Here is a 288,358-nt window from a genome sequence, read left to right on the forward strand (position 1 = left end):
CAGGTATCATCTAACATCAAAATTATCTCCCTTGACCCCCATACTGAGGAATAGGGCTTTCCTGCCAGGCCTAGCAGCTAGGGAATTCACTAACTTAGAGACCGCAGGGATCCAGAGGATCTGTCATATGTACGAACATAAGATACTAGTACCCTTTGACCAGCTCCAACAGAGAACACACCTCACCCCCACTGATTTCTTCCGGTATATGCAGCTAAGAGACTATGTCCAGCGGCCAGACGTTAGACAGGCAGCGACCGGCCCTATGACATTTTTTGAGAGAATGTGCCTAAACGAATCCACGCGAAAAGGCTTAATAACGACAATGTACACACACATATGCTCAGAAACAAAGGAATGGGGTCCACTAACATACACACAGGCGTGGGAAAGGGATCTGGGGGAGGTGCTGGAGGGGGAGGATTGGAGAGACATTTGGGAGGCAAACCACAACGTATCCATCTGTGTAACATTACAGGAACAATCATACAAAACAATGTTTAGGTGGTACACCACCCCAGTCACACTGCACCGCATGAGACAAACACCCACTGATGAGTGTTGGATAAGTTGTGGACACAGGGGCACATACCTTCACATGTGGTGGGACTGCCCCAAAGCTCAACGATACTGGTCTCAGATTCAACTCGTACTGTTTGGAATTTTCCATAAAGCACCTGACCTTGTCCCATGGACATACCTCCTAAACAGACCCATAGTTAACTGGACGAGAGAGGAACAAAAATTAGTACATAAAATCACTCTGGCGGCTAGGAGAGCTATGGCGCAAACTTGGCTACAAACGGAATTACCCAACATCCAGAGAGTAATAGGAAACATAAAGGAGGTACACCTAATGGATAGCCTAACGGCTAGACTGAGAGGGACCACATCTAAATTCGACAAACTATGGGAGCCTTGGCATGCCTATGCTCTTCTCAATCCCCCCTAGATCAACAGTTTACCAAAAATTCACATTAATTGCAAGCCGAGCTGGGACGTCGCATAGGACCCCCCCCCCCCCCTCTCCCTTCCGCTTTTTCTCTCTTTCTTCTCTTCTTTTTCTTCTCTCCCTCTGCGTCTCTCCTTCCCTACAATATAGGGGTAGGGAGAACGTGGGGATCCTTCTCATAATCTCCAGAACACTAGCGAATAACCACACAACACACTACAGTGCATGACCAGTACTCAAACTCGAAGTGCCAGACAAATACGCAGGTACACAACAACTGGCGAGGTCCCGAGTGGAGGGACTTGTCGCTCAGGCCCATTGAGTTACGATATGTTCCGTAATGTCATGTTATGTTTCTATTTTTTCTAATGTTTTATAATGGTTACACCTATACAACGCAAAGAAGGAAAATATAAGAAAAAATGCCTTGGCGGACTGAGATGATGATAGCATTATGATATGGGAGGACTTGTCTCAGCATAACTGTTCAGCCTGAAATGATGTACTCATGATGAATATGTTTCGTGGCTTCTGCGCAAGCCCATACAATGTTTGAAGCATAACTCTGTCTACCAAGATGCAAAAATAAAGTATTTAAAAAAAAAAAAAAAAGACTATATGCTCTGACATTGAGATTAAAAGAAAAGAAAGTTTCAGCTTGTGATTCTCAACTAGTTTAGTCACTCACTGGATACAGCTGGTAAGAATTTATCATACAATGTTTCTTTACCCACAGTGGAGCTAAAAATCCTTCAAATTACACCCTGCTCTGTCCAAATTGAGGGTTTAATAAATTTAATTAATTTATACTGCTAAAGAAAACAGCTAGTTGAGTTTGGATAAAATCAGACTTCTTTAAATCCATCAAATTTGATAACTGCTTAAACTGCAACTATGTCGCTGACTGTAGATCAACATTAGCATTACCACTAAAAAAAAGGAAACCCTAATTAGATAGGGCAGAACATGTATCGTTAAGGGCTATGTATATCCTAAACTAGAAAATAACTAAAATCTCCACATGTCCCTCAGCTATTAAGCCTACTCGATCAAAGACCTTTGGGTATTACAATCTATTGATAACCTATTTCATGTTGTTCAAACAACTACTATCCTAACCATAATAAAAATATAAGGAACCCCTATTACCGCATCTGTGAAACAGCCTACATTACTGTGCCAAAAAGTTAGTAAGAAACCCAATTACATTTATCTCCTAAACACAGAATATGATATGGACTCGCACATACACACATACACTCAGACAGTACACACACTGACAATATACAACCTGACATACACACACACACTCAGAAACAGTATATACATTCAGCTACACATACATAATGATACATGCATAGTCCGACATAGTACACACATTGTAAGTTTTTTTTTTTTAAATTGGGGAATTAGACCCTTCAGAATATATATTTTTTCTTATATCACTCCCTATGATGTAATGTCCTTTGATGTGAAGCATATCTAATTAATTATGCAAATTCACATGGCATTTATTTATTCCAAGAATGGTGGCAAACTCCAAGAATGGTGGCACTTAGCAGTGGTTATGGTGCTTGGAGTGATCCTTTAAAAATAATAACAGACCTAATGAAATAACCATCATAATCTACAGAGCTTCCTAGTAGGATAATCCAGATAAATGTCTTTTATTACTATTACTGCTTTTTTATATAACACAATTACTATTAACCCATGTACTAATGACCTGTCTAGTCTACTTGTCTTTAAAGCTAGGGTTGTTCATTTACTGTTACTATAAAACTTTATATATCAATAAAGGTATGGTTCATTAATATTTAAATTCACCAGGTGCACTAATAGGGTGTGACACAATTATTCCTTAAAGGACAACTGCAACCTCAAAACACTCTTTTAATATAGTAATCCTTTCATTAGGTTGGTATATTCATAAAGTAGTTTGTAGATGTTGGGCAAAGAGACTAGAGGTTGTTCTTGGTGAACATGCAAACATTTTTTAAGTTAATGTTCACTATGTCCCAAGATTCAGTGAATGTCCTGATTAGTTACAAAAAGTCCCATAGTCTTGTAAGATCTTTAATAAACATCTATTTTCTGGAGTCTTCCTCTATCAGAAGCTAAAAATAATCTGATTCCTGAAGATGGAGGCTCTGAGGAGGGGATATCATTAGGTTTCCTCCCTCTCCCTCGGCAGCCATGATTAAAGCATCTATTTCTCCCTAGATGCTCTTTGCTAAACAAAAAAATATATACAAAGACCACTCATGTGACAAAACCATGAAATTGTCTGGTCTCGTGCACAATCCCTATGTGAAAAATGAAAGAGGGGCCGCAAACCATCGACCCCTAACCTAGAGATCTGTGGGATTGTGCTCCTTCTCTGAATTCTAGTCGGTCCTCACTTGAGACAAGTGATGCATGTAAGCTCATTGAGCAGGGCCCTCAACCACTCTGTTCCTGTGCGTCCATTTGTCTGGTCACAATTACGTGTCTGTAAGTCCACCCATTGTACAACGCTACAGAATTTGCTGGTGGTATATAAATAATAAAATAATAATAATTTGGTCAATCAGGGTGAAGGAAAGATTCAGAGGATAAAGCAGAGTTCAACGCACAGGAAAGAGGAAAAGTACTGAAGGAGAGAAAGAGAAAAGACCCCAACACACTTTGCACATTAACTAGATTGTGGTAGGTATATTTGAACTAGATATTAGGTGTTTATGGTATATTTTCAAGTGGATAGAGCCATTCTCTCAGTCAACAAATAATACATTAAAGAGTCACAACATGCATATGTAACTCCCTGTTTAATGTATTATAAAGTTAATGAATTAAAAATTATAAAAATAGTAATAATAAAAGGAAAATAAAAAAAACAATTCTGAAAATTGCAGTGTTTGTGCAAGCAAGTGCAGCCGCAGAACACCTGTCCTGGACCAGGAACAGCTTCCACTAATCAGGAACCACTCATTCTGAAATATGTTTTTTTCTTTTTCTTATACATTTTTGTTCAGCAGGGGATTAAGGGATATGTAGTTCAACCTCAGCTCCAATCGTCACATGGGTGGAACTGCTCTATAGGTATATGCAGTAAATGAGGAACTTACTAGGTCACATGACTCCAAACCATGCAGCAGTATCCACTGCTTGGCGTGTTCCCACTTGGTTCCTCATACATGTGGTGGTTCCTTCTTATCCACAGTAACTGTAGTCAATAGTAACTTTCAATATAAAATAGATATGCTGGACCTGGAGAATCATGTACAAAATGTGTTCACACAGACCACAAAAACAACAACTTTTAATACATCACTATTTAAAAAACCATAAGGAAAACATACCTACCAAACGCATTCCATGCTTATCTCAGCATGTACTCATAGGTGTAGGGAAACCTAACTAAACTTAATAAACTGATAGCACTTTTCAAGATAGACATGAAAACAATCACTGACATCAGTGGTGGGTCATCCCTAGGGGCAATCGGGACAGTGCCCCACTAGATGACTGCTGGGAAAAGAAAATTGTGAAAATAAATTAAAAATCCATTTTCAGCAGTAAAAGGATTAACTACTGACATTGTTTCCCTAGGGGGGTTATCTTGCCAATTTCCATTATAATGGTAAACATTCATCGTTCGGGACTGTAGTAACTATATTTCCCCTTGCTTTTCTCCTCCACAACACAGAATGAGTCACTGATAATAGATAATGGCAATCTGAAAGAGGTAGAGAGCTGCTGGACATACGTTGAACTTAGAGGTATGGTAAGAATTGGCCATCCTGAGTGTAGCCTTCAGACATGCTCAGTCTTTTTCTAGAGTTGATTTCTAAAGGTGGAGTCAAGTGTTTCACCATCGTAAATCATCACCAGTCACCTTGCTTGACACTTCATTTCAGGATGGGCCTTAACCCTACATGCCACTATATATCTCTCTATGGGTTGAGTGATGGATGCCTAAATTCTACCTTTAATCCCTTCCTCTACTTTATTCCCTTCTTTTTCTCTCTTCCATTTTTTCTCACTTTCTCCATCCTATGCTTTACTCACTAAACGTGCTATACCTCGGCCCTGTTCTACTCTGACAATTTTTGTTTTCGTTGTAGCCATTATATTTCCCACCATATGGACATATATGTTTGCATACTTGAATATTGTTTATGTCAGGGAGAGGCAAACTGGAGTGCTGATGGTTGCCTACCCCTGGTTAATGTTGTTCAAAAAGAGAGTGTGAGTCAGACAACCAGTTCTGTTACTTCCTTGTTTGGTTAGCTCAGTGAGGCTAAACTCAAGTAGCAACAATTGCCCAGAGCACCTGCCTTACAAAGACTTTCCAATGAGCTGCAGTGGAAAGCCTGTGAATGGACAGCCATAGAAAGTCTCGGCGGGGTTAGAAGGGGAGGGTTTTTAGATATACCACAAATGAAAAAACAAAAATGCTTAATGCAAAACATGTATATTTACATTAGGGGCATAGCTGCAAAACAGATTTTTTTAAAACGGTTATTCCAACCACTACGATCACTTCTGCTTTTTGAAGTGGTCATGGTGGTGAGTTTGGATTTGCAGCGTTCCTTCCATCGCTGGCTTAGAGAGCTTGCACGCGCTGTGAAGCCTATGGACCTCTTTGCGGCTGACGCGACATCAAAGGAGGTGGTTCTGGGCTTTAAAGTAAGGTCATAATTTACAAGTTTTTGAAGGTTTTTTTTTTTACTGAGTGCGGGGGACTTAATATCGCTGCCAATAGGACTTCCAGTTCCAATTCAGCTAATTTTGCCTTACATTTTAAATTAATTGAAATCTCCATTTAGTAAATGACCCTATCAGTCACCTAGGCAGTGGGTGGCAGTTAAATCTGAGAAGTGACAGTTCCCAGAGAAATACTCCATGACTAAGGGGTTATTCACCAACCATGCCTCCAAAAAAAAAAAAAAAATGATGTTAATGTCCTCCAATCCACAATTTACCACAATGTGGACCTGAGACCCATTTTCATGTATAAGCCACATTTTGCAGGAATGAAGTCTCATTAGACCAGAATCCCTGCACCCCATGCTGTTCTCTCCATCCCCTGTACCTATACCCCCACCCCCCGCCATGTTTACCCTGCCTGCAGCCAGCACTATGTCCCTGGGTGCTGGAGGATGCTCAGGCCGGCCCGGCAGTGAAGGGGTGCGGGAGAGGGCGTGGCCTGGTGACGGCTGACAGCTTTGCGCATGCGCAGTGCAGTATATACACACACACACACATACACACACACATACATACAGCGCTCCTGCTGCCGCTGCTGCCCTCACTGTGTTACCCGCGGCTTCCTCCTCCTACTCCTCCCGGACTCCATCACCGCCCCCCGACTCCGAGCCCGTGGGGGAGCCAGCCGCAGCCCTCCGGCTCCCTGGGAGGATAATGCCACACAGCTCCTTCTAGATGGCTCTGGTAACGGTGCAGAGATCCCCCACCCCCAGCACCACCTCCAGCCCCTGCGTGTCGGTGAGTGATAGCTGATGCTGGCGGCAGTGGTGATGGTGTCAGTGGTGATGGTCCGTCTCCCTATTGTCTGCTATAGCCAGGTCTTCCTGCTCTGAGAGGTGTCCACCGGCGCCGGGCTGCGCATGCGCGGCTCCTGCTGCTGGAACCTCAGTGTTCTAAGTCTATGGTTCTATCCCCATTGCACTGACATGGGGGGCTACAGGGAACACTGTGAGACCCCATCCCTCCCCAGCACTGAGCAATGTTACTGAGCTGGGTACCAGGGGGGTGGGGAGCTGGGTACCAGGGGGGTGGGGTGGGGAGCTGGCCTGGGTACCAGGGCTGGGATGTGGTATATGCCTGGCTGAGCCATGCCCAGTGCTGGAGGTGAAAGCCGGGAATTATAGCACATCTCCCTTGGGGAGCAGTTGTCTGTCTTATTTTCATGGCAGGGTGTGACTTCAAGACACAAGCAGTGATATCTGTCTCCCCAGGGGTCTACACTGTCTGCAGCTTTATTTATTTTTTGTGGTTGGCTAAAATGTGCAATTTATTTATTTATTGAGGGCAGGTATAAGGATCAATAGTGGAACAAAGTTGTAAAGGTGAATACAGTCACCAGACACCTTCATTTGGATTCTGTGATGATTGATTTACTTCCATTTTTTTTTGTACCCTTCCCCAGAATAAGGCTGTCATGTATCCATATTTAACCCTTTACAGTTATAATAAATAACGAGTAGAGGATGGACTTTAATGTACTGTAATGGACAATGTTAAAGCGCATATATGTAAATAAGCTGAATGTTTTTGGATTCTGTGATATTCCTGCCCCAACTGCATCCCCTTCTCTCAAACCTGTGGGTTGATCTTTAAATCATTGCCTTTGACCTGTGTGTTCCAGGGAGTTGAGCAAGGTATTGCTTGATAATGAACATTTTAATTTTGCTCAGATATTGGCAAAACACTGTACTGTATTTTCCTATGATATTATAGGGAGAGAAATTGTGTTCTATACAATTAACGTTTGTGGGGTTCTTTGTTCTTTAACTGCATCATCTCTTGGTAAATATATGTCTGAAACAGACAGATGACTTTTTAAAACCTACAGGTAATTTTGCCAATAACTATGCTTTTTTGCTAAGCGCTTACAGACAAATGTTAGTAAAACGTGCTCTGCAGGTGTGTTATGCCATGAATACATTGTGAATATTATGAATGATCAATATCAGTTGTTTGGTGCCATTGGAATATATTTTACTTACTTACACTGCCAGTAATGACCAGCGGAATCCTGTCTCTTTTTTTAATTTTTTTTATCTCCTCAATTGATATCACAACACTGGATAAAGTAAATGTAATGTTTTAGTCCAGAATATCCAACCCTGAAACATAGCTGATATGAAGAATATTTCTAGTACAGAGATTCAATTTCAATTCAGAGCAATTGACACTTTAGTCAATATATCTTTTGGATGTGTGTAAGCTTTAACTCATCTAATGGTTGATTATAGCTTTTTGAATGTAACTTTTTAAGCTGAAGAGCCAAGATATTGCCCCAGTGGATTTTTTTTTTTTTATTTGTATTTAGAATGCACTATTGGGCATTCCCCCGTTTTATACACTTGTAAAATAAGTTTTAAACTTACCTGCAAATCAACACTAGGCAAAGCTCCCCATGCCGGTTTCCAGTCCTTCTTTGACATCACTGCTTCCTTCTCCTTGCAAATATATGATTTGAGCCCTTTGGCAAAGGTAGAAGCTCTTCAGGATTTTAGCTGTACATGCTGACAACAGATGTAGTTTTTGCACAGATTTCAAGTCAAGTGTGCCATTGATGTAAGTAGCCCCTGGCATAAAAGTGCAAATATCTCTGCATTTACAGCATTTCAAGCAGAAATGCCGAACATACAGATATCCTTCTCCATGACCACTTTTAAAAACAGAAGTTGTCATGGTGGTTGGAGTAACCCTTTAACGGTCCAGTCCCTGCAATGCTATAGTTTATTTTCCATTTAAACACCTTCATTTGAGGTCACAAGTTGTGGAATTGCATTTTAGGGGTATTCGTCTTAAATATTTTGTTAAATAACTGTACTTTAGAATATGAAACTGAACAGCTACACCTAACATTGCCTGTGCTGAGTTAACCCCTTAAGGACACATGACATGTGTGACATGTCATGATTACCTTTTATTCCAGAAGTTTGGTCCACAATATCACATCAAATTAATTCTGCTGTTTTAACGTTAATTGTTAAACATTGCTGTTACGTAAACCATGTGGATTACTCTAACAAAATAGATATATTGGGGAGATTTAAATAGTCGCAAATAGAAAAGTGGGTGCAAAGTTCTAAAAGTGGAGCAGTGATCATGTAAAGGAATAGATCTTCTGATTCCATTTGTTTCCATGGTGACTGCTTCACGTTTAATCCTTTTATACATCTCATTGCACATATGTAGAGACAGGAGAGAGGAACACGATGAGACTCCTCCCCGGCCTTTCTAATTGTCATGTGGCATCTGAGGCCTAGTGAGAGAACAAGAGACTTTGCACATATCTTTATTATGTGGAACGTGCCAATCATTGTATATAAATACTAATCAACATACTTCTATTTAATCAAATCGTTGCATGTCAATTAATGGCTGCAGTTCCAGACACTTTAATTCCACCGCACAATATCATATTACTTTATTCTAATCTGCCCTTGTGTGGCCCTTTAATCTATCTGATATGACTAATTGTTTTGACTTGCTTCTTCCTTGATGCCTTTTAGTGTAAACAACGCTGATGATTTTACATAATAGACATATTTGCACTTTTTGCATTGCGCTGGTATAGTATTTAAAATATTCTGCAACTTTTACTTACTCTTAGCTGCTATTGACATTCCTGCTTTATCTGCTTTTTTGGGGAACACGTAAAATAACCGTTCTAGTGGTAAATCAGTCTATAAGTTTGTGTTATGCTTTGTATTACCTGACAATTGATCCAGAATAGCATATGAGCTTGCAGGACCTCTCAACTTAATTTGGATTCATTTAATGATAGTCTGGTTAAAATGACAGCAAAAGCCATAATACGTGATAATCAATATCTCTGTCTTGCAGCAATAAATTAAAGGAACGTGTTAAAGTTATAATAACCACTCACTATAGTAATGTTTTAATGAACATTCCAGCCACATAAACCATTTGAGCGTAAAGACAGAAACACCTCCCTGGCTGTCACTCAGAGATTCAGAGAGGCTGTCTTCTGTTTCCATTGGTTCCACAGAGCTAATGGAAGTGACAAGCATGCTAGACTGTGCATCCTTTCCTTCTGCACATTGAGCTGTTACAGCTCAGTGAGAAGCATTGGTAGGCAGCTATTGCATGAGCCTCTAGTACAGAGGCCTCTGATGGATGTATTTCCCTGGGGAAATAGGTGAGGGCTTACAAAGGCTGTAAACGGTTTTTCATACACCCCCAAAGAAGACACAAGAAGGTGTGTGTGTGTGTGTGTGTGTGTGTGTGTTCTTTAGGAGTAGATCTACTAAATTGTTAAAATAAATAAAAATCAGTGGGGGTGTTCTTGTATCATCTTAGAGGAACACACCATGCATAATAACACAATAAAATGCTTCAGTGGTTATGGTGCCATAACTGCCCTGGCGCTCTCCCATTTTAAGTTAGCAAACTGTTTCAGAATGGTTTGACTATTTACCTGTGGTCCTCTGAGTGCCACTTCCATTACTTCAGTTTGAGAGTTGGAACAACTAGGAGCGATTTAAAATAAAAAATAAATAAATATATATATATATATATATATATATATATATATATATATATATATATATATATATTCTTATTTCTTTATTTTTCAAGAGGTTTATGTTCATAAGTTGTACAGGGCTACGGAATCTGATGGTGCCATATAATTAATAAGTTAGCACCACTGTACTGGTCGGTATTTATAAACCAGTTTACATGTTGAGGAGTTAAATCCGTAGAGAAGTCAGATTTCTTAGGGAGGAGGAAATTGTTCTTTAGTCACAGCGTTTTAGGTGCAGAAAAGCATACTGCGTGCAATGCTGTGAAAATGGATATTTTAATGAGTGAGTTTAGCATTTCAGTTTCCTACAGCTATTGGTTACATTTGCTTTGTGTCCATCTGTGAAAAGTTCTGTTTTCGGTGTTCTACAAGGTTGCTAGATAAAAATAAATATGTTTGATTTAGAATCCATTGTTTTTGAGTGTAATTGCTCCCCACACAGTTACTTCACCTGGCTTGCTTATTTGCTGTTCCTACCAAGATTAGCATCTTTCTGATTGAATAAGGCCTAACTGGTGAAATATTTGCACAACTGTACTTAATGACCACTTTATCTTTCACCTTTCCCATCACTGGGTCTGTATCATAGCACCAGTAAAAATGTTAGATATATGGCCTGTATTTTTTTTTATACCCATTTAACTCTAGTGCTTATCTGTTTATAATCTGTCCTGCTTTAAGATTTGTCTAAAAGCTGCTATATCTCCCATGAAATTAATGTAAAACATATACTCTTATTCTTACATTTAAATTTTTTTTTTATTCTACATAACGTGTTATAGGACTGCTTCTTGTTGTCTACAAATGTCTTCAGAGAGACCAATGCTTCTGAAAAATCCTGGGATTAGATTTGTAGTAAAATAAATAAAATATCTCCAGTACTGCATCAGATGCTAGTAAGATCTGTGATTATTTATATATATATATATATATATATATATATATATATATATATATATCTCTATCTATATCTCAATATTTTGTAAATGGAAATATGGTACAACATGGGGAAATTTTCACATCCCAAATCTTGATAAACTGCCAACATTAGCCATCAGAGATATAGTGCAGAATGTAGTAAAATAATTACCTCTGTAGCTGGTTGTATAGATAAGTAGAACATCATGTTATGCTAGATTACCAGTTCCTGAGCATTTGTGTACCCTAGATAGCGTGATCACACGTTTTCCATTTAGCAAAAATACAATCTGTCAATATTTTAAACCAAGCCAATTAATGTTCTTGTGTTCTGATTTATTTTATTGACTGATTCTCTAAGTGTGTGTGTTTTTATTATATATATATATATATATATATATATATATATATATATATATATATATATATAATTACTCTGAGAAATGTAACTGATTACTTTAATGGTTAGGAACCTAACCTTTTATAAAACTAAAGAAGTATTTTTTTGGCATTAGCATGTTATCTATTTATAGTTAAACAATGTCTTTGTTTACAGCTCTGATGATCCAGGTTAGCTGTAGTAAAACATTATTCTTTGTTTTTGTATGTTTTCTTTAGCCAGGGTTCACTACACCTTATTTTTTAAACTTTTTTTTTTTTTTTCTTTCATGTTTTATGGAGTTAAAGCTGGGGGGAAGAGTGTGGCGTGCTAATAAATAACAAGATAAAAGATTTCTCAAGCAATATTGGACTTCCTAATATCTCCATTGTTTTAGAACAGTTTACCTGGGTTCAATGGGCATCTGCTCAACATCTGGACCTCTTCCTTTAAAGGCGGTTGTCTTTACTGAGCAAAGCAGGTCCAATACAGGACTGTGCCCATTTGCTGGGATTGTTCAGCCATTGAGTATGGTTGTCCTTGGATCAATCTGATTAAGTTATGGTGTCTAAAGTGTCCCTTTTTAGTAATTTCCTTTTTAAGCATTATACTTCTATTCCATGATCTACCAAACAGAAAGCTTTAAACCTTTACAAAAATAGTTTTTTTTTTTTTTTTTTTTTTTGGTTGGCAACAATTATTTATTTTTCAGTTTGTGTCTTCAAGGACATTTTTTGAAATCCTGTCGTGGTGTAACTGCAATACATTAATGAACTATCATTCTTCCTTTTGACCTTAGACCTTCTTGTGCTTGCTTTTTGATTTGATAGAAAAAGGCAGGTTATTGAGGAGGAGGGAAATGGAAAATGTAGTGTTGTTGCTCCCTTGGGATCCTAAATAAATGCATGTTTTTTCATAAAGGAAAATTCCCACGTTGGATTTTTTTTTTCCCTTTTCTTTTTCTCTCCGGTTCTATATATAACGTCTGACAGCATTGTGGTCAATACAGTATATCTCTCTCGCCCCGTTAAGTTCAGCTTTCATAAAATTCTATAAAATCTATACTTTGTGCTAGCAGATTTGCTAAAAAAATGTATAGGTTGTGAGAAACACCTTGTTTAAAAAATAAAATAAGAAAAATAGGTCTTTCTCCCAATATCTTTCAATTATTCGGCATTAAAACTGTGCCGAAGAATTGCTTGACAAGGAAAGCAGAAGGGACAACCCAAAGGAGGTCCTTCTGCTCTGCGAACATAGCATGCACCTTGGTTGCTATGGTAACTCCTACTATGGTACGGAGTGTAGAGAAAGAGTGACTCATTTTAGGTGTCGCAAAGGGGCTTTGCAAAGGTCAGAAGAGATTAAGAGGAGTGCAGGCAAACCAGAAGTGTAATAACCACAAAGGTGAGGACATGATGGCGTTGGATCGGAGGGGATGTAATATCTCAAATTTTAACATCGAATGCATTGTATGATTATATAATAGATACAATGCATTTGGGGGTAATTTCTGTTAGAGAACCTGTCATAACAGGTTCCCTTTAAGAAGCTCCTCTTATGTGTCACTGTCATAAGTACGATGGCTTTTAAATTTACATTTTCAGTTCTGTACAACCAATGCATGGCTTGTTATTATTGTATTATATTTCAAACCATGCTCTCGGTAAGACAGCTATATAAAAGCTGTAAAATAATCTTTTTTGACAATGAACAATGGCCTCTAGAAATGTTTCACCCAATTCCCAAGTTACCGTAAGTTAAATCGAGACCCATGCTGTTTTTGGGATGTCATGCATTTTCCCAGGGCCAGATCGGGAATGATAAACAACTTAGATGCACAGCTGAGCGGACTATTCTACTTTCTCAAAAAATCAGCTCTGTGTGGAATGCTTAAAATTAGGATATTCATGGGGGAATTGCATCATGTCACTGGACCCATTTCACTAAATTTGGAACTGCAAGATTGGATATTGGAATTCCACATTTTAGATCAAAATTGCAGTTCACAATATTCTCCTACATATCCATTGTCAATTCTCCATAATTCTCTATTTAGTGAATAGCTCCATGGTAATCTCATTGCCTTTTTTTTCTGTGAACCGGGCAAGAGTATGGAGCATTTTCTCAGTAGCAAGAGATACATATAACCTAGTTTGATGCTCTTAGACCAATCTGGTAAATTACGTGTGCGCACTATAGAGGTTAAGTTCCCTTGAGGAGAAAAGTGAGTATATAAATAATTTAATAAAAATATAATCTTTTTGAAGATCATTCAAGGTTGCCTTCAGTCGATCTTTCATAGTGAATCTGATTACCTCTCTTTTTTTTCTGTTTTATTTTTAAAGACTCAATCCTTATTTAACTGTATATTTGGTCTTAATAATTAGTTGTATTTCTTGCATGCCCAATTTTTTTCTAGTTTGTTCATAAAAATGCATTTTACATCATAACAGGGCCTTATCCCCCCTACCACTCCATTCGATAATGCTGCATTCTTGCTTGTCACTGTTTCTGCCCACAACCCCCTTTTTGTTCCTAGCTACTTACCTGCCCCGCATCCAGTGAATCTGATGTGCATCTCATCAGGAAGCAGAGTGTCAGTGAGTTGTAGTTCAGCTAACAACTTTCATAAGTTGAAAGGACATTATAGTCACCAGAACCACTACAGCTTAATGGAGTCGGTCTGTTGCGTAAAGCCTGTCCCTGCAGGTTTTTCAGTGTAAACACTGGCTTTTCAGAGACAGGACCACGTTTACATTGCTGCCTACTAACACCTTTAGTGGCAGTCACTCAGACGGCTGAATGCCACCCATAGAGATGCATTGATTCAATGCATCTCTATGAGGAGATACTGATTGGCACAGCACATGTGCAGTAACCACCTAATGCTTCCCTAAAGAAAAGCATTGGATTGGCTGAGATTATGAAGACTGATGATCTCAACCATGGACGCGGGGCCAGCCGTGGCAATGGAGTAAAGGTAAGTTTAAACACCTTTTTACTTCACTCTAAGGGGGGCTGGGGACCTAAACTGCTATTCCAGCACTGTAGTGTTCCTTTAAAAACTAAGTTAAATTTTTAGAAGTTCCTGCCCTGAGCAAAACTGAGGCTGTGCAATGAGGTTTGACAACTTACATGGTGCTTTGAGTGTTCCTTCAATCACCTGCATTGAACCTTTTGTAATTTTTATTAGCGGACCATTGTTCTATCCTATTGATCTATTCCAATATGCAGGCTAATTGAGATTTAGGAAAGCAAAGTAATATGCATGGATTCCAAAGCCATCTTAACTTTCAATGACATGTTATGAGGGTGGAAGTAATTTCAAATGACATGTACTATAGTAAAATAGAGAAAATGGTTTTGTTATGGGAACCTTGACCCACTCTGCCACATAGATAGCTAAGTGGTTAAGGAAGCTTTAGCATCTCAGTCATAGGTCTGATTCCTGGCATCAAAGAAGGCATTTTATCCTTCTGAAGTGAATAAAATGAGTTACATTAAATCTGTTAATAATATTCAGGCCCCAGGATCTGCTTGAAACTTGCGACAAGATAAATGTACCTTTTCTGGTTAAATATTTTAACAACCCTCTCATACCTGCTCAAGCCAGTGGGTCCATACTAAAGATGTCTCATTGCCCTGGATATTTAGATATTTTAGTTCTTTCCAATGTGCACACAGAGAAAGGGGGTAGTGCTGGGTATAAATGGGTGGAGTATACTTGGGCATTGCCACCAGAAGGTGGATTGAGCCATACATGGAGATTTCAGGCCAAGGTAGTTATTAGGTATGTTCTTCATGTTAGACCTGTGATATCACTTCTATTTATAACCTGGCTTACTCATCGTCTGTATATCAAGTTGCTTGCTTGATGTACGTTATTTACAACAAGTGTAAACTTGCTCTATACACACATTATGCTTGTCACATTCCTCCATTTATAATGACATGTCATTTATTTGTTGACCTTCCTGGATATATTATCCATTCTGTGTTCCTTTTTAACATACTCCTCACTCTGGCAGTGAAATGGTTACTGACTTTGTGTATATGATCTTTGTGTACAGTCATTGTGCAGGCAACCGATTGAATAGCCTTGAATTATTCACATATCATTTGAATCCCTGTGTAACCACAATAATCATTCAGTGCTGTCTGAGCAGGCTAGGCTCGTTCTGAAGGCTGCCTTGTTCCGAGCTGCAGACTGTAGCCTCTTCGACTTATTGTTATGTCTGATAATTGCAGGTTTTTCGCCTCATCAGGTGTAATCATTTTAATAGAATGTAATAGATTCACTTGTTTCAAAAGCATGTCGCTTATTATATCTTCTATTACTTATTGATTCTCAACCCGTCCGAATAATCATTTTCTGAATAGATTCATTCTCGCTCGCTATGTTCTTTTGTCACTGCTGGAGCACTGATTGAATAGCTGGCTGAAACGGGGTTGGATTTGGGGATGTCTTGTTAGTAGCCTTGTCATTCATGACAAATTACACATCTTTTTCACTTCGTAGATAGTTGCTGGAATGTGGAACTTGTCCGATTTTAGTATATTTGATCATACCATACATTGTATATAAATAAGCAGGCACCTAGCTCTGTATTTGCTTAAAGTTTGCACTTGATAGATTTTCTTTTTTGTTGATATTCCCTTTTCAGCAACAACAATGTAGTTGACGGATTTTGCAAAGGTTAAAAAATGTTTTTGTTTTGTTTTTTGGGGGAGATGCATCTTTAAAAATCCAGATTGGTTGTTTACTCACTACTGTATGTATATCTGGTATATAGTAATGTGCTACACTGGTGTCTTTTTATTTCTTTTTTTTTTTTCTTCCTGTTTGAGTTCTGGCCCATGTGTACTGTTAACCGGTCATTTGCTAATCGAGGCAGGTTCTCCTTCAGTTTGCAATCTATATACCTGATTTTTTTATTTTATTTTTTTTAAATATTTTTCTCCCCATCCTGTTGCAGCATTGAGTCTGTAAAATGGACTAGATTCAAATGACACAATGGCTTATCTCAATTTCTAACGTGCGGGTGGATACTAGTAATTGGAGAGTACTGCTTTATTACTTTGCGGTTATCGGTTTCATCTTTGGAGTTGATAAAGAGATATAAGTAGGGAGAACAAAATCCTCAACCAAAAAAAAAATCAATTAGACAATTAGAATAATTTTCTTTATTGCATTTGCTGCCCTGTCATTTAGTGTATTATGTGATTAATGCCACGCCAAATTATGGAAACCATTACTTGCAGATCATCTATATTTCATTGCATGCTATTAGCTACGTCATAACTGTGCTGAGTCATTAATTGTGTACGCCTCATGCAAAGCTGTCACTATAGTCGTGTTCATTAATTACTCCTCTGCTTGCAGCCAAATGAGTTGCTCTAGAAGGAAGAATGATTCATGAGACATGCCAGCCAGTAGTTCCTTTGGCTGTGGGCCTGGATTTTCATTTTTGTACACAGAGTAGTTAGACGTTGGACTTGCCAGGACAACTTGTATTGTTTTATCTTCTTGCTTTTTTTTTTTCCCCACTCCACTTTCATCTTTAAAAAAAAAAAAAAAGTAAAAATAAATATTTTATCATACTGGATAGAACCTTATAAATATTCCATAAGTATACTTCTAACTTACTGAAATCTATTTTATTAAATCAACTTTGCTGTAGATTTATTTATTTGGGGGCTTTCTAGCCTTATCCACTGCCTGGCCATATATTTCCGATTTCAGAAACCAGAGCGAAATGGAATGAGTGGTTTGTGGGTTCCTTCCAATATCAAACCTAGGTAGCCATGTTTTTATATTTTAGAAAATGTTTTTCCTGGAAGGCTACATCAAGATTTCTCTTGTTCTGATGTATGTTCAGGAGGATAGTCACGATAGTATATTGCTTGTGTACGTTGTTGGTGCGTCCTGATTAGCAAAGCTTTTTGAACGTTCCCACAAAAAACAAGTTGAAACGAGTAGATTGGCGATAATCTGATATTGTATTATTTGCCATTAATTCACAACTTTTTTTGATCAGGAATTGAGAGGGCCTAGATCCTAAAAATGAGTCACTAGTGCTGGATTGGACCACGTGTAAGCAGTAGGGTATATTTCCATTGTAATGCTGCTAATAGGTCGCACTCTTGAACATACAATGTGAGATGTATTTAGGGTTGTGTGTGTGTAATGGGTATTATAAATATCGTGCGTTTTATGTGTAATTGTATACGGTTGGTAAATGCTTAGTGCTGTTTAGGTGCCATGTGGCGCATTATATCAGGCTACAGATTTTCGTGGGATGTTTCCTAGAAGCAACATTTGATTCTGGTGTATAACTCTTCCGTATCCTTTAACCTATATTTGTATAGCTGTTAAACCTCAATAAAGAATAATTTTATAGACATTATGTACGCTAGTGCAATAAAAATGATAGTAAATAATGTTTTGTGTTTGTGTGTGTGTTCTTCCTTTTTCATCATGTGATCGTAAGTACTGTATGCAAATAAAGCACTCTCTGCTGTTGTACAAATGTTGGTGCATGCAAAGTGTTAACAATGCTGTTTTGATGGCATAGGGCTCATTGAGTTAGACTTGTGCCCTTGTGTGATATATGCGTGTATGTATGTAATTTATATATATGTGTGTGTGTGTGTGTGTGTGTATGTATATATATATATATATATATATGTGTGTGTGTATAAAGCCTCATGTTCAGTCGATTGCCAAATCCTGCCACTTCCATCTCAAAAACATTGCGCGCATCCGCCCCTACTTAACGCCAGATGCGACTAAGGTGTTGGTCCATTCCACTGTCCTTTCTCGCCTTGACTACTGTTCATCATTTCAAACAGACAAACAAACATTTCAAACAAAAAGGATCAGGGATGAGTAAAAGTTTTTTTTTTTTTTTTAAATAACCTGTGACATTAAACCGTATTTATTGGAAAGCACCCCCCCTGCCCTCCCACGTAATGGAGAGATGGATCATTAAGGGAAAGTTAACGTATTTCATATCTTTCCTATTTCTTACCTTGCCAGCTAATCTAATGTTACTGGCTGACTGCCACTTTCACAAACTAATCAATAATAAGCTCTACGCCTATCATCAATTAAGGCTTATCCGTGCAGAGAAACTTGTTTTATAGCCGATAATCTAACAGCCGACTGGTTACATCAGTTTCATGTAAAACTGGATCTTTTTACTCCTTAATGACATTTTACATGAGCATGTCACTCAATGCAAAGTCCATATCTTCTTATACTACTGATTAGGAAACTGCACTCTGTCACAAATTAACATGTCACTAAATAGGGCTGTGTTTTGCCATCAGAAAAGATGTGCTGCTTGGCGCTCTCTCATGTACAAAGTTGTTACCAAAAAGGTCCTTGGTGTGCAACCCATGTGCTACGCAGTTCGCTATCCACAATTTTCTTGGTGCTATTTTGGATGTTGCACCTGTATTACCTTTAAATAAATCTGGTGTTGAACATTACTCCTAAATTTACCTGTTGGTGGTGATCTAGGGTTAGCATGATTGTCGCCTCATTGGTGAATTAGGGTTAGCATGATTGTCGCCTCATTTTGCCAATTATTACTGTGCTGGTGTCCGTTGTGATATGCACAGGTGATCATAAGACAGAGTTATTAACTTAAATACGATTTGTTAATTTCTGTAGCATTGACAAGTTTTAAGTGCCAATTGGTTTCCTCATGGTTAAAAATGTTTTTTTTTTACACGGCTAAAATTATTAATCTGATTACCAATAGGGAGATTGTATTACTGATCGTATTATTAGGGATGCAAATTGTGTGTTATTTAGTTGTCTGACATGGTCTCAAATACTCTATGCTTTATGACAGAGACTAGCAAATAAAATCCTCACTGACCTTCAATAGTTGTCCTCCGGGGACTTTACAATTTTTTCACCAATGCTATAAATGATGAATATACAGCTTTTTTTTTTTTTTTACATTTATTTTTAATTTTTTTATTCTTTATTTTATTCATGCATGGATTGACAGTTAGGTCTGTTACGCCACAACAGCGGTATGAGACCGATTTTCACCAGCTGATATCATGGCATAGGAAATACTGTGCACAATTATTTGTTTTTTTTTTAGGTAAAATACATGCTGGAACAAAATGCAGTTATGTTTAAGATTGCATAGAGATTAACAAGGCTACATTATGTAGTCTAACATTGAACATCAAAGAGTAATAATGTAACATTCTAAGGTTAATGCTTATTGGTTAGTATAGATAACACAGCTGTGGTGGTGACAGATGTATGCACTGTGTGATTTATAGTGGGTTATTGGAGGCCAGGTTACTTCAGTGCAGGTGGAGTAGAGTTCTCTTCTGAGCAGGTGTGTTATGGGTTGTGTCTGTGATTTGCTGTGTCTGCAGTGTGACTACATTGCTTGGGGTGTGTGTGCGGTACCCGCTTGTTGTCAGGTTGAGAGGTCCCCGGAGGGCCCTTCATGGTCATGTGCATGGAGGTCAGCGTTCCCATGGGGGAAGCCAGATGAAGGCTAAATGTCAGCTCCTGGTTGCTGGGCGGGTAGGCTAGTTCGGAGTGCCTGTGTAGTGTCGGGAATGCGACGGGTTAACTCTGCACCTGCACTGTAGGACTACCTATAGTGAATCCTTACGCTAACGTGTGATGTGTATTTGTCGGTGGGTAAAGGAGTGCGGCCATCCGCAAAGCAGCGTGTTAGCTTGCCAGAGAGCAGCTGTCCAAGGTGGGTTCAATATATTAGGGTAATGTCCCGGCAAATTGAGTTATAGTCCCGATATTTTCAGGTGGTGGCTGTGTCTTTAGGTGCACTGGCGTATCTTCTGGGGATGAATTCTGCAGCGCTGGCCATGCTCCAATTCGGTGGGTTCGCTTGCCTGTCCGTTGGTGTTGGTAGGGCCAGTGAGTCCGATGGGAGGCTCAGCTGTCCCAGTGTCGCCGGTGCCTCCTGCATGGAGCGCACTGTGAGTGTGGCGTCGCCCTTGGTGACCAGTAGGGTATGAGCTGGGCCCCAGCGGTACCTGATGCGTTGTGCTCGCAGGAAGGATGTCAGTTGTTGCAGGGACTTCCTCCAGGCCAATGTTGCTCCCGAGAGATCAGGGTAGAAAGTGAGTCATATCCTCGAAAAGGTAAGATGGTTGATCTCTGGTAGCTGCCAGGACTGCGGTTCTATCCTTGTAGGTCTGGAACTGCAGGACAACATCTCTCATAGCTGTGGCTGGGGCCCTAGTGGGCTTTGGAACTCGAAAATATTCCATCTATTGTCACCGCTTTGGCTACTCTCGGGGTTAGTAGAGCCGTAAGGAGCCGCCTAGTAACATGGGGTAGTTCAGCGTCGGGTATGTTGTCGCTAATGCCCCTGATCTTAAGGTGCTTTAGGCGGCGTTTGTCTTCAAGCGCGGCAAATCGTAGGACATTCTGCCCAGCTAGCTGTTTCAGCTCCTGAACCTCCTGCTGCAGCGTTTGTATTTGGCTGGTTTGGGTGTTCATGGTGTTTTCCACGGTCCCGATTCGTCCAGTTAGGCCCTGCAGTGTATCCCTGATCGAGGCGACATCCACCGAAATCTTTTTATGATGTTCCGCCATAAGATCTCTGATGGCCTCCATGCTCACCGGCGTGGGGGCCATGGCAGGTGGCGGGGTTTGCGTTCGAGCTGGTGATGACTGAGGCTGGCCCGGGGAAAGTTCCCCTTCACCTTCATCCGACGTCTCCGCATAGAAGTCGGAGCACCCGCCATGCAGAGACGCCATATTGGAGCCTGAGGCGCCGCGTGCCTGCCGCCATAGCTCGCCGATATTCATGCCCTTCGTGGGCTTTTCGGGTTTGTTTTTTGTTTTTTCGCCCCATTGGGCTTGCTTGTGCGCTGGGGTCACCCTGGGGTGGGTTTGGCCCGTTTTAAGGGGGTTAAAAGTGGGTTTTTCCCCGTGTCGTGGTCTGGAGCTCAGCAAGCATGCGACCGTTCTCTTCAGTCGTTAAGCACCGCCCCCTCGAATATACAGCTTTTATCTAGCAAGCTGAGCTAGAATGATCATTTGTTCACGTGTTGTACACAAATAAAAAAATAAATGGGGGAAGAAAAGTGGAACTATCGCGATAGACAACTATGGAATCCACTTGTACCTCTCTCCCCCATTTTGTTGCTTATTCCTGCAGCACATTATGAAAATTGTCAATACTTAATAACATTTAGATTTTTCCTTCCCATACTTATCTTCAAGGAAGCCAGCGTACTTCAAATTTTAGACCAGTAATTCTCTGTTTGGCTATTGTAGCTTAAATATGGACTTTCTCTTTGAATTCCTGACAATTCATGTTTTAGTAAATAACCTTGTTAGTATTTAACAAAGGCACATGTTCACCATACCTCCCTACTGCTCGCTCATAGCGTTCTATGGCAGTCGGTACTGTGGCTGCAGTTGGCGCCATTCCTGAAAAGGCACAGCTAATAGCTTGTATGGCAATTTCATTCATGTCTTTTCATGACTGAAATCACTGCTGACTGGCGCTCTGCATAACCCACAAAGTATATTGGCCAGTTTCACACATTAAATGAGTTTACCTCATCAAAGGTGTGATGTAGGTGGTTTTAGATGTTTCCTGTATGCAGCTTTATGCTTCGACAGAGAGCATTAGAAACGTTAGTCTTTTTTTTGTGTGTGTTTTTTCTAGACGGACACTGATAACCTATGGTTTTCCTGATTCTGAGGTATAGAACGCTGTAATTGATATGCAAGCTCCTGGTTTTCTTATCAGAGCTACTTTGAAAAGAAGTGAATGCAGTCTGCATACAGAGGACTTGTTCATTCCACCAAGTGGCCACTAAATGGCAGTACTTGAAGGAATCATCAATCATTTAGTGACTGATTGGCCCATTATAATCCTGGACAAAGAGCCATGATGGATTTCTGAGTGCTGTCACTAAAGAAAACACACTAATATATGAACACTTGGTTACAACGCTGTGCGTTACAGCAGCCTGTGAAAACTTGATTTTATGTGGAAAATGAATGCATATAGCTTTCATTAGGATAATTAGCAAATTACCTGCAAAGTCTACTGTGCTGTATGGAGTTTGGACACTGCAATTAATTGATGGCCAACATCATTGTTAAACCCTCTCAAGGACACTGAGAGACCATCTTCTTAGGAGTTAATCTGAAAGCCCTGTAGCTGTTCCTACAATGCTATGCCCTGCAAGCCGTATGGCATGCTGAGCATCATGGGGAAAGTAGTGTTCAACAGCTGCAGTGCCAGATTTTTTTAATTCTTTATTTTTTTTTTCCTTATCTTTGTAAGTTGCAACAATAAAAAATTATTTTATAATGAATGCACAAACCGATGAAGTGGATTTGCTCTGGGATTGTAAAATGTTGTGAGCATCGTGATTGGCTTAGTCGCATCCTGGTTTGGTGAGAGCTCACTGCAGAAGCTGCAAACAATGTCTTTACTGCAAATGACAGAAATTCAAAGAATACTCTAAGTACCAAAAGCACAGCATCTCCCTGTACTGCATAGATGCTGTCGATTTGTCTACGACGATGGAAAATAATGCTGTTTCTTAGAGAAAAATAAATCCGAGGCCTTTGTTGTCATCATGCAGAGCATGATGATGCTGAACATGTCCAGTGCTTCTTGTAGAGAAGCATTTGATTCAGTATTTTTCTATGAGGACTACCAGATTGGCAAAACCTCAGCGATTGCTGTGCAAGTGGTGTAGATCCCCATAACGTCTCTTAGAAGCGCAGAATTGATTAGAAACCCAAATCATCAAGGAGGATGATCTCAAAAAAGAGAGAGTGCCTGACCTAGAGCCTGTCTTGGTTCTGAATTACAGGTATAGTTAATGGTGCTTTATAATTATACAGGAATGTTCCATAATTTTAAGCAATGAAGGAAAACTGTTGGGCATATCTCTAAGATTAAAAAAAAAATATATATATATATAATGAATTAGATTAAATGGATGAATTCCAAATTGAAGCTTCTCTTCTATTTGTCAATTTTTTCCCTCCTGTGCACCTACTTTTTCTGCGACTTTGGACATTCAGATTTCATTTGAATGCAATTCATTGTTTAGTGAATAAAACCAGCTTTCTGACTTGAATTCACTTCTTTAAAAAAAAATTCTGATAAATATTGAATTTCATTGAAAAAAGTCCCTTTTAGACATCTTGAGCAGACAAAGTACACAGCAAAACCATTCACCATTGGGTACAATATTTACCGGAGGATTTGTTACATTACAGATGGGTGGACGTGGCCAACTGTGCTGAGAATTCTTTATATGATGTGGATGCTATAATAAGTCTATAAAGTACAAAAGAAAGGATATCTAGTTTGTGTTTGAAAATGGCCTTCTCTTAATACTTCTCCACTTCATTTTGGTGAAAATGTGTAATGCATATTTGGATGTGGATGCCTCTGGGTTCAAGGAATGGAAAGCACTCTGAGTCTGATCAGACTGGAACCTTATGATATGAGCATGTGAGAGCACATGAGCCTTCTCTGTAGACTGATTATATATTAAGAGACTCTTGTATCTCAGGAATGCTCACTTGAAGTTCTCTTTTTAATAAGAGCCACACTTAAACTTACAGGGGTTTATTCACTAACCACCAGATTGTAATAAATCAAAACCTCTAACTCTCTAAATTTTAGCAAAAAACTGCTGATTTGGAAATATCGTCTTTTTTAGAGTTTAGTAGTACCATGACTATTTTAGCTTAGTCTTAAAATAGTTTTTCAGTAATGGAGGTGGTTTTGACTGCTATAAACATTGATTTACAGATCATGGAGCTGGGGACTCAAGCCATGATGATTCCTGGTTGGATATATTCCCCTTGAGTTCAGTTCCTGATTTCATTTAATTCAAAGATGGTGTAAAAAAAAAAAAAAAAACACGACCAAGACCAGTTTTTAAGTAGCATTACACTTTTATATAACCTTTTGCTCCTTAGACACATTGGATAAAATGACTGTTGCTTCCTGCATTAATAGAGACGAGTATCTAGATTCATGCAGTTACTCTGATTGTGCCTATGACTCCTGACAGCTGATCAAGCGTGGACTGTTCATTATTTAAATCGGTGTGCCTCAGCCAAAGAGCATGTGATGATTATCAAGGGAAATGGGTAAGGGAGATTGAGTCTGTCACTGCTACTGCAGTGAAATTCTTGCTCTGGTGAAAAGCCGATACATAATAGCTCAGAGAGTCTATTGGTATGATTGTAAAAAAAATTTGTTTTTTAAAAATCCTTTCTTTCAGAATGAATTATTCACAATCAAGCATGGAGATGGCATGAACAGGACACAATGACACATATATCTTAAAAGATCACTAAAGGCACCTATACCTTCTCAATGAAGTGGCCTGTGTGCAGTGGATTTTTTTTTTTTGTTTTAACCCTGCAATGTAAAACATATTGTAAAAAATGGGTTAAAGGGATTCTATAGTGCCAGGAAAGCAAAGCTGTTTTCCTGGCACTATAGAATCCTTCAGTGCCCCCCTCCCATGGAGCTGAAGGGGTTAAAACGTACCTGAATTGAGCACCAATGTCCCTCTGCGTTGGGTCTGGCTCCACCCACGCTCCTCCCCCACCATCAGCTGGCGGGGGAGACCTAGTGCGCATGTGTGGCAATGGTCGCGCTCGCATTAGGATTTCCCCATAGGAAAGCGTTATTCAATGCTTTCTTATGGAGAAAAAAAATCTGACGCTGGAAGTCCTCATGCGGGGTCCGTTTCAATTTAGGAAGACAGCCACTAGAGGTGGAGTTAACCCTGCAAGGTAATTATTGCAATTTGAGGGTTAAGGGTTACCACTGTAGGGTTAAGGGACATGGGACATTGCATCCAGACCACTCCAATGAGCTGAAGTGGTCTGGGTGCCTACAGTGTACCCTTAAGCACACATATTCCTGACAACCACTAGGGCAGCTTACCTTTGAAAATAGTCATTCTACGTTCTCAATCAAATGCTCTTCTTAGAGCAGGATTGTATTTGGTGCAGCACAGCGATTACCTGCACATACACACTAGCCTTCCAATGCTTCCCTACAGGAATCTTGGGAGGCGCCGGAGACAGACTAGTACTGTGATCGAGTAGAGGTAAGTAATACTCGCCTTTAACCCCCTAGTGACTAGACTGTTTTTCAGTTTTCTTACTGTTAAGGACCAGGGCTGTTTTTAGATTTCTGCTGTTAGTGTTTAGCTGTAATTTTCCTCTTACTCATTTACTGTACCCACACATATTATATAGAGTTTTTCTCGCCATTAAATGGTCTTTCGAAAGATACCATCATATCATATAATTTACTATAAAAAAATTATATATCATTTTTTGTAAAACACACCTTTTCTAACTTTGACCCTCAAAATCTGTTACGCATCTACAACCGCCAAAAAACATCCATGCTAAATAGGTTCTACATTTTGTCCTGAGTTTAGAAATACCCAATGTTAACCTGTTCTTAGCTTTTATTTGCAAGTTATAGGGCAATACGTACAAGTAGCACTTTGCTATTTCCAAATTTTTTTCCCCCAAAATTAATGAAAGTTATATTGTAACACTGATATCTGTCAGGAATCCCTGAATAACCCTTTACAAGTATATATTTTTTTAAAGACAACCTAAGGTATTAAACTTGTGGTATTTTGACTCTCTCTTAATGCAACCATTTTACCACCAATCTATGCTAAATTAAAAAAATAAATAAAAAATTGGTGATTTACTTAAGTCTTCATTGAGTGCTTCGACCCCTCCGGGCACTCGGCACACAGGCAGAGCATCGGAAGCCTGCCCGATGGCTTCCGATGCCCTGCTTCACTGCCGGGCGCCATGTGGGGCAACCCGGAAGTGTTTGCTCCTGGGGAGCGATCACTCAGCAGCCCGGCATTCAGGAGAGGTAATGCAGGATGCCTCGACATCGAGGCATCGCTGCAATACCCTTAGAGCGGCTGGAAGCGATCACATTTGCCGTACGTCCGCGCTCCTTAACGGGTTAAAATCCTCACTGGAGGTGGTGGACACCAACACAGGTAGAGTAAAATTAAGGCGTTGGGAAAACGTGCTTGTATTCTTAACACTATCAGTGTTCCTTTTAGACAGTAAAAGGCAGAAATAAATAAATTTTGTTGCTTTTTAAGTTGCCGGGTAAATGGAATTTATTGACCAGCAAGATCCAAGGGCACCTTAGATCCAACTCATTGGGTTGACACTATTTATTTATTTATTTATTTATTTATTTATTTATTTTTTTTGCTCTCTGTTCAGTGGAAGAATAAGGTTCTGATGTGTCTTTTTGTCGTTTCCCATAACCAGTAACCAATATTTTACCAAAATCCTATTTCGCCTGCTCTCGCTCTGCCTTTTGTCTTTTTGGTAGGTTTTAAAATCTGTTCCACTTCATTAGTGTCATAAAAAGTACTCTGAAGTGTGTTGCAGTTTTTGTTTGTTTATGTACTCTTAACAATTTTAAAGATATGTCAGAACAAAGAAATATTCCAAAGAAAATGCAGATTATTAGGTGATTCTTTTATAAATCCTTACCTAATTTCCCTTATATGCAGATTTTATTGGAAAGCCAAATTCCCTTACTGCGCCAGTAAACTTGACTGCCACTTCCCAGACCGTTCCTCTCTGATTGGCAGTGGTACATGCTGATACCATAAGTCTTCAGCCTGGCACTGAGTGTACACAAATCATGATGTATCTACAATAGTACATGTTCGGATCATGGCCAACACATGCTGTTTTTGCACTTAAATATAATTTTTTTTTTTTTCTTATGTCAATTACGTTAAATGTACATCTACTGTCACTTTAACAAGGCCACTGTAAATACTGGCCTGTTCTTTTGCCTTTTTTGTTTTTTAAATTTATTGATATTTTTTTTAAGAACCTGCCTTTGCTGCACACAGTCTTAAACATTCTAATATTGTGAAGAATAAACCATTGGGGATTTTCAGCTTTATAATCACAAATCCTCTATTTAGAACTTCTCATGGCTTATCTCCTTTCTCTGCTAGATTAGCAAATCCATGAAATAGTCATGAAGTTACTATCAGCTCTTTGCAGGTTGCTATGTTTTTCAGTCTTCGCACTACGAGCGGGTCAGGATTAACCCCAAGTGACATCCTTTGTAGTGTTTGTTCTAAAATAATTTCATTCACACCATGGTATTATACAACTTTTTTACTGTATTTTTTCCATTTTATATTTTTTTCTTTACACCCCCTTCCCTCTTTTCCCTATAACGGACCATTGACACAACATACCTGTGCAACCTCTGGATTTGATCAATTTCCCAAGTGTTCAATGTTATTTTAGTTTGACACCATGTAGTCAAACTATGTCTTGCTGCCATTTTGTATGGGTTCCTGAAACATGGTTATTTTTTGTATTATAAAGCGTAATGTTTTTGTGTGTGTAGTGTGCTGTATGGATTCATTGCTAAAAGCAACTTTAATAGGACATGCATTGAGAGCATACACTCAATATTTGTGAAGCTCCCTGTATTCCTGCCACAATGGCTTCACTAGGCTTTGATCAATAGGCTAAAGTCCTCTGAGAGACACTGAGAGACCATAAAAAAGCATAGAGATAAATACATTATGATTTACTAGTTCTCTAAACTAAAATGTATAACACTCTACCTATGCCTTGAGTTAACCATGTTGCTGGCAAATGTATAGTTTAAATGTCATTAGAGGGTTTTTGTTTTGTAATGCCGTGGATGTGTGTAGTTGGTGGACATGGTATCTGCATGTTCCTTTGCGTTGTCCACTTCTAAGAACCATGGCCTCCATTCAATCTTGTTGGATAAGCTTTTTCAAATGTCTACTATTTTAATAGTTTGACAAAATGATTGTAAAAGTTTATCCAAAAAAATTATAAAATAATTTGAAAAGCTTCTCCAAAAGGAGGGAGGACGTTGCTTTCTAGTTAAGTGTATCTTTTTAAATAAAATACATTTAAAAAAAAATAAAAATAAAAATATAATATATATATATATATATAATTATTATCTAGATTGAATGTATACCTGCTTGCTGCTTGAAAGTAACCTTGTGGTAAACATCCTTGGGGTGACATCCATTTAACAGAAATGAAATCCTAGCAATAGGATTGTATGTTTCAGATTGTCTCGTATGCGCCCAGTACTCCTGGTTGGAAACGGCTTTTGCTCATTGTCCATGGAAAATTGTTCACATTGCTTTAACTTTGTGTTTAGTTTATTATAGCTAAAGGCATGTTTAAAATCGAGCACAGACATCGACTGGTGCCATTGTCTTGTGTGTTTATGAGCTGCACATACATAAAATATTCACCACTAATTATATCTTCATTTTCTAATGTTTAGTTTTGCTATAAATCTTGTCACAAACCTTAAAGACTCGTGATTCAAATGTGTGTTTGGTAGGGGGAGGGAGCTTGAATGCATGAAGTGAAAAAAAATAGAACCTTCAAACAAATTCAATCTTGTGGAAATGTTTCTGATCAAAGTAACCTGATCCAATATGCTGTTTTCTGCAGAAACATGAAATATTTTTCTTCTTTACGAAGAGAAGTACAGATTACCACTATATAAGTAAAAAAAAACTAGGTAGACATTGGCTTAGGTTATCATTTGTCCCAATTTGCTCCTTATTTGTAAAAATTTTTATCAGAGATTATCTGTAGAATGGGTTACTAAACGTTGCGGCCGTGGAGCGCAGTATACATTGGATCAGATCACATACACTTTCTCAGAGTTCTGTGTTTTGTCACTAAAAGAGAGCACCAAAATCCCTTGTAAACCTTGCTTTTGTGAGAGTGTACCTTAGTTGACTGAGCTTCTATTAGCTTGGATATTGGCAACCTGCTTCTCCATTGACCCTGGTGGTGAGGTTTGTCTTGTACAAACTTTGTACAAACCCAAACTCTTTTGGAGGTCTGGAACCGATTTAGGAATGGACTACTCAAAAGTATGCTGCAGATTTGAATTCCAACATTGCCATGGATCTCTCCCAATTTAAGGCTACTACTGAAGGTGTTAACACAGGATTACATTAGTAGAGGCCTTTACTAGTTTCAGGATTACACTAGTTCAAGGCGTCTACTAGCTCTCTTAATACTATACTGCCATCAGGGTAGCAGAAACTGGCTGAACTTCAGCAGGTTCCGGCAAGTCTTCTTAGTAGACACCTTAGAGAATCAGCAAAGATACTACAACATTAAAATTACAGGTATTTTTGACGTACGGTAGGTTCTTTACAGCCTTGCTTCCACCTAAACGGTCAAAATCAGTATGGTTAGAAGGCATGTCCTGCCTACCCAAAGGCAGCTTCTGCGATTACCGACCTAATGGTACTGCCGGAGGTAAGGTCTCGTTCTCTTTCTACTGTTAAGGAAAAAACCCTTTTTAAGTTTGAAGGCTCTCTATATATCCGGATCTTGCTCTTACTTGGCATAGATCCCTGTGGTCTTACTGCAAATGATTTGTTTTAAGAACATTCCTTATAGATGGGGTATTCCTAGATTACCCCTGTTTACATATTAACGTCAGCGTCTGTCAGAACTGCTGCAGTAAGTAGGTTTAACTCAGTTACTTGTAACCATACCTGACTCGGTAGGACAATTATAGGAGCAGCGTGCCCCAGGAATTCTTTTTAAACAAGCTGCCAAATGGTTGTCAGGATCCTATCCTGACGACCAAGAATTATGTTTAGTTTTATTCTGTATCTTTAAAACAAAGTTCATGCACGGACTATGGTTTACTAATGGTGGCCTTCCTAACCACTGAATCTGAACTCTCCTTCTTCATCCTCACTTGCCTGGATTAAAGGGACACTGTAGTCACCAAAACAACGTTGGCTTAATGAAGCAGCTTTGGTGTATAGCTCATGCCCCGGAAGTCTCACTGCTCAATTCTATGCCATTTAGGAGTGTGGCGAAACCGACCTCGCCACGTGTCCTTGGAGGGGGCTGATTGCCCGCCTCTTGCCTTTGGACTATGGACCAGACTTTATGGGAATGTGATACCCCAGATAGCCATACCATGGAGCCTATTCATATAATGAAAGACTATGGGAAAGACTTTAGCTCCATGGCAATTGTACTGTGTGAGTAGGATCTGCGCGCTATTCTGTAGTTTTGTGCGTGCAGATCCCAGCTATCTGGGGATAAGTGAAATGTCTGTGTGCTATGTGTAAATGTGACTTTATGTATTTTAAAGTGTTTTATGTTGTTTTGCAACCATGTGGTTAATGGAGTCTGGCTTTAGTCCTGGGTAATTGGATTACTTCTCCAATTAACTCCAGGGCAGAAGGGAGGAAACCAGGGTGCATTGTGGGGATGTTTTTCTGCCAGCCAGAAAGGAACAAAAGATACTTTTAGTATCTTTTGAACCCCTGTTCGGATTCATGCCATTTTTTAATATGTTGTTCCCCTGAATGGATTGATTGTGGATATGTATTTTTATGTGAATGTGATGTATGGTTTTAAAGTTATGAAAGTTGTGTAAAAGTATATTTTACACTGTATGCATAATGGGATTATGTGTCACACTAAGGGGAGGGGATGTGTGGGAGGTAACATCTATGTCATTGGTTCTTTTATGCCTCCCCCTGGGTGTGGCCTGTATGTGTGAGTTGGAAATAAAAGCCAGGCTGGATGAGCCAGTCCAGAGTTCCTGTTTTACCCTCAACTTGAGTCCTGTGTCTTATTGGGGGAATCTGCTACAAGGGATTGCTATGCTAGGCATATTCCCTTGCTATAATCACTGAGCTCTTGTAAGAGCTTGTTCCTGCTTCGTTCTGAAGGGAGATAGCTGCAGCCTGTGGTGCTTATGGTGTCTGGTGGAGTGCTTGGAGTCCTCTGGAAGCGCTAGGAGCATCTTTCAATGGAGGTACCCAGTCGGGGTGCCAGGCGATCCGTTACATTGGTGGCAAGCGGTGGGATGGCGTCCTAGTGCGAGGAGAAGCAGCTCAGAGACACCGGTAACGTGTGGAGTTGTGCAGCGTCCCTATCTTCAGCAACATAATGGAACCAGCAGTGGCTACAGCAAGCATGGCGTATAGCTACTCCGTACTAGAGTTTGGCACGATGGTAGGGTTGCGCCTGAAGTTTTACGGACCCAATCCAGAGGAGAAATACGTGCGGTTCGTGTGGGACATGGTGACCCGGAACCTACAACACAGGGCGTTGAGGGAAGGCCAGTGGGCACGTTGGGAGAAACTCCAGCCACAGGTAGAGTGGGACGAGGAAGAAACCGAAGTGGCCGGTGGAGATGGGACCGAGGTCTCTCTACCGGCCCTACAGGGATGCTGGGCACCCGGCCCAGATCCCCAGCGGCAGTATGTTTTACAGGGAGGGGAGACAGTCGGTCTCACTCCTCAGCGGCAGAATGGGTTATTGGAGGAAGAGACAACCGGTCTCCCTCCCCAACAGCAACCAGAGGTACCCGAGGTAGAGGACCTCATAGACTGGTCCTGGGAGGACCCCCTGCAGGCAGGTGGAGATGGGACCGAGATCTCTCCACCGGCCCTACAGGGATGCTGGGCAACCGGCCCAGATCCCCAACTAGAGCTGGAGTTACAGAAAGTGGAGAGCATCGACCTCCCCCCCCAGCAGCAGGACAATGTATTGGGAGGAGAGACAGTCAGTCTCCCTCCACAAAGGCGGAAAGTATGTATGGGAGAGGAGCTTGCTACCACCTCTCCCCAGCAGCGGATCATTGATGTGCAGGGAATAGGGAGCCCAGTCTCCTTTCCCCAGCAGCAGGGCACTGTATTGGGAGGAGAGACAGTCGGTCTCCCTCCACAAAGGCGGAAAGTATGTATGGGAGAGGAGATTGTTACCACCTCTCCCCAGCGGCGGATCATTAATGTACAGGTAATAGAGAGCCCAGTCTCCATTCCCCAGCGGCAGAGTGTTCTAATGGGAGAGGAGCTGGTTACCACCTCTCCCCAGCGGCAGCTTAATGTACCAGGGGGAGACTGTAAGCCCCACACCTGTGCAGATGGGACCGTGGTCTCTGCACTTCCAGCACAGGGGGTAGGGACGGTCGGTCCTGCCCCCCCACAACAGGGCTGTTTAGCCAAAGGGGAGACGGTCTGTCTCCAGCAGCAGAGCTGTGTAACTAAAGGGGAGACAGTCGGTCTCCAGCAGCAGAGCTGTGTAACTCAAGGGGAGACAGTCGGTCTCCAGCGGCAGAGCGGTGTAACTCAAGGGGAGACAGTCGGTCTCCAGCAGCAGAGCGGTGTATTTAAAGGGGAGACAGTCGGTCTCCAGCAACCAGGCTCCAACCAGACTACTCCCGTGGTAGTGCTGGCAACAGGACAGAGTACCGCTGGTCTCTGCCCCCTCAGCAACCTACCAAGGCAGCCTACCAGTCCCCCACACAGCCGTGGTGAGGCACCTGAACCTGGACAAGATTCTCCCTCACCCAGGTGTAGTAACGGTTTATTGTGGGTGGGCTGCTCTGCTGTTTCTGTCTTGTGGGTGGGCTGCTGGACTAACAAGGGCACTGACCGGCAGGAGGTCAAGTACCCTGTTAGTCTGGGGGGTAAAGGGGAGAAGTGTGGCGAAACCGACCTCGCCACGTGTCCTTGGAGGGGGCTGATTGCCCGCCTCTTGCCTTTGGACTATGGACCAGACTTTATGGGAATGTGATACCCCAGATAGCCATACCATGGAGCCTATTCATATAATGAAAGACTATGGGAAAGACTTTAGCTCCATGGCAATTGTACTGTGTGAGTAGGATCTGCGCGCTATTCTGTAGTTTTGTGCGTGCAGATCCCAGCTATCTGGGGATAAGTGAAATGTCTGTGTGCTATGTGTAAATGTGACTTTATGTATTTTAAAGTGTTTTATGTTGTTTTGCAACCATGTGGTTAATGGAGTCTGGCTTTAGTCCTGGGTAATTGGATTACTTCTCCAATTAACTCCAGGGCAGAAGGGAGGAAACCAGGGTGCATTGTGGGGATGTTTTTCTGCCAGCCAGAAAGGAACAAAAGATACTTTTAGTATCTTTTGAACCCCTGTTCGGATTCATGCCATTTTTTAATATGTTGTTCCCCTGAATGGATTGATTGTGGATATGTATTTTTATGTGAATGTGATGTATGGTTTTAAAGTTATGAAAGTTGTGTAAAAGTATATTTTACACTGTATGCATAATGGGATTATGTGTCACACTAAGGGGAGGGGATGTGTGGGAGGTAACATCTATGTCATTGGTTCTTTTATGCCTCCCCCTGGGTGTGGCCTGTATGTGTGAGTTGGAAATAAAAGCCAGGCTGGATGAGCCAGTCCAGAGTTCCTGTTTTACCCTCAACTTGAGTCCTGTGTCTTATTGGGGGAATCTGCTACAAGGGATTGCTATGCTAGGCATATTCCCTTGCTATAATCACTGAGCTCTTGTAAGAGCTTGTTCCTGCTTCGTTCTGAAGGGAGATAGCTGCAGCCTGCGGTGCTTATGGTGTCTGGTGGAGTGCTTGGAGTCCTCTGGAAGCGCTAGGAGCATCTTTCAACGGAGGTACCCAGTCGGGGTGCCAGGCGATCCGTTACAAGGAGTTAAATCATTTTCTTTATGCAGCGCTAGGCACACCTCCCTGCATGTGACTTGTAAAGAGTCATCTAACGTTTATACTTCCTTTATTGCAAATTATGTTTAATTTAGTATTTCCTATCTAATGCTCTGCTAATAGCTTGCTAGACCATTCCAGAGCCTCCTGTATGTAATTAAAGTTCGATTTACATAGCAGGAGATAAAAAAAAAACATTAAAGTTTGCTACATCAGATTGAAAATGAAACCACATTGTTTTCACGCAGACTGTGTCAGTCACAGTCAGGGGAGGTGTGGCAAGGGCTGCATAAACTGAAACAAAAGTTAATTTAACTCCTAAATGGCAGTGAATTGAGCAGTGAAGCTTCAGATGTTTGATCTATACACTAAAACTGCTGAAGCTGAAGTTGTTTTGGTGACTATAGTGTCCCTTTAATTATAATTCCTACAAAAGGTTACACTCTGCTCACAACAGGGCCTTTACAAGGAAGTTGATGGTCATCCAGAAAGACTTCTGTCCCTGGCTCCTGTAATCATTCCTATGAACTAACCTTCTTGCTACCTTTCTATTTGAAAACCAACCTGATCAATATTATCAACCTTCTGATACCAACCAGCTCCATACCAACTTGAACCACTCTTCAATCCTGCTTTATTTAAAAACCTGCCCAATACCAGCCTGCACTACGCAACTATCCTGCCTTATCTTGCCAACCTGATTTATACCACCCTGATCCACACAACTATCTACATTATACTAACCTGCATAACCCCAATCTGGACTTTGCTACAAAAGTATTATTGCAAGGTGTTCTTTTCCTACTTGATCAGTATTCCTTCCAACAGGCGGCTGATTCACTAAAATTCTTCTTTTCTTGTAATCCTCAAACCTTATTGTTCTGTTCTGTTTTTTTGTCCTTCTATTTCAACCTATACTTTTATCTTTAGGTTTTCTTATTACAGTTGCAAGAAAAAGTATGTGAACCCTTTGGAATGATATGGACTTCTGCACAAATTGGTCATAAAATGTGATCTGATCATCATCTAAGTCACAACAATAGACAATCACAGTCTGCTTAAACTAATAACACACAAAGAATGAAATGTTGCCATGTTTTTATTGAACACACCATGTAAACATTCCCAGTGCAGGTGGACAACGTATGTGAACCCCTAGACTAATGACATCTCCAAGAGCCAATTGGAGTGAGATGTCAGCCAACCGGAGTCCAATCAATGAGATGAGATTGGAGGTGTTGGTTACGGCTGCCCTGCCCTATAGTTCTGGGTTTGCTTTTCACAAGAAGCATTGCCTGATGTGAATGATGCCTCGCACAAGAGAGCTCTCAGAAGACCTACCATTAAGAATTGTTGACTTGCATAAAGCTGGAAAGGGTTATAAAAGTATCTCCAAAAGCCTTGCTGTTCATCAGTCCACGGTAAGACAAATTGTCTATAAATGGAGAAAGTTCAGCACTGCTGCTACTCTCCCTAGGAGTGGCCGTCCTGTAAAGATGACTGCTAGAGCACAGCGCAGACTGCTCAATGAGGTGAATAAGAATCCTAGAGTGTCAGCTAAAGACTTACAAAAGTCACTGGCAAATGCTAACATCCCTGTTAGTGAATCTACAATACGTAAAACACTAAACAAGAATGGATTTCATGGGAGGATACCACAGAGGAAGCCACTGCTGTCCAAACAAAACATTGCTGCACGTTTACAGTTTGCACAAGGATGTTCCACAGCAGTACTGGCAAAATATTCTGTGGACAGATGAAACCAAAGTTGAGTTGTTTGGAAGAAACACACAAAACTATGTGTGGCGAAAAAGAGGCACAGCACACCAACATCAAAACCTCATCCCAGCTGTGAAATATGGTGGTGGGGGCATCATGGTTTGGGGCTGCTTTGCTGCGTCAGGGCCTGGACGGATTGCTATCATCGAAGGAAAAATGAATTCCCAAGTTTATCAAGACATTATGCAGGAGAATAGAAAAAGAGAAGAATGGGCTGGAAAACTACCAAAACAATTCTGCAGGGCAAGTTACTATTTCGTGAGAGTCAATTACTTATACATGGCATCCACTTTACCCTCATATTTTTGCCTGTATTAGCAACTATAGCTACTGCTCCCAGTGGCATTATTACTACCACCAAGGCATACTATATATTCCCACCCATACTTCCCCTTCGCTCCAAATACCAATTCTATGGTATGATTACTCTATTTAGCATATATATTGCACTTCCATAGTGTTCTACCTTTCAAGTGGTCTATATATATACATTTTTTACCTGTGTTCGCTCTAGCTAGTGTTTGTGAGCATTTATCTCACTCACTTATACACCTTTGTGGTTTATTTGTCTCTGGTAATGTCCTAACCAGCTTTATATAATTAAATATTTAAGGTTTTTCCCAATAAAGGTTTAACAACCCTCCCTTCTCTTTTTATTTATTTATTTATTTTTTTTTCCTCTCCCTTTTATGTGACCGTACATGTACCTTTAGAGGTATATATTTGTGAATGAGCAGGATTCCCACCTCTTTGTTTTGGTGGTTTTCCAGACTATTCTTCTTTTTCTATTTATTGTTTCGGGGTCAAGCCCCTTATACCTCTTGTAACCTCTACAGAGGCGGTGGAGTTGGTTTCTTCCAACACCCTATACCCTCTGTCTCCTTCTATATTTTGCAGGAGAACTTAAGGCCATCTGTCTACCAGCTGAAGCTCAACAGAAGATGGGTGTTGCAACAGGACAATGACCCAAAGCATAGAAATAAATCAACAACAGAATGGCTTAAACAGAAGAAAATACGCCTTCTGAAGTGGCCCAGTCAGAGTCCTGACCTCAACCTGATTGAGATGCTGTGGCATGACCTCAAGAAAGCGATTCACACAAGACATCCCAAGAATATTGCTGAACTGAAACAGTTCTGTAAAGAGGAATGGTCAAGAATTACTCCTGACCGTTGTGCACGTCTGATCTTCAACTACAGGAAACCTTTGGTTGAAGTTATTGCTGCCAAAGGAGGTTCAGCCAGTTATTAAATCCAAGGGTTCACATACTTTTTCCACCTGCACTGTTAATGTTTACATGGTGTGTTCAATAAAAACATGGCAACATTTCATTCTTTGTGTGTTATTAGTTTAAGCAGACTGTGATTGTCTATTGTTGTGACTTAGATGATGATCAGATCACATTTTATGACCAATTTGTGCAGAAATCCATATCATTCCAAAGGGTTCACATACTTTTTCTTGCAACTGTATTTACTTACATCCTGTTTATAACCTGTTTGGGGCATATTGCCTAAACCCCTTTATTTGTGTTCTCTCTCTCTCTTTCCTATAATTTCATTTACAGGATTTCCAGTTTCTTTAATATGTCCAAACTCAAAAATAAAGATCCTGATGTTAACTCTGGCCAAAGTCTCATATCCGACCTACTCAAGATCATGACAATGGTATTGGATATAATGATGTAGGCATTTCCTTTGGCTCCTGTCTTATTTAATTCGAATAACATTTTTATCCCAAAGTGGCTGTGTCACGCGCCTCTCTCTCCCCCCAATTTTTTTCCCGTTTGAGACAATATCTATAGAGAGTCTCTTAGGATCCTCCTTAAATAGTGTTGTACTCTCACACATGTGTGATAATACAAAACTGATGTAGGTTCCTGGTGGATAAAGATGGTGGAGCCATCTTCAACTTCTCTGCTGTACCTGAGGGTCAAAGCATTCCAAGTGGTGATGTCGCCATCGGGGATTCTTGGCAAAATGTGCAAAAACCTTGAAAGGTGACAGAGACACTTTAATTTTGGGTATGAGAAAAAGAAAAAACACAACTTGTTCATTCGATAAGGAGTAAAACTAGTTTAAGTTTTGAATTTATTATAAATGCATAATTTAGATTTTGGCTGTAACTTGCATAGATTCCAGAAGAATTGGATACATATGCTTATAAAATGCCAGTGGAGGTATTCAGGGAATTTAATTCCTAAAAAAGTAAAAATCATGAGTCTTGTGAAGCATGTTTGGTAGTCTTTTAGAGAATCTCGAGCATTTTAGAAGGATGCAGTTTAATGGCTAAGTGCCTTTTGACGTGCTCGTAACTTTATTTTCTTTTTTCGTAAGTGTAATAACTTGCTATGAAAGCTGCATGTGAGCCCTGTAAGTGGACACCAAATCAGAAGTAACACTTGTTGGCATGGCCTCCCTCTACCATGGAAATATAACTGAAATCCTATGCTGGGACCAAGTTCCCCCTGTTTATGGTGGTTGTCCTTCTGTCGCTCTAACATTATTATTTATAGGGCGCCAACAAGTTCTGTAGCGCTGTGCAATGGGTGGACTAACAGACACTTATTTGTAACCAGACAAGTTCGACACACAGTAACAGAGGGATTGAGGGCCCTGCTCAATGAGCTTACATGCTAGAGGGAGTGGGGTATAGTGACACAAAAGGTAATGGTAGGGTAGAAAAGTAGGTTTCTAGGATAGTATTCATGGAGGGCTTCGTGTTTTGTTTTGATGACCGTTTCAGGAGAGGAATCGGTGCAGGGGGGAAAGCTGTTCAAGTTTAATTGATATTCTTATCCTAAAGAATTGGGGAAGGGCGTTAAATAGGAACAGTGCAGCCCTAGAGAAGTCTTTAAGGTAAGCATTAGAGGTAGGAGTACGAACAGAGGTTAGACGTAGGTCTCCGGAAGAGCGTTGGGGCCTTGACATGACATATTTGTGTATTAGTAAAGATAAGTAGGTCAGCGCAATATTGTGTAGAGATTTGTAAGAAAGTGTCAGGATCTTAAATTGAGCTTTATATCTTATGGGAAGCCAATGTAGAGACTGACGAAGTGGGGAGGCATAGGAAGTGCGGACGGACAGAAACATGAGCTTCGCCGTTGCATTCATTATAGACTGTAACGGGGCAAGTTGGGAGCACGTAAGTCAAGGCGAGAGAAGACCGGAGCATGGACAAGCATCTTTGCCGTATCAGGTGTTACATATGGCTGGATGTGTGCCATGTTTTTGAGATGGAAGCGGCAGGATTTGGTAATTGATTGGACATAAGGGGTGAAGGAGAGATCAGAGTCAAAGAGAACACCCAGGCAGCGAGCCTTAGAGGTAGAGCGGATGGTAGCGCCATTGACTTGGAGGGACACAGACAAGGGAGTAGCAACACTTGAGGGAGGAAATACCAGAAGTTCTGTTTTGGACCGGTTCAGTTTAAGGAAATGAGCAGCCATCCAGTTGGAAATAGCAGAGAGGCAGTCAGAGACATGAGTCAAGAGGGGGGGTGAGAAATCAGGGGAGGGCAGATACATTTGCATGTCATCCGCAAAGAAATGATACTGGAAGCCGAAGGAGCTGATGAGTTTAAATGTATGCACCCCCCTTCTTCTTACCTCTGGTCTGGAAGGAGTGGACATATCACTGCAAGCCCTGGTGGTCCTCAGGCTGACTTCACTGGTGTACATGAGAGGATCATAGCCTCCCGGGTCCTCCTCCTGTCCAGCAGGCTCCCGGGTCCTAGCTACCTCCTTCCCTCTTCCATTGCAAACTACCTGGAGACCGGTGAGGGAGATCTTTGATCTCCCCACAGCCCGAAAAAGGCAGAGCGCTGGGCCGGCTCTCCATGGGCCTATCCAAACGATTTTGCAGGCCTTATATGGCCCCACGGGCCAGACGTTCCCCACCCCTGCTTTAAACGGTCATTGTGCTTGGAGTAACCATTTTAGAATTGTCCACCTATTTACCTCTTTAGACTATAATTCCCAGGCTATTCAGACTGTTTCCAGTGTTCGTGTATGTATTTATTTATTTTTTCTTCCAGTCTATCTGCTTCTTCTTTTTTTTTTTTTGCTTTTTTTTTTTTATATTTGCATTGAATTGGAAGACTGCAACTTAACGAGTCTTCTCCAAGTACAAAAAAATTATTCTAAACAAGTATTAGAATTATTATGGTAATGCCACCAACATTTTTTTTTACTTTTTCTAATGTCTTTCATGGGACAATGTAATAAATTTATATTTAATGGTGTCTTATTCAACACCCAGTGTGCATTTAAATATGATGAACTGCCATCTGTAAAACTTAGAATGTCCCTGTAAGTGGACACCAAATCATGCTACCTCTCTTATTCAGAATATAAAGGCGAAAAAAACAAAACACATGCATTTTTAGCTACGTTGGTACTGTAAGATTTTTAATATAAAAATAAACTCTGAATTTAAGTAGCACAAATCAAACAGAATTTGTGCAAAAACATAAATACTGAGAATCCATTTTCCAGGACCCAGTCTGCTGGCCAACTCGATGGTACTGAAAGTAGCCTTGAATGGAAGTTATGTGAACATAGTACCCAGGGTGTCAGTCTGTTCCAAAGCCTGTCCATTTGCGTGCTTGTCATGTGATATAGGTAGGAGGTTCAGTCTGCAAGATGTGATGCATATCCTTGTCAGTCTGTTGGCTTATTAATAGACACTGTAACCTCTACAGTGCAACATCGAACTCTTGGCACCTAAACCACTGTAATACATTCTATTTTAAACTGCTGGGCATTACATTTAATGGTACTGAGTTTTTGATTTCATGAAATTAGATCATTGCCTCACTGTCAAAAACGTTTTTCAAAGACTGAATGCATTCTAAGTTTACTGAGAGAGAGCCTTCTCAAATAAATCTTCACTGAGATCCTGACGCATTTGACTTTATAGCTGCAAAAGTCTGAGCCTTTATTAAGCTGTCTGTTTCCTGCAAATTAAATTCTATTGAGCAGAGATTGCAGTCAAAGGCCTTAACTGTTTCTTATAGACCTAAACCTAATCTGGTCTCAAAGGGTTTGAAAGCTCTACCAGTTTAGACAAATAAAACGGCATCTCTTTTTAATAGAATTTTCTTGCACAAATATGATATACTGAAAGGCCTGGTTGATGGACTATGGGTGATAAATGCTTTCTAGAATCGTTATATATGACAAGCTAGTTGATTGACAACCAAAGATAAAGGCTCATTGTATTCATCAGCAGGTTGTAGACAGCTGTCCACAATATATAGTTCACTATAGAGAAACACCGACATCTCTAATGTGATGGCAACACCTTGGACATTGGGAAGAGTCAAATGAGATGGTGGCAGAAGTTTGTTTAGCATTTATTATAGTTATTGTATTGCAATTTAAGAATAACTCACTGAGCAAGTTTTTATTTTTAATTTGATCACTGTCCAAGTTGCAGTAAAATTTACTTTAATCGTACACTATGTATACCTGCACAAGCTTAAGGATTACTCCAGGCATCCTTACCATTACAGCCATCTGAATTAGTTATGATTCCATGAGTACCTTTGTCCCATTTCTCAATAATGGGGCAAACCATTTGGCAACAGTTTGCCCTCTTACCCGGATCCCTGGTGGCCAATAATGACATCCTGCTCCTTCTGCGGCTGTCCAATCATGCCGGCCATGCATTGGCTGAGAGCATCAACTGATCGCTCTCAGCCAATGAAATAAATTCTGTTAATAGGAATATACACAGAATTGCCATTCGCCAGTCTTAAACTCTTGTTCCTGGCTGGTTAATGACGCCCATATGGCTCTGCTGGAAGTGGAGTTACACTTCTGCCAGCAAAAGGAATTAAACTCTGTATGTGCATAGCATAGTATTATAGCGAAAGTGTTCACATATTTCAGACTGTGACAGGGTTGTCTTAACGCATGGGCATGTTGGGCAGTTGTCCAGGGGGCCTCATAGGCTTGCCAACCTTTTAGTATATTATTCTGGGAGATTTATCCACAACCGTTAAACCCTCTTTATTAAAGGGAAACTATAGTGCCAGGAAAACAAATTTATCTATAGCTTCCTACAGTGCCCCCCTTTCTGGTGACCTCAGCCGAGGTGCAGAAGGGGTGAAAAAACCCTCCTGCCACTTACTGGAGTTTAGCGTCGATGGGGAGACCTAATGCGCAAGCGCGACAATTGCCGCGCTTGCATTAGGGATTCCGCTATAGGAAAGCATGTATTATGCTTTCCTATGGGGTTTTGGGTGACACTGGGTCATGCATAGTGTGAGATATCCAGCATCAGTTAGGCGATCCGGAAGTCCACAAGAGGTGGAGTATCCCTAGCAGATAATTATTGCAGTTTCCATAAAATCTCACAGTATTAGTCCTTTTCAAATTTAAAGCTGTATCATCCCCTTATCAAAAATTGAGTATTTCATAAATATAAAAACTTTCTTTCCTTCTAAAATCTTTGTGGGATCCTCAATGTTGTATTCTTGTGCATGCGAGAGTACTACTCTGACATTCGCTCCTTTCTGCTAAAGCACCAATTAAGTATAACACCTACTGTCCCAGGGCCCCACTCCATGACCACTGGACCCCAGACAGTGACAAAGACACTTTGCCTCCTCTGTCACTCATGAGCCAGCTCATTTATAGACACATTTTCTTTGATTTTGGAGATATTCGTGATGTATTTTATTTTTATTGTTAATTTCTGTATTGCATATTTTTTATTTAGGTCCAGCACAAAAGCTCCACTTATATATGCACCCTTAGTAAATATGAGCAAACAAGGCTGTAAAAAAACCCATTTATTTTTTATTTTTTATTGTTTAACCTTTTGATCTTTTGTTCACAAAATATACAAAAATACTCTATAATATCAGAGACGTCTTTATTTCTATATAGGGATGACTTCATTCTGTATGGGAATGCAATAAATGTAGAAAAATCACATTGATGTCTTTCTGCCTTTTTAATTTTTTAATTTCTTTTATTAATGAACTCTTTGTTTAGATTTATGTATTTTTGCCATGGTTGAGACATTTTTGCCTAGAACATTTCTTCTGTATTTGCTCTTTTTGCAGCTGAAAAGGCAAGTTTAAAAATTTCACCTCGGTCTATTTCTCGTGGTTTGATCTCAAAAAGCAGTTTGAACCACAGCAAGGATTGGAATTTATTACCATGACAAAACAATTAGTGTCTGTTACTGAAGGCTTCCCTGATTTTATGTTTTCTTTCAGTTTACAGTAAATGTTTTCTCCCCTACAATTACGTGGAGTGTTGCACAGTGAGTGCTAAAGTCCCTAGCTCGGGTTTAATACCATGTGCCCTGAGCTCCCCTGTTTCCCAGCAACAATTGTACAAAATTTATATTATGTATAGAAAATATGCCTTGCAGTCTCCTCTACAGTGGAAGGGGTGGTGGTATCACTCGATCAGAGTGCCATCAGACAAGTTTGTATCTCCAGTGTGTAAACATGGAGTTGGTAAGGAGGCGGTTAAATACTTTATTTCAAGAATTGAGCAGTATACGATAATTCTATTTATCAAATATGGGGATGTATACATCGGTGCCACAAATCAATTTCTGAGAAACCCAACCCAGTGTTATTAAAGATACACTCCAAGAACAATAACCCCTTCAGCACACTGTAGAGGTTATGGTGGGGCCACAATGCCCTCTCCCCCACCCTACCTCATCCTAAGTAAGAAATTATGTTAGCTAAACTAAGCTACGTCCTGCAATGCAGGTCCCTTACAGCAGCGCATGCACTAAAAATAGCCACATCTTCTCTATTCTCCTTGGACTTTTCCTCGCATTTTGTTCACATTTTTTATAGTAACTGCTAGTGCTTTATTATTGCTATCATTTTAAATGTTGCCAGGATGTTCAGAAGCGTTTTCAGTGTTTACATTAACGTTCTAAAACCAACAAATAAAAATAGATTCAGATTAACAGAAAAGTAAAGTAAAGTGCAGAGGGATTTGCTCAAAGAAGCTTATAATTACAGATTTATTTTGTATACTTTTTTTAAATTCTTGAATGTGTAATCATTTGTTAATTTCAGAAAGTCTATTTCACTTAGATTGCAAGCTCATCAGGGCAGACCATAGTTTTTCTCTCTCGGACGTTTGTAGTTTAACTATTCCGTTATAACTTTCTATACGGCTCAGTATGTTGTGAACGCGATGTAAATAGTTAACACTTGATGTGTTTTTCCAGCTTCGCCGGAGTACCGCAGACACAATGATTGTTTAACCCCTTAAGGACACATGACATGTGTGACATGTCATGATTCCCTTCTATTCCAGAAGTTTGGTCCTTAAGGGGTTAAACTGAGCTCACCGCCTGTATAATTACTTTGTGTTCTGACCAACTTTGTGAAGTTTTAGTTCAATTGCTAAGCAGCTGATCAGGAATTCCACAGGAAAGAATATGGCTCTGGAATAGTAACTGGAAGGAAGTACACATTCTCAAAAGATGTTGGCTCACTTTGGTGTTACACTCACGTTTGTTGCATTTGGAGTTTACTTACTTGGCAACTCTGGCTAAACTTTCCAACTGTGCCGGGTTATCCCAGGCAACTGTAAATATCTGTACTGAGCAGAGTCAACAGACTTCTTGTTCATACGTTTTATTTTAGTCCTTCATTTTCTTTATATTTTGGTGTGCTGTACTGTAGGTAAGCAAACATATCGGACATCTTAAATGCGTCAAGAAAGTTAAAATAAACAGGAGAAGGTGAAGAGTGTCCTGCTCAAAAGGACTTAAAATCAGGATGATGAGTGCAGGGTACTTGAGTAAATTTGGTAATAAATCTAAAAGAATAAGTAGGACCTTTTTTTTTTTTTTTTTTTCAAGGGACAATCTTTGATGTATAGCAATATATTTAAGTTGTGTTATGGAGATGTTTGCATCATCTGTGGCTTTTCTTCAATCTGTGATTTGGCTCTGTGGCTGTCTTTACAGGTTTCCTAGCTGTTTTGTATGGAAATTGTTCAAAATTTGCTCCATACTGTAACCAGCCACCTTATTTTAATCACAAATGTTGTTTAAATAAAAGTGTTTTTGGATTTAGTAACCCTTAATCGCAAGGTCGCACACTGTAAAATTAATAAATGCAAAATTTACTTGCAATCCCACGCTGTTTTCCCTGCAGCATGATCCTCCTTCAGTGATGTCACTCCCTCTCCTAGAGAAGAAGACTTGAGCAACATTGAGGGGGTAGGCCATGCCTTCATTTGTTGTCTATCACCAGCATGTTAAACAAAGCCTTTTATGCAGAGAGTTAACATTAGCCAGTTGGAACTCATTTGAATGGGACAGTGAACAGCAAAACAAATTTGCTAATGGTTCCATGACACAAAACATAATTCATGTCAATGGAAAATGGCAATCTATAAGTTTCTTCTAGTGCTATGTAGTGACAACTCGCAACTCTTCATATGAAGCAGTCCAGAAGCCTATTTAATGGACCAGTTTGGGCACCATAACAACTTAATCAAAAGAAGTTATGGAGCCAGGAGATCCCTGGCGCAGGCTCACCTTTAAGAGTTAAACAGTTCTTGAACAGTTTAAACCCAAAGTGTTATCTTTCTGCGCTGGATCTTTCTTCTCCGCTGCCCCCCCGCTTGCTCAGTTCTTGAAACTGGGTCGGGTTTCTAGAATTTGAGCAAGCAGAAGGGCAAAGGGGCAGAATGATCTGGCACTGAAACAGAGACTTTGGGTTTAAACTGTTTGAGAACTGTTTAACTCCTAAAGATGAACCAGATCCAAAGACAACCTGACTCCATAACAACTTAATGTCTTAATTTTGATGAAGTTATGGTGCCCGGAGTGTTCCTTTAACATACATTTTGTATTTTTCAAAACAATGGGTTCCTCTGGGTTACCAGATCAAATACCTGCTTTCACAGGAAATCGGTCAGTATATCTGTTATATTGCAGGCACCATTCTCATTGAGTTTATTTTAAAAAATAAAATATATATTGTATTGCTATGTGAAACTTTGTTCAAAACCTCTGGAATTTAACTGGAGTTTAGTAGAGTTTACCTCTACATTGAAAGGATACTATATTGCTAGGAATACAAAGCTGTATTCCTGGCACTATCGCTCCTCCCGCCCGGGTAAATAAAGGCAGCGCCAATGTCCCTCTGCCCCCTCCGATATCCCGCAACGAGCAGACGCTAATGTGGATGTGCGGCAAATGCCTCTCACGTTGAATCAATGCTTTCCTATGAGGAAAAATCTGATGCCAGATCTGATGAAGAGCGTGAAGATGCCCAACGTCAGATACCTGACCAGAAGTTCAATTTCAATCCAGGAAGCCCTCTAGTGGCTGTTTGGGGAAACAGCCGCTAGAGGCTGATTTAGTGCTGCAATGTAAATATTGTAGTGTCTTTGTTTAACATTGCAGCACTAGGTGCAAAAAGGACACTGCACCCAGACTACTTCAATGAGCTGAAGTTGTCTGGGTGCCTACAGTGTCCCTTTAAATCACTTTTAAAATTTATATAATATGTGAATAATATCTTTACTACAAGTTTTAAAGCATCTATTATCCTCACTGGCTGATCTATATTTTATTTGCATATGGGAACTTTTGATGTATCCAGTCGAACGCTGTACGGCTCAATCTAATATTTAAGCTACTTCCTTGTCTTTAAAAACATATAATGATAATTTTGTGAAGTGCAGATGGCTTTTGTAAATACAAAGTATCTCATTGTGTAGGTAAATTATTAATTCTGTAATCTAAGGAGGGATTGTTAAAGCAGCATGCACCTGTGATGGCTGTAAGCTGTATATAGGTGAAACACATGAAGTCATTCTGTACACACAGTCTTTGTGCAATTACATGTCTGGAGTGCACAAAGATTAATTTTAGATTTTTACAGACGTCAGTTGGCTGCTTTGATGTTTGCAGTAAGCCAGGTGTAGCTCAACGTTTTTTTACAGTGTTAGAATGGCTTCAGTATTAATAAAAAGGTGAGTGTTGGCATGTGTTACACACTGCGTACACACTGCGTACACATTGACCATATGAAATATTGCATCCAGATTAAACTGTTGTTTCATAATCTACCTCATTGCATGTTTAACCTCTTAAAGACTGACGCAATTGTCAAAGTTCTAAACCAAAACAAAACCTAGAATTTAAGCTCTATGTCTGTTCAACAATAATTTACCTCTTTTATATTAAGTGCCCCTACACTTATTATATATCATTTTGTTTAGGAGGGCTTTAGAGGGCTTTCATTTAACATCAAATATTTATATGTAAAACAGAATTTTATATGAATAAAATCTAAAAACTGGTGAGACATTAAATTCTGCATGGCATTTTAATGGTGAATTTCATAATACTATTGGCTTTTAACACAACAAAATACACATATTTGTATGCTGTGATGTCTCATGAGTACGATGGCCCCCATGTACAGGTTTCATGGTGTGTTGGAAAGTTACAGTTTAAATATAGGGCTCTAGCACAATTAAATTTGCTAGACTGGTTTGCTGGGCCTATGTTGCCTTTGACATTGTATGGCACTCCAGGAATGAGAATTCCCCCTCATGGCATACAATTTGCAAAAGTAGAAAACCAAGGGTATTCAAAATGGGTTATGTCCATTGGAATTTGCCAGATTTGTTTGCTAGGCCTATGTTGCCTTTTGAGTCCGCCAGGCAGTTCCCCCAATCAGGTCTCGCAAGATAATTATAATTTAGGAGGCTCCTCTGGCATAGACGTTAGGACGAGGCGTTATGTCCTAACTTTGCTAAAGCCCATGCTTTAGGATGTAATCGCACGTCCTAATCACAGCAATAGGTTAATGCAAGGCTATCTGTTCAAAATAAAACACTAATGCTAGTATACTGAAAATTGCTCTATTCTTTCAATATAACCTATCCTTCAGGTGGCATGGTCACTTTTTGGGGTCTTTACATGTTTCGCAAATGTTCCCATAAGGAGAAATGTGCCTTACAATATTGTGCCAGAGGGATAGGGAGATATACTTACCTGAACTTCTTTATCATCTTCTTAAGGCCGGTGCATTAGCAGTAGAATATGTTCAACCCCTCGAAGGTTAAAATCCCGGCAAGGTTGACTCAGCCCTTCATCCTTCCGAGGTAGATAAAATGAGTACCATTAAATTGGGTAATAGTAATAACCCCTAGATGTTGGGCTAAGGTAACATCCCCACGACGTACTTGAAAACCAAATTTTTTTGGTAATGGACCTTTCCTGGTTAAATACGTTGTTGTTGTTGTCTGCATCGCCATAGTCTTAATCTTCTAGTCCGGGCAGCTTTATCTGACTCTTCCATAGATAATCTTGCTCTTGTGCATGGAAATGCCAAAGGCCTTTCCACAACCTTTTTTTGGTCGTCTCTCAAGATGTTGCTTGTTCCTATTGGCAGCTGCAAGTGGTTAATGATTGGTAAAGCATTTGACCAACAAATTGGTTTAGTGTGAGACAGACTATTCACTACTCCAAAGCAAATAGGTGTTTTTATTTATTTATTTTTTTACAAAACAATCTATGTATGTGGAAAAACTCACAAATGACAATACTGCATTATGTGTCTTCTCCCCTTGGTTTACAAGCCAGACACTTTTGTCACTTGGAAGAAGCTGATCTTCAGAGAGCTAGATGTTTGCGGAAAGGAGACTCTTGTATTACAAATGATTCCTTGAAAGCTAAACAGGCTATGTCTCCTGGAGCCTTTTTTTTTTTTCTTGGAATCTATAACTTATTACAACTCCTAAAGTATGAAATGCAGCTACCACATCACTAAATGCATTTGAATCCCTGTGTGTTACGGAAGCTCCGCAAAAGGAACTCATTACTACTTTATATCTCATGCGGACTCCACCTTGTAGCATTCAGCCCAACTAAATAGCCAAATGCAAATTTGGGAGGAGTTGTGGAGATTGGCAAGAAATCTGGGAGGCGTGTGTGTGTCAAGTCAAAGAGCAGATATATAAAATTATGATGACACTAGCCATGTCATGCTCTATAGAATGGGATGTACCACCATAGACATTTGCTGCCTACATTCTTATCTGGTGGACATGCTTGAAAATTGCCCCCTATTTGGAGGAAATTAGGAAACGCGTGGAAACTATGCATGTCTGTGTCATCAGGGAAATCATATAGGATCATCCATGACTCCACCCAAGTTTTATTGTGTTTACTTAAGGTACCCGTTAACCTCTGAGAGGGTTCCTCATATAACTTTGTACAAACCAATTTGTTGGGTTTTCTGCACTTTTAACAGACTCATTGACCCCTGGACCTTTCTTGCTGTCTCTCCCTCTGGAGGATTTTACGGTTTATTGGTAAAATTGATATACATGATTATCACATTATCACAACTGTATGGTTTAAAAATCCCCCCCTCCCTTTTCAGTAGTTATTGCAAAAGTTAACAAAAACAAATTAATGGATGAACTTAATGCTATGGTCCATAGCTCTACCATTTATCATAAAGTTTGTGATATATTGATAGAACATTTTGTAAGTGGTGGGCCTTAGGATGGGACAGCAATGGACTCAACCTTAACCCCATGGAGGCTCCCTCCCCCCTATTTGTTTGGTGTCTAAAGCTGGTCTTATTGCCATTTTTTATCTGTAATAGTAAAAAAAAAATAGTTCCATGACTGTATATCTGCAAACCTCTTGTAGACTACACATGTTTTACCCTGGATGCCTTAGATAATGTATTGTATCTCTAATCATGAATGTATGCACCGTCTTGGCTAAATAGAGAATTAAGGAAAAAAGGGAACTTTTGACCATTCAGCAGTGCTTATGTATTATCTTTGTATTTACCTTTTTATGCATTGGGTTCCAAGTAAAATGAGCAAAACTCTATACATGTTGTAGCCAGCACATAGTTGACACATTATCACTTAATTTTTGCCGGTGCATTTTAAATGAAGATGTAGCCTCCGGTAGAGTTTTACCTCCATTCTAAGCTTCTGTAGGTTACTGAATTTATTTGGCTCTATGTAGAGGCTTGTTAAGTATGAGAAGTCGTTGGGGTATTCTGATCTAAAAATAATTGTATTTTATACATACATACAATAAATAAAGAGATTATATATTTTTATATGTTGTGTGCGAAAGGATTGTTTCCTCAACACTCTTCTATTAAAAATGCAAACATTACCTTTACCATTCTTTACTGATCTTTGTGGCGGTCCCTTGATCATCGTCATTGTTGCTTACAGCTAAAGCCATAATTATGCTATTCAGAAGAAAGCTTTCCATGAAAATTTCAAACATTATCTGATTCTGGTTAACTGGAATCCGTCACGTTTCATACCTTTTTTAAATGAATACATGTATTCAGTTGGTAAAAATATCTGCAGGAAAATAAAAAGATAATTTTAGATTTGGATATTTCTGGTATCTTTTTTTATTGCTACTGTCTATTGTTTGTACACCTAGTACTCCGTTATGCTTTCATATAATTGGGAGTAATCTGGACCAAACCACTAGAACTTTGCCTACAAGTGACAATGTAGAGGAAAATGTATCGGGTGAAATATATGGTCCAGAGAATGCCTTGCAAAAGATGAATTCCAAAACGGAAGAAATGGGCCTGTTAGAATGTACATATCGAGAAAATAGGAGCGTTTGGATTAGAGGTTGAGTTAGATGATTGATTGAAGGAGCCTCAGATCACATGGCAATAGTTTCAAGATATCTAGAGTTTCTAAGGAACTTTATCATGAGAAGAATGGGTCTTGAGACTATTTATTAAAAAGAACATTGATGTAAGTTGAAGCTGATTTGTGGGTGACTGTAAGTCAAGATGAGAGGTTTCCATGTTCTTGGTTAGATGGAAAACCTTGGAAGGAAATTGCAGGTTGGAGTAACCAAAATGGAATCATGGGTGTGGATACTGAGCTAGATGGCAGCATTTTAAAGATATGGGAGTGCAGTTAACTTGGTTTTGTTACAAGGTACGGTACTTTGAAAGTTGCAGTAGTCAAGATGAGAATGAGGAACGTGTGGATTACATTTTTTGGTGGTATTTTGGGTGACTTGCTATGGTTTTTCTGCACCTTTTGCTTTCCTCCAGCTGATGACTGACCAGCTGCACTCTGCTTTGGGGCTATCCCCACCTTTTTCCTGTTTCCCTAAAAGGCCGGCCTATGAAATGTTGACGCTATCTTGTTTGCGTTTCAGAATTCACAGTTGGAAGAAAGTGAAACTGAAGTATTCTGCTGTCAGTGTGAAGATTCTGAACACATAAATGGTATCAATGTACGTAGGTATAACATTTTGTAGAGAAAACGTCCTAACACCCTAACAAAATGCAGCATGGAATGAAAGGAAATTGGTTAACTCCTTTACTAACCATTTTATTATTCTAAATTGTATCTGTAAATCCAGTGTGAACATTTTTAAAGGCCAATAAAATTTTATATCCAGGATACTTTTTGCCATTTACTAGCTTTATATTTGAGTTGCATTTTAATTATTTTATTTGTACTTTTTAAATTTTTTTATTTATTTATTTTTTTTATTTACATTTATGGGTTTTTTGTTTTTTTTCCCCTAGTGCTTAATTTTACATGCTACGGGTTTGAATTTCATGATGCAAAAGTAAAGTCTTCATACTAGAGCTTATCATTAGATTTTGTCTTCACCGTCCAGGTAAAGCAAGTCAATGAATAAGACCCCCTTATAATAAGCCTGTGTGTTGACAAGGATGGCAGGAAAGGGGTTAACATACAACGGTAAGCCCTGTGCTCAAATTCCCACGACTTGTGGGCCACAGATATGATTATAGTACACATCAACCCCAATACATACGATACAAAACAAATATTACTTGCAGACTGTCCTAAATCCCTATGAACATTTAAGTAACTGAAGATTTTTTTTTTTTTAGTGTCCAGTTATTTAAATGTACAGAGGGATTTGAGATAATGTCCAAGTAACTTTTTTTCCATATGCGTATTGGGACTGATGTGTACTATTGTCATTGCTGCCGCCCAGGAGTAGTGGGAGTTTGAGCGCAGGGCTTAATTTTCTATTACAGTCATGTTACAGTTCCACCACCTATCCCATTGTTCCCTATTAAGGGTTAATAAGTGTATGAGGATTTTTTTTAAATACTCATCTCTGTCTCATTAGAGGTTGTACATTTTGGCTGGACACCAAGGACTCCGCTAACAGGTTTGCCTTGACGTGGCAGGTGAGCTTACACATTAATGGCCATTGGAGTGATACTACCAAAATCCTCCAGTTATTTAAGTGTGCATAGGGATTTGGGATAAGGATAAGATAGGGTTAACACAAAGCTTAACATCCTATAGAATGAGGCAGAGTAGTTCTGCATTTAATTGTGTTCTAGGAGCATATGTAGGATTACTAGAGCGACCATATTTTCCAGCAAATTCATCTCTAAGTGCTAAAGGACCATCTGGGAAAATGATGCTACATTCTGTAGCATTCATATAATGCTGGAAGGTAATTGATTCAATAATCCAGCAGGAACGTAAATGAACACCAATAATGATTTGATTTACGATCCACTTTCAGCATGGGGAGGATGCAGACTGAAGGGTGACACTTTTCATGTGCTGCCTTTCAGCAGGGTAAAGCAAAAATGTGTCCAGGAGAACATGGTGGCTTGGGAATTGAGGCATGTAAAACACTGATTTGTGCTTTGATACGTATCCCTCTAGTTTTCGAGAAGAACCATTGCTTCTTTTCTCTAAAGGGCAAATGCATGTTGTCAAATATACATATAGAATGTGAGCAGTTTAGGTTAGAAATCCTCTTGTGAATATTTAAGATGGTTGTTGTTGCCCTTAAACAAAGCTTATTTTGCATGTATAAGAAAATATTAAAGGGACTCTCCAGCCAAGCCTTTTTACTCACCTGGTTCCAGCGCCGGGAGCCTCGCGAAGTCGCGCCGCCTATTTCGTCAAAATGACGAAATAGGCGGACGCGAGCAGGGAGCAATCAGACGCTTCCATTTGGAAGCGCCATTGCTCCCTTGTGCGCATGCGCGGATTCGCCACACATGCACACATACTTTATAGGGCGGCATTCATGCCACCCTCTGAAGTCCTGAGCGCACTACCGCGCGGCCGCGGGCTGACTGACCGCTCAGCTCGCGGCCTTTGCCCGCCCCCTCTCCTCTCTGACAGGCTGGAGAGAGAAGGCGCACGCACACAGTGCCTTTTCTCTCCTGCACACGTCAGACGTATTTTAATACGTCTGACGTGTACAGGGCCTTTTTAGGGCCCTACATGATAGGAAGTACCTCTGGTGGCCGTCTGAGTGACGGCCACTGGAGGTATTCCTATCAATCAATGTAAACACTGTATTTTCTCTGAAAATACAGTGTTTACATTAGATTGCCTGCAGGGAGCTATAGATCTCACCTGAACAAATACATTAAGCTGTAGTTGTTCAGGTGACTATAGTGTCCCTTTAACATTATTCTGCATATATTATTGTATTTACCGGGTATCCTCATAGAACTGGTTTCTTCCTGGGATGAAGGATCCAATTTTGTCATCACCCCATTTACATAAAACAAGAGGGTGACCTTCTAAACCTCAATTAACTGCTTGAGGGCCGGTGATGATTTAAGGTCAAAATAGCTGATGTCTGCAGCATGAGAAGTCTTCTTTCCAGTCCACATGCTTCCTGTACTTGTCTTGTTACATAGATAGGGCCCGCAGTTTGCAAAGGGAAAAGTCTGTAATGAAAAAAAAAATGTACTTCCCATGTTTGCCATGTTATAGAGATAAGAGCTGCAGTCTGAAATATGAGACAAGTGCCGTCTAGACGGCTTGCTTCCAATGCATGTTATTTGACATAGAAAGGAGCTGCAGTCTGCAAAATGAAATCTTGTAGCCAGTGTGCTTGCGTGTGTCCCACGTAAGTCCTATGATATGGATTGGGCTACTGTCGAAACAAGGAAAAGTCTTCTCTGCAGTTTGCTTGTTTCCAGCACATGTCCAGAAGTAAATACAGGAGGTGCGGAACATTGTCTTTTGTCCAGTCTGACCATTTCCAGTTTACAACTAGGCAACTGTAACACCTCTGTGTGAGAATAAGATAAAAAAACATTAAAATGGAATTATGTGGAATAACATGGTTACTATTCCACTTAAACCAGTTCTCGTATACCACTGGCCTGTAGTAAAAGATACTCAGATCCATCATGTGCTAGTACTGCCTTTCTGTTTAAATGTTATCTCTTCCACTTGTTTAGTATACATTTCAATCCTCTTACCAATGTTTTGAGTTCTGCACAGTTATGAGTTAGATCCAAGCTTTTGTTTGACATTGATTAATGAGAATAATTGATCTGTCTGACAGCTATGTTAATTAAATGGAGTGTGCAACCAGGAAAAGCTAAGCCATTTCAGTCTTTACGGTTTAAGTTCCCAAGCACCAAAATAATTTCATCTTAATGATGTCGTTATAGATCCTGTCTTTTTAGTGAAAGAAGAAGGGCTGAATCCAAAAATTATAAAGAACACATCTTAATTTAAAAGTAATGTTTTTATTTTCTAACGTTGGTGTTCCTTTAACAAATATGTAAACTATAGTGTAGAAAACAAAAATCAATACCTCTTTATACTGCAACTTGGCGCCTCCTTTTTTCGCTCCCTGTCAAATATTGTTACAAGCTCTGTCCTTCACACTTGGCAGTCATCCTAGAGAATACATGCAAAAAAGCAGTAGAAATGAAAGCGTCACAAAGGGAAAATAAAAGTTAATGATTTCCAAAACTTTTTATTCAGTGTTGTAATTTCCCAGTAAGTGACGTTCCCAGTCATTGGACAGGGCAGCATTACTGCATTTAGATTGTGTGCAAGGTTGTTGATTTGTACACGTCATATAGAAACAGAGCAAATCCTGCAGGCTGGATGTGACACATTCTTTTTTTTTCTTCATACTTTGTGGATAATGCCAGAACAACTCTTTATATTCGTTACACATTTTGTTTGTTACTTTCAGGCAGTGTAATTGTCTTAAATTTAAAATTAAGATGCACCTTCAGGCCAGAAGCGTTGGGTTGATCTAGAGCTTTTGATTTTCCGAAGTGACTACTCCTTTTTTAAGTAGGTCCCAAAACAATGTCTCTCACTGCTCATTCTATCCTCCTCTCCATTTTGCGTAGAAGCATTTAAAAATAAAATAAGATTGTAAAAAAATTCCCCTTTCCTTTCACCTCTGACTCCCTACTTAAGAAACAGACTATTTCACCCATGATTAACAGCTCAATTTTTTTTTATCAGTTTAGTCGCTTTCTTTATTTATAACTTGAGGGTCACAGTTATCTAATATGCCAGAGTCTAGTTCCATTTCCAGATTTGAATTTTTTTATTTTTTTTTTTAGGTTTATTCAGCTTCATTTGGCCTCGATACCAACAGTGTGTCAGGCTGGCACATCCATTTTATCTTCCTTTCAATATGTCTGTCTATCGGACCCTGCTCAGAAGAGACCTCTGAGCACTACCTCGATTGGTTAACACATGCTACCCAATCCTCTTTGCCTTACATTAATGCTTGAGAGCTTGACTTGGGACCTCCCGATAAGGCGAATGTTTGGTCTCACATCTGGGATGTGATTGCCTCTCTCACAATTTGCATTAACCTTAGTGAACCGGACAAATCAGATGCTTTTTAGGTTGTATCTCACCCCACTGAGATTATTTCAAATGCACAGTCGTCCAGATCTTTTTGGAAACTTTGTGGAAAGATGGAGAATTTTTGGACAATGTTGGTGGGGATGCACTGAACTGAAACCGTTGGTTACATCTCTTTTATCTCACGTCTTAGATGATCCTTTTTCTATCAGCCTGACTATTGTGAGGGCTGACAATAAGTTACCTGTGACCCTAACTGCACGAAGAGCTATTGCGGAGCTTTGGGTTGTTTGTAAAAAACCCCTGGATTCACAATGATTCTTTAGAACGTTGAGAAGGCGAGAGAGCTAGATCCGCTTGCAGCCCAGATTCCGACCACTCTGAATTCATATCATGTTTGATTCAGACCCTTGGGTTCTTGCTAATACATTAGTATGACTGATCTATCTCTCTCTTTTCCTGGATCCACTGGCCCAGGCCCTTCAGTTTCTTAGGTTTGTCTTGTGTTATGTCCTTCGGGTTCTTCCCCCATCCCCTTCTTTTCCCTTTACCCATCTCTGGGTGCTTTTCCTTTGTTTCCTTGTCTCTGGCACATAGTTGCTTTCCTTATCCCAAGTGTACTCTTGATGTTACCCCTTTTAGCTTCCTGTTTAGTGTAGATTATACTTCTTCATCGTTGGGAAGGTAACAATTGCTACGCTCCCCTTGCTGTTTGTCTAATGCTTTATGCCTTTTAAATGTGTGGTCAGTAATGCTATGCTTATTTCATTGACCTATTCTTGGTCCTTCCTATGCTGTTTTGTCTATTGCCATATCATGACATTGTTTGACTAGTGTCAGGATCGGGACAGGGATCCAACACGCAGAGTACAAAGAGTGGAAAGGTACGTATACCGGGCCTTAGAATGGCCGGACTAACGTACCGAGAGTAATAGAGAATAGTCAGAGACAAGCCGAGGTCGAGGGAACGGGAAGACAGATAAGCGAGAGACAAGCCGGGTCAAGGGAGAACAGAGAAGCAGGGTAGTACAACAAGCCGAGTCAAAACCAAATAGAGTAAACTAGAATACCAGAGCACTGAGTGACTAGACAAGCTAGAACCACGACAGGGCAATGAGCTGAAGAGAGAAGTAAGCTTAAATACCCTGGCTCTGGATGGTAATCACGCCTCTGACAAGTACCGATTGGATATCGGACACTTGAGTGACAGGTCGCTCGTGATAGCGTCATGACGTCACGTATTGAGCGTCCTGCTAGAAAAGGACGTGGATTCCTCGCGGCCGGTGTTTAAGTGACTGGATGAACCGCGAGGAACGAAGGAAACAGCTCGCCTGGACGGGCAAACCACCAAATCTCTACCTCCCTTAGAGGTAGAGGCCTCAGGTACCCTGACAGTACCCCCCCTCTCAGATACGCCCACCGGGCGGAAGGAACCGGGGCGAGATGGGAAACGGAGGTGAAATGCTCTGCGAAGGCGAGACGCATGAACGTCCTCCTGAGGTACCCAACTCCTCTCCTCAGGACCATATCCCCTCCAGTTGACCAGATATTGTAATTTTCCCCTTGAAATTCTGGAATCAATGATGGAGCTGACCTCGTACTCCTCCCGACCCTCCACCTGAACAGGACGAGGAGAGGAAACCTTAGAGGAGAATTTGTTGCAAATAAGAGGTTTCAACAAGGAGACATGAAAAGAGTTAGGAATGCGTAAGGCAGGTGGCAGAGCAAGGCGATACGCAACTGGGTTGATACGAGTGAGAATCCTGTAAGGACCTATGTAGCGAGGAGCAAACTTCATAGATGGGACTTTTAGGCGAATATTCTTAGTACTCAACCATACCCTATCCCCAGGAACAAAAACAGGAGCCGCTCTTCTATGCTTGTCAGCGTGTTTCTTGAACAACGAAGAACTATGTAATAGAATTTGTCGAGTCTGATCCCATAATCTCTTCAGGTTGGCGACATGATCATCAACCGACGGTATCCCCTGAGAAGAGGAAACCGAAGGAAAAATCGAAGGGTGAAAGCCATAGTTCATGAAGAAAGGGCTAGAGCGAGTTGAATCACAAACAAGGTTATTGTGTGCGAACTCCGCCCAAGGAATCAGACCGACCCAATCGTCCTGGTGTTCGGAAACAAAGCAACGTAGATACTGTTCGATCTTTTGATTAGTACGTTCAGCAGCTCCGTTAGACTGAGGGTGATAGGCAGAGGAGAAGTTCAATTTGATACCCATTTGAGAACAAAAGGATCTCCAGAAACGTGAGACAAATTGAGAACCTCTATCAGAAACAATCTCCGAAGGAATCCCATGTAGGCGAAAAACCTCTCTCGCAAAAATCTCCGCCAATTCAGGAGAAGTCGGAAGTTTAGGTAATGGTACGAAATGAGCCATCTTAGTAAATCTATCCACTACCGTGAGAATAACAGTATGTCTCTTGGAAGCAGGTAAATCAACGATAAAGTCTATGGACAAACAGGACCAAGGTTTCTCAGGAACGTCCAAGGGGTGTAACAGGCCACATGGAGAAGCATGAGGTAGTTTAGTCTTGGCACAAGTCTCACAAGCTGCGACGAACTCCTCAATATCTTTTCGAAGTGAAGGCCACCAGAAATCCTTGGATATCAGAGAGTATGTCTTGCGAATACCAGGATGACCAGCTATCTTACTTTCGTGAAAACATTGTAAGAGCTCCAGTTGAAGTTCAGGAGGAACAAAGTTTCTTCCCTCAGGAGTGTTTCCGGGAGCTAGATGTTGTGACTTCAAGATCTGGTCAAGTAGCGGAGAATGAATTTTAAGACTGGTATTAGCAATAATATTGCATTTGGGTACAATGGAGGACACAAGTGGTTCAACTGAAGCAGAAGGCTCAAATTGGCGAGATAGCGCATCGGCTTTAGAATTCTTTGAGCCAGGTCTGTAAGTCAGAACGTAATTGAAATGGGTAAGAAACAATGACCAACGAGCCTGCCTGGAGGACAGACGCTTGGCCTCTCCGATATAAGACAAATTTTTGTGGTCTGTTAGAATGGTAACAGGATGTAAAGTACCTTCCAATAAATGCCTCCACTCTTTCAAAGCTTTGATGACCGCTAGTAATTCTCTGTCACCAATGTCATATCTGCTCTCAGTACCGGACAATTTTTTAGAGAAAAATCCACATGGATGTAATGGTTTATCAACACCCAACCTTTGAGATAGGACAGCACCTAAACCAGTCTCTGATGCGTCTACCTCAAGCAGAAAAGGCAGGGAAGTGTCGGGGTGAACTAAAATTGGAGCGGAAGCGAAAAGCTCCTTGAGAGTTTTGAACGCAAGAAGAGCTTCAGTAGTCCAATTCTTAGTATCAGCCCCCTGTTTGGTCATATTAGTGATAGGTGCGATAATTGAAGAATAGCCCTTAATAAAGCGCCTATAATAATTGGAAAAACCAATAAATCTCTGTACGGCTTTAAGACCTTTGGGTAAAGGCCACTCTAGAATGGACTGGAGTTTATCCGGATCCATCTTAAATCCCTCCCCAGAGATCACATAGCCGAGAAAGGTTACCTGGGTTTGATCAAAGCTACATTTCTCCAACTTGCAGTACAAACCATGCTGAAGAAGCTTGTGCAAAACCCTCCTGACTTGCTTGTGATGAGTCTCAATCTCACTAGAATGTATAAGTATATCATCTAGGTATACAATGACGCACTCTTGCTGAAATTCCCTAAGAACCTCATTAATCAGATCTTGGAATACCGCTGGTGCATTGCATAACCCAAAAGGCATAACCGTATATTCATAGTGACCATAGCGAGTATTGAATGCCGTCATCCACTCATGTCCCTGCTGGATTCTCACCAAGTTATATGCCCCTCTGAGGTCTAACTTGGTGAAAATTGTAGAGCCCTTCAAACGATCGAAGAGTTCGGTGATCAAGGGAATCGGGTAGGCATTTTTAATGGTTATCTTATTCAAGCCTCGATAATCAATACAAGGTCTCAAAGAACCATCTTTCTTTTTAACAAAAAAAAATCCAGCCCCGGCAGGGGAGGAGGACCTCCTGATGAATCCCTTGTCTAAATTCTCGTGAATATACTCCTCTAGAACTGAGTTCTCTTTCGTAGATAATGGGTATACATGACCTCTGGGAGGCATGGTACCAGGGAGTAGGTTAATTTTGCAATCAAAGGACCTGTGTGGGGGTAAGGTATCGGCTTTCTTTTTGTCAAATACTGCCTTTAAATCTAGATACTGAGGCGGAATTTGTGTCTCTGTAGGATTGTCAGAGGTAGTCGATGTGTTAGTTAATCCGAGAGGTAAGACCTTCCGCAAGCATTTTTCTTGACAATTCTTTCCCCACGAAACTATCTCCCCTGACTCCCAATTAATAATAGGGTTGTGTCTCCTCAACCAGGAGTACCCCAGGACTATGGGAATAGACGGAGAAGAAATGAGCATTAAGGATATATCCTCTTTATGTAGGATGCCAACAGTTAAGTTAATCGGTATGGTCTCATGGAAAATAACAGGCTCAAGTAACGGTCTACCATCGATGGCCTCAACAGCCAGTGGTGTCTCTTTTAACTGGGATGGGATAGCATGCTTGGCAACAAAACCCTGATCTATAAAGCTCTCAGCAGCTCCAGAATCGATTAGTGCCATAGTCTTTACTACTCCCTTCTCCCACCTCAAAGAAACGGGTAACAGAAGCCTGAACTCTTTGTAGTTGTGAATAGAGGACAAAGTAGAAACACCCAAGGCCTGTCCTCTAGAGAAACTTAGGTGCGAGCGTTTCCCGAACGATTAGGGCAATTTAGGCGTAAATGTCCTCTGACTCCACAATACATACATAAACCCTCCCTTCTTCTGTACTGTCTCTCTCTCTCTGTGAGATGAGTACTGCCTATCTGCATAGGTTCAGAAATACGTAAGTCCTCGAACTCAGAATTTTGAAAGGTAGGCGCTAGTTTAAAGGAGGGTCTACGGGTCCTATCTCGAGTGTTCTGCCTCTCTCTTATGCGTTCATCAATACGAGATATAAAAGAAATTAAATCCTCCAAATTCTCAGGGAGTTCTCTAGTAGCGACCTCGTCAAGAATTACATCTGATAACCCATTCAGAAACACATCTATATAAGCCTGTTCGTTCCACTTAACTTCTGCCGCCAAGGACCTGAACTCTAGTGCATAGTCCACAAGTGTTCGATTGTCCTGTCTAAGGCGCAACAGTAATCTAGCTGCATTGACCTTTCTACCAGGAGGGTCAAAAGTTCTTCTAAACGCAGCTACAAAGGCATTATAATTATAGACTAGTGGATTATCATTCTCCCATAAAGGATTGGCCCATCTCAGAGCTTTCTCAATGAGTAAAGTAATAACAAATCCAACCTTCGCTCTATCTGTAGGATAAGAGCGGGGTTGTAATTCGAAATGGATGCTGATCTGGTTCAGAAAACCACGGCACTTCTCCGGTGACCCGCCATAACGTACTGGTGGGGTAATACGGGAAGAAGCACCTACAGTGGCTACCTCTAGACCTGAGACTGCAGGAGAAATAGAAGGAGTACGTGTCTCCTCAGGTGGGTTACTAGCACGAGACAAAAGTGCCTGTAGTGCTAGAGCCATCTGATCCATCCTATGCTCCATGGCGTCAAACCTGGGATCAGAAGAACCAAGCTGACTGTTTGTACCTGCAGGATCCATTGGCCCTGTCGTAATGTCAGGATCGGGACAGGGATCCAACACGCAGAGTACAAAGAGTGGAAAGGTACGTATACCGGGCCTTAGAATGGCCGGACTAACGTACCGAGAGTAATAGAGAATAGTCAGAGACAAGCCGAGGTCGAGGGAACGGGAAGACAGATAAGCGAGAGACAAGCCGGGTCAAGGGAGAACAGAGAAGCAGGGTAGTACAACAAGCCGAGTCAAAACCAAATAGAGTAAACTAGAATACCAGAGCACTGAGTGACTAGACAAGCTAGAACCACGACAGGGCAATGAGCTGAAGAGAGAAGTAAGCTTAAATACCCTGGCTCTGGATGGTAATCACGCCTCTGACAAGTACCGATTGGATATCGGACACTTGAGTGACAGGTCGCTCGTGATAGCGTCATGACGTCACGTATTGAGCGTCCTGCTAGAAAAGGACGTGGATTCCTCGCGGCCGGTGTTTAAGTGACTGGATGAACCGCGAGGAACGAAGGAAACAGCTCGCCTGGACGGGCAAACCACCAAATCTCTACCTCCCTTAGAGGTAGAGGCCTCAGGTACCCTGACAACTAGGACATTGTCCTATATTTGCATATCTCGGTAACCTAATTGTTGTCGTTTCTGCTGTTAACGTTTATATAAAAACTCCTCCTAAATAACAAAAGTTCAAAAAAAACCAAAAAAAAACCCCACACAATTAGTACCATGCTTAATTTTGATATTCCTGTATTTGCTAAAACTTTCAGGATTTGCACTTTCTGAGGTAAGTTCTATCAAGACCTGTACGTGACTTACCCAAGCATGATGATACATGTTGAGATTATCCAATAATGTTGGCCTAACAGGGCTTTGTGTTGTTACAGTAGATGACCGCTGAACTTCATCTCCAAGAATATTTTGCCATTTAGTCTCTCAGAACAGTTTACTTAAGTGTATGGGCAGGGGGCAACATGGCTCTCCTAGTAACAGATCTGAGGAAAAATGCACCATGATCTATGCTAGAAACCTCAGTTGTTGTGGCGCATGTAGTATTCCCTTAATGCAGCTCAGCTAATCTTAAGAAGAAGAAAAATCTGCAATTGTCAAGTTTTCGTATTTAAAGGAATATCAAAGCACCATAACTACTACAGCATGCTTTTTTTTTTTTTAGAATGGTTTGATGTCTTACCTGAACTTTGCAGGAGCCACTCCTCGGTTTTGCTCTACATCATGTTGTACAGTATGTTTACATCATTTAGTCAGTGGTAAATTATTAAACATGGGTAATATTATTATTCTTAAAAATACATTCTGAGAGTTTATTAGATGGTAAGTGGGTATTATTATATTAAAAAAAAAAATTGCGGATATAGTTCACTTATCCTTCAATATCAATCAAATAAATATATGAATAGTTCATGCATCAATTCCTGACCTATTAAGAGGCATTTTAATTTATTTAAGAACAGCCTATTTTCATTGTTTGTTCTTTGCTATACAGAGATTTTTTTTTTATTTTTTTTTTCTCCATGGAGTGCAAGATAAATCCAGTAATTCTAACTATATAATTTGGGTTCTTGATTGTCTCAATTTTAAATTACTGTACGTCTGTCCTTTTGAGTGCTTTGCTTTCCAACTGTGATGCTTTAGATTGGGGAAGGGCCCCAAATGCCCCTTGAAGCAATTTTAAAGTGTTTTGCCCATCAAAGCGAGACCATGTGCCTGAAGATATGAAGCCAAATAATATCTTGTTGACCCTCGGGCATGCAAGCATAATTCATCCTTACTTTGATGTACAGTTGTGTAATTACAGATTCCTAATTAGAAGATACCTTAATGAAGTGGGGAAATTAAGTGAACCTAATGAAATCCTCTGTATAGGTTTTTTTTTTCTTTGTGCTCATAGTTAATGACATTTTAATCTTACATTTGTTTAATGTAAATTTAAGTATACAATCTCCATGTAAACACTTTCAACATTTTGAAGAGATTCGCATTTTTCAATAGTGAACGTTATTATTTTTATGTATTTATTTTAATCCGGACTGTTGCTTAATTCTTTCTGTTCACAGAATTGTCTTCTTGATATCACTTACATTGTGGCTTAAACATAGAAAAGAGATGCAAATGTAAGGCCAATATAGCAGAGCTAAAAAATTAGCTGTGTTAGCGAAATTTCAAGTCTGACTACTCTGATCTAAACCTTTCCCCTTTAAATTATCTTCAATTATCTTCCCTATGGCTGAGAATGATAGGAATTCAGAGTCTGTTAGGTTTTTAGGTTGTTCTACAGGAGTTGGGGTGTACATGTGAACTCTACATGCTGTGGACAATAACGGTCATCAGTCTCTGCCATATGAAGTCAGGCTGAGAGTGATAGGTGCTATATACCACAATATCTCCACTGTCCACACTATGTAGTACATTGCTGTGTAATATGTACCACTATTTATGTTTTTGATGCTGTATCATTGGTGTGATGAAAACTTAAATTTTTCACTTGCAGTTATCAAAGTTCATTTTCCAAATGGTAACAATGTAAAGCCAAAGCCTGATACTGTGAGCATGTGAGTGGAGAGAGATACACATAAGGCAGAAAGATGCAGACTCGCATATAGACCATCCAAAGCCGTAACGGGCTGCTTACAGCTGTGAAATCCAGTCTGAGGCAGCTTTATTCCCTGGGGAAATATGGGATGTCATCACAGTTGGCTTTTGATCCTTAACTTTTAGGTGGATAGTTGTAAAGTAAGGGCGCCTTTAACTTTATTTTCCCATAAAATGAATATAGAATGTTGTCTGTCTTTGACCATGATATCGCATTTTTCATAAATTGTCACACAGTTTTATGTACTTTTAACATGTTTAATTGTTTGTGGAAAAACACATTTAATTTCATTTACATACAAGAATAACCTAGATCTAGACATTCTGAAACATCCCTTACTAGGGGCAGAGGGGTTACAGTCTTTCCTATTTCGTAGTTGTTGTGAAGGAAGGAGCACCGGCTAAGCTCTGGAGCACTTCCTTGTGTGCTTAGTGCTCTGAGCATCCACATACTTTTTTCCCTCGCTAACCTCAAATATTGGCTTCATTGCTCCTCTCTGTCTCGGGCTTGAGAGTGTCAGAAGAGAGGATCCTTTCTCCTACTGACACCCGGGAAGCAAGTCCACACCAGCAACATCAGCAAACCACCAATGTCCACGCTAGCTTGAAGAGAGAGCAGAAAGTGGGAAAGAAGGATTGCTTCTCCTTTCAAAAACCTTTTCGAAGCACGTCCAATAGTCCTCTTGTTGAATAAGGGTTAAGCATCTATTTCAGAATAAGTAAAAGTCTTTATCAAGACAAACTTAAAACCCGTTGTCATTAGCATTAGGACAGAGTTGCTTTAAATGCTTTTTTAACGTTGCATTGATAAACACCGGTCGGTCGTTCTCTAGGCGGACGATTCTTTGCTCTGTTGTCTCTATGCAGCATAACATTTAGACTACTTGTTCTTTGTCCTTGATGTTTGATTTACAGAAATCACGATCTTTTACTCCCTCTGGCTGCTGACGTTATTTGACATGTAAAGGTCAATTGCGAGTTTTTAATTTAGAAAGAGTTTGTATCCTCACAGGTTAAATGAAGGGAGGCCAAGACAGGTGGTTTATGGGGTGGTAGTGGAATGAGAAAGTTTTAACTAGATTATCTGGAAAGACAAAAGTGAAAGGATTAGAGGCTTAGGGATCTAAATGCTGAATACAGATTAAATACTGCACAGAGGCTGGCTTCCTGCTGCTATGTGTTGTGATTTATTTGTGTACACTTGAGATTTCTGCAGTTTCTCTTCATGATGGCGGAAAAAACTAAACTTATCTTTATATGTGGGGTGCGTTGTAAGGAGAACGCTTTTCAGATTTTTATTTATTTATTTTATTTTGTGTTTTTGCAGTGCATAATAATAACACAGACAAGTTTGGGGAGCCCCAACAGCAATCCCTCAAGCATTACATCACGCATAACATTTGGGGTAATTGGGAATACATGCACCATTTTGTAATGTAAACAGGCGCAGGTAGATATGTCGGTAGACAAACAACAATAAACCTGAAGAAAACCAGCTATGCAAACTGACATTAAGATTAGATAGAATTATATGCCAGAATATCTTAAGCAAGTATATGTTCATTTTAGATGGGAAACTTTGCAATGGTTGAAGTGCTTGTCGAGTAATAAAAAAAGGAATAAAATGAATAAAAATAATGCTAGAAAACATGCCTGGCTGAAGAGATCGGAGAATACAGGCTGGCTGTCTAAGAGCACATTCTAGAAGTGAGCTTGGATAGAGGCATGTATAGGTCAAACAAGAAAAACATAATTGCTTAAAGGGCACTGAGAGTTAGTGCATGGCTTTTAAGAAACCACTGTAGCAGGTTAGAACTTTGTACCTTAGCAGTTGACTAACACATTAATATCTTATTGATAGAGAAGGCAAAACACACCAGAATTAGCCAAAAGGGTTCGAGGTTCAGTAAGACCTCAGCAAGGTAGCGACAAGTAGTGGCCGTTAGCTGGCCCATTATTAAGGTGGACAGTACATTCCAGCGTTAACCGATGCGCAGGCTTGGAAAGCACTCTGTAGTAGAGATAGGGAGGTTATGAGGGGGTAGTGGCTCGTCGGGGGGGGGGGGGGGGTGAGAGAGGTTAGCCCTGCAGCCCCAGGCCGGTATGAAGGCCAGCATCTTTGGTCCACAGACCTGGTGGCTAAGAAAGTCCAAGTTCCTCCCACAGTGTAGGCGACAGAGGGCCTTGGTGTTCACTTGCCGCCTGCTGCGAGTGACCCTCTGTCGATGTGGGTGATGCCTTGGGGTCAAGACCCTCGTGGCCCTCGGCCCAGGTGAGCCATATTTGAATGTGGTAGTCTGACATTTTGACCAGGTAATCCCTTTTTGTTCTGACCGTAAAGGAACACTATAGCGTTATGAACACATATTTGTATTTCTAACGCTATAGTTTCCTAGTCACCATTTAGATGACCGTATCAGTATTTGAATTTTTTTTTTTTATTTACTTGCCTTTCAGACCTTGCTTCGCCAGTCTCCCCCTAAGTACCAAGACCATCTGGTTAAAATAAGAGTATTGGGGGAAGGGCCTGGCAGCCTGGTGTGCCTGGAGTGGTGGAGAATCGGGCGATCTCTGCTCCTAACCGCACGGCTGTTTGGTGCCCCCCCCTCTGGACCAGTGGGGGTGATCCAGGTCTACCCCATGGAGGCTCCCTTGTTATGCCGAGGGCCCGATTGCGCCTTCCATGTGCTCCTCCCAACCCCTTGCAGAAGACACCTTAGCTGTGCCACAAATAATAGATTAACAGTGCAATTCCTCAGGGGCTGAGGTGAAGTCTTTGAAGGGAGAGATTGCATGACATATTAGCTGACCTCACCAACGAACCTGGAACACTGTGCCTCCAGCCCTGGGTCATTCTTGGGCAGCACTTCTATAACAACGTACAGGGCTACTACTTCTTGCTTGAAGGGGGCTCCAGAGGATTTTACTCCCTGATTATGCTAATCGATATCTCTTATACTTACTAACCTAATTTAGCATGTTACTTACTCTCCGTGCATTTGATCGACTTACTTGCTTACCTCCTACTGTTAAGCCTAACACTGAGCTAACTCTATCTTGTTCAAAAACCTCAAAAATGTGTGCTGTTTCATTCATACCGGTGTATATATTGTTTAGTATTTAATGCTGAACGTATATTGAACCATATGTTCGTGTTATACCTACTTCACACACCAAAGAGAGAATTTACCTTCCGCATTTCTATTGGGTATCCTTATTCTATATTCTGCTTTGCATATCTAACACAGTCCCATCTTGTGACTTATTGCTTATTGCATTGACCATTTACCTATTGTGCAATATTACACGTTTAGATGAAGTTATATTACATATGTCATTTATTGAAACTGAAATGCTCTTTGTTATGCAGAGATCACGGCACACAGCAAAACACACCAAAAACCATTCCAAAAAAATAAATAAAAAATAACCGTACTCACAGATGCTCCCAGGAATATCAGCAGGAAATATTTATCTTGCAAATGATTGTTTAATATTAAAAAAATATATACATGGCAGAAAAAAATAATAAAAAATATATGTGCATGGGGGCATGAAGTCAAAACATAGACCAAAAAAATCCCAATGGATAATCTTTAATAACACTGATTTGAAATAAGAAGAAAAAAAAAAAAATTGGTCCGCACCAGGATTAATTTAATACAGTTTGTCATTATTCTGTGTCTCTGTACATTTACAGACTATACATTGGCCTTGCTCCCTCCCAGAGGAGCCAGTGTATTCATTGGATAATAATGCTATGTAATACAAAGCACTCTATTATGATCCAACAGGCATACAATCTCAAAGATCACCACAATTTGAAAATGTTTTAGATATGATACCTGCAAGTGAGAATATTTTAGTGTTTTGCAGATTTTTTTGTAAAACATTTTAAAAATGTATTTATTTGCAAAATCAGCAGATCATGTGTTGACATGCCTGTTAGCAGGCAGATTTCACATTCAGTTGAGCAGGAATCGGACTAATTCAAGAAGGCAGGATGTGCAGTAACGCAATATGGCGTGCAGGAGCTACATGAAAGAGCACTTATTGCTAAAGAATTAGCAGATCAGTTTTGTAAGCAATAATCCTGACCCCGTAGCAGCCAATATATTGCATAGCATTTAAATTGTTTTATATCATTTAAAAAATAAAAAAAAGTAGATCCCCAGCTATTCCTTTGATGCATTGCCAACATAAAGGCTGGAAAAGATACATTGCAGATGCATTACTATAGCGTATGTAAGATATAACTTTGTCCACTCATGTTCTAAATCAAGGGGTGTTTTGCTTAGCAGATTGTACAGTGTTGCATGTGATGGCACTTGTTTAAATGTCTGTTGTAGTTTGAATGACAAGTTCCCTTTAATACTGTCATGCTGCAGGTGCTATGGATGTAAATTGGATCTGTTAGGTAGCCTGTACCTTTGTTTTGTACTGTGCCTGCTTCGTGCTGTTGCTATGTAATGATTCGGCTGCCGTTAGGGAAACAGATGGTGTCAGAAGAGTTCAAGATTAAGCGTTCAGCCAGACTGTGACAGCGGCAGCCCTGGAGGAATATTGGAGTGCACAATGGTTCAGGGTCACACAACTTATACAGATACATATTGCATTTCATAAAGTTGGGCAGCCCAAGATTCTCTGTTGTAAAATATCAACTCCCAGAATCCTTAGCCGTCCGTAAACAAGAAACCTGTGTCTCACCAGCCATAGCTGATTTGTAACTCCGATAATACTCTACAAATCATGTGTATCTAAACCAGAGCTGGCGCAGCAAATGTCCATCTCCATTGATTATTTGTAGGGTTTGCTAAACACCAGATCTCCTTATTTCAGTCTCCCCTTTTCACTATGTTTCCGCTCCTTCACTGCTGTCTGTTTGAAACAGAGATATCAAATATGTTAGAAATACTTGTTCCAACGCTTTGTTTGTTAAAACCAAACAAAGTGTTGGAACATGTGTACAGTAGTTTGTGAAGCCAGTAGTAACCATATGTACTGTTGGTCTCAACCACCAAGTACAGGTAGGATTTGATAGGCACAGGGTGATTTTCTGCGCCACTGTCCCATTCTGGACAACTCTGTGTTGAATTGGCATATTTTTAATTTTTTTTATTTTTTTTACTTTGACAATTTTTATTAAAGTTTTATAGGGGTACAGAAGAGAATAGGGATGGGGAAGCAGTGGTAAGGTAAAGTATCTTATACACATTGACCTGAGAGCAGTTTACACATTGATCATATACAGCATATCGACATGCAGACATTGTGTTACACTAGGTGGATCTGCCGTTTATGACTTCCCAATACCATGTTAAACCCTTCAGGGTTCACAGTTGCCTGGGCTTTTTTTTGGTAAAGGGTGTAGAGTCTTAGTATTCCATATACCACTGGTGGAGGGGAAATTGTGGAGGAAGGTCAGACTAGGGGGCAGGAGGGGGAGAAATGGAGGTGGGGGATGGGGGGGTAGGGTTCTCCCAGGCGGTCGGCTTCTTGTGGTCACTTCTGTTGGACTTTCAGTCCTTCGTGCATGTGTTGTTTTTAATTGCAGTGTTACCATTTTTATTTACAGTTTCCATATTTATTTACAGTTTCATTTTTGAAAGGGCACAGCTGTCGGTCCGTAGGTCCCTGCCACAGTCATCTCATTCAGGGGGTATAGTATCACGCTCCATGTATGATTGCCAGGTTTCCCAGGCTTGTGACCAAACTTTTTTGGAGTGACTTGAGCGTCTGGCTGCTAGCTCATAGAGATATCGTTTGTATGCATTCTGTTATTGTGGGCGGGATAGTGGATTTCCAGTGTCTACTAATGACAGTTAACACAGCCATAAGTATGTGGTAGGTTAAGTATTTTTGCCTGCCCTGCATCCCCTTTGGAAGAAGTTGGAGGAGGTATGTTTCTGGTTTGCGGGGTAGAAGCATTTTTGTGCTGTCTTATATAATGGTAGTTATGTTATCCCAATAGGTTGTTAAGGAGGGGCAATCCCACCAAATGTGGAGCATTGTGCCCTTGTGTTGTTGGCATCTCCAACAGATATCGGAGGCTTGTGGGTTGCCTTTAGACGTGTAGGTACTAGGTAGCACCGGTATAAGATTTTCCGTGATAGTTCCATGTGAGAGGCACATTTAGAAAGTGAGTTGTGTGCAAGGAGAATCTCATTCCATTGTTGCTCATCAAGAGCGTACGTGAATTCTCTCTCCCATGCTGCAATGAATGAGAGTTTTGTGTGGTCTTTTGGAGTATGCATTGTTTGGTATAGTTCAGAGAAGTCTTTTGGGGGTTGAGAGATGTGAGCATATTTTCTCTACCACCGTCAGCTGTGGCCCTTGTACATTATCAGTCCCTGTCAAGGTTTGCTTGTTAAGCCATGAATGCAACTGCATATAGGAGAATGAGGCCATCGGGGTCAAATGGTAAGAGGCTGTTAGGTCTGTGAGACTTCTAAGCGTGTGTTCCTGAAGCAGTTGGTGTAAGTGTGTTACTCCATGTTGGTGCCACATAGCATAGTTGAAGTTTGGTATCATATAGTGTAATGCCTTTATAGGTATGGCAGGCGATATTTTGCCTGACCAGCCCAATGTGCGGCAATACTTGTCCCATATGGACAGAGTGAGGGCAGTGGTTGGGAGCAGCTTGGTCGTAGCAGGCCTGTTGTGTCGAGTAAGCCATGCCAGTATAGTGATGGGTATATTATTAGCATGTTGCGCCTCCAGTTCCATCCATTGGATTGGGTGATCTCGGTGGCAAGCTGCTAATAGGGGGCCTAAGTTAGCTGCTCTGTAGTAGCTGTCTAGGTTGGGTACTCCCATTCCCCCTTTCTTGCGTGGCATGTATAGCGTGCTCTTCGCCACTCGCGCTTTGTGTTTGTCCCATATAAAAGTTAGTAGTGTTTGTTGTTTGTCTTGTAGGAATTTGGGTGGTATCTTTATGGGTAACGTTCTAAACAGATTGCAATTTAGGTACAACGATCATTTTTACTGCAGCTATTCTCCCTGACCAAGATATAAATTTGCCCATCCTAGCAGTAAATTTTTTATTTCAGTCAGTGTTTTCTGATCGTTTGTTTTATAGAGGTTTGCTGAATTTGGGGTGATATTGATTCCTAAGAATTTTAGATGGTCATTTCGCCAATCGTATTTGAAAGAGGTACGCAGCCTATCCAAGTCCTCTGCTGAGATATTTATACCCATTGCTTGGGTTTTGTTCACATTGAGTTTATAATAAGAACATTTGCTATATTGGAAGAGTGTATTGTGAAAGTTAGGTAGGGATATGTGTGGTTGCTCCAGTGTTAAGAGGACGTCATCTGCAAAAAGTATGAGTTTATGTTCCTTGCCTTGTCTTGTGATGCTGTGTATGTTTGGGTTGTCTCTAATGAGTTGTGTGAGAGGCGACCGTGGGCAGCCCTGTCGTGACCCATTGGTTATGTGGAATTGTTTAGAGCCAAATCCCCCATTGGTGACATTCGCTGTCGGCCTGGAATATAACGCTCCCACCAACCTTAAGAAAGTGTCCGGGAAGCCGTATTTGAACAGGACAGCTTGGAGGAAGGGCCAGTGCAGTCTGTCAAAGGCTTTTTCAGCATCAAGTGATAGCATGACGCACTGAGCCCCTCCCCCTCGCCCCCCCTGCAGCAAGTCCAAGACCTTTTGGGTCCCGTCCGCTCCCTGCCTACCACTGACAAATCCCACCTGGTCCTCATATATTAGGGTCGGAATAATATTCGTCAATCTATTGGAGAAAATCTTAGCAAGTAATTTGATGTCCGTGTTAAGGAGGGAAATTGGTCTTAGGTTTTGGCATTTAGTAGGAGGTTTGCCTGGTTTTGGCAGCGTGGCTACATGTGCCATAAGCATGTCTTGGGGCATTTGGCCCGTCGTGAGAATATGGTTAAAAGTTTTTTCTAAATATGGAGTGAGGATTGTGGTCATTGTCTTATAATAGGAATTTGTGAGTCCATCGGGTCTCGGTGATTTGCCATGGGGGAGTGAGTGTATAGCTTGTTGTATTTCTTCTTGTGTGACTGGGTTTTGCAATATAGTTTTCTGTTGTTCTGTCAGTGTTGGCAGCGAGGACAGTTGAAGGAAACTTTGAATTTCCTGGGGTCGTGGGTTGGTGTAGGTTAGGGTCGTCTTTGAGATTGTATAGTGTGTGGTAGTAGTCTGCCATGGTATCGTTAATATCCTGTGGATTATGAATTTTAGAGCCTTAGGATGTAAGCAAATATGGATTTTTTGCGCTGGATTGTTTTTGACGTAATAGGGCCGCTAGGTGTCTTCCTGCTTTATTGCCTTGTGAGTAAGTTTTCTGTTTCAGCTTATGTAATATGTGTGCTGTTTTAGAGATTGCTATGTTGTTGATGCTTGTTGTGGTGTCTTGTATTGCCTGTGCAAGTTGTGGTGAAGGGTTTGCTATGTTTGCCGCCGTTGTGTCTCTTAAGGTACGCAGCAGGTGTAAGTGTTCTTGTTGTGCCTTCTTTTTTAGGTAGGAAGCTCGGCTAATAAGTCCTCTGATGACCGCCTTATGGGCTTGCCACACAGTGGTTGGGTGTACATCTGGCGTGTCGTTAATTTGGAAGTACGATGTCAGGGCTTCTGACAATGTTGTAGAGAATGTCTGGTGGCATAAAAGTGAATCATTTAGCCGCCAAGGCGGCCTTCCTCTGTGTTGGTATTCCTCAGTCAGCTCTACTATGGTCGGAGCATGGTCTGACCATGTTATGTCCCCGATCTTGCTGTTTGTCACCCTAGGGAGTAATGTGCCTGTTATGAAAATGAAATCGATCCTTGAATATGATTTGTGTACTGCTGAATAAAAAGAGAATGATTTCTCATTTGGGTGGAATGCTCTCCATGGGTCATATAGGCCATATTCTCCTAACAGTTTGTTGATTGCTTTGCTTTGTGTTTTGAGTGCTTTGTGTCTTGGTGTCGTGGTTTTTAGTGTAGTGTCTATATGTGGGTCGAGGGGGTGATTTAGGTCTCCGTATAATATAACTGAGGCAGTCTGGCAGGTTGGGAGTGTGGAGAGCACCTTATGTAGAAAGTTTCGTTGGTGTACATTAGGAGCATAGAAACTGACTATGGTATATGGCGAGTTATTTATGAGGCATTGCAGCAGTACAAATCTGCCTTGTTTGTCTTTAATTATGTGTAGTGTTTCAACTGTTAAAGATGAATGTAGAAGAATGGAGGCCCCTCTTGATTTGGAGGAGTGCGTAGCGTGGTATTGATGAGGATAATGTTGTGCACCAAAGTTAGGCACTCTGGAGTTAACAAAGTGGGTCTCTTGTAGACATATAATGTCCGCCCGAATCTGCTTGGCTTCCTCCAGCATCATGCCCCTTTTATGGGGGGGTATTCAGTCCCCTGCAGTTGTGTGAATATATTTTCATGTGATGGGTGAGTGATAAGTGGTGCTCGTTTGTGGCTCCGCAATGCCTATATGGAATTGTGGATTGGACAGGGTTCGTTTTATGTGCCTCATAGTCGGCGCCTGCGCGACTACGTTTTTGTGCCCGGGAGTGAGAGGTTCAGGAAGGACGGCGGAAAGGGGGGGATAGAAACCAAAGTATATACAAGTTGACCCAAACGTGGGTCTTGGCACTGTGGCGTTGTGCCATGGGAGATGGACGCCTAGATAGCGTCTCTAGTAGTGTGGCCATTGGGCTCTCTTGATTACGCAGTTTTTGTTTCTCCTCAGAGCTGTAATTCAATAGTTACTTGGATAGTGTGCATGTTGCTGTTGTGCTGGCAGGTGTATATAGGTGAAAGCTCAAGCTTAACCCAAGTGAAAGCTTAATGGGGCATTGTACAGTTTACAGCCTTGACATCTAGCATGGTTATCATACCTGTCATGTCAATCTTTGTTATATGATGCAGTTTTGCGGTTCTTATAACATAGTCTGTGAGTGTATTCTGCATAAGCTGTATAGTGTGGTGGGGTGGCATGGTTGCAATGTGCCTGACACGCTAGTCAAAGCAATAGTTGCTTGTGTGATATGGTTTACAAATATCCTCCTATACACATTATTCTGTCAACCTACATAATCGTTATGCGCCATTTTGCGTCCTTGAAATACCATTTAATATGTATACATAGCATAAGTTAGTACATTTAACAGTAGACATCATGACCACCCCTAGTATACCGGTCCCTTCTTTCCACTTGTACCTGTACGATACAGGCCCTCTTTGTTTCCCGGAGTTCACCTTGATTATCACATATGAGGGCGCCCCACCCGCCAGCATCTAACATATCATGCATAGTGTTATTTAGTTATGTGGTGAATAAAATGCTAATCAAAGCAATTAACCTCATTAAAACTTAAGTAAGAACTTATGAAACAAACTAATAGTATGTAAGGATATCTCACGTGTCCCTGGTTATGGCCATGACGGCCTAGTCCATCGGGTAAGTCACGGAGACTTGGTCTGTGCTGCGGCTTGGCGCCATTCTGGTATCAGTCGTCTGGTTGGACTTGCTTGAGTCGTGGGGGGGTTTGTGAGGAGCCCCCAGTCTCTCAGTATTCGGGTGCCTTCGCTTCGTCTGGCATGTAGACAATTTTAAGCTCGCCGTTTTTAGTGATTAGCAGTTTAGTGGGGTATCCCCAGCGGTATCTAATCCCAGTGTGACGCAATTCTTCTGTCACCGAGTGGAAATCCCCCCTGCGTTTGAGGGTCGCCGCGGACAGGTCTGCTAAGATCTTAATTGTTGCATAGGTCTCATGCGGTTCTGTGCGGTTTCTGCTAGCACGCAGTACTGTTTCTTTTATGTGGTAATAGTGTGCCCTCAATAGGACGTCTCGAGGAATTGAATCAGGCAAATTGCGTGGTTTGGGCACCCTGTGTACTCGATCTATTAGGAACATATCTGTGGGTATGTCCGGAGCGTACGCCCGCAGAAGGCCCTGCGCATAGGCTTGCAGGTCATTCGGCATGATGCTCTCCGGAACTCCTCGCAGCCTGAGGTTGTTCCTTCGCGAGCGATCTTCAGCATCAGCCATACGTGCTTCCATTGTTTAAATTTTTTGTTCCAGCGTCGCCACATGATCGTCCATGTCGTTGTGCGCTGTTGCATACTCGCTTAATTTATTTTCCACATGCGTGGTTCTGTTGCCAATGTCCTGGACCTCCTTGCGGAGTTGTCCTATGGAGGATTGCCATGTTTTTATAAGTTTGTCAGCCATGGCGTTCATCGCTTCATCCAGGTGCGCTTTGGTTAGGTTTTCCTGGCTTTCATGGGATGAGCCCATGAAAGGGATGTTTCCCTCCATTTGTTCATCAGCGCAATCTTGGATTATGCCGCGATCGACTTCGGAGCCACTCGCGTTTTTATGGTTGAAAAAATGTAGCTTTTCATTTTTCTGTGCGTTCTTCTTCCCTTTGGGGTTCGCCATCCTGTGTGTTGTGAGGTTTTTCAGAGCTCTGGGAGACGATGTCGTCAGATTCTGAGAGCCCGGGTGCCGGAGCAATTTCCTAAGCTGCCAGGTTGCTCGGCGGTTGGCCACGCCCCCCGAATTGGCATATTTTAATGCACACGTATTTAAGCCAGTGGCAACAATGACTGCTTCTACAAAATTATCCCAATGGCATTTTGTAAAAGGAACACTCCAGCACCGTAACCACAATAGCGCAGCCTAGTTATGGTGCCCTGGAGCCCCACCTCCCACACATGAATGGTGAAACTGTTTAATAGGGGTGGTGCAGGACTTAATGCATTGGCTGAGAGCAATCAGCTGATTCTCTGTCGAAAGTCGCCGGCCCTGCACTGCAGAACTTCGTTCATGAGAGCTCTTCTGGAGGATGAGAGGAGGCTTGGAGCTGTTGCCAGTAGACCCAAGGTTAGACGTCAAACTATAACTAAACGGTTTGACTACTTGCATTGGGTGGGCGCCAGGGCACTCCTGGCACCAAACTGCTACAGCATACTGTAGTTATGGTGCATGGAATGTTCCTTTTGAACATGGCCCTTTAAGAGTGACAGCCAAAATACTTTTAATACTTCTTAAAATCTGCAGCACTTTTTTTTTTGTGTGTGTGTGTGTGTGTTTTATTTTAAAACCCATAAACTGCCTGATTCCTTTACTTTGATCCTTTTACATGGTACATTTTTTGCACTGGACATGTTAATGTTTACATATGTTAATACTGAGTGTAGGTTAAGTAAGAATTAATTGGTAAAATGAAAACATTCTAAGCTTGTTAGCAGTCTAGTCCAGTGTAGATTCCTCTGTTATTTTTGCTGGTGGCCTGGGGCATGCGTCCATGTGACTTGATATACTGGAACCATTGAAGAATTCCGTTCTGCATGTATCGGCAAAGTTCAAACACACTGAAGTAGGATATACAGGATATGATTCGAGAATGGAATGGCTTTTCCATTTGCATAGTATTGTGAAAGGGAAATGTATACATAAAAAATAAACTGGTTATAATTACCTTTTATAAACTGTTTAGTGTCTCCAGTGACCACAGTACTCTAACATTTTGTATTGCTTAGACTTGTAGGGTAAGACGTCTTTTAGAAATCTTATAAATCTTTCCAGAGAAGTGCTAATTTATGTTCACACATTCCCTTTTTTTTTTCGTTTTCTTCTTTTAGGAGCGTTTAGAAATAATGTACTTGATCCACACCTTTTTTCTCTTGACATTTTACCGTTGTGCTGCACATGTTTTGAATTGCCATGACAATTTGTTATTAAAAGGACACTGTAGTCATCAGAACCACTACAGCTTAATGTAGTTGTTCTGGTGTCTATAGCATATTCCTGCAGGCTTTTTAATGTAAATAATGTTTACATTCCTGGCTAGTTACAACTCTTGTGGCAGTCACTCAAACAGCCACTAGATGTGCTTCCTCGTCCAGTGCTGGATAGTGAGCAGCACTTGCATTTATCTTCTCCACTCTGTGCATGAAAGTGCTGAATGTTTTCCCATAGAGATGCATTGATTAAATGGATCTCCATGAGGAGATGCGGATTGGCGTAACGCTGTGTTTTGCTGCACATGCGCAATAACCTCCCAATGCTGTCCAATGGAAAAGCATTGGATTGGCTGAGATAAAGTTTAATGATTTCTGCCATGGAGGTGGAGCCAGCTGCGGCGGCATCAAGGTGAGTAAAAAACGCTTTCTCATGTAATGCAAGGGGGGCAGGTGACCTAAATAATATAACACTAGTGTTAGGAACACACGTTTGTATTCCAGACACTAGTGTTTAAGAAACTTTTATAAAATCTCTTTCAGACAAAATAATGTTTAACCAGTATATAGTTTTTGGCCAGGATGTGTGTGATAGAATTGTGTGTGTTGTTTTTGTTCTTTTTGTTTCTACTTCTACTTCCATGCGTTCTCTTTAAGTAAATCCCATTTCCTACAGGATCACTGTCCGAGTTGCACTGGTAATGCTCTACCCTGAAATGCTCCATTTTGTCGTTTCCTGAATTTCTTTGTGTTTTTAAACTAAACGTTTTTGACTTTCCTTTGTGTTCCCTGTATTTTCTTCGGACCTGGAGTTCCCCCCCCAATAAACTAACCAGGGAAACATGGGAGTATCTGGGACGCATGGAGATTGTGTAACCCAAACCAACTGTGAAATGGCAGCACCGTATGGAAGGGACTAGTTGTTGCAGTGTCACAAGGTACACAGTAGGACACAAAATAAGCTACGGCAGGCCTCGAACAGTCGAACGGATAGTCTTTACTACTGTCTAGTTAGTATGATGGCTGATATATGTTGTCGCTGTTACCCCTGTTCCCCACCCCTCCCCATTTTCCTTTCTGTACCTTGACCCACTTTACTTGAAGAAACAATAAAAATCTTCAAATTAAAAAATAAAATATTGTGTATATATAATATATATATTATATAAAATATTTTCATTATTTATTCTTCAAATGAAAAAATTACATATTTTATATATTATATATAAAATATTTTATTTTTTCATTTGAAGATTTTTATTGTTTCTTCAAGTAAAGTGGGTCGAGGTACAGAAAGGAAAATGGGGAGGGGTGGGGAACAGGGGTAACAGCGACAACATATCAGCCATCATACTAACTAGACAGTAGTAAAGACTATCCGTTCGACTGTTCGAGGCCTGCCGTAGCTTATTTTGTGTCCTACCGTGTACCTTGTGACACTGCAACAACTAGTCCCTTCCATACGGTGCTGCCATTTCACAGTTGGTTTGGGTTACCCAATCTCCATGCGTCCCAGATACTCCCATGTTTCCCTGGTTAGTTTATTGGGGGGGTTGGGGGGGGAATATGGATGTAATTTGCGCTTTGTAATTTCTGTACATCGATGTCGGCCTGATGTATGGATGGCATCGAGGTAGTTTTCTATTTCCTCGCGATTTAGAGCTGTGAGAATAATGTGTGATCAGCTTTCTTGGGGATCGAATTAGAGAACTCCAGTAGGAGATACGTTAAGGCTGTGTGATTTAAGTTGCACCCTGTGGTATTTAATTTTTGAAACTTTTCCCAAAAGGGTGTGATCGAGGGACAAAGCCACCAGATATGTAGCATGGTTCCAACAAGAGGCAGGCATGTTTGGGAAGATAGTGTGTAGCCTGGTCAGCACTAGGTACCACCTTTACAGCACCTTTCTTTGCTGTTCTAAGAGCGTGGATGATTTGATTAATCTAGTTGATGCATTGACTATGGAATCCGACCGTTTGGGAGTAATAGAGCACCCCAGGTCGCTCTCCCAGTGTTTGGCCAGTTTGGATTCCGAAAAAGGCATATGGTCTGATAACAATCTATAACACATGGAGATTGGTTTACAATGTTTAGGTGGTAACCCTTTGATACACATTCGTTCCCACTCTGTGTTTACAGAGTGTGTGTCGGGTAAGTATATTAAGTGATTCTTTCGAAGGAATGATCTAAGTTGCATGTAGGAGTATGCTGAGGTGGGAGGTAGCGCATATTTGTGCATCAGTGCACCTAGGTCGAGAAGGGAGCCCTGTTGGTATAGATGGCATAAGTGGGTTATACCGCAGTCATGCCATGGTGTCGCATGGAAGGTGGGAATGCAGTAGGTCAGTGCCCTTATTGGGGTCGCCATTGACAAAGGGCTAAGTTTGTTTCTGTATTTTTCCCAGGTCCGTAAGAGTAGTATTATGTACGGAGAGGGGGAAGGCAGTTTGGGGCAGTGCTGTTTGGGTAGCCACAGTAGGTGGGCAATCTCGTAGGGATTTACAGCCTCCTTTTTCATGGAGACCCATTGTGGTTGTAGTATTTGTAGAAACGTGGGAAAGGCAGTAGCCAAGATGGTAGAGTGATAATATATCTGCACATTGGGTACCGCAAGACCTCCCTGTTTGGTGGGTGCTTGCATTAGTTTTTATGACCCTCTGGGCTTACCCCCTGCCCAGATCATTTTTTTCAAAACCGAGTTGACCGTTTTGAATAAGGAGAGGGGAAGGGCTATTGGGAGCGTTCTAAAGAGATATTGTAATTTGGGGAGTAAAGACATCTTGAACGCTATCACTCGCTCTGTCCAAGTGAGGAATTAGGGAGGCCAATTTTTCAGTAGTTGTTGACATGTTTTGCATACTGCTATATAATGTGCGTGGGCCAAATCAGCGGGGTTCTTAGTAACCATTAGCCCCAGATATTTGATATTGTCTTGTCTCCAATCAAAATCATAAGTGGATCTCAATCTCCGCAGTGTTAAGGCTGGAATACCTATGGGCAGTGCCTGAGTTTTGCTGGTATTAAGTGAGTAGTAGGACAGTGCCCCATATGACTTGATGAGCTGATTTAGCGCCGATATGAATTCTGAGGGATCAGAAATGTACAGTTATATATCATATATCACTGTAAATAGAGGAACATTAGTTCCTCTATTTGTTTTACTGCAGCCTGGGGCATGTGTCAATGTAATTGTTATCCTGGCAACATTGACATTTTTAATATTGCAGGTATTAACTGTTGAATATATGAACCATTAACCTAACTTGTTGATCTGTGATCAATTTTTCTTTTACCAATTTTGCCTTCAGATGAATCTTACACACATCTAAAATATACCGGATTCCTGTAACGTTAGAAAATGCATTTTTACTTGGATTCTCTTACAGGTGTTAAGTAACCTTTTTGCAAGCAGGTACCATATTTTTAGTCTAATTGTAGTCCATGGGAGAATACAGAGAAATGGGGTAGGGTTGCGCCAGCAGAAAAATAAAATAACGTAAAAGAGTCTCACTATAGCAACAATGCTTGGTGGAATGTAGATGGGTAGACTTTTCAGTAGAGGTGGGTGCGACCTAGTGTCACAGGGTTTTCGCATATATGAAAAACAAGAAGACGGGGCAGCCAGTAGTGCAATAACAAGAAGACAGGGGCAGCCAGTAGTGCAATACGTCTCCAGAGAGTAAAATAGTAGACTGTAAAGAACTCACATTTAAAAGAGCCATGGCCAGCTCTGGTGTGAAGGGCGTACAGTAATATAATCCCCGCTGATGGGATATGTGAAGGGAGTGCGTCTGTCAACACAGTCTGGTCGTCCAAGGCTCCAAAGGGGATAAAAAGAGGAGACAATAGTGCTCTCACCCACCTCTACTGAAAAGTCTACCGATCTACATTCCACCAAGCATTGTTGCTCTAGTGAGACTCTTTTGGACTATTTTACGTTAGTTTATTTTTCTGCTGGCACAGCCCTACCCCATTTCTCTGTATTTTACCATTTGTTGAAGGATTTGAGGGGTCTCCTTCGTTTGGGTTGCTGCTGATCTTCATATGGTTTGTTAATTAGCGCTGATTTCCTTTTGTGTATTGTTTATTAATTGTAGTCCATAGCTAGCAAAAAAATAAAAATATTTGAACCAGACAGGCTTCTGGACAGATTGTATACTTAAAATGGTCCTGCCATTTTTTTTTCTTATGTTTTTTTCAGCGCTGAGGTTTGCTTGGCTCAATGTACCTCTTGCCCTCCATTTTGGAGGCATGGCCTCCACGATGGTCCAATTCCCATTCCTCGTAAAGGAGCATTGGGAACCTGATGTGCATGCAAAATGAGCCCAGCCCTCATCCAAGCTTCCATTAGGAAAGCCTTGAATAATAGCTTTCCAAAGGGAGCTTCCACGTCGTGTGATCGTTTTACTCTAAGTGCTGCAAAAGCCTAGAGGTGAATTTAACCCGGAAATGTAAACATTGCAGTTACTACAAACAAAAACAAAACTGCAATGTTTTACATTGCAGGGTTAAAAGAAAGGGACCACAGCACCCAGGCCACTTAATTGAGACCTGGGTGACTTTAGTGACCATTTAATGATTATACACCCCCACTTGCCTTTATTTGTATGCATTTTCTCTTCTTCTTTTTACTGGTTCTCAAAAATAAATAATTTACACATTAACACATACGTATTCCATTATATATTACAATATGTATTATATATAGCGTGCATATCTAGAAAACTATTTTGTTACAACACTGGTGTCAAAGTCATATATTTATTTGGAGAGACATGGTAACACATTACTGTTCTTTTTATATTCATAGAAACCTAAATACACACCAAGTTATCATAATTTATAGTATGTTTAACGTACATATAACAAATACAATATATTCATGTTCACATTGTCAGGGTACCTGAGGTCTCTACCTCCGAGAGAGGTAGAGACTTAGTCGTTCATCCATCCGGACGGCCTGATTTCCCTCTTTCTCGCGGTCCATCCGGTCATGCAAAGCCGGCCGCGAGGGAGTGACTCCCTTTTATAGCATGACGCCCGGAAGTCGACGTCAGGACGTCAACCCGGAACGACCTGTCACTCAATTGGTTCAGGACCAATCAGGACTCGTCGGAGGTGTGTCTACTTATCTGAACAGGGCATTTAACAGTGCTTCTTTCATTAGCTCATTGCCCTGTCGTGGTTCTAGCTTGTTCTAGTCACTCAGTGCTCGTGTTTTCTAGTTATCCCTTTTGGTTTTGACCCGGCTTGTTTGCTCTTCTCTGCTTATCTCTGTTACCCTTGATTCGGCTTGTCTACCGCTTACCTGTCTTCTGTTACCCTCGACCTCGGCTTGTCTTTGACCATTCTCTACTGTACTACTTACGTTAGTCCGGCCATTCTAAGGTCCGGTATACGTATCTGGCTACTGTTTGTACTCTGCGTGTTGGATCCCTGTCCCGATCCTGACACACATATACACTTATCATGGATAGTGTAACTAGCATTTACATTGGGTAACCTAACTTGCTCTTAAAAATGATGTATATAAATCTTTATTAATTCAGTAGTGATATGTCATCATATTTTTTATTTTATTTTTGGACTTCTAAAACACTGTCTAGTGTAATATTTTAGCTCCTCTTGTGGACAGTGCTTTATTTTTTTCCTAATTGTTTCCCCATCAGATTTTAAATTTAGAACAATTCTATAGTGAGCAAGCGTGGTTAGGTGGAACACATATGCCAAAGTGTGGTGGACTCTGAATTGTTGAGGAGTTGGTGCGCATGGCCCAGAGAACCTCTTTTGATCAGATACAGCTTTGAGTGGAGTCATCCATTCAGGATGAAGTGGGAGGAGACGTGCACACCACCAGGAAGAGCAATGTGGTCGCAAAAGCGACAATTTAAATGTATGGCTATTTTTCCCTGAGAAAAGGGAGGAAATTCATAGGACCTCTACTTGTTTTATATATTTTTAAAATAAAGCCACTTTTCTCCTGCTGGAGTTCCTGGTTTTTATGACACAGTCTAGCCGTTGCAGCAAGTGCAAAGGAACATTAAGAGGGGATACTAACCCCCTCAGATTTCGGAGGAGGCACCCTTTATGCACTTAAACGCGAGTGCAACTAAATAAGGCACTATGCTGTCTATATTGACTGTATTACACTGTTATGTTCTGTTTAAGCTGGTTTCCCATATATTTTGTATACTGGTTCTCAATGTATGGGTACTGCCATTTTACTTCTCTTCTGTCCATTATGTCTGCAGTTTACCCTTTTGGGAAAAAACATTTTGACTGATGGATTTGCAACTAAAATGGAACTTTCCTTAAAGGAACACTCCGGGTACATATGTTTCTCCAGCAGTTTTGTGAATGGGGAACTAATGATTGGCTTAGAGCATCAGCTGACTGCTCTAAGCCAGCCAGCAGTGCCCTGTCCATGGCAGTCCGAGGTTTCCATTTTGAAGAGTTTCAGAAAGCAGATGCAAGAGGGTGCAAATTAAAACTGCGCTAGTGAGGAGACTTTGGGGTAAACCGTTCGTGTGTGGTTTAACACGTAAAGGCAAGCCAGCACCAGGGACCTTCTGGCACCATTACAACTTCATTTTGTTGAAGTTATGGACTCCTTACATTCCTTCCATTACCAAACATCACATTCTTCACACAAAAAAGCAATCCCTATTTTTTCTGATGTATAAAATCAAAACAAGATGCATTTCAAAACCATAATAAAAACAAGAAAAAAGTGATAAATTATGTGTTTAAAAACAAAATAGTGCCACTTAAACTTGCCCTTACCGGACATCCACACCAAATGCCACAACTTTATCTCTACTACATGACATACATCATATTCTAATCTAGACCCTCTTAAGACAAAGTAAGAGGATGAGGTGGGTGCCTGACCGAATCAACCTAACCCTTCTTTGTCTTACACGTTGGCAATAGATTGTACCTGGTGTTTGCCTCCTTTGATTATTGGTTCATTAAACAGGTTACTTATGAATTTAAAGCGATAACACTGTTTGCTTCAACTCTCCACAGAACTATAGGGGTTAAGTAAATTCTCTTCACCTGTTGGTTTAGTAATTTTTCTTTTCTTTTGTTCCAAATATAGAATGTCTGCACACCTGTCACACTGTGAAATGCATAAAGCTGTTTTGTTTTGCATACAGCCTAGGGAGGTTTGGTTTTGCATGTTGTATTATCTTGGTATTGGCTTGTTTTGGGTGACCTAGGTTCAGATCATGTCGTATTGAACAAATCTGCCAGAACACATTTGGTCATAAATAGTTGTTGCTTAATGAAGCCACTTTATACTAATTTAATATGAAAACGTGCATTGTGTGATATTTATGTCCATAGGTTTAACAAATGAAGTCTAGTTCTAGGTATACGTTAAAGAAACATTAAAGTGTTAGGATTACAAGTTCGTATTCCTAATACTTTACTGTTCCTCTCCCTAGTTAGATAGGTGTGTCCACCCCCCATGTGTGCAAAAAAAAATCTACTAAAATAAAGATTTATAATCAACCATTTCCTGTGCCTTGGATTCCTTGGTGCCAAGTATCTATACAACTCCCACAACGTCATGGAGGAGACATGGCTTCCACTGGTGTGGTCCAATCCAATGTTCATGATAGAGTGCCGTGCGCATCCAAGCTTACCAACAGCAGGGGCTTTTGCATCACATAATTCAGTTTTACTTAATGAGTGCTGCACAAGCGTGTCTAGTTGCCGTCCGTATGAACGCTGCTAGAGGTGGACTTAAAGGACCACTATAGTGCCAGGAAAACAAACTCGTTTTCCTGGCACTATAGTGCCCTGAGAGTGCTCCCACCCTCAGTCCCACTCCCGCCGGGCTGAAGGGTGAGGAAGGGGGTTAAACACTCACCTTTCTCCAGCGCTGGGATCCCTCGGCGTTGGGGACTCTCCTCCTCCTCCTCGGTCATCATCGGCTGAATGCGCATGCGCGCATTCAGCCAGTCCATAGGAAAGCATTCTCAATGCTTTCCTGTGGACGCTGGCGTCTCCTCACTGTGAAAATCACAGGGAGAAGCGTGGAAGCGCCTCTAGCGGCTGTCAATGAGACGGTCACTAGAGGCTGGATTAACCCTATTGTAAACATAGCAGTTTCTCCTAGGGTTAATCCTAGATGGACCTGGCACCCAGACCACTTCATTGAGCTGAAGTGTCCTTGGTGACTTTTGTGGTCCCTTAAAAGCCAAAAGTACCAAATAGTACAAAAACTGTTCAGAAGTTACATGACAGACATCACCCGTACAACCCACATCACATGCTAATCACACAGTATCCAGTACCTACTCACATAGCACGCACATTGCACCCACATGCTCGTAATAATAAACTCAGAGCTTCAACTGCAGCATGCAATCGCATGATACCCAGCCCACTGTGACATGCACATCTCTTACAGATGCCACGTGACTACAATATGACACACCACATGTAATATACACCCCTGACTAACACTGCCAAGTTGAACTCACTCAAATAATAGCCTATGTAGTGATTGTATTATGGTAGTGCACTGTGTATGTGTCTGCTTTTTAATAATACATACGTTTTTAATTTAAAGTTGAGATACTGTTTGAATGTCATTAGTAATAGCACCCTCAAAGTGTTACACCATCCTAAAATAGTATTTTAATAAAGCACAGTGGATAGAGTAACCCTTGGTTACCCTACCCCATTAAAAGATAAATACAGCAGGACCATCCGTATTTGCATGGCATACATATAGCAAATCCATACCTCTGTGTGCTCTGTCCGCGTTCATCTTGGCTCCATGTCAGTCAATAAGTGCTTTCCTTTGCACCTGTCAGTCAGCATTGAGGGAGGTAAAATGTTAAAATTGTGACTGTCCGATCAAAACTAGGACTGTTGGAAGGCATGGGAGAATCTAACTGAATCTAATTCACATCGTACCTGCTTATTCCATTGGTTTCAGCAAATTCACCACTTTCAGAACTTAAGAACGCGCTTTTCTTTTTAGAGCAAGACACTTAATTAAATCCCCCCCCCCCCCTTAATTTTTGTTTCACATCTACCAATGCAGTGAATGCTATGGATATGCCGGGACTGAATTGGATTGTTATGTAATTTGCTAAATCTTTAATAAAACATTTTTAAAAATGTCACATCGCATGAAATAAATGTTCTAGGTACTTTGCAGTGTTCTATTCAAGGGTGTCATTTCCAGAGAAGCCACAGTTCTCTTGTAATAATAATCTTTTCTATTTCTATATGAAACGTTATGTACATACATGCAGCACACCCACCTCCTTGTGCCCCCTACTTCTCCTTTTGCATTGGACTTTAACAAAAGGTTATGTCAGTGGAAAATAAGTGGGTTTTCTCAGCGAGGCATATGTTGGTGTTCCCATGCCAGGACCCTGCAGCTAGCACACAGCCCGGCATAATGTTGTTGCTTGGATACAAGTTTTTTCCCTACAATAAAATGTAACCATATGCTCTGGGCGGTCATCCCTGCTTTGCGTCTCTTAGTAGGACGTTCAGAGTTAATGGCAGTGAAAGCGCCCTCAATCCGTAATAATTATTCAGTAATGTTGATGGCTGGGTCTTTACCAAATGTGGAAAAATCCTGGCTTAGAAGGGAATTATATTTGTTTTTATTTTTATTTTTTAAATAAACTCTACATTGATATCATGTAAATAAGCCTGGAATCCACAGAAATGTCAAGCATCATTTGGGGAGGATAGTGTAATGGTGCTGCTTTCACAGAAGTACAGCATAATTACAGTACCTTTCATAACTTCTTTGTTAATTTTACAGCTAGGGTGAGCATTAATTGCTCAATTAGTGAACTATTCACGTTAATATTTGCAGTCAAGATGCTGTCTGACAGTGTTGAAAGTAACAGGAGGCAGAGTAGGCAGCTGCCTACAGGTACCCTGCACTCAAATTTGCATTATTCCTATAATGTACGTACGATTTTTTTTTTGTTGAGCTGTAAGTGCATTTTACTTATTTTATTTGATAAAGGGGTGAGTGAGTAAATTATGTACTATTCGACTTTTGTGTGTGTCCTCGAAATCACAGAGAAAGCAATGAGCTGAGGATTTGGTTGCATGTCGGGGCGCTGTAGAATACTGTGACCACAGGCTTTTGAAATGTAAGTCCTGCCCAGTTGTAAGCCCCGTGGACTTCAGAACAAGGTGAAAATTTGTCTTTTTGACATGGATTTTCTTTAAAGGTACACTAAAATGTAATTGTGCTGGTGTGTATAGTATGCCCCTGCAGGATTTTTTTATGTAAACACTGCCATTTTAGAGTGGCCTTTTATTGTGGCCAGCCTAAGGCACACCTGTGCAATAATCATGCTGTCTAATCAGCATCTTGATATGCCACACCTGTGAGGTGGATGGATTATCTCGGCAAAGGAGAAGTGCTCACTAACACAGATTTAGATAGATTTGTGAACAATATTTGAGAGAAATAGGCATTTTGTGTACCTAGAAAGTCTTTGAGTTCAGCTCATGAAAAATGGGGGCAAAAACAAGTGTTGCGTTTATAATTTTGTTCAGTGTATGAATGTTTATGTAGCTATATCTGTTAACCATTAATTACATTGTGTGAGGCAGTAGTAATCCACACACGCACAATATATGAGATTATTTGGCTCTATTCCCAGGGATATGACATGTACCTACTAGCTGCGCCTGGTAATGCATTAATTGTGATTATGGTCTCATTACATGCAGAAATGGCCAGGAATGCGAGCTTTAAGGGACACTAGAGCTACAACAGCTTAATGTAGTGTTTTTGGTGACTATAGTGTGTCCCTGCAGGCTTTTCAATGCAAATACTGCTTCTATTACTGCCTAGTAACACCTAGTGGCAGGTGTTCATGCTCTGCATGCCAAGCATTGCTTTTGCTCTATGAGTAGATGCTAGTTAACATCACAGCGTTTTGCCGTGCATGAGCAATAGTCTCCCAATGCTTTCCTACGGTAAAGCATTAGATTGGCTGAGATCATAAAGATTTATTATGTCAGCCAAGGAGGTGTGACCAGGTGCGGCGAGACTGGTGCAGAGTGGGAGAAAAGATAGGTAAAAATTCATGTTACAATGAGAGTGGAGGAGGGCCGGGGACCTAAAGTGCCACAACGGGACTATAGTGTAAGGAAAACATGTTTGTATTCCTGACATAGTGTTCCTTTATAAGAGTGTTTTAGAAATGACTGTATATGCTTCCTGTGTATAATTCAATTCTTTATGTAGAAAATAGAAAGTGATATATATATATATATGTATGTATGCGTAGCCTGTAATTGTGGGAGGGGTCACCCGGCTATAAAAATCCCTCCCATCTTTCCCCTTTATTATAATTCAATGAGTAGGCCCTCTTTTATAACAGGCATACGTCGGTTCCGGCACACCACAGCCGACTGGCGCTTACTTCTAATTATTATTGTATTATCTTACTATTGCGGCTTATGTCCCCGACTACAAATGTTTATATTTGACAGTGATATCATGACAGGAAAATTAGTGGAATAAGTGCTAAAAAGGTCAAAACCAAAAATGCGTAGGCTGCCAAATTAAAGCAATATTTAATATGAAAGACTTTGTTTAATTGTGGTTAGATGTTTATATACTTACTTATGCTTGATACTACCAGTAGCCTGTTGGCATCATAGCCTCTTCAGCAGGCTTTTCTTTCTTTTCTTTCTTTTTTTTTTTTATATAAATTGCCGCGTTTAAAGAAAAACTGCACACACCATAAGCACTTCAACTTGCTGAAGTGCTTTATGTGTGAAGTGTGTCCTAACTAAACCCAAGAGGCAGGTAATTACCCAGAGCACGTGCCTCACAAAGACTTCTTTGAGTTGTATTTGAAAGTCTGTAATAACTGAAAAGTTTTATTTTTTATTTATTTATTTATTTTAACGCCATTTAACTTTTTGGGTTTATGTATCTCTTAGTTCTGTTGGGTGGAACCTTTTTATACATCTGTCTATTTAATCTCTCTATCCTTCCATCAAATGTATGGTATTGAATTAAATTGCTCTATACCCATCAGCACTAACCTCTCCTTACAGTCCCTTTTTCTTGACTTTCCGTACCCCTCTTGCTGTTTTGTTTCTAAATATTTTGTTATTCTTTACAGTTTCCTAGTGAGTATAATGGGAGCCTGCTCTGTGTATGCGTTAAGGAAATCCATAGATAGATGTGTCTTGGCAAAGGGCAGAGCTTAGAACAGCCATCGGCAGAGAGCCAAGATTTTGGAGGCACTCACTTCTAGGGTAGAGAGGTGCAGATTTTAATTTAAACTTTCATAAAATGTCAGTTTATTTTCATTTTAGACCACACACATATTTATTAAATATAAGTGATATATCAGCATAATATTAAAAATCCTGGAATATTTTTTCCTTTACGGTACGGAACCATATAAACGGATATCCATTTGTCCGATGTTTAGAATTTTCCATTTTGGCTGGTAATGTTTGGGAGGGTTCCTTGCAAATGTGTCCCTTAGATGTACGTCGAGGTCCACGTTTTGTGCTATAAAATAGTTTTCCCATATTCTTTATTTATTTTAAAATCCTTTTTGGCTTTTTAGATTTATGAATATTTATGAACACACTCATTATATAAAGTATCTTATTAGAGCAGTTCCCATGCTCTTTGAAAGTTGCATAATTTATAGGACAGAATCCTACATTGAAAGAAATCCCTTTTGGTTGGAGTGAGCAGCTTCCTAATTTTGTTTAAAAGTTTGTAAAATGTTGGTTACAGCTCTGTATCCCTGCATAGTTCCCAGTCTCACTCCTGCTGTTCTGGGCGACATTCCAGTAGACCACATCTCCAGGACATCTGAAAATAATATCTGGAATGGGCTGTAAAATTGGGTTTCAAATTGGCACACCGAACACGTGCACTACTGAGGTGGCCACTTAGTTCTTATGCATACTTGCGTGGATGGCATGATGTTCAGTGTCCCACTTTTCCAGGGTTTGTAGTCGCCTTAGCAGGATGGGTTCCTACATCATGTTACTCTTCTATTGTTATTTGTGCGCAGATTGGGCATTCCAACAGTCCAACAGGTTTTACTTTGAATGTAATAGGCTTACTGAATGCCACGATATACATAGGATGATTGGCAGGATTCTACTCTGTATATACTACCAGGGGCACACTACTGTCTTCATGAAAGAAGACCGCAATATGCTCTTTTGTCCTGAATTGGCATACTGAAATTCAGCCATTTCTCTCTAAGCACCATAAAGTGGGAATTATAATGGACTGCTTGAGCTATGGCTCCATGAGTCTCAGGGAAAGCATGTATCATTGTCTATGCAGAGTACCACAAATTAGATGGGTAAATAAGGACACTGTCTTATTTTGCAGACATTGTCTGCTGTCTATGGTGACTGGTCCAGAAGACATGTTATATTAAACTGCACAGAATAGCGCTTGCAGATGTTTTAAATGTCCTCTAAACTGGGGCTCAATAAATCACAGGAATTTTGTCCTATCACCTGCGTTTCTTGTCAACCTGTGGCTGGCTGAGGGACAGTGCAGGCTGCTGTGTGAGGGAAAAGGTGGTGTTACTCAACTTTTTTCCCACACCGTGCTGGTCTCGCCCTGGCTGGCCCTGTTTAGTACATTAGCATGAATAACTACATTTGACCTAGTTTTTCAGACCTCGGAATCACAAATTTGCTAAATATAGGAGAAAGGTAAACAAAACACCAAACATTTTTGGATGTGACAATTCATCCTTAAAGGACCACTATAGTCACCCAGACCACTTCAGCTCAATTAAGTGGTCTGGGTGCCAGGTCCCCCAGGTTTTAACCCTTCAGATGTAAACATAGCAGTTTCAGGGAAACTGCTATGTTTACATTGCAGGGTTAATCCAGCCTCTAGTGGCTTTCTTCCTGACAGCCGCTAGAGGCGCTTATGCGACGCTGAATGCGAAAAGCGCATTCAGCATGCAGAACGTCCATAGGAAAGCATTGAGAAATGCTTTTCTGTGGGTGTTTTTTAATATACGCGTGGCTCTGGCCGCGCAAGCGCATTCCGCTCCACTCTGGAGCTGACATCGGAGTGAGTGGAGAGGTCACCAGCGCTGATGGAGCCCGGCGCTGAATTAAAGTAAGTAGCTGAAGGGGTTTTAACCTAAGGGGGGGACCTAAGGGCTATATAATGTCAGGAAAACGAGTTTATTTTCCTGACACTATAGTGATCCTTTAAAGGAATGCTCTAAGCACCAAAACAACTCTAGCATAATGAAGTAGTTTGGATATATAGATCATGCCCTGAATTGTCACTGCTCAGTTCTGTCATTAGGGAGTTAAATCAATCCAAGCAACCTCTCCCCTGTCTGTAACTCACACGGTTTCCCTATACAGTTCATGAAAAGGGTCTACATTCTTAGCTTCCCTTACTGCACAGTATGTTTAATTTAGAATCTATTTCCTGCTACTCTAATAGCCTGCTAGAGCCTACAACAGCCTGTTCTATGTGTGTAAATAAAGTTTACTTAATAGTGCAGGAGACAATTTCTAAAGTATACACACTGTGCTGTAAGATCTGATTGAACACGAGAACCTTTTATTAATGTATTTATTTTTTCTTGAAAGCTGTGTAAGCCACAAATACGGGGAGGTTTGGCAACGGTCACAAATAGAAACAATTTAAAGGATATAGCATTAGGGCTAGAAATATGTATTTCTAATGCATAGGAATGTAACCCCCCCCCCTCCCCCTCCCCCCCCACACACACACTTTAACATAAACCCTCTCATTTATATTCTTGTCATTGTATCTCATCCTGAGTAACATGGGGTTATGTTTGTGGAAAAGTGTGCAAGACCTTCCAGGAAAGCATTTCAGGAAGCATGTTTCCATTAATTGTGTAACCGCAGCTCTGTTTCAGATTAAACCCAGAACAAGTCTGCTGGTGCTGAAATTCCCAGGAAGGATTCCTATATATTCTTATCAGTAATAAGAAAGCCACAGCTTGAACTCCATTTATTTATTTTCTCCACAAGTAGGCCTGTATTTATATGGGAATTTTAACCACTTAAGGACAGAGGCCAAGTTCTGACCAAAACAAAACCTAGAATTTGAGCTATATGTTTTCAAACATAATTCTTATATATATATATTTCATATAATTTTGTTCAGGAGAAATAGGGCTTTCATTTAGTAACAGATATTTATATATGGAATACAATTTAATATGAGAAAACAAGGAAGAACTGAACTGTCCAGTGACCACAGCAATAATTAAAATATAACTTTTAATAACTGTTAATATAAAAAGAACTGGAAAAATATCCAGTGCTAAACGAACAAACACCAGAGAGGAAAAGAAAAGAGAAAGGGAGAGAGACCCTAAATAAAGGGTAATATAAATCCCTAAGCACTCAATGAAGTTATCAAACGGAAATTCTCCTATGGAGTAGAGAACAGGGAGAATAATCAGATATAGATAATATAAAGTCAAAGAATCTCCTATGAGAGAAATAGCTAGATGAAATAACCTGCAGAAAAGATACAAAGTTTCTAAACGGAGAGAAAAAGGGCTCTTAAGGTAGAAATAAATAAAAAGCAGGAGAAAAGATACATCTAGGAAGTAACAGCTAAGCGGTTACAATAGTGGCAATAAATAGGAGAGAAAGATAAACTGAGTGCTAAATAGGCAGCTGTCTGACGTGTACCTTGACTCTCTGTTCGTCGGAAAGCTGCACCTTTAGTTAGCTAGTCCTGCAATCCATAGCATTAGTCAGAATCTTTTATATTTTCGTGTGTCTGTCTGTTCTTGTAATAGACTAGGTCCGACATTAGGGGGATAGTTACCGCGGACCAGTACCTATTAGACAGTTAGAACCCACGATTTAGCAACTCTGCTTCTCAAGGATAATGTATTCTGTCTAGGGATTGCTAGCTAAGCTTAGTGTTCACTCGACGAATTTCAGATTGTAGTCATAGCAGGGATTTTTCGCTAGACTATTTAGCACTCAGTTTATCTTTCTCTCCTATTTATTGCCACTATTGTAACCGCTTAGCTGTTACTTCCTAGATGTATCTTTTCTCCTGCTTTTTATTTATTTCTACCTTAAAGCGGCACTGTCATGCCGAACTTACCTTTCCTCAATCTCTTCCTCTTCTCCCCCTCTCTCGGGATCTGTTATTCTTTTCTTCCTGTCCTCTTTAGTTTTCTTTAAAATCATAAGAGAAAGTAGGGACTCTTTGTCTTATGGAGGATTCCTCCGCTTGACCAGCTCTGACCAGCGGAGGAGCAAAGTGTGCTTCATTTCCGCTGGTCAGACCAATTTTCCCATGATCCCTAGCTTTCCTCCCAGTTCCCACAATGCTTCCTGTCAGTATTGCCGAACGTCCTGTCACTTAGACAGAACGCCGGCAAAACTGCCGAATTGCATCCTAACAGAATGAGCACTGTTTCTCCATTGGTGTTAGGATGCAATTCGGTACTTTGTTCGGATCGGAATTTCATTCAAATGAATGAAACTCCGATCCTATTCATTGCTGTGGCTGCATCTTGCTGCCGCTTAGTAGATAACTCCCTAATTCCCACGGTATCAGGGAGCTATCTACTAAAAGGCTGAAAGACCTAAATTGGTCTAAAATTTACTAACACTAAGTAAAAATGACTTGGTATTAGTAAATAATATGCCCCTACTCGCTATATCGCGAGTAGGGGCATGTCTAGTAAGCAGTGAGCAGCCTGTGGCTGCTCACTGTAAAAAAAAAAAAAAAAAAATATTGCCCCCCACCCCTAAACGACGGGTGGGGGCCATAAAGATAATGAGGGGGGGGGACCTACTGTCCTCCCCCCCGGCCCCCACCTCTGGGCGGCGGGTGGGGGCCATAATGGTAATAAGGGGGGGGGGGACCTACTGTCCTCCCCCCCCCCCCGGCCCCCACCCCTGGCCGGCGGGTGGGGGCCATAATGGTAATAAGAGGGGGGGGGGACCTACTGTCCTCCCCCCCCCGCCCCCACCCCTGGGCGGCGGGTGGGGGCCATAATGGTTAATAAGAGGGGGGTACCTACTGTCCTCCCCCCCCCGGCCCCCACCCCTGGGCCGCGGGTGGGGGCCATAATAGTAGTAGGGGGGGGGGACCTACTGTCCTCCCCCACCCCTGGGCGGCGGGTGGGGGCCATCATAGTAATAAGGGGGGGGGCGGCCTACTGCCCCCCCCCGGCCCCCACCCCTGGGCGGCGGGTGGGGGCACTAAGTAAATTCCCCCCCCCATCAAGGTGACTAGGGGTGCCCAAGCCCCTAGTCACCCACCCCCCAACCAAATAAAAAATGCCCCACCCTACTAATAGTGAGGGGGGAATAAAATTGCTAACCTGTAAAGTAAAATTAAACTTACCATTTGACGTCTTCTTTTTTCTAAAATCTTCATTTTCAGCCCCAAAAAAGGCCAAATAAAAAACCATCATAGCCGTCGAACTAAAAATAAAATAAAAAACCTGACGAAAAAGAAAAAACCCGAGCGCACAAAAAAAATAATACATCTTCACCCATGGAGGGCTCCGCGCAGACTGAGCTCCACAGTGTTAGTTTGTTTGTCTGATTTTTTTCTATTCATTCATTCGTCTGTCTGATGAATGAATGAATAGGTGAAATTCCCGTTCGCATGTCCAGATGTTTCACTGGGCATGTGCGGGAATCTCAGGGCTATCTAGTGTGGGTAGATGACGTGTCCCACAGGGACTTCACCTACCCACACAAAGATGGCGGCGCCCTCAATATAGATCGGGGCAGAAAATAAAGAATAAAAAATAGGTAATGTGGGGGGCATAGGGGCATTTGGGGGTGACTAGGGGGTCGATTGGATGTAGTTGAGGCGGGAGGGGGGTTAAAAAAAAAAACGGAATTCGTCATGACAGTGCCGCTTTAAGAGCCCTTTTTCTCTCCGTTTAGAAACTTTGTATCTTTTCTGCAGGTTATTTCATCTAGCTATTTCTCTCATAGGAGATTCTTTGACTTTATATTATCTATATCTGATTATTCTCCCTGTTCTCTACTCCATAGGAGAATTTCCGTTTGATAACTTCATTGAGTGCTTAGGGATTTATATTACCCTTTATTTAGGGTCTCTCTCCCTTTTTCTTTTCCTCTCTAGTGTTTGTTCGTTTAGCACTGGATATTTTTCCAGTTCTTTTTATATTAACAGTTATTAAAAGTTATATTTTAATTATTGCTGTGGTCACTGGACAGTTCAGTTCTTCCTTCTTTTCTCAGTTGTTCTATGGGTTAACCCCTACTATCCCTGTCCAGTTAAATTGCTTCATTCCATTAATTAACACAATTTAATATGAATTAAATCTAAAATGTGACAAATTAAGAAATGTTATTTTCAAAGTTATGCACTGCATTTGAACTGTAAATGTCATAATGTTGTTTTTTGCGGTTTTTGTACTGCAGTAAAACACATGTTTATGCTGTGATGTCCCATAAGTACAATAACGTTCCCCATGTACAGGTTGGATGGTGTTTTGGAAAGTTACAGGGTCAAATAAAGAGCTTTTTTTGTTTTTACACATTGAAATTTGATTGGTTTGCAGGGCTCATGTTGCCTTTTAGACCGTATGGTAGCCCAGGAATGAGAATTACCCCCCATCATGGCATACCATTTGCAAAAGTAGACAACCAAGGGTATTCAAAATTTACAGTCTTTTTTAGTAGTCACAAATCCTGGCCAAAGATAAGATTGTTTTTTTTTTGTTTTGTTTTTTTTTCACACACACACAAAAACTGATGATATCATCTTCATTATATGTTTTACTGTTTAATTTGTGTTCAGTGAAGTACAACAGTACCCCCATATAAAGGTTTTTTGCAGCTTTGGAAAGTTACAGGGTCAAATATTGAGCTTGCCTCTTTCAGTCTTCATGCTTGGGAATTTGCCAAATTGATTTTCTGGGCCTATGTTGCACTTGAGAGAGTATGGCATACCATTTTAAAAAGTAGGCAACCTAGGGTATTCCAAATGACATAATTTAAATTAGTTGGTCCCGTTTAGTGGTCTTATTTTCGTTTGTGTCTTTTCACGCACATGAATTCCATTTTCACAGGAAATTTCATAATCCTCACATTGTCACACATTGTCTCATGAATATGAGTACCTCCACGTACCATTTCTTTCAGGTTTTTTTTGGGGGGGGGGGGGGGGGAGGGGGCGGGGGGAGGAGGGAGGAGGAGGAGGAGAAGCCACAAGGACAAATATATTGGATGAACTATTCAATTTGAAAAATTGACAAAATTATTTTCTGCAACTATTTCGCCTTTGAGAAACAAAATTGCCCTCATGACGGCATACCATTTAACAAGTGTTCTAAATGTAATATTTTGAGTTGTTTGGTGTAGCCACTTCATATTGGCTGTGCTTAATGTAATCAGTGACAGGCCAAGGTTTGGGGAATCCAGTAGTCAGAGTAGTCGCTATAACAAGCCAATAAGTTGGTACAGGCAGCTAACAAATCGTAATTGAAACAGAAATTCAGAAAAATCAAACGAACCGACCAAGTCCCATACAGTGTAATTCAATAGTTCAGCTATGTATGGTAGACTGAAACAGGATGTCATGCAGAGGACTGGTAGAGTTAGCAGGATGGGCAGTACTAACTAGACTCCTTTAGGACTTCTTTCCTGTAGTACTCATAGCACTTTCTCTAGAGTGACTTTTTACAGAGCCACAAACTCTTTGGACATATCCTGATTTCTAAGAGGGAGCATTGGGGGACTGGATAAATAAAATATCGGACAAAAGCGTCAACATAAAATCAAGAAATGGGTAAGGAATACACATTTTATTTCTGACCCTTTAGTGTTTCTTTAATTAAAGGGACACTATAGTCACCAGAACAACTGGTAATTTTAATCTGCTCGTTGTGTTGTGATGGTTATGCTCTAAGTGGCTTAGTATGTGTGCGATAGGAGGAGGTGTTACTGCACTAGGGATCTAGCTATGGGTGAGGGGCATGAGGAGTGTGATCTGCATTGGAGGTAGTCATGTCTGGTATTTAGCTTCACCTGATCGTAGGGTGGTCTACCCCTTTTCAGTGGCTGGGGGGTGCTGAGTATTGCGGTTCTGAGTGAGTTGCGTGTGGATGGATTTGAGTGCGAGTTAACGGAATCATAGTGGAGCTAATGTAAAGTCTAGGTAATAAAGTGTGGAACAGGTTTAGTTAGCGTAAGAGTCCTCTTGTTGGTGGTACGTCCAAAGTCCCCTGGTTCTGGTCTCTCACTAGTGTCCCAACTCTTCAGGTGTTCGTAGGGAGCTTGCTTGTGCTCCGCGGTCCAGTGGAAGTGGTTGGTCCCGTGGCAGATCCAGCTGGTTGGAACGGTTTTAGTTTGGATATGTCCCAGGTGTGTGGGGTCTTCGGGGGCGGTATATTGGTCCCCTGTGTTGCGTCGGGTGGTAGACCCAGTGCTGCGAGTACATTGTCTATCTCCGCTGGCTCTTGTATGCGGATAGTTGTGTTTCCGTGGGAGATGGCTAGGCCTCTAGGGAATACCCAGCAGTACGGTATAGAAAGTTGCGCAGTGTGCTGGTAAGTGGTCTGAACAGTTTACGCCATATCAAGGTGGGTCTGGACAGGTCCTGATAGAATGTTAAGTCGGCATTTTCAAACGAGTAGGATGGCTGTCCCCTCACTGCTGACATGAAGGCTAGTTGTGCTGAACTTGTTTAGAGCTGCAGGATGACCTCTCTTGGGGACCCCGTCGGGGCTCTGGGTGCTTTTGGGATGCGGTAGACACTGTCGGTAATGGCTTGTTTGACTTGTTTTGAGGTTAGTACTGTGGTCAGGAGTCTCCTGACGTAGTGTGGTAGTTCCTCCTGGGGCACCGTCTCTGGGATTCCCCTGATTTTTATGTTCTGGCTCCTATGCCGATCTTCCAAGGCATCTAGGCGGTTTGTGAGTATTGTCTGTGCTTGTTGAAGCTCTTTGTTTTGCGCTTCTATCGTTAGGTAGCTTGCGTTTAGACACTGCGTGTCCTCTTCCACTTTCCTAACTCGGCTCTCCACGTGGTGTATCTCTTCCCGCACTATAGCGAGGTCCGCCGTGAACATTGTGCGGATGTTTCGTAGTAGAGCCTTAATGTCTCTTTTTGTGGAAGGTAATTCGTTATCCTCATCTGAGGAGTGCTGGTGTAGACCCCCTTTGTCTGGGAACTCATCCAGCTCATCCAGGGCTTGTTCTTCAGAGAGGGCCGAGTTTGAGTCGCCATTTTCTTTCGGCGCGTGGTCTCCAGAGGCCTTAGCTGTATGGAGGAAAAGGTCTCCTATATCGCGGCCCCCCGTTAGTTTGACGAGTCCCTGATGTTTGGACTTCTTGCCCATCGTGAATTAGCTAGTTCTGGGTTGTAGGTATTTGAAATTGGTTGCTTAAAAACGCCTTTTCTGGCTTAGTGTGGAGGAGCTCGCCTTACACACGTCTGCTCTGCTCGACTGTTAGCTCCGCCACCCCCAATTACTTTCTTCTTATGCAAAAATAAATACAATATCAGTAGTACCAAGGTACTAATCACCTTAATCAGACTCCTTACAGGGTTAATGCTGTGTTTAGCATTAAAAGGGTTAAAACAATTGTTTTCATTAAAAAAAAAATCACATTTTAGCCCAGTTTAGTCAAAGATCTCTCTGCCTCTCTCGATCAAATTGAGGAGAAAAGAGGGTCAGAGACAATGTCTCGGCCAATGTTACAATGTGTTAGCCAATGATTAGTAACTGTGATTGTGGTGACAGGCTTTCAACACAATCACATGCTGCAGATCGCCGTCATTGGTTACAGGGGGTCTGCCTGGGTTGCCAGGCAGACCCCCATACAGCGATTGGCAGTATAGGAATTGAGGCTGGCCGGTGGGAGGGCAAAAGCACTAAGGTGTGCTATATCGCCCTGCAGCATTTAAGCACACCTCCTGCAGGACCGCTGTCCCCAAGGGGTTAAATAATCTCTGTATTGTTGAATGATTTGAGCAAATGTCAAGCAACCTGCAATTCTTTAACGGTTAGTTGTAGACAGCTGGGGGATGATGAGAGTTGTAGTGTAACATAACAAGAACACTGCTTGTGCAAATTATCTGAGCATAGAACCAGGCGATTGACCTTTTTCAGTCGATGTTGTATGCCTGTGAAATTAGAATGCACATGACATTACCCAATATGGCTCCCTATTTTCTGTTCCATTATGTTTTATTACTGTTTGCAAATCATTGAATGGTTATGTATTCTGGCCCATGTATAATCTATTATGACCTTTTTGCTGGTGATCGTTAAAACAGCAGTGGTGGGTAATTCTGATTGTGTACATAAGAAACTCATAATGTAGGCCATGACAAACCCCAGGGCTTTATGACTCCTAATAATTTTATTGCTGGTGCCTACATTTATTAGTATTGCATAATTTAAATAGTTTATAAATTTTACATAAAACTTCTTTCCTAGAAACCCAGGAATGGAATATATGTATATTTATTTATGGCCATATTCATGGCAGCACAATAGGTAGCTTCTCCCTATCCATAATTGGAAGGGAAGCTAATTAAAAGAAAGTTATAAATACCCCGTTCTACCCCTACCAGACTCAGTCTTTTGGTCCCTGTCCTATCCCTGTAGGACAGACTGTCGTTTTAAAATGTATTATTAATGAATTAATTGGCAGTGTGACAAACACTTGATCGCCCAGGACTGCTTTGTGGCTCCCAACCATTTTCTTATCCCCTGCTATGTTAATAGCTTGCTAGACCCTGCAAGAGCCTCCTGTATGTGATTAAAGTTCAGTTTAGAGATTGAGATACAATTATTTAAGGTAAATTACATCTGTTTGAACTTTTATCTTTTTGGCTTACTAGAAGGTGTTTACCCTCTGCCCCAAGGGAATTCAGCCTCTTTGGGAAGCATTAGGATACTGCCCTATGCAAAGGTGTCTCCCCTGAAGAAATTATTTTATTTTATTCTGTATAAAATAAACTGTTAAAGGACCACTATAGGCACCCTGCATTCATATTTCCCTCAACCCTCACTGGTCTCCCAGGCCCGCCTGCTGAATATCTCCCTTAAAGCAGGACAAATTTGTTTGGAATCTAGGAGCCAGCTAAAAGCAGTTAGGAGCCAGTTTTAAAAAAAAAAAACAAAAAAAAAAACTTTTTTACAACGATAAATATACAATTCTTAAAGGGACACTATCGTCACCAGAACAACTACAGCTTCATGTATTTGTTCTGGTGAGTATAGTTGCTCCCTTCAGGCATTTTCATGTAAACACTGCCTTTTCAGATAAAGTGCAGTGTTTACATTGCCCCTAAGGACACCTCCAAGTGGCCACTCATTAGATGGCCACTGGAGGGGCTTCCTGGCTCAGTCCTGCACAGTAAGCAGCCCTGCCGTTCAGCGTCCCCACACTCTGCAAGGAGAAGCCCAATTTTGCTCATAGAGATGCATTGATTTAATGCATCTCTATGAGGAGGTCCTGAATGGCCAAAACGGCATTTGGCCCCTCCCCGTGCCGATTTTAGCCAATCCAATGCTTTCCCTATGGGAAAAATGCGTCATTTTGATGTTACAAAGGGGGAGGAGCCAGCGCCGGCGGACCCGCACGGGATTTGTTCAGCCTTGCCTTAAAGCATAATGCTACGACCACCATGTTTCAATGTTGGGATGGTATTTCACAGGTGATGAGCGGTGTCTGGTTTCCTCTAGATGTGACACTTTAAATTGAGGCAAAGCAGCTTTTTTTTTTTTTTTTTATCAAGCCGTAAAATCTTGTTTCTGACAGTCCTTTAAGTGTGTGTTGCAAATTTCAAGTTGACTTTCATGCTTCTTGCAATGAAGGGAGGCTTTCATGTGGCCAGTATGCCATAAAATTGACATTGGTGAAATATTTTAGTGACGGTTGTCCTTCCACAACTTTCTCTCCCATCTCTACACATGATTTTGGAGCTCACCCATAGCTACCATCTTGTTCTTGGTCAACTCTCTTACCAAAGCTCTTTTTCCTGATCTAATTGTTTTCCACTTATATCCTTCCACTTCTTTTTATAATCTGTCAATGTTATATATATGTTGTTGTCTCTTTTGATCCTAACTATTTATGTGATGTTTCTCTAGCTCCTGGGCAATTTCATTATAGTAATAGTGTTCTGTGTATTTTATATAAGGATTGGTGACTCTTTTGTTCCAGTTTTAGAGCCATTTCCTTACTTTCTTTATTTATCTTACTCCCTCTTTATCATAAGTTCTGGAACACATTTATTTGTAACACATTTATTTGTGATTCTTAACTATCCCTTTTGGTGCCAGTCCAGATCAAACTGAACTCTTCTTAGAATTTATTTGATCAACATTCAGGGCCACCGCGTTTGGTCAGTCCTAGACTGTCTCCCTGAAGAAGTCCAGGACTCGTACGAAATGCGTTGGGTATTGGCAGTTTATGGTTTCTATATTTTATTTTTTTTTTTTGTACTTGTATTGTTTTGCTGCCCCCAGGTTTTTTTTGTTTCTCTGAAAAGGTAGTGTTTGCATGAAATAAGGCTGAAGGGAACTATTATACTCACCAGAACAACTACATTAAGCTGTAGTTGTTCTGGTGACTATAGTGTCCCTTTAAGTCACGTTTTATTTTGAGAGGTCTTTTTTTGCATATGTTCATCTAGTTTTGTATGTCTTGTTGCTTCATGTAATTTTTGGCACTATGTACCGTTTATTTGTCTTTTTGTTGTATGTGAATAACCTAATTCTGTCTTTGCAAACCTAAGAGACACTATGTGATAGTAGATAGTGAAAAAAGTGATAAGTGTTATATTATTATATATTATTGTATATATTATTATAATAATTCTTAGCGCTGTCCACGTAATTTACTAACTATGTGATAGTAATAACAGATATTTTGCTACACTGTGTTTTGTCATTTTTTTTCTGGTTGGTAATCAAAGCATTTATTTCGAAATTGCCTTGGTGGTGGCTGCTTTTGATAGTAGAATTAAGTGTTGATGGTGCCACGTTGGTTTGTTTTGGTTTTATTTTTCATTATTTTTGGTCTATTGCAGATAAAGTGTTATTTTTAACCCTTTTACCCCCAGAATCAAATTGTGAGCAATCTTGGAGTAGCATTTGCCATGACATATTTCATCATTAATATAGTACAGAGAAGGAGCAGTAAGCTTATTGCACTGTAACCTGCACAAGGAACATTTATCTGTCAAAACTGATGCGTAAATCTGATATATGGGAGGATTGGAAGTCCATTTTTAGCCCTAGGGGCTTTTTTTAATTACTGCAGTCTTCCTGAGAATTGCAACAACTTTATTGTAGTGTTACTTCTTTAGCTTGGTGGCACCTGTCTTAACATCCTGAACGGCATGGGCTTTAGCTACATCAACTGACGCTCTAAGCCAATTAGCTACAGATTGGTTTAGACCCTGCGCCAGGCAGGGGCGCCGCGGAGTGGCCCGAGTTTTCAGCTGACCCTCTAAACTTTAGAAGGTCAGATGAAAACTCTGGCCAATCAGCGGCGCCCCTGCCTGGCTGCACTCCACCCTTCCTGTAACTCATATTCAGAAGCAGGATGCTGCCATGGGGACCTTGATATTGGCACTGGATGTAACATTTGGGGTTAAATCATTCAAGAACGGTTTAACCCTTTAAGGTAAGCGTGCTTCTGGGGACATCTTGGCACCAAAACAAATTCATTTAGATTAATTTTTTATGGTGTCTGGAGTGTTCCTTTAAGGGGTTAAAAACTGCAATTATCTACACCCGATGTTGATTTTGGACAGAATGTAAACGATAATTGTATAGATTTCCAGATTCAAACCCTAAAGATGTTGTGCTTGTACATTTTACATAGACCTCACACCAAGGCTAACATTATGTTGTCTCATTACTGACCTTCCCTTTTATGTACTTTTATTTTTTAATAAATGTTGAAAGTATAGTTATTGCTCATAATAGAAGTACCTATTTGGGCAATAATCACATCAGTTACCAAGGATGTAGTTGGAAAAAAAATGTTGAACGTGCTTGTGGTAGGGATCGACCAATATCCAATTTTTTAGAGCCAACACGATAATCTGTGAACTTTCTGGCCGATAGCCGATAATTTACTGATGCCGATATTCTGTACATTTACCGTTTTTAAAAAAGAAACTATTTCTACACAAATCTACTGTTAATTGAACATGTGTATTATTTTATTTATTTTAATTTTTTTACAAAATTTTTTATTAAGGTAAATGCACAAAATATACATGCCAGTCAGAATTTTTTATGTTTTTAAGAATATATGTGTGTAGTGGATGCAGTGAGAGTACTTGATTAGTGGATGCAGTATGTGTGTGTTTGAGTAGTGGATGCAGTATGTGTGTGTTTGAGTAGTGGATGCAGTATGTGTGTGTTTGAGTAGTGGATGCAGTATGTGTGTGTTTGTGTAGTGGATGCAGTATGTGTGTGTTTGTGTAGTGGAAGCTGTGTCTGTGTGTGTTTGTGTAGTGGAAGCAGTGTCTGTGTCTGTGTGTGTTTGTGTAGTGGAAGCAGTGTCTGTGTCTGTGTGTGTTTGTGTAGTGGAAGCAGTGTGTGTGTGTGTTTGTTTGTGTGAGGGGTGCAATATGTGTGTGTGGGGGGCAGTGTGTGAATGTAGGGTGTTATTGTGTGTGTGTGGTAGGGAGGGAAGCAGATCAAAGCAAAAATAACTTTTCTTCTATGTTGTTTTTAAAAACAAATATATTGTATACATTGCTTTCCATCCCTGGTGGTCTGGTGTGGAAGCCCTGGTGGTCCCAGTGGTGAGAGTGAATACTACAACCTCGCAAGAGGAGAACCCAACGGAGCTGCAGATAAGAGCTCTCCCCGGGTGCTCTCTTCCTCCCCTGCCAGCAGAGTGCCTGCAGGCCGGGGAGGGAGATTATCAGCATCTTTATAGGCCGATACCGCTATTGCTGAAAATGCAGAATATCTGCCGATAATATCGGCCAGACCGATAATTGGTCGATCCCTGGCTTGTGGTGGTTTGCGTGATGATGGTAGTTTAACAGAAACCTATATTTTGAAGGCAGATAAAAAGTCCATTGACATGTCTTTCCTTCGTTTGTTTGTTGTTTGTTTTTGTTAGAATTGTGCTGTCGAACGTGATCTTGAACTCTTCCAATCTGTTAGTCTCTGCGATCTCTGTTGAAAGGTTGTTCACTGCATATATAACAACTTAATGTGAGCTATACGCGCCTCTGAATAGCAAAATTATTAATAAATAATATTTGTATACTAACCATGAAATGTTAATATTTACTTTGGTTCTAATTAAGACAGGAAATGTGTTTTTTTTTAAAAAAAAAATATATACCATAATTCTCAGAAGCGGGGCTTGAACACCATGCGGAGTGAAAGCACGGTCTGAAGCTCCCTTAAAGCATCCAGTTTTTTTTTTTTTGTTTGTTTGTTTAGAAAATGGTTATAACTAATCTAAGCAACTAATCTCAGTCACTCTTGATTGGAGACATCCTGGTGATCACGTAGACACCGCTCAAGCAGCCCCTTCCTACCTTCAGGCATCACTGCACTTTTGGTGGCCTACTTGCTGACTTGGTGCAGGAGAGTCAGCTGCTCTCCTGTAGCCTGTAGGCTAGTTATTGAATTTTAGTTATTTTAAAATTATTATTTTTTGTTTTAGCTGTTTTTGTAAAAAAAATAGAAAAAAAATTATGGTGCTACGTCTGCCTTGACAAAGTGGTATCTGCAGGGCAGCAATAGATGACTACTCTTGGCATCCTATGATTGTGAACTACATTTCCCATGATGCCAAGCCAAGTTTAGCAATCAGACATTTAGATTGTAGGATGTGATGTTTACTGCCTCGCCGCCATGGTTGGCTTGGCTCCATGGCTGAGATAATCAAAATTGATGACCTTAGCCAATCTAATGCTTCCTGATTAGCAAGTATTGTAAAGTGAGGGTGCATGTTCAGCAAATCACTGTGCTGTGCCAATCAAATGCTGCTTTTAGGTGAGAAACAAGGCTGACTCTGCTATCACTGGGAAGCTTCTCTAGTGGTTCTCAGGATAACGGATACTAGGGGTGTGTTTAGCCCTGTGATGGTAACATTGTCGTTTCTAGAAAAACCTAAATGTGTGTCATTCCAGGGTTAAAACTAGAGGACCGCTGCACCCAGACCACTCTTATTGAGATGCAGTGGCCTTTGTGCATTTAGTGGTTCTTTAACCTGTTTGAATATTATTTATATAGCGCCTGCAAGTTCCGTATCGCTGTACAATGTGGAATATGTTAAGGATCCTGCTCCATTAAAGCAGCCATGTCTGATATTGTTGTTTTTTTTCTGGATCTGTCAAGTTAATGTCTTCATGAAGAACGGGGTGTCGCCAAAAAAGGATCTAATTTTTTTTTTTTATAACTACAAGCAGCTATAGCAAGCTTTGTTCCATACATACAGCTGTTGTGGAATCCATTTCCATATGTGGCTCAGCCAGTTGTTTTGTAAAACCGTGAATTAGCATCTACAAAAAAAAAAAAAAAAATACGCAGTCCACAACAGCTGCCCTGACGAAGGTTAGCTGTCCCCGAACAAGGAGAGTGATCCTCAGCCTGCTGCGGAGTTATTTAACAGCTGAATATCTACCCGTGCCCTGCCCTAATTTATCGTTTTCCTCTTTCCTATCTTTGTATTCATTTCTGCTTCATTCATAGGATCTTTGACCGACTGGGTCCAATACAACGCAGTGCTGCCATCTTCTGGCAGTGAGGAAATGTAAAATACCATTGCCCTGCTGTTTGCTAATTATTCTGCTCTTATAGCATTTCTGTGTTCTAGCCAGGCTATCGCCCCCAAATTCTCAAGCCCTTCTATTTTCATGTGGATACCTGTATACTTACTATTAAATTTCTTCCATAGTGCCATACCCATGCATGGTACAGTGGGAGTCAAATTAATTTGCATGGTATGGTCTAAATGTGGTGGTGGGGGTTCTCTGGCTTTTAGTTGGTTCGTTGACCATTATTTTTACGCTTTTAGTTAGTTGACCATTAATATTTTCACGTTAAAACTGAGCAGCTAACCAAATCTTTAGTTAAGACTAGTCTGGGTGAAAGGGGATATGTTTATGTGAAAATTGGGGGGGTCTCTGAGCATTGTTTTCCTAGCTCAGCATTGTAAGCTTTTAATTTGAATAAATTACTCCTATAAGAAGTTTTATTGACTAAACCTGTGGTTGTTTTGAATCTCCAACTGTGCAGGAAAATGTGTCCAGCAGCAGATAAAATAACACAAGAAATTTAGGATGCAAAATAGGGAAGAAAAAGCAAAGACAATCAGATTACAGCAACACTGATTAGGCAGTGTAAGAGCATACATTTAAAATGAAGAGAAAATGGACTGTATCTAATAACAAGCAGGCAGCAGAGAAGGAGAGTTTATTGATGGTATCGGGATATACAGGAATCTGTGTAATGATTGGTAGAGGCGTGTGACACTGTAACGCTATTTTTTTATTATACTTTTAACTATAATTTTTTTTATGTTATTTGGGCAGTAATAAAATGGCTAAAGCACAATTAGAGGGGCAGTCTCTTTAATGAAATCAATGCTTTACGTAAAAAAGTCAAATCCTTGAATTAACGCTTTCTGACGTTAAGCCCGTTCTATGCTGTCCTACAAAAGGAGGCATTTAATGCCATTATTAGGGCATGGCACGCCCTACCTAACGATTGAGTCTTACCTCCAGCCAGCATACGTGACCTCCACGGCGAGTAGGAGACCTGCCTGACAACAGATGCAGTCCCCCTGCGGCCAATGTAGGCGATCTGTCAGGTGATCGCAATCACATGACTTGGATCTGCTGGATTGCATGAAGATTGGCTGCAGGGAGACTGCCTGGGTTGTCAGGCAGAACCCCCCAATATATAATTATTGGAGAACATAGTCGTTTTCCTGGCTCTATAGGGTCCTTGGGTCCCTCTAACCCTCTTGGTCCCCCTCCTGCCGGGCTCTAGGGTGAGGAAGGGGTTAAATTCCTACCTTTTTCCAGCGCCTCGGCGCTGGGGAATCTCCTCCTTCTTCTGCCGTCATCGGCTGAATGTGCATGCGCGGCAAGAGCCGCGCGCGCATTCAGCCAGTCTCATAGGAAAGCATTCTCAATGCTTTCCTATGGACGCTGGCATCTTCTCACTGTGAAAATCACAGTGAAAAGCGCGGAAGCGCCTCTAGCGGCTGTCAGTGAGACAGCCACTGGAGGCTGAATTAACCCATTTGTAAACATAGCAGTTTATCTGAAACTGCTATGTTTACAGCAGGCAGGGTTAATCCTAGATGGACCTGGCAGCCAGACCACTTCATTAAGCTGAAGTGGTCTGGGTGCCTATAGTGGTCCTTTATTAATTATACCTAAATAATAAATAAGTACACTTAGAATATATATTTATTTCATTCTAAGTGTATTTATATATAATTATTTTATTACTTAAATATTGGAGACCTGCAGAAAGTCCAGATAATTAAATTTGCAAGCCCTATATTTGACCCTGTAACTTTCCAAAAACCCAAAATACCTGTACCAAGTTTGTTTTTTACATTTTATTTTTCATTTAGGTTTCATATATAAGTATTTGATGTGAAATAAAAGCCCTATTTTTCCTGACCAAAATGATATATAGTAAGTGTTGGTGTACTTTATATAAAAGAGGTAAATTATGGTTGAACATACATATAGCTCAGATTTTAAGTTTTGCGTCAGAACTTGTACAATTGCCTCCATTCTTAAAGGATCACTATAGTGTCAGGAAAACAAAGCGGTTTTCCTGACACTATAGTGCCCTGAGGGTGCCCCCATAGCAGCTTACCTTATTCCAGCACCAGGCTTCAGCAGCTTCAGCAGCTTACCTTATTCCTTCAGCAGCTTACCTTATTCCAGCACCAGGCTCCCTCGGCGCTGGTGACCTCTCCTCCCCCACGGACATTAGCTCCCCCGTCCGACATCAATGGAGCCGAATGCGCATGGGCGGCAAGTGTCGCGCGCGCATTCAAAGTGTCCATAGGAAAGCATTTCTCAATGCTTTCCTATGGACGCTCTGCGCGATAGAGGCATAATATGCCTCCAGCGTCGCAGATGCGCCTCTAGTGGCTGTCGTAAAGACAGCCACTAGAGGCTGGCTTAACCCCAAATGTAAACATAGCAGTTTCAAAGAAACTGCTATGTTTGCATCTGAAGGGTTAAAGCCTGAGGGACCTGGCACCCAGACCACTTCATTGAGCTGAAGTGGTCTGGGCGACTATAGTGTCCCTTTAAGGGCTTACCCTGTTGCTGTTTATCTTTAATCTCTAATTTAGCACTCCTAATCAAAACATATATTTCCCTGGTCCACCCTTTCCAACAGGGATAGGGTCCTAGAGAAATGGCACATATAGATATGTATTTATTAAACAAGGCATCCATCCTTTCTAAATCAATAAAATACATAAAATGATTGTCATTATGTTATATTAACATCAACACCTCAAGTTGTATTTGTAAACTAACAGCAAGCTCGATATATCTCTCTTGGTTAATTAATTTACTTTTATCCTTACTAACCATATATACAGCAATGCACTGGTCACATCATGTAGGATTTGATTTTTTTTTTTTTTTATAATTCTTTATTTTTGAGTGCTTGAGTGAACATAAGCATCTCACAATGCCACAACAGCATATGCAAGATTGGTATTATTACAGCATTTTACAGTTATGACATTTAGGTTTAGCACATTTTTTTTTGTTGGTATAAAGTTAGTCAAGTAATACATATACGTCTTATGGTTGTACACAGAAATGAAAGTAAAGCGTATAAACTAGACGTGTCGAGTAACCGATAGAAAATAGAGATAAAATAATAAGGTCAACAATTATACTGTGTTAGCAATCTATTAACAGGAGTTAACATCCACTAGGCGTGAGTACAAACGAGGAGGCACATGCGGGCAGTCTGCTTCCCTACCCACATTAAGCAATGTACTTGAAGCTTGATATCACTCTCATCAGGGTTAATCTGTACCCCTCATGGTTTATGCCATGGGGGGATCGGAACATGTTTAAGAACAAATAAGAGGTACAGTGTACTACCATTGTTCCATTGTCAAAATTATCTTTGTCTGTTTAGGCCTCTCTATAACCCTAATAAACATTAAATGTTAACTACACATTGATCTATGAGAGTGAGACAGGTGAAACATTGCAGTTTTATAGTGCGAGCATGAAAACATCAGGCTTTACAACTTCAGTGGAATCTATTAGCTTGTTATGCAGAAGATACTGCACATCTTGAAGAGGGTAGCACTGTCATCAGTAGTGTTCCTGTTGTGTGGTATTGGGGCCAGTACTGTTTATATTGTGAATCAGACTGTGCGGTGGTATCTTGCAGAGTCTCTACTTTAGGGTCTGCAGGGCACAGATGGTCTCTAAGGCATTCCGCTTCAATCAGCCTACCCCGGCTCTAGGTTTTTGGTCGTCGGGATCGGAGCGCTGGTGTGGTGGATACCTTAGTGGGGCTCCGTCTCTCAGGAGATCTCTTTGTCTCTGTTTGTCCCTGGTGGGTGGCTGTACTGCTTGCCGGTTGGAGTCAATGCTGTCGGCTTGGCTCCTGGGTCGCAGAAACGTGTGGCTGTGGTCGGGGGCTTTGAATGCCGCTGTGAGGTAAGTGGGTCGAGTGTGCTTGGTGGCCCTGCGCTTGTGTGCGTCAGGGCCAGTGTTGTCGTCCGCGAGGTCTGCCTTCTTGCCCCGCCGCCCCGGCCTCCTTCTTCGATTCTGTCTGAGGGCCGCTCTGGGGGCTCCGGGTGGGTGTCCGCACAAGAGGCGTCGGGTGACAGGACGAAGCCAAGCCATTGCTTCTTTCATTGCCCGCCTGTAGAGCCATCTCCTGGTGCTGAGCTTTTTCCATAGGTTGGTGCCAAGTCGGTCATAAAATATGAGCGTATGTGCGGGCGGCTTGACCGGGAACCTGTTTGTCACAGGTCGTGTCTGAGGCGCCATCTTGTGTAGGCCCCGACCGCCGCGGGCATTATCAGTGGTTGTCGCTTGTTTGTGTCTCGTTGTGGGGGTGACCGTCCCCAGCGGAGACCGGGATATCCCCCACCGGTCCAAAGGGGGGGGTAACAGGGCATTTTGTGATTCATGCTTGTGAGCGGGTCCAGTGCCGGGTGATCGGCTGCTTCCCCCAGGCCCTAGGCTCCGCTCCAGTGTAGGCCGCATGGCCGGGTCAATTGCTCGTGTGACATTTCGGTGCGAGATTAGTACCGTTTTGGTCCCAGTGAGGTTCTGCATCGTGTTCTGGGCACCGTGGGCCGTTGGCTCGGTTTGATTTGTCAGGATTGGCATTTTTGTGACCTCCAGAGCAGGAGCTCTCAGAGAGCACGTCTCTCCATCTTGGCTGTCAGGCCCCGCCCCCAGGATTTGATTTCTAAGTGTCCAAATTTGCAATGACTGTTTTGTGGATTCAACAGAAAATGCCAGAGAGAGAATAGTGGACGCTGAAAGTAAAGCTATTTAAAACAAGTCAAATTTTGTTTATAAATATTTTGTGGTGAGATGCATATCCTGGAATGCTCAATATATCACATTGTAACCGGCTTTGTATTGCTGTATCTTTGCCTTTTAGGAATAATTGATGCAGAGTTAAGGAGACCTGCAGCTTACTCCCGTATCAGATTAAACCCTATACATTGCATCACAGTCGTGGGATAAGAGTTACACTAATATGCTTAGTCAAATATCTGATTAAACTGGCGGCTCATTAATCAAGTGCTGCACTAATCTATATCTCACTAAATTGCTTATACCTGTAGGAAGCCCTAGACAAATTACATTAAAACGATCAATACACAAAAGTTTCGTTTGGTAAATGTAAAGCACAAAAGCAGGCCAAAGCACTTCCACAAACATTATCTTACATTACTATGGCAGTGTTCAGACAGTCAGTAAGGTAGGGATGGCTAACATGTGGTATGGCATCTGTTTTAGTGCATATGGTTTGCAGAGCATTATGGGAAATGTAGTCTACAACAGCATATCATGTTTGTATATTATAGTACTTGGAATGTAGAACAGAACATTATTTTATTTTCTATTTTATTTATTTTTATTTTTATTTGGTACCCCTGTTTTTATTTATTTATTTTATAAAACCAATGTGTTACTTTGATTTGTTCCTTTGTTCTTTCACCACTTTATTGTCTTTAGGAGAGCTTTCTTTCATTTTTTTTTTAAGGTTCTAATTATAACACTTTCTGTAAATTCTCTCAGCAAGATATTTCCTTATCCACAGGAAAAGAAAACACAAAACTAATTCTTGTTTATTTATAGATTTGTTTTTAACCCAAGCGTAACATGTGCTGTAGGAATAGATCAAATTTGGATTGCACTGACTGTTTCCTCAATCACATATAGCCCAATGATACGCATTCACATTAATCACGCCGTCTGTTGTTGTGTTGTATGTCTTGAACTGTTATCTACAATGAAAAATTGACAAGTATACCCCGCCCCCATCCACCCCACCGGAAAATTAATAATGTACTAATTCTATCAGTTGACGTTATCAACTGTGTTCTACAACGAAGCTTTGTGATTCTAAGAAACTTGTCTGTTTGTTCTTTTATTTTATTTTGCTTTATTTTTTTGCATTTTTATATAATAAAGCAAACATTTTAAAGTAGTTTTTATTTGCCACATACTGCTATATTAATGGTCTTCTGGCTTGCCAAGAATTTGCTCACTGATGCATTCTGTATTCTATATTTTTTCCATATTCTAAACCTCTGCTTTAATTAAACATAATTGTATTTGATGCAGGATGATTATCCTAATCCAGGGCTTGTTAACTCTAACTTGCTATGGCAACAAAAAAATGGGACAAAATATCTCCTTTGATGGGCCTCCATAGTCTGTAAGGGAGTGAGCTTTCTCTGCGTCCCAATGTAGCAGAGATGGCGTCTGTGTTCTCCTGCGCAGAATTCTGACTCTCTGCTCTGGGAAAATGTGATGCATATCTTTAACCAGAGCCTGGGCAGGATTTACATATCACATACCTGTGGGCACAGAATTCTCAAGTGCCCCATATCCCCCCCCCCCTGCCCACTCTTCTCCCCTAACCCCCCCCAAAAAAAAATATCAGACATTGTAGACCTATATAGAGCCTGTCTCCTTTTGAGCAAACGTTTTGACATTTTGACGTCAAAAACTAAAGCCATGTTATGCATTTATTCAGATTTCTAAAATACTTGTTTAGTTAAGTGCAATTTATATGTACTGAAGCACCTTTAACTCTATTGACACTTGCTCGCTGCGAAACATTTGATAAACAGCAGAGGGGCTCCATCAGTAGAATGATTAAAATAGTAAGCAGTACACATAGCTTGAATTTGCTTTACATGCACTTTGCCTTCTGACCTGTAGGTGGCAGCAGTAGCTCTGATTAGCAGCTCCAGTCCCGTATCCCAGGTATGAAAACACAGTTTTTAAAAACAGGCCATAAATAAAGGAAGCACTACATACTATGTTGGCCCGTGGGCACATATGCAAAACAGGAAACACTGTTAAAACAATTAAAAATTGTTTCCTGACTCACCAAGACGGGTACAGTTAGACAGATATTGCTAGATTGTAAACTTGCAAAGGTTATTACTGCTAATTGCAAGATGCTCTTTCCTGCAATACCCCTTACAATGACAAAAATGCAGGAAAAAGAAGTACCCATGTAAACATTGGCTATGCATTAAATATTGTTTTTGTGGAAAATGATATCCACTAATAATGTAATACTATAGCTTTAGGAAGACAAGCCTATTACTACTTATTTAAATTAAGCTTCTCCTCCAGAATGAAGTAAAAAGGCGCGTTTTACTAACCTTAACACCCTCGCCATGCTGCTCTTGCTGCCCTGCCTACCTCGCTGAGATCATCAAGATTGATGATCTCTGCCAATCCATTATTTTCCTATAGGGAAGCATTGGGAGGCTAAAGCGCATGAATGGGAAAATGTCCCACTGCGCCAATCAAATGCTGTCAATTAGAGTAATTTGATGTATAAACTATCTCGACTCAATTATTGTAGTGGAAGGGGCAGGAAGACGGCCACTAGAGGCATGTTGGTTCTACAAGAAAAACATTCTTGCAAAAGGCCAATGTTTTCAATTGCAAGGTTAAAAAACAGGGGCATGGCAACCAAACCACTTCATTGGGAGGGTCTGGGTGCCTTTACTGTCCTTCTAAAGTGATAAAAAAGCATAAAATATATGCAATATTTACCATAAAAATATGGATCAAATCGCTCACGTCTTGGTATCATTTCATATTCCTTTGATGTTTTATTTGTTTGGAGCAGGGCCAAACATTTGCTGGAAAAACCTCCCAGTGTAAATGATGTAATATTTTTCACAATATTCTTCTGTGTCATTTTCAGATTTACTTCCTCTTTCCTCTCTCATATTAGCAAAGATATATTATTATTTGTATGTATTTTACTTTTCATAACCACATGCACCAAGCCACAAAAGGAAATTTAACACAGACTGAGCAAATTGACTATGTAGGAACTATTTCATAATTAAGTCCGTCATTTAAACTATAATAATGAAATTCATGCCAATACAGTGTTTCTGGATTTATAGCTTGTCATTGACAAAACTTTTATCAACTAGATAAGATTGAAACTATTGCTTAAGCTGATAGCAGCAGCACCAAGGCTGATACTAGCTTACTGACAGCTCCATTAGCAGGTTCGATAACAGAGTTTTAACCATGATCATGTTTTCATTGCTTCCAGTAACAAAATACCACCTGTCTTATTTCTAACTTGTTTAAGTGCAGATTAAGAGTTCTATCTGGCATTTCACAAACATGGACAAATGTGATTTACATGCTATTGTTTGTTTTTCCAAAAAAAGATCAGACCGTGTATATTATTGTATAATTATGGGAATCGGGGAAAAGGTTTTTCAATTTTGCTGGCAGAAGTGTATCCATTGCATAAACTTATTTTTGTTTAACTCCCACAGAACATATTGATTTTGTTACTAAATCTGTTTTATCACTTATTCTTTAACTACACATATTGCATTATTTTAGGTGTTATTTTTCAACGTGATATGTATACAAACAGAAGAAATAATAAAATGAGAACTAAACTTTACTGTTCTTCTGTTTAAATGCTTGATCGCGTGTATTTTTTGAAATCAAGAATGGTTATAGCATTAAGATTTAATTGTACATAAAGTAAAAACATTTCAAGTTAACGTTATGCTCTGGCTGTCCTTCTCACCGGTGTTTTGTCTTTCATTGCAGGAAGCAGATAGTGGAGAGGAAGAGTGCCGGTCTCAGCCCAGAAGGTAAGAAACGTGAATAAAACCATGGAACAAGGGATGTCTGCCTCCCCATTTAAACAAGTACTGCCTCTATGGCATAGTGATTAGCATTGCATTAATCATATTGTGGAAACCTACCAAACAAATCCAGCTACAGTCTCCTACTCATTGTCCGATTGCCCAGTAAGCTGAATCGGTATCAAATCTGTCCCTTTTCACAAAATTGTTTCTTAAATGACCATTAAAGTCACCCAGACCACTTGGTTGAGATGAAGTGCTCTGGGTGCCATGTGTCCCCCCATTTTAATCCTGTAAGTGAAAACACTGCTGTTCTGCAATGTGTATATTGCAGGATTAAACACCCCTTTAATGGATGTCAGCCACTAGAGGTGCTTTCACTGCACAGAGAGAGTAAAACTCTGTCACATGCATTTCAGCTCATAGGAAAGCCATGAATTTGATGCTTTCTTATGGGAAGTACTTGGATGCATGCGCTTGGCAGTGCCGAGGGAGTCTTGGCGCTGGAGTAAAGGTAAATAAAAACTCCCCACTCCCCCCTAACCCTCCTCAGGTTTATACTGGAAATATGGGGGGCACCTAAAACACATTTGCAGATAGGGCACTATAGTGTTAGGAGTTCAGGTTTGTATTCCTAATGCTCTAGTTCTTAGTTGTTACTTTTATTACCCCTTCAACCACTACCTATGTCTACACACCTCTTTACTGAAGATATTACAGTAAAACTCCACAGACCTTCGCTATTACTCCTGTTTTGGTCCTCCAATGCCCATAAAACGCATTTCCCAACCGGAGCTGGGTGTAGACAGTGTAAATTGTTACCCCCTTTACCCTTGCTGTCACTGTGCAGGTACTTACCTTGACACCCTGTCCCGGGTCTATGCCTGACAGTATTGGCAGAAATGTGTCTCACTTTATTTTCTAAACCTTATATCTAAAACCAAACATACCTTCTTACATCTTTACATACATGTTATTTAATAGGTCTCCTCAAAGCTCATTGATGATTAATTTCCCACTAGACATGTAAATAGTCATTATGCTGTTCTGCATGTGCAGAGCTCCAGATCTTAGCAATAGAAGCCCTTTCAGAGGTTGTTTGGTTAGATATCTTGCACAGCCAATAACAAGGATCTCTCAGACCCCACAAAATGACCCGTAAGACACATGAATGGCATAATGCTCATTTTACATTGCTAGCTGGCATATGAAATGTTATAATAAAAGGGCTCAACATGTTTACTCTATCACTAGCCATTGGTGATTGGAAATGTAGCCCTGGTGAGTGTTCCTTCGCACTTCTCCAATGTCTGTGAAGGTTCTCAGTGCTTTTAAAGGCAGTAGCTTATTATAATAGTAGCTGCATATCTTATGCCTATAGCCATTAGGAGTGGAGGAATAGCTGTGGACCCTTAATTCCCACCCTATTTAACACTTTCCCCTTATCAACGCTTATTATAGCAGCGCCTGGAGGAAAATCTTTTTATTCATTGATTTTTTGTTCCTGGAATTACGTAGGGGCTCTATGATTGTGACCAGCACTGTAAGGGTAAAGTAACATAACTGCGCGTGCTGCTTTGTCCGTTCCCACAGCCGCAGTGCAGGTGGAGGTTTAATAATAGCAGGACTTCATAACAAGACTGGAAAGGTTGTCTGTTACTGGTATTCTCTTTTTATGGAGTGTCAAACTGTACGAACAATATTCAGCATTTATTAAAAGCCCCTGGAGTTAAATGTTCCATTCCTATCATCCATTTGTAATTTGTGCTTTAATTCACATCCTTAGTCTTCATTCTATGTAGGTCAGCAAATGGTTAACAGGAAACAGGAATACTTACTCATTGCAAAAATGTGCGAATCTCACAGTTTAGCCGGCATCCTGTCTGATTACACAGTCTTTTGCTATATTCTATATTTTGCTGAGGGCTGATAACCACTAATCCTTCATGTCCTGCAGCTGCCGCAGTCTTCTCCGGGTTATCCTTATTGACCCCATTGTAAATGTTTATTATTCAAAATGTATGTATCTGCACCATTAAGAGTTCTTCTGACGTCTTCAAATGGTTTGCATCTTCATCAGAACATTTTTTAAAACCTTTTGCAAACGCATTCTATTGCCAGTTTATTTTTTTATTTTATTTATTTTTTGAACATGTAAGCAGGCATTTATAATGCTTAACTATTTAAGTGCTAGCAGGTGACCAATTGGTAACTCGGCTATTCCATGCTAGTGGTACTTGCGTTTTAGTCTGAACTAAATGGTGTCACAACAATATGCCTTATACTATTGAAGAATGATCAGAATGGAACTGAAACATGGGAAAACATATTTATGCTAGTGTAATCTGTACAGCATAAACAAACTACCTGTGTGTGGTATGTATATTTAAAAAGTACATTTTATATAATATGCATGCACACTGTCCTGAAGTTTGGGAACGTATATTCTCCCCTTAACCCAATATCCGTTGTGCTGCTTATACAGCCAGCAAATTCCCTTGACTGATTTCCGCCTGACACCCTGTGTTCCTTTGGATTGGACTTCCAGTGAGAGAAGGAGAGGGGGAGAGTCTCATTGCAAATAACCTGGTGTAATTCACAGATGTGATGCGATCCCTGTGAAATATTGTGCCTGAAAACACAATCTGCCCAAATAAACATGCTGCATACATATTAAAGGAACACTATAGGGTCAGGAACACAAACGTGCATTTCTGACCATATAGTGTTAAAACCGCCATCTAGCCCCCCGGTCACCCCTTGCCTCCCTAAATATAGCAACATCTTACTTGTATTGTCTGCCTCTGATCTGCCTGCTTGGCTGACATCATCAGAAGTTGTGTTCTGAGCCAATTACAATGATTTCCCATAGGTTTGGTTGATATTGTCAAGGAGGCAGATCAGGGGCAGAGCCAGCACAAGCCAAACACAGCCTTGACCCCAGCCTTGAATCAATGCATCTCTATTAGGAAAGTTCAGTGTCTCCATACGGAGTGTGGAGATACTGAATGGCACAGTACTGCCCCAGGAAACACCTCTATCATCTATGAGGAGTGGCCAGTAAAGTAATCACTAGGCTGTACGTAAACACTGCATTTTCTCTGAAAAGACCTGTGTTTACTGCAAAAATGGAATGATTAAACTCACCAGAACAAATATAATAAGATGTAGTTGTTCTGGTTACTATAGTGTCCCTTTAATTAAAAAAAAAAAAAAATTAAAATAATAAATGAACAAAAATAAATACACGTATGTAAGTATATATTTTGAAATGCTTCTCTGCTTTTTAATTCTCATGTTATTTGCAGTGTGTATGTTTTTTTTGTCATTCCCCTACCCTCCCTGCCCTTCATTTCGATATAATATGTGGTTTTCAGTTTAAAGATTATTGTACCTTTTAATAGTTCACTTTAATTATTTGCTCTGAGAAACTACTGATAAGAGAATTACCATGATTTAAGAGTGCTCTGGAAAATGCTGATTCAGTTTGTGTGGTTATCAGACATGGGAGTGGTTTATCTCGTCTAGTTAATATTTCCCCTTTTGCTGTCTGGGCAATACCAATGTCCACGTGATTTGGTTTTGGTACAGTCTGCCCCGGAACACAAGCCGCTTTCTACAGTTTCCTGCTTTGTTGCACAAGATTATATTCTCTGTGTTCCAAGCAGAGATGGCCTGTTGTGGAGATATATTTTTGTACAAGGTGATCAAGATGCTTCTCAGAAATGCACAGTTTCCTCTTTGTACTAAATGTTCTTATATTGTAATTAAAAGGAAACACCCAAAGCTAGTCTAAGAAAAAACGGTCAAGAAAAAAACATACTCATGGAAATAACATGATTTTGGAGCACACTATCACACGTACGAAATGTTCTCATACACACGATCAATTAGTAGGCTTTTCACCTATACACCAGTGGTGGGCCACCTACAATGCTACCTACGATGCTTTATCTTATTGTGGACTCGGAAAGAGCCCTTTGGCCACTGGCTGGACACTTCATTTTATTATATCTATGCTTTGACGTTAGGACAGCATAAACCATTGTTTAGACTTGTGCTGAGCTTCAGTTTGCATCATTTAGCACACAAGGACCTATTTACATTCTTTTTGCTCTGTTGCTGGTTTTCACCCTGCGGAGAAACACATTTTTCTTCCAAGGCTCCAACATATGCCTCTCTGCGGAGAGACTTAAGTCTAATTTCACGGCTGCTCTATTGTAGCTGTGGAGAGAGGGGACTAGGAAATAAGCAGCTGGAGAGACGGCCGTAGTGCACTCCAGTAGACATCCTAGGTTCACACCCTGCTGGTGGATTGTTAAAGAAATGCAAGGTAACATTGTAGGTGTACACATAATGTACACATAATGTATCAGTGGGAACAGAGCATTTAATTTTATATATACCATATATAAACACATGACCTACTCTTCCCACTCAAGAATCAATGTATTCTAGTGGCAACAAATGTAATCAAGTTGTCAGTGAATATTAAAAATATATGTATTGTTCAACAAAAACTATATGTATCTATGTATGTTTTTTTAAATTTCTTCTATCCAAGAGCAAATCACTGAATATAGATGTACAATTATAATCTATATAATTGGCTTTCCAATGGAAAGTAAGTTAGGGCTTTGTTATGGAATTGTTTCCACCAACATTAAGGGAAAATTCTCAGTGACTTATTATTTACTGTCATCATGTCAAATATTTACCGATTGAGTCAAGGCTTTATGGTGACTGCAGTTTTTCCCCCCCATTGTGTTTATTTAGTGCATACATTTTAATCTTGAGCATTTCATTTCCTCTTTCTCTTTTAAAAATTGTCCTATAGCAAGGTGTTTCTTCACACCGCGATCTTGGCACTAGATAAATAAAAAAAAGGAAATAAAGGAATAAAAAAAGGAAAGAAAATGTACAATTAATCAAATAGAACTTGAACATTTCCGCTATGCTCTGGCCATCAAAAAGCTTATAAAAGTAAGAAACATTGAATTTTCTATTGTTTAAGCCGAAGCGTGTTTACTGCAGTGCAGAGAGCCTGATGAACTGTTGCCACATCACCTGTAACTCTGTACTTCAAACTGCCCCGGCCTTCAGTAGCATACATAGCATCCCAAATGTGCGTCATTCTAGGAGTATCCACACCATGGCAGCGTATGTGACAGATGCGAACACATTCGTGTTAACAGGAATGATACTGGTCCATAGAAAGACACCACAGACTATATATAGTTCCTCTCACTTATTCAAATTGTGGTTTCTTGGATTCTCGCTTACAAATTATATTGACTTGTCTGGATTTGATATCTTGTCCTAGCTGTGACTCCTGTTATCCCTGACTGCCTGTTATCTTGTGTATCTGACCTCTCTGCTTGCAGAATTTGGCTTGTTCCTTGACTATTCCACATCTTGCAGTTCTTACAATAACACCTTTTTGTAGGCACTCTAAGAGATGGTGATACAGACTTTATACAGACCTTATTCAGCCACTCTAAGGCCTGGTAATAAGGACTGTTTCCCTATACATGTTTGTTAGTGATATACTTGGACCCAAACTTGTGTTGGGTGTGTTGAGCTGCTGTAACAACTTGTCCTTTTATTTAGGGACATGGTAATGGGTCTAAAAATAATCATGTTCATCTAACTTACTGGGTAATTAAAACAGGTTTCACATGCTTTCTATATTTTTCTAATATCAGATTACCGAATCGACCTCTTGATGGTTGGGGTGTTGATTAAATGTAATGGATGATGCCTCGTAAAAGAAGAAAAAAAAATCTCAAAGAACAAATAAAAAACAAGTTCAGTATTAGGAAGGTATAATTGGCAATCAAGAATATAAACATGCATATCATAATTACATGGGGGCACACTCTGGCTGTCAAGGAGGCCTAACTTGCTACTTTGTAACTACTCAATATTCTGTTTTGGAACTCCCTGCACATATTTAGGGCGGACTAACAAGACCTGGTCCTCCCACTTCATAATTTAGGCTCTGGTGGATTGTTTGGGGCACCCATTACTAGGAAGAGACTTGTCCAATCTACTATGGCATGCCTTACAACTCTACTCTACAACCCTGATGCTAAATAGTGCCATTATTCCACTTCCCCATCTACCTAAACATATCGAGGCACATACATACCCGTGGGTTTTCAGTATAATTATGTTGCTAATCTGAGAGATACAGATTTTTACGTTGATATACCCTCTTCATATGCTGACTTGGCCTGTTGACATTGGTGTACACATGCTTTTTATAACACATACAGAGCAGAACAATGAACTACTTGAATGAGTCACCTCCCTGTCCATGGACTGAGCCTCACCAAGCAAAATCATGGGGAAACTGGATCTTCAAATTTGAGTTTCCAGTTCTTCAATCCGTTCAGCATTAGCAAACAAAATACCCCTCTAGACAGACTCTACACAAAGATCCCAAGACTCTTGCAGTGACAGTGAGAGATAACACACTTGTTTCGATGAGTGATTGATCCATGAACAGAAGGCCCAACATGCTTTGATCAAGGCTGGCACCCCCGGTGCACCTTGAGTACAGGCTGCACTAGTCCTAAACAGGGTGGATAAAATGGATGATTTTTAATTTTTTTTAAATCTGTGGGCGCCAGGAGAACTCTTGCTGTTGTTACCCCTACAGAACACTGTAGTGGTGAGGGTGCTTATAGTGTTAAAAGTATAAATAAAAACAAAATAATAATTACATATTCAAATACCTCTTAAAGGCACCAAGTCTAATTGAAGTGGATATGGTATCAGTGTTCCCCTAGCCCCATCCCAACATTTCAGTATTAAACCATGTAGGATCGTTTAACCCTAAATGAGGGTCTCTGACTCCTGACTGCTGCTCCGGCTAATGCTTCTGCATCAGTCTTAACATTTGATGTGTAGCAATGATACATTTAATTGATACTCTGTCTATCACGGTCAGCCATCGTTGGCATGAATTGGTATGACTGACTAATATGGAATAGTGCTCTCATTAGCCATAACCTCCAATGGAGGATGTGATGCCATGTGTGGTCCTTCATTCAATGCCAACCTGATCAAAATGGTTTAACACTAGGACAGCACCTTGGACTCAAACCACTTGATCAGTATCAAACCACTTGAATGACATGAAGTGGTTGTGGTGCCTAGAGTGTCCTTTTAATTGTGACTGTATAAACAACTAAATTCCTTACATACATTTTAAAAACTTCACTATTTTGTTCTGTGAAATTGATTTCTGCTTTCAGTGTGTTAATTATTGCAGTCCACCTTGCCATTCAACATCAGTAATGTATTAAAACCCAGATTGCACAATATAGGGTAAAATAGTCAAACCATGATTATAATAGAGTTGGAAATGTTTCCCTAATCAGCACTTTTTGTCTTTGTTTTTCCATTACAATTCAGTGCTTAGTGACAACGCCCTAATGTACTTGGTTTTTTTTTTATGCTCATTTAACCAATACAAAATTTTGTATAAACTTGCTTGACTCTATAAAAACAACAAGGAAGCTACCACACTAAATGTCTCTAAACCATTTATTGTAGCGATTTCCTTATTGAAAAATAGAAGCGACATGGTAGCTCTTCAGACGTGTGTCCCAGCACAGTAAATGTGACCTCTTATTCTGTTTATTTCCCTTTTACACATTGTCCCAGAGTCCTGACTCTTTCAAACTTTCAGGTATTTGCTTCCAGGAAAATCATGGGAGAAGTATTTTTTTTTTCCTTCTTCTCTCCAAAAACATGCAGTTTTCTGCTATTGATGCTCTGTGGGATTGACTTACATTTAAACAAAGTTCCCCTTTCGCCTTATTTGTAAAGCTCAGTGTGGTTTTTGTTTTTATTTTATTATTTGTATAAAGTACATCTATTTTTTTTTTATTTTATTTTTTTTTAATTCTTTATTTTTGCTGTGCACAAGATAATACATAGGCTTGCAATGCCATAACAACAGAAACAAGCAATGATGTCAACGCAGAACATATACATGGCATGAAATAAAGTGGCACATTTTTTAGAAGTATAATAGCAGGTGACGGTAAGAACATCGCTTAATATGCGTTAGCGTAGAAGCATGGTTAGTAAGCTAGATTACTGAGGCATGTACAAAGCTAGGGTAAACGTTTTATGGGATACCATAGCATTGTTGTCTACTACATAGCATGTAACCCATATATGAGTGGGCCATCAGGGGGTTCTGCGGCATAGAGGTTGCAGCCTCAGTAGGCATATTGTGTTTAGACACATAGCGTGTAGACAAATAGTGTATGGGTAAATAGCGTAAGGGCACCTATGGCACATCCTAATGCCGCGTCAGAGTAAATAAGCAATGATGTCAACGTAGTATATATTCATGGCATGAATAAGTGGCACAGTTGTAAAAAACAAGATTATAATAGCAAGTAACGTTAAGGGTATCACTGTAGGTGTGTGAGGTGAGTCTTGTTACAACCGGGGATTCACGGAGGTGTGTGTGGTGGGACTGCTAAGCTCTGTGTTGTGCTTTGCCTTGCGAAGGGGTTACAGTCCCAGTGTCGGGGTCTTCAGCCGATGCCTTGTGGGATCGCTGATGCCTCTTGGTGTGGTGAGTTGTGCCTCGTGCTCTGTATCCCGGGTGTGCAGTGAAGGAGGGCGCTCGTGTAGCGGGCCAGTGCACCTGGTAAGTAGCGTAGAGTCCTGGCTTTGATGCGGGATTGTTGGTGTGGTCGCCGGTTTCTGCCTGTCCGGTGCGGTCGTTTGCTGGCATCCACCTTTGTAAGCTTTCCTTTCCGCTGTCTTCTCGGCATGTCTGGGTGTGCTGTGCCCCTCATGAGTTTGAGCCGGGTCGCTGTGTATCGTTGAGGCCGCATTTGGAGCTGTACCTTAAGTGTCGCTTGGATTTTATTAGCTTTGTGCGGGCCGTGTGTGGGCACCGCATTGCTCCATATTGATGTTAGTGGGGCCAACCTGTGCAAGCGTTTACCCATCTTGCGAGCGGAGTGTGGTGGGTTTGCCCTGTCCCTCTCTGTGCTTCTATGCATTGGACCCTGCAGCGTGTCTCCGGGTGGGGATTCCATTTGGGGAGATCGCATCAAAGCCTCCAGCTTCTCCCAGAGGGCACCGAAGATGCGGTCGTATCGGCGCTTAATTTCCCTCTCGGCTGTGCGCAGAGCTGAGGTGCGTGGGCTGGTCGCCATCTTGTATTCCCCACATGTGGCCTCTGTGTTTCGCGGTCGTGTTTCTTGCACGGTTGTACGATTGCTCGTGTGGGGGAGGACCGGGATAACCCCCGCCGGTCCAAAGGGGGGGGAACGTGGGCTCTGGGTCCTGTTTCCAGGCATTCTTGGCGGCAGGAGAGCGGCCGTCTCTCCTGCGCCTGTTATTCTGGTAGGCCTCGCCAGAGTGTCGGGAGCGTACCGGGTAGGTAGTCGCTTGTTGGGTATCGGTGAGTTCGCCCTGGTATCCCCCATCTCTTGGTGGCTCCTGTGTGGCTTTTAAAAGCAGTTTCAGCGGCTTTGTGGTGTTTTTCTGGCGCTTGTCTTGGGAGCCGTGGAGATCAGCCAAGTACATCTATTTTTTTCACAGATTCTGTACACCCTGTCTGAATTCTGTGTCTATGCATTGCCTTTACATTGCTGACTCTTCAATCATTTAAAGAAAAGTACCAAAACTACTGCGTCTTTATCAGACCGTGTAAAACATTGCAATTTCTTAAAAACAGCAATGTTTACATTTGTTTGGAAATCCCCCTAATGCAAAATGCATATCTATGTATTTTTAGCACTCTCTTTAAAAGCACCTCCTCTGAATCCTTGTTCACTCACCGTTCAACTTTATTTTAAAGTTCACAGTTCATTCTTTTTTTTATTATTTTTTTTATTATTATTATTATTATTATTATTCCTACTTTCAGTATTCCGAGGATTGAAACAGGGAATAGATTGCTCCACTTATAGACCCATTATATCATCAAAGACATTTGGTTGATTCAACAATGTTTCGGTAGTTAGAAAGTGTCATATTTTACATCTTGATAGTTATAACTCATATAATTTAGCAAATAAAAGGTTCCCCTGCTTGCTCTTCCAATATTGCATGAGAGCTGACTATATTGTTGTGTCTGATGTGAAGGAAAGTGTATGGGCAATGACACTGTATCTTATTGTATCTTATTGTGACAGACCTTACGCTTTTTGGGAATTTTCTTTGATGTGTTTTGTCTGGAACAGCATGACTTCCAGCTCATAATATAGGATGAAGAAGTACGAGAAGATAAACTATTCCTGCTAAATTATATCCGCGCGTGCGTGACAAATACAAATTTACTTGTATATCTGGAACATTACCATTGCTACAATAAGACGTGAAATTATAGGTGTGTTTGGTGTCCACCTAAATTATACATCGCTTGCAGTTTCTTTCTCTTTAGGTAGCTTGTGTTGAATGTTGCATGTTAGCTCCTGGACGCTCAGCGCGCCATCCATCTTGAATTTACAATGTTTCCTGGCATATTTAAACAGGGCAATGTGTGGGCAACACGAGTTGTTGATGTTGTAGCTTTCCCATAATTTTCTGCCAGCCATTGCTAAACGTTAACCTCTGTTTTCTTTAATTATGGTAAAGCTTTCCCAAGCAACTGGAGGCATGTAACCAGTATATAGCAACATAAACAAAGTCACAGTGTGGTTTATTCACAAAACACCTAAATGAAAATTGAATTGCAAAAATTAGACCAAACTAGCCAAGCTAGATACAAACATTATACAATGGTTCCAATTTGATTACTTTTGTGTGAATGTGGTGATTTGCTTGCCAAGCCTTTATCATTTACAATGTTTGCTTGCTACACAACTTAAAGGGAAAGGTTAGATGAGGAGAACTGAAGAAAATAAACATGTGTGTAGTTTATATATGTTGGTGGAATAAATTTATTTTGAGTTTGAACTGTAAAACCTGTATACTGATATAAAGTTGGCATGTCCATACTATAGAACACATCACCAGGCTTAGGGCTACAACTATACAGATACATAACATCAATAAACGTCCGTCAACAATACAAGGTACATAGTTTTACACAAGCATTTCATTTCATTTCCAACCTCACCTGCGATGTTATCAGTATTTATGAAGTTATTTTCTTGAAGTGTGTCACGGCCTATAACAATGTAAAGCACTTTCCCACGTAGTTCCAATAGCAACCTTGAGGACAGACTGCTACAGGAGACTAAATGGGTGCTAGCCGCCCAGTGGCGTCACTAGGCTTGGTGTCACCCGGTGCGGTAACTCATGGTGTCACCCCAACCTCCTTAATGTTTTTTTTTTTTTAATTTTTTTTTTTTTTACTAATGAAACTCCTAAATCATAACTCCCATCAGGGCCGATGCAAGGGTTTTTGCTGCCCTAGGCAAGCAAAAATGTGCTGCCCCCTCATATGCTCTGCCCACCATGTGACATCACAGTGCCCCATCCCTATGATCTGCCATATGAGTTAACACCAGTGTGGCACACAGTGTCTTTTCTCTGAAAAGGCAGTGTGTTTACATAAAAAAAAGCCTGCAGAAACAGGCTATTGACACCAGAAACACTACACAAGCTTTAATGTAAATTAGAGATTAGTGAGACTACTTACCACCAGATGAGGACAAGAGGTTGATGATGGGCTCAGGTTGCAATTTGGCTCCACTGGTTAGGTGTAAAACAGGCTCTCTGGAGACTGTTTGTTTGTAACTCTGCTCACAAAAATCAACAAACAGGAAGCGGCTCCATTTTTTGAGGCCCCTTACACAGCTCAAGGTCTGGGCCCCTGACCGTGAGTATTCCTACAAGGCCCACCCATAAGTCCACCTACATGGCCCAAACCTGAGTTCGCTCACAAGGAGTGTATGTGTGTAGGGGATATGTTGTGTTATTGTAGAAGATGTAATATGTGTGTGTGTTCTTATGGAATGTAGTGTATAGGAATACCAGTTTGTGTATGGGATATAGTGTGTGTCTGTGTATAGGGGATGCAGTGCGTTTGTGTGTAAGGGGTAAAAATCAGCATGTGTGTGTATAAAGAATGCATTGTGTGTGTAAGGGGTGCAAGATGTGTTTCTGTGTATGTAAGGGGTTCATTGAGTGTGTGTAAGATGCATTGTGTTTGTGGATTTTGTTACTTTCTGGGTGTTTTATTTTCTTTGTGTGTTCTTGCTTTGCGTGGACACACGGTTTAGTTTTGTTTTTTGTTTTTTATTAATTTGTCTTCATAAATATAGTCATGTTGGCTTTCTCTTTTAACCACGCATAAATAACATGAAGATACGTAAACAATACACAAATTAAATCTATTGATATATAGTGATTTTTACTTTATTTTTTCCATGTCTGTACATTGGCAGTTATACATTTCAAATGGTTATGCTTAAAAATATGTTTTTAGGGCCAATGAAAATCTTTACATCTGAAATAGTTACTGAGCTATCTATAGAACTATCTTGGATGGAGGGTAAATTAACAATAAAGACAGAAAATCTATTTCTTCAAAGTATTGTGCTGTCTGTGCAACATGTGGATTGGAATTTATAAACCGTGCCAAGGTTACCCATCGCTGCAATTGGCATTTGAAATGTGGTGACCAGGAGAGGGCAATGTTACCCATACTTCACAATAATGAAACATTTATATTCTGTTTTACTATTTTTCATAGGAAAGAGTCATTAGTTTTCAGTTCAAATGTTTTCATTGAGTGTTGGCATTGCCGTATCAAAACACAGCACAGTAAAGTGCATGACATTGTTCAACAGGAGTTCATTTAGCGACCAGTACCAGCATAGAGTATACAAAACAAATAAAACATGTTTTTTTTGTTTTTGTTTTTTTTAACTCTGAATCTCCCTCCTATACACACACATTAGAGTCACTGTTTTAAATTAAATTAAATTCTTATTTTACATGATGTAACTGTTAATTACTATTGAAAACAGAGCTCTCAGATATTAAAATGTTTATGCAACTCCAATCATTAAGGGTGAAATCACTAAATTGAAAATTGTAAGGAATTAACCAGAAAATGTAAAGTAGTGTAGCTGGGGGAAAAAAGTTTAGTGGAGAATTTTCCAATTATGCCTAAAGTAAAATTTGTGGCAGAGTGGAATTTCTGTTACCCAATGAATGCGCAATCTTCAGAGCATGAAACCTTGCAGACCATCTTCTATCTGCTGCAATGTGGGGCTATATGTAGTAGACATATTGCCCTGTGCCTTGTTGAATCTGTAGCCCGGACAGACTACACATGGCAGATTCACTAGAATTTGGCACACCCATCATGCTGTTGGCACCAAGCCTCGCCATGATGTTCCATCTGTTCTTCTTGACTCAGCATGTTGGATTCTTGCTGGCATTCTCCACACCCCCATCTCTGGGTGAGCTAAAGGCCAGATTGGAGGAATGTCCCTTATTAGATTTAAACTGTCAATCAAGGGGTCTACAAGAAAACAGTACATCATATCTGCTTCTTAATGTCTCTTTATCCTTTATATGTTTATTTTTTGCTAACTACCAGATTTATCCTCCTTTGTGGAGTTCCCCAAAACCTTGAATTAGCCGAGAAAGGACTGCAAGTTATGACCTTTCCTCATCACAGATGCTATGCGTTGAGGGTTAATATACCAAAGGATTACCAAAATAATTGCAGTGTTAGAGGAATATTCACTATTCCCGGCCAAAAGAACAAAGCAACTTTTACAATTATTTTGTTAATTATTTAATTGTTGTGTTGCTTCCTCTTGGAAATATTAATTGTCTGAATCTTACATGGCTGGAAAGTACCCAAAACCTATGGCTTACTGCTAAGGTTTGTCATACGTGACGGTAATAAAATATAGAATAAGCCTCACCCCTGTGTAAGCAAAATCTGATAATTAAGCATCTCGCCACTACTTATATCTTAATGTTAATAATGTAGTTTTAACATAAATGCCATGCTCTCTACAGGATCTTCCTTTGTGCTAAAAAGGCACAAGGCAATTCAGTCCTGTGAAAACCTGGAACTATATGTGACCATTTATCGGGAGCTCTACCTGATTGAGGCAGGTCAGGTGAGCTCCCGCCTGCTTATAGGTTGTGTTTGGCCACCCTGAGGAGCAATAGCTTCCCTCCAAAAAACGCCTTCCTAGGCCATAGGAAAGTGGTGGAAAACCAGGGGACAACATGACCGTGACAAGGCACTGAACATGGCTGAGCCGGAGTTCCAGGATGAACATAAGTAGCTCCCGCTGGCAGTGTTTTATGGACATGAGAAAAGGGCATTGGGTGGTACACACATAAGGGGGTAGCGGGGAGGGGGGTCAGGAGAACTAAAGAGGGGGGGTTAGTGATTTACAGTCTTTTGGGGTGAGTTCTTTACAACATTATTCTACAGATTTATGTAATATTTGTAATTCATGGTCAAGCTGCTGATAAAAAACTGTAGCTGCAGGATTTAGACCAGGGGTAGTCAACCTGCCCACTTTTGTATCTTTGTTGATGGTAAAGTTTCCTTACCGCCAACCAGTGCCACAGTTACTAACTTAAAGCGCAAGTGTGATTTAAAATGTTTATTTTGTAAAAAAAATTTTAAATGTACTTAAATTCATCTATTTTATTCCTTTATTTTTCTAGACTACTTTGTGTGTGTGTGTGCGCGTGTGTCTGTGTGTGTCTGTGTGTGTGTGTGTGGAGGGGGGCAGTGTGTGTGTGAGGTGTGTGAAGGGTGCATAGGGTCTATGCTGTGTGTAGGTGGGTGAGATGTGAAAATCTATCTTAATGTCTCCCCCTCCCTTCTTCTTACCTTTGACTAGGGAGGGAGGACATAATGCTGCAAGCCCTGGTGGTCCAGTGGTGGCATGTTCACTCAGACTCTCCTGCGAGCACAGTGTTGGAGCGTTGCCATGGTAACGTGCGGCAACCCTCCGACCAGCCTGCTAGCGGGATGAGCACAGAGCCTCCCAGGCCCTTCCCTCCCTCTGCTAGAACTAAGTGCCAGAGGGCCGGTGAGGGATATCTTTGATCTCCTCACCAGCCCAAGAGGGCTTACAGCAAGGCTGGATCTGCATGGGCCAGCAGAGGAGATGAAAGGATGTCCACTGCCATCGAGGTTCACTGGGCAATTTCTGCAGAACCCACCACGGCCCACCTGAAACCCCAAAACGGTAGGGACCAGGTTGACTACCCCTGATTTAGACTGTACAACAAGTTTCTGTCCATTTACTTCTTACCCTTTGCTTTGTTGTCCTGCGAGAACCGCATTTCAGAGCCGATTGGATATTACACGTTGTAATTCTTTATAGCAGTGTATGTGAGAGAGGAAGCAAGGGGATATATCTGTGCCACTGGGTTTCAGATCTCCTGCTTTTCTCATTTCATCATTAGAATCTGCATCCATATCCTATCTAACACCTAGCAAGTGGTATGCATGAATCTGGTGAAGGAAAATGGCTACTGGCATTTAAAATATAGCCAAGTGGTTGGACCCCCTGTCATCTTGTTAGATGTTTCTGGCTTTTGTACCCTGCGGAAACCACAGTACATTTATTTAGGAATTTTATAGGAGTAAGGTGAAACTGTCAACTGCAATGCCAAAATAACATCACACTCCTAGTGTCCGTTCTTCTGTACCGAGAAGACATGGGAAAAAGATCCTTCTTTCCTTGCTGGGTTTGAAGAACGACCGTGAACTTAAATTGACGCTGGACTAAACATTTGTTCCCAGGACCCCCTCTGCACTGTTATATTGTGTTGTGTTGCTGACTTCAATATTCCAACGACCGACAAGAAGGTTCTAATTATTTCTAGGAAATGTTGAACTCTCTGGTTTACTTTGCTGCCGCCAGCTGTAATCCTCTACTCCTCCTCAAATTCCATCTTCAATTACAGAAAACGAAAATTACTGTGAAAACCATATATGTGATGTGTGTTTATGTAATATATAGGGACAGACACTTTTCTATAATGTAACCTTCAGTGATGATTGCTATGGGAATGTACACCTTGTTGTAACATTTCCAATGTATATGGAAATGTTAAGACCCTTTCAGTGCTAAAGACTTCTTTTTAATTTCATATTTTTTTATTTTTTTTTAAAATTCTTTATTTTTGTAGTGCACGTAAATATGACAGGTAAGCTTGAGGTTCCCCAAAAGCAATCCTCAGGAGTTTCCCACGCTTAACATGCGGGGTATACGATTAACTGGCACAATTTTTATATTTTATCAGGCTTAATTAATGTAACGTTAAAGCATCAGTTGAAATGTAAGTATATCATACAAACAGGTTTGGATCATGCGTGAATTAGGTTAGAGGCAACATAGCTAGTACAGGTAGTGTAGTACAACGCTAGTGACAACAGTTAGCTAGTACATGTGTACCTGTTGAAGTTAGACAGTTCGCTTATATGGTATAACCTGCTATGGTAGCGTTGCTTATAGTTATATTAGTTGCGCTTACGTTTATAAATATGTGGTTTGCATTTAGTTTGCTATGTTCGCCTCATGCGCATAGCGGTGGAATTGACACGTTGAGAAGCTAGTAGAAGCAGCATTATGCGATGCAATGCAAACCAGCATTTATGGTACATGCCTATTTTGCGCATTAAACAACAGACAAATGAATATCAAAATGAGGCAGAGAAGAGCTAAACACAGGTAAACAGGTGTAGTGAGTCTGACATACAGTGCGCTTTGGAGGGAGAGAGTCTCTGCATTGTTTGCAGGGTCTTGGGCTGTGGGCCTCACCACGTGTCTGTCCATATTGCCTCAGCCGATGCCCGTCCTGGAGGCCATACATGCGTGCCTGGGCGGGTGTTTGATGGCTTCTCCGGTCTGAGGCTCTACTTTGGTCGTATTCTGTGGTGTGTTCACTTGTTTGGTTCCGATGCTCGCATCCACGAGTGGAGAGCATTGGGATGATCCATGCCAGGCGCGGGTGCATTGGTTCAGTGCGGCTGGTTTAGCTGTACCGCTGACGTTGGATCTCGAGCAACCCATGTTTCCGGTTTCTCTCTGCTGTACGTGGGGGCCGGTGCCCGCGCCCCAGTGGCTGGGCTTTGTTTCCCTCCATGGTGGCTTTTGGCGCCCACATGGCCGGGTGGCCGCCTGGAAGACCCTTGTTAGGTTGTCATATTGCCGCCTGCGGGTGATAGGCCGGATCCATGAGGCCACCGTTTGGGCCGCTTAACGATAAGGCACTCCCCTACTGCACAATATCGCACAGAAGCGCAGGCTTAGTCGGTCCAAAGTTTCCAGGGGGTGGAGGGGTACCCTCGTGTTCCCACTCCTTGGTTCTCGCCGGGCGGCCATTTTGGGTGCGCCTCGGCATGCTTTGCGGCCGACATGACTCTACCGCCGTCTCGGTCCACCTGTCCTGTGGGGGCCGGGTTAACCCCCGCCGGTCCTGAGGGGGGGGTAGGAGACCATCAGAGTGTCTTGGGAGGTTTGGTGCCGGTAAGAGCGGACGCTTCTCTCCGGCTCAATCTCTATTAGGCCGCAGCCTGCTTTTCGGTCGCGTCGCTCCGCCGGGCTCGAAAAAGGCATCATTCGATAGTGGAGTGCACCCCTGACTTGGGTGGTGCCCCCTAGGTGGTCTGTGGGCTTTTCAGTCGCCGTTTATGCCTGGTGGTGTGTTGCCCGCCCGGCAGGAGCTCCTTTTCCCCCACGTCTGTTCAGCTTGGCGGTCAGACTCCGCCCCCTTTCATATTTATTTTAAATACATTATGCCATTGGACAAGCAAACCCAGTGGGTCAGTTCTTTCCTGTTCTTATTGGCTGCACAATCTTACTGCGTCTGCACTGATATTTTTGTTCTGTATGTACCATAACCGCTTCATCTCATTGAAGTGGTTATAGTTCATTAAACATTTTTCAGTATTTTATTGCTAAACAAGAGTCAACAGCAATTCATCCCCTCTGTGTTGATTGGGACAATGAGGAAGCAGTTGCTTGAGCATTAATGGGCAGCTGTGATTGGCTGGAAGTGTCAGTTGTGTGTAACTTCTGCTTTAGCCGTAACTCCAGAGGGAGCAGAATCCAAATGTGTACAATGCTGCCAAAGTCCTAAGGAGACGGCTCCATATCACCATAACAACTACAGTTGTAGTGAACTATTGGTGCCCTTAAAGCATCTGCTTACATGGTGATCCCTCTGGTTATACCAAAGAGAACCCTCCCCCCTTTTATAGCAATGATTTCTGGCAAGTTGTTACCTTTTTATAAAGCTAAAAATTAACGACTTGACCGTAGCTTTATATGATTTAAAACCCTACAAGCACCAAAACCACTACCACGGTAAGGAGTCAAAACGTTTCAGAACTGTTTCTGCCAGGCTCCGCTCTCCTAAGCTTAATTTATCGGCTGAGATCCCAACAACATCAACAACCTGCTGAATCCCGGTTAGAAGTCAAAAAACGTTTGACTTCTAATAATCATTACATTACACTTCGGGCACCATCAACAATTTGACTTGTACTGGTTAAGGTGCTTGGACTTTTTCTTTAATCTATGTAACTGTCATATCATGATGTTTGCATTAAGCCATTGTGTAGAACTGACCTAATATAATTTATTTACCAGTATCATTAAATACATGGCTATTAATGTAACAGGTGGGTCTGTGATATCATGTTATCTATGCATTATGCTAGTGAAATTGACAGTAAATATTTAATTTAATGATTATACTTACCTTGAATGTATTTTCTGGTAACAACAATGAAGTCAGCTCAGAAAGCTGTGTGTGCTGGGGGCATATAGGTAAGCACTTTAATCTTCAGTTTCTAATAAAATGTAATTTATACACTTACTGGTAATATGGATAGCACACTGTGTAGAATACCCTTTTTATTTTCTCCATTAAATGATGCTATGTCATTTATGCATGACCAGCTCACTTTAATTAAATTTCAGAGCCCTGTTTCCAGTCCCATGTAGCATACCTAACGCAAGTGTCATTTTACCTCAGATCAGAACAGCCCTCCGCAACATTTGCGTGTGTAGCCTTATACGTGTCATGCAGTTTGTTTTTTCTTGTTTTCTTTTCTTTTTCTAGTGACCTTTTTAATATCTGGTATGTACAAATATTTTGTTACACATCAATGTCAAAAAAAGCATGTGAACAGTAAATTGCACTCAAAATTGTATCTCCCAATATGTCAGATGAACATGGTAGACATTTGTGTGTGTGTGTGTGTCTGTCTATCTATTGTTCGTCTATTTTCTGCAACTAAACTTGCGGTAGAAGTTCCAGGCCTGAAACCGTCGCTCCTGATCGTGGCAATGCTCATTATCTATTTTTTCAAAGCGTTGTTGTGGATTTGTTTAGTTTTGTTGCTGTCTTGTGTAGTTTAACCCCTTAAGGACCAAACTTCTGGAATAAAATGGAATCATGACGTGTCACACACGTCATGTGTCCTTAAGGGGTTAAGGTGATATGTCAATACATATCTGCCAGAAGCACTTCCAGTTTGATCTACATTGCTTTTGAAGCACACCTAGGATGTTTCTATGTATCCACAAATCTAAGGGTTGGTAAAGAGCAATTCTGAACAAAATGCAAGAATGTAATCTTTGTTTCTGAGGTGACTCTCTATTCCACATTTTTAACTTTCCCCAAAATTAGTTTACACCAGTTGCATAGATACTGCTGTGCAAGTACTGTAGAGCTTTTGATTAAATGTGTAATTTTTGCTTTATTTGAAACCTTATTTCAGGGGGGAAAAGTTCTTTCCAAGCTGATCCTGTTATAAACATTTAATGGTTCTGTTAGTTTAATTGTTATTTGAACCCGTTTTCAGCTTGCGTGCAACATGCAGGCATCTTGTGCCTGTTTCTTAAAATAAATCAAAGACTTTATCAGTGATTCTAGGGGGGATAAAAATCATGTTTTGTCTGGATATGTATTTTGTCTGAAAACAGTTGATATGCATGTTGATATACATTAAGATAAATAAATAAGATTAACTTGTATCATTCCTGAAAATAGATCACAATATATTGAATGGAGTGTCTATGCCCAGAGAGAGGTAACTGCGTTCTCTTGGAAGACATACACTTTGTTGATCTTGGAAGACATTTTACAACAAACTCCATTGCTGGAATTAATACAGTATTTTTATAGACCCAATGTCTGACATAGCCGCAGGGCATTCTATGGATTTTATTTGCTGAATCCAGGGTGGTTGCAGTTGAGTTCACTTCAGTGACTCCTTGAGTCAGATAGAGCTGCCACAGAGTTGTTTCATGTGCTCAGTCTGTTTTACTGATACTGATGTATACTTTAATAAGCATTCTGTCTGAGAGTACCAGTCGGTCAAAAGCCTGGAGATCTACATCTACCTTCTAAAGGACAACAATTGGTTTAAATCAAACTTGTAAAGTGAGCAAGACAGGATGGACAGTGGATGTAGAGCAAAGAGCTATTGGTTACTTTCCCCTACAGTTAGCATATATTAAAATCCCATTCACCGAAGACCTTAATATCACTTGTCATAGCTGTACCTGAGAACTTCTTCTCCCAGAGTACCATATATCCCCTCCAGGAGAAGGAAGACATGGTTCTGGACTAAATAGGATTGAATTACAAAAGCCAGTATTATCATAAATGTGTCTTTTTTCTGGTGATGGATTGCTGAGCCCTCCCCCAAAGAAGAACGGTTTGGCCAGGAGACCAAGTTTAAGCTGTTGGTCCAAGAGCCTCTGAGCCAAACCTGGTTCCCATATACTGTCATACCCCAAAGAGTTGTAGGGTATTTTGATAAAGGTTTAATTTAAATCATAAATCTTTTACTATATGATGGGCCTCACTTGTGTCTCCCCTTAACTCCTTCTCCCCTTCAACCTTACACCTCTGTCTCCCACCTACTGTGGTCCTTCATCCCAAACACCAATCCCATACTCTGGTACATTTACTTAATTTCCTTACTTCCCTCTGTGTATTTGTCCCTTATGTTCCCCTTTGTCAAACATGTTCTGCTAGAATAAATAGTTTGTCTTGTTTCCTGTTGTACAATGCTGCCACTTATGTTGGTTCTATATAAATAATTGTAATCCAGCATCCATCCATTTCAGTGTTTTTTTTTATTGATGCAAATGCACCTCAGAATTGGTAAAGGGAGCATTTTCCAAAAGCTTGCGTTTCCAATATTAAATATTAAATTATATGGCATCTGCATAACTGGAGTAATCCAAAAACTTGTTTTATTATAGTACGAACTGGTTTAACTATAAATTTCTAGAAAATCTGGATATTAGATTTTTGCATGAACACTTGTATTCTGCCAATCATAAGATTTTGAATTATATGGAGTTTTAACAAAATGCTTTTAAGCGAACAGTGCCTCACAGAAAAATGAATCTTATGGGAACCATGCAGATATTGTTGCAAACGATGTACTAATAGATAAGCCATATATATACGTTTCCTGTTTTGCACACAGGGATCAGATGAACGTCATGTACTGTGTATGTGAACAACAACAACAAAAAAAGATTGCGGTTTAGGTGAAACAGGAAGAAGAGACCGATCTGCACATCCATTTCAAAACAAACCGTGTTTTGCCTATGTTAAGAAAATATAAATCATGTGCATGTCTTCTCAAAACTCTTTCTGACATTTTACCATATTCTAGTGGCATTTAGCTGATGTTCTCTGACCCACGTTTTGGCATTTTCTGGGATCAATATTGTGAGGTCCTATAATGTATGTACGGTTTGACCTTTCTTGATTTTTTTTTTCTAATGTGTTAATGTGAACTTCTGCCCACAACTATGTGGATAACTAATGGCTGCCTGAGAATTACATCACCCATGATGCTTTTCTAAGCTTTTAGAATTGATAGACTCCAATCTATTGCACAGATCTATACAATATATGTATATAAAATAAAAAAGATCAGATACACGCTAAGTACTAAAATCAATTCACTGTAATAAAGTGTTGTTGGTGCATAGATTCTGTCTCCTTAATTCTGGTAAAGAATTGCCATTTCTGAGAAACGGAAACCTGTAGTAGCTGCCTCTAGTAGCTGTCGGACCGATTAGCCACTTGAAAAGCTGCTTGTGGAGCCAAAGATCTGTAGGCACCCAGACCACTTCAGCCCATTGAAGTGGTCTGGGTGCCAACTCCCATCACCTTTAACCCTGCAAGTGTAATTATTGCAGTTTCATAAACTGCAATAATTACCTTGCAGTGTTAAGTCCTCCTCTAGTGACTGTCTACTAGACAGGCACTAGAGGGACTTCCGGCTTCTTGGACAACGCTGGACGTCCAGCGTCGCCAGAATCCCCATAGGAAAGCACTGAATAATGCTTTCCTATGGGGACGTCTAATGCGCGCACACAGCCATTGCATGGCCTGACTCATCGCCGAGGGACATCGGTGTTGGATTCAGGTAAGTGACTGAAGGGGTTTTTAACCCCTTCAGCACCACTGGAAGGGGCGCGCATGGGGGGAGACTCCAGGATTCTGCAGTGCCAGGAAAATGGGTTTGTTTTCCTGGCACTAGAGAATCGGTTTAAATCTTTTCCTTCCTCTAGGAAAGGGGCATTGAATCAATCCCCTAAAATCAACTTTTTAACATTAAAAATAAATATATTTAATTTTATTATTGCGTGTTCCTGTAACAAGTAAAACATTTTGTGGAGAATTGCTTAAGTGATAATTTAAGGCAGCTTCTCTTTTACAGCAACATATTACAATCGCCCCATTGCTATACAGGACACAGAAAGAAACACGGGATCTTTGTTCTCTGCAGCATCCCAAGGACCCGTGTAGTTAAATCTGTACTAATCCGCTATCTAACTTTCTTCCTTTGTAATCAGTCATCATCATGAGCATACTGGTGATCTGTCTTTTTCCAAGGAGAAATCCTGCTGACCTGCTTACTTTCATAATCTCTGGAGCAGATACATTCCCACTGCTTGTAAATCTAAATTCCCCTTTGTATTTTGTTAGAATCTGAATATAAAAAGAAACTTATTAGGTTGTTTTTTACTTACCCAAGGTATTTGTTGAAAGAGCTTTCCCTTTAACTTTTGGCAGCTTCTTTGGCCAATATTTGAGTCTCCTGTGAAAAATACTGTGTAAAATCCTGCAATGAGCCGGACGTGAGCCAACTCTCCTTTACATGACAGGATAAACCCTGACTGATTTTGTTTACTTTAAATTTTCTTTATCTACTGCTGACCAGAAGTCGTGGGTGCCATGCTCCTACCGGGTGGCCAGGGAAGCACAGATATCTTCCATGACCTGGCTAAACATCATGGGAAACACGATCCATAAAACCTAAATGCCAAAGCTCCCGTTTTAGGTGTATTTGATTTGTGCCCAGATTGACAGTCGGAGTGGGCCAGATGTGTGCTATTGCAAATAGGAGCGGTTGATCTCTTGTCCAAGCACATTGCGCGTAGCCTTTCTGTGCCCCATGACCCAATGACTACTACGACCCTTTGCTTCCCAAAGTGAAGCCCTACAAACCTTATATCTGTACTAACAAATAGGAATTTGTGGCATGTAAAACATGGCCGAAAGTTTGTTGGAAAACAAGTCTTCATATACAAGATATTATGTTGATGACCTATCGGAGCCCATTTTCGGTAACTATAACTAGCAGAACACTAATATCTGGCTGTACTACAGTTATGAAATAAAGTAATGAAGAGTTATCTACTGCTACCCCAAATAATTGGGAATAATATATATTTAACCTGTTGACAAAAACGAATGAGAATCAGAATGTCACAAAAGCAACAGGAGACAAATGAGTCACTCCACCACGGCAGTAAATGTGCTCCAGGTTCTTGGTGTCGGTAGCAATGTTCCCCTAATTCTGAAAATTCTCACAAAATCGCAGTACTGCAGCCAGAAGAACTCAATGGAATCAAAAGAAAAGATATCTGGAGAACGAGTACTCTTGTAGTGCAGATTTATAACAATATTATGAACATGGCCTGCCCACCAGTGTTAATTTTGGTGTCTAATTTCAATTTAGTTTTAGTCAAAGTCTTTTGACAAAAAAATAGCCTTTTTAGTTTTAGTCATCTGAATTGTTTGTCTAGTTTTAATTGACTAAATCTCAAACATTTTAGTCGACTGAAAAAATTAACAAAATTAACCATAATGCAGCAGTGATAGGAATTGTAACTAACACATCTCTGGGCATGAAAAACTAGAGGGGAACAAAAACAACAACAAAGTAAATGACCGTGTTAACTGAATGTGTTTCACGTCACTACTGGGTGCATTCTCAACATAAAAACATTATATCTGGCTGTGCTACAGTTACACTATGTTCCAGTTGTAGTAACTTCACTGTTAACCCTTTGGAGAAGACTTCCAAAGACAAGCCAACTACAAATTATACTAGCATTTGATTGGAGATAACAAGGCATTGTGGGAAACTAATTAAGTAATCCGATAAATTAGACCCAATTTAATAAGCTCTTCAATACTGCGTGAAAAACTGTCCAAATGAGGTGACTTCCATAGGAAATATTTTTGCTTACCGCATTCATTCCCCCCAACATTTCCAGCTGCATAATTGGGGTGGGGCCATGAGGGGGACACGAACTAAAGAAGGTCAAGACCCCAAAAGTGCCACTATGGGAAGGCCTGCAGTATGGAGTCATTTCGGATGCTTATTAAATCGAGGCCTTAGAGCTTTTCTGTCTCTTCTTAGTTCCTGTCTCTGTAATATTTTTCTATTGCTGATTTTTTTTTTTTCTTCTCCTGTTAAGGGACAAAATACATTTCTCATTCCTTTATCTTATCAGTGCTTCACATGTGTCCTGTAAGCCAGTACTCACATATTCTGGATGCTCCCTCCCTGCTGTAGCTCAGTCATGCCATAGCTATCTGTAAACCAGATTTGAACCCAAAAGTGTTTTTTTTATTATTTTTAATTTTTTTTATTTTGGTTGTTTGTATTTTCTTTTTTAAATTTAGCTCTGAAGCCGTGTTCTGCCGAGTTATTTATTTGTGTAATTGTTACACGGCCACATTAGTTGTTTGAGTTCAGAGCAGATGTATTTCTGGAAACGCGAGCGGAATTTGGATATCTTTTGACATGGCAGTAGAGATTATTGCATTCCTGATTTATTTTTATTTTTTCTTGCCAAAATATAAAAGCAGATAGAAACCAACATTATTTTGCTCTGCAGTTCCTGGTTTACAGTAGCTTGATTGCGTTTTCCTGTTCAGTATACAGAGATAATGCTTGTTTTAACCCTCTGAGTGTCAAATGCATTGCTCTAGAACTAAAATGTTAAAAGGAATTCCATTTACTTTGGATTTAAATAGGGAAAAAATCTTGCACTGTGTTTACTGAAAAAGATGTTATTCTTACTAATCAAATAATCTGTGTACTCCAATTATACTATATTGTTCCCAGAGGGTGTGTGATATTAGTATGAATCACATGCAGTACAGGTCTGAAGGGTTTGTGTTTAATGTTTTGTGGCTTATAAGGATTCCAGTGTAATTCTATAGACCGTAAAACAAGTGAAAGTTACTGACTAATGCGAACGGCAAGTGTTAAAATCGGGAAATCTCCAAAACCAACCAAACAGTGGCACTCACAAGGATCTTAGAATAATCCACCAGGTAGATCATGGAAAGTGCATTATTTATTGTAGAAAAATGGTTAACCTGTCATAAAAATATGTGCAGGCCTCATAAGTGACAGGCAATTCAAAATCCTCAAGCACATGTTAATTAATTCAGGTTCTATCTCCTTCGGGGGGAGACAGAGGTTAAATTTTTTATTTTATTTTTTTAAACGCAAAAAGTACAAACTTGCACCTGCTGGAGGAGGGCGGACGACACGACAACAAAAATATGAAAAAACTAACAGTAACACTGGACGTGTTTCACGCCTGTCCTGACACTCTCTATTAATATTATTCGGAGATCCTTAGGAGTGCGGCCTGTTTGGCTGGATTTGGTGATTTCTACATTTGGGATTAATCTAAGTAATTGAAGAAAGATATATATATATATATATATATATATATATATATATATATATATATATATATATATTTTTTTTTCCCCCCAGTAATTCAGCTGGTTTTAACTTATGTTAAAATCAGGACGTGGAAAAAAACCAAAAACTAAGACTCCTTATCCAAAACATAAGTATCAAATAAATGGTACTTTATATATAGGTGTATTAACAAATGTGGATTTGTTTGTGATGTAATGGCAGATGGTGTGCTACGAGCACTTTGATTGGTTAGGGTTGTAAGTTGCCATATAGTTATAAATTGTCTGTGAAAATGGAGAGCTTTAAATTTGGACTGTTACTTTAACCCCTTAAGGACACATGACGTGTGACATGTCATGATACCCTTTTATTCTAGAAGTTTGGTCCTTAAGGGGTTAAAGGACCACTATAGTCCTTATGTCCCCGTCCCCACCCTCATGGCCCCCTCCCGCTGGGCTGACGGGGTTAAAACCCCTTCAGCCACTTACCGTTCTCCAGCATCGGGCTCCCTCGGCGCTGGTGACCTCTCTTCTTCCTGCCGACGTCAGCGCTGCATGCGCGGCAAGAGCTGCGCGCGCATTCAAACCGCACATAGGAAAGCATTACTCAATGCTTTCCTATCTACGTCCAGCGTCTTCTCACTGTGATTTGCAGTGATAATCGCGGAAGCGGCCTCTAGTGGCTGTCAGTGAGACAGCCACTGAAGGCTGGATTAACCCTCTCTGAAACTGCTATATTTTCAGCTGCAGGGTGAAAACTAGAGGGACCTGGCACCCAGACCACTTCATTGAGCTGAAGTGGTCTGGGTGCCTATAGTGGTCCTTTAATGACTCCGTGATGTTGCCCTGTTTATGTTAAAGCAACATTATACCCCAGTTAACAGTAGCAACATTTATAATGACACCACTTGACCAAGGCTGGGATTAGTAGATTCATTTTAAAAAGACCGTCAAAGCACCATAACCACTACAGCTTGCCCCTGGCACTCTTCCAAGATAAGTAGTCAATCCATTTTCTAATGGTGTGGCACTTACCTGGGTTCGATAGGTGACGATGGTCTCTCCCAATCTTATGGATACATCAAAAAGCAGAATGTATCATTCCTCTGGCAATATCAGTTTGGTCCTATTTGTTCATCATCCAGCTGAGAACACCAGGTGAACTCCAAGCCAAAGAATTGCATCCAAAACATGGGCGTAAATTATGTAACCAATTCGGATACAGGAACTTCCATGTAGCGAAGCTACCTCGTGGGCTACTGGAGAAAATCCAGGTGACATGTTGTTTGAATTTTCAAAGTGGGCAGCACCAGGGGACTACTGGCACCAAAACCTCTGCAGTGCACTTCTTAGCGTACCCCTTTAGCTCTTCTTAGCTACATAGTAATTACAGGCATATGGTTTTCAACACCCTTCCAATGATTTAAGAAAAAAGCTTTGTTTTTATTATTAGTTGTTTTTATTGGGATTTAAAATTGTATCACATGTGCTAGTAATTATTTATTGTGACAATGAAGACACCCACTGTTGGGCTTTCCTATCAATTTAAAATAATTACGCAAATTAAATACAATACCAAAAGCAGATTGCTGCATTAGCTAGGGATAGCAGGGGTTCATCTAGATTGTAAGCTTGTTTGATTAGGGCCCTCAACCCCATCTGTGCATCTGAGCCACCCATTGTACAGCACTGCAGTATTTGTTGGCGCTTTATAAATATTAATAATGATATACTGCCATTCAAATTGTGGGTAGCAAAGATTTTGTATTTCGTGTTTATGATCTGTGCTTGTGTACAGCTTTTTAAGCAGGAAAGCCCACTCAGGCCAAGCTCTCCAATCTGTGCAAAGTGTTGGCCTCACACTGTTTTTTGGATTAGAATTTCTAGCTAGAGCCTGCTGTGGAACCTGGCTTTTCACCAGTAACCCAAGGTTCTCTGCTTATCCCTACATAATATGCATCATCATGAACTTTTAAACAAAAGGCAAACATTAATTTAACTTAAAAAAAATAACATAACCTAAGCCCATTATTTCATTGCCAACAATGTGATTGGATTGGGGTGTAAATTGCGTTTGTTTTTTTACATGTGATTGGATTGGTGTGCTGAAATGTAAGTTTCGATCTGGATAATCATACAAAACTTGATCAAAGTGTCAGTTCTTGGGAAATGTTCAAATGAGTTGATTGGTTTAAAAATATCTGCTTAGAAGTGTAACACTAGTAAACATAGCTATTCACAGTTGGCTGTTTTGTGAATGTATTCATTAACATGTAGTAATCAAGCAGAAGTTGATTTGTTCATTAGTGTAGGCTGTTTGTTGTCAATATTGGGATATAAAGAAATGTTCAATGTTCAATGTGCTATGGATGGGGAGTTGTTTTGTTCAACATGAGAATATCAGATCCTATTATCACCATCTTAAGCACCAGTCAATTACTACAAAAGATTAAATATCTTCATTAACCATACTTGGTTATATTTACTACTGCTCAGTTTAGTTAGAAACTCTGAACAGCTGATCTAAAATAAAACCAAGGCTTGTTTCTAAAATATGTTAACAGTGAATAGGTGACAAATTATAAGCTGTACCATGACCAATTTAGGAGTCTGGGTGTGAGCCATACATTTAGAGTGCCCACTCCTTCAGTCAGAGTCAGGGATGTCCAATATCTCCAATTATTTTTAAACATTTCCTGAATCCTTTAATCGGTATCCTTTAACCAGGATAACTGCCCTGGGATTTCTGTTTTTGTGAGACGAACAGGCATCATATAATTTGCCGATGACTTCTTACGCTATATATCTGACTCTTACAATCACCTTCAATTTTTTTTTAAGCACAAGATTACTCTTTCAGCCACATATTGAGCCTTGTTTCCCATTCCATGCGGCCCCCTCATGCTTTTGAATTTATTTAGTGCTCCGACTCACACATACTATTTCTCAAACCTTTATAATCATCCCAAATCCTTCCATTACCACTTTTGAAATGTGATGGGAAAAGGTTACACTCCCTTTTTACCACCTTCCTATGGCATTGGAAGAGGGTGAGGGTGGCTATGATACAGTTGGAGCAACTTACATTTAATTTAGGCCTCAATATCCCTATATGTCTTGGACAGGATTGGACAGGATTTTGGAACATGATAAAGTGTCTAATTGCTTTATGGAACTTCCAAATTCCATCTAACTAATTACACTCTCCAATTTTATTTTATTTTTTGTTACCCCAAAACACCCTATATGTATTCAAATGGCTCTGACAGCTGTCAGGAAGACTGCACATTCATACCTGGATTTCAACCAACCAGTTTTCTAAAATATTGAATTAATCCGTAATACAGCTTATTCAATTGAGGCCATAAGGTTTCCCTTTATTTTTTTTTTTTAAAGGGACACTATAGTCACTTCAATGAAAGACCACAATAATTCTAGTGCAGAAGGTAAAACAAAGCAAGGTCTCACACAAGGGGTGCTACAATTTCAAATTTAAACCTTGGTTCTTAATTTCAAATGTTGTTCTTCTAATGGTAAAATATTTTTGACTCCCTAGATATTTAAAATGTTGTAGCTTAAACAACTAAATCTCTGTGTACTATTGTATATTTTTATGTATACATTCTGTGTATTTTCTCTTTATTTTGGCAAATAAAACCATTGGCCTTGCACGAGGGGTGAGCCACAGCAATAGCACAAACTTCTAGTTAAGCGGCTCTTATACCTTCTGGGTTCTTGCATATTTTGCAAAGACTCCTGATGGCCTCACCACTTGCTGTGCAGTGGGCCAGGGATGCAGCAGAGGTGAGTTGTACTTACTGCTATCTTTGATCTTGAGCTACTGGCACATGATGCCTATGGCACCCCATGTCTTTGGTGTATTCTTGCAAATGCACCACTGATGTCTGTAGGATCCTTCGAGAGCCTCCATAGAGATTCTCTCACTTTGAGTGAAAGATTACTTATTCCCCCAACCATCGATAGCTGGAAGTGACAAACATTGACGGCGGTAGCTCGGTCTTTTGTCATGGTTTTATTTTCTTCAATTTCAATCTTTATTTTATTTTGTTAACTTGAGGATTCTACATACAACAAAGTAGTCCCTTCTTTGTTTTATGATATCTTTTGTCTGCATTGGAATTTCCATGAAATTTCAAAACAGTCTTTATGAGCATTTCATAAAGATTTTATCTTTATAAAATGCTCAAAAATGTTGTGGGGATGACTGCCTTTTTAATGGATTGCTTTTATGCTTTGTTTATGTATTTGACTGTTATGTATGCCTTTTGTATCTCTCGTTGCTTTGAGCAGCCTCTACATTTCTGTGTGTCTCTGTATCTTTGTCTCTTTTGTCTGTTAGTGCCTTAAGCGGTCTCATTTATGTGCTTTTCTGTTTGCGTACCTGCAGCATTTTTATACATGATATATGTACTGGTTTGTGTACTCTACTGGTTTGTGTTTAGGATTACTTGCGGGTGATTTTCATAATTGGACATAATATTTTTTTTATTTTAGCAGGCTGGCATTTAAATAGATTTGTAGTTTGATATTTTTGCATCTATTTCTTTCACTGTTTTTTATGGTGGTGCATTTTTTTATTCATGTATTTTTTTATTGGTGGTTAAATGGCAAATGAAAAAATTGAACAGAATATTTTCAGTTGCAACTTGTACATTCCACCTTTCTACTTTCAACATTTCCCTAGTGTCCTGATATTAGTGGCATAGTCCTTGTACTGTTTTTTTCATTTGCTGTTCAGGGTTGGATCTTTGGTCTTTTGGCTTTGGTGACATTAGAGGGAAGTCCTCAAAGTGTAGTGCAAGCACATCGTTAAAGGGAAACTCCAGTGCCAGAAAAACGATCAGTTTTTCTGGCACTGGAGGGTCCCTCTCCCTCTCACCCCCCAATCCCTGGTTACTGAAGGTGTGAAAACCCCTTCAGTCACTTACCTGGGACAGCGGCGATGTCCCTCGCCGCTGTCTCCGCCTCCGCGACGCTCCTCCCAGTGATTGCGTCGGCCGGTGGGCGAGACTGATCTCGCCCACCGGCCGAGGAGACGTAATGCGCATGCGCGGAAATGCCGCGCATGCGCATTACGTCTCCCCATAGGAAAGCATTGAAAAATAATTTCAATGCTTTCCTATGGGGTTTTGAGCGACGCTGGAGGTCCTCACACAGCGTGAGGACGTCCAGCGACGCTCTAGCACAGGTTTCCTGTGCTAGAAGCCAGGAAGTGACCTCTAGTGGCTGTCTAGTAGACAGCCACTAGAGGTGGAGTTAACCCTGCAATGTAATTATTGCAGTTTATAAAAAACTGCAATAATTACAGCTGCAGGGTTAAGGGTAGTGGGAGTTGGCACCCAGACCACTCCAATGGGCAGAAGTGGTCTGGGTGCCTAGAGTGTCCCTTTAAATACTGGGTGTTAATCTAACTTCAGGCATTTTTAACCATATAAGAGAGCTTAAAAAACCACTCCACACTTCTAAACCCCTGCCAAAAAAAAAAGTTTAGTAAATATACCCCCTATGAATACATATATGCATATTTTCCTGTATGTATTCATTAGGAATATATTTTAAAATAACTTACAAAAGCTGCAGTTCTTATGACTGCAGCCTTTGTAAGCCCCTCTCCTTTTTTTCCCGAAAGAGACTTTCCGTCTCTTCACTTTATAAAAGAAACTTATCTTTTGTATATATATACTTTTGTATAACTTTAGAAGATATATTTATATTTTAACACCGAATTCTCCCTTCCAGAGTTTGATTGGTTAAACTGCAGCAGTCCCTCGAGTACATGCTGGACAATGTTCACCTAGTGATAAGATGGTTCAGTTAACCTTTGTGCAGACCTTCGTTTCCTTTGTAATATTGCATTTCCTCTAAGTTAAGAGGGGTTTGTAGGTCGTATGGGTGTGGATAATCGGGCAGGATGTTGAGAGATATTCCGAGGTCACACATTAGCATGCAGGAAAGAGAATGCACTGTTATTTCACAGTGAGGAAAGGCAAGGGTCTGCTTCGGACACATTTGTTATATATGACAACTGGGATCTATCAATAAATGTGATCTAAATTTTGCAACTGGAAAAAGTATGGTTTCAAAAAAACACAAGAATGTTCAGTAAGAGAAGATACAGTGATATGTTTTGAATTGCTACAAAATGAGCAATATTGATCCTAATACAATAATTTTATTAGCTGTGATTTCCTATAGTAGCATCACGAGAAATGGTACCAATTCAGTCCCCTTATCAGTGGCCTGCCATTACTGTATTCTGGGACATCTCTCTTTTGTCCCTGCACTTCTATCTTTAGTGTTTCTTGTCTTGTCTTGTTTAATATGTGCTTCAAGGCAGCTTTGTACTAGTTATCAAACACACAGAGCAGTAGGAGAAAACAGCAGTTTAAGGAACCTGCTTGAGAATATTTTAGGTTATTTAATTCCAAGCAGCATAATCAAACATTTTATGTGATGTTTATGGTGTTTTGGCTCTTTAATTTAAATTATACCATTTAATTCCCAGGCATTTTCTTCATCTTCAGAGCTTTGAAGCAGGCAGGGACCAGTGCTGTTTGTATGTGCACATGCTTGCTACACAGCTCCTGAAAGCGAAGCAGGCTGGTTCAAAAGGTGTGGGTACTCAAATACAAATACATGAACCGCTCAGTGGGGAAGCTAGACTTGCTCATATGACATCACTGGGTAGAGGGGTGGAGTTTCAGAGCTGCAGTTTAACAAGAAAATGAAAAAGTAAGTTTTCAGGTATTATTCTTTGCGTTGTAACCATTAGAGTAAAATAAAGTGATCGTAACACTTGCTGTGTCACTTTATAAAGATTTCAACAGAAACAAAACTATTTGTTATTCCTTCCATGTAATGGATTAAAGTTGCAATAGACTTGTATTTTTTTTTGCATGTGTTTGTCTCACATTTAAGATAGGCACTCCGCGGTGTGACTGGTACAAAATCATGTGTCCTAGAATATCCTGCCAAATCTAATTAGCCATTTACTTCCCTGTGTGAGAAAAGAAAACAGAAATAATTATGATCGAGCTAAAAGCCTTTGTGTGTTTTTTGGATGTGCTTATATGAGCTAAGCAAAGATTTATTCAAGATACATCTGATAAAAGATGTTTACAGAAACTTAACCCCACACCCAAAAAAACATTTTCTGTGAAATTATATGCAAAGATTTCTCTTGATCTCCATTTAGTTTATGGATAATGGCAGTAGTAGTCTAATTGTGTAATCTATACTGAATAATGTTAGACTGCTTATCAGTGTTTTACCCTTAATCTGCTGCAAAACGACCAACCACTGCTATCCAAGTATGAATGAAATTGATTATACTAATGCACCTACTAAAACCATAAGTCACAATGGACTGTAGTGGTTATGTTGCTAGCAAGGCTCTTTAAGATGGTTAGATATATTTGATGGGTATCTTTTATTAATATTCAGTTGGGTGCCATTCTTCCTACCTTTGTGCCAATCTGCAGAATTCTCCTTCTTACACAAGTAATATTGTCAGGCAGTTATACACAGAGGCAGCATGCCAGGGGTTAAAGGAAGATGTTGCTCGGTAATCTGCTTTTTATTATAGTTCATTATTTTTCTATGAAGCCTACAGCTGAACTACAGCTCTCGTAAATACCTGCTCTGATTTGGTTTATATAGTCTGGTCAGTACCCCCATAACCCCAATTTAGTATTGGCTGAGCCACTTGAATGTCAGCTTACATTTTTTTATAATTATTATTATTATTATTATTATTAATTTATTTAATATATCTTATATAATTTTTTTTTTTAAATGTTTCATTATTTATTTGATGAAATGTAATGCAATAAAAACCCGTGTCAATACTGATACATCTACTTACAGAGTTTGTAACACAGTCCCTGCTTTAGAGAGTAGTATGGCTGGATTCTAAATTTAAAATCATTCCGGATGAGTTCCTTATGCTGCAGGTAAGCGGTTGACAGGTGCAGCCCATCTGTATGCAAACTCTGTACAGGTACCGGATTAAGAAAAATAACTATTCATACCTATGTTATCCCTAACACGAATCCCTTAACTTACCTGTATTACTTATTAACATATATTTGCAAAGCATGATCTTTACATGTAACCAGGCTTTTCTTGCCATGACAGTTTGCATCATGCTAAAAACCATGCATCCTGTTTTTAAATTCCCCATTGGGCATTCCAATTCTCTGAAGTAGAGGAAGCTTAAATCAATGTATATGTTTTAAATGTATGCCCTAATCGTAAACCCTGCATATCACCATATATGCATTTTTAGTAAACACTGTTTTATTTATGTGTGCCTGAAAGCCAGCAGTAGTTGATTGCCAAGTCTAGACACAAATCAACGACTTATCTAAATTAATATTTCCTTGTAGACATAACTGATTATGGGTTTTTTTTAATTTATTTTTTCCTTTTAAGAAAATAGTAATAAGTCATCTGGTTTAATAAGCTACTGTCTCCAGGTGTTTACTGCCGATTTGTGAATATTTAACCACACAACTAAAGAACGGCAACTTTCAAAGCTCTTGTCTGTAAAGTACAGCAGTTATCCAGATATAATGAATATCACTACATTGTAACTTAAGAATGTAAACAGGTATATCATTAGTCTAGATAAGTCTTTGGGAGTTTATGCTGGGCGGGGGGAAGTCACAGACTACCTGTTATGAAGAGCTTGCACAAACAAGGCTGGACTACTTAGTAAATGCTTGTAATTAGGGGATAACTGTCAATGGGGGCAGGGAAAAAGTGTGTTGTACAGTTATATTTTTGTATCTTAAACAATATGATCTAAATTTTATAATGAATCACTTTTGTGCTCCTTCAGGGAGCTGTGTTGTAAACCCTATAGTCACCAGAACAACTACAGCTTATTGTAGTTCTGGTGAGTATAATCATTGCCTTTTCAGAGAAAAGGCAGTGTTTACATTGCCCCTAGGAACACCTCCAAGTGGCCACTCCTCAGATGGCCACTGGAGGTGCTTCCTTGCTCAGGGCTACACCGTAAGCAGCACTGCCGTTCAACGTCCCCACGCTCTGCATGGAGACCCTGAATTTTCCTCATAGAGATGTATTGATTCAGTGTATCTCTATGAGGAGGTCCTGATTGGCCAAAACTGCATTTGGCCCCGCCCCATGCCGATGTCACAAAGAGGGCGGAGCCAATGCCGGCAGACCCGCACGGCGTTGTAAATAAGGTGGGTTTTAAACATTTATAGCGGGGCTAAGGGGAGGCAAGCCACCTAAATGGTGGGTTTAGCACTATAGGGAATGCATGTTTGTGTTTCTGACCCTATAGTGATCCTTTAAATAGAAGAGTGGGACTTTATGTCCCCAAGTCAGATAGCTTCCCTTTTCCACGCTGGTGTAGAGCTCCTTTTTTAAAGATGCTCAAAATGGTGTAAAAGTGTATGACAGCGGTCCACATCCATAAAACTTGCTGTAATGTCTGGTGTGAGTGTATCAAACAGCTGCACATCTAAAAACACAGTAATATCTGGTGTGCATGAATGAATAGATATCCATAAATCATATGGTAATATTTGTGGAAAAAACACTACTGTAATAAAAATCAGCATTTCTTTTGGCAAATGTGTTTCTGTTCTTACACCCTCATTGACTGTCAAAACCTTCAGGGAGAGATTAATATGGTCTGCACCAGCCAGGGGTGCATCTGCCTCTGACAACCTGACCAGGGATTATTTTTGTTATATATATATATATATATATATATATGTATGTATGTATTCGGTACAGCATTGTGTTAAATAAAAAAATGCTCTATGGATGGGAGATGGCAGTAAGCTGCCGAACAGACTGACCGGAGTACCCACAAGTGATTAAACTTTGGCTAACGTGCCAGGAGATAGGCTTTTGTGTGCCCAATGTGGCACATGTGCAATAAGATCACAATCTCTGGTTTAGAGTCTCTCTCTATTCTATTGTTACTGTACAACGGATACACGTCCTAGACTATTGAAGAGGCCATTATTATACATTAATATCACCATGGTCACAGCAGGAGGATTGGAAGATTAATTATATGTGCATAGGACTGCTGGATCCACCATGTTTACCTAGAGACACATAGCACATGAAAAGCACAGTCATGCAGCACTTTGTTTAAGTAGATTCCTAATGTGATTGATTTATTTTCCCACATGCAGCCTTTGAATTGAAGTTGCACTATTCATGTGCTGCACATCAATCTATATCCAGGAAATGCAGAAGAATGGCGAACCCACGGTTTTATATGGTAAAAAGCCCTTTTTAGTTACCACATTGATAAGTTCACAATTACTTTTTTCTGGTAATGCATTCTGGACTACGGGTGGAACTTTGTAACCTGCTTATAGGCGTATGTCTCAGGAAATCATTCCACTTTACAATACCATGGCTTTGAACAGGCTAATTGCATACAGAGTAACAGACACATAATGGGCATTATTTAGAATAATTTGCTGACTGTTTGTGTGTTTGAGAAGCAAGTGCAGTCCCTATAGTGGAGTTATTTATAAATGTCAGCCCTCACTAACTCCATTCATGTGACTGGTCTAAGTATGCCTGTTATTGAGAGATGTTTATCTCGGCTAATCCCCATTTTCTATTTTTGTCCTTCTTTCATCTTGGTAGATGTTCTGTTATCTACATTACTATTAGTTCTCAGTAGTGCTTTTAACCATTTAGGTGCTGCAGAGAATGTTGAATTGCTCTCCATTATAGCACACTGTGTCTAATTATTCCTAACCCTTCCACCAAGTCACATCATTGCTTCTATTTGTGTGTTTCCTGTGTCTTATTGGGACCATCCCATGCAGATTCTGTGTTTAATTGTAGTCTGAACTGGGGTTGCCAGATCCACCATGTGTATTTGACATAATAAATTCATAATTAATACTATAATCTAATTAACTGTGAAAAAAAGGCAGTGTATTTAAAGTGTAAATGCGTGTAGAATTCTAGGAATTGTATATATCTCATTCCTCTTCGTGTATCACACAAAAATGCCATCCAGAGGTAGCATGTAATGATACCGAATTACAGTGCGTAGGAATACCATTTTTAGGAATACTTCAGAGAGAAATACCAAAAATAACTATAGTAGAGAAATTTTAAAACATTTAGGGTCAATAGGAAAATGTCTTCCACCAACAGCAATAGCAATGTCAACTCAGATGTTTCTCTGTGATATGAACAGCTCAGCTCCTAGACAGCAGTGGAGCTCTTAATAGGCCCACCCCCCTGTTTTACCTCTTTCCCTCCTTGTTACATAAAAACAGATGCTCTCAGAGAAAAAGAAATATAGTACAGTTTCTCTTAACACTATTTATACACTGAAATATTCAAGTAGTGTCTTTCTCACATGATCAAGAAGAGCCTCTTAGAACCAGTTCAGTTGAAAAGCACTGGTGTCTGTTATCTGGGTGACTCCCCCCTTCTCCACCTCCATGCTTTATTGATGCAGGATTCCAAAGTCCAAATGAATCCACATCAAAACAATCAGATTTGTTTAAAAAAAAAAAAAAAGGTAATGTATTAAATGAGTACAAGCTTTAAAAAACCTTTCGCCGTCCAACAACGGGCATTATCAGTCAGTCTGACTGACCGGAGAATTGTGTCCCTTGTGATGTACAATTGTTTTATCACATTATTGCAGCAATTTGTATGATCACTCTAAAAGAGCTATTTTTGGGATACATTTTTTACGTAATTGCACAAATAAAGGAAGTGCTCCACCTTTTTGAAAAGATTATGTGACTTATTCATGCTGATGGACAGTACAGGAAACCTGCTGCCCTGTAGTATGTTTAATTCCTAAAATCTGTTAATATCCTGGGAAGTAATCCCTAAGGTACCGCTTTGTTTACTTAATGAGATTTCCTTCTGCAAACATATTAATTGTACATACTGCTATGTGGCTGTTAGCATGAAGAAGTGACATATGTCCTGGAAAACATGATGGATCTGCTAATCCTCCCCAGATCAGATATCACACACAGCGCTAGATGTTCTAATCAAGGAACCTCCAATTAAGTAGAATTAGACTCCAGTAGCATTTATACAGTGCCACAAAGATAGAAATCGTGGTGGGACCGAATATCTTTGCATTCTCTACTATGGTAAAGTTATCGTTTTATTCAAACAGTGTATGAGTGCAATGTATTGCCAGGAGCACTTGGCAATGCCACTTTGTCAAGCTTGTTTACACCCGTAGGCATTACTAGTAATGGTTGAGGGGGAAATGCCCTGTCTATGGTGGATCCCACAAACTCGCAGGATCCTCCATAGGCATCATTGTTTTCCTAATGCGCATGGATGAGTGCAAAGCTGACATGGGCTCCTGGCAGATGAAGTGCCAGAAGCTAAAGAGGACTGGCAGGTAGAGCATGGGGGCACCCGGAACGGACAAGTTCGGGTAAGTAGTACAAAGTATTGGCATATCACCTACTGGGAAAATCCGTTCTGCTGTCTGAGGAGTGGAGCCTCTTAATACACTCCTTAATGCAGTTTCATCAGAACCGGAATGCAAATATCCCTGTATTCTAATTTCAGAATGTGTTTATTAATATTTACCCCGCACTACTAGATAAAAGATATGATCTATACATTTTCCATGGGACTTCAGTGGCGGAGAGAGCACAAAATGCATAGAAATATATCACACAGGTTTGGATTCGTAGCGGATAGTTACATCACATAGTATAAATGAATAAATAAATATGTTTCCTCTTTACCTCATTTTGTAAATAACCGGCTTAAGGAACAGAAGTTTCCAATACTGACTCAAGTATTTAATATTGACCTGTAACCTGACTTAAAAAATAAAACAAAAAAAACTAGCTCAGATATGGCCAGTGGTTATTACAGAACTTGTTTTGACTGACACAGACACCCCCCCCCCCCCCCCCTTCCCTAAATTCAGAATTACTGCTGTTGTTAAAGGTTGCTTGACTAAACAGTGACCATGTGTTTTTGATTGCAAAACTCAGTACTGTGAATCAAGAGGATGATGGGAGTTATCGATTCAGCCATCAGTTAGCAGCTTCTCCAAGCTAAAGGCAATTAGTACATGATTTTTAATTAATATTTCCAGTAGCACTCCTGAACTCCTTGTTCTCACCACCCCTTCATAATATCCCTAATTTGTGTGTGCATTTTTTTTTTACACTTTTCACGTTTTTCTTTCATAGGTTTTTGTAACGTGTGTGTGTGTGTGTGTGTGTGTGTGTGTGTGTATATATATATATAATATAATCCTCGGCACACTTCCTTAATATTTCTTCAGCCTTGGTGCTACCAGCGTATAAATATATGCAGAAAGTAGGAAAGGTGCACTCGTATGACTTTTTTCAAAGGTGAAATTTATTTTTTAGTTTAACAAAACTGATCCCAAATTTGTTATACTAAAAAATAAATTTCACCTTTGAAAAAAGTCCTACGAGTGCACCTCTTCTACTTTCTGCATATATACTTTTAGACTCTATGAACCGTGCTTATTCCTTCTGAAACCAACCTCGTTTTTTCCGTTCACCAGAATCCCTTTTGTTCGAGATTAAAGTTTTTGTCTAAGAAGGCTAACTGAAACCAGCAATGTTCCATTAGTGCTGTCTTTTTTTTTTTTTTTTTCCTGCTGAGAATAAATGATCTGCAGTTACACAAGTCAGCTGCTCTTGAAACCACTATTGTGTTTTGGGTTAATGGTAACAATGGGTTAAATAACTCTGATAATGGACCCTTTCTAGCTGATGAGGAAACCATACAATAAATCACTATCCCTTTTCAGGTAAGCCCCATAAAACAGTCTGTTCCTTCTAGCCATTAACCCTTTCATTAACTGCAGTTATGGTGAAATGTTGCTTTCTGGGAGACGCCTGCTTGTTATTGATGCTTGCGAGATACCTCCTAGCCCATTTACACAGATTTTATGTTATAAGACATACCTCTAGATTTGGGGGTAATACCTGCTGTGACAGCCATCTGTCAAGTCATCCTGAAAAACGCAAATACGGAGGGCTTTGTTCATTGGTCAATAAGTTACTAATTGTAGAAATGGCAGCATTTACACAAAAACTTGCCCAGGTGTGTCACCATAGAGGAGTTGGAGATTTTATTTTATATCCCGAATTTTTGATATTTGATAATAAACCAGGAAGTTAACATATTTTAAAATATAGGATGAAATTACATTACAAACCTTTTTCATCTCTGTTGGTTGAACAAATTGGCGGTTTGTCCTACATTTTTCATGTATGCAACTTCTATATGCAGCTCATCTCTTTAGTGAATGATCCCCTGAGTGTACTGTTAATGGATAAAGTAAACACACAACACAGTCTTGCAATTATCAGTACTTATCTGAACTGAAATCTAGCCAGACCTCTTCTGTTATTCAAATGGTAAGAAAGTTTTTTTAAAGTTAGATATGTATAGACAGAGAAGGGATTTATAAGCTTAAAGACCCCACATGGCTCCTAACAGTCATCGATCCAACCTAACATTTCTGATTTGTGACATTGTCTTGCCATACTTTTATTTTTCCACTTCTTTTGGGGGGTATCCTACTTATGTTTGTGATCGTAAAAGCATGCACATATGGGGAATGCCTGCCACTGTGCTACCTGGAATATGCATTGTGTCACTGGCTTATCCCCTTGCAGCGTCATACTGTCCCATCCCCCTAACACCCTATTTTGCTTTTCCGCCTTTCAGTGGATGGGTCATGTCAAAATTGTACCTGCTTTAGCCCCTGAACTATGCATTTTTACTTGGTGTCTTTGAAACACAAGACAACATAACACCACCCATTCTGATAACAGCTTGAAGCTCCAAGCTCTATGACTGTAAGAAAAAAAGCAAAAAACAGAATCTTGGTCAGCAAAGTAGTTGTAAAAAGTAAGGAATGTTTTTGCGTAAAACGGGTAAAAGTGATTAACTGAAATGGCAAAGTACAAGAAGCACGTTGCAACATTCAGTACACTGTGATCCCCTACTTCCTGCCTGATAAAGGGCTTGTAATGTCATGAAAATTAAAAACATTTATATTTTGTTACACATTAAATGTACCCATTGTATCACAGCTAACTGCCACTATTAGCAGGATGCTGCCTGAAGGTAACAGGAGTTGTCATCCAGCAATAACCTGCGCTAAAAAGTTCAGTTAAAAAGACCTCCCAATCCTTTCCTTACCCTAATCTTCTTCCTATAATCGCACTGTTGAGAACTGTGCTTTAATTCGGGTACATTCTTATATTTCAATGTCACTAGAACGTCTGCATTTGCAATGCATCATTTTGACTGTGAGGTTTATAAATGTATTTGGGTAAAAATAGCTATCCTAGCTATTACAAAATTTGAATATAGTATTTTATTAAACCATTAAATATCCAATGTGACGATTATAGAGCAGGAAGAAATATATAGAAATGTTTTGATTTAAAGCAAAACTTTGCAAGTCAAGGCTGATGGCTACAAATTGCACAATATATAGATCAGTATATATGACTAATGTAATATATGGATCGGAGCAGGTGTATATGAATTGCGTAATATGTGGATGAGTGCAGGTTTATATGAATTACATAACATAGGCGTGCAGGTATATCAAACTCGGGATTTCAGGGACACAAACAGGCCTAAATTCATGGCTAGTGAATAAAAAAAGATCAAGTCCTGTATCTTTCATGGATATAAAGAAATGTTGCTCACTGTATATCCTTTGAGGCCTGTACTTCGACCTGACTGCTTTGATGGATGACTTCCTGGGAACTGGAGAGTCTGGACAGGTCCATTATTTTGATAAACAGGTGACTCACTAGTTTCACTTCACTTAAACACTGAGTGCAGGAAGCTGTGTAATAGTTTAGTTAAGGTGAGTCAGATGTGGCCACTAAACTTGTGTAAGTTATTAGAGAACTGATAAGAGGGTGTTTTTAATATTCCAGTTATTAAATCAGAAACATTAAGAAACATATCTCTCAAATACATTTTACAATCTTGGGGCACCAAATTCTACAATGTGCTCCGCTCCATGTACTTCTTATGTGCCAGCACACCCAGTGGGTTTAATGCCAGCCTTATAGAGAGACCTTAGGCAGGATACTGATTAGACATACATAAAACTGTCTGTACATTTAATCTCCTTTTATCTATCACACACGCATTTCCTCTTTGTTTTCTGTACAAAGGGTAGTATACTTATATTATAAACAAACATATTTCATTATGTGTTCGTATTTTAACCCCTTAAGGACACATGACATGTGTGACATGTCATGATTCACTTTTATTCCAGAAGTTTGGTCCTTAAGGGGTTAAAAGTGATTCACCAGTCTGCTGACCAGGAGACTGACATTTCAGGATACTGCTCCCCTCAAGAAAGCTGTAATTTTTGCAACAAGCATTTAATGGATAAAATAAGTCAAGTTTTCCACAAAAAAAAAGTACTCTGAAGTTCAGTATAGTAGCAACAATATACATACTGTATTTATAGACTTCAGCATTAGTCTTACTGTTTAACCTAAATTGCAAAAAAAATGTATAACAAATAATTGTTTGTACATTAAAATTCAGATTCATCCTTTGTGAAACACCTTTTGTGTCAGATTCTTAATAGTAAGTCTACTTTATGTGATGTCTATTGTGCCGCTCGCAATGCCTGGGTGCCTCCATTTTGTTCTCTTCTGCGGGATTCTTTTGACTGATGGATTGTGGGTAAATCGGCCTAACAACTCAAATGGAACTTTGCTTATGCTCCAACCATTACCAAAAACTTCCAAAGAACACAAAAAGATTTCCCTTAGCTTTTTAATTACACATCAGGTAAAACTAAGGAGAATTAAAAATAATAAAAAAAAAAAATACAAAGGAGAAATATAGAGGGGAACAAAAAGGATACATTTTAAAAGCAAAACCTGCAAAGTGACAGAAGCCGCTTTAAGATGTGTTCTAAACGAAACGTAAATGGCTGAGCACTGAGTGTCAAAGTCAATCCTCCTTACTTTTTGATGTGTGTGTGTGAGTCATACCAGACTAATCACCATGTACAAGTGTACTCTCATGGATGGTATATAAACAGGTTCTAGATGGAGAGGGACACAGAATACACCTGTTAGTTTGCCCTAGAGCCAAAACAGAAACTGTAAACCTCACAGGCTGGTAGTTGCTCATTCCAACACAGGGGATATAACTGTTTGTGTTGAAGAATTGTTTCTTTAAACTTGCCAACTGTCACTTGCATAGGTAACAAGTCCACTTCTGAAACCAATACTTGCCTACAGCAGAATGGACAATGGATAAATTGTATCAAGGAGCTGTTTACTTGTTGACGATTATGTTTTCTCCTTTTCTGACTTTGTACACTCATTATGTGACCTTTAGCAGGATTTCTTAATCTATCTGGGATAGTTATATACTTCTGAAACGGACTGTTGGCTGATTGTAGGTTGGGCAGTTCTAAGGGGGGGAGTTGTGGGGGATGGTGTTTGGCTTCACTTTAAAGGAAAACTATAGTGTTCTGAATACAAAACTGTACTCCTAATACTATATTGTCTTAATTGGCGCCAGTGCTGAGGTCCCTGTCCCTTGGGAACAGGGATACTGCACCCAGACCACTTGAATGAGATGAAGTGGTCTTGGTGCCTATAGCGTTGAGTGAGTAACACCCATTTTGGCATTGTAAATTGTTTTCATAACAATTCTGAATAGGTTGGTTCTTTCTAAAAAAAAAAAAAAAAAAAAATACTCCTAAATGAAAACTATAGCGTTGGGTATTCATGTGTATGCTGAAACCATAACCACTATAGTGGACTGCAGTGATTATGGTGCACACCTTGTGTAAAACTGACATTATTCTGGTATAACTTGCATTATTTTGAGCTTTCATATGTCCATTAGCATTTAATAATTAAACCGATATAACATCTGACTTGATGCCAAATGTTTATCTGGTCTGGGTTCTTGCTGATCCTCTGTATTGTTTTAATGTTAATGTCAGTTTGCTTGATAAATAAAACAATCAGACAAGCAGCAGACAGCAATGAATGCATTTAATAGACAAAGTCAGTATCTTAACAAAGCTGCCTGCTGAGATGCACTCACAGCTAGATAACTATGTAAAGACACATGGCTAATCACATTGTAAAGACATTTGCTCCTATGTAAGAAGATTTTAGCATGCATATGTAAAAGGTAATGTCATTAACATCAAAATCCTCATCTAGGTGCTTTACCTGGTAAGGTACATTGATGTTACTCCTCTTTTTGAGTATGTCCTGCATAGCATTGACTGTAATATTGGATATTAACCCTTTGATCAGTTTGTGTTCCTTGATAGTTCATGTTCAGACTCGTTTGGGACCAGTCAGGCTTCCCTCTCGCTTAAAGCTGAATGTGCTTGGATATAGGTTCTGATATGCAATAAAGTTACCCCAGATTTCTGGGTTTGGACCCAGAAACCTGTCCCCATTGGCAGAGACAAGTACAGTGTATGAAGAAGACAACAGCCCGCAATAGGGTGTTAAATATAACAGTGCAATTAAGATCCCTCTGTAACTGAAAAAGTCTAATAAAGGCATTTTTTTTCCACATTTGATTGTGATATTATATTACACTTGCAGAATTCATTATAAAGGTAATTTTCCAAGACTGGGGTTTCATGCTAATACAGTCTACATAATCTGCACACCTAAAAAAAGGTTAATCGCTAGTATTGATGAATAATTATTGGAGGTTAAATACTTGTACTCTACACTTATTTCACTATATAAAAGGTCAACATTTCAAGCAGGACAATGGGCTTTATCAAGAATGTCGGAGGCATCATTTATGTTTTCCTGGAAATCTTTCTAGGGCTGCTATGGCTTAATGGCATTTAACTGAGCCTTTTTTTATTTTTATAAAGGAGTAAATTAACCTGGTTATTCATTGTTACATGATAATGCACTAAATCTATAGGTCTACAGTAAAAAAAAAAAAAAAAAAATGAATGATATGTTTGGGAGATATATGCAAGGTTTTGTTTTTTTCCATGTGAGAGTTATATTTTCTCTGCTCACTGGGAAAACTTTATTTAATAAAAAAGTTAATAGTCTGATAGTCTGACGATTCTCATCTCAGGCATATACCTTCCTCCTATATCGGTTTGGTCCATTTATTTATTTTGTTGAGCTCACGGGCAGGGCACTCTACCTGTTGTATCGGTCTGTTCTTATTGTGTTTGTCTTTTTTCCCAATTGTACAGCGCTGCGGAATTTGTTGGCGCTTTATGAATGCCAGTAAAAATGATAATAAAAATAAAAATCTCTGCTTTCTGTTGTGAGAAGTCCCGCGTCTAAACTATTAGGGCTCTCATTTATGATAGGTTGCCAGATTACCTTGCTCTTGCAAACCATACAAGCACATCCAGCACTATATACCAGGGATAGGCAACCTTCAGCACTCCAGATGTTGTGGACTACATCCTCCCATAATGCTCTTACCCCCAAAATACTGACAAAGCATCATGGGAGTTGTAGTCCACAACATCTGGAGTGCCGAAGATTGCCTTTGCCTGGTATATACCATTGCAATGCTGCACAGAGGTGTGAAAACAATCCTCCTTTGTGGGATCTGCTGTGATGAATTCATTGTATTCAGTCCTGCAATCTATAAATGCTACACTGCCTACAGGCCTTTTTATAATGCCTCCCTGCATGAAGCATCTGTTTGTGTGTGTGTGTGTGTGTGTGTGTACATGATTGTTCTTGTGCTAATTGATGTAAAATTATATAATTAATCAGCACAGGACAGAGAATAAGTATTGCTGTTGTTAAACCCTTACACACCATTACAACCGGTTTTCTTATCTCATATCTGTTCCCTAATCATCCTTCCATAAAAAAAATAAGAAGGGGTTTGTTCCAGCTAGGCTTTGGAGAAACTACAATGTGACCTGTACAGGTTACAAAACATATCTGGTTGCTGTTTATATTTTATGTTTTAAAAAAATAAAAAGTAATTTCACATGTAGAAGATCAATAAGCAATCAAGTACCCCTTTATCTGATTAAATATTAACAGGACACTCTATACACAATAACCACTACAGCGTGCTGGGACACGCCATCCTCTTGTAATCTGTCAAACCATTTACTAGGCAGATTATCAGAGAGGTTTCCGTTAATAAAAAAACATTATTAAGACCTCTGAAGGTGAAAAAAAAAACGCTTTAAATATTGCACACCTTTATTTTCCTTCTTTTTTTATTGAGTTCAAGTTTGTTTTAGAACTGTGTTACTGTTTATTTATAAACCTATATGTTCTGCAAAGAGTTAGACTGAATGCTGTGCTAAAGCAGCATACGTTCCAGATGGTGGTAAGAACAGAGCATGTAAACCATTGCATGACGTCCATTTTCAAAGCCCTCAGTGAGTGCTGATTAAAAATACTGTAAATACTGCTCTGTAGGTAATCACTCTCTGTGCTCTTGGATAGATTTACAAAATAAAAGACATGTGCAACATGTCCTTGTTCTCAGATATGTGATATTTTTTTATACAGAGAAACACATTAACTATTTCAGTGCTCGTGGTCTCTGACTAAAGGCATGCAGCACTGAGAATGTCGTCTTATGTCTCTTACTGACCAACATGGAGGGGAGGGTGGTGAAATGCCATGTAAGAGACTGTCCATACCATTTTTTTCTTTCTTTTAATGAAGGAAATTACTTGTTACTGGTAGCCTGTGCTTTTGCTGTACAACTTAATTTAAGAAAGCCCATACAAGTCACAAGATCTTATCCTGGTCAGAGGGCTGCTTTCCCTATGACAGGGATAGACAACTGTGTAGTGTGCCTCTTCCCTTTCCCCTCCCCCCAGCCCTTTGTGTGCTTCTTCCCCCCAGCCCTTTGTGTGCTTCTACCTCCTCCAGCCCACTGTGTGCTTCTCCCTTCCAGACCCCACTGTGTGCTTCTCCCTTCCAGACCCCACTGTGTGCTTCTCCCTTCCAGACCCCACTGTGTGCTTCTCCCTTCCAGACCCCACTGTGTGCTTCTCCCTGCCAACCCCCACTGTGTGCTTCTCCCTGCCAACCCCCACTGTGTGCTTCTCCCTGCCAGCCCCCACTGTGTGCTTCTCCCTGCCAGCCCCCACTGTGTGCTTCTCCCTGCCAACCCCCACTGTGTGCTTCTCCCTGCCAGCCCCCACTGTGTGCTTCTCCCTGCCAGCCCCCACTGTGTGCTTCTCCCTGCCAGCCCCCACTGTGTGCTTCTCCCTGCCAGCCCCCACTGTGTGCTTCTCCCTGCCAGCCCCCACTGTGTGCTTCTCCCTGCCAGCCCCCACTGTGTGCTTCTCCCTGCCAGCCCCCACTGTGTGCTTCTCCCTGCCAGCCCCCACTGTGTGCTTCTCCCTGCCAGCCCCCACTGTGTGCTTCTCCCTGCCAGCCCCCACTGTGTGCTTCTCCCTGCCAGCCCCCACTGTGTGCTTCTCCCTGCCAGCCCCCACTGTGTGCTTCTCCCTGCCAGCCCCCACTGTGTGCTTCTCCCTGCCAGCCCCCACTGTGTGCTTCTCCCTGCCAGCCCCCACTGTGTGCTTCTCCCTGCCAGCCCCCACTGTGCGCTATGGGTGTTAGTGGGGTCCTCATGTGTGAGATTCGCCTCACAAAGTCACTGGTTGTGGTGCTTGTTGTTTCCCCCCCCCCCCACTAGACCTATAACAATGTAAAATGTAAGCTCACAGCCTAACTAGCTAAGTGTGTGACTTGTATACCTAGCTGCTCCTAATCAATGAATGTTAAAGGACCACTATAGTGCCAGGAAAACATACTCGTTTTCCTGGCACTATAGTGCCCTGAGGGTGCCCCCACCCTCAGGGTCCCCCTCCCGCCCGGAAAGGGGAAAAGGGGTAAAACTTACCTTTTTCCAGCGCTGGGTGGGGAGTTCTCTGCCTCCGATCTTCCTCCGTTCCGCCCCGTCGGCTGAATGCGCACGCGCGGCAAGAGCTGCGCACGCATTCAGCCGGTCGCATAGGAAAGCATTATCAATGCTTTCCTATGGACGCTTGCATGCTCTCACTGTGATTTTCACAGTGAGAATCACGCAAGCGCCTCTAGCGGCTGTCAATGAGACTGCCACTAGAGGCTTTGGGGGAAGGCTTAACCCATTTATAAACATAGCAGTTTCTCTGAAACTGCTATGTTTATAAAAAAAAAAATGGGTTAACCCTACCTGGACCTGGCACCCAGACCACTTCATTAGGCTGAAGTGGTCTGGGTACATAGAGTGGTCCTTTAATGCTGTCTGAAAATGCAAAATCTAGGTATAGCGCATTCTTTGGTTTTGGCATGGAGAGTTTAGAACTAGGGGTCAAAAGCAGCATGTAATGGTTTTTATTCCTCAAAATGTTGCGTATAATTTGGCCAATAAAATAATTATAATTTGACTCAGTCAACTGATTCATTTTAAGCATTTTTGTTCATTTGTAAAGGTTTAAGCAGCATTATAAGGAAAATAAGATTTAAATGTAAAAAACAAACAAACAAAAAAGACCTTACCCTTAACTTTGAAGTGTGTGGAGTAAGCCTAAATCAATGGATCCCCAAACTTGTGTAAACATCTCTAAACTGTCATTAGCCTATTGACTGGCTGGCTACAGGGCATCTAGTCACTGCCCAAATGTTAATCATGCTTTTTAGTGTTGGAAATTCCCAAAGTGCTTGTCTTCAGTTACACTATTCATAGGTCAGAGGTCGAAGATGTTCATGATCCTGAATACTGATGGCTACACAAAGGAGTTTGTTCTTCATTGTGGAGAACGTAAGGAAAAAATATCATTTGTGGGGCCAAAATGCCTGAACTGGAAAAAAAAAAAAAACGAATTGTAATTTTTTTCTCAAGTTTGACTGTTTTGCTCTAAAATGTACTTGTAACTTCAACATAATTCCTGGTTTAGTGACTAGACCCCAAACTTAGTGTATGGACAGCTTAAGAAGACGGAGACTCAAAGTGCCACAGAACATCCTGTGCAGTGTTTCTCGACTAAGATACCAGTGAAAGTTTCTTTTGTATGGATTCTCCTTAATCAGTGTGTTTGTGGGACGTTTGACCATGTCCTGGAACATATCTGCCCACATCCATGATATAGCCAAATCCTGCTGCCAATACAACACATTATTGTTCTTAGCTGAACGAACATAACCAAGGGCATATTCATATATCTGATAGGCCAGAGCCATGGGAGTCACAATTCCATTCAAATAAGGTGGAAGTATAAAGTTGCTTAAAGGACCAGTCTAGGTATCATAACAACTAAACCCAAAATATGTTATGGTGCCTTGAGGGCCCTGGCTCACCTTTAGGAATTAAACTGTTCACAAATTGCTTTGCCACGCTGTTCTTCTTTCGGAGGCTGCTCTAAGTCCATAAACAGCGCCACTGACCGACAAAGAACACTGGAGGGCAGACTAGGCGATAAACTGTGTTTGAATGGTTTAACCCCTAAAAGTGAGACAAGGACCTACTGGCACCATAACAACTTCATTTTGATTAAGTTGTTTTTGTGCCCCAGCAGGTCCTTTAAACAAAAGTTGTTTGTAAAGTTTAGTGGTACGTTGAGCTTTCTGGAGACACAGAAAAGAACTCTGGTCATGTTAATGAACACTCCAATGGTAAATCTTGTCTAACAATTTAATAGATATATACCCAATCAAAACATGCAGGCATTTACTACTGCAGTGTTTGCAGGCCCTCCCCCTTTTTCTCCTGCCCAGACTTTCAGTTGTGCAGACTTAAAGCTAGTAAATCTACGGACAGGGCTGGAGAAGGCGTTGAACACTTGTTGAGGAAGAAGGCAGGTGTGTGCCAGCACCTCACCAGTTGTATGAAATCGCCATTTTTATAACTATAACTCTTCTTTACACTGCTTGACAAGTCATAAAGCTGGGGAAGTTTAAAGGGACATGCACCAGGGAGCTTGTGCATGAATCACATTGATCAGACTCCTTCTCTTCTTCCCCTGTCAGGTAGTTGAAATGTAAAGAAATCTAACTGCACAAGTGTAAATCAGTGAGCTATGCCCAATGCACCCTTCCAGCATTCCTAGGGATAGGACATTGGTTAGACCAATACCCCACTGGAATGCTTTTTATCATCCTACAGAGTGAGGCAGCTGTCTTATTCAAAGCTAAAGCTTTTGAATGAGACAGATGTCTCAAAGTGATGCATGCCCCTTTAACTAACCATGTATGCGCAATGGCACCCTAATTATAATTACTGAAATGTAAACAATTACGTAAGTATTCTTCCAGAAAGCATTTAGATGACTAGCTGTCAACATTTGTAATGTTTTAGTTTGTGTTATATTTCATACATGCATGCTAGAGGACTGGATTCTATTAAATTAATAACAAAATTACTCTTCAACCTCTGGGGCTCTTTTTCATGTACATAGACTCCCGCTCTCATATTTGTCTTTCCTTCTATCATACACCTACACACCTCTATCATTAGCAAGCAGTTGATTAAGCAATCCAATAGTTGTCCGTAACGAAAAGCTTTTAAAAATATAATAGTTCTTAGTAGGCTTGTGCACAGATGCGTTTCAAGTGGTAAGAACAAATCAAATGCCTTTTGAATATTGAATGTATAGTTTTTTTTAATTCTTTATTTTTGTTGTGCACGCATGAACATCATGCTTGAATATCCACGACAGCTATAGCAAGCTTATTTGACAATAGAGTATAACAATAGTATGGCATTTTGAGTAACGGCACAATTTTTCAAAGGTATAAAAGAGCATTTACGAAAGTTAACAGAAGGTAATATAGAAAAAGAGCAATTTCCGTCCTGGCCGTATGGTTAGTGTCGGCGTATGTGCGTATGGCCTGGAGTAAGCCTATATTTGAAGGCAAGGTGTGCGCTTATGTGTCTCATGCCTCAAGGTTGGAGTGGGACTCTGCACTTGAAGGGAGCATGTCGATACACCTTTGTTGTGGGGCATATGGAAATTCCATTCGTAGACCATGTGGGTGGTTGTAAGGCATTGTGAAAGGTGAGGGCTGTGCATAGCCTAGATTGTCGTATGTGAGGGGGGTTAATAGAGGATGCTGACGCGCAACCTGATGAGGTATTTGTGCAGCTCCTAGTTAGTGATCTCGTTGTAAAGTAGTTAGGGTCGAGCTGGGGGGGTTTGATAGTAAAAGGAGCCAACTAGTCCGGGTTCTACCCGGTTCGGCGGTAAATAGCCGCCGTATCGCAATCCTGCTATGTGTGTGCAGGGAGCTCTGGGTTACACAACGATAGGGGCCTATGCCCTGTAAGCAAACAAGCAAACAAAATATAAGTAACTCAAAAGTCCCGGTTCAGGTGATCTTCACTCCAGGTGTTCCCCTGGATGCTGGAACAAATGGGATAATCTTGGCTGGATTCCAAGTAGTAGTGGTCGAAGAAGGCAGGAGTCCCATATCTGTCAAGACAGTGTCCATCTCCGTGACGTCTGTCGCTTTATATTCCTTGCCTTGGTGTTGGAAGAGGAGTATGTGTGATGGTCCCCAACGATACTTCACTCCCTTAGCCGTCAATGCCGCTGTAAGTGGTCGGAGAGATTTGCGCCATTGCAGGGTTGTGCGCGAGAGATCAGAATAAAACGTTAAGTCCATATCTTCAAAGCGGTACGGATTCTTCACTTTGATGGCGCCCATTAAAGCAGCTTTGTCTTGCCCGTTTTGAAATTTGACCAGGAGGTCACTTCTCACTGAGCTTGCGAGTTGTGACGGGTTGGGTAGGCGGAACATGCCATCCAGCTGCACCCCTTTAGCTCTTTTGGGGGACAGGAGGGCCGTGAAAAGCCGTCTTAGAAGATGGGGAAGTTCGGCCGGGGAAATTGCGTCTGAAAGGCCTCTGATTTTTACATGCTTCCACCTCCTTTTGTCTTCCGTAGCTGCCAGGTGGTGGGTGAGTGTAATGTGGGCTGAGGAGAGGAAATCAAATGCCTTTTAAGCTGTGCCTGAATGAATTGTTCTGTCCTGTTTTACCTGTGGAGTCTTCTTCATCAAATAAGATTCTTCAGTTAAATTCTGGACAGATCGATTTGTTTAGGCGCAAATTAAAAGGCATGAAATTCATTTGTGCGCAAGTCTAGTTTCACGCAAAAAAAAGGTTATTTTAATCCACTTACTGAACAATGCAGAAGTTAACATGCAGGTTTGCTTGGGTCGTCTTGCAAAACTCATCCGGGCAGGAGCTGACACATTTAATTTCATGCATTAAATAGAGTGAACTTTCTGTGCATTTTCTGCAAAGCCCCAGACTGGCAGCTTGTGCGCTGATCTCCCAGCAAAATAGGAGGTAACTCAGCCAGTCATGCTCTTACCTTTCTGTAGCACTGCTGAGCTTATTCCATAATTAATACACCATGGTCAATGCAAGCGTTTCTGGGTATTGCAACTCAGGAGTTTGCTTTCTACAATACAAAGTTAACAATTTAAAGCAACATTCAAAGCACCATAACCACTACCACTACAGAACCCGGTTCTGTATTTTGGAGCTATGACACAGAGAGCCCTCTGGGTATCTGTGGAATGATTCCTAAGTGTCAGTTGAGCTCTCTCAGCCAATAGGAGTGTTCCTTACATTTATATAGTACAGGAGGACAAGCATGTGTGTTATGACATACAATAACATTAATATACGATGATAGAGACCTATGTGCATAGTACCAAATCAATTGATAATGTAGACTGCGTCACTAACACGTTAGAAAGACACATCTGTAAAACAAGGGCATTCTTCGCATTATTATCCGCCATCAATTTGGGAGAAGGCTGGAACATGCTGCTTGGTTTAGTCTCCCCTTCTGGAGTCCAACTTTTGGGTTCGAGAGAAAGAGAAGGGAAAAAAAAAAAAAAGACAGAAGAGGATAGAAAAGGAAGAGATGGTGTCTGCGTAGAACAATGGGACAAGGACGGCGCAACCCCTAAGTTCCCAAATATCCACGGCCCCCACATTGCCTGGTTCTTTTGGTTACGTCTCCCCTAAGAGCAGTCAGTATAGGTCTCCCATGGTTCCCACACCATTGTTAAGGTTTTCATGGTCCCTCTGACCTGGGCTGTAAGCTTCTCCATCAGATAGTTGCCCTTAAGTTTTGTCAGTACTAAATCGAGGGATGGGACTTCTGGGTGCAGCCATGTCGAAATCTCCTTTTTTTGTAAAAGTGGGGGGGAAAAAAAGGACACACTCTTCACATAAATCACTTCAGCAAGGTAATGTGCTTTCTGGGTCTGGGGTGACCTTTTAACCAACACATTGCACTTAATGTGTGCATCCCTGAGTGTACATTTAACTGCCCAGTTTATAGACAGCTTAATGGTAAGAAATGGGACACATTTTGTTTTTAACTCCCAGAATTTCCCTTTTGTGCCATATGGCATTTTATGACATCACTAATAAAACATATGGTGTCTGTTATTGTAAAAGCAAACATGACCAGGCTGGATATATTTCTTTTGGCAATGTTGAGAAATAATATTGCCACATGAGTGACAAGCCAAAGATTGCGTTATGGAATTTTTTTTTCTTTTGGAGGTAATTATCCATTTTCCTGGAATATGACTACTGATAGATTACTTTTGACAAATATCTGTCAAGTCTTTAAACCATTAAGGGCATTATTTACTATATCCTGCATTGTACCAAATTAAAAAAATGGCAAAATTGAAGCAAGAGTACCTGATTTGAAAAGATTCTCCAAATCTGCTACAAATCCGCTACAGGCACATCGGAATAGGAGTTGGAGGTTGTTTACAGTTCCCTAAAGTTTACAATTCAGGTTAAATGAATAAATGTGCATGTTTAAAGGGACAGTCTTGACATCTTTTTAATGTGCAATATAGATAGGGCACTAAAAATGCAAAACAAAACTTAATGAAAAATAAGTTTCCACATTATCTTAAACGCTATAGGACTAGGTTGTGCAGGATTTTAAAAGAGCTCTCACCAAAGCAGGACGTGACTAATGCTTACTATACTTCTGTAGTACAGCTGAGATATTGCCACAAGTAAGAATTTGTTGGAGCTATAGTTCAATTAATACGCTTTCTGCTGTAATGGCTGAACTAGAAGTCCCGGAGACACCCAAGTCGTGATATAATGTACAGCAATAGGTAGTACACAATAGTAAGCACTTTCCAATTGATCCTGTCAAGGTATATGGAGAGTGCACAGACCAATGTCATGTCTGTTAGTCCACCCATTGTACAGCGTTATGGAATTGGGCGCTCTATAGATAATATTTGTATGAGAGAGAGATTGTCGGAAAAGTAGTGCAAAGACCCCAGTGGAATGTGCCTGCTCTGTGCACTGGTTTGTTTACTTAACTTTTAGAATTCGGTACTCCATTTCAGAAGTTGTAAGGTTTAAATTACTAAATGCTAAGAAACATATTTGTTAACATGACAATTGGTCTACTTTTTACACTTTGCCCAAAATGGCACCTGTTTTTCCCCTTGTTACATCTCCTCAAATGTGGGTATAAAAAGCAAATCTAGGCCAAAGTTCTGAACGTGGAACATTCAGTGGGGATATTCTCTAGATTTCTAAGAATGCTTAGTGGTCTACTCTAAGAATTTTGCCTCATTTTTTTTTTTCATGTCCCTTTTATCTTGATTATACTCCCCCATGGCTTTATATTTATTATCTTTTATTCCATGGTCATATCTCAATACCTAGGTGCCTCCATTTTGTCCTCTGCGCATGATGTCTGCATTTTACCCTTCTGTGGGATTGTTTTGACTGATGGGTTGTTGGTAAATTAGTTTAACTAAGCTCCATTTATTGCCAAAGATTAAGGTCTACCGAAACCAAATGTTTATGAAAACAAATAATAAAATAGAGGAAAAATAATGTGACAAATATGGATTTAAAATAACATTTTAAAAAACAAACAAAAACCTTCACAGTGACAATGCCCATTTAACAATTCCCTATCCTTTGAACCATCTCCCCTCTGACTAGGCTTAGTATCCTTTTTTTTATTATTATTTTTAAAGCAGCCTGTATCCTGCTTCCAGTAGAGCACACAGAGGGTTAAAGGGGCGGAGTCTTGCTGTATGAGCACGCGGTGAGACTGTTGCCAAAGAGGGGGCAGGGTTACTGCAGACACTAACTGGTGGGCGGGGTTACTGCAGGAACATTGACCGGTGGGCGTGGTTACAGCGCACATGCTGCACGGACGGAGCATGCGCGGCTGTCGGCACTGTGAGCAATGAGAGCAGGAAGCTCAGTATGTACAGGCTATTCAGCCCCAGACTGACATGGTGAGTGTGAGGGGCTCTGCTCGGGCATGATCCAATAACTCACACCATCACCACTACCTCATAGCTAGCCAGCGAGCCCAGCACTGCCAGCGGATCACAGGGCACCGGCCATGCACTGACCCTATGTGCCGGTGCAGTCACTGCTCAGCCGGCAGCGCTGGGGGACAGGTCCCGATGACTCTGAGCACTCTTGCCCGGGACAGGAAGGAGGGAAGCGGTCACCACTGTGCCTATTGTGGGGTGAAGATGATCCCTCATTTTTCGGAGAATGCTGTTATCTCTCAGAACACCATTAATCAGCTGTGAGTATACATTTCATTTAATGTTCCTTTTATCCCACAACTTCAATTTATCTATTTTTTTTTTATTTTCTGCCCAATGTTGGGTTAAAAATAGCCATTCCAGGCTTATAATAATGGGCAGATGTTTCTATTGAAGACACCAGTATCCTGATTAATTATAAATTGGATGGCTTCCTATCACTAACAGCCAACATATGATGCAAATCTGAAATGTAGTTACTTTTTGCTTTTCTGTGGTTGTAATTCAATGTACTGAGAGGCAATGGTATTTTTTTATTTATGTTTTTCATATAAGTGGGGCAAGCTAGACGAGCGTCAGAGAGGGTAACACATGAACTTGTTACATTGCAGTTACACTGCAGACTGTGAATTTAATGTATATGTGATTATGTGGAGAAGATGAACTATGTAAAAGAACACATCTAATGGCTTTATTTAGTACCATCATTCTTTTTCTGTGCATGGAACAATGTATCTTATGCAAAAGAGAGTCTGTATCCCCCTTTTGTGCCCACTGCAGGGGATATTGCCATAGGCATTTATTGATGCACTGTTACAGTGAATGGAACCGTTTGTTTCAGCCTCTCATACAGCTGGATTGTTTGCCACTAAAGAAAGACTTGTATGTCTTTAACAGAATAGCTTATCATTGAGAAGCCTGCAGTATGACTTCTGATATTTGGATCTCTCAATGTCTGTGTGACAGAGCTGTAGATACATGCTTTAAAGACACTTGTGGGCAGCTGTGAAACATTTCTTTTGAATAAGAAGCTGTAACAGATGTTCGCTCAGTAACCTTTTTTTTCTTTCTTCATTTTTTACTATAGTAAATATTACATCAGCCCTTGTCATGTCAGATCTGTTTTCTTTGCCAGTGCTTGGGAATTAAGTCATTTTGCAATACGAAATATAATGTGGTGTGTTAGTGTGTGTTCTTACATACTTATCTGTGGTCACTCAGAGTTCTACAGCTTGAATTCTGAGAATTATTCAAGAACTCTTTCTAGTTGTTGCGTGATCATATTAACTATTGAGTGGCCAAAAGCATAACTTTTGCAAGATCACCCTGAGCTTGAAAGTGTGAATTTTGAACAAATCACCTGTGTAAGGAGTAATGTTCTTCTCATATATAATTTATGTACCCTGTAAGTACTTTTCATTGTTCTTGTATCTCTTGCCAAGAATGGACCAGTGCATTAACTCTGCACCAGATGATTGTTTTACTCATTGCATTAGTGGGTTGCTCACCCCTGTGGCTCTGAACGATTTTGCATGGAATAAGTTTTAATTCCATTGCAGCCTGTAGAGCATGGGTTCTCAAACTCCAGCCCCCCCCCCCCCCCCCCCCCCCCAGATGTTGCTGAACTACAACTCCCATGATTCTTTGAATTACATAGCCAGAGAATCATGGGAGTTGTAGTTCAGCAACATCTGGGGGGGCCGGAGTTTGAGGACCCCTGCTGTAGAGGAACTACACAAGGAACTTGTGTTTCTGTCTAGTGTAATGTTCCTCCTCATTTTGTATTTTAATGTTTTCTACTGTTCCAGATTAATTAAACTAAGTATACAGTATAGCAAAAATTGCAATAAACAGGAAATTAGTGTTTCCCAAGATGTAGAAGAGCTGCAACCCACATCACCCATAGGCAGCTTATGCGTTTTGGTTTGCTGGTGGTGGTGTAGTTATCTGTTGAATTTGATCTTGAATCTGTAGTTGTGTGTCCAGTGATTAAAGGTAAACCTAAAACCAAATGGGGAGAGTGTCAGAATATATACATTCCAATGTTCGATAAGATTAGTCAGTCATACACCACCTTTTTTTCTTTTTTTTTTTTTTTTTAAATACTTTGGTTTGCTCTTTACAGTTTGTGCTTATTTTAAAGTCTCATCCAGCAGTCTATTTAAACCTCTTCAATGCTATGTGCTGTTCGTCACCCAGTTCTGTAGTGTAATAACCCCATCAACCAACCTTTTCCTGGGACATGATGATCAATATATTACCAAGGTTACAGGTTGTAATATCCCCAAAAAACGACTTTTTATCAGTTCCTGCTTCCAGTTTACATGTAGACAAGCAAAACATTCTTTAGTAGATACTTCATTGTCCTATTGGATTATTTTGTAGCAACAGACTTCCTCTTTACTGGGAAAATGTAAAAAAAAAAAGTAATTGTTGTATGTTACTAAAGTATTCTTTGTGCTCTAAATATCGCAACATTGAGCAGATATATTCAGAATGAACTCCCACTAGCGGATTTTGCAAAAAAAACACGTTTTTAATTGGTTTATTTTTTTGTCTTCAAATTATACATTTGTTGCTGAATGCAAATTTTATCATGCATGTAGTTGTGGAATATACTGCCAATTGCATTAATGAGTTTACTCTTTGGCTCGTTTCCAATCACTGTTCCATAATTAGTATAGGTTTTATTTTTAATCACATTTCTGACTCGATGTCCTTTACAGAAGGTCTTGAATTCTAATCCATTTATTTACAGCTGGTTCAGACTGTATGCCCCAGAAGGCTCGGCCTACTGATCAGCTGGCTGAACCTTGTTTTGAAGTCCACAACAGCTTGAATGGAAAATCTTACCTAGGTCATCTAAAGTTGTTGTTTTTTTTGTTTTGTTTTCTGGTGCACAAAGGCTGTGTCAATTTTGTCATCTATTGTTGCCCCTTTCACATTGCACCTTATAACTACAACATCATCTTACTATATTATTATTATTTTCTTACCTTTAAAAATGTCTTGTCTCGGTCTTCTCAAAATCCACAAATATATTTAAATATTCATTTAATTTGAGCTCCCCCCCCCCCCCTCCGGCTCTGTATTTGAGCTTCCATGATTATTAACATATAGTTTTGTTCCTATCATTTTGTGGTAACCTTTTACAAACATGCAGTAATAAACGTTTGTTCAGTGGTCTTCAAATGTGACGGTCAAGGTTTTTTTCCACTGGCCACATCAAAGAACACTATAATTACTGTAAATACTGGTTTAGCTGTATAATACAGTGCATTAGATCACTGGCTTTCTTTTTGAGCATTCAGGCCTATGCTTGTCTTTCCTTGTATGATGTTCTAACGCTGTGTAGCTGCAGTGCCAGTGGTCTGCTGGTAACTATTTCAGTGACAGAGTATGTTCAAGTATAGAGGCTTTAAATGGATCTGTTGAATTTGAACTAGGCACTTCAAAATGTAAAGCAGTCACTGTGTAATCTTTAATAATACTACAAAGTACAGCAGTTTGATTTATCTGCTTAAAGAGGGCATTTCATGGTGCGTTTGCAAGTTTTAGTTGCTGACCATAAAGCACTATTATATGCTGAAAAGGTAATAATCTCCTCTAATTGTGCCTGGGGTGTCCCCTTTTTAATTGTATTTTTCGTTTAACCAAGACGGTTGTCTTCCCTTTCAGCTGTACACGGTTATCTGTAGAAAAATGTAGTAATGCCCTAAAGTATTAGTTTTTCCTTGCAAGTTCTGTAAAATTAATTACAATATTAAAGGTTGTTTTGCCTATTTAATCCCTTATATTTGTTCAGTTCTTTTAAACAAGAAAGTAACATCTTTTATTTTTCTTGGCCTATATTTTCTTTAACTGCATCATGTATCCAGGTAACACCTTCTGTTTGTCTTTGTTTGGGCTCTTGGTTTGTGTATGATAGACTCTTGGGTGTCAAAACACCAATGAAAAGAACAAAAGAGTGCGCTGTGACTGCCAGATCATTTCATTGGATTAAACTATATGCATCCTGAGAATCACAGGAAATAAAGGGTTAGTCCAGTATCTTTCCAAGTGTTGGTTAACCATGTGCAAATGACTGCTGCATGGAAATCTTGTTAGCTGCTGATTGTTGACATGCAGGTTATCCTGTTTTTATTTTCTTCTGGTGTGAGACTACTTCCTGGCTATACAAGTTGTACCTGATAATTGTTCCCACACTTGTGTTGACCTTTGTCTTTTAGTACAAAGTTTAAGGCAACTTGTTAAAACTAATTGTATCCCTTGATGTTTGTAATTTGTGCTTTCATGATATCAACATTGGCTACTGTGTCACAATATTCCAAGGTCCTTTGTCTACAGCTGCAAGAATGTACTCTAGTTTTTAATCAATTCTGTTTTAGCCTTAAATGAGTTAATAGTCTGCCCCTGTTTGCTCCTATGTTTGTCTTCCCCTTATGCGTTATTGTTTTCTCTTTATGACTTTTGTATGTGTTGGTTATGTGGTGGTTTGAGGGGGCTTGGTTGGTTAACGTAGGGAGCAGTTCCTGTCTTGGATCTAAGAACAGAAATGGCAGTTAAATTAAAATTTCTAGGACTGCTGGATAACAATGTATTGGAGTGGAGATTATATATCGCACTAAGAAACCTTGGTCGGTTTTTGTTTACTGGAAGAGACCTCTACAATATTTATACTATTTGTTATAATACATACACAGGGGTAAAATTAACATCTGTTATCACCCAATGACATACTGTTTTTCGTCCCACAGAAAGTACTCCAGAAAGTAACTGAGACCAGAGAGCGTTCAGTTGTACAATATCAAAAATGAAACCAGTTACAATTACTGGCCTATGAAATAGGTCATGAAGATTAGAAACTTTCTGTCACTATCCAGTCACCCAGTCAATTTTTAGTGTCTAAATACATAGAGTAGGTGGAACACTTTAGGCCGATCTTTGGTAGCTTCTGTACCAGTACTACCTACTGTATGTATTTATATTTTGATATTTAGAGTGGTATAAGGGATTCCCACTCAGGTGGTTCATAGCACTTGTTGCTAACACTTTTTTTCCCCCACGCATTGTGTATTGTTTTTCCTCATTCAATTTTCAGTGTCGTCTGGCCCTTTTTGTATTTTATATTTTTTTACAGTTTTTAAAGATTTGCTGTCTCAGCTTCGGTGACTCGGTAGCTTTGCTTGTCTGCTTGACCTACCTGTTCATGGGGTGGGATTTTGTCACTTGATCCTTTTAGAATTCTTGTAAAGAAAATCTTTTTCCATATTACTGTCACACAAAGTAATTTCAGCAGCCTCCAGGAACTGCTATACTGAAAGATGCCTGCGGGACCAACAGTATCCACTATTGGTCTGTGACTCTTTTTAGGAGCAAAAAAAAACTGTGTGTATTTGTGATGGGGGGGAAGTGAAGGGGGGGGGGCTGTTTTTTCTTATTCTTTTTATTTTAATTTTTTTTTTGCCCTTTGGTAAATTAAGTGTCACAATGACAAATTACAAAGCTTGTGACTTGTCAGAACCTCCACCATCACCCACGGGAAATGTGTTTTGAGCTGAAGCAATTCTGAATTATGCTTGTGATGTACATGAACAGAGAGAATTTCTGCTACATGTGACTTCAACCATAATCTGCCCAAAGCAGTCTCCTTTACAGAAATCATATATACTGCTCAACTTCTAAAATCATGTGTGTTTGCCTCTGGCATGTAAATTTCTAACATTGCAAGTGCAAATTTCTACTTTTTTTTGGCCTTGGACATACATTGTTGCTTCAGGATGGTGTATTTTCACCTTTAGTACTCATTTACTTTTAACTTTTTTGTAATTTTTTTATTTTTTTTATTTCTGACTTATTTCCTAATTACACTGCGAGTTTTCATCTTCTTTTTAAGTGCCCTGTTTTTCCATCAGTTTGCTTCTCTGTTGTTCACTGATGTGTTGTGACTCGACACTCATCCTTACAGTCTGAAGGACAATTAAAGAGGACGTTCAGTCCGTTTCATTATTACTCTCACATCCTGAACTTTTTGGAGAGCCTTTGAATTTTGAACTTTGCCATGTGAGTCATCACGAATAGATATAAGGCACAGAAAGATTCAGTGTTTCACTTAAACAAAAGAAGGGAGAAATCTTATGTGCAATTGGTTCTGACTGACCGTTAAGACTTGTTAGAAGTACCGCGGGTGTTGACATTTTGTCCGATTTCCAGACCATGCACTTTTTCTTGACAGAAAAGCCACAAGCAAGGTACACATTTGTCAACCAAGCTTTAAGAACTTTGCTTTCAAACTCCCTGCCATCAAATTAATCCCAAGCGGTTGGATTACGAGAAGAGAGCATTTCTTGATTTAAATTTGCGTGGGAGAATGCCATCCATCAACTTGTAGTTTTTGGTTCATTCCTGAATTTTATGAAGGCTGATAATGCAAACTGCAGTAGGTGTGGGTAAAACCAATTAGCGAGGTATTGTAAGATCACCTCAAAGGAGGCTGGGGTCATGGCTGCTCAATAGAGGATGTTGCCATGCCATAAAGTGTAGAGTGCCTCTTATTGATACCCATTTGCAACTTTTTTTTCCCCTGGTTTCTCCTGACACTTCTGGAAAAGAAGCAAACAAGTATGCTTTCAAGTGGAAACAAACATTTCAAGTGCGAGGTCTAGGCAGTCCTTAGTCACCCAGTTCCACTGTCACGGCTTGTGTTTACACTCTGAGTTGTCATATGGAACACGTCAGTTGTTGGCACACAACTTAAACCAAACAATCTTGGCTCACTTTGCTTGACAGCTTTTGAAAGGTCGTTGCTTGATTGATATTCTGAAAATATTACACAGGCCTTATTGTCTCTCTTTTTTTAAGAAGATTTTTACTTCCTTGTTTTGAGAATTCAGTCCAGCCAATAAGTAAAGATGCTTTACAGATGCTACAGATGTTTAAGCCCTTTATTATGGTACAGGATAGGGATTTTCAACGGTGCCTTATTTCTCTCCCCTCTTCCCCTCTCCCCCCCCCCCAAAAAGGATGGACCATAATTCCATCAACTCTTTGACACCTGTTGCTGCTAAGTATCAGTGTTGCAGTTTGATAGCATCAATGTGCTTCAGTTCATTGCTTTTTATTTGTTGCTAAAAGTCAACATTTTCGCTACTGCAGGCAGCTCTGCGATTCCTATAACTTGTACAGCTGCAAAAATATCTCTAACATTACAGAATTCCATTGTGTTGAGGCTGTATTCACTGATCGTTTAGTGCAACTGCAGTGCTACCGTATCACTGACTACAACCTTGTTCAAGCCTGAGGTCTCTACCACAAACAAGGTACTTGTCGTTTACTTTTTTCCTTGTTTTAAATGCGCATACATTTAAACAACTAGCCTGCTCTAAACCCTAGGCGCAATTCGCAATGCTCTATACATTTCTAGCTTAACAAAAACGCTGTTTAGTAGCCTGAGAGTTTCATATAATATACAGCGATGATACTCACTATAATCACTAATCCTAAGTTACCGTTACCAAACAATCAATCAAGTAACCCACTACGTCTAACCAGCATGTGGCTAGCCTGTCTTGTTAGCCAAACGTTGTGCGCTTTAGGACACGACAAGCGAATTGTACGTTACTGTTTTCTCATAAGCATGCAAGCCTGTCGATCTCACCACAAGGCCTCAAGCTAGTCACACTAACTTAGCTTACGCCATATTGTTAACAGCTTATTTGCTGTATCGTTACCTTTTTCACTTAAAAAAAAACAAAACGTATGCATATCCAACTTGCCACAATACTGCTATCATATGTCTATGAAAATTGAGCCTGTCAATGCTGTTGTGGTGACACAGGCACTGTTGTAACTACCTGCATACCCAAAAAAAAATAATAAAAAAAAAAAGCCAAAAGTAATGATTATTTTAAAAGCTTAATCATATGGAGTTTTGTGGGTTTTTTTATACTTTTTTTTCCTATTGGGCTATATATATATATATAGCCGATAGAGCTTTTTTTTTTTTTTTTTTTAAATTATTTATTTATTTTTATAATAAAGGATGAGAGGGATTGTGTAATTTTCCAGATAATTCTGTGGCACATTATTCAATTTCTTCAGTGACTTACACAGTTTTGCTGCTGAAAGCTCATTACATTGAAGAGAAGAAAAGGCCAAGTGTGCAGCTGATCAGAAGGCTGGAAGTGTGACATGACATTCACAATGTACAAAACAAGGAACTGGTTTATGTATGCCAAGATCCTACAGAGTGAGTGGAATATAAAGCACAATGGTCGTAGGTGCAAGCGCTGCTGTCCGTTCACACTTTGTCAGAAACAAAGCTTTTTTACAGTCGTATCTTCTACCCACGTTTCACATGCCGCTACAAATTCCACCAGTGGCTATATAGATTTGTTTCTACCAGCAGTTTTCTGACCATACTAGCATTTTATTTTTATTTTGTTAATTTATTTTTTTCACTCTTGATAATTACATCTAAGAAAAGACTTGTCACTTTTTGTCCAGATTAAACACACACCTTTCCTATATTTTCTTTGTTAAAGGGACAATATAGGCACCAGAACCACTACAGCTTAATGTAGTGGTTCTGGGGCAAAGCGCTTTTCCTTACAATCTTAGTAGAGTAAACAATGCATTTTCTGAAAAGAAATGCCTCCTCTAGTGGCTGTCCCTTAGATTGACTTCCTGGACAAGGTCCTGCAAAGGCTGCAGGAGCTACATTCATCTGTACGCTCCTCATAGAAATGTGTTTACTAAATGCATCTATGAGGGGAGGTGCTGAGTGGTGCCAGTGTGGTGATTGTGACTAAACTCCTAATCTTCCTTATGAGGAAGGCAGGTCTACAACAGAGGCTTGTAGAATCTCCAGAAGACCTTGCACATACACTTTCTCAGGGAGCACTCCCAGTATGGTACTCCAAAACAGGCAGTGCCCCAGCCCAGACAAATGCAGTGGAACAAAAAAGTTGGTTGGGAACACCCAGTAGTTTCTTCAGCAGGTAGACTTTTTTTTTGTGGAGTACAAACCTTTAGACAACATTTTGGCTCCCCTGAGCCTTTGTCAAGTCTAGTTTTTTGTACTCCACATTAAAGTCTACCTGCTGAAGAAACTACTGGGTGTGCCCAAACCTACTTTTTTGTGTAACCAAGGGATAGAAGTTGAGTAAAATGATTTATGTTTTTTTTTTGTATGCACACAAAAGGGCTTGGTAATCCAAATATCTATTAGAGCACTGTAGCATTAGCAATACATTTTTGCCTTCCTAACGCTATAGTGTTACTTTCACGTTTTTGCTAACTAAATTAAGCTATTCTTAAAGGACAACTTGGATGTTGCATACGGATTTGAGACATTGTAGAAACATACATCATTCACTGTAATTGGCTCCCCCAACTATTGCTTTATAGAAAGTGTAACCTAGATTTTTAAAACTCGACCCTTTTGTCCTATAAGATAGAAACCTTTTCTGCTATTGTTCCTGGTACTTATTTGTGTAATAATGGAGACTCAGCAGGTTAGAGACTAACATTTGGCTTTTCCAGCTATGCTCTCCTCCTGACTTTTGAATTGGGGGCAGGGGGATAGTTTTGTGTCTTGTGGAGCCAATTAACATTTGTTCATCGAATTAACCTTAATGCATCTCTTGAATCTACACTCGTCATGCAGAATAAGTGGCATATTTTTGAAGAGGCTGTCAATAAATGTAATTTGCTGTTAAATCCAAAATACATTTTTTTTTTTGTTGTTTTGTTATCAAGGATTTTCAGATTATCAAGACTTAATAAGATTTAACCCCCAGATTGCCTGTGGAGCTGTACAATACGTTGGCATTACACACCCTTCTGGCTCTCAACATGTGATCTCTTAATCACTTATCGCTAAAATAGAACCAAATAAATCTGCAAGCAGCAATGAAGATGGCCAAGCATAAGAGCCAAATGTAGCAGATGAGTAGATATTGCAGATAGAGGGGTAAATGGCAAAATGTTTCTTCATAAACAGTGTTTTCAGAACTGGTAATGTAATACAGCATAGCTGACACATCACATGACTAATGGATTTGTACTGAAGAAGGCTGAGCACACTATAGCAATTTATTACAGCACTCATTTTAAAGGTTTTGTTTTTTTGGCTATGCTTTTTAACATTTGTGACTTTTTCAAGGTGACTGCCAAATGACTTGATTGAATGATAAGTATGGGTCACAACGCACAAACTCATGGAAACGGCACATGCATAGATTTTTCATGTAGAGGAGTTTATTGAAGGAAGACAAATTCAAAATGGCTGCTGACCTTTGTGACTTTGACCCCAATAGTTATTTTTGCATGCTGGAGGTAATTTCAAAATGGTTACCAAACCATATGACTCACTGGCCAGTAGACATTAGATCTACAGATCTGGAGAATAATTTAATTTGGTTTTTCAAAATCCCCCCCCCCCCCCCAAAAAAAAAAAACACAAGTGTCTGCCAGACCATGTGATATATGTAGCCAAGTGTAAGAACATGTATTGCAGATGCCATCTATGTAGCAAGTTGTAACCGTTTAATAGTAAAATAAAACACCTTCTCCTGTTCTTGTACATCCAGTTTGTTGCAATCATTTGTTTTAGCCCACCTATTTCACTGCGGAATATGTAAACCTATTTATGCAACATTTTATTAATAAAGGCTTAGTCGATCCCTGTTATTAAAGGTTAAAAAAAAACCTGTAACTTATTGTGGAAGCTGTGTAATTATTAGTATAATTTGTTTAATTCCACTCTCTTGGGCTAAATTTTGCAATAACTGACTTAGATGTCTATTATTTGTGAACCCCATTTCCCCCCCCCCCCCCCCCCCCCCCAAAAAAAAAAATGTTGACTCATTTGCACATTTTATAACCTCATTTTAACCTTCTATGCAGTTTCATTCAGAAGGAATGATTTGGAAGTGAATGTTCCAGCTTGCAGACATTGTTTTACTGTTACAACTTGCTTGGTTCAAACATTCGCGTTAATCTGAACATATCACCTGTGGGATTTTTCTTACAGATTCCAATTCTTTACTTAAAACATTCCCTGTTATTTTACATAACTTCAATTGCACAATTTGCTTTTACATTTAGTTTTTGTAAAAAAAAATAAACGTTTTTGGGGGAGAGGGAGGGTTCTGACTTTGATTCTTTTCATTTACATTAGCCATTATCATTAATAACTAATTTCAATGCTGCAGTGTGTAAATCAGTGTAAATTAAACACACACAAAAATAAAACTTTTACAGAACTTTTTTCCCCAACCTGCCACTTTTATTAGACTTGCATTTAAATTTTACTTTGCCCCTGTGTTTATGTACATTTTCCCCGAGATGCATTAGGGCCCAAAAGAGGTCGTATGCTTTTCAGTAAAGTCTAAAATCCCACCCATTTTATTTTTTATTAATGAGATTCATTTATTGTTACCTCTTATTAGGGCTGATTTGTTGTGGTATGGGAAATGCATGTAGCTAATTTAAGCTTTTGGTTTGGCCTTAATGTATTCTGTTTAATTACACTGGTAAGGATTTGTGTATGCAATGCATATTTTCACTTGAACACAAGTTGTGTTAATAATTTTCAGTGAATCAGGTGCTAGTTAGGGTTCCCTCTGTTTATTTTCTATTAAGCAATGAATACATACTTAGTATAATGTTTTGGCCTTGTTAATTTGGAAGAATCTCAAAGCATGTTCCTCTATTTTATTTCACGGATTTTAGCAAAAAAATCTTGCATTTCTTGGCATCCAACTTACACTAACTTGGGCCTTTGTTTTATTTCATTGATTTGACAGTCTTTAGTCCATTCAACAAATACGTGTTACTACTATACTTCTCCCCTACCACCACCTCTCTGTGTGCTCATGCTGTCTATTAGTTCCCGCTTTACACCCTTTGTGCGAATTATCTTAAGGCAACCGAAACCATTGGAGCTGCAAGAATCTTCAAGCTGTTACTGTAAAAGCTATAAAAGAAACTGATTGATTAGATCTTCCTGGGAGCTGTGTTGAACTTTCCACTCCTCAGCAATTCTTGGACTTCATGTTCATCTTGTCCCCGTTCAGCCCACTGCCTAATTCAGACAAAGTCATAGGGAGCTAGGTTCTTTTTTCGGCAGGGAAGTTCTGGACATACCACAGCTAAATATAGTCTGCTTACATTCTACTAATATGGAAGAGGACAGTGTATTGACCTTAGCCAATCTCAAATACACAGTGTACAGTAGACATGCAGTCTCTTGTCCTCTCCCCTCTGATTAATTTGGAATGGCAATCGCTTCTCAGGGTTATATATTGTGACCTCAGGATAGGAATTTGGAAACATCTTTTGGTTTTTGTTTGGATTCTAAATATTCTGGCTTTGTTTTGCATTAAAACTTCATATGTTAAATAGATTTAAAAAGAGAATGTTATCATCCTATTTTGTAGATGGAAAGGATTTGTATTTTATATTTCTCACTGCTACAATAAAATTAGTTTTGTTGTTCGTTGTAGCGAGACTTGCTCTTGCTTCACTTGTCTTTTACTGCCTGTAAATGTGAGTGACTAGTAAAGACCAGGTGTATGACTTGGTCTAGATCAGGGGTTCTCAACCCAGTCCTTAGGACCCCCTTCCAGTCCAGGGTTTAGGGATTACCTTGGGTGTGTCTAAGGTGTTTAGAAAAAGGGAAAAAAGAACACCTTAGACTCTAAACACCTTAGACACACCCAGGTAATCCGTAAACCCTGGACTGGAAGGGGGTCCTTGAGGACAAGGTTGAGAACCCCTGGTCTAGATAGAGAACTGATTAAAAGTGCATCAAAAAGCGTGTAATTGTAAATATTATTTTTTCATCCTGTGGTTCTTTGAGCCGGGTCATTAAAGAATGCGCCAGACCCCTAAAGCACTGTAGCTTGCTAGAAAGCTTTGTGTGAAGTGTGTCCTCTTTGCAAAATGGGAAGAAAAAAAGTGCAGATTTCAATAGAATTTTTTTTTTTTTTTTTAATTAACCTGGTTACACCCCCTTGGCTTTCAAGCAGACAGCAGCTCCTGTTACTTCCTGGTGGTTTAGCTCAGTGGAATTACACTCAAGAGGCATCAATTGCCCAGAGCACCTGCCTTGCAAAGACTTCTCATTGAGCTGCATTGGGAAGTCTGTGATTGGACAGACACAAAAAGTCTGGGTGGGGTTAGGAGAGGGATTGCAAAGGCAGCAAGTTTTGCAAACTTTTTTTATATACATGCAATGAAAAAAATGCATAATTAAATGCAAGCAAATTTTAATATGGGGTATATCTATTGAACAATGATTTTTATTTTGTTCATATTTGGGCATTTTTACTTTCACTTCCATAAAAAAGTAAGATTAAAAAGATTAGTGGCATATTTACTGGAACTCTAAAACTAAAAAAAGTCAACATCACTAGATGCGATAAAGGGTGGTGTTTCACAGTTTTCTTTGCCCTGGATAGAAAATATTCCTGTTGAATCAACACTAAAGTATTGATATAATAGCTTACTCCTTTCATCTTAACCCCTCAATGACCAAACTTCTGGAATAAAAGGGAATCCTGTCATGTCACACATGTCATGTGTCCATAAGGGGTTAAAAGGATACTCTAGAGTCCTGGGGTAGGCAACCTTTGGCACTCCAGATGTTGTGGACTACACCCCCCATAATGCTCTTACACACATAAGGCTGTAAGCATCATGGGAGGTGTAGTCCAAAACATCTGGAGTGCCAAAGGTTGCCTATGCCTGCTAGACTTTTCCCTTTCTTTTTACATACACAAAGGACTAGAGAGATAGGGGTATGACACTTCCATTGGTATATAATTTAGCAATCAAGGCTTTCATGTATTGACTTACTTAAGAATTAATGAGCTTGTGCTTGTTCTCCTATGGCCTCCGAGTCAATGTACAGTTTGAGATTTTGCAAAGAATGGGGTGAAGGGAGACTGGGAGTTCTATGAATGATACACAGTGCATGCTGCATGTTGTTCTGTTGGCTAGAGTCTAGCTTTTAAAACGTGGATTTTATTCATGTTTTGTCTTTAACCAAATCACAACCGGTGTTTTGTAGCCTACATTTTGCTCCGTAGTTAGCCAAACCTGGCTTATATTCCATTTTTCGTTTATTCAGAAGCTTATAACAGTCAATAGCCTTTTCACTTTTTTTTCAGCATAATAAAGGAGTTAAGGTTGCTGACACGTGAGTGGGAGCAGAGTTTGTTTGGGACATATTACCTGCTCTGCGTCATGAGATGGTCTTGAATTCTCTGTTAAGGTTGTCTTTGACTTTGAGACCATTTCTTTATTGACGGATGCCTTTTTCAGTCTAGTTTATTGAACCAAACCCAGGGTGCGTTTGCTTCTATTGCATTTATTTCTTGTTGCCCTGAAGCAATTTCATACATTCTCATGACTTTGTTAAAACACAGGATTAGTTCATGTGCTCGATAAAAGAAATGGTGATTGAGAAGATTTAACAAATGTACCCAATCTATTCTGTAAGTTAAGTAACTCAGTCTTTGATTTAAAAAAAAAAAAATATATATATATATATATATATAGATATATATAGATATATATATTTTATTTATAATTTATTTATTTTTAAATTTTTTTCTCTTCCCTGACATTTGTTCTACCTACTTATTTATGGCCGATGGGATAAGAACACAAGCGTATGCTTGTAAACAAGGTAACCTCAATTAATGTACTTGTCTATATTGGCAAGCTTCTAAGCTTGCACAATCAGTGATCAGTACACAATGTTTGGGATTCTATAGAAATGTCATTCTGTCAAGAATCTTGCCCAGGACTGAGACATAGTACAGGTTTACAGCGTGAATGGCTAACGGATTTTATAGAGCACAATGCCTATCCATAAATGAATGAAGAGCAAAGTACATTTTATCCACTGCTACTTGAATTGTTCAGTTTACTGGGAGCAAAATATAGATATTTAAAAAGCTATTCCTATGCCAGTCACTGAGACGTTTCCTGGCAGAGCAGTACAGCAGACCTTGCACTCACAATGCAGTGGTGATTGTTGCAGATTCATATTCTGCACATGTTTAGAAAGTTTTTTGCTATCCACATTAGTAAAATCGTGTTTGAAGAATCCTAATATGTGTTTAGACTTTCAGTTACATTTTTAATATATCCATCTTCCTCAAAAGTGGTTTCCTTTTTTATTTTATTTTATTTTTTATTAATAAAGTACAGTAATCATATCCATAATCCTCATTCTTTCCCAACAAACAGATTGTTTATTTAATCTTAAGAGTAAACTTTTTAGGTATGCTGTAATTGGGTTAAAATAAATTGGTGAGAATGGAGCCTCTAAAAATTTATACTTTATCTTAAATTTTATTCTGCATTTTCTAGTAGCTCCACGACGTTTCTCCAGTTAGCAGTGAAATGCTTAAAACAAAGTTCATTCTGCACATAGATTACATTTAAAAGAGAATTGGTTAATGTACAGATGAACAGTGCGCCTCCTTTAACTTGTTCACATGCTGAGATCTTTGGCTCACAGATGTTTCATGCAAATATTCTCTCTCCCCCCTTCCCTTCTGAGCACGTTCCCACGCTTTTAGTTTTTGCAAACGGTTTCATAATCGTTGCACAAAAGACTGCCCAGTACTCTGCCATTTCCACCTTTTCTTGATAATTTTTCTTTTTTAGCATACAAATATCCTTACTTTTTTACTGTTATAGACCGTACCTAGTCAGTATGTTAGGGAATAATCAAATGTGTGTAAATTTATGAACCGGTTTTGTAGATCTGGAAGATGAGTTGATAACTTACTAGTGACTACTGATGTAGGAGTTTTCATTTTCTAAATGATCCATAAAGTTTTCAGGGTTTTTAATTGAACACCAAAGTTTTGCAAATTAAACCTAAGTGGAAAAGCGGAGGCAAAAATATTGAATTTGGAATAGATTTACCATATCTGACATAATAGCAGAAATTTTTACATCCGTATTTCCTCTCTGGTTTAATACACAAATTCTGAATGATTTAGGGAGCTTAGGCTGTTGTTTGGGAGCAACTTCTACAACAATACTATAAGACGTGAAACTCTGTTTACAACTACGAAAGCTATTTGACTCCTACAGTTTAGGCACTAAAAGCGTTAACACATCGGCTCTTAGAAGTGGAATGAAGTCATCCTCTAGATTCCATCAGAGCCTTGAGTGACACAGACCAGAAGTTGTTTCATCATACAGGAAGAGACCAGACTTCCAGGCCTAGGGAAAGGTGGTGGAACAGACAGAAAACCTCGAACAAATCCGCAGAGCGGAAACAGGCAGAGGACCTGCTTATCTTCAGTCCTCAAGAATAAGAAAATACCAGTGCCATCATAAAGTGAAAAATATGCTTCTGTGGTTGTGTTTAATCCTAGAGAAGTTAAAAAACGCACATATCTTTTACTTTAGTTATTTTAATGGTACGTTAGAATTTGTAATTTCTTTTGTTAATGGCAATAACAATACATATATTATCTCTCAGGATATCTACTTTACGCAAAGGCAACTGACGTTAATACAGTTGTGCTTGTAGCTGCGTTATGCTGGTATGTTGTATCCGTCTTTTGTAGAAAATCTTCTTATGCCACTTCAGTAGCCTTCAAAGGGAATGGGGAAAATCCTGTAAATGCATTCTGGCACCACAACCCTATTATATAGGGTAATTGTAAGTTACTATATTTACATAAAAAAGAGTTAGCTGGTTTAAAATGTCTCCTATTGCTAAGGAAATGTTAATGAGCTTGCTATATATGGACTTCAGTTTAGGAAGTGGCCATGTCACATTAGTCATCCATAGTTCTTTTTGAGATGACTATCACATGCTGGACTGCCTTTAAGCCACCGTGACAAACTTTTATTTTCAATTTAAACAATTACAAGTAATATGGCCTTTTTTCTGTAACCTGCAGGGCTTAGCTCAGTAGAGCTAATGAAAGCTCTTGCTTAGGAAAATGTTTCTCTTCTGCATTAATAGTGCAGGCTGGCAATGGTACCCAGCAAACGCAAGCAAGAACAGAACATTCTAAAATGGGTTAAGGGGGGGCAGGGTACTTTTGGCACTATAACCACTACAGCTTGCTGACTTTTTTTTCTCGCATTACGATGGAGAGCCATCTTTAAGTCCACTTTAATCAGAAATACCTCTTATACTCTACAATAATGCACAATTTGAACATCTGAAACTGACCCTAAGCACATTTTTGGATACCTGGCAATTTTATACGATGCCAGGACTTTATACGATGCCATTACTGAATGTAAACTAGCTCTTTATCAACTGCATATAAAACGTAACCTGCTTCTGATCAAAGATGGCTGCCTCATAGCGCAATGATAAGCAAAGATACGCTCTGAAAGAATTTAATTTGTATGTATTACCAGTGTATGCACCCAGACTATAATACTTGCATTATTTTATTTAAATAGAAAACAGTTATTCTTCTAAACAAGGTACATGACCTTTAAACTCTTGTCCCACTGTTTAGAAATGCATCTGAATTGCTTCTTTTCCATGTGCAAATGTGTTTGTTTTGGTTATTTAACTAAAAGGACATTTTTTTAAATTGAATTTTCAGTAAAGATTATGCAAACACTGTAAATAATACAGAGGTTCTTTTGTGATTAGTGCGCGATTATCATAATGCATTTCACAGAAGTGTCTTCTGGGAGTTGTAGTCTAGTTGTCCGCTTTCTTATTTAGAAAGTTGACAACTGAACAACAATCCCAAAAACCTGTACAACGCAGCATCTCATGATAGTGCAAGTATGCGAATGGCCAGAGGGAGCCTTTCATCTCTCCCTGATATCTTTTGAATGGAAAAAGAATGGTTTATAGTTGCAGAGTCTCTTTGGACAGGGCACCACCTTGCACCTTAGCTGATGCAAGAAATATAAATTTCTGTGGTGCTTAGTGTCCCTTTAAGGAAGGCTGGGACAGTGTATTCAAGCTTTGCCGTAGCTATATTCAGCTTCATGCTATTCTGTATATCACAATCTCTGGTTGGGTCCCTAGTGCCATCACCATGCATCACTTCCTCCACAGCTGCACACTTCTAATGCACATCTCTCTGATGTGAGTTCATCATATCTGGGAACCCTGTCATGTTTTTTTTAGCAATATAAAAATGGTTTCCTCTTTCTTTTGAAATATAAAGCGGAAAGGCATCATTTCTGTGCCTGTGCCTGTTGTGCTCTGGGTTGAACTATGGGTTATGGGAACTGGTCAGCAGCTTGCAGTGCAGGTGTGTGTAATTGAAAAGAAGGAAGTTGGCTGTGAAAGTGAAACTTTAGCTCGGGCTTAATATAACAAAAAAAACTGAAACCATTTGGATTTTAGCTCTTCTTGTCCCACATGTGCTAGTAAGCGTAATGTTTGGTGTATAAAGTGCCTATTTAAAAAAACTACATGTGTAATGGCCAGCCGTTTGTAAGATTACGTTATTTTATTTAATGAAGTGTATTAATTAAGCCATTAACTATTTTATGTATGTATTTTGATGTATAAAAATAAATTTTGACCTTCTGAACATGCACATTAATGGGACTCTGTAGACACTGCAGCTGCTTCAACTAATTGAAGTGGTTATAGTGTCTGGTGTCCCCTAGTGCCATCCTTTCAGTCATTAATCCAGCAAGCCAGACGATCTGTGCTATTTGGGCTAATGAGGACACATTAGCCCGATCAATAATATGTGCTATGATTGGCTGAGTGTCAGCTGACCACTTGCAGCTTAACACAGCCACCATTGCTGGTATGACATGGTGTGAGTGTGTAATCTCTAAATTTGCCATACCTCCAGTAAGGGCCTGGCTGTGAGGGGCCAGCAAACTTTATTTAGTGTCAAACTGCTCCAAAACCGTTTTAACATGGAATGGAGGGTCAGCTGAAGAGGATTCCAAGCACTATGAACAATTCAGTGAGTTGAATCGCTTTGTGGTGCCTATAATGTCCATTAACTTCTATGGTTCAGTGAAAATCTCTTCCAATGCGTATTCATGTAGATACATTTAGAAGAAGAAAAAAAAGTTCAATATTTTTGTTTTAAAAACACTGAACTTAGAGGAATCCTCTACATTGGTATGAGTGCAGCATGTATGTGTGTGTGTGTGTGTGTGTGTATATATATATATATATATATATAAGCCCTAGTTGCAAGTTTGCTAATCTATGTTCGGGAAAGAATTCCCCACAACGTAGACCTGCTTGCTACCGTTTTCCTCTGAAATAAGACACCCCCTGAATTAAGCCCTAGTGCAGGCATAGGCAACCTTTGGCACTCCAGATGTTTTGGACTACACCTCCCCTTTGTCAGCATTATGGATTTAGGAGCATTATGGGGGATGTAGTCCACAACATCTGGAGTGCCAAAGGTTGCCTATCCCTGCTAGTGCGTTTTTCGGGGGAAAATCAGTATAAGAACCAGTCTTATTTTCAGGGAAAGACGAGAGTTTTATATATATATATATATATATATATATATATATATATATATATATATATATATATATATATATATATATATATATATATATATATATTTATTATTATTTTATTTATTTTCTTCTTGTAGTAAACTTGGTAACCCAAAAAATGTCTTTCTATCTCATGACACGGACCTGTATTAAGTAGCAGTGTAAGGCCTTTCCTTTTGTTTAAATTGAAATGGAAAGTTGCTGTGCGTGTGTGTTCAGGTTGACACCTGTCATGGTTTATGTTAGAGTCCTTTAAATGAATTGGAGGCATATCTGAGACTCATTCAGAATGATTAGAAAAGGCTATGACAGGCCATAGTTGCTCTGAATTCCCAGGCAGCTGTGATTCCTTCAGCACAGCAGTTCACACTCAGGGCAAGCACCCCAGAATACTTCACATGCTAAATAGCGTTAAATTCATCTGCTGATGCTAGTGCTTGGGAAAGCATTTTACAAGCATTTCTTTGTGGTTTGGAGAGCAGGTATCCCACATTACAAGAGGACTCATGTTCTGTGGCTACTTAATTTGTTTTGGCTGAAGTAGAAAGATATGTAAGAAAGTGTCTGTAGAGACGATTTTAAGGTTTTGTTGACTGCTTCTGTACTTCTCATGCCACGTCTTGGATATCTGCTCGCTTAGTGTTGGAGACAATGGGTTTAATTGTGCGCACCATTTAAAGTGGCAGGTGACTCCTTGCATTTCACAACCAAGTAAATCTATTAGAAGAATCTATGAATTGTGTTAACAGATGGCAGCTCTCAATAGACGATTAAACCCATTTGTGTTTTCTAGTTTGATTTATTACAAACAAAACTTTTAAGGATCCATTTACTTGGCCCTTGCTTCAAGTAACCGTATTAGTATTGCCTACATCTGCCCCCTACAGCATGCACTCCCTTCTGACTTCACTGGCTCTGTTAACTCAACATGGAATTGTAGTGAATTAAAATCGGAATCACATCATTTAGGTAAATATAGCAAATTTGGACATTTCCCCTCCTCCTTTTTAGTCACAGCTTGGCTGTTTCAGCCTAACTTGTACTATTCCGTTTGGTACAATTCTGACTTTGGTGAATAAATCCCCCTGTGTTAGATTGAACTAAAAGTCCTGGTTTTGGTCAGAAAACAAATTATAGATAAAAGCAATGTTTCAAAATTTGCATTCTGGAGGGATTTGGCAGGAATCCAGAACTAAGCACCTGTGTAAGTGTGGAACCTTTTGACACATATTTTTACTGCAAACAAAAGCCATGGGCTTTTTTCCGTTATTTATTTATTTTTCTGCAATATCCAAAGCGCTCATATATTTTTTGGACTCATTACCTTGCTTGGAGGTTTCGTAATGTCTGCTGTCATGCACTTCGGCAGATTCCATAGCATTGTCTTTAGCATAATATGGCTATTTTCTCCTGACGGATGAGACATTTTGTTGCTGACAACTGCCCTAATAACTAAGGGGCATCCATAACATCCAAACTCTCCATTACTGGACTCTGGGTATCTCCAAGTGCAAAGAGAAAAACTTTTTTTTTTTTTATTTATTTTAAATTTTATCGTAAAAGGAAACTCGTACTAACCTCTTCACATACAAATAATCTAAAAAAGATTTAATCTGATGTGGTTCCTCTCTCTCCACACCCTTCAAGTACAGATCAGATCTGCTCCATGACCCATTGTGTGGTTTTCAGTGTTGGTTTACAGGAGTTGTGCTGGTGTACATTTCACACATGTAATAAACGGCTTTCTGCTTTTTTTTTTTTTTTTAATTCTTTATTTTTGAGTGCAGTTTTAGATAGACATTTCAGCATTTTCACATAGCTTTACAGATAAAATAATAATCTTGCATCATCGCAAAGTACTGCACTTTTTTTGTTTTTAGTATGCGAATAATTTCACATTATGAACAGGCATAGTGGCAAACAAAGTATTCAAAGTTAAACATATTGAGCTAGGCAGGCTTATAGTTAGTACTATTACGTGTAAAAGGTTAATAACATGTTAAAATAATCGTAAAGTGAGAGTTTAAATATCTCAATATTGTCGGGAGAGCGATAATACATATTACTCGCCATAAATTAGTGTAAACTTGTACCGAGAAGAATATTACGTTTATAAAGGCGAGTACCTGAAATGGTTAGCAGGTTTAGGCACATGTTACATGTACATGTTAGAAGAGGCTAAGGTATGGGGGGCGCTAGCCGCATGTTGTCATTCGTTTGTTTTGGGTTAACCGAGTTAGGCGAGCTTGCGATTAGTACCGTTGCTTGAAAAGAAATAAGGGCATTCTAAATCTAATTTTAAATCGAAAGGTTATATGTCACTGATTCGTCTAGAGGGCATTAAAACTTAACAGTTGTAGAATAGTTAACATGTTAGTAGAGGTTACAACATGGAAGGCTTTAGCCGCATGTTGTCATTCGTTTATGTTGGGTTAAACTGAGCTAGGCAAGCTAACGGTCCGTACTGTTGCGTGTAATGAGTGAAGAACATTTCAAAACAATTTTAAGTGTAAGGTTATATAACCCTATTTTGGCTAAAGAACATTATACATTAAAACTTAATAACAGTTATATTTCAGGTTAAACCCGTGCTTGAGGAAATAATTTGAATTATAGTTGCTTGTATGTCCCCGTTCGTTTTAAAGCAAAAGGCAAAATATGCTTGGTAGGTGAGACAACGAGAGAGAGAAAATACGTAGGTTCTGCGTCTTGCTGCTCGTATCAACGGTCCAGACATATGAACCAGCTAGACTTATTAGATAAGTCTCTGGGTGACAAGCAGGAAAAATGAGACTATAGAAAAAAATATGGGTAAAACGAGAAAGTAAACAACAGTGTCAGTGTAACTGTCTCGGATTTGGCGCTTTGGTGCGGCTGGGACATAAACACAGGGTTGCCATGTAGCAGTAGGGTGTTTGTTGCTGTCGCAAGTGTTCGGTGTATGATTACTTGTCGCCGGTTTCTTGTCACGCAATGTCGGTCCTGTTGTGGGGCACTCCCGTGAGTGACCGGACGACACCGGGTCACGGTTTACCAGCTATGTCCCTGCCGAAACACTGTGCATTTATGTCGTAATTGCCGAGTAGGCATCCGGTGTGGAACTTTGGGGGGTAAATGGGGGCTTTCTGCTTTTGAAGACGCTATCATTGTCTGTGCAATAAATACTTTATCTTGTGTACTTTAAAATCTAGCTAGATGTATCGACGGTTTTAAGGAGGAGGGTGGTCAAGGTGTTGAGATGTTATGTCATATCTTTTGGACTGTAGGCAATGACTTTCCCTGACACTGCATAAGGTGTTTGGCTTAAAGTATTGAAGAACCCCGACAGGCTCCATTATTCCCCGGAGGGTTACCCGCCTTGCAAAATAAAAGTTGATGGGTGGCTAATCACCTTTACGTATGATATGTCCCCTGCAAGAATGCCTAAGGCATTGGGAGAGTCCTTGGTTGTGCAAATACATTTTTATTGTTTTTCTTTTTTCTTTCTTACGCATATTACTTCAATAAACCTAGTCTGACAAGTTAATATTTAAAAGTATTTTGATAAATCTGATTACTGAACCAATTAAATGTTTAAATTTTTTAGTGATATCACTTTTGTGTTTTGTTTTTTATACTAAGTTTGTGTCGTGGGTGTCACAATCTCACGTCCTGAGCTACTAGCCAGGCGTGAGAAATTACTAGACAAGTGCTCACATTTGAGGTGATATTATATTTTTCCATCTTATTTTTATTTATTTTTTTAAAACCTTTTCCCCTTTCTCCTTTAGTCGGTTGCCCGTTTTCATTCATATAGAAACTTTAGACACTAATTTTAATACGTAATTTTAGGCTTTTCCTCCAACCCTAGAATAAGTCACCTTACCCCAGTTGACATGTTTTGGATTACCAAGCTGTTGCAAGTTTTGCAGCTCTGCAGCAGTGTGTCGGAAAGTTTGACGTTGCACAGTCACGAGAGATGAAATGCACATCCCTGGTACTAAAGCAATGACTGAGCTGGCTGTCATCCATTTGAAAATATGAATGATCAATCATCTCTGTTCTTGTATTTCATACCTGTGCTGTTGGCAAGATGTGTGTATTTTGCTGGGTTGAGTTGCCGGTTCACTTATAAACATACAACATGGAAGTATTCTAGATGGAACCTTAATAGTTATAAAAACCTGTCCAGCAAAATGTTTAAATATACCGATGTCCCTGCTCAGCTAGGTCATAGTGAACAAAACCCCTAAAATAACAAATATTGGAACGCTGAGACAGTTTTTTTTTTTTTCCTTTTTGATTGACATTTCTGTTCTTGTGTTTTCATTAACAGCATCAGTGAAAGTTTCCTGACGGTAAAAGGCGCAGCTCTATTCCTCCCTCGTGGGAATGGATCATCTACCCCAAGATTTAGCCACAGACGCAACAAGCATGCAGGTAAGAGGCACTCCTGAACTTGGGTGGTGATGGTCTTTGCATAAATTGTCTGATGTGGGATATTCTATATGTCCAATGGCTGTAAGTTATCAAGTTGAAGCTTAGATGCAGATGTGCAAATTTTGGCAACGTTTCACCACACCAATGTTTTTTTTTTCTTTTTGTTGTTTGTCAATCATTAGAGCCCATATTTTAAACATACTTTATTTGGAATTTCCCATCCAAAAATTAATTCAACATTTTGGGCACCAAAATAAATTTGGTGCCCTGTGTAGGTAAGGCACAGTTATCTTGGGTGATTTCATTTTATGCTACTCCATAAGGCCCTTCCATTCTGCAGGGATTCTTTTTGTTTAATTTTAATTTGCATCTACATATTTTTTTATTTAACACTATATATGATGCATTAAAATTGGTATAATACGACATGGAGGGTCCTTTTTAGCGCCTATTCCAGTTTTTAATATCCTGCCTTGTTTTTCCACTTTTGAGAAATGACCTTGAACCTTGTCTGTAACTGGACGTTTTCCTGAACGGGAAGAGGTGTTTTCCACATAGCAATGCTAATGGTACATCTTTACATACTGTACAATTAAACTGCTTATGTGCCTTTTCTCTGTGGGATAGTTGGTGCCATTGTGATTGATTTTGATCAGTGAGACTGCATTCGCTCTGTTAGTTTTTTTTTAAATTATATTATTATTATTATTGTACAAAAAGTGCAGATGTCAACAGTGTGGAACCGACAAACAGAAATTGGCACTTCTTTAGATTCTTACACCTCCCCCCCAGCTGTCAGTCAGATAACTGACCCTGTTACTTCCTGGTTGTTTTGCTCTGTGGAGTACAAAGACTTCTTGAGCTGCATTGGAAAGTTTGTGATTGGAAGCCATTGAAAGTCTGGGCAGGGTTAGAATGGAAGGGCTTCAAAGCTGTTTAGTAGACTTACCCCCAATGAAAACATGCTTGTTTTTTAGTTATGCATTTTTTTCGTCATTGAGTTTGTATCTAAAAACCTTTTTTGTTTTTTAATACTTTGTGCAGTGAGCGTTGGTACATTTTCTTTTTAAGTACACTTGTAGATTCTGAGAAATCCCTCCTTTCTTCTTTTCATTACTTATGAAACCGCACAGATTGTTCAATTGTTTAATGTTTGGCGTCTGATATTTATTGCCCATTCACCGCCGGGTAGAATAGGTTTCTTCGCATGTTTAAGCAGGTCCTGGCATTGCGCACAGATGTGTCTGGGAACATGACTAATCACTTTAATGTTGTAATAGCTGAGAAATAAAAGGTTGGTTTTGTGTTGGGCAATGCTTAACTTCCCTTTACCCTCTAGAGCATGATCACACAATACATTCCTAAGAATTCAGCAATCAATTTTTGTGTATGTGACGACAGAACCATTTTGCCTAACTCCAGATTAAAGGGCACTTGCCACACTAAAATACTGTATCAAAATCTGTGTGTGTGTGTGTGTGTATGTATATACTATTTTTACAATTGTCAACATCGTGATTCATGTAAAAAAGTTATTAGTAGTACATTTGTGACAGTAGCCTAGGGTTAAGCCTCAAAAATATACTAAGGATAATACAACCTTTTATCTCTGCCAATTGAACACACCTTTAAATTAAATAAATATGTCCATATAAAGATACATTAGTCTACCAATTGGCTTTACTGGGAATTTTGTACGCAGTCAACTGTTCTCCCCAAAACATATTAATGAATGGACAAGACTATAACCAATGAGATTATTTTGAATATGGAAAATGGGAGTGAATTTTTGCTTTTATTTTGAAAATCACACAAACCCTCGGTCTACGTTAAATACACTAAATGATGATTTTTTTTGTGGGGAATTGGCAATTTTTGCTAAAAGTTAGAATTGAATTCATCCTTTTATAATTCGACTGTTTGGCCTAAAATTTGCTTTCTGACCATTCACGTTTAAGTTATTAGCCCTGAATTTTGAGTATTTTCTTTCTTTAATAAGGGTTAAAAAAAACCAAACAAACGTGCAGAATGATAATTTTCAGGTCCCTTAAGCACACTGCATGCAAAGTAATACTTTGGTTTCTTGTTACAGGCTCAGTAGCTCAGGGGTGATTTAAACCATTGCTTTAGTAGGGAGTCAATGGAAACTTTTAAAGTAAAGAACCTGTTCCACAAGTTTTCTTCACGTCTCATTTAGTCACGTTTTCCCTGAAATATTGCCTTTCTAGGACTAGATTAGCATTTGGATATGTTCAGCTCCTTAGAATATGACATCAGATAACTGATCACTCAATCCCTCTATTATGTTATTAAATGTCAGGGATGTGCATTGCATGGAAATGCGTTACCTGCCTGCTGGCATGTTAATTGGGGCTTTTTCCATACACCCCCCCACCATCAGAAGGAAAAAAAACAAAACTACAAAATAGGAACAAATCGGGAGAAGTTGTGAAATTCCCTACAGGATAACACAGATTAATAGACGGAAGGCTAACCACGAAACCCCAAATATTGGTGAAAAGATTGTGTGCCAATACCATGAAGTCACCATGATGCTATTGGACGTCCGCTTCTTTGATTGGGAATTATAGTTCAATAGCATCCAGTGAAGACAGTCTTGACACCCTTGTATTAGATCTGCTTATGTGAATTAAAATTCTGTTTATAGGTCTTTACAGACTCATTTATTTAAAAAAAAAACACCTTGTATTTTCAACTCTAACCAATGTATTGGATCCCTGAGCTTTTGTTTAATATTTATTTTTAAAATATATTTTTATTTCGCAGGGGACCTCCAACAGCACCTGCAGGCCATGTTTACACTCCTCCGACCTGAAGACAACATCCGGCTGGTGAGTGTTTATCCGTGTCCCTCCTATGACCATATCACGTGCTGCTTTGTAATGAGAAAAAACATAAGCAATGCGTCTGTGTGTGTTTTAGAACTATAAGTTCTGGATAGATTTGAGTAAAATCGTGTATTATCCAAGAGCAAGGAAGAGATGTACTCAGAGGTTAAAATAATAAAAGCCCAAAGGTATTTATGTACGGAGTGGTTAGTTGACAATAGGTCAGGTCTCTTCTTTATTTCTGAGAAGAGAAATTAGAACATTTCTTTTTGAACAAAAACATGGCATCCGAACATGTGCTGACACATGTATATGCTTTCTTTATATAAAACAAATCCTCTGAAGTTTGATCGTCCCAGGTTCCATTGGAACAACACTTATACAAACCTGCCCAGATATCTGACCGCACATAGTCGTCATCAGTGCTATACCACACCCACTGGGATTTTCCTTTTTTAGTTAACTTTACAGGTACGTGTAACAGCTGGCAGTAGTAACCTTGTGTACCGAGCTGCTCTGACATGTGCTTCTCTACATGATAACACGTTTTTATTATTAGCAAACACTAGAAAATTAGACTTTATTATTGATCAGCAACTCCCAATTATCTGTAGTTGGCAACGTACCTGCAAAATTCATGCTTCCACCTGCACAGTCTCATACTAAATGCCATTCTACAAATTGTCGCTAACACCCTTATTATTCGAAATTATGCCTTTGATCACTTAGCAACCTGCAGTGCATACAGCAAAAGGTCACTGCCGTCCTACAAGAGTTAAGTAGGAATTATAGAGTAGGCCCAACAAGGGTACGGAGGTTGTGGTTCATTGAAGACTACCAGCCCCCAGGAAGTCCTGTTTATGATCACATACTGGTATTGCACTGAGTAATTCAGCTGGGAAAGAATCCAATTCAATCCATCATCAGTTCTAACTCAGTCTCATGCCCACTCCCTTGCTTTGCGAGTGATAGGAGTTTTACACACAAAACAGCTGGTAAACTACATGTTAATCTGGCCTCTTAAGTGAATACAAGCTCAGTTGTGTCAGATTCCCATAATATCTAGAGAAGAGCCTTCCTTACTGTATGCGGGTACAACTGTAATGTCCAATGTGAATATGACCCTTCATCAGAGGGCAGTGATTTATGTGCATAATAATCTCCCAATCATGCATTTATGAAATAAGCGACTGTTTGATAAGTTATGTAATTTCTGTAAAATCAGTGCCTGTATTGTGTGGTTTCCTGAAAAAATGCTTACTTTTACAAATGAAAAGGCACTTTGTTGTCAAAGACATGGTCTATTGTCTTGAACAGCGTTGCAGTCATCGGCAGTTCTGCATAATCCATTTACTGATGTTCCCTACCCAAATGTGACCCAGCCACTAATACACATGAAGGAAGTGGAGCACTATGCTGTCACACAGATTTTACTGAAATCCAAAAGAAATAATCTAGAGGAACTCCATTGTTCTTCTCACAGAAATAATGCATTTTTTTCTGTGTCTTCCACATCTAGCTAGTTATAATTAAAGGTTAATTTGGTACCTTGCTATTTTCCATCCCCCTATAAATCATTTTAGAAAACTGAATTTTGCTTTGCTCAAACAGATTGACCACTTGTCTGCTTCGACCTAAAGTCTTGGTAAAAAAAAAAAAATGTCTGCCATGCCAGCAGATAGACATATGTGCTGGAGCTATGGACTCTATGTAGATCAGAATAGTAAGGGCATATTTGTGCTGATCTTTTGAAAACAGAATGTCCCTTTATTCATCCAGTGATTTCTTGGAATGGGCCTAACTGTGCCACAATACCCGTCACTATGTGCTTGTGATGTCTGCTCTTGACTTTGTGCTGTCATCTCCATTGAGATGGGCACACCTTGTTCATTGATGTAGTATAGAATAATCAGAGTATTTCATAGCTCTTTCTATTGCTATCTAACACAAACAAACTGCGGTATGGTTATATCGTATATGACTACTTGAGAATGAACAGTCATTTAATTGGTATTGTTATTTTTCTTTTGTGTACACTATTTAGATACCCCCATGTCTTTTGACATTGAGTTTAAAGGGAAACGTAAACAAGGTTGAGCAACTATTGCTGCAAGTTTTATCGTGTTTTATGCCTCTGTTGCACTTCCATGTCCGTGCTTTATACAAAGTCAGTAATTATTAGGTCGGTTTGCAAGTGGTTTAGTTTTAGAGATTATATCGATGGTGTGTTTAGCCGGGTCTCACTGCTGAAACCTGGCTCAAAATCCTGTTTAATTACTCTTTACTTAACTGGTTTAGTAGATGTAATTACATTCATTCATAATCTGATTTCTGCCAAGAATGCTACACTTTCAAGGCAAAGTGCTCGTTCACGTTTATTTTTATGGATTCTGTCGCTTTGAAGTTTGGTTTTGTTTGTTTTATTCCCTGAGGGAAGCCATGTCTAGTAGGTTATATGATATTTTAATGTTACCTACTTTATGAACACACTGCTCTCAGCAACGTGTGTAGCAGCTTTATTGTAATGTGTGTTAGTCTATTCTTTTAAATGCACTTTACCATGTCCATGCCTTCTCAATTCTTAACGTGCCTTGATTTAGAACACTGGCCTTTTAACACCCAATGAAAAACCGTGATATGGCTCGTACCTTTTAGACATGGGCACAAAAAGAGAGGAAGGTCGCTGCTTAACGGAGCTTACAGTCCGTTCAGATTCTGCAGAAAGTGCGGTGCGTTGTCTACTCTAATATCTCTCCATAGTAAGCTCAACTAAAGGGGCAAAAAAATTAAAGTAGAGCAATACCACCCTGTGCATTACTGACGATAACGTATGTGCAGGCACATTTATAAACCTAAATATTACCATCAACTGCCTAAGGGGACCATAGCTCCTGTTTTCAACCTTTGTTCTTATTTTTAACTTCCCTCCTGTTTCTGTTACTTCCTGTCGGCCTGGACACGGCAGCATTTCATCCATGGCTGCTTTCAAAAAGTCCCCTCACCAGAGCTTTTGTTCCTGGTCCTTTCCAATTTCATTCTTTCTGCTAGTGATGCAAAGCAGATTCTAGGAATCACAAGCCGGCTCCGTACAGTTTCCTGAAGACTTGGCAGACTTAAGATGTCTTCTGTTCTTGCAGTGTCAGCCCTGACTGGGCACGCTTCTGCTGATGTAAATCTAATCCAGCTGATGTCTTGCATTGAATGTTGGAAAACAATGGCCTGTAATCCCCATGGTGTCCCATACAACTTCGCAGATGTCGTCCTCTTTTGATATGGCAGGCAACGAAGGAAGCTGCTTTTTCCTGAGGATAGAAAATATCCGTGTGTTGTGCAACTCGTATCGTAAATCCTGACCTTTTTCACACTCGTTAAAATAAAAACGTTCACGTTGCATTTACATTCTTCAGTTTGATGGCAGTGCTGTTTTAAGTTTGGGGTTTTTAATCTAGGATCCCAACATGACTCGGCTTGCTAGGTTTTTGTAAAACATTATGTTTGTGCTTCTCTCATAGAATATAATGTGTGTGAGATTTTGTCTTCTAAACATTGCTAGATTATCATCCAATCCTAGCTTTCCAATAGAATCTCGAATGTTAAAACTGCTTTACTGAGGGTTCCATTCAAAATTGTAACTAAAGCTCCTTCACAGAAAGCTGAGAAGGTGGGGACATTTTATAGTGAGCATACTGGTATTTAAACAGGTGCTGGGGGGGGGGGGGGGGGGGGGATACGCTTGTTCCTGTTGGTGAGAAAGGTGTGCTTATAAATGCAAACACTTTTCAGGAACACTGTAATCTGGAAGCTCCTTGCACAATAACATGTTCATTGAAAAACATCACAGTCCTATTAGATTTAAAAGCAAATACCGTATATACTCGAGTATAAGCCGACCCGAATATAAGCCGAGGCCCCTAATTTTATCCAAAAAAACTGGGAAAACTTATTGACTCGAGTATAAGACTAGGGTGGGAAATGCAGCAGCTACTGGTAAATTTCTAAATAAAATTAGATCCTAAAAAAATATATTAATTGAATATTTATTTACAGTGTGTGTATAATGAATGCAGTGTGTGCGTATGTGTGTGTGTATGAGTGCAGCGTGTGTGTATGAGTGCAGCGTGTGTGTATGAGTGCAGTGTGTGTGCATGAATGCAGTGTGTGTGTGTATGAATGCAGTGTGTGAATGAAGTGTGTGCAGGGCCGGTGCAAGGATATTTGCCGCCGTAGGCAAAAAAAATTTTGCCGCCCCCTCCCCCCCCATATGTCCTGACTTCCCCTCCTCCTCCCTCAGTGGTCCTTACCTCCCCACCCCCGTGTTCCTTCACCCCCCCCCCCAGTGGTCCTGACCACCCCTCCCCTAGTGGTCCTTACCCTCCCCTCCCCTAGTGGTCCTTACTTCCCCCTCCCCTCCCATAGTGGTCCTTATCCCACCCCCTCCCTCTCATAGTGGTCCTTATCCCCCTTCTCCCTCCCATAGTGTTCCTTATCCCCCCCATCCCTCCCATAGTGGTCCATATACCCCCCCCCCTCCCATAGTGGTCCTTATACCCCCCTCCCTCCCATAGTGGTCCTTATCCCACCCCCTCCCATAGTGGTCCTTATACCACCCTCCCTCCCATAGTGGTCCTTATCCCCCCCCCCCCCTCCCTCCCATAGTGGTCCTTATACCCCTTTTTTTTATTAATTTTTTTTTTATTATTATTATTTTTTTATTATTATTTTTATTTTATTTATATATATTTTTTTTTTCGTCCCCCCTCCCTGCTTGATATATGGCAGGGAGGGGGGCTCCTTCCCTGGTGGTCCAGTGGTAGTTCAGTGGGGGAGAGGGGGGCTGGCAGAGCTGTACTTACCTGTTCTGCAGCTCCTGTCAGCTCTCTCCTCCTCTGCGCCGTCCGTGCAGCTCCTTCTATCAGCTCACACTGTAAGTCTCGCGAGAGCCGCGGCTCTCGCGAGACTTACACTGGGAGCTGACCGAGGTGCTGAACGGACGGCGCAGAGGAGGAGAGAGCTGACAGGAGCTGCAGAACAGGTAAGTACAGCTCTGCCAGCCCCCCTCTCCCCCAGTCTGTATTATGGCAATGCAAAATTGCCATAATACAGACAGTGACTCGAGTATAAGCCGAGTTGGGGTTTTTCAGCCCAAAAAATGGGCTGAAAAACTCGGCTTATACTCGAGTATATACGGTAAGTCCTTTAACTGCAGCTTTACTGAGAACATTGATCATAAAGTGAATAGTGAGTGCTGACACTGTCCATTTTCTGCTGTTTCGAACTTCGGATCCAAACTGGATTTATTCTCACATGTGGCTGTATCATCTTGCACTATTTCCTGTCATTTTGTTCCATGTATGTACGCCTGCCAGTTCCCAAATTGTTTTGAAAGCAGCTGTGATGTCAACCCGGTTTGTGCAATAGAGGAGGAGCTGTCTGATTTCTAATAAAGAACAGCATAAGTTGGAATCTGATTATTTCTGTAATAAAGGGACATTAAGAAGGGTTGTATTTTAATTTCTGTGCATGCAGTTCCAACATATCAGGGTGGGCTTTGGATTTTATCTCCTGTGTTTTTATGCCAAATGAAAATCCCAAAATATATTATAAATATAAATGAAAAATACACATTTGGAGAGAAAAAATAGAATCTCCAACACCTGTTGCATTTTGTGTCCAGATGTAATTGTCCATGGCCATACTAATGCTTTGTATTTCTTTCCCCCCTTTAGGCCGTGAAATTGGAAAGCAGCTATCTGAATCGGACAAGATACATGGTCGTTGTTTCAACCAATGGAAGACAAGATACTGAGGAAAGCATCGTGCTGGGCATTGACTTTGCATACAACGACAGGTAATTCCCTACTTCAAGTATCTTGTTTTGTGATGGCGTTTATTTTAATTCTTGTTTGCAATTTACAGTGGACATGATTTGACGTTTGTTTTTTGTATACTCGTATATAATCTTATTGCTGTATTTGTGTATGTGTATAAATGGGTATTTATAGATTTTTGTTTAGGTCAGGTTGTCCACCCCTACTTTTAGTTATACCATTAGGTCTTGGTTTGTTTGTGCTACAATGAATATAGTAAAGTGTGATTCCTACAACCAATCTTGAAAATGTATGCCAATAATAAATGCAATCCACATAAAGATCTATAGAGAACTTTCCGTAGAGAGCACGCTCATGACTTAGTTTGTAGTAGTAACCAAAAGACAGACAAACAGTCCAGTTGTTGGCCATGCACAGGCCATCTCCTCCACAGGTTCTACTGCACAATGCCTGGTAGAAGTTTGAGATGCTGAGGAGCTCTAGCTCTTCGTTCTGTAGAATGCATACAATACAAAGCCACAGCGCTTCGGTGCCAATTTCTGATTGCCACAAATCCATAGTGTCTGGATGTTTTGTCACAGATTTTTTTTTTTTTTGTCCGATTCAGAGATATATTTTTTACTTTATACACTTCCCCAATGAATACTTCCTACCCTCCTCCCTTTTCATTTTGTAAGTTAGCAGCCAGCGAAATGGTTATGCCAAGAATCTCCAGCAAAATATTATTCTTAGACCAGCAGTCTGGTTGCTATGGAAAATATTTTTCTGGATGTTTTGAAATCCCACCTGTGCCTGGTGTAAAAAGCTGCTGTCGTCTCAGGGACACACGATTGGCATGTGATGTTTCTCAAAATCTATTAAACATTGCTTTCAAAGATCGAGACACTGGAAACCGGGACGGTGTCAGAAGGGATAGCATATATTCCCTATTATTAGATTTAATGGAAACCGTTTGTTTACAAATTCACAAAACTCTTGATCAGATTATTTTGTAAGAGAGCAACTTTATGTATCTGCAGTCAGATGAACAAGTCACCCAAGGCATTCTGGGCTTAGAACTTTGTTTGCTAAGTAGGGCACAGCTGCAATTGGAGCGGTCATTCTTTGGCTCCAATTCAGATATTCTAATCAGGCTGGGCTGCTCTTGGTACAGTATGTCCAGCTATTGCTTATCAAAGCATGTTGCAGTTTTGTTTATAGATATGTAGTTCTGAAGCATAGCTGTGCCGTATTTTTGTTGTTGGTCTTGCTGGCTGAGATCTGACCCAAGATATAAACCAGAAATCATATATTAACATTACCTATTACTAATGTGGTATTTGTGACTCATTACAAATCGCTTTCCTTTTGGTAGAGGAAACAATAAAGGGAGGACAGTGAAAGCGCTTTACTAATCTAACCTTTGTTTTAATTTAATGAAATGTAATGAAAACTTGGATAATAACTCAAAGCGTTATGTTCTGTTAACAAGGAAGCCTTGCATCTTTTTGCATTTCAGCTCTTTTCAATTTACATGAATATTGTACACGGGTGTATCAAAAAGTTAGTTTAAATGCTCTAATCCCATGTTATTCTATTGGATTCATAATCCTAATGCATGCATATTCAAATGTACTTTTAAACTCTGTGATACCTCGTAGCATACTATAGTAACAAGCACATCTGAAAGATACCTTAACACACGCATCCACTGCAGACACTTTTGTAACATGTGTATCTGATGCATACCATCTCTCTATCTATAATTGAGGTACACAGTATTTTTGCCGCTATTGAAATGCTACAGGTTGATCACTGTCAATCGGGAATATGAAGAGACGGCTATCTGGATTGACTATGGGGATTTTACATTGGCTCTCTAGGTCCCATTAAAAGGTTAACTTGGGATTGTGTCAATATCTCTAGAAAAGCTTTAGATGAATGTCTGTGTGCTGATATAGCATCTAGTAATTGCTTTGTCTGTCTTTCAGTTATTATAAATCATGTGAGTCTCTATCGTGTTCTTATTTAGTCAGTCTAGACTCCAGTAACTTGGCAGGACTTGTTTTTGATATAATGGCCACAAATGGTTCATGTTTTAAAGTCTAGCTGGAGGAGATCAGCAGTTCCATATGTTTAATTACAGTACTTCAGTTTAACGCACTGAGTTTGTAAGTGGCATTTTGCCTTTGTGTATATATATGTGTGTGTATGTGTGTGTGTGTATAGATAAAGTTTGAGTTCCTGTGTGTGTGTGTGTGTGTGTGTGTGTGTGTGTTTGTGTGTGTACACACACACCTCAAACTCAATCCATTCCAGAAGGCTGTTTGAGAACAGAGTTGTTATTCGAAAACCGAATCACAATTTTCCATAAGAATTAATGTAAATTAATCCCCCCCCATGTGACATCACAATGCCCAACCCATATGATCTGCCATGTTAACTAACGCCAGTGCTGCAGTGCCGCCGTGTTTAAATTAAAAGGCCTGCAGGGACCGGCTATAGACACCAGAACCAGTACATTAAGCTGCAGTGGTTCTGTGGACTATAGTGTTTCTTTAATGTGAGGTAAATTAGAGATTAGTGCCACGAATAATATACTAGATTGCCTACTTACAACCAGATGAGGATGATGATGGGCTCTAGCTGCAGTCTGGCACCACTGGTCTGGTGTAGAACAGGATCTCTGGAGGCTGTTTGTAACTGTGGTCACAAAAATCAATGTTCTGGAAGAACGGGGAGCTGCCCTTTTTTGGGGGCCCTTTACACAGCTCAGGGTCCACCTTCATGTTCCACCAATGAGTGTGTTCACAGGGGGTGGATTGTGTAGGGGATGTCCTGATATGTGTGTAAGGAATACATTGTGTGAATCTGTGTTTGTATGTGTAAGGGCTGCAAGGTGTGTTTCTGTGTATGTAAGGGGTGCATTGAGTGTGTGTACAGGGTGCATTGAGTGTGTGTAAGGAATGCATTGTGTGTTTCTGTGTATGTACGGGATGCATGATTGTGTGTGTGTGTGATGGATGTCAATCTCTTTCTCCCCCCTCCCTCCCTTGTCACTCTCTTTCTCCCCCCTCCCTCCCTTGTCACTCTCTTTCTCCCCCCTCCCTCCCTTGTCACTCTCTTTCTCCCCCCTCCCTCCCTTGTCACTCTCTTTCTCCCCCCCTCCCTCCCTTGTCACTCTCTTTCTTCCCCCCCCTCCCTTGTCACTCTTTCCCCCCTCCCTCCCTTGTCACTCTTTCCCCCCTCCCTCCCTTGTCACTCTTTCCCCCCTCCCTCCCTCCCTTGTCACTCTTTCCCCCCTCCCTCCCTCCCTTGTCACTCTTTCCCCCCTCCCTCCCTCACTTGTCACTCTCTTTCCCCCCCTCCCTCCCTTGTCACTCTTTTCCCCCTCCCTCCCTTGTCACTCTCTTTTCCCCCTCCCTCCCTTGTCACTCTCTTTTCCCCCTCCCTCCCTTGTCACTCTCTTTTCCCCCTCCCTCCCTTGTCACTCTCTTCCCCCCCCTCCCTCCCTTGTCACTCTCTTCCCCCCCTCCCTCCCTTGTCACTCTTTCCCCCCCTCCCTCCCTTGTCACTCTTTCCCCCCCTCCCTCCCTTGTCACTCTTTCCCCCCCTCCCTCCCTTGTCACTCTTTCCCCCCTCCCTCCCTTGTCACTCTTTTCCACCCTCCCTCCCTTGTCACTCTTTTCCACCCTCCCTCGTCACTCTTTTCCCCCCTCCCTCCCTTGTCACTCTTTTCCCCCCTCCCTCCCTTGTCACTCTTTTCCCCCCTCCCTCCCTTGTCACTCTTTTCCCCCCTCCCTCCCTTGTCACTCTTTTCCCCCTCCCTCCCTTGTCACTCTTTTCCCCCCTCCCTCCCTTGTCACTCTTTTCCCCCTCCCTCCCTTGTCACTCTTTTCCCCCCTCCCTCCCTTGTCACTCTTTTCCCCCCTCCCTCCCTTGTCACTCTTTTCCCCCCTCCCTCCCTTGTCACTCTTTTCCCCCCTCCCTCCCTTGTCACTCTTTTCCCCCCTCCCTCCCTCGTCACTCTTTTCCCCCCTCCCCCCCTTGTCACTCTTTTCCCCCCTCCCTCCCTTGTCACTCTTTTCCCCCCTCCCTCCCTTGTCACTCTTTTCCCCCCTCCCTCCCTTGTCACTCTTTTCCCCCCTCCCTCCCTTGTCACTCTTTTCCCCCCTCCCTCCCTTGTCACTCTTTTCCCCCCTCCCTCCCTTGTCACTCTTTTCCCCCCTCCCTCCCTTGTCACTCTTTTCCCCCCTCCCTCCCTTGTCACTCTTTTCCCCCCTCCCTCCCTTGTCACTCTTTTCCCCCCTCCCTCCCTTGTCACTCTTTTCCCCCCTCCCTCCCTTGTCACTCTTTTCCCCCCTCCCTCCCTTGTCACTCTTTTCCCCCCTCCCTCCCTTGTCACTCTTTTCCCCCCTCCCTCCCTTGTCACTCTTTTCCCCCCTCCCTCCCTTGTCACTCTTTTCCCCCCTCCCTCCCTTGTCACTCTTTTCCCCCCTCCCTCCCTTGTCACTCTTTTCCCCCCTCCCTCCCTTGTCACTCTTTTTCCCCCCTCCCTCCCTTGTCACTCTTTTTCCCCCTCCCTCCCTTGTCACTCTTTTTCCCCCCTCCCTCCCTTGTCACTCTTTTTCCCCCTCCCTCCCTTGTCACTCTTTTTCCCCCTCCCTCCCTTGTCACTCTTTTCCCCCCTCCCTCCCTTGTCACTCTTTTCCCCCCTCCCTCCCTTGTCACTCTCTTTTCCCCCTCCCTCCCTTGTCACTCTCTTTTCCCCCTCCCTCCCTTGTCACTCTCTTTCTCCCCCCGTCACTCTCTTTCTCCCCCCGTCACTCTCTTTCTCCCCCCGTCACTCTCTTTCTCCCCCCGTCACTCTCTTTCTCCCCCCGTCACTCTCTTTCTCCCCCCGTCACTCTCTTTCTCCCCCCCGTCACTCTTTCTCCCCCCCGTCACTCTTTCTCCCCCCCGTCACTCTCTTTCTCCCCCCCGTCACTCTTTCTCCCCCCCGTCACTCTCTTTCTCCCCCCCGTCACTCTCTTTCTCCCCCCCGTCACTCTTTCTCCCCCCCGTCACTCTTTCTCCCCCCCGTCACTCTCTTTCTCCCCCCCGTCACTCTCTTTCTCCCCCCCGTCACTCTTTCTCCCCCCCGTCACTCTTTCTCCCCCCCGTCACTCTGTTTCTCCCCCCCGTCACTCTGTTTCTCCCCCCGTCACTCTGTTTCTCCCCCCCGTCACTCTGTTTCTCCCCCCCGTCACTCTGTTTCTCCCCCCGTCACTCTGTTTCTCCCCCCCGTCACTCTGTTTCTCCCCCCCGTCACTCTGTTTCTCCCCCCCGTCACTCTGTTTCTCCCCCCCGTCACTCTGTTTCTCCCCCCCGTCACTCTGTTTCTCCCCCCGTCACTCTGTTTCTCCCCCCCGTCACTCTGTTTCTCCCCCCGTCACTCTGTTTCTCCCCCCCGTCACTCTGTTTCTCCCCCCCGTCACTCTGTTTCTCCCCCCCGTCACTCTGTTTCTCCCCCCCGTCACTCTGTTTCTCCCCCCGTCACTCTGTTTCTCCCCCCGTCACTCTCTTTCTCCCCCCCCGTCACTCTCTCTCCCCCCCGTCACTCTTTCTCCCCCCCGTCACTCTCTTTCTCCCCCCCGTCACTCTCTTTCTCCCCCCCGTCACTCTCTTTCTCCCCCCCGTCACTCTCTTTCTCCCCCCCCGTCACTCTCTTTCTCCCCCCCCGTCACTCTCTTTCTCCCCCCCCGTCACTCTCTTTCTCCCCCCCCGTCACTCTCTTTCTCCCCCCCGTCACTCTCTTTCTCCCCCCCGTCACTCTCTTTCTCCCCCCCCCGTCACTCTCTTTCTCCCCCCCCCGTCACTCTCTTTCTCCCCCCCCGTCACTCTTTCTCCCCCCCCGTCACTCTTTCTCCCCCCCGTCACTCTCTTTCTCCCCCCCGTCACTCTCTTTCTCCCCCCCGTCACTCTCTTTCTCCCCCCCGTCACTCTCTTTCTCCCCCCCGTCACTCTCTTTCTCCCCCCCGTCACTCTTTCTCCCCCCCGTCACTCTCTTTCTCCCCCCCGTCACTCTCTTTCTCCCCCCCGTCACTCTTTCTCCCCCCCGTCACTCTCTTTCTCCCCCCCGTCACTCTCTTTTTCTCCCCCCGTCACTCTCTTTTTCTCCCCCCGTCACTCTCTTTCTCCCCCCCGTCACGCTCTTTCTCCCCCCCGTCACGCTCTTTCTCCCTCCCTTGTCACTCACTTTCTCCCCCCTCCCTCCCTCCCCACTCTCTTTCTCCCCCCTCCCTCCCTCCCCACTCTCTTTCTCCCCCTTCCTCCCTCCCCACTCTTTCTCCCCCCACCTATTGTAGCGTGGCCGAGCTCTGTATGATCTGGCCGGTTACAGGGAGCTTTTGTTTACTGTACCCGGACGGACTAACAGGAAGTGCACACTCAGTGTTCACTTCCTGTTAGTCCGGCCGGGTACAGGAGACAGATGCTCCCTGTACCCGCGGACCATACAGGGCTCGGCCACGCTACAGTGAGGGAGTGACAGGAGGGAGCGCTGAGCGCTTACCTCCTGTCAGCCCCTCTCCTCATGCTGCGCCCGGGCGGTGCGCCCCCCTTCCCAAGGCGGCTGCCTAGTTCGCCTAACAGGTAGCGCCGGCCCTGATGTCATGTCCTTGGAGAATATCTTTAAATCTTAGATTTAAATCACCTTTTTGTAGGTGAGTATTATGGCTGTGGAATCCAAACCACATTCTCTGTAAAAAGGGGTGAACTTTGCTGGTTGACTACGTGGTCTTAGCTGTGTCCTTAATGTGATGACAGATTTTTACATAAACAGAGCAAAGGCGACAAGCATAAAGGGGCCAGGCTGTTTTTAGCCCTAGAGGTCAAGTTTCTAAGAGCTTATGGCTTCCAATATTTATGACAAGTTTCCAGTTTGGTTGCTAGGCTTCGTTAATCAGCTCCCACTAAAAATATCCTTCACACCATAAGGTTCTCTGGACAACCTTGATCTGTTTCAAGCAACTCATCACTTTCAGTGTGTAGAGACCTGAGAATTACTTCAATTAGACTTCTTGCTAAAAATGTCTGCGTGTTGTGGTTGTTAGAATATATATATACTATTAAGAAGTATGTAATGCATTCGCTCGATAATGTACTTTATTTTTTGTGTGTCTGTTTGTTTATGGATTTTGTGCAAATGTGTACCTGCATTTCTGTGCTGATGTAACCGTTTCTGTTTTTCATTACCTTTGTATGTTCTCACTCCAGGTGATATCTGGTAATGGATTTATATTAAATTTAAATTCTGCCTTTATGAGCCTTTTCTAAAACTAATTTCTTGGAATATTGTCAATCTCTACAATTCACTTTTTTTTTTGGTTTTTTAAACGTGCTTAGTAGTGTTTTTACTCTGATTTAGATGTCAGTATGGTATTTCATAGATTTTTGTATTAATGCATTGATTGCATCTGACATACTATATTGGCTGATGAGTGAGTCTGGTCTGTGACCTGTTTAGAATCTTTTAGCATCTCCCATTGGCTAGTTCAGCCGAGATTAGCCATGTTTGGAACACCCAAAGAAGGCTACAAAACTCTCAATGTTTCTTGTATCTTCAATAAAAGTCTCTATTTTTCATATTACATGGCTGGATACATTCCAGACAGACCGCGTATGATCATGTTCATAGATTGCTGAGAGTATATGTCACTAATAGAAACATTTTCTCTTGTTTTCCAGCAGTGCTTGCACCATGGGACTTGTTCTTCCTCTGTGGAGTGACACTCTAATCCACTTGGATGGAGATGGGTAACTACTTGCATTTTTCTTTTGTTTGTGTATTACATGGAACCAAAAATCCACTTCTGTATAGTGCAAATGATCTGTCAATTCACCTCCTTGCAGAGCCTCATGTAACCTTTACTGTGTCACTCTGTCCTGCACACTTTGTTCCAGCAGACATATAACAACTGTACTTGTGTCCTTGAGAACACTGAAAGACAGGGAAATAAACAGAATTGCTGTATGGCATATATTTATTTCCGGTAGGCTTCTTCCCTTCTCTTACAAGCTCCTGTGTCATGTTTGTCCTATAACTGCAGATATCTATCATTTGGGCCGTATCATTAGTTTAATAGCAGATTCTAGATGTGCCTGTTAATTTAGAAGTACACTTAGACATGTTCCTTGTCTGCCCTCACTGCTAACGGAACCTGCTTATAAATTAAATGTTTCCAAATTATTGTTACAAGAGATTATTTTGGGGGGTATCAGGGGGGGGAGGGGGGTGGTTATATGTATCTGTTACTTTAAATTGTGAGGCTTTGTCTGGTGGTTCCTGTTTTTGGTTGATTTTATTAAACTTTTTAGGTTGAGGGGGTAACTATTTCAAAAAGCATTAGATCGCATAGTACCCTTCTTCCCCAAACACAGGTTGCTTAGATCCTGTTAAAGTTTAACCCTTTACATGAGTATTATGTTTCCCACCTGTTTCTCACAGCTGGTTTCTGTTGGTTAACTCTTTGATTATCATTGAGTGAATAAATAACATTCTATTTTCTCTTATGCAGTGGGTTCAGCGTTTCAACGGATAACAGAATTCACATTTTCAAGCCTGTCTCCGTTCAAGCCATGTGGTAAGCGTTTATGGAGTTCGGCTATTGTGAAAAATGACAATATGGACTGCTGCTTGTATTCCCTTAATACATAACATTGCAATTTATGTATATATTTTTGTTGACTTCTCCTTTTTTTCCTCTTATAGTGCAAAAATCTATTTTAGCTTGTTTATTTTTGTAATGTATTATTTTCATTTATTTCCAAAGGTCCGCTTTGCAGAGTTTGCACAAGGCCTGTGAGGTTGCCCGAGCTAACAATTACTATCCTGGTAGCCTCTTCTTAACGTGGGTTAGTTACTATGAAAGCCATATCAACTCTGACCAGTCCTCCGTCAATGAATGGAATGCCTTGCTTGATGTCCAATCCCATCGCTCCGATTCACCAGTGCTCTTCACTGACGTGTAAGTTACAACAAAAGCACTCACCCACGCTCACTTTTAAGTGTATCATGCTGTAAGTTCTTCTAAAGGCAGAGTATAATGAAAGGCTACTATTGGATTTACAACTCTCATTATCCTAAACCATCCACACTCTAGATTAATATTACGGTCATTGGGATCAAACAGGAGTTTTCACAGTTCTCCCTTAGGTGCCCTTAATAAACACATCATCACTAGACGCTATTACACATGTGATTAGTGGTGCTATTTTTGCAGCAGGTGATAAGGCCCCAGGCATTGGGATTAGTGGAATGCATTTGTTGCTCAGCTCCTACCTAGAACCATAAATGGACTCAGAGATTTGATACTACCCCTGAAAAGATATGGGGACGGATAGATCCTTATGCGTTCTTATGTAGACAGCTCTCAGAAAATCCAATTGTGGAGTGTGAGGCATGCAGCACTAATGTAATGTGTGGAGTGTCCCCATGCAAGGCTTCTCAGAACATTTTGCAATAACCAGTGTTTTAATATGACGTGAATTATTGACTTATTGTCTTTCTTTTGCAGACCAACTGAACGTGAACGCACTGAACGTTTAATTAAAATTAAATTAAGAGAAATCATGATGCAAAAAGACCTTGAAAACATTACATCCAAGCAGGTGAGTTGGTGCGGCATAGTCAGATGGCTGGGATTTAATGCGTGGTTACCACTCTATGCACCGGCGATTACCTTTCACATCACAGTTAGATCTCTTTAAAAAAACAAAACAAAAAACTGTCAGCAGATTGTGTCATGCTTATTTAGCTCACACAGGTCCAAAGCAATATCCCACTCAATGAACAGGATACGTAAAGTAACAGAACCACATCATGATAAATATAATTCAGAGACCTGTAGTAGTATAGAGTTAGACTGAGGTTGGTTATTAAGGCCTTCGTTGTTTTTTTTTCATTCCTGGATGCTTGCATATATGTGGTCTGTAATTGCCGTTTCACTGATATACCTGTGATCTCTCGGTGTAAACTAGCAAATTATAAAGGTCACTCAATCTGTAGTTTTTCTTTAGCATGGCAAGGTTTAGGCAATACTCAAATATCTCCCTTTCTACTATCTACTTTTGTCCTTATTACTGCTTGAATACAGTTGGCTCAGGCAAATAGATCTTAAAGTTCTTACATGTTCATTCCCTATGCAGCTGCCTTTAGAACTAGTTAGGGATTGACGATGACGAGCCACTACATATCAAGCCTCTGTGGGCCATAAAAATCTTGAGGGAAGACTTATTTGGAAAGATCTCAGGTAGTTCATTATTTAGTAGGAGTATGCCAGCAGCTGTAATTGCAGAGGCTGCTGCATTTATTTCATGGTAACTCCAAGGAATTATGATATAAATGGACTCTTTAAATAAAGCTATGTTTCGCATATCTTTGCACAGACAGTGTGTTTGTTATACAGTCTTTTAAAGATCATCCTAATAGTAGGTTTCTAAAACCGAAAGACAGAACCCTAAACCGTAGTCTGTAAGGTGATCGCTAAATTGCTGACATCCCTCCTTATCTTTTCCCCGGTCGTCGTCGGCTTTTGATCAATTTCTTTGCTTTACAATACTGTGTACATATTTCCTAATAAAATTTCCCAGTGATGTGAGGACAACATTGAATTGCTGATATTTTTAAGTATAATTAATTAATAGGTACCATAATATAAATAATCAGTAGCCAATGAAATGTTCTGGTCAGTTACTTTACTTTCGGGAACTTTTACCAAAAATGATCTGAGTCCTTGTTAACACTTGTTGTGTGCACATATTTTATCTCTGATTCTTTAGGCAGGTTTATCCTGCATTATGTGAAGTAGATATTTGCAGACAGCTGTGTTCTTGCATGAAGCTCGGTGATTGGCTGCCTTGTCGTGAATATACTAATGTCACGTCAGCCTTTAGCCACCTGCTTGGCCTTTCTCTATATGCCTTGAAGACAGAACTAATATTTCCCTCCAGATGGCTATCACACCTATGCTTTCATTGTCCAAGTGTCAGCATCTTATCTCGTTTCTGTTCTTTGTAGATTCGGACAGAGCTGGAGATGCAGATGGTTTGTAACCTAAGGGAATTTAAAGAGTTCATCGACAATGAAATGATTGTGATCTTGGGACAGATGGATAGCCCTACAGAAATATTTGACCATGTCTTCCTGGTAAGAGACGTTTTCTAATACACATTTTACACTTTCTTCATTGATTGCATCAGGTCATAACTGATGCCTTTTACCTCTGGTTGGTAAATATATTTTAATGTCACTCATTGACGTGCTGAAACATCTAATATTAGTTACATATTTCTAGTTAAAATAATTCATGTCTGACGAACTTTCCACCCGGGTGGATCCGGGCTTACCCCTATGGGACTGGTTACCTGTTTGTTGTTGTACTGGTTCTGTATGTTCTACGCCGCTGCTGCCCCTTGGGGGGATACGTCTCCCCCATGCCGCTGCAGCGGAGGTTTTCTATGGTGCCTTCCGCCCCTCCTCTGATACGGTGGTAGTGGTATTTGTATTGCAGTGGGTTGTGGTGGAGAGTTGCCCCCCCGGGGGGAAAGGGGACGGAAGTACCCACGATAAAGAATTGGCAAATTACTATAAAAAAAAAAAAAAAAAAAAAAAAAAATAAATAAATAAAAAATTATCATAATAATAGAAACCCATACAAGAATAAATTCAATGTATATGTGTTTATGTACGAATAAGGGGACAAACAGGGAATTTAAGTAAATTGTAATCCATGTATAGTAAAGCTGACGGAATTTCCATCTTCCCAAAACGTAAAGAAACCTGATAGGAAAATAATAATGCGATGATGATGTTTACTACCACTAATAGAAGTTACACTTCCCCACAATGTAAAGACCCCTAAAAGGAAAGTTAACACAGCGACTTCAGCTATAATATTACTAAACTGTATATATACCCTGTTGGCCCTCCATACTGATTAGGGTGGGGGTGGGGGGGGGGGAACTTGTTTTGTGTTTCAGTTCAGGGGCGAGTGGGGATGAAGTATCGGAAGTAGGGTAGAGCGACTTGCCGGGCCGCCCTTCGCACGTGTTGCGGTGGGTGCCTTGGGGTCCCCTGTGATTTTGCTAAGTAACACCTCCGCAACTACCCTACCAGCCTACCCCGCAGAGCCATCTTTATATGGGGGGTGGGATGGGGAGATGTAGGTGAGCGGGCCGTTAAGGGAAGATAATAAAAATAATAAAAATAATACTTAAACGTTGAATAAATAAAAATAACTGCCATCTGTAAAACTGAAAAACCCGTAAACAAACAACGGAAAATTTATGTGAGAAGAAAACCACAACATATAGCAAGGGGACCAGGTCCCGAATAATACTATGCGGAGGCGAATAACCTGTATGTTCGCACCGCAGCACCAATAGGTTTGCAGACCACTTTACTTGCTTGAGAGGTCCTCACTCGCTACTTGATTCTTTAATTAGGACGCAACAGGTTAGGGTATCCCGGAACTAATCACCCCAGGATCTATACCCATTTGGCTAAGGTCCTAGGGGCGTTTTTATTCCTGGTGCCCTTTGAGAGATATAGGATCGCCTTCGCAAGAGGGATCTAGCGAATAATAATTGGAAAATATACTATGTTACCCTGGTTCTCGACGTATTCTGTATGGTATGTTTTGCCTTGTGTTGTTTTATTTAATGTATTAATGTATTATGTATATGCGTGTACAACTTGAATGTGATGTACTGACACAGCCTAAGAAGGGTGGGTAGCGACGGGGCACGTTAGGTAGCTTCGCCTAAATGGGGACCTTAAATTTTGCTGCCGTGGCTCCTGCCAGTATCGATTAGGGGTGAGCGGTGAGGTCCCAAGGTTTAAGGGAGGGGGGGTTTTATAGAGGGCCTTAGGGGAGGTCATATTGGGGCTTTTTGCTTAACACCTTTGAGCATGGCCCCACCTGTCACCACGACACTTGGATGGGATCCCCTCATTTCTTATGCACTTGGGCCCACCTCCCTTTCGGAATTGAAGCAGGGATGTGCACCGTTTGACGCAGAGGCGCACCCCCTCCTTTTGGGCGCGGATCAGGAGGGAGGCGGGAGAGTTTTTTTTTTTTTTTTTTTTTTTTTTGAGGAGACCCCTTGGTTTAGAGCTAGGTGGATGTCTCATCTGTGGCCCTTGAGGGATGGGTGGGGCCTACACGGGGAACAGGATATGTATCTTCAATGTTGAACGGGGTGGGAGACGGGAGGTGACCCTACGTATGCATCCCTCGACCACTGCAGGAAGGATAATGGGGGGTTGGCACTGGGAGGAGGACTAAGGTTCGGTATAGGGAAGTATTGCGATAGAACAGAAGGTCACTATAGGATTTCCTGGGCGCGTGGGAGGCGGGACTCTAGGGATCCTCAGTTCCCTTCACACGTTGATCGTGAGGGGGAAGTGGGCACACGCCACCCATATTTTTCTGGCATTTTGTAAGACCAGATTTTTTCGTTTGTTTTTTCTCGTCATGTCGGACGGGGTCCGGATGATATCTCTGTTTTTCTTTTCTCTTCTTTTTCTCTCTCTCTCTTTACCTTCTGTATCCTCCTTCTATAGGGCTCAGGGGGGGGCGGGCGAGCTACTAGCCCTGGACGGGGGTTCGGACGCTCGACTAGCGACTATTTGTACGGACAAGGGCGCAGCAGTATTAGCAGAGTTCGTCGTGCTTCGGAATGGAGATTAAGCTTACCACTCTGAATGTTAAGGGCCTTAACGCCCCTAAAAAGAGACGTCTCCTGTTTCGGGCCTTGAAAAGGATGGACTCGGACATAGCGTACTTACAAGAGACCCACCTCCCCAAACAGGCTACTTTCAGCTTAAGAGATCATATATATACGGGTTCATTTGAAGCTAGATCCTACCGTAAACGGAATGGGGTGGCCATAGTTATTCGACGTACTTGCCCCTTCCAGGTGCTTGCCCAGGATGTAGACCTAGAGGGACGATACATTATTGTCTCGGGGACCCTACACTCTCACAACATCCATTTGATTAATATATATGCCCCGAATCAGCCAGATGCAGGGTTTTGGGATAAACTGCGAGGTAAGATTGCCGCATTGCCTCATGGTATGATCCTTATGGGGGGAGACTTTAATGCCGCCCCGTGTCCGGCGATAGATAGGAGCTCACGGGATGGAGGCCCGAGATCGCAGGGGAGGGGGGGGCAGGACCGCCTGCTGAAGGCATTCATGGCGAGCACGGGATTGATCGATGTATGGAGGGCGCAACATCCGCTGGACCGGGAGTATACGTTTTACTCGGCCCCCCATAGGACTTACTCCAGGATTGACTTCTTCTTGATTAACGCGACGGGCATGCCCAGGATAGTGGGATCGGAGGTTGGGAACATATCCTGGTCTGACCATGCGGATGCCTCTATCATACTTGGTAATTTATGCGTCACGAGCCCTTGGAGCTGGAGGCTAAATGCGTCGTTGCTGCGGGATACGATGATAATAGAAGACGTTCGAACGGCTATAACAAATTACTTTAATGAGAACACCACCCCGGACGTGAGCATTAGCACTGTATGGGCAGCGCATAAGGCGGTCATAAGGGGGAACTTGATCAAATTGGCCACGAGGAAGAAGAAACTGAAGCACCAACAACTGGAGACTTTGTTAAAACAGCTGCGGAACCTTGAACAAAAACACCAATCTGCCCCGGACGATGAGACTCTCGGCCGCCTAGAGGCGGTTCGTAGGAACATACGTACCCTTCTGCTTGATGACGCGGCTCGAGCCATGACGTGGTCCAGGCGTACATACTTTGATAAGGCAAATAAAATGGACACGCTCCTGGCTAGGACGTTGCGGCCCAGGCACAGCAGATCCCACATTATGGCCATCAGGCATCCGGATGGCACTACAAAAACAAAACCGGCTGATATTGCAAAGGTGTTTGAGGACTTCTACGGGCAACTGTACAATCACACACCGGACGGGTCAGCTCAGGAGAGACGAGGGGACGATGACATCTCGCGATACCTTGAAGGTCTGGGAATGACCAGACTGACGGGGGAGGCGGCCGAAAGCCTGGCTGCAGAAATTAGCGTAGAAGAAGTTGACAAAGCAATAACAAGTCTAAAAGGCAATAAGGCACCAGGCCCAGACGGATTCGATGGGACGTATTATAAAACTTTTAGGGAAGAGCTTACGCCCCGACTGGTGACGTTATTCAACTACTTACGGCAAGGGGGAAGGTTAGACCCGGGGATGGCATTGGCTACGATAATACTGTTGCCCAAACCGGATAAGGACGTACTCCAACCTGAAAATTATAGGCCTATCTCATTGATTAACCAGGACCTAAAGATATTGGCCAAAATACAGGCGGATAGACTGAATCCGCTCCTGACTTCACTTATCCATGCCGATCAAGTCGGGTTCATCCAGGGTCGGCAACTGTTCGAAAACACCAGAAGGACTACCGATCTAATCTGGAAGCAAGTGGCGACAGGTACACCTTCTCTAGTGGTCTCAATTGATGCGGAGAAGGCCTTCGATAGGGTTCGGTGGAACTTTTTGTTTTCGGTATTGACACATCTGGGGATTCCGGAAGAGTTTATGCAAATAACGAAGGCAATGTATCATGATGTCAGGGCACAGATACAAATAACAGGTGCCCCCCTGACTCCCTTCAGGTTGCATAATGGAACCAGACAAGGGTGCCCACTGTCCCCCATCCTCTTTGTCCTGGCTCTGGAACCCCTACTTCAGGCGATACGCAGACACCCAAACATAGGCGGAGTCAGGGTAGGGGGAGAAGAATTCACGGTCGCTGCTTATGCGGACGACGTCCTCCTTACCCTGACGAACCCAATCGAGTCACTAGCGGCATTACAGGGAGTCATAAGTGAATACGGGGGCCTATCTGGTTACAAGGCAAATATACAAAAATCAAGTGCGATGCCCATAGGACTGACTGCGGCTGAGGTGGCTTGGATACAGGCAACACACCGTCTAAGGCTAGAACCGAACTCCTTCAAATACCTGGGAGTCCACCTGACGGCGGATCCAGGTCAACTATACTCTAGCAACTACGACCCCATGTTCAGGACCCTGATAGGAGACCTGGAAAACTGGTCGGACAAGCCAATCTCGTGGCTGGGACGTATTCATTCGGTGAAAATGAATATTCTTCCGCGCCTGTTATTCTTATTCCAGGCTCTCCCTGTACGGGTCACGAAATCTCAATTAGTTCCGTTACAGCGGGCGATCTGCGACTTTGTGTGGCACAACAAAAGGCATAGAATAGCCAGACAAATCCTTTATAGGCGGAAGGATAGAGGAGGATTGGGACTACCAAACCTCTATTATTATTATTTGGCGGCCCAACTGTCTCAGGTGGTCATGTGGCATTCCCCTGTTGGGGAACGGAGGTGGGTAGAGATTGAATCACTGCTAGTGGGTATGGACGTCCCCCAATTTACGGTGTGGGTCCCAAAAGAACATAGGCCCATGATAAGGGCGACATGCCCGTCTATACTTAATTCAATTCGGTTGTGGGATGCGAACTGCGATAAATTTAGACTCGCCTCCTCTCCATCCCCTATGGTTCCGATACTCAGAAATAGAGAGTTTCCGCCTGGAATGGCCCCTAGAAACTTCCGAAGTATTGAAAGGGCAGGGCTACAACGCTTGTACCAGCTGTATAAAGACAAGGAAATTGTACCATTTGAAGATCTCCAACGCGATAACCACCTGACCCCAGCTGACTTTTTTAGATATGTACAGATCAGGGACTTCGCTAGAAAACCCAGGATTAGAACAGCAGCCCAGAGTCCGCTCACTTTCTATGAGAAGCTTTGTAGAGATGGTGCTACCCCTAAAGGATTGATTACGCTTCTCTATGCTCATCTTAGCACGGAGACTAAGGAATGGGGTAGATTGAAGTACATAGATAGGTGGGAGTCGGACCTGGGGGAGGAACTGGAGGGAATTGAGTGGCAGGAGATTTGGGAAGCAACCAAAAGTGCGTCCATCTGCGTCACGCAACAGGAGCAGGCATGGAAAACCATGCTTAGGTGGTATACCACTCCGGTAACTTTGCACAAAATGGGTAAAATAGTTACGGATGATTGCTGGAGGGGATGCGGACTCCGAGGCACATATCTCCACATGTGGTGGGGATGCCCGAAAATACATGGATTTTGGAAGTCTGTTGAAGACCTAATCCAGCAGACGTTTAGCAAGCTCCTAGTCATGGACCCGTGGATATATTTGTTAAACAGATCTATAGAGGGATGGACGAGACGGGAACAGAAATTGGTACGGGTAATGACTTTGAGTGCACGCAGAGTCATCGCTGCGGCATGGCTTTCGCCTGGAGGCCCAGAGATCCAGGGGGTGATTTCTAGGATAAGGGACAGCAGAATTATGGACGACCTGACTGCTAGGTTGAGGGGGACTACCGCTAGTTTCCATAAGATTTGGGAACCATGGGACTCTAGCATAATAGGCTCCAGTGGCGACTGAGGAGAAGGACGTATAGTGAGGACCAGGATATAGTACCGAGTGGTCTAGCATTAAGGGAGACCTCAATGGCTTCGCTCGCCTCCCTCACCCCTAGCCCTTTCACCTTTTTGCTCCTCTCTCCTTCTTTTCTCCCCTATCCTTTGCTAACTCTTTTCTTTTTCTCTTCTTCTACCTTTTCACTTTCCACATCTAGTTGTTTTCCTTTTCGACGTTTATTGTTGTCTCAATTCCTGTGTTTGTTTTTATTTTTTCTCTCTCCCACAGGCATAAGTATGCTGATGGAGAATTGAGGATGCCTAAAGTTCACTAAAGCATTGATATGATTAGGGCTCCTACTACAGATATAGTGCCTGAATAAAATTACAAAATCCACGATAGGGGGCGGGACATGTAGAAAGTATACCGAGGCATAGCAAGTGGGCTGATGTCAGTATTGGTATCTCCAAATTTGAGCCCGGGTATTCTGATCTTATACGAAAGCCTCACGGGTATATTGCTCTGGCTATGCCTATCGAGGGCTCAGCGTGGAATTTTAAGAAACCATACAATCCTCGAACGGGGAAAAGTCTTTTCCAGAATTTATACAGTGGTTTGCGCTGTCGTCTACTGTCAATGATTGTGTGTACGAGGTTGAAGTATTGGCTATTGGCTTCTGCGCAAGCCTTCAAGTTGTTTTAATCTTGCCTTACCTATCGTGTGCAAAAATAAAGAATTTAAAAAAAAAAAAAAAAAAAAAAAAAAAAAAAAAAATAATTCATGTCCACAATGAAATACTTGCCGGTAAATGTTTATCCACTAAACCGCAGCTTTACTTTTATTTAATTGTTTGCACATACATTTTAGCAAATGTATTTGTATTTTACTAAAATAGGACACCGGTTTATGCTTGCAAGCGAGCTGTAGTGACGAAGGATGCTTAGAGTACCCCTTTTTAATGTAGGTTACCATAACAAACACTGGAATAGTTTAGGAATACTGTTGCCTTTTCTGCAGTGCTGCTGAGGAGTCGCTCAGATTGCCTAAAATCTTGCATTTGGCTACCAGAAAAAAAAACTACAATTTTCTGTTAAAAGTATTTTGTAGCAAAAGTGTACAGTTACTTGATATAATTATACATACATGCAAATCTACACCATCGTGCAGGTAGTAGTTTTATTTTGGCAAATACAATATTGTTCAGGCTGGGTGTTCTGAGCCATGTGCATGCCTCTCTGACCCTGTAGTAGGTTGTCCTTGTACAAGTGATTTAATTTGTTGATAAATGTATTATTTTTTGTTTTAATATGTTTTAATCTTCCTGCTAACAGAAAGTCTAGGCCAATAAAATATGAGCAATGCTAGTCAGGTTTCCCCCATGGCTTGCATTATCACTTCAGAGGGCAGGAAGCAGAGGGAGTGTGGATGCAGCGTTTAGAATCTGTTCCAGGTTAATGGAAGCTGACCACTATGGTCTCTTGGGAGATGGAAGTATTTACACTATAAGGATGCTGATCTGTTAGTCCGGTATCAAAAGTACAGCTAACTGTATGGGGATCAGCATGAATTGTAAAGGAGAATAATGGCTTCAAAGCTTAGGACTGTGTGGTTGACAGAGTTAGTTGGCAGACGTTGCTGCTCCCTGCAAAGGAGTAAACAGCCTTAAAACTAAGGGAAACGTTCCGGAATCAAATCCCAAAAAATTATGAAAGGTACTCCGGGGAGAAAGGCCAACCCTGAACCTCTCTAAACAAAAGCCTTTAAAAAGAATGAAGAGAAATCTGACGTCTGACAGCATAGTGAGTCTGTACAGAGATATAGCGTGTGAACCTACCTTCTTGGAAGTAGCAAACTACTTGTTTTCACGATTTGACTACCAGCCCAGAGCTGGGATTTGGCTGCATGTGGACATTGATTGCTACTCCGCAAATTAGGAGGCTGAGACTGAAAAGCGGGTCCCTTGAGCTTAAATTACGAATATGTTTATAGCTTGTATAATCCCATGAGTCGCTTTTTTTTTTTTTTTTAATCTCATTTATATTTTTTTTTAAAGCTGCAAAGCAGTGCAGAGATTTCCATCTCAAATTCACAAAACCTTCCTTGGTAACGTCAGGGAAAACTGTGTAATGATTACTTTAGGAAATATTGCTTCGCACTTGGAAGTGTAATGCCAGTAGAAACCTGAGCAAATTCTACTTTCCTCAGAGGTTTTATTCAAATCTATTTGGCCTTCCCCTTTTAATTGGATCTGGTGTACAACCAGTTATTGGTGTTTTCTGATATCAGGCGTGCTGGAGAAGAGAGGTTGAGATGTGGCAACACATATCAGGTTTTAGTTATTTACAAAGGTTTGCGATCAGAGAGGAGAGCAGATGACTTGATCAAAATACTGCCATGCCTTGGCCACAGCATAGAACAAAGATGGCGTGTATGTTTTCTGTAAATCCACTTTCTCTGATGGTTTTAGTTGAATTTTTTTTTATCTTTTTGAGTGATATTGCAGAGGGTAAACTGCTAGCTTTGTTGGGAGGAATTGTTGAGGTTTCATTGGGACATTCTACATTTATCAACAAGTATCTACAGCAGGGGATGCCAAAGGGTAGATAGATCCCCAGCAGTTGTAGGACAACTCACTTAATGCTTTGCTATCCTTAAACTCAACAGCTGGTTGTTGATCACCCTAATTCTACAGGCATTCATCTGAGTTTAGTTTTATATTTTTATGATGTTAAAAAGGAAGCTTTCATGCAAATGACAGTGCTCTATATAATTAATACATTTTTAAATGGACACTATATAGCCACAAGAATCATTAGAGCTTATTGAAGTGATTTGGGGGTGTACAGCATGTGCCAAAAGATGGAGCACTGAGAAATCCAGTGTTTACATTGTTGCCTGTTAATATTTCTAATGAGTCACTTAGATGGCCACTAGCAATACTTCCAATCCAGTGTTGCACAGTATCTATGTTCCGCAGATACGCGCTCTGCATTGAGACGCTGAACGATCCCTATAGAGATGCATTGATTCAGTGCATCTTTATTAGGAGATGCTGACTGGCGCAGTGTTTACTGCGCAGGCGCAATAGCCTCCCAATGCTTTCTTGTTGTACAGCATTCAATTGGCTTAGATCATCAAGCTTGATTATCTCAGCCATGGAGGTGGGGCTTGCTGCGGTGAGACCGATGCAGTGAGGGAGAAAAGGTACGTTTACATTTTATTTCCAGAGAGAGGGGCCGGGGCCTGAATCATGTATTCCTAACTCTACAGTGTTCCTTTAACTTGCACTTGTCAAGTTAACCACAAACGTATGCTTTTCTTATTCATGCATCTTAAAGGTTTAAAACTTGTGTAACTTTATCTGATGAAGAGCAGTTCAAGTCGTAAATTATTGTAGGCACATGCTAACTGTGAATGGCGCCTGCTTCTCTTATATGTATTTTATTTATAGTAATCTTGTCAAAACCCCAATAATGCATACATCGTGTGTGTGTTGTTGTTTTTTTTTTTTTTTTTAAATCTTTATTTTTGTAGTGCAGATGATAACAAACAGCTTGTCATGCCCCGACAGCAGTTGACAAGAGAGTCAGGATACACAGTTTACAGGCAATAAGGCAGTACGTTTAAGATGCACCACTTTTTTTCTTTTAATCTAACTAGATCAAGATTGTGGTAACAATGGTCAATGTATGGGTGGTCGTCTAGATGTCGGATTTAGTGTTAGAGTATAGGAGATGTTCTCCTAGTTATGTCTGCTTAACTTTTCTTTTTTTTTTCCCTTCCCCTTTTTGTTTCCCATATTCGTTAGTTTTTGTGTGCATAAGAGGAGAAAAACAAAACAGCAAAAACTGGGGCACTATATGTACCTGCACATTTTATGTTTGTAGGTGAGAGATTGATTCCTGTAGGCCATAACTCAGGCATAAACATTTTCTCTGGCTTGTGGTCCGTGTGAGAGTCGCAACGTGTGATAGATGTGCAGTTGGAGTCGCGTAGTCTCGTGTGTGAGTGTGTACCTGTAGTGCATGGTTTCGCCCTGGGATGGTCGTCTGGTCTTAGTCTTGTGGTTAGTGAGTGTGTGTGTGAGGTATGGTTGAAGGGAGTGCCTGTTGTATGCATGGTTAGATTAGGGAGCTACAGTCGAGTCTGACCAGCAAGGTGTATGGTAGTAGATTCTGCATGGCATACAGTATCAGAGGTCGTCATTGATAAGATAAAATTAAGCTAATTAAATTAAGGTAGTCCAGTTAAAATAATAGTAAAGAGTAGGTAGCAACAATAGCCTCCTAGCAATAGGGGTAAAAGTGATTAGGCTTATCGTCAACATTTGTAAGTATTAAATGTTAACCATTGAACACAGTTCGGTCAGCTATTATTAAACTTTGTATTGACTGTCCTGACCGCGTCTGGGTGTCACTTGGAGAGCAGCTTGTCCCTTGCAAGGGGAGGCTGCAGATGCTCCTCCGCGCTTCACCTTCATGTTGTGGCCGTTGCGTAGGTGGGGTCTCCGGGGCACGAAGGCGGTGACGTTCGCCGGGTCCCAGTTGTGCGGTGTGTCTGCCGGATTATGCATGGATTTGGAAATTGAGTCAGACGGGAGACCAAGGTTAACGAGGATCGCAGTCGCTTCTTCCAACCGGTGTATCTGGTAGGAATTCCCCCCGTGAGTGATCATCAGGGTTTGGGCTGCCCTCCACCGGTAGGTGATGGTGTGTGCACGGAGCAGTGATGTAAGAGGCTGCATGGATCGTCGCCACTTTAGTGTATCTCCGGATAGGTCCGCAAAGAAGGAAAGGGAAGAGTTTTCGAACATATTGTGTGTCATCACCACTGCTTTGTCTTGTCTGGTCTGGAAGCGTACAATTATATCCCTGGGAGCCTCTTTAGGGGCTTTAATGGGCTTGGATATTCTGAACTGGTGCTCTGTCGTGATCAGTTTTGCCTGTTTCTGGGGCATGATCGATCCCAGTAAGCGTCTCATGAAGTGCGGTAATTCCGCGTCTGGCACCGTCTCCGCCACCCCTCTTATCTTTAAATTCTTGGACCGCCTTGCGTCTTCCATGGATGTGACCTTCCTTTCCAGGGCGGCATGATGTCTCCGTAGGGACCTCATCTCCGATTGAAGGTGAGTTACTTGCTGTTTGGTATCGTGGGAGTCCGTTTCCAGAGCTCCCATGCGGCTTGTCAGGCTGTGGTGGTCGGCACGGAGTGCGGTAACGTCCGCATGTATGTCTCGTCGGAGGCCAGACAGCAGCTCTTGCATGTCGGCCTTGGTTACGGGAGACGAGTCCTTGAGGGTGGAGGGTGGTGCCGTGGTCACTTTTGGTCTTTGAGGGTCCGGCACCCCAAGGTGTGATCATCCGAGTAGTCGGAGCTTTCGTCGGGGTAAGACGCCATCTTGGCTTGCGAGGCGCCATGTGCTTGCCGCCATAAGTCCCCTATATTCATGCCTAGGTTCGGTTTGTCCACCCTCTGTTTTTTTTTTGTTTTGCGCCTCATATTGGTGTGGGTAACCGGGGGTCTCGCAGGATTGGTTTTTGTTGGATTTTGCTGAGTTTTATGCTTAAGTCAGGCTGATTTTCCGGGAGCTCTGTTGAAATGCGACAGCTCAGGTTAGCTGCTAGGCTCCGCCCCCCCATCGTGTTTGTGTTTGCGCGTGCTCTATCTAAAAAATCCTAATGATATGTCTCTATAAATGACTTATTTGGGGCGGACGTGTCATCAGATACTCGTACAGTGTTATTTTCAGAGCCACTCCACATACCTGGTTTGACAGGTTGTTCACTTACTGGGTAGGGCATTTCAGATGAGTGCACTTGCTTCCTGAGTGAGGTCATATGTTTGCTTTCATGTCACAGTTGTGTTTGTGTTATGCCATGCTGACATGGCTCTTGCTTACAGTTACACAAAGGCTGTCAAGATTCTGATATCTGAAGATATTTCGCTCTGCCTGCTATAAGAGGTTCCTCCCTTGGAAGATGTGCACATTTGTTTTGCCGAATTATGTTACTTGAAATAAAATATGTAAAATATGCATTTGAGCAGATTTGTTGGTTTAACAAAAAAAAATTTGACAATTGCAGAATGTCCTTGACACCAAACACGTTTATTGTTTATCTGCTGCTTCCCCGCTATTGGACTACAACTCCCAACATTCTCTACTAACGTTATTTTAGAATAGAACTCTGAAAGTTATAGTTGAACAGCTGGTCAGGAGGAGCACAATTCGATAACCCAGCTTTATGGTTACAAGGATTGTGCAATGGTTTCTGCACAACTGGCAGACACATCTGTAGCATTATTTATGTCATCTCCCTAATCCTCTTATTTGATCCTTTGAGTACCAATTGGGTTTTGCTGAACAACGTATTGCCTAATTTATTATAGTGATGTTGATTTGTCTATTTTTACTTTTAATAGATTTAAATTTTAAAAACTGTACGTTTGTGTTTCTTGTTCCAGGGTTCAGAGTGGAACGCTTCAAATTTGGAAGACTTGCAAAACAGGGGGTAAGCAGATCTAATAAAAATGGAACGACAGGCAAATAGGCCTTTAGACCTTCTATTGTGGGGAGACCAGTAATGTAAATCCTGGGAAGCATGTCAGTCTGCAAGATTAGAATGGCACATGAGCAAGGTTATAATGGGAATACTGCTTTAGGCTGTTCTATAGTAACTAACCATGGGATCTGACGTCTGAACCCACCTGGCCTTCCTAGAGAAATAAACTGAATTATGCCTTTGACCAAATGTTTTTCTTCGTTTTGATTGACGTATGTCAACTTCAGATGTGGATGTGCTTCCTCTGTTCTGGTTGCACAATCCCTAAGATTATATTTTCAAAGTTTAGTCCTATACCAGTATTTGTTGGCAAAACAATGTAGAATCAAGATGTTATTTGGCAAAATTGATGCATCTTCTAAATCCGTTAAAGGGACTCTCTAGTGCCAGGAAAACATATCCATTTTCCTGGCACTGCAGGTTCCTGCAGTGCCCCTCTCCCTCCCATCCCCTATTCCATGTTGCTGAGGGGGTTAAACCCCTTCAGTGACCTACCTGAATCAAGCGCCGATGTCCCTCGGCGCTGGGTCAGGCTTCGCCCACGCAGGGAGACCTAATTTGCATACGCAGCAATGGCCGCGCGCATTAGTCCTCCCCATAGGAAAGCATAATTCAATGCTTTCCTATGGGGATTCGGGTGACGAACGCTGAAGGTCCTCATGCATAGTGTGAGGACGTCCAGCATCGTTTAAAACACTTTTTGGGTTTAAAGAACCCGGACGTCCCTCTAGTGGCTGTTTATCAGACAGCCTGCAAGGTAAATATTGCAGTTGAAAAAAAAAAAAAAAACTGCAATAATAACACTTGCCAGGGTTAAGGGTGATGGCACCCAGACCACTCCAATCAGCAGAAGTGGTCTGGGTGCCTAGAGTGTCCCTTTAAGCGCCCTTCTACATAGCCACAATTTGCAAACACAATTTCCTTATATCATGAAAAGTAAGGCATACATATATTTATGCACAGTGTGCACATCACAGGAAGTTCAAAAAAAAATCATGCAAGAAGTTTGCTGGCTTCAAGCTTTTGAAGTTAAATTAAGGAAGCCTTTTGAGTGTCAACATTGTTATTCCTTGAATAGATCATTTTCACATTACAATGTCCCACAGCATAGATTGTTTTTGTTCCGATTTCTAAGCGCCATGTGGGGAATTTGTATCTTGTTAGACCACAGACTGGTTTGGCTACATGAATGTTTTTAGACCAATCTCTGTTGTTTATCTCGGCTGCTTGCCATTTTAAAGGGGGAGTAAACCACTGCCCTTTCTCTTTCCCGATTTTAAGGGCATTTAGGAGTCATGGCTTATTAACCTTTTGCTGTCAGAAAAACTTATCAGTGGCAATTTGCTTTAATGTGGAACGGCTTCTATTACCTTTTGGTGTGGATGAGTGACCATGTTTGGCCTATTAAACAGATGACTAAAGGGGTCAGAAAGCTATATAATTCTATTCATAGTTCTTTTCTTCCATGGTGAAATTTGTATAAATCTGTACGTGCCCTGACATTGTGTACCATTTTAAGCACCTCTGTAGCTTCTAAATAACATAGAACTCATTATCTCATGTTTGACTATTTGTTTTGGATGTCTAAAAAAAAAAAAAAAAAAAAAAGTGAAACCTTTAACAATATTGTATTGTTCGTGCTCACAGCACGTATTTGAGAACACGAGAAGTAGCCTTATGTTCTTCCGTGTTATATGATTTCGAAATAAAGTTGAAGAGGACTGTCAAAACTAAACCTGCTCTCCCACTGTCATTAATCTGTCTTTTTATTGTTTTGAACAGGGTTCGGTACATCTTGAATGTCACGCGTGAGATTGATAACTTTTTCCCAGGAGTCTTTGAGTATCACAACATAAGAGTGTATGACGAGGAGGATACTGACCTGCTAGCTTATTGGAATGATACTTACAAATTCATCTCTAAGGCAAAGTAAGTCAACACGTATTTCTAAATCAGCAGGCTGGAATCACATTCCACCAAACCACGCAAAATTTTGTGGATCCACCGGCCTGAATTAAAATATTTTTAAAATATCCATTCGACAACTCAATCTAATCTAAAAATTAGATGATAAAATATCAAATCTATTACTTCGATGAAAGAAATGCAAGTGTTTTGAAATCTTTTTTTTTTATAAATTAACTATCCTGCCCGTGGAGAACCTTTTTTTTTTTTTTTTTTTTTTTAGCTCAAAGCATACTTTCATCTGGACGAACAGGTACATTGTTTTTAGTTTAGTCAAAACATTAACAGGCCTGTTATCACAATTTGTTATCTATCCAAACACTTGTGTTTGTGTAGTAAGCTAGCACGCAGAAACGTAATGTTTTCTCAGAGCGTGAATTGGCCTCCCGAGTTCATACTGGGCTTTGCTCCGATTTCTCACTTTTGTTAGATTCTGAGTGCGGACATATATAGATTCATCTCACTAAAGATATGTTTGACACAAATGTATAGGTATATTATTGGTGCTTTATCTAAATGTTGGTAATTGTTTTTTTGTTTTGTTTTATTATGATTCTCTATGGACTTGCCCCTAAAGCATGTCCAAAATAACGAAGGATAAAAAAGCTTTTCGATTTGTTTAAAAATAAAAGCACTCCTTTAAATCTCTGCATCATGTTTTACTTGTCCCCCTCAAACTTTTACCCTACAAGGTTCTTTCGGCCTTTCTGTGGTTTATTTTCTTGTTATCACTTGGTAATGTTAATTTTCTATATTATTGATAGACATTATCAATCGCTAGAGAATTTAAAAAAAAATAGATTAATTTTAAAACAATATGGATATTTATTATTTATTATTACAACCCTGAGATGAGCTTGATCCTGAAAGTATTACATTTTATTGTCATTGAAACCTTTTCGGTTTCTATACAAAAATTCATAGGGGGGAAGGGGGGCCGTATATATTTAAAACAACTTATTTTTGTGAGGAACTTGAGGATTGAATAATTACTATGCTCAGTATCTACGTTCATATTATAATTAATAAAAATCCATGTCCTTTTGTTTTTGCTCCTTGTACTTTTGTATGGACTGGTTCAACCATTATTTCATTTGTATATTCTTTGTTTACTCAGGAAGCATGGTGCTAAATGCCTGGTACACTGTAAAATGGGGGTCAGTCGATCTGCTTCCACTGTTATTGCATATGCTATGAAGGAATATGGCTGGAATCTCGATCGAGCATTTGATTATGTTAAGGAAAGGCGTACTGTTACCAAGCCAAACCCCAGCTTCATGAGGCAACTTGAGGAGTATCAAGGAATTCTTCTCGCAAGGTCAGTTTCTGATCTACTTTACATGTTGATCATGCTATGCATATGTAACTAACATGGTCCACTCTGCTTTCGGTCAGGTGTTGCTTCCCCATTCGCAGTTTTATGTTTTGTCCCCTCACCACCTAAAAAAATGTGTATTTCATTAAGTTAGAATCTTTACGAGATACTAATTTTGACTGTTCCAACCCAGTGAAGAGATATACTGAGACAATCTAGGAGCTACTATGTCCCTGTATATTTCATACACCTGAGCCTTCTATACACTGGGCAGAGCTAGCATCTTCTAACCGTGTCAATCCCCCCCAGCTGTCACCAGTGACGGCTGCAAAGAATTGTCCCTGGCCATGGAGGACCCCTCAGGATCCTCCACAGACCTCAGTGCTATATTCTTGCGCATGCAAAGTCTCGAGACTGAAATGTCTTTTGTATGTCTACGTCTCCTGATGTAACTGTTGTGTGTTAACAACCACACTTTTTTTGCTTCTTTTGTTAATTTAAATAGAATTAGCTGAGAGATCCCACCACTTCCTGTTTTTCATAGAGGGTGATTTATGACACTGTTAACGCCTGTAGAAAGCTGCACCGCAGACAATACAATAAACAGCTAGTATTTTATTGTGTTTTGGCACACTGATGCAATAGTTTTTATTTTAATAACGATTGTAAAATATGCCCTGATAAACCATTTTAATCCCACTGAACCAGCAGTGAACTGCTTTACATGGCGCCCCCTGTGGCCCACATGGTGTCGCTCTCCTTATTCTGTATGACCTGTCTTTCACTAATCATAATGCTGATAAAAGCAGGCTTGGCGGTCTAGCTCAAGGCCCCTTTCCCAGTGTGTTGTTTTTGCCTGCCTGCCACAGATGTCTTGAATCACTGTCTGTAATGCATGTGATTTCATAGTTAATTTTAAGATTTGTCCCTGTAACCCGTGCTTCGCACTTGTGCTTGGAAGAGAGCACCGTGTTCTGCTTTCTTTACATTCCGTGTGTAATTTTGGATTTCAGCAAGAGTAACTGGTAGAGGTACATGTGAGGGCTGGATTAAGTTACATATCTTGCTTAATTGTCATCCATCAGAATTAAAAAGTGAAAAGGTCATGTTTGTGTGTACTATCATTGCTTGGGGTAGTATGGTGTACCACCTCTAGCTCAGGCAGGGACCTTCTTATGTAATTGAAACATTGTGCTGCTGCAGTGGATGGCAAAACAATCAGACGTGCCACATGGATCCCCTTCTTTACCTCAAGGGTGAAATCGGGCATACATGAAGGGGGGTCCGATTTATTTTTATAGTTCTCAATACTCATTTGAGAAGACTGCAACTTTAAAGGGACACTTTAGTCACCCAGACCACTTCAGCTCAATGAAGTGGTCTAGGTGCCAGGTGCCCCAGGTTTTAACCCTTCAGATGTAAACATAGCAGTTTCAGAGGATCTGCTATGTTTACATCTGAAGGGTTAATCCAACCTCTAGTGGCTGTCTTCCCGACAGCCGCTAGGGCGCTTCTGCGACGCTGGATGCGAAATTTGCATCCAGCTTGCAGAACGTCCATAGGAAAGTAATGCTTTCCTATGGACTGTTTGAAACCGCACACAGCTCTTGCTGCGCATGTGCTTTCTGCTCGACTCAAGAGCTGACGTCGGCGGGGGAGGAGAGATCACCAGCGCCGAGGGAGCCTGGCGCTGGATAAAGGTAAGTGGCTGAAGGGGTTTAAACCCCTTCAGCGCCAAGGGAGGGGGACCCTGAGGGTTAGGGGTCCTAAGGATGCTATAGTGTCAGGAAAACGAGTTTGTTTTCCTGACACTATAGTGATCCTTTAATATTTGTATTTCTTTTTCCCCTGTGTTTTAAAACAATATTACATGAGACAAAAATGTTCCCTTTGTGCCTAACCTCACACACTAGTTTTAGGTCCACGAGTATTTTAGAACCATGGGTACCAGATCAACTAAATTGCTGTCGTAGTCTTGTTTTCCAGATCAATTTAGTGAAAGCTACTGGAGCTTACTAGAAAAGCACAATCTACCTTTTACCCATCCATGGTTTACTTCATAACCATTCTCTACTATCTTCCAGAATCCAGTCCATATGACATTGTTTAGTTTTTTATTCTTAGTCTTTGTGTTCTCTTCTTCTCTCCCTTCTCTTCTCCCCCCCCTCCCTCCCCCCCCACTGTTTATTATTATTACTGTAGTATAGCGCCACCTGCTGTTAACATGTTGGCTATTTAAGATCACAGCCTCTATATTGCATGATTGTTTTTTCCTCTTTCATGTATGGAGCTTAGAAAGTGCATAGTGTTCTTTTTGCCTGTTGCTTTCCTGGAAGTAATCCCTAGCTGTGGCACACAGAGCAGATGACCTTGGTCATCTGAATCTGCATGTGATTAAAATAAGGCCCTGCAAAAAAAAAAAAAAAAAGTTACAAAATGGCCTGTCATCTTCACTGAGCAGCTGTAAATGCAAATTAATCTGTCAGAAAATGTTGTACTGCCCTTTTAGATTGTGTTTATATATTTATATATTTTTTACTTTTTTCATTTTTATCATTCTGCTACAATTCCCTATGGTTAAATGCTCACGTTGCCAGGCACATGTTGCCCAGACCTAGTTTCGAAGCCCCAAGAAGTGGAAAAGTTCCAAGATCTCTGACTGATTCTAAAACCCTCTGGCACCAACCAATGTGAATCTGGGCCAAGTGGTAGTGTGTTCTCCCCATACTGCTATAAAGAAGATTTTTTTTTTTTTTTTAATTACATAGAGTTCAAAGCAACATGATTTTCTAGTAAGGTTTTAATTTTTTAACAAAATCTTCTATATTGCTTGCAGTTCTATAAATTAAAACTTATTGGCGGGGGGGGGGGGGGGAGAATCAATAAAGTGCACATATTTAGCTCAAATTGTTCTAAAATGTTAACAGCCAACCAAAAATGCGTATACTTAATGTCGCTCATTTTCTTAATTATATTCAGTTAGATGGTTAGCTACCCAAAGTACATGCAAAGAACGAAATGCGGACAAGTTGTTCCTGCATTACGATGTTGCCAATCATAAAATAACCTGCATAAATGCTGTGACTTATAATCTTATGAACAGTGTAGAATACATTTACTTAACTGTCTGTTTCTTATTGATGTTGCAGCAAGCAGAGACACAACAAGCTGTGGCGATCTCATTCAGACAGTGACCTTTCAGACCACCATGAACCTATTGGAAAAACTGGAATGGAAGTTAGCAAAAAGGATATTACATCTTCAGCGGAACAGCTTTCGGACATGCATCATTCGTTTTCTCTAGAACCTCAGGTGGAAAATCTTAATGCAGACTGCCCCATTAAAACCACTTTGTGCAACAAATCTCGAGCACATATTGAGTTTACATCTATAGAGGATATATTAAATTTGAACACCATGAATGGATGTCCAGCACGTTGCTGCTCGGAGGAATCACAATATCTAGACAACTGTAGAACAGAAATAACTGTAAATGATCTAATTCCAAATTCAGAATCTTTCAGTGTTCCAACTGAACTTCATGATCTAACACTGGAGGATATGGAAAAAGATGCATTAAAGAATGAGGTTAACTGCCATCTCTTGCCACTTGAGGAACTAGATTCCGATTTGAGAGACTTACCAGAGTCCCCTGACCAAATATCTCTTGCATCACAATCAGAGGATATGAGTGCAGACAGGATTGATTTCTTAAGCGCCCTAGAAAAGTTTGTGGAACTGTCTCAGGAGAATCGTCCACGAACAGGCGGCATCAACCGTCTGGAAGACCAAGCCAGCAATGTGAAGAATGGAGTCTTAAGAGGTTCCTGGGCTGAGACAACCATGTTTGAAAGCCAAGAGGAAAACCAGAGGCTTAGCTCTGATGGAAACCTTTCACAAGCTTCTGACGATTCCTCTACAGACGAGGAGCAGCCAAAGGTAAGGTTGCCGTCTATGTGCATCAGAGGCACAGCCTTATGTTTCTTGAACAGTTTATGCTCTTTTGTAAGTGTTGGTGATATCTAAATATAAATCAAAGTCTGAGTGAAAGCTTTATACAAGTAATGATAGCCAATAGTTTTAGAAAGTGCATTTATTTTATTTATTTTTTATTTTTATTTTTTTTTTTTTTTACAGATTGAGTGTAACACAGATTTATTTTTTATTTAAATTCAAGATGGAGCATTTTTCTCTCATTCATATATTCATGATTTTGATTTTCTTTTTTCCTCTATTTATTAGGAGCTCTCTGAACAGAATACCCAAGATAACGTCTTAAAATCACTCTCTGAAAATGCAATATCTGTGAAGGAGATTATTACAGAGATTGAATCATTCAACCAGGGAATTAGTCAGTGCCAATATAAAACAGACAATCTGTCTAGCCAAGCACAAACACCAAAGAGAATTACAATCCAAGAACTGCCCACTGAATCGACTTGTGATCTGGAAAACAACAGCAAACCAGAGCGGATTGAAGGAAGCAACATATTACAACATGTCAAGGCAAAAGATGCAAAATGTCCATGTCGGGAAAGTAAGCAGCCTCCCCAGGAAGATTGTGATATCAATGAGGGGGGAGATAATCAGGAACAGTTAGGCTCAACTCCCAAATGGATTGCTGGCTCTGTCCGAAGGGCCACAATGGAATTTGAAGAACGCTTAAGGCAGGAGCAGGAGCAACAGCATGTTGTACCAGTGCCAACACGCAAGAACTCCAAGAATGACTACGTTTGCGACGCTACTCCAAAGGGAAAGTGTGAAGAATCTTCATATGATGCTCCACATGGAGATCATGAAAAGGACAAAACTGTCAGGGTAGAAGTCGGAGGGTCAGAAACAGAACCTCCCAAATCTGAGCCATCTACAGATTCATTCCCCTCTCAAATGCCTGGAATTCAATGTGTGCAATTTAAAAATGATTATCCCTTTTCAGAGATTTCATTAAAGACAAAAGGAATTTCAAAGGAGAACAGAACACTTATTGCTTGTGAGGCCTCTGATTCAACTGAGCCAATACAACTTCCAAAGACAATAGGAATAGACTGTAACATCGGTTCTAAGTCTGCTGATAGCAATGACAATGACCTTTCCCCATGTAAAGCTGAAGGGGATAGTACAGCAACTGTAGAAAATAAGAATTTACATTTCTGTGTAGAATCGCCATTACAAAACATCTGTGCAGATGTTTCAAATAGTCCCCCTGCGAATATGGACAGCGTATCATTGTCCAAATCTTATAAACTTGCATCACCAGATATGTCCTTCATAACTGGAAGATCACCGGAAGAGCACGTTGATGTGATTAATTCAGAAGAATGCAATTTCCCAGGTCCTTCACCATATTTAGATTTTATGAGCCATGAATACCAAGGTCCTTCGCTCTCTCTTACTTTAGAAGGCGTCACTGAAGAGTGTACTAATACAGATGATTTAGGGAATCTATTGAATTGCACAGATAATTATGATGGTGATTTAGATGGAACCCTTGGTGAAATGCAAAGAGGTTCCGACAGTGCCTTGTCTCAGCTGAGCAGTGAAGATCTTAACCTAATCAACAAGCTGACTGAAAATATAAGAGAGCTTCAAGAAGTTTTGGATATTTCTTCCTTTTCCTTTGGCCTTCATCACAGCTCTAGCAGTGACAGTATTAAGGACATGAGCAGCAGCCCTGGGGTTGTTAAGCAGAGAACAAAGGAAATCGAGTCAAGAATTCGACAGGCAGGTCTCACTACTCCGTCCCAAATGAAGCGGTCTGCCTCTCTTGCAAAGCTGGGTTGCTTGGAACTTTCGAAAGATGACTTGTCTGAGAGGGAGTCTGTCTCATCAGATCAACAAATTTACTCAGACCTGCTTCAATCCCCCCTTCGAATCATGCCACTACATTATGGCATGACATCGGTAGAACCACCAGAAAATCAGTGTATCATCCCCTTTCAAGTTTCACCAAGAACGGCACCCACCAAACATTTTGTGGAACAGATAAAGACTGCAGAGTGCGTAGTGCAAAGCAAGCCAGTGGAAAAGCCTCTTGTGCAGTATGCCAAAGAGTTTGGTTCAGTTCAACAGGGTTTTTCTCCTAGTACTGAAAGAACTGTCTCACCGCATCACCTTTCCCAATCAGTGGTACAAGATCCCTCAATCCCACTGGTCACTGTGTCCCCTAGGCATGAACACGGTAGAACTCATCCCTTGCGGAGACTTAAAAAGACCAATGAAAAGAAGAGAACAACCAATCCATTGTACAACACCATGTAATCATATGGACTTTTATTATATGTTCTTATGAAGGGGCAGGTGTAATATGTGAGGAACGTGCACTTTATTGGTTAATTTTATATATTTTGACTTATTTTACTGTTCCTGATGCATGTAAGATGGGTTCCCCTTTGCTTCCCCTTTCATATTGTGCGTGACTCCTGACTGCACATGTCGGTGTACATATATATATATATATATATATAAATATACATGTTTTCTTTTTTTTTTTTTTTTTTATTTGTATCTACAAAACAACCTCAGATGTTTTTTGTTTTTAAGAGATGTTTTGGTAAAAGCAGGCAGCTGTTGCCACTTGATCCTCCTTCATGGCCGATTTTTAATGCTGTTTGTCTGGCACACTTTCAGATGGAATGCATCCCAGGGCACCATTAAAACCCAGCAAATGCCTTGCACAAGAAGCAGGTTTTTTTTCTGATCTTTTCAGCAACTGTGAACATACAGCTTCAAATCTGACAGAGGTTATTCCGTTTTGGCACTGCGTTGGTCTGCAGTTGCTGTCTCCAATGTTTCCCCTCTTACAGCCATGTTAAGTTATTTTAGAGTAATTCATATCCTGTGTCGGAGCGTTTTTTTTTTAATAAACTTCCTATCCTGTTTTAGGGGGAAACTCAAAGCACCATAGCCAGTACTACTTATTGCCATGATTATACTGCATGGACTCTATGGGTGAAGACCCTCCTGTTATTGTCAAACTAGGCTATCCCTCTCCGCTTGGGACCACATATTTGGCAAAGCTAAAGGGGTGAACAGCAATTCAGCACAACCGAATCCCTCCTACCTCTACAAATATTTTAGATACATAATCAGGAAGTTCAAATTTCCTGTTGTGACATCCCAGGCTGAGGGGATGGACTTTATAAAATAGAGTGTTTCTTGGCCCTCAACAATTTTAAATTGTTTGGCAAAAACTGGGGGAACGGTGCACGTTGACTTTTGCACCGTAGATACTACAATAAACTGAAGTGCTTATGGTAGTTGGACTGTCCTCTTAGTTGCACTTGTAATCTGAACATACTGCCCTTTTCTGGTCTGTTAACAGTTCTTCGGGACACTGAGACATGACCGATCAGTAGAGTTCAATCTACATCAACACTGTTGATTTTTACCAGTTACTGCAGCTTTTTACACTTTTTACTTAGCTTAGTGAACTGACATGGCCAATGTTTGCAATAAATTTGTGGTGCACATGTTCAATGCTCAGAATGAGTTGTAGTATTCACCTAATTAACGCTCCAATGACTAGCGTGGACGTGCAGGGATGCAGTAACTCAAGTGATTTGGACACCTTTTTATTTTTACAATGGAGCCTTAATTAAATGATGATGATCTTGTAGAAAACCTGTTCAGATTCCTGTCTGATCTTTCTTTATCTCCCCTGCTATTCCAATTGGTTTGTACCTATTAAACCGTGATCTGCAGCCTACACAGGGTTCATGTGACAATATTTACTGAAATCAACAAATATTTGTTGGGTTGTGTACTTTAAAGTTTATTTTTGTCGGGGTAATCCCATCATTACTTGAATAATCCTGTGGCCCTACAGAGTTTATGGCCATAAATATTGTTTGCCTTTCTAAGTTTTTTTTTTTTTTTCCTCCTTTACAATTTTTACTTACGTTTTGTTCCAGCCGCCTTTACCTTAACCGTTTTAGTGTCAGAGGGGAAAGAACTGCATTGCCACACAGTCCACTGTACGACCCTCTGGTGCTTCAAGGGTTTAATCTTAATCCAGTGGTTTTTCAATGCTGCCTGTTTGGTTTTTAGAAACTAAAAAATGTAAATGTTACATAGCGTGTGTGTATTTGTGTGTTTGCTAGTTGATGCAAAGCTTCTTTAGAAGTCTTTGTTGGCCTTCCTGAAACTGTGTTCTGTTTTAAATTGTGTGAGATATACCCTTATTTTTCTTTTTCTATTTTAACTGCAGGGCTACTTGTTGCAAACTGGAATTGCTCCTCCAATTTAATGTTTTTAAAATGTTTTGAAGCAGTTAATTTTATTTTACTTTGCTGCTATGCTCACTGTGCGAAAAGACCTTATAATTTCAAAATCTACCAACCGGGTCTCTGAAATGCGAAACCAACCCTGTCCCACCTAGCTCCTCAGTCCTCTAAAGGATTAAGTCTGAAGATTTATTAGAAGTTATTATATCTGTATAGAAACTTGATTAAACAGCTCATACCCTCTTTTTGTAAGTCTCCTCTTACAGGTTCTTTGGAAAACAAAAGCCTTTTAATGATTTTTTTTTTTTTTTATATTTTTGATTTTAATTTTTACCAAGTAATTTGCCTTTAAACACAGCCTTAAAAAAAATCTTCTGTTACTATAAGTGCCATTTAACTGATTTGCCGTGGGCCTTTACATGTTATAAATTTTCCTGTATCATTCTTAAGTCCCCCCATGTAATACATCACTGTTAGATTTTTTGTTTTTCTGTTCACTTGTACAGCTTATATATAACTGGCTGGTCACTATTTGGCCTTCGTTCTGCTGGTGTTAAGCGCTGATTTATCTGCTTTAGTCCAATTATAGTACTTTTTTTTTTAATTTTTAACCGCTCAAAATTCACAATTTATAGCATTTTAACACCATTACATGCACACACCACATGCACCTTTCAAGACAGATTTCCTTTAGATTCTCTTAGCTGTGGATTTATTTACATTTGCAAATTGCAAGAAGCCATTTTTATATTCTCAGTTGGTTGCATAGTTAAATCATTCCTTTTTCAACTTTGTCCGAGGCATCATTCTGGGAAGCAACTGGAGCTTATCAGAAACATTCAATAAATCGGGACATTTATTTTAGAGACAGACACGGTTTGCACGGTGATTTTAATATAGAAGTGATCTTGTTTGTACAACTATGTGTGAAATTCTGCCGTTAATTCACTTGTCGGTTAACGCAGGTCTGATTTGTACAGAGAGGAGCGTACACCAGAGACTGTCATATCGTCTCACTCTTGACATGTTTTGTTTCATTTTATAAAATGAAAAACCCACTAAGTTGTGTTTTGGTTTTGTTTTTTTTTAAGGGCATTTTTGTACAAAAGTTGTTCTTTGGTCTTTTACAAAAAAAGTACTGTGGTTGAGGAAATTTATTGTTTACATTGTGAATATTAAACCTGAACAAGCAAAATTATTCAACTTTGTGTACGTGTATTTTTTGGGGGGGAGGTGGGGAGAGGGGGTTTAACTAGAATTTACAGAACAAATTCATCATCAAGATAGCATTTTGAGCGGAGCATGAAATATTGATTAAAGACTTGGGACGGTGAATTCCAATTATTCCCTAGGTCTACCACTTTAGTGGGCTTAGTAAACGAATTCCAAGTGAGTTTTTGGCCTGCAGATTGCTCCTTAGTGTGAAAGGGCTATGAACTAGTTTAAATGTTTACTGTATCAATAGAACGAGAGCCATCATTGCCTCTTGCCACAAAAGACGACTGTTGCTGACATAGTTTAAAGTCTCTATTCTAGAGAAAAAGTAGTTGAGGACTTCAAAGCAGAAGTATTACATCTCTGAAAGTGACAATTCCTCATTCAATATCCCCGGTAAACTCTATTTCCCTATCTCCAGTTTCAATATTCACCGCTGTAAGCACTTATCCATATGTGTTCATGGTGACGTCATCTCGCCATAGTACTCCATATTCGTACATACACATTTGTAGCAGCCGGGTATGCAATGTGTATTAAAAATAAATAAGTCTGTTCTGAATTGCAACAACAACAACAAAAAAAAAAGAATTTGACTATTGCTCACAAGTTTTATTTAATGGCAATACCCTGCTCTCATATGGGTCCACCATCCAAATCTGAGGGTGCTGCCTCCTACCTTATTTGTGAATTGGAAATGTATTCTCTTTTTTTTTGCCACCACGCATTTCACTCAAACGAACAGTGGATTAAAAATAAAAGGGAGTTATCTAGAAATCTGACGTTTCCTTTTCAAGCACAACTTTAATTATTCTAAGATCACGGTTTAGGTTCCATATTCCATAGCACTCACATTTTCTAACAATTCTTTGTGCCTATAATTCTCCCATGCTGATAAGAGGTAAATCTTTTTATTTAGCTTTTATCCAACGGGTGTTTTAAATGGAAGTAACTGAATGGGAACAGGTGTTCTTAAGCTTTTTTTTGTTTTTATTCTGGTAATCTGCCCTCTTTGTCCAGCATAAGAATATCTGGAAGAAGGTGGGGGTAGTGTTGCCGATATGGAACCGCAGTTTGTTTAGCATCGAGATACATGAAGTAAACTGATGACCTCAAATAATTTTCAAACATTTTTAACATACTGATCTTATTTCAATATAATCAGGTTATAGTAACTTTAGCTATAATTAAATCTCAGGGTATAACAGATTTTCTGTTTTATGCATTGCTTCCATTTTTCATTACTTAAAGACAGAAATGTCCAAGTTCTGAACAAAATGCAACTTACAATTTGAGCCATATGTTTGTTCAACCATATTTTACCTCTTTCACGTTATCATATATCATTTTGTGAGTATTGCATTTTTCTGTGAATATCATAATACTGAATTACTGGGAAAAAAAAGCACACTTGTATTTAGTGATGTTGACAAGCACAGCAATGCCTTACAAACATCAACACTGGTTGTGATGACAGAAGTTTCCAAAAATAGGGCAATAACAGGGGCGGTGAAGTTTGGTGCACCCCATTTAATATGATCAACAAGAGTTACTCCATTCAAAAACAGTGTTTTGGTTGGATAAACCTCTTAACAGCAAATCTGACCCTGTATGGAAGCCTTGTGGATATAATATGTGTGAGAGCCACACAAATAAAGGAGAGAAGAGTAGCAGTAGCCAAAAAACTTTGCACCAGAAGGGGGGCCTTGGTTTCCCATTGCCTGAGGGCCTTGTGAGTTCTCAGTCCGCCCTGATCCTTCCTCCTCTCTCGCTTCAGATCACAGTGAGGTAAGAGAGGAGAGATAAAATACAGTGGCACAACTAATTTTTAAATTCATTGTCTGTGACATATCAATGATCACGATAGACATGACTATATACACACACTACTGCCCCCATTCCCAGGGAGGGCACCATAACCACTACAGAGAGCTGTAATGGTTATTGTGCCTGGATTGTTTCTTTAAATAATCTACCAGTGCCCCTCCCGAGATTAGGTTCTGTATCTGCCGGTAGGGTGCCCAAGTGTCCCGGATCGCTGGGACATTCCTGCATTTTGAGTCTGTCCCGGGTCCCGGGCACCCTCATTCCGGGACAATGTAGTGTCCCGGAATGAGCTAAGCTGCACCACCACTGCAGTGGCAGATCTGCAGTTGCCCCTCCTAAGAAATTAGTGCATCTCCCATAGTGGAACTAGCTCATCAGAGGCCCGGTCGGGTGTGGCAGTCCTTTGGCAGACCGGCCCATTTAATGTGGTAGTGTGCTGGGAGGAAGTGACTGTTACTTCCTCCCTGCATACAGACTGTGCGGGCTGATAGGACACTGAAGAAGCAACTGAGAGAGGAGGAGGCAGCAGGAGAGAGAGCGCTGCAGTTTCTCCTTCAGACTCGCATCATCATCATCCTCAACAGCCAGCCCCAGGAATTAATCTCCTTGCAAACAAAAGGTATGGGAGCAGAGGATGGTTAACAATTGTAAATTGAATTTTGTGTGTTTGCCCATGTGAATGTTTAGGTATGTGTATGTGTGTGGATTTTTGTGTGTCAGTGTGTATCTGTGAGTGTGTTTTTTCAATAAAAAAAACAGTATCATTGAACTCTCTATTGTGTGTTCTTTTAAAATAAAAGATGTTAATTAGTTCGGACAACTGTACGAGTTGTTTTTTCTAAACTTAAACCTCAGTATTCAGGTTTAATTGCCGTGTTGGCACTTTGAGGGAAAAAGTTGGTTTGCATTGCGGTTTGGCCACTCTGTCTCAAATGTTTGCCATCACTGGTATAGATACTCACTGGGAGTCAGAAAATTGGTCTCTCTTGATATGATACTTGAGGTAAGTATATATCAATCGAGTCTCTGTAACACTAACAGTAGTAGTGATTCGGTATAATACATTTGATTACCAAAAAACAGGAGATTTGGGGCAAAAGGGTAAAACAAACCAAAACAACAACCAACTAATGAAAAAATAAAATTTCATATGACTGTTCCATCCCTATTCCTCAGGCCTCACTTCACAATCAACTCAGTGAAGACTGCATTTACCATCCTGCAGAAACACCCATCACTCTCAGGTACTGACTGAAGCTTGGAAGATACTCCACCTCCCCCCCCCCCCCCCGTATTACTGGATTGCTACAATATTCTCATATGTTACTATAGAGTTGTTACAATTTATACCTGTAGTTTGCCACTGTAATGTTATGTGCATGCAGTGTGTACCACTGTCATTTAATGATTCCGACCAATATTTCATGTAGACAGTTATTAATATTTTGGGTGATAGAATTTGGTTGCTAAACTTTTCAATAGTCTATAACACATGCCTACTCTGCCCCCTCCCCCCCCCCCCCACTCCCCCCCCCCCCACTCTCCCCCCCCCTCCACTCTCCTTTTCCCCTCCCCAGTCGTAAATACCTTCATATGACTGTTCCATCCCTATTCTTCAGGCCTCACTTCACAATCAACTCAGTGAAGACTGCATTTACCATCCTGCAGAAACACCCATCACTCTCTGGTACTGACTGAAGCTTCGAAGATACTCCACCTCCCCCCCCCCCCCCCCGTATTACTGGATTGCTACAATATTCTCATATGTTACTATAGAGTTGTTACAATTTATACCTGTAGTTTGCCACTGTAATGTTATGTGCATGCAGTGTGTACCACTGTCATTTAATGATTCCGACCAATATTTCATGTAGACAGTTATTAATATTTTGGGTGATAGAATTTGGTTGCTAAACTTTTCAATAGTCTATAACACATGCCTACTCTGCCCCCTCCCCCCCCCCCCCCACTCCCCCCCCCCCCCCCTCCACTCTCCTTTTCCCCTCCCCAGTCGTAAATACCTTCATATGACTGTTCCATCCCTATTCCTCAGGCCTCACTTCACAATCAACTCAGTGAAGACTGCATTTACCATCCTGCAGAAACACCCATCACTCTCAGGTACTGACTGAAGCTTGGAAGATACTCCACCCCCCCCCCCCCCCCTATTACTGGATTGCTACAATATTCTCATATGTTACTATAGAGTTGTTACAATTTATACCTGTAGTTTGCCACTGTAATGTTATGTGCATGCAGTGTGTACCACTGTCATTTAATGATTCCGACCAATATTTCATGTAGACAGTTATTAATATTTTGGGTGATAGAATTTGGTTGCTAAACTTTTCAATAGTCTATAACACATGACTACTCTCCCCCCTCCCCCCCCCCTCTCCTTTTCCCCTCCCCAGTCGTAAATACCTTCATATGACTGTTCCATCCCTATTCCTCAGGCCTTACTTCACAATCAACTCAGTGAAGACTGCATTTTTTCTCCCCACTTCCCACCCACCCTCCCCTCCTCCCGCCCACCCAGGCTCCCCTTAACCCCTTCAGGACCGGCCTGTTTTTGCGATGTTTGTACGTTAAGGACCAGAGCAGTTTTAACACTTTTGTGGTGTTTGTGTTTAGTTGTAATTTTCCGCTCTCTCATTTACGGTTCCCATACAAGTTATATATTGTTTTTTTCACGACAAGAAGGGCTTTCTTTACATACCAGTATTTATATTATGTCATATATTGTATTTAAAAAAATAATAAAATGGGGGCGGAGCCAACAGCCGAAGCGAGCGGTCGCAACTTCAGCGAGCTCCGCGCTGTACAAGCAAAACTACTGCCTAAAGTTACGAAAATCACCCCCAAAATCGACTAAAGTAGCTCGTTGCTTACCCCGACGATCTAGGGGACAATGGGGAAGAAGAACAAAAAACTGAAATCAGACGGGACTCGCCCAGGTGCAAGTATTGGAGACCTGTGGCGGAGGGCATGCGAAGTACAAGAATCCCGCATGGCGGACTACGCGGACTTTACTGACGACCTCACCAACTCTGATGCCCCAACCTCGGACCATGAAGAGACGTCCATGCCCAATACCCGACCACAGATACACCCTCAGACGCCCTCGGACGCGTCTCCGGTCACGAAGGCCGAGATGAAAGAGCTGCTGAAGGAGCTACGACTAGGCCTCCAGGCTGACATGGCGGGTATGAAAAAAGACATCCAGGGCCTGTCGGACCGCATGAGGGCAGCTGAACGTGACTCCCAAAGCCATACCCAACAACTCACCGCTCTACAACGAGACGTAGCCTCCATACAACGCCAGCAACTGCAAGCAGAGCAGAAAATGGCGGTGATGGAAGACACGAGGAGGGCTCACAACCTCAAGGTGAGAGGAATTGCGGACTCAGTCTCAGACGCTGAAGTGCCCCACCTCATGCGACGACTGGTGAGCACGATCCTCCCCGCAAAGCAGGCCAAAGGTATCTGCATTGAACACACATTCCGCATACCCAAACCCACAACGGCCCCGACGGCGGCATCCAGGGACACAATAATTAAATTCCAAAAGCGTCAGGATAAAACGACCCTAATGGCCGCCCTTAGAAACCACACTCCTTACGTATTTGAGGATATGTCCCTCACTTTTTATGCGGACCTGTCTAGAGGCACGATGGCATGGCGGGCATCCCTCAGGCCGCTCACCACCCTACTCCGTGCACACGGCTTGAAATACCAGTGGCACACACCCCATAAACTACGGGTGTTTAAGGGAGATGACTCTCACCTGATAGCCGACCTAACAGAGGCGAGAAGACACCTAACGGTCTGGGGCCTCCCTCACGACGCCTTACAACAACCCATCAGGCCCATCGCCACCCACACCTGGAACCCGGCCACCTCAGAGACTTTTGTCCCAAGAAGAACCGCTTCAACGGTACCATCAATGTGCCAACCGTGATTCTCCTCATGGAACGAAGGATCCTCGTTTTTCCGCTGCAGCGGTCCCAAGGGCTATAAGAACTGCACTGTCCACACTCGATGGGACTCACCTACACTTGTATCGCCCCTGCCGCAATCGGGGTCCGGACGACCGGGCACTGGAGACATCACCCCGAGCTCCTGGTGCCTCACTGACGACACCGAGAGCAGGGACATGCCTGATAAGAGACTCCCCATTTATTTTTTCATTTTTTCTTTTTGTCGTCGAGGACTTACTAGCTTCGCTCTGTTCAGTTTGTAACCTATAATTTTTAACCCTACAGGTCCCGCATTTTGCAGTGCATGGGCCTATACCCAGGGGCATATTGTTCCCACTGCCTATATGACTACATGTTTAGCTAGCCTGACTACACAGCCGCAAATGTCTAGCACCTCTCAGATAAATTGAATGTTGATTCTCTCACTGACATGGGAGCACTGCATGTTCACCTACTATAACAGTATTTTCACAGCTTGCATCTTACGGAGTTAAAAGTAACTACCCACGTACCCTGTGCATAAACTACTGTTTATGTTCACATGTTTATTCTTGTAGCCATGCTAACACACTCCAAGCAAGGTTGTTATCGTCCCTTACCTAGTGCCAGCATCTAATTTCACTCCTGTTTTACTCTTAATTGTGGGCTAACGTTCTATCATGTGTTACTAATTGCCTGACTTTCACAATATAATGAGTTACCAATCGGATCTTCTGATCCATAGCATGTAGTTATCAGTTTGATGTTTAACAACGAAAAATTTAAAAAATAAGGCATCGCTATTCTGGAAATGTAACCTCATATTACTGATTGATGTATCAACCCTATACTGTAAAATCACTTGAACATTTCCCCCATTTTCTCTTCTGTACCCCATCTTTCATGCCTTAATAAAAGAAAGATTGACAAAAAAAAAAAATAATAAAATATGGTGAAAAATATAAAAAAAAACATGTTTTTGGACTTTTACTTGAAAAATCTTTTACTTATCTACAAAAGCTAATGAAAAAAACTTCTAAATAGATTAAAAATGTTGTCCCGAGTTTAAAAACACCCAGTGTTTACATGCTTTATTGCTTTTTTTTGCAAGTTATAGGCCTATAAATACAAGTAGGAAATTGCGGTTTCAATATATATATATTTTAAATGTATCAATAGTGACATTGTTACACCGTTATCTGTCATAAATCCCCGAAACACACCTAACATGTACATATTTTTTAAAGTAGACAACCCAGTGTATTCAAAATGGGGTATGTCCAGTCTTTTTTAGTAGCCACCTAGTCACAAACACTGGCCAAAGTTAGCATTTATATTTGTTTGTGTGTTAAAAATGCAAAAAACGCTAACTTTGGCCGGTGTTTGTGACTAAGTGGCTACTAAAAAAGGCTGAACATACCTCATTTGCAATACCTTGGGTTGTCTTCTTTTGCAAATGGTATGCCATCATGGGGCTAATTCTCATTCCTTGGCTACCATACGCTCTCAAAGGCAACCTAACCAATCTGATAAATTTCAATAAAAAAAAAAGTAAAATCAAGCCTTATATTTGACCCTGTAACTTTCACAAACACTATAAAACCTCTACATGTGGGGTACTGTTATACTCAGTAAACTTCGCTGAACACAAATATTAGTGTATCAGAACAGTAAAATATATCACAGCAATAATATCCTCAGTGAAAGAGCTGTTTGTGTGTGAAAAATGCAAAAAACGTCACTTTCACTGACAATATCATCGCTGTGATATGTTTTACTGTTTTGAAACACTAATATTTGTGTTCAGCGAAGTCTCCCGAGTAAAACAGTACCCCCATGTACAGGATTTAGGGTGTCATAGAAAGTTACAGGGTTAAACACAGTGCTAGCAAATTAAATTATCTGGACTTTTGGCCTGGGTTGGCAGGCAGGTCCCTCAAATTGCAATCATTAAAATTACTTAATTAGGTAAAAATATTACATAAATATGCACGTAGAATTTTAATATATATACATATTTATATATTTGACGTCTACGTGTATATCTATGAAATTATTTATGTAATTATGTATGTGGACATATGTATATTTCGTATTATTTTTATTTATTTATTTATTTATACATAGATATATATATCATTACATTCTAAGTGTATTTTGATATAAATATATATATATCAATATCAAAATATTGTTAGAATAAAATTGCATATATATATATAATTTTTTTTTAATTATTAAAAATTATTTTTATTTTTTGTTATTTATTTTTATTAACATATTATTTGTATTTTATAATAATATATATATACCATATATATAGTTATTATATATATTGTATATATTCGTGTGTAATATAAATATAAGTGTATTTTTATATTAATATACGTATATATAAATATAAAAATACACTTAGTATGACATTATATATATGATATATATACATATATTATATATAGGTATATATAGATATAATACATGTATATATATCATATATATATACACATATTATTTTTTTTACACCGATTGTTTTTTTTTTTACACTTTATTTTTGATTTTACACTTGCAGGGAGACTGCCTGTCAGCACAGACAGTCCCCCTGCAGGCAGACACATGGACCCCTATTGCGGTCATGTGATCGAGTGATCACATGGCCGTGGGGTCCTGATCTGCCGAGGGGGGACTGCCCGGGCAGACAGGCAGTCCCCCTGGACCGGGAGGAGCACTGATCGCCGCCGTGGGACCGACGGCGATCAGGTAAGTAGCCCCTGACCGTTATGACGGTTCAGGACCGTCACCGGTCCAAACGCACATTTTACCGCTGACGGTCCTGAACCGTCAGCGGTCCTTAAGGGGTTAAAGATATAGCATGCTCCCCCAGCTGCTTGAGATTCTCACCCAATTACCTCTTCATTCCCCTAACATCTTACCAATAGCTTCTCTCTGTTAACTCTTTCAGCCATCACCTCCGAACTTCCCCTGCTACCTCTTGTCTCAAATCCCCATGGTTTCCTTTAGATTGTAAGCTCACGGGCCATCTAGCCAAGCACTTTGTATAAAAGAGCTCCAATGGCTAGATATCGGCTTACGGGCAGGGCTCTCTTACCCCTTGTATTTGTATGTGTATATTGTGCGTTTCTCAACTAATTGTACAGCGCTGCGGAATCTGTGTGCGCTTTATAAATAGCAATAATAAATAAATAAATAAAACAGCAGATATATCTATAATATTTCATGTGTGAGTGATAGTAGCCCTTAGAGCCTGAAAAGGACCGACGGAATTGTTTGGGACTATACCACATCTGTGAGGAAAAGGACAGACAACTACTTTTTAATGATTGGAGTGTCTAATAAAGGATTTTTACTACCATCACAGCCTCAAGCCTCTATATATTGAGATGCCAACACAGTTCAGAGCAGACTAAATGAGTGTTTTTGATCTATATTTCTAGTATTTTAGTTTTATGCATATTGCCCTATGAGTTTTTTGTTCTGTTTTTCTCTGAGTATTTCACTGAAGTGTTAACAGAAGCAACTTCAAAACTTTTAAAAGTGAGTTTATCTTTTATTTAGCACTTATGTGTTTTGTCACTAATGCACTTTTATGATATTGTATATGTATGTGGTATTCATATCACTCAAATTGATTTGTAGTGTGTTTAAGCACAGTGCACTTTATATAACTTTTGAAAATTATTATTATTTAAACATTTGTGTGAAAATTATTCACTTATATTGTTGATGGTCAAGGACCGCTTTCTCTGAGCTGTCAGGGGCCAGACCCTGTTCGCATTTGAGGACCTTTCCTTGAACTTTTATCAAGACCTCAGCCGCCAGACGTTACAATGGTGTGCATCCCTAAAAGACACCACGGCACAACTGAGAGCAGCGGATATATCATATAAATGGGGCTACCCACGGCTTCTCATTGCCACGCGTGATGGGCACAACCACAGCTTGAGATCACCAGAGGAGGCTCCACAGTTTCTGCAGGCACTGGGCATCCGACAGAAGGCAGGAGCCAAGACAAGACCCCCCACACAAGTGGGATGTAGCTAACATTCCAGCTTTTACCCCTGTGGGACAGGCAACATCAGAGGGAAGGGGGCCAGCGCAGCCCCAGGACACTTGAACCGACAGAACAGCCGTCGGATATAGAGATACCGCAGCCGAATCAACCAACCTGACGCTGATACATGCTGGGCAGTGATGGTGCATGGCTCCCGCATCTACGTATTGTTTTTTCTTTTTTTTCTTGTTTTCCTTGGTTTAATTACCGTTTAGTTCTCATAATTACTGTCTTATCGTGATATCAGACGTATTAATGATACAATGCCACAATACTTGTGATGTCACTAAGTCCGTGACGCTAAGGTCACACACTCCACACATCTACCTTGCGGAAGGTATACTTCCCCCCCCCCCCCCCAGACTCCGGGGTCAAGGAGCCATAAGACCATGTCACAAACCAATATTGCCTCTAGCCACTATAGCACACACGTCCCTAGAGCTTGTCCCCAACCCTACTCCCAAGCTAAGGTGGACAGGGACAGTTGATAACACAACCTTGTAGGTTCACCGGCCACCAAAAGCGGCACAGGCAAAGTTACACTACCTATTGTACCCTAACCTGTTATATATTTACTTCTAGCTCTTGTATTAATTAAGATAAAATTTAAAAATTGTGCTACCGCCTGCTACAGTTCGTCACACCACTGTTATATTGTATCTTCATTTACAGTGCATGCAGCTGTTGTTGTGACACTGCCTGCTTTTGTGTTTGAACTTGCACTTAAAAAATAAAGAATTAAAAAAAAAAACAGAATATAACATGTGTTGGTGCAATAAATTAGAAAAATGCAAATTGCAGTTGAATGCAAACAGCAAAAAATGCTGTTGTCATTAAGTGAAAGACAAGCTTCTGAAGCTCTGTCCTTAAGGGGCTATACAGGCTGCACACATACTACTTTACATTGTAGCAGAGTCACTTATTCAGTGCTGTCACATGAAGATATAATAAAATATTTACAAAAATGTGAGGGATGTACTCACTTTTGTGAGATAGTGTATAGTTTTAGTTATTGCAAGAAAAATTAAAGTAGTGGTCTCTCCGACATGTGTCAAATCATTTATCTCTATGCACATATATGTCAATGGCCCTATATACCAATGATTGACATAATAAGCAGAAGAACAATACTCTAGGTGGCTCTCCTGCTCCAGATTATCTTAAAAGTAATCACAGTCAGAACACTAAAATATATATACATATTCTTCCATTAAATTGGGAAATAAATGTGTGTAACCAAGCACTTCTTAACCAGGTGTAAGAAAAAAAACAGCTGGAAAAAAACAACAAAAAAACTCGTGTAGGTATCTTTCCTTCAGCACACACCTAAATCTAACATTAGTTAAATTTACTTAAAATACATAGTGTAGTACTAAAGAATGGTGCTTACCCCTTAACAACTTGTTGGGGCTGGTATATCACAGGGTGCACATAAAAATTAGTGTAATACGTTGTTACATATAAGTGTAATATGTAAAAAAAAACAACTTTATGGACACAGTGATACAGTAATACACTTACATATGCCTATAAGTGACTGGTTCGGATCTGTGCTCTACAAAAAGCTTGCTCAAACAGTAAATATCATTAAATCCTTAATCAAGACACGTTTCACTGTAAAAACCTCTTCAAGTAATGGTTCCTTAGTCCAGATGCCCTGCTCCTTAATATGTGAGTAAAGTTTCTTACATGACACATAACCACTTAAAGAACCATAGAGCCCTATTTTGTCTCCTTCTGTTTTTATTTTATGTTGCTATTGAGGAAACGACTGCGTAGCTACACTATTGGATCTTTCGTTCTTTTTTTATTGAACTATGCACCAATCATTTGTACTTCCAGCAACTCACGTGTGCCTGAGATTTATCCTTCAGTTGGGATTGTACCACTGCTTGCTGTCACACTTGGGGCCACTCTGAGGTGATAACGACTCCACAAAAAAACCTCCAAGATGACCACTGCCTTCCTAAAGAAGCTGAAGGTGAAGGTAATGGACTAGCCAAGCAAATCTCCAGACCTAAACCGTATTAAACATCTGTAGGGAATCCTAACAGAAGGTGGGGTAGCGCAGGGTTTCTAACATCCACCAGCTCTGTGATGTTGTCATGGAGGAGTGGAAGAGGACTCCAGTGGCAACCTGTGAAGCTCTAGTGAACTCCATGCCCATGAGGGTTAGGGCAGTGCTGGAAAATAATAGTGGCCACACAAAATATTGACACTTTGGGCCCAATTTGAACATTTTCACTTAGGGGTGTACTCACTTTTGTTGCCAACGGTTTAGACATTAATGGCTGTGTGTTGAGTTATTTTGAGGGGACAGCAAATTTACACTGTTACACAGGCTGTACACTTACTACTTTACATTGTAGCAGAGTGTCATTTTTTCAGTGTTGTCACATGAAAAGATATAATAAAATATTTACAAAAATGTATGATACTGTATTTCCTAACAATTATTCTAGCACAATATAGAAAAGAATGTTACGCTCTTAAAGAAGCGTTTAAGTTGTGTTTACCATGACAGGCGCACATTCATATTTGAAGAAATACTATTAAACCTCACATGTTGCCGATTGACACAAGTGTTTGGTATGAATGGACACAGACAATGCTTTGGTCGAAGAAGAAAATCAGTTACTCGAGTGCTCACACATTTATTGATTGGTGTGATTCTCCTGAGCTGTGTGATGTAGATCATGTTAATCTAATACTACTGGAGCACAAACTGGAAACAAGCTGAATGAATTGGTGTTATTTTAGCTCTTAAATATTGATTCTGCCAAAATAATTAGCCATGGTAGATTTTTAGAGAAGTGTTTGATGTTCTAAATAATGTTGAGACCATTGGCTAATCTATTGCCCCATTGTCTGTATTTGTGTTGTACATTAGCCTGTATGGGTAATACGGTCATAGTTTGCATCGAGAGGTCTCAAGAAAAAAACGTAGTAAAGTTATTCACAAACTAACAATTAATATTCTACAGCTAATAACCTGATGTGATACTTTTCAGGAAGCATGAAGGATTCATAGAAACTATTGTCAAAGGTATGGTTTATAGTTTGTACAGTTTTGGTTTTTTTTTTCAACTATTTGCACCTCGTATTTCCAGAGATTTAAAGAGATCATTAGATAGACACAGGGAGCTTTGTGCCTGTATATAAGCTCAGTTTTTCTAAATTTAAACATACAAAAAGAGAAGATGATAACAACTTAAGAGGTACCAATCCATTCCCCTCCAACCCTTTCCAAGTGGTTCTCGATACGTCGCCGGTCATAGTCTAACCAAGGTGACCAAACGTGAAAATATCCAGGAGTTCCCATATACACTGGCCTTGAGTAGTTTCACCATTCCATATGAACTACTAATTCCATCATCCCTCATCCAGTAGTGTGAATTTAGATATACATTTGTGATGAAATGGGTACCCCTGGAAGTAAAGCTACTGCTTCATACAGGCTAGTATTTCAGATACAAACACAAAGATAAAGCACCGCGCTTACAGCAGCAGTAGCTTAGTATCCAACAGCTCAAAATACATAGTAAAATCAAAGAGAACGTTACCTGCGCTCTGGCCTAAATCCCTATGTACATTTAAACAAAATGGAGGCTCTTTAGTTTTATTTCAATGGCCATTTGAATATAAGCTCACCTACCACGTCAAGGCAAGCCTCAAAAGGTAATTCAGATACTTCAGATGTTTTTAATATGTTCCCAAAGTTCTCTATCTTTAGGGCATACCAACCTTGTATCGGGGTAAAAAGAGTGCCCCAGCCCCTACAGTTCCTGCAGCATATATGTGTTGACTACCCCCATGTGTCAAAGGTTTTTTTTCCTTTTTTTTTTTTTTTCTAAAGTCAAAATGTTTGTCACTTAATTTTGTGTCTGTTTTTTTATTATTATTGGATACAATACAGTGTTACAAGACTCTACAACAGGAAATTCAATATATTTTCCAATAAATGTAACAATCATATCTGTATGAGTAATTTTCAGATTGTCTATCTAGTATTGTTATATGGGATCCAAAATATACTTTAATGGGAGAATTTAAAAACAAAACTGGAAAAGTAAAAGATGGGCAAGTGACTAGGGATAAGATACCATAACCACTACAGGTTATTGTATTGATTATAGTGCTATGGTCTGGTAGTAGCATAACCAATGCAATAACAAGTAGTGGTTATGGTGCTTAGAACATTCCTTTTATTTGAAATCATTCCAATTCTCTATTTCTTTAACCCCTTAAGGACCAAACTTCTGGAATAAAAGGGAATCATGACATGGCACACATGTCATGTGTCTTTAAGGGGTTAAATACTGGTGCAAATCACACTTATGGGTAGCAGGTAAGGCTCAATTGCCGAAAATTGTCTTGTCTACAAGAAACCATGCAGCTTGGATACATTTTGGAGTAGGATGTCAATAATTTACCTGTGGAAGAAACCAGAATGATAGTTAAAATTCAAAGTACGCATAGCATGGTACAGTCAGTACGCATAGCAGGGTACAGTCAGTACGCATAGCAGGGTACAGTCAGTGTAGAGACATATCCTGTTCTATTCCAAGAAAAATCTCTAAGCGTCTGCAGACTCTGCACCTTGAGTGATTGCTGCAACCCATTTACCACAAATGGCAAAGAAGACTAGCAACAATAAACTTCACGCTGGCAGTGTGTGATCCCTTGCGCTGCCTGAACCTATATTTCTTCATCTTTTTACAAGTCTAGTTTCTTTTGTTCTCGTATTGTATCTAGGACCATAGCCCAGTCTTATAGCTAATACCCACAATGATGGTTCTCCATCAAACATGATCCAGTCCGTGCAGAAGGATGTTTGATTGGATTGAACAATGTATAGATTAGATGGGAATAATAGCTTGCATGACGGGTGCACTTTAAGACAATTCAAAATATTTGCAGCAATGAATATTTTTAATAGCCAATTGTCCCACACCCAGCTCCTAACTTTCCCTAAGGCAGAGTTGTAAATCATTACACATGAATCACCTGCTTCTAGAATGATTTAAATGGACTGTTTGAAATCGCACCATTCTTGGAATCAGGAATCAAAGAACATAGAAAGTGGTTCAATGACACCAGGGCGCAGCTGATCAAAATAGACAGAACAAAACTCCATATTGAAACAACTGGGTCCCTAGATAACATTCCTTTAAAACATTGCTGAGCGTTGTGTTGTAAATGCTCAGTGAAGGAAATACTTACAGAGATGTGTTATCGTGTGGTTTCAGGCACTGAAACAAGAAACAAGTTTTAATCAGACAAGGAATGTGTAGAAAATCTGACCTTTACATGTAAATTCTAGTTCCAGTGCTGTCATACATAATTGTAAAGTTTCTTTCTCATCTTCGAGTAATGTTATCTACAGATTGCCAATGAGGAGTTAAATCACTTTGTTAAAGTAGGCTTAGTTACACATCTCCTGGCTGAGACCCTCCCTACACACTTCCTGAATATACATATACAGTTGCAAGAAAAAGTATGTGAACCCTTTGGAATGATATGGATTTCTGCACAAATTGGTCATAAAATGTGATCTGATCATCATCAAGTCACAACAATAGACAATCACAGTCTGCTTAAACTAATAACACACAAAGAATGAAATGTTGCCATGTTTTTATTGAACACACCATGTAAACATTCACAGTGCAGGTGGAAAAAGTATGTGAACCCCTAGACTAATGACATCTCCAAGAGCTAATTGGAGTGAGATGTCAGCCAACTGGAGTCCAATCAATGAGATGAGATTGGAGGTGTTGGTTACAGCTGCCCTGCCCTATAAAAAACACACACCAGTTCTGGGTTTGCTTTTCACAAGAAGCATTGCCTGATGTGAATGATGCCTCGCACAAAAGAGCTCTCAAAAGACCTACGATTAAGAATTGTTGACTTGCATTAAGCTGGAAAGGGTTATAAAAGTATCTCCAAAAGCCTTGCTGTTAATCGGTCCACGGTAAGACAAATTGTCTATAAATGGAGAAAGTTCAGCACTGCTGCTTCTCTCCCTAGGAGTGGCCGTCCTGTAAAGATGACTGCAAGAGCACAGCGCAGACTGCTTAATGAGGTGAAGAAGAATCCTAGAGTGTCAGCTAAAGACTTACAAAAGTCACTGGCAAATGCTAACATCCCTGTTAGCGAATCTACAAAACGTAAAACACTAGCACACCAACATCAAAACCTCATCCCAAATGTGAAGTATGGTGGTGGGGGCATCATGGTTTGGGGCCGCTTTGCTGCGTCAGGGCCTGGACGGATTGCCATCATCGAAGGAAAAATGAATTCACAACTTTATCAAGACATTTTGCAGGAGAACTTAAGGCCATCTGTCTACCAGCTGAAGCTCAACAGAAGATGGGTGTTGCAACAGGACAATGACCCAAAGCATAGAAGTAAATCAACAACAGAATGGCTTAAACAGAAGAAAATACGCCTTCTGAAGTGGCCCAGTCAGAGTCCTGACCTCAACCCGATTGAGATGCTGTGGCATGACCTCAAGAAAGCAATTCACACCAGACATCCCAAGAATATTGCTGAACAGTTCTGTAAAGAGGAATGGTCAAGAATTACTCCTGACCGTTGTGCACGTCTCATCTGCAACTACAGGAAACGTTTGGTTGAAGTTATTGCTGCCAAAGGAGGTTCAACCAGTTATTAAATCCAAGGGTTCACATACTTTTTCCACCTGCACTGTGAATGTTTACATGGTGTGCAGGGGAGGGCTGGCAGCCTTAGGCCTGGGGGTCAAATCCAGGCAAGTGGCCCATTGCACCAAGAGGAGAGTAAAACCACCTTTCCCATGTGATTGAAAGTGTGTGTGTGGGGGGGGGGGGGGGAGGAAGCAGTCACCTAAACAGACAATCAATGACAGGCACACACACTTGCTGATTTGGCACACACTAAAAACCACACACTCACTGACAGGCACAGAAGGACACATTGTTACAGGCATACTGACTCAGACAGACAGACATACTGACACACAGGCATTCTGGCTGACACAGACAAATTGGCACACACACAGAGACATACTTGCACACAGACATACTGACACACACACAGAGATACATACTGGTACTCACACAGACACACACAGAAAGACACACTGTTACAGGCATACTGACTCAGACACACACAGGCATACTGGCTGACACACACACAGACAAACTGGCACACACAGACAGACATACTGGCACACACACACACACACACAGACATACTGACACACACACTTACTCATACACAGACATACTGACACACATAGACATACTGACACACACAGACATACTCATACACACACACCCAAACTTTACACTTTTAAAACCAGTGGACAGGGGCTGAGTAAGGGCACAGGGCTGAGGAGGGGGCAGGGGCTGACTAAGGGGACAGGGACTAAGGAGGGGAATAAAAAAAAACCACTAAAGTGTATTTCCCCCCCTTCCTGAGTCTTACCTTAGGCCAGGGAGGGGTGGGCAGCAGCCAGCAGGAGCAGCAACCAGCAGCAGCCAGTGTAGTCAGCCTCTCCTGATGTCAGGAGGAAGGGGAGTGACTTCCTCTGCTCTTCTCCCAGACTCCCCAGCGGTCCTGTGAGAAGAGCAGTGTAAGTCATGCCCCCTCCTCCTGACATCATCAGGAGAGGCCGGCCGACTCAACTGACTGCAGACTGCAGGAAGAGTGAGGTAAGTTGAAAAATCTGACTCCTCAGCCAGAAGCAGGGGAGCAGGGGAGCAGAAGCAGATTTTTCCTTTTTTTTGCTGGGTGTGGGCGGCCCTGGGTTTAGGGCGGCCTGGGGGGAAATTGCCCCCCTGCCCCCCTTCCCAGCCCACCCCTGATGGTGTGTTCAATAAAAACATGGCAACATTTCATTCTTTGTGTGTTATTAGTTTAACCCCTTCAGGACGGAGTCAATAGTGCACGTTCTGATCAAAACAAAACGTAAACAAAAACTGGAATTTGCGCTATATGTCTGTTCAACCGTAATTCACCTCTTTCATATTAAATGCACCCACACTTATTATATATAATTTTGTTCAGGAGAAACAGGGCTTTCATTTCATATAAAATATTTATATATGAAACAATTTATTATGAATAAAATTAAAAAAAACTGTGAGAAATTTGATTTTTTTTTTTTTTTTTTATTTGTAGTTCCGCCTCACATTTTAGCTGTAAATGTCATAATACTGTTAGGTTTTACTGCAACAAAATGCACACATTTGTAATCAGCGATGTCTCACGGGTACAACAGTACCCACCATTAACAGGTTTTATGGTGTTTTGGAAAGTTACAGGGTCAAATATAGAACGTTCCATTTTCAAATTGAAATTTGCCAGATTAGTAATGTTACCTTTGAGACGGTGTGGTAGCCCAGGAATGAGAATTACCCCCATAATGGCATACCATTTGAAAAAGTAGAAAACCCAAGGTATTGAACGTGGGGTATGTTTAGTCTTTTTTAGTAGCCACTTAGTCACAAACACTGGCCAAAGTTAGCGTTCATATTTGTTTTTGTGTGAAAAAAGCAAAAAACTAATATTTGGCCAGTGTTTGTGACTAAGTGGCTACTAAAAATGACTGGACATACCCCATTTGCAATACCTTGGGTTGTCTACTTTTCCAAATGGTATGCCATCATGGGGGTAATTCTTATTCCTGGGCTACCATACGGTCTCAAAGGCAACATAACTAATCTGGCAAATTTCAATGTCAAAAAATGAAATGCAAGCCTTATATGTGACTCTCTAACTTTCCAAAACACCATAAAACCTGTACATGGGGGGTACTGTTATTCTCGGGAGATTTCACTAAACACAAATATTAGTGTTTTAAAACAGTAAAACATATTACAACAATAATATAGTCCATACAAGTGCCGTTTGTTTGTAAAAAATGCAAAAAACTTCACTTTTACTTAAAATATCATCGTTGTAATACAATTTACCAGTTTTAAACACGAATATTTGAGTTCAGCGAAGTCTCCCGAGTAAAACAGTACCCCCTATATACAGGTTTTATGGTGTCTTGGAGAGTTACAGGGTAAAATATAGTGCTTGCGAATTAAATTCTCTGCACTTTCTCCCTGTGTTGTCAGGCATGTCAATCAAATTTTAATTAATCAAATGACATAATTATGTTAAAAAATTACTTAAATATACACGTAGAATTTTAATATATATGCATTTATAGGTATTTAAATTCTACGTGTATACTAATGTAATCTTTTATGTAATTATATGTATTTATCGATATATATTTGCGGTTATTTGTATTTTATATATAGATAGATATATATAGAATGTCATTCTAAGTGTATTCTGTTTCCAATATATATATATATATTAATAACAAAATACAGTTAGAATGAAATTACATATGAATATATAATTTATTTTAAATTTTGTTTCAATATTTTATTTATTTAATTATTTATCTTATTTATTTATTATTTTAATTATACATATATATATATATATATAATATATATGTAGATCTATTATATATATAATATATATATACATATTATATATATGTAACGTCATTCCAAGAGTATTTTAATACTAATATATATATTAATACTAGTATTAAAATACACTTTGTATGACGTTACATATATATAATATGTATATATACATATATTATATATATATATATATATAAATACTTGTATTTTATTTTAACATGTGTATTTATTTATTTTTTTATACTTTCCTACCTATTTTAGACAGCCCCCCTGCTGGCAGATCCATAGCCAGCTATAGGGGGCCATGTGATCGCTCTTTGAGAGCGATCACATGGCCCCCGGGGGCCTCATTTGCCGGAGGGGGGCTGCCTGGGCTCTCAGGCAGCCCCCCAGAAGAGGATCGCGGCGGAGGTAAGTATAGCTTACCTCCTGGGGCTGCAAGCCATTACGGCGTTCTATGCCGCCGCAACGGCTTTAAAGCCCTTTAAAGCCGCGATGGCATAGAACGCCGTAACGGCGTTAAGGGGTTAAGCAGACTGTGATTGTCTATTGTTGTGACTTAGATGATGATCAGATCACATTTTGTGACCAATTTGTGCAAAAATCCATATCATTCCAAAGGGTTCACATACTTTTTCTTGCCACTGTATAATGTTTTTAACTTCCTTTGTTGCATAATAAGCTTAGGCGCCGCCTAAATTTTTGTTTTGGCAGGAAAAAACTATTTAGTTTTGGCCGAACCGAATTTAGTATGTTTGCTCATTCGTTTTCAGATTAAATTCAGCCATTATTTTCGTTTCAGAATTTTATTTGGGCAAATGAAACTCAGATCCGTGCCGTGGCTGGATCTTGCAGTCATGTAGCAGATAACTACCTACACTGGCACCCTTGTGAGATTGACATTTTCAGGATACCAAATTAGGAAGCTGTTGAATAGATAGCTCCTTCTATACAGCTACTCCTCACTTACCGACCAGGTTCCGTTCTTACGACCCAGTCGTAAAACTAATTGGTTTGTAAGTGAGGATTAACTACAAAGCATGCGCACCAGTGCAGGTCTATGTTTGGGGAAATTTCCCTGAACATAGATTTGAGGGATACCCTGCTCTGCTGTGCTTGTCTATGTTCCGAGAAAATTCCCAGAACACAGACCAGCTCTCTAACGTGGAGAATTCATGCATGGAATTTTTTTATCCAGGCTGAGTCAGTCACAGCAAGGGGCGGTGTGGCTGGGGCTACATAAACAGAAACAAAGTGATTTAACTTTTAAATAGCAGAGAACTGAGGCATAACACTGCAGTGGCATGATTTATACACCCAAACTGCTTCACTAAGCTGAAGTTGTTTTGATGCATGTAGTATCTCTTTAAAGTTATGGAGACAGCCTTCATAGCTATCATAACGGAAACATGCTGGTATGAGACACATGACTGGACAGTTAAATGGTTACACATTATTTAGGAATTATCAAAAAAGAAAAATAGTGTAAATAGAAATCAGAAATTATGACTGACTGTCAAATCTCAGAGATACTAGACTAGTTGCTACCAGAGAGAGTACTAGATCCATAAAACCAAAAAATAAATACATTTTAAATATAACAAATCTTAACATGTGGTGAATATGCTTGTGTACAAACAGTGAACATATAAAGGGTATTAGAAATCCATACCCTGTTAAAAATGCCTATTAGTATTATGAATTAATATAGCAATGTGAACAATTAAGCAGGACTGATTGAGACGGCACAGGAAGATTGGTAAGTATGGAGTCCTCACAGTGGAGTCAATCAGTAATAAAAATAAGTTGCTGAGTGGAGATGATAGCAAGATGGTCCATTATTTAGGAAGGATAGAAATAACAGGGGTATGGTGGGGTATGTGTATGTCAACCACAAGTTAAAGTCAAATATTAAGGCGGCACTGTCATGCTGAACTTACCTTTCCCCAATCGATTCCTCTTCTCTCCCTCTGTCAGGATCTGTTCTTCATTTCTTCCTGTCTGCTCTATTTTTCTTTAAAACATAAGACAAAGTAGGGACTACTTTGTCTTATGGAGGTTTCCTACTCTTGACTAGCTATGACCAGCGGAGGAGCAAAGTGTGCTTTGTTTTAGGTGATCAAAGCAATTTTCCCACAATTCCTGTCAGTATTCCCGAACGTCCTGTCACTTAGACAGAACGCTGTTGAAACCACCGAATTTCGTCCTAACAGAATGAAGCAGTTTTCCCATTCGTCTTAGGACACAATTCTGGACTTTGTTCAGCTTGTAATTTGATTTGAATGAATGAAACTCTGATCCTATTCGTGCCGCGACTGCATTTTAGAGTTATGACTCAAATTACAAAGCATGGGAAAATTCCAAAGAACTTTCCCACGTTGTGTAAAATGACACAGAGCACTCTGGTTGAATTTCAAGTTATTTTTTATTTACAGGGATTTAGTTTTATTGCCCCCCCCCCCCCCCTCACTATTTTTAGGGTGAGGGGGATAGGTAGAGGGGATTATTAAAAAAAATTTGGGTGGGGTTGTGACTAGGGGCTTGGGAACTCATAACTCTAACAAGCAGTCGTGGCACGAATAGGATCAGAGTTTCATTCATTCGAATGAAATTCCAATCCGAACAAAGTCCCGAATTGATCTCAAATCACTTTCTTTTGAAATAAACTCAAAAAATCCAAAGTACACAGGGTATACTAAAACATATCATTTTATAAAGGCCAGTTTCAATAAGAGTAGGGCAGCTTTACAACATATTGACTGGTATAAACTCTTTAGTGGAAAACAAAAACCAAAAAAAACAACCACTGGGGATAAATGGAATATCTTCAAACAAATACTAGACAGGTAAATTCCTCAGTAACTATCAAGCCATGTATTACTTTAGCATTACTTACCTTTTTAAATATCTTTTCTCTCCGAGCAAACATTGCAAACAGTATAATGAGTGCTCCCACCACTACTGCTGCACCGATTGCTTCTATTGGAAGTACATCTTTCTTATCTATACAAAACAATGGAAAAATACATTTATTCCCCACCATAAAGAAAAGTCACAATGGCACCAATTAAGGATTTACCTCTGGTCCGAGTCCTATTCTTGGTTCTTTTAAGTCAAGGTTTGGAAATGTTTCAGTCATATAATACAGAGTCCACGTCCAACTCAGTAACTATATTATTTCAGTCCGTGAAAGTCTACATATATCACAGTCTGATAGGTTCCATCTTTTTCAGTCCTGTCTCATTTATGTTAATTCTTCTTCTAGTCCCCTTACCAAGTTCTGGTTCCTCACATATCATTCCTCCATCAAGGGCAAGGAGTAGGTGGACAGAAGAAGGGCACAGGAAGAAAGGAGTGACAGAAGATGGGCAGAGGAGGGGAGGTGGACAGAAGAAGGGTACAGGAAGGAAAGGGGACAAAAGTAGGGCATAGGAGGGGAGGGGGACAGAATAAGAGAGGAAACAAAGAGAGACACAGAGAGGCTGGGGGAAAAGACACACAGAGGGGCTGAAAAGGGACAAAGAGGGGCTGAAGTGGTACAAGGAGACACATAGAGGGGCTATGGGGACAACAAAGAAACACACAGATGGACTGGGAGGACCACACAGAAGGGCTGGGGGTAGGAGACACACAGATGGGAAGGGGAATAAGAGACATACAAAACGGTTGAGTGGTGCTGTAGAGTATTTTTCCCCCCTTTATTTTGTTCCTACTTCTCTCCAAGGCCTTAACCTCTGGGTTAAAGTTTCTCATAAGGAACATGTATACTTTTTTCAACAATCATATCTATATCTTCTTCAGACATTCGTGTCACCTCAGCCTTTCATCTTTTTCTTGGGCTAAGACGTTACATGAACAATGCCAATTATGTGTTCAGTTTATGACCTCTGTTTGCATTTGCTCCAGAGCCGGTTGTAGTCCTGCCAGTGTTTGGTGACTGAGATAGAGGCTGCCGAACAGAACACTCTCCAGGAGAGAGAGGACTGGGGTCAAAAAAGTCAAATAATAAATGACAGCTACCCACACACAAACACACACACACACCGCTACCTGAACTGCACACACGCTGCTACGCACAGTGTTAAATTGTTCACTTACTGCTGTACACATATACATACAAACAAAGGCATGCACCTAGAAGTATAGAAGTAACCTATTCTATGCTAGACACGTGCACACACTACACACACGTACAGATACACAAACTCTATATGTGTGTTTGTCTATACAACAATTTTTTAAATCATATTTAAACCATTAATTTAGGAGGTGGGGGGATGGCAGGCACCTGAGAATTCTGGGCCCACACGTGCTTGAGATGTAAACATGGCCATGATTTGCTCTCAGCTGTTAGGTTTGTGTTTAGAACTTACATCAACATGGAAAGCCATTCAATGCATGCTTAGTGCAGAGTTGATTGGCACTAAATACCAACTACTGGGTGTAAGAAAAATAGAATTGTACATTTTGTAGCATCTGTGTGTTTAAGGCAAGCAGCTTGTGAGATTAAAGATAAACGCTAGTTTATTAATAAGTAGTTTGATTTATTATAATGCTTGCATGGTACTGGCCTTACAATGTATGAACTACAATACAAGCTTGACATCCATACTTGGATTGCCTGAGGAACATTTTACAATGTCTGTATTTGGATTAAGATCCAAAGATAAGCAGTGTCTGATAGTCTGGCTGCTGTGGTTTAGGTGTCCATGATGGACAGTAATTCAATGGATTGCCATTGTCAGTAGCTGGACTGCCAGACACAGGTTGGCAGACTATGACACACTAATGTTTCGAGGGACCTGGAAGCCTCTCTTGGCACCCTCTGACTGTAAACGTGGAGTGCCAAATGGGTACAGAAGGGGAGAGACACACAAATGATTATGTCCCACATCTCTTGCCTCAACTCCTACTAACATAATCAGTGCTGTGAGTGGTTCCTTAACCCTTTAAGGACCAAACTTCTGGAATAAAAGGGAATCATGACATGTCACACATGTCATGTGTCCTTAATGGGTTAAACATGCACTTATATCACCCTTTCAAACCATGTGATTTTAGCTCACACTAGCAGAACTACCAAAAAATGTATGTCTCTATCTCACCTTCTACGTCAAGGTTGAAGCTTCTAGTAAAGTTCATGCCGTTTATGAAAGCCATACACGTATATAAGCCGGCATCTTTTTTCTCTGCCTTGTTGATGGTGAGCTGGAAAGAGTCACTGGTCAGGTACTGCTGGTAGCGGGACACCATGTTGACAAGGTTATCATTTCTTCTCCAAGACATCGCAGCTTGTGGGTTGGCCTTAAAATCGCAAGTCAGTTGTGCAGTCTTCTCAATTTCCACAATCACATTGTCCTCTCCAGTCAGGATGGGGTCAACTGTAAAAACATGGATCAAAATTACAGATGGCTGAAATTTATTTGGAACCAATACTTCTTGAGTCCCAGTCATCCTTCATTTATGCTGGTGTGGAAAGAGTCAGATAACCAAAAGCTTCAAACTCGCTATATAAGGAATGGAAACAAAATGTACAATATAACTCCTACATCTATTTTACAATATCCTTGAGAAAACTGTTTTATTTTGGTCCATAAAACAGAAAAAATATTAATTTCTGCAAAAAGATGTCACATTTGAACTAGAATAGTTTCTCTATAGCAACATAAGCACACACTATCAGATCAATGTTCTATTTTCTTTTAAATATGTCATTCTAGTAGGATGCCCAAAAGGTGTGAAGTGGCTTATAAAGACCAAAAAGTGAACACCTCATTAAATGTGCTATGGAGCAGATGCCAATCGTGTATATTGGGGAGACTGGGAGAAGAATAGTGTCTTGCCTATTTATTCAAATGTTCCTAAAATGTTCTGGATCTCCAGTGCACCTAGTGCCCATCTAAGTTTTTTCCTTCCACAGCACAACGCATTTACTAGGTTATTTACTAAAGCTGCCTATCTAGTGACCCGCAGACTGGCCTTTTATGTTAAAAAATAAATACAGTTAAATAAAACATTCTCAAAAAGCCTTCCAGAGCTGAGTCCGAGGCCTTGCAGCCGTCTTCCTCCCATTTCATCATTTTACCTGCTGACTCCTCTTCGACTTCTCGTCCAATGTTTCTCATAGAGAAGCATTGTGGACGAGAAGAGCATGTGCAACAAGTGCCACGCCACTCTATTCAAACACTGCTCATAGAGAAACATTGAATTCAATCATCTAAACAAGATTTGATTTCCACACAAAATGGTAAAAATTACCACCAAGTCGGATGCACTCGCTAACTCATTCAGTTTCAAAAAGGGTGACTGAAAGCTCTTAAAGGAACACTCCATTTACTATAACAACTTTAACAAAATAAAGTTGTTACGGCGCAAGGATGCCCCCAGGTACTTTCTTACCTTAAGGGGTTAAACCATTTTCAAACAGTTTAACCCCAAGGGCTGCCTCCAGTGCCAGATCCCCCAGGTGGCATTCGGTTTCTGGATGCAGTCTGGAGGACCTAGAGATCTGGCACTAGAGGCAGCCAACTTTCCCTGTTTGAAACTGAATGAGTTAACAAATACATCTGACTTGGTGGTAATTTTTACCATCTTGTGTGGAAACCAGGTATTGATAAACATTTATCAACTTTATCTCTATTGGGGATGGTAAAACTTTTGTTAACTGGTAATTATTAGTCATTAAAGTAAATTTGTCATAACAGATATAGGTTTTCAGTTTTCTTACCACTAAGTTTTTCAGTTTAATTCCCCTAACACTGTTTAAAGCTCTTGTCTCCTGCTTTGGGGGGTAGGGGGGTAAAAATGTTTAATCAATGACATGGAATCCCTTTTCTTGTATGAAACAGAAACACATTTTTGTCAAATAAAATGGTGTGATCAAATAGTAAATTATCCTATTTATGTGTAAAGATTTATCTAGAGAATTGATCATTAAAGTATATGGACATTTTTTGTAAATAAATCATTTGGAACATTTTTGTATTAGTATAGAATCATTTGTAAACTTATTAAACTAAGGTCTATATTAGATGAAGAAGTGGCATACAGTCAAAGAGAGGAAGGTTTAACATCAGTAAAACCTTCTCCATGTTTCACCATATTCACCAAACACACAATCTGATCCAAAGACAGAATGTCCGGGGTCAGGGTCAGGTATTTAATGGCAGCATGGCGTACCCAAAAATGGCAGCTTGGAGTACCCAATATTCCTTTCCATTTAATGCACAAACTCATCTTTTTAACATTTTCTCCTCTCCTTTGCTTTTTTGCTTGATTCTAATATGAAGAAGCAACTGGGTTACTAGGACCATGCACAAAACGTGTTTTTGCCTTGTGTCATGTTCTCTCTTCCATTTTTTTTCTAAACCGATACTCTTCTCTTCCTCTTTAAACTTCCCATAGTTACTTCTAAAACATATGTGTTTCTGACCATAAAAGGGACACTCCACTGCCCAAATAGAAAGAAATTTGTAAGAAATCACAATTTAGTAGATATATCCCAAATGAAAACATGCTTTGCACTTAATTGTGTTTTTATTTCTTCGTTGGGGTTATATCTCTTGCCTGCAGCCTTTGCAAGCCTTCCCCTTCTAACCACACTCAGTTTTTCTGATGCTGTCCAATCACAGACTTCTCGATGCAGCTCAATCTCAATGAGAAGTCTTTGTAAGACAGGTGCTGTGGGCAAATGCTGCCTCTTGAGTTTAGCTCCACTGAAATAAACAAACCAGGAAGTAACGGAACCTATTGTCTGCCTGAAAGTCAAGGGGTGTAGAAAGTTAGTTTATAAAAATGCTATTTTTTTATTTAAATCTGCTGGGGTGTCTCTTTAAGACCAGTAAGTGAATCCAACGTGAATTTAAAATGTAAGGACAAAGTAGCCAAACTGCAAGCATAGCTGGGCTAGAGAAATATTCAGCTTTATTTTAAATTCACTTTGAACTCACCTTGAATTTTCACTCTAGTAAATATCTCTGATGGCCTTAATGGTCAAAAAACACATACATTTCAAAAGTAACTGGAATCTGTCAGACCTGTTTTTGGTTATAGTGGTCAAATCCTTATTATTTGTCTTGTTTTACCTATAGTGCAGCTTTGCAAATATTTTGGCGCTATATAAGTAATAGTAATCGTAATTGGTTACTATTTGCATTTTTTAATTTGATTTCTGTTTTGGGGAAAAATCCACAATATCCAAAAGCTGATTGACTTATGGTATGGCGGCCCTAAAGTAAACTTACTCTGAAGGTGAAATGTAAATGTTCTAGATATTTTCTGCAAACACAAAAAACCCAAAAAACAATCTGTGTATAATAATAAGATAGTGTTCTATTATAATAGTGTTACTATGCCATCAGGGTACGAGTTACTCACATTTGATGTCTAACATTGCAGACACCTTGATGGAAGTGTTACTTTTTAACACACATGAGAAGCTCACTTGATTATCTTGAGGAGTTACAGGGAAGATACAGATAGAGCTGGAGTTTACACTGTTTTCGGTTTTAATGTCCACCTGACTGCTTCCACGATACCAAAGCAGGGTCTCATTGCCAGTATTGTTGACCACCTCACATGTTAAGGTAATGCTGTTACTTGTGTTCGCGGTGAGCAGAAAACTGTTTGTGTGGCCATTAATGGACACACCAAGCGCTGTAAAAAAAAAAGTTTAAAAACAAGTGCTCAGTACAGTTTACCAGTCATTAATTTGGATTTATATAATCTTGCGGGAATATCTGGCTGGGCCTAACGCAAATTACTTCAGAAAAATTGACAATCATAGTTAAGGCCTACACAAGTTCCAGGGAAGATACAATAAAGAAAGATCAGGATTACTGAGGATAGGGTAAAAGCTGAGTCAATAGAAAAAAACAACTACTTCAACTAGTTTGCTGGAGTGATATTTAAAGGGACACTATAGTCACCACAACAACTACAGTAGTTGTTCTGGTGAGTATAATCATCACCCCGCGCAGGGGTGGAGACCGGGGGGGGGGAGGACAGTAGGTCCCCCCTCATTATTTTTATGGCCCCCACCTACCGCGCAGGGTTGGGGGCGGGGGGGAGGACAGTAGGTCCCATTCCCCAGTGTGTATCAGGGTCCCTGAGGACAGGTGTCAATCCATATCTGCCAAGTGACCATATGTAGGGGGAACAGTCCCTATTCTGCTCTGTGTCAGTGTGTATCAGGGATCCTTAGGATAGGTGTCAATCCATATCTGCCAAGTGACCCTATGTAGGGGGAACAGTCAATATTCTGCTCTGTGTCAGTGTGTATCAGGGATCCTTAGGATAGATGTCAATCCATATCTGCCAAGTGACCCTATGTATGGGGAACAGTCCCTATTCTGCTCTGTGTCAGTGTGTATCAGGGATCCTTAGGATAGGTGTCAATCCATATCTGCCAAATAACCCTATGTAGGGGGAACAGTCCCTATTCTGCTCTGTGTCAGTGTGTATCAGGGATCCTTAGGATAGGTGTCAATCCATATCTGCCAAGTGACCCTATGTAGGAGGAACAGTCCCTATTCTGCTCTGTGTCAGTGTCTGGGGGGAGTATCTGCAGTAATACAGAGTTTCTGGAGGGAGTATCTGCAGTAACACTGGGTGTCTGGGGGGAGTATCTGCAGTAACACAGAGTGTCTGGGGGGAGTATCTTCAGTAACACAGAGTGTCTGGGGGAGTATCTGCAGTAACGCAGAGTGTCTGGGGGGAGTATCTGCAGTAATGCAGGGTGTCTGGGGGGAGTATCTGCGTGTAACATTTATATGCACTGAAAAAAATAATAATAATAAATTGAAGAAAAAAATAAAAATGAATGCAGCTTCCGAATGAATCTTAAATGGATGCTGTCCAGGAGGTGGGAGGGTCTGGAAGGGAGGGTCTGCTGCCGATTGGCTGGAATGTGTCTGCTGAATGTGAGGTACAGGGTCAAAGTTTACTCACTGATGATGAATAGGGGGCGGACCGAACATCGCATATGTTCGCCCGCCGCCGCGAACGTGAACACGCTATGTTCGCCTGGAACTATTCGCCAGCGAACCGTCCGGAACATCACTAATTTCCACTAGATGTTTGGTCTATTAAAGTAGTTTATATACGATTCTCTCCCTGCTAACCAAGTTGTAACAATTTTAATAGATTGCACTAGAACTGTCGATGTAACTTAGTATATAACATTCACTGTATCAGTCATCAAGGCGCTCCAACAGTCTAGGGTTTAGACGTTTTCTGATTCTGTTTCTACAACATGCAGACAGAACTTGGATGTGCCACAAGGACTGGGCTGGCAACCAATGCACAATACACGTTATTGACATTGAAAATTCATAAAATCGTGTTTTTTAGTTACCTGAAACTTGATATGACACAAAAAGGAGCAAGATTAAAGGAATTAGGCAATGCTTCATTCTGAAAGGTCTGAAGGTAGTCTGTAAAAACATAAGAAAATAACCTGATGTATGTTCTACATGTTTTTTTCTGGAAAAGTGCTAAACAGTAAATTTGTGTCATGTGCGTGCCAATAATTAAGGATTGTTTTTTTCTAAGTTGTGCTTTTATTGAGATTTTACATATATCACTGAATCACATGTCACAATGTCAGATAAGGTCTACACTATAGGTACCTTGCAAAGCAATTCTAAGACAGGTAACAACATCAAGAAAAATAACAATACCTTTGTTTAAAAGTTAAATAGATACTATAGGCAATGGAACAATTTTAGCTTAATGAAGCAGTTTTGATGTATTGACCATGCCCTGCAGTCTCACTGCTCAAGTCTCTGTTTTTCACCAGAATTTTGCTGGCTGAAACCTGAAGGAAGGTATAGGACCCATTCGTCATGTATACAATTAAAAGTGGTGTCGGTAGAGGCGAGGCCTGGCGGCCAAATGGCTGGACGTGCTTACTCATAGCTCCTGCACATTCAGGCCTAAGTTTGGTGTTATATAATTGAGCTGCCTGTAACCATGTGTGAGTGGTGGATGCAGTTATCTGGTGCAGATTAACGTGAAGCTATCTATCGTATAAGCTATATATCATAAGTCCTATCTTGATTGGTGCCCTGGCGTCTGGGTAAGCATCCGATCCCCCAATGTGGTACTCACTTTGCAGAGAGACTCTCCTGCCGCCCCATTGACCCCTCCCCCTCTCCCACCCCCGGATTGGTGGGCTTCATCCCGGTTCCCACTGGTGAGACACATCCTTGTACAGCCACGGAATTTCCTGCCGAAGCAGAATACACGCGGTGTACCTAAGCTTGCTGGTGCGCCACAACCTCCACAGTCACAGGAGGGTTCAGATGTCTCCAGTTGGAGAGAGCGCTTTGAGTCTCAATTTAATCAGATCTGCAAGGAGTTTTATAGACGCATCTCTCGCAGACCTTGCACCCCTACTCTTCCTGTCCTGCCGGAAAACAGTGATGCAGCGCTGGCTTGATAACCTTGCTCTGGGCTGGTGGCCCATCTGGAGATATCTCCAATCAGCCATCCAAATGCCCGGACAGGCCTCCGAGTTCTGGTGCATCTTTGGGCTCATGGCCCTACTGAGTTGATCAGGAGGGCCCTTCGATATATGGTAGCGACTCCCTACAAGGCCTGGGTTTAGGGGAGGGAGGATTTCTGGTACAGCAGTCTCATCCTGGATCAACAGCATGTTACCCAGCTTGCTTATAGGACTGTTTAGCAGAATGAGGTGAATCCTTACCCAGTGTGGAGATGGGTTACATAATGCGGCCTACTTGTGGCATTGGATAAGCTATGAGGCAATGAAAGGGGAGACTCTGCCTAACTTTAGTCCCCAGCTTGTTTGTATAGTGCAAGGATTCCTATTTTTTCATTTCCTTATATTTTATAATGTGAAAAAAAAAAAGCGATACCAATTTGTTGAAACGTTTAGCTTGTTTAACCTCCATTACCCATCTATATCTATGTCATGTCTGGAGGGCTTTCTTTGTGTCTGAGCTTTGTAATTGTTTTTTACCTCGACATGTTGGCTAAGCCTGATTTACAAAGCTTTTTTATCTTAGCCTTTATGTCTAGAGAGAGTTCAATGTCTCAACGGTGAAGCACCCCTCTAACCTTGTAGGCTTGGCATGTTGTTCTACCTAGATTTATCATGGTTTTTTTTAAGTGGAATATTATCTTCTGACATTTTATGCTACACCTCTGTCGTTTACTATAGTATATACTCGTGTTAAGATGTCTTTACCAGCTTGTATGTCTCGCAATGCACGCAAAAAGGAAAAAGTGGCGTAGAAAAGTATCGGAGTGCAGGAAAAGTGGCTTTGCCAACATTCATGGCTCCATTAACATGTCTATAAATATCAGATATAGCATTGTACATTCCATAAACGTTCTGGAAAGTACCCAGACAGGTTGATGTAATTTGTTTATGACTATTCTTTCTTCTCTAGTTAAAAATTCTTAATGGTATTTTGCATGAACCAACATATATGTTATTTAAAAAATTATGTTTTGGACACTGCAGCCTGTAACACACACACACACACACACACACACATATATATACATATACGGGTCCGATAGTTTGTGGTGAGACCGAAAACAATAAAAGTCCCCACAGTGCTAATAGAGAAATTATTGTTGCATCATCTGCATATTTCAAGTTGGACTTTAGAAAGATACTCAAGCAGTAATGTTTACACAGCTATCCCAGAATTCCGAGCTTGACATGCAAATGAGCACAGGCAGACATTGTGTTTTAGATATCACTCTCCCTTAAACCCTCACTGCAGAGTTACGACCTTTTGGGTCTCTTCAGCATGGCATACCCCCAAACACTGTCATACCTAGAAAAGGGATACTGATAGGAGGAGATTAGGGGGCGAAGCCATTGACACAATTGTGTAATTTGCCCTGCCCAAAAGCATAAGCACTGATCTGTCTGCCAGTCAAGAATTCCAGCCCACTGAGGGTCCACCTTAACGGAGCATAAACTCATCTAATAATGCGCTCACACACTATACATAAAAGCAGGACACCAGGGAACCAAGTCAGGCTGGTGGGACAATCGGGACTGCCCCTCTGAATTGCCAATGGTTTGGAGGCATAGTGCCAGTTCTGGTCTGGAAGCTGAAGTCTTTTTGAGAACACAAAGCTAGGTGCCAGAAAAATTGTGGTGAGACAAAACCCAAAACACAATAAAACTCCCCCCGCAATGCCGGCGCCATCCTGATCAGATCCAAGAAGTCTAAACTATGCAATCCATGGGTGGTTTCTGATCTCCTGATAGATCACAACCCGTGCTTTACACAATGCCTGTCTGTGCTCATTTACATGTCAAGCTGTGCCCAAGGAGGACTATATATACGTATATATTTACATATCTATCCACAAAAAAATGTAAAAAAATCTTTATAAGGAGGTGTATTAATGAAACTGCACACCGCTTTCTCTATCCACACCTCACTAATCAACCTTGCTTCCACTCCTTCAACTGTGTCACGTAAAAAGCCAAGTATCTATTGTAAATTCTTTCCCATATATAACATACATCTTACCCTCACTTCTCTCGTCCCTTTACCTTCTGTCTCTATACGTTCAACTTGTCTTGTTGTGAAAACGTGTTTGTTAGTCCATGTATTGTACACTGCTGTGTGATTTGTTGGCACTTTCTAAATAATAATGAATAAATATACTTTGTATGAATACAGATAGCAGATAATGTCATTTCTAGCACGTACACATAAATAGCCCTGATCCCAATAAATTATGGGCGCAGAGCTCCACTGCCGAACAGACAACAATTAGCTGAAAACGTCTAGATATACAAATTACTATCTGATAAAGGCGCTTAAAGGTACAGAGAGTATAATTCTTAATAACGCTACAACAGTCTAGTGGGACTCCCTCTGACCCACCAAAAACATGCATACAAGAAAAGTGGAAAAGAGCCCAAAGAGCTATAATCCTCAAGATTCTTAAGGATTATAGCGCTTTGGGCTCTTTTCCACTTTTCTTGGATGCATATTAGCTGAAAACGTTTATTATAAATGACAAATTTGCTACATATTTCCCAGTAATTTGGTTAGAACACAATATGTGCTTCTCACCCTTACAATTACAGCTGTACTGTTACTGGATTTGATTTATTTCTTGTGAACTATACAAGAAGCGGTTTCTATTTTGTTTGTTTTTATTTGGCACCCGGTTCCGGCAAATATTTTCACATTGTATATATCACATGGCGTATATAGTTATATGCATATTATTTTTTCAAATCTGTGTTTGCTAAAACGTTCTAATACAAGCCAGTGAAGCATAGTAAAACAGCATCAGTTAAAACATTATACATTGAGGTATAGTCATATGACATAATAAGATGTTTTACATGACCAGGCGCATGTTATGGTTCAAATAGTGTTGCCAGATCATAATTTTATTAGAGATGCAGAAAAACATACTTTTGAGCCACAGTGGTTAAAATAAAACTCTGGAATCTGTATTTTTATATGTCTCTAATTTATCTTTTTTATATGGTAGCCCATAATCACTGTTAAACATATTCATAAACACCATAAACAAGTTAAATGCCTCCACTAGCTCCGTAATCACCAGATATAAATATCACTGAAAGTTTATGGGATGTGCTGAAGAGCAGAGTTTGAGGAATATTCCAAACTTCTTCATCCTTGAGACTTTTCTTTCTCTTTTTAAATAACATTTATTCAAGACATGCCATATCATCACGTTTACACATGGTGTGTTGTGAAAGAATATATAGAAGAGCTGTTTGGCTCGTGCATTAATAGAGACTTTTTGTCTTGAAGAATAACACGAAATCACTCTGGAAGGGAAGACCGAACGAGCCTGTTTGGAAAGAATACGGTGTCCTAGCTCCATATTAGATCATTATTATTGATATATTGCTTTCTTTGACCTTATCATGCTTTCTCTCTACACACCGAACACAATTGAGATCAGTGCATACCTTACTTACCTTATTAATGTTTTATAGTTTTTCTTCACAATTTAAAATGTTGGCTATTTCCAAGTATTTTGTTCCAACTTCTTGATTAATTATCGTAATTCCCCTACCTATCATGCTAAGTTAGGGCAGAATATTTATTTCTTACCTCTTAGGTGCTGGGATTGTTCTTAGCTGTCAAAGAGAAATGAATGTGGTTCGTGCCAAAAGCTATTCTTATTCACTTTAAATTCTTTATGGACGTCAGGTTCAATGCCTGAGAAGTTACAGGTCAAGGTCTGCAATGTTTTATGGATTCTGGGTAAATATAAAACTGCACTCAAGGAAAGCATTCCACATTGTTAAGTAGAGACAAACCTGTTTTCAGTCTCTTTAATGGTACTGGGTAGGGCACTTATGTCATGGTGATTCCTTATATATTTGCTGTCAAAATATTTCTGTGTCTTTCACCTCTGTGATTTCACATGGGACAGTGCATTGTTTTACCAGACAGTACACTATGTTTCTTTTAAAATCACTACAGAACTTACCTGTGATCCAGCTTCGGGACAGACTCCTCACTGAAGCCTGGGTCTTCTCTGTGAGATCATCAACATTGATCATAGTGTCCAATCAGATACTTCTCAAAGAGAAAACACATAGCGTATCTGTGGCAAGCACTGTGATCCGCCAGTCTTCTCCGATGAAGCTGTTAACGTGCACACGGAGTGTGCCCAGTGATACTGTAATGAAGGTCCATTTTTTTACATGAGTTTTAAGTTGTTATTTTCTGTTTTTGAAAAATGTCTTTTTTTATATCAGACACAAGTCTTATATTATGCTGAAGTCTTTATTTTCTATTCCATAGCAGCAAATAAACAAGTTTTATTAAAGCTCTTTTCCATCTCACACAAGTTTGTTGACTGCACTCATAGGGAAATATAACAGGAAGAAATCATAGAAAAAATGCACATTTATTGAAGTAAAAAAAGAAAATACTAGAACAGCAGTCCTTGTGTATGCTATATTGGTCCAAGCATGTGAAAGATGAAAAAATTTTTGTGAGTGAACAAAGTATAAAAAGTCCAAAACCTGAGCATAGGACCACCCGCAGCTGCTGTACAAGGGGAAGACCACCAAAGAAGTTGACCCTAAAGAAAAATTAGAGAAGCCCTGGACGCGTTTCGCACTACTACGAGTGCTTTCTCAACATGGGCATTTTATGGGATTCCTAAGATTTATAAAGGAAGAGGATGTGCAAAAGTGCTGGTCTATTGAGACTCACACCCTTAATAAACTGATTGAAATCCCCACCTTTTACACCCTTTCAATGACAGAATAATCAGATCGCTGTATTTAGAGTTTCCTTAGAGTTAGCTTGAACCCAAACAATATAAGTACTAACCAGGCAGGCAGGAATGACAAGATATAAAGAGAAAGTCAAAGAATTATATATGCCTTATTCCCTGATTAGAAGGAAACAAAAATAATGATGTCACTCAAACCACAACAAAGTGGGTGAGTGAAAGCTGGATAGTAGGTAAGTATCTTGTTTAAATACCTATTACATTTAGCTGGACCACCACTAAATGTACATATATATACACACGTGTCTCAAAACTAGGAACAAAATAAGAAAATGACTAGCCTTATAAGGCTTCTCCACTAACTCATAATGGGAGTATAGGGTCATCCAGTAAATTGCCTAAACTAATGGTAGCTGTAGATTGCTTGTTTTAGCCCAGGATTTGCCCTGTCCCCAATCTAGATTAACATAAATATACCAGGGTGAGAGTAAATACCTTATTGGTGGAGGTATCCGAGACCAATAGACACAATATCTGAGGAGTAATATACAGTCCTAACAAAGGTTAATTAGAAAGTTTGTAAGACAGTTAGATAAAAAGCCTCTCTCCCTGGTAAGCTAGCTAGATAGTATAATAATTAAATCAGTGAAAATGCTGCAAGGACACAGGCATGGTAGGGATGCCTTCATATGCCACTTGTCGCCCTTTGAGTTTGGACCAGAAATCCAAGAGCAGCCTGTCTAATCTTTCCAGGAAAAGAGAGCATGTGGAGTAGTTGGTGGTGGGATCGGCCTCATCCCCTTCACTAGCTGTTAGTAGCCCGCGGGTCTGACCCGCTTCAGATCCGCCAAGCATGACTGGACCAGCCACTGGTCGCACTCCACTATAGCCCAGAAGATTATCTCTCCGGCTCAGACAGGTAAGAATTGATGAATACGGGCAGCAAGGCTCCAAAAGCAGCTCATTAGTTGGCTTTTGCCTCAGGGCTCTCTTGATATGCATCTTATCCTCATGGTTGTCAACCTCCGCCCCCTGATTTTTTTATCATGTTTTTGGTGTATTTATGGATAATTTTTGGATTTTCTAACAGAGTTTGTTAATTTTTACACAGTGTGCTCCTGTAGTAAATTGTGTTGTATGAATTTAGCCCTGAAGGAAAACTTGGTATTTATAGTGAGCACCTGTCTTAATTATAGTAATTTTTTGCTTTATTTTGAGTTCCTTCCATAATATTAACTGTTACTCTCTAATTAATTAGCCAGTTCCCGAACCTGGCAACATTTAGCTCAGATTCTCATCTCTATCTTCCCCAGTGCTTCCGGCATCTTGCTCTCTTCACTCCATCGCCCTCTAGTGGTAAATGCGTTTTTGTGTGTACAGATTACTCTTACACTCATTAGATTTGTTCTGCATTTCCTCCTTTCTTTTCACTAGTTTAGATGAATCCAGCTCAGAGGATTGCACTCACACTCACACTCACACAGACACAATGCACTCACACTGACACACTCACAGGGACACACTGCACTCACACTGACACACATACAGAGACACACTGACACACTGCACTCACACTGACACACTCACAGAAACACACTGAAACCCTGCACTGACACACTCACAGAGACACACTGCGTTCACATTGACACACTCACAGAAACACTGCACTGACACACTCACAGGGACACATCGACACACTGCACTCACACTAATATACTGACAGGGACACACTATACCCACACATTGACACCCTCACAGGTAAACTGCCCTTAGGAGCCTAGAGAGAGGGGGGGAATGAGACATATGGAGGAGCTGGGGGGGGGGGGGGGGGGGAGAATGAGACATATGGAGGAGCTGGGTGGGGGAGAATGAGACATATGGAGGAGCTGGGTGGGGGAGAATGAGACATATGGAGGAGCTGGGTGGGGGAGAATGAGACATAGAGGGGCTGGGGGAGAAAGAAACAAAGTGCTGGAGGAAGACACACACAGAGGGGCTGGAAAAGGGAGAAAGAGGCACACAAAAGGGGCTGTGGAGAGAAAGAGACACAGAGGGGCTGGGGAATGAGCAAAATAGCAGACATCCCAAGTCTCCCAGTAGTTCCGGGAGACTCCCATATTTTTGCATGCGGCTCCTTGACACCCGCAGAACATGTATAATATCCTGGAAATCACACACACAATCTGACATACAATGTATATCAGATTGTGTGTGTTGGTTTTGAGGATATTTACATGATTTGTGCCTTCCCTCATACTAAGCAGGGGCCGGTGGAGTGCTTTAAGAGCAGACTGTCAGCCGGCAGGGAGGAAGCGATGTCAGCCTGTCACTTCCTCCCTGCTTCACAGAGAGCCGCACAGGAGGACTGGAGGGAGGAGGCAGCATGGAGTCTGCAGCATGGAGGCAGCAGAAGAGAGGCTGGAGTGAGCTGCTACTGCATGCTTACTCCCATCAGCCTTAGCCAGGACCAGAGCATCAAGCAAGCCATCCTCCAGGATACAAAGGTAAGCCAACAGGAGTGTACCCACCCCTCCTTCGTTCTCTTTCTCCTCATCCGAATTTCATTCAATTCGTCTTTTCAAACCCTTCTCTGCTAACTTTGCCGTTATCGATCGTCCCCCTGGTTCCCCTCTCCTCTTCCTTGACCACTTTGCTGCCTGGCTACCCTACTTCCTCTCTTCAAACATTCCATCCCTAGTTCTTGGAGACTTCAACATTCCCATTAACCTACCCTTGTCCTCAGTAGCCTCAAAACTACTTTCAATTACTTCCTCCCTTGGGCTATACAGTGGGCTAAGTCCCCCACCCATGTAGCTGGCAATACCCATGATCTTATTTTTTCTCATGAATGTACAGTCTCTAATCTCTGCAACACTCCATTTCCTCTCTCAGATCACCACCTCTTATCATTTGCTCTCAATAATCCCCCACCCCATCACCCCCAACCTAACCCCCTACAACTAACAAGAAATCTAATTTATATTGACCTCCAGCAGCTATCAGATAATATTGATCCCCAACTTCTATCCATCCCTACTTTCTCCCTGGCTATCTCCTCATATAACACTACCCTCACCTCTGCCCTGGACGCTGCAGCCCCGCTTCAAACATGCACCTTGAGGAGAACACGCCCCCAACAGTGCCATTCTAAATCAACATGCTACCTGCAGAGATGCTCCCGTTCTGCTGAACGCTTCTGGAGGAAGTCACGCACCCAGTCTTACCTCCTCCACTACAAGTTCATGTTACGTTCATACAGCACAGCCCTTGCCCTTGCCAAGCAGCAATACGTTCCCTCCCTCATTAGTTCATGCTCCCGCAATCACAGGTGTCTTTTTAATACCTTTAATTCCCTTCTTTGCCCTGCTGTGGCCACTCCCCGAAACTAACCTTATAGCCGATAGCTTTGTATGGTACTTTACTGACAAGATTGAACAGCTAAGAAAATAGTTCTCACCAGCTTGCCCCTCTCTTCCTCAACCACACCTAGCTCATGCCTTCCCTACCCTTTAGACTTTCTACCCTTTAGACTTTCTCCCAGGCTACTGAACAAGAGGTGGCTGTGCTTCTCCTTTCATCTCAACCCACCAGCCCGCTTGATTCTGTTCCATCTCACCTTATCAGATCTATTTCCTCTTGTCTTGTGCCTTCCTTAACACATATCTTCAACTGCTCTCTCTCTTCTGGTGTTGTCCCTGCTGCCCTTAAACATGCGACTGTACCCATCTTAAAAAAAACATCTCTTGACCCGTCCTGCCCTTCTAACTTTCATGCCATATCCCTGCACGCTTTTTCCTCCTTGAGTCTGGCTTCTGCCCCCTCCACTCTACTGAGACTGCTCTTATTAAAGTCACTAACGACCTAATCGCAGCTAAATCCAAAGGGCTCTACTCTATACTAATTCTTCTTGACCTCTCTGCTGCCTTTGACATTGTTTGACCATGTTCTCTTTCTCCAAACTCTTTAATCACTCAGTCTCTGTGTCACTGTCCTCTCTTGGTTTTCCTCCTATCTCTCTCAACGCTCATTCAGTGTCTCCGTTTCTAATGATACTTCCTCCCTTTGTCCTGTCTCAGTCGGAGTCCCCCAAGGCTCTGTACTTGGTCTCCTGCTATTTTCTCTTTATACTGCCTCTCTTGGCAATCTTATTACCTCATTTGGATTCCAAAACCACCTGTACGCTGATGACACTTAGATATATCTCTCCTCCCCGGACCTCTCCCCTGCCGTCCTGCAACGTGTCACTGCTTGCCTTTCTTCCATCTCTGATTGGATATCCTCACGCTTTTTTTTTCTTTTAATTCTTTATTTTTCTTGTGCATGTTTATACAGTTAACATTTGCCCTGCGATGCCACGATAGCATTAGCAGGCCACTTAGGTACAATGAAGTTGACATGGCATACGATTTGACAGCACATATTTTATATTAATATCAGAGATATTAAATTAATAAGAGATGCGATTTTAAACTAAAGAGTAAGAAATTCAAGCTTGGTCTCGCGTTAGATTAATTATTACTGGTGATACAGGCTGCTTAGAGATAATAGACACATTTTATATTATATTAACAAGCTTAGACCATAGGTGGATAACAGGTATAGTATTTGCTAGACAATGCGCATTTCCTGATAAAGGCTCCTAGATAAGATTACATTCAGGTACCATATTCTGTTTGTTGTTTACTTAATACGCGCTGTGAGTACCTGCAATAATGGCATGTCTAAGTCATTTCTTTAGACGATGGGGATTTAGAATTACATGCACATTTTTGTTATTAGATGGCATGACGTTTAAACATAACAATTGGAATTTAAGTATTATCTGTTTCTAGCTTAGCTGAGTAGGTTTTCGCTGTAAACCTTTAAACACAGGCTAAACAAACTGAAAGGGATTACCGAACATGCTCGCTATTAACATGGAGCTAGAAATTAGTATGGTTTAAGTATGTTGGAGTACAGGCTATGCAAGATAACATCAGTTACAGCTTTCTATATACTGATTAGATTTAACCACCAGGGGACAGCGGAGAGCCGGGCTTGTCAAGTTGGGTACATCTGTAAGCTTAATCATGTTAAGTGCTTTCTATGGGGGGCTGCATAGGTAAAATCCACTGTAGTAAATTCAATGTGGTATTAAGAATGGTGCGCTAAAATAAAGATTACACAGTGATCTGTTGTAACTTTAGGTGTATGGGGTTGGCAGTCGCTTGGTCATTCCTGCAGCTGTGCTCGGTCGGCTGGCTTCCTGGTTGTGATCAAGTTCCTTGTGTTTCACGCTGTGAAATGCTTGGGTACCTGCCGGCCAGGAGTGTGTTCTCTGGTATCAGCCTTGGGTTGGGAGTAGCGCTTGTGCCCCGTGTCCATAGCTCCGCTATGTTGCGGCAGGGTTAGATTCCGAATATAGTCCCCATAGACCCGCCGGTGACAGTGGGAGTTGTTGATTTGGATGCTGTGATTCTGCTCTTGGAAACGAGCTAAGCCAGCGTGGTGAGTATGTACCTTTTAAGGTTATCCGATGGTCTCTGTTGCCAGCGGGCCGCTTTCAGTACGCTGTGTACTTATCAGCGTCAGTTTCCAGACGGCGCCCAGCCGTTGCTCCGATGTTGTGGCTTGTAGTAAGCGCGGCGGCCATCTTGGTTGCTGTCATGCGGTCTCAGGTTAGACTTTTCCCCCTGTTCAGTTGTCATGGGTGATGGTGATCTCTACTTCCCCGGTGGGGTCCGGGATAACCCCCCCCCCCGGCCCACAGGGGGGGAGAACGGGGCCCTCTGCAGGCAAGCGAGAGGTCCCGCCGGACCAAGTGCAGGGGATCGGCCGCTTCTCCCGCCAGGGCCTCATGGCAGGCCGCAATCTCAGTCGGCGTCGCCGCAGGACGAAAGCCACTGGCCGCCCAGAGGGTTATTGCTCAGGTCCCCTTGCCTTCTTATTAGTGCTGAAGGTTTTTCAGGCGAGATGGGGTTGTTTTGGGCTGATTTTCAGGGATTCCTCGGTCCATCCGGCTTGGCGGTCAGGCCCCGCCCCCCGGGTATCCTCCCGCTTTTTGAAACTCAATCTCTCTAAAACTGAACTCCTTGCCTTTCGTTGTCCTTATACTGATCCCCCTCTTTCGCTCTCACTTCAAGTGAGTGGTACCCACATCAGTCCATCCTTGCAAGCGCACTGTCTTGGCGTTATACTTGATTCTGGCCTCACCTTTGAGCCTCACATTCAGTATTTTGCCAAATCCTGTAGATTCCATCATAAAAACATAGCCCGCATCCGCCCCTTTCTTGCACAAGATGCTCTAGTAATCTCTTGCATGGATTATTGTAACTCTCTCCTAATAGGTTTTCCCACAAGTCGTTTTGCCCCGCTACAGTCTGTAACGAATGCTGCAGCTAGACTGATTTTTCTCTCCTGTCGCTCCTCTCACACCACTTCCCTCTGTCAGTCCTTACATTGGCTTTCTCTATCCTGTAGGAGTCAATTCAAGGTACTAATCTGCACCTATAAAGCACTGACCAATTCTAGCCCCTCCTATATTTCTTCACTGATCCGCAGGTATGCCCCTTCTCTGTCTCTCCGCTCTGCCCATGACCTTCTCCTATCTGCTGCTCGCACTCGTATAGCCAATTCATGCTTGCAGGACTTCTCGCGGGTGGCTCCTTTCCTTTGGAATAGCCTGCCTACGACCATCAAGCTCTCCCCTACTCTTCAATCATTCAAAAAGCGCCTCGAAACCCATCTCTTTAGGAAAGCTTATGGTCTCCCAGAGTAACTTCTACATCACATACCTGTCCCTTGCTCTCTCCAAAAAGGCAGCACTCTATTCTCTCCTCCAGCTCTGCTTCATTCCATCTTGTTTGATTGCTACTTTTTGTCCTGTTGGGTTTAACCCCCCCCCCCCCCCCTCCTGTAGACTGTAAGCTTGTTTGAGCATCATAGGCCCCCGGGCAAAGCAGTGCACTGGGGTCCCTACCTACACAACAATTTACAGGAATAAAATTGTAAATTATCGACAGACAGACTGCTGAGTACAGACACAGACAGACTGCTGAGTACACACACACCGACTGCAGAGTACCTACACACAGAATGCTGAATAAACACAATCAGACTGTTAAATACACATGCAGACTGCTGAGTATACACACAGACTGCTGAGTACAGACACACAGACAGACTGCTGAGTACAGACACACAGACAGACTGCTGAATGCACACACAGACTGCTAAATACACACACAGACTGCTAAATACACACACACACACAGAGACTGCTGAATACACATAAATACACACACACATAGACTGCTGAATACACATAATTACACACACACAGAGTCTGCTGAATGCACACAGACTGCTGGATAGATACACACAGTCTGCTGAATGCACACACACTTCTGGATACACACACATACCGCTGGATACACACACACACACACACACACACAGAGACTGCTAAATACACACATACTTCTGAATACACACACAGACTGCTAAATACACACACACAGAGATTCAGTCAGGGTGCAGTGTATATGTGTAGATGGGCTGTGTGTGAGGGGTGCATAGGAGGAGGTGTTAAATGGGCCTAGGAGGAGGTGTTAAATGGGCCGAAGTATTAGGCAAAGTAGATACTTCAGGAAGAAGGGGTGTAGGAGGGTTAGGTGTGGTTGCTGGAATGGTTCTAGATAAGAGCGTCTGGAGAGCCTGGGCTATCTGATCCATACGGTGATCCTGCGCTACAAATCTAGCCTCATGGGACGCCATCTGTTGAGCTAAATCTGTGGGGTCCATGGCCCTATCGTAATGTAACGAGATTATACCCCAACACGCAGGATCCAGCTAAACAGAAGACAACACAGAGGGAAGATACGTCTACCGGTCCTTAGAGTGGCCGGACTCGACGTATATAGGAGAAGTACAGATACAGGAACGATCCGAGGTCAAGGGCACAGAGAGACAGCGTAAACTAGGACTAGCCGGGGTCTGGTACACAGTAAACAGCAAGCCGGCAAACAAAACAGATAAGGATAAAGAGTAAATGAAGTCAGAATACAAAGCCAAGGTCAAAACGAAGAAACACAACTGAACACCACAAGTGCTAAAGGGAACTGTAGCAGAAACCACAATAGGGCAAGGAACAAAGGGAAAGAGGTAAGTATAAATAACCAAACATCAATTATGATTGGTCCCTGTCATATCCACACCCCCAAAAGGTAATTGTATGGGGAGTGTGGCATGACAGGGACCAATGGGAGACCTTTTCTAATTAGGCTCCCACTGTCCCTTTAAGAGAGCGCCCGAGACTCGCGGCGCGCTCTTAGTGTCAGGCGGGACACGTGACCGCTTCTCGCGGTCACTGCCCGCCCTCCATTTCCAGCCGTTCGATGAGCCGCGCGTGGCTTGAATAGAGGACCCCGGCCGGCACCCGGAAGGGTAAGTAACGCTACAGTACCCCCCCTAAGGACACGCCCTCCGGGCGGGGAGGGCCAGGCCTGGCAGGAAAACGAGAATGGAAGGAACGCACCAAGCGAGGAGCGTGAACAGCATCAGCGGAAATCCAACTGTGCTCCTCAGGCCCAAAGCCCTTCCAATGTACAAGGTACTGAAGTCGACCCCTAAGGAAATGAGAGTCAAGAACGGCAGATACTTCAAATTCCTCATGACACTCCACAGAGACAGGAGGGGGAAGAGGAGTATGCCGTGTATAGCGGTTGCGTACGTAAGGCTTCAACAGGGAAGTATGAAAGACATTAGGAATTCGCAGATTCTTAGGAAGACTCAAGGCATACGAGACAGGATTAACCTTATGCAAAATACGATAAGGGCCAATAAAGCGGGGAGCCAATTTCATTGAAGGCACCCGGAGACGAATATTTCGCATGGAAAGCAAAACCCTGTCCCCCACGACATAAGAAGGAGCCGCCCTGCGATGCTTGTCAGCCTGCAACTTCTGGCGAGCAGCGGAATCCACCAAAGAACGCTGAACCTGCTCCCAAGTAGTACGTAAACCAGCTAAATACTCATCCAGAACTGGCATCCCCTGTGAGGAGAAAGCAGCTGGAAGAACAACGGGATGCTGGCCATAAACAACGTAAAAAGGACTTTTGCCGGAAGAATCATGAGTAGCGTTATTCCGAGCAAATTCAGCCCAAGGAAGGAGGTCAGACCAATTATTCTGATGGTGGGACACGAAACAACGAAGGTATTGCTCCAGAGATTGATTGGCACGTTCAGCAGCTCCATTCGATTGGGGGTGGTATGCGGAAGAAAATGAGAGTGCAATACCCATTTCTGAACAAAAGGCTTTCCAAAACCTGGAAATAAACTACCCCTATCAGACACAATAGATATGGGTATGCCATGCAACCGAAACACCTCTCTAGCAAAGATAAGTGCCAGTTCCCTAGACGTGGGCAGCTTGCGAAGAGACACAAAGTGGAAAACCGATCAACTATAATTAGGATAACAGTGTTACCATTCAAAGGAGGTAATTCCACAATAAAATCCATGGACAGGTTAGACCAAGGCCTCTCGGGAACGGGTAGCGGATGCAACAGCCCACAAGGAACCCTACGAGAAGATTTCATACAGGCACAAGTGGTACAGGCACCTATATAGTCGGTGACATCCTTGCGCAAGGAATCCCAGCAGAAATACCGAGAAATAGCCGACACCGTTTTGGAAATACCAGGATGTCCAGCAGTCTTAGTGTCATGATATAACGACAGAATATCCCGTCTCTCGGGAACATCAACGAATAGTTTATCAGTAGGCCTCTCGCTAGGAGCCATGCTTTGTTTCGCTTGTATGGCCTGCAAGAGGGACGAGGAAATAGACAAAATAGTAGTAGCTATTATCCTTTCTGGGGGAATGACGGGAGTAACATCAATCTCCTGTTTGTCAGTAGTTTCGAACTGTCTGGACAGAGCGTCCGCTTTAGTGTTGCGATCACCCGGCCTATAGGTGATGATATAATTGAAGTGGGACAAAAACAGTGACCACCTAGCCTACCTAGAAGACAATCTTTTAGCCTCATTAAGGTAGGATAGGTTCTTGTGATCCGTAAATATGAGGATAGGATCCTTGGTTCCTTCTAGCAAATGCCTCCATTCTTTAAGTGCTAAAATAATAGCAAGGAGTTCGCGATTACCCACATCATAATTCTTTTCCGCTTTGGACATCTGTTTGGAAAAGAAGCCACAAGGATGCAATGGCTTTTCAGGCAACTCTCTTTGGGATAAGACAGCACCTACCCCGATATCAGAAGCATCAACCTCAAGAATATAGGGCAGTGAGGGGACAGGATGCTGTAAGATAGGTGCAGAGGCAAACGTAGTTTTAAGAAATTCAAAAGCCTGAAGTGCCTTGGAAGACCAGACACGAATATTGCCTTCCTTTTTTGTCAAACGGGTAATAGGTGCTACAATAGACGAAAAACCTTTGATAAAACATCTATAATAATTAGAGAAACCAAGAAAACGCTGAATGGCTTTCAGACCTTGTGGTAGAGGCCATTCTATGACAGCAGCAAGCTTCTGGGGATCCATACGAAAACCTTTAGCAGAAATCAAATACCCCAAAAACTGGACTTCGGATTGGTCAAATAGACCTTTTTCCAGTTTACAATAAAGACCATTAGCAAGAAGGGTCTTCAGAACTGTCGTAACATGTATGTGATGAGTGTGTAAGTCTGTAGAATATATTAATATGTCATCCAAGTACACAATTACAAATGTGTGAATAAAGTCTCTTAAGATGTCATTAATAAATTCTTGAAATACTGCTGGGGCATTGCAAAGCCCAAATGGCATAACAGTATACTCATAATGGCCTGATCTAGTGTTGAATGGTGTCTTCCATTCGTGGTCTTTCTTGATTCGTATTAAATTGTATGCACCTCTAAGATCCAGTTTGGTGAATACCGTAGCATGTTTGAGCCTGTCAAACAATTCCGTGATTAATGGTATAGGGTATGCATTTTTGATGGTGATTTTATTTAGACCTCTATAGTCGATACACGGTCTTAAATCACCCTCTTTCTTCGATACAAAGAAGAAGCCCGCTCCAGCCGGAGAAGAGGATCTCCTAATAAATCCCTTGTCTAGTGATTCCTTAATATATTCCTCCATGACACGGTTTTCTTGAACCGATAAAGGGTACACCCTGCCCTTTGGAGGTATAGTGCCAGGCAATAAGTCAATAGCACAATCGTAGGGTCTGTGAGGCGGTAATTTGTCAGCTTCCCTTTTATCGAAGACAGTCTTTAGAAATAAGTACTGAGAGGGTATAGCCGTAGACAAAGGAGGAGTGGAAGAAACATTAATGGAATTCAAAGGTGTGACTTCAATAGTACAAGACTCGTGGCAGGCTTCGCTCCATGATCTTATTTGCCCTGTTTCCCAGTCAAAAATGGGATTGTGAGCACGTAACCATGGGTACCCTAACACTAAGTGTGAAGAGGGAGAGGTTATGACCTGGAACCGAATGGTTTCAAAGTGTAAAACCCCTGTGTACATGTGTAATGGTACAGTCTCATGAGTAACAACTGGAGAACTTAATGGTCTACCATCTATGGCCTCAACGGCCAAGGGTATCTCCTTCTCTCTGATGGGAATGTTGTTTTTCTTCACAAAACCAGAGTCTATAACATTTTCAGCTGCCCCGGAGTCAACCAGAGCGTATATATGTGTTCAGCTATACAACTCTCTCCCATATGTAAAGAAACAGGGAGAAGCAAACGGTTAGGAGGCAATTTAGGAGACTTAGATATCACACCCAAGGCCAGTCCCCTATAAGGTCTTAGGTGCGAGAGTTTTCCGGAAGTAAAGGACATTCCTTTATCATATGGTCTCTCCTACCACAGTATAGGCAGAGTCCGTCCCTTCTCCTATGTAATTTCTCAGTATCAGAGAGTTTGGCAACCCCTAATTGCATGGGTTCCTCATCAGATACTTTAACACTCTCTGGTATATTAACTCTGGGGATAATAGGTGTAACAAAACGTCTATTCCTGTTCTTAGTATAGAGGCTGTCACGAATCCTATTATCTATATCAATGAGGTAGTCAATAAGGTCCTCTAATGCAATAGGAAGCTCCTTAGCTGCTACCTCATCCAAAATAGTGTCTGATAAACCTTCCATGAAGGCAGTAGTTAACCCATTGTTGGTCCAATCTACCTGTGAAGCAAGGGTACGAAACTGAATAGCATAGTCAGCCACAGACCTAGAACCCTGTTTAATTCTCATTAATGCTCTTGCGGCATTTTTTGACCTTTTCGTTGTATCAAAGGTTCTACGAAAAGCCGTAAGAAAACTGTTGAAATCATGCACCATAGGTCCATTAGCTTCCCAAATAGGATTTGCCCACTCAAGTGCTTTATCGGTAAGTTGGTGCATAAGGAACCCAACCTTAGACCTCTCTGTGGGAAATGAACGTGGATACATCTCAAAGTGGAATTCTATTTGATTAATGAACCCTCTGCATGTCTTAGAGTCCCCTCCATACCTAGGAGGAGGTGTTAAATGGGCCGAAGTATTAGGCAAAGTAGATACTTCAGGAAGAAGGGGTGTAGGAGGGTTAGGTGTGGTTGCTGGAATGGTTCTAGATAAGAGCGTCTGGAGAGCCTGGGCTATCTGATCCATACGGTGATCCTGCGCTACAAATCTAGCCTCATGGGACGCCATCTGTTGAGCTAAATCTGTGGGGTCCATGGCCCTATCGTAATGTAACGAGATTATACCCCAACACGCAGGATCCAGCTAAACAGAAGACAACACAGAGGGAAGATACGTCTACCGGTCCTTAAAGTGGCTGGACTCAACGTATATAGGAAAAGAACAGAGACAGGAACGATCCGAGGTCAAGGGCACAGAGAGACAGCGTAAACTAGGACTAGCCGGGGTCTGGTACACAGTAAACAGCAAGCCGGCAAACAGAACAGATAAGGATAAAGAGTAAACGAAGTCAGAATACAAAGCCAAGGTCAAAACGAAGAAACACAACTGAACACCACAAGCGCTAAAGGGAACTGTAGCAGAAGCCACGATAGGGCAAGGAACAAAGAGAAAGAGGTAAGTATAAATAGCCAAACATCATTAAGGATTGGTCCCTGTCATATCCACACCCCCAAAAGGTAATTGTATGGGGAGTGTGGCATGACAGGGACCAATGGGAGACCTTTTCTAAATAGGCTCCCACTGTCCCGAGACTCGCGGCGCGCTCTTAGTGTCAGGCGGGACACGTGACCGCTTCTCGCGGTCACTGCCCGCCCTCCATTTCCAGCCGTTGGATGAGCCGTGCGCGGCTTGAATAGAGGACCCCGGCCGGCACCCGGAAGGGTAAGTACCGCTACAGTTTGTAAGGGATGCAGTGTGTGAGGGGTGCTGAGTGTGTGTGTGTGTGTGTCTCTGTGTGTGTGTGTGAGGGGTGCAGAGTGTGTGTGTGAGGAGTGCAGAGTGTGTGGAGTGGTGCTGTGTGTGTGTGTGTGTGGCACTGAGCCTCCTTTAATGATGTTGGTTGAGGCTGGATACTAATCCTGCCATCCATTCATTGGCTGACATTGCTCAGCTGACAGAATATACACAGGATTGACATTAGCCAGCCCGGAATTCTGTATATTATGAAGTGTTTTATACTGATACGCTGCACATATAGGCTCCTTGCACCATGACCTATTCAAAGCAAAATGGTCATAATTCTGATAGAAAGCCACTAGAGGAGGACTTAACCCTGCAAGGTAATTATTTGTTTGTCAGTGAGAGTGTATGTTTTATAAGTGAGTGTGTGTGTATGTATGTCTGTCACTGAGTGTGTGTCTGTGTCTGTTAGCTAGTGTGTATGCGTCTGTTCGTGAGAGTGTGTGTGTGGTTAAAACCCCTTCAGCACTTACCTTTCTCTAGCGCTGGGGATCTCTCCGCCCCGACCCGCCTCTCAGCTCCGAATGCGCATGCATGGCAAGAGCCGCGTGCGCATTCAAACCGCCCATAGGAAAGCATTACTCAATACTTTCTTATGGACATCCAGCGTCTTCTCACTATGATTTTCACAGTGAGAATCGCGGAAGCACCTCTAGCGGCTGTCAGTGAGACAGCTACTAGAGGCTGGATTAACCTTCAGTGAAACATAGCACTTTCTCTGAAACTGCTATGTTTTCAGCTGCAGGGTTAAAACTAGAGGGACCTGGCACCCAGACCAC

At 40.8% G+C, this 288,358-nt stretch overlaps 2 protein-coding genes across 6 annotated transcripts; one reads left to right on the forward strand and one right to left on the reverse strand.

Annotated features, from left to right (window-relative positions):
• The first annotated feature begins 6,229 nt into the window (after positions 1–6,229).
• On the forward strand, positions 6,230–238,585 carry SSH2 (slingshot protein phosphatase 2). 5 transcript variants are annotated; one of them, XM_063450018.1, is made up of 16 exons: positions 6,230–6,442; positions 51,096–51,173; positions 113,859–113,902; positions 193,061–193,164; positions 195,952–196,016; positions 201,740–201,861; positions 209,549–209,617; positions 210,379–210,444; positions 210,634–210,828; positions 211,378–211,471; positions 212,880–213,008; positions 225,788–225,834; positions 227,668–227,814; positions 228,968–229,168; positions 232,315–233,104; positions 233,408–238,585. In XM_063450018.1, exons 1-16 carry the CDS (start codon positions 6,380–6,382, stop codon positions 235,421–235,423), a joined length of 4,230 nt encoding a protein of 1,409 aa, XP_063306088.1. In that variant the 5' UTR covers positions 6,230–6,379; the 3' UTR covers positions 235,424–238,585. The 5 variants fall into 5 exon arrangements, with proteins under 5 accessions (XP_063306088.1, XP_063306089.1, XP_063306091.1 ...); XM_063450019.1 differs by having other exon boundaries at positions 209,552–209,617; XM_063450021.1 differs by lacking the exon at positions 51,096–51,173.
• A 14,179-nt stretch (positions 238,586–252,764) lies between these two features.
• TMIGD1 (transmembrane and immunoglobulin domain containing 1) lies at positions 252,765–273,096 on the reverse strand. Its single transcript, XM_063444235.1, has 7 exons — positions 273,035–273,096; positions 268,291–268,369; positions 266,313–266,591; positions 263,042–263,317; positions 260,833–260,939; positions 253,681–253,709; positions 252,765–252,890 (listed from the first exon to the last, which is right to left on the reverse strand). Exons 2-7 carry the CDS (start codon positions 268,346–268,348, stop codon positions 252,887–252,889), a joined length of 753 nt encoding a protein of 250 aa, XP_063300305.1. The 5' UTR covers positions 268,349–268,369; positions 273,035–273,096; the 3' UTR covers positions 252,765–252,886.
• Between the last annotated feature and the right edge of the window lie 15,262 nt (positions 273,097–288,358).

This window comes from Pelobates fuscus, chromosome 1 (assembly GCF_036172605.1).
Source record: "Pelobates fuscus isolate aPelFus1 chromosome 1, aPelFus1.pri, whole genome shotgun sequence".
Classification (NCBI taxonomy): Eukaryota; Metazoa; Chordata; class Amphibia; order Anura; family Pelobatidae; genus Pelobates; species Pelobates fuscus.

What these genes read in the sequence shown, in the direction of transcription:
- TMIGD1 (XM_063444235.1), bottom strand. Translation starts at nt 268,348, where the DNA reads ATGAAGCATTGCCTAATTCCTTTAATCTTGCTCCTTTTTGTGTCATAT. An exon ending in TGCAATGTTAGACATCAAAT is followed by an intron (nt 263,318 to 266,312) that starts GTGAGTAACTCG and finishes ATGTTTTTACAG; the next exon opens with TTGACCCCATCCTGACTGGA. An exon ending in CTTCAACCTTGACGTAGAAG is followed by an intron (nt 260,940 to 263,041) that starts GTGAGATAGAGA and finishes TGTTTTGTATAG; the next exon opens with ATAAGAAAGATGTACTTCCA.
- SSH2 (XM_063450018.1), top strand. Translation starts at nt 6,380, where the DNA reads ATGGCTCTGGTAACGGTGCAGAGATCCCCCACCCCCAGCACCACCTCC. An exon ending in GACTTTGCATACAACGACAG is followed by an intron (nt 201,862 to 209,548) that starts GTAATTCCCTAC and finishes CTTGTTTTCCAG; the next exon opens with CAGTGCTTGCACCATGGGAC. An exon ending in ATCCACTTGGATGGAGATGG is followed by an intron (nt 209,618 to 210,378) that starts GTAACTACTTGC and finishes TCTCTTATGCAG; the next exon opens with TGGGTTCAGCGTTTCAACGG.